Source organism: Chaetodon trifascialis, chromosome 6, assembly GCF_039877785.1.
Source record: "Chaetodon trifascialis isolate fChaTrf1 chromosome 6, fChaTrf1.hap1, whole genome shotgun sequence".
Taxonomy (NCBI): Eukaryota; Metazoa; Chordata; class Actinopteri; order Chaetodontiformes; family Chaetodontidae; genus Chaetodon; species Chaetodon trifascialis.
This window is the reverse complement of record NC_092061.1, coordinates 24157467-24417367: the sequence shown is the minus strand read 5'-3', so window position 1 is coordinate 24417367 and position 259901 is coordinate 24157467. Positions and strand designations below refer to the sequence as shown.

General features: G+C 42.3%; 11 protein-coding genes across 15 annotated transcripts; 1 reads left to right on the top strand and 10 right to left on the bottom strand.

Moving 5' to 3' along the window:
- Nucleotides 1-3551: 3551 nt before the first annotated feature.
- On the bottom strand, nucleotides 3552-5967 carry bmp10 (bone morphogenetic protein 10). Its single transcript, XM_070964831.1, has 2 exons — nucleotides 5170-5967; nucleotides 3552-4668 (listed from the first exon to the last, which is right to left on the bottom strand). The coding sequence occupies exons 1-2, from the start codon at nucleotides 5576-5578 to the stop codon at nucleotides 3587-3589; spliced, it is 1491 nt and encodes a 496-aa protein (XP_070820932.1). The 5' UTR covers nucleotides 5579-5967; the 3' UTR covers nucleotides 3552-3586.
- A 2349-nt stretch (nucleotides 5968-8316) lies between these two features.
- Nucleotides 8317-20375, bottom strand: arhgap25 (Rho GTPase activating protein 25). Its single transcript, XM_070964618.1, has 11 exons — nucleotides 19871-20375; nucleotides 16639-16841; nucleotides 15081-15168; nucleotides 14110-14223; nucleotides 13226-13430; nucleotides 11987-12119; nucleotides 11776-11849; nucleotides 11411-11532; nucleotides 10324-10478; nucleotides 9380-9903; nucleotides 8317-8948 (listed from the first exon to the last, which is right to left on the bottom strand). The coding sequence occupies exons 1-11, from the start codon at nucleotides 19932-19934 to the stop codon at nucleotides 8747-8749; spliced, it is 1884 nt and encodes a 627-aa protein (XP_070820719.1). The 5' UTR covers nucleotides 19935-20375; the 3' UTR covers nucleotides 8317-8746.
- Nucleotides 20376-20563: 188 nt separating this feature from the next.
- Nucleotides 20564-35173, bottom strand: cds2 (CDP-diacylglycerol synthase (phosphatidate cytidylyltransferase) 2). Its single transcript, XM_070964674.1, has 13 exons — nucleotides 34959-35173; nucleotides 30450-30592; nucleotides 29842-29938; nucleotides 29181-29278; nucleotides 28573-28712; nucleotides 27725-27783; nucleotides 26984-27066; nucleotides 26668-26755; nucleotides 26408-26476; nucleotides 26010-26162; nucleotides 25549-25668; nucleotides 25208-25311; nucleotides 20564-24274 (listed from the first exon to the last, which is right to left on the bottom strand). Exons 1-13 carry the CDS (start codon nucleotides 35028-35030, stop codon nucleotides 24139-24141), a joined length of 1362 nt encoding a protein of 453 aa, XP_070820775.1. The 5' UTR covers nucleotides 35031-35173; the 3' UTR covers nucleotides 20564-24138.
- Nucleotides 35174-41702: 6529 nt separating this feature from the next.
- Nucleotides 41703-49814, bottom strand: neff1 (neuronal intermediate filament family member 1). The gene is made up of 4 exons (XM_070964907.1): nucleotides 47634-49814; nucleotides 45131-45448; nucleotides 44600-44724; nucleotides 41703-43880 (listed from the first exon to the last, which is right to left on the bottom strand). Exons 1-4 carry the CDS (start codon nucleotides 48375-48377, stop codon nucleotides 43496-43498), a joined length of 1572 nt encoding a protein of 523 aa, XP_070821008.1. The 5' UTR covers nucleotides 48378-49814; the 3' UTR covers nucleotides 41703-43495.
- An 8278-nt stretch (nucleotides 49815-58092) lies between these two features.
- mxd1 (MAX dimerization protein 1) lies at nucleotides 58093-74431 on the bottom strand. The gene is made up of 6 exons (XM_070964660.1): nucleotides 73511-74431; nucleotides 72754-72853; nucleotides 66651-66680; nucleotides 62567-62681; nucleotides 62052-62211; nucleotides 58093-61732 (listed from the first exon to the last, which is right to left on the bottom strand). Exons 1-6 carry the CDS (start codon nucleotides 73575-73577, stop codon nucleotides 61536-61538), a joined length of 669 nt encoding a protein of 222 aa, XP_070820761.1. The 5' UTR covers nucleotides 73578-74431; the 3' UTR covers nucleotides 58093-61535.
- A 1085-nt stretch (nucleotides 74432-75516) lies between these two features.
- snrnp27 (small nuclear ribonucleoprotein 27 (U4/U6.U5)) lies at nucleotides 75517-78934 on the bottom strand. The gene is made up of 6 exons (XM_070963722.1): nucleotides 78746-78934; nucleotides 77453-77585; nucleotides 77064-77176; nucleotides 76842-76921; nucleotides 76056-76120; nucleotides 75517-75703 (listed from the first exon to the last, which is right to left on the bottom strand). Exons 1-6 carry the CDS (start codon nucleotides 78780-78782, stop codon nucleotides 75649-75651), a joined length of 483 nt encoding a protein of 160 aa, XP_070819823.1. The 5' UTR covers nucleotides 78783-78934; the 3' UTR covers nucleotides 75517-75648.
- Nucleotides 78935-79522: 588 nt separating this feature from the next.
- add2 (adducin 2 (beta)) lies at nucleotides 79523-97274 on the bottom strand. Of its 3 annotated transcripts, none has more exons than XM_070963719.1 (15): nucleotides 96867-97274; nucleotides 92082-92279; nucleotides 91387-91528; nucleotides 90623-90774; nucleotides 90425-90505; nucleotides 88640-88789; nucleotides 88146-88289; nucleotides 87785-87883; nucleotides 87060-87236; nucleotides 85005-85250; nucleotides 83617-83733; nucleotides 83430-83516; nucleotides 83193-83319; nucleotides 81914-81997; nucleotides 79523-80958 (listed from the first exon to the last, which is right to left on the bottom strand). In XM_070963719.1, exons 2-15 carry the CDS (start codon nucleotides 92226-92228, stop codon nucleotides 80702-80704), a joined length of 2010 nt encoding a protein of 669 aa, XP_070819820.1. In that variant the 5' UTR covers nucleotides 92229-92279; nucleotides 96867-97274; the 3' UTR covers nucleotides 79523-80701. The 3 variants fall into 3 exon arrangements, with proteins under 3 accessions (XP_070819820.1, XP_070819821.1, XP_070819822.1); XM_070963720.1 differs by lacking the exon at nucleotides 96867-97274 and adding an exon at nucleotides 93236-93372; XM_070963721.1 differs by lacking the exon at nucleotides 81914-81997.
- Nucleotides 96106-108624, bottom strand: figla (folliculogenesis specific bHLH transcription factor). Its single transcript, XM_070963976.1, has 5 exons — nucleotides 108436-108624; nucleotides 107050-107196; nucleotides 106840-106929; nucleotides 104503-104655; nucleotides 96106-96279 (listed from the first exon to the last, which is right to left on the bottom strand). The coding sequence occupies exons 1-5, from the start codon at nucleotides 108619-108621 to the stop codon at nucleotides 96106-96108; spliced, it is 750 nt and encodes a 249-aa protein (XP_070820077.1). The 5' UTR covers nucleotides 108622-108624.
- Nucleotides 108625-113417: 4793 nt separating this feature from the next.
- On the top strand, nucleotides 113418-144166 carry hk2 (hexokinase 2). The gene is made up of 18 exons (XM_070964446.1): nucleotides 113418-113708; nucleotides 115675-115837; nucleotides 117303-117451; nucleotides 118343-118462; nucleotides 123122-123217; nucleotides 124838-124937; nucleotides 128449-128632; nucleotides 132372-132533; nucleotides 133160-133393; nucleotides 134811-135115; nucleotides 135233-135381; nucleotides 136326-136445; nucleotides 137470-137565; nucleotides 137985-138084; nucleotides 138306-138489; nucleotides 140430-140585; nucleotides 142386-142622; nucleotides 142873-144166. The coding sequence occupies exons 1-18, from the start codon at nucleotides 113646-113648 to the stop codon at nucleotides 143015-143017; spliced, it is 2763 nt and encodes a 920-aa protein (XP_070820547.1). The 5' UTR covers nucleotides 113418-113645; the 3' UTR covers nucleotides 143018-144166.
- A 10475-nt stretch (nucleotides 144167-154641) lies between these two features.
- On the bottom strand, nucleotides 154642-169122 carry npffr1l2 (neuropeptide FF receptor 1 like 2). Its single transcript, XM_070965451.1, has 3 exons — nucleotides 168789-169122; nucleotides 156900-156999; nucleotides 154642-155569 (listed from the first exon to the last, which is right to left on the bottom strand). Exons 1-3 carry the CDS (start codon nucleotides 169120-169122, stop codon nucleotides 154642-154644), a joined length of 1362 nt encoding a protein of 453 aa, XP_070821552.1.
- Nucleotides 169123-219322: 50200 nt separating this feature from the next.
- On the bottom strand, nucleotides 219323-249195 carry tet3 (tet methylcytosine dioxygenase 3). 3 transcript variants are annotated; one of them, XM_070965304.1, is made up of 11 exons: nucleotides 248762-249195; nucleotides 247992-248051; nucleotides 232113-235026; nucleotides 229138-229228; nucleotides 226051-226144; nucleotides 225100-225308; nucleotides 224155-224305; nucleotides 223899-223988; nucleotides 222884-223021; nucleotides 222362-222716; nucleotides 219323-222111 (listed from the first exon to the last, which is right to left on the bottom strand). In XM_070965304.1, exons 3-11 carry the CDS (start codon nucleotides 234976-234978, stop codon nucleotides 220301-220303), a joined length of 5805 nt encoding a protein of 1934 aa, XP_070821405.1. In that variant the 5' UTR covers nucleotides 234979-235026; nucleotides 247992-248051; nucleotides 248762-249195; the 3' UTR covers nucleotides 219323-220300. The 3 variants fall into 3 exon arrangements, with proteins under 3 accessions (XP_070821405.1, XP_070821403.1, XP_070821404.1); XM_070965302.1 differs by lacking the exons at nucleotides 247992-248051; nucleotides 248762-249195 and adding an exon at nucleotides 242146-242241; XM_070965303.1 differs by lacking the exons at nucleotides 247992-248051; nucleotides 248762-249195 and adding an exon at nucleotides 240192-240761.
- Nucleotides 249196-259901: the final 10706 nt, after the last annotated feature.

The window sequence follows — 259901 nt, the reverse complement described above, 5'->3', positions numbered from 1 at the left end:
GAAACAATCAGGCTCCATTACAGACTCCACGTCAGAGTCGGGGCGAGTCATGCAGCTTTGGATGACACACCAAAACACACGTTCACATTCGACTTCCTGCAGCCGACGTCATGATGTCAGGCACTGAAGCATTGCAGGATTCTGAAGCACTCTGTACTGTGTGTACAGTGGGAACTGTTCCATTTGTTTACTTGTTGTTAGGTGTGCTCCTAAGTTAATCACGTAGGCCAAACCCTTCACAAACTTCAGCAAAACAACAAGAAGTCACATGAATTCTATTGAGAAACTGAGCCATGTCAAAACAAGAGGGAGAAAAAGCACAGAGCACTCTGCACCAGACCTTATCATCAGAGCACATGCTAAAAACCTCCCAGTTCATCATATTTCCAGAAAGTTTGCCTTTCAGTGACAAAGGCCAGATTCATATTTCTTCCACCATTCTGTAAATATTTAATTAGTGAGCTGAACATAGCTGAGGCTGCCTGATGTCACAGTAACTGGTTGGGGGTTCTTACCCTCTGGTCTGGAACCATTTTTAGATGACCTCTGCTCCCATCTTAAATGAGAGTACGCGACTTGTTTGCTTTCTGAAACATCTCAGTGCACTTGTCAATAGTGGGCTGTTGCCAAAGACTTGCTTTGAATAGCCAACATGATAATAACAACTTTCTAGTTCAGGTTACGAAACAGTGTTTGATGAATTTTTTTGTATGGTGATTCACAAAAATAAACATTTTATTAAAACAGGACACTAGGATTTAGCATATAGCATTGCAGAATCATGATTTTGTACAATGAGATCATGTTATGATTGCATAAGTTATATTAACCCCAGACATACCTCTCACCTGCACTTTTAGAAACTGCCACTAAATGAATCTCTATAATAAGTGCATTCAATTGCTCATGGGTTACAAAAGCCTGTTAAAGGAAATATGCTCATTTGCTCTCAATAAAAGGCAGATGAGGAGATTGGCACCACATTCATATCTACCCATTAAGTATGAAGCTACAGCCTTAGCATACAGGTTAGAAACATGGGAAACAGCCTGTTTCGGTCCAGAGGTAAAACAGTCCACCTGCCTGCACCTCGAAAGTTCAATAATGCTCTACCAGCTATCTGACAACCTCACAGACATGACTAGACTCCAGGAGGTCTCTGCACCTGGCAAAGAACTAGCCCAGCATCTAACCTCCTGTAAAACTACAAATTGTTGTTTTTTTCTCTTCAGTTTTGTACCTTTGGACAAAACTAGTCTGGTTGTTTCCTCTTGCTTCTTGTGTTTATGCTAAGCTAACTGTCTCCAGGCTGTAGCCTCTGCAAATTCGCATATTTTCCTAATTTGTTGAACTTTAAGTTTGTAAAGTAGTATGCCATGAGTGAATATAAGCTCACTTTAGACAATCACTCAGTTTTGAATCACAGATCATGATTTCTCTTAAATCTGTACTTGAGCACTTTAGCACTAGTAGTCATCTGCCTACAAAAAAAACAATCTTTACATTACTGTCCATATCTTGCTGTATGTTTTGCTATGTCTGTCTGTATCTTAGTTCTTAATCATCATCTTTGACATCAGTTCTGCGGCTGTAGCAGTGGTATTTACCCAAAGGTGAGACAGCTGTCTCACCTTTCAGAGAACATTAGTATGACCCACATTTTTAACAACAAAGAAGTAATAGAAGCTTCTACACGTATCAGAGGATGAATTTGATCTGTATCCTTTATTTGTCTGCAGTGTGCATTGATACACGAGCAGCACAGTGTTCTTGTAGTTAATGTTATAGCAAGAGATACCAGGGTCCAGATGTTTGTTGGTTTTAATTCGGATTTTCCCCTCGTGGACAGGTTTTTCATCACAGCTGTTTGCATCTGCTAGCTGTCAGTGTGGGCAGCAGGCCATCCATTTTCTTCATTAGCGGGCCTTCCACTCAGTTTCCCATGGTTCTTTGTTTGTGTGTCATGGATGAACTATGACCTGCAAGCTGATAGTGTTGGACTGAATTATCTGAATGTCAGAAATTGGTGGAGGAGCTTTGTCCTAATATAATGCAAAGTTGACAGAGCAATATGCTTCGATTTATTATTCATCGATGTAATGCGGAAAATAGATCATGTACAATTAAGTGTGGAAAACAATATTAATATTATATTAATAGCATTTTACCTCCAAACAATGTGTTCATCTTCATCTGAGTTCCTCTTAATGACATTTTGAATAACATGGTGTATAAACGTTTTTGAAATACTAAGGATCAGGACTTAAGGACACTGTTCATTCAGGATTTGTTAAGTAATTGTTCTTTATTGTTTTAGAAATTGTTACCAATTCTCTTCCCAACAAAATTAATTTTGCGCTGCAAATGCATTGTCACGTATACAAAACCTGCTCTACACTAAGTAACTTACAAATGTACATATATAGTTATCTACTCTGTTGTAAAAATTAATAAATTAGAGCAATAAATAGTCTTTTCTTTGACAGAAGCAGCAGAGGTATCAAGAGGCTTTTAGCACAAGAAACTGCATTTCCTTTGGATATATCCATAAAGAGAATACAACAAGGTGTCTCTTTTTCCACTCTTGATTTTAGCCTTCATATAACAACTGTCCAAAAAGGCAGTTTTTCCATAAAAGTAATGTATGACTCAACTGAGTAGTTGGAGATATGTTTGGGGCACATGGTGCTAGGTCAGTGAGTTGCGCCAGTTTACTCTATTTGTTGCCTTGGAATGTGGACAATGTGGCCTCTTGTCTGGTCCCACTCCCCCATCCCACCACCTCAGATGTTGCCCAGAATGGTGTCCAGTTCCTCAAGCTTGAGTGGTGGCATACATGTTTCTCAACTGCCCACACCTTGCTATCACTGTAGCTCGGGGGAGTGGAAAAGAGGCATGTGAAGTGGGAAACAGGGTTGGGATAGATAACTCTGCCGCTAAGACCCTTGCACAGCACCTACGTATCAGGAGGCAGGAGGCGGGCCTGGAGAGTTCATGTCTTGTCAGGTTGCCTAAGGGAGGTCATTTCACTGCACCAGGACACATGAAGTGCTGATTAGTGTTTGCATCGACTAGGGAAGTCAGAAAGATAAGTGTAGAGGAAGACAGATGTCAGGGGGAAGGAGAGGGTGGGGGACAACTGGCCCACTAGTTCCCACCAGGCTGCACACTCTGTAAGATGTGCTCAGTTCAGTACTTTGGGAAATCTGCCTTACTAATCCTGTGAGTATGAGGACACTCCTTGGCATCACTATTGGCTACATGTTGACTGTAGATCTGCAGCACACTGTCTCTCCAGTGTGTGTCTGATGGCAACTGATATTCATGCCTTTGGCCATGTAAGATGAAGCACTTGTTTCTGTTTTGCAGTTTAAAACATATATTTGTCCACACTCATTCATTTGGAACGTGCATAGTGTCACAAATAGTGAATGCTCACTTCCTGCATAACCCTTGCAGAGATTCCAGCAAGTTTCCTCTTTTTGAAGACATTATTGCCTTATCTCCTTTTTCAGCTTATTGTTGTGTGTACTGTGTCTTTCTGTTTACTGTAAGACTTTACAAAGAGTAAAAGTCAAAGCATGGACTATCTGCAGCCACACTCAGCTACCACCATGCCTTCAAACTTGTACTTGTAGGTGACCACACCTGTGTCATCCAGATACAGCATCGAGATGGGATCCAGCTTGGTGGGCACACAACAAGCTCGTGCCGCCTTCTGAGGACTGTTGATGTTAACCAACGTTTGGACAATGGCATGCTTGGTTGGTGTGACGTGCTTTGTCAGTGGGAAGGAACAAATGCCAGTGCACTCAAAGGCATCATAACCAGTGGGTGCAAGGATCCAACTGTCCCATCCGATATCTTTGAACTCTACGTACAGAGATTGCTTCTTGCAGTGGTTTCCCTTGGCATTGCGACGAATGCGGGATGCTGTGTCATAGATCATGTTGGAGCGCATTTGGATGAGGTCCTCTTCATCTGGCTCAACTTCTTCATCGCCCTCATCCCTGTCCCTCTCCAGTTCCCCCCACAGCCCATTCAGGCCTGTCCCCAAGTCGTTCTGGAGAACCATGTTAGAAGTTTCGTGGTCAATCATCTCGTTCAGCTCGCGTTTGTCATCACGGTGATCACTGCTTTGGTCATCAGAGAAAACAATCAGCAGAGGTTTGTGTTTTTCCTCAGGGCTGGTGTCAATCTTCATGTCCCCTTCAGGAGGATCCCTGTCTTTACTGTCCTCTGTCATACCTTGAACAATGTCTTCATTAACCATGCTGGCAATGTGCACTTCCAATCGGTGTGTAGTGCCAGTATCAGATTTGCGCCAGCGTTGTACAGCAGCAGTGAGGTCAAAGGCCTCCCAGCCGTTATCTGTGCCGTAGACCTGGCGTGAAGCCAACTCCACCAGCTCTATCCGCTCTCCTTCCCCTCTGAATCCATCACCTCTCATTGTGTTCTCGTCAGTCATGTTGTCATCTCCGTCATGCGATTCCAGTTCATAGATAGTGACCTTGCGGTCGACACCAGCATAGAGGTGGCGGTCTGTCTGGACAAGGGTGTAGAGGCGAAGCTCAGCTGCTGTGATGCATTCATGATGGGGGACTGACACATTGAAGAGGAGTGGGTGACGCCTCACTCCTCCAACACCCACGACACTGGCAGATGAATCTGGGGAAGAGAAATAAATAGTCAAAGTTAAACTTCTGTCCAGTTTGTCTTTTTAATCAGGCTGTCATTGGAATTCTGCAACAAATTCTCACCCTATCCAAACCTTACCCTAATGAAGATTTTGTCCCTAATTGGGAAATATTTAACTATTATCTTAATCTAGACTTTTTTAATACTAAAAATGGTAGTTTGGTATGAACAGTGCATTGCAAAGAGAGGAAGAAAGGTACAGGATGATTACTCAGGCTTAGATTTAATTGTTTGTACATACTTGACGCTGCTTAAAACTGTACATATATACAAGACAATCCTTGTTCTCAGATTCATTTACTGTGATGGGTGATATGAATGATGAGGAAAATATGAATAACATTTGAATGAAAAATGTCAAGAATGTTCAATAAACATGGCAGCAACTAAGACAGAAAAGTAGTTGTAGATCATTTTTAATTGATTTATATGATCAACAGTGCATCATCATATGGAGCAGAGGATTTTTACCTTCATTTTTGAAGCTGCGGATGATGTTGGCAGTGGGCATGGCAGTGTGGTCATTAGCAAATCGGTTGTAGAGCTCCATCATGTACTCAGGTGGCTCTTCTCGAGAGCTTCCAGGAGGCAGGGGAGGGCGTCCCAAGCCAGACAGGTTGAAGGTCCGCAGGAACTGTTCCTTCAGGCTCTCCAGCAGGCTCTGCATGCTCATGTTGTTGTCCTGCTCCAGCAGAGATGGATCCACCACCCCTCCATGCCCGTCTCCCAGCCCTGGAGCAGGGCGATGCCTCTGATGGGTGTTGGAGATTGGGCTGCTCTGTCCACAGAGAGGCTGCTCGAGTAGCAGGATGGAAAGCAGCAAAAGCAAAGACTTTGAGCTGCAGACGGTTCCCAGTTGAGGGACCCAAATGCACGCCATGGGAAAAACAATCTGTAACTTTCTACCTTTTACCTTCTGGGATTGTCGATGGATGGACTGATGCAACAGTAAGATAAAATGTTTGTGATCTCTGAATGCCTTATTCCAAAGGTCAATTTAGATCGTGGTCAGTTCTCCTACAGGCTAAGAAAATCCTGGTTCCCTGGAAGAAGACAGTCGTGTTGTTGACCCTTGCACTGACCAGTGTGAGCCTCTCTACAGGAGTGTGTATTCCTCCTGCTCCCTTCCAGCATTTATTCTCATGCACACCTTTTGATGTCCTTTGCAACAGGGCTGCAGTTCCGGTGACAGGGTGGCCGAGGCTTGGCTTTGTCTCTCCAAGTCATCTCTGTTGTGTCCTCTCCTCTGTCAGTCTCTTTCTGTGCTCTGCTCTCTTCTCCCCAGCTCTTTCTTTCTGTCTCTTATCTATGATATGGTAGGCTCTGCATTGCTCAGTGCTTATGGTCTCTTTGGTGGTGTTTGTGTGTGCGTGCCTGCATGCAAGCCTTCAACTTTGTGTGATGCACATGCGTGTGTTATCTCACAACTTCCTTAATGAGCATTTTGTAAACACTGTCCTGTAGCCTCTTCCTTGTGGAAGTGCTATTTTGTTTGGGTGGGTGCTCCAGGGTTGATATTCTTCATTTGTTTATTTGCTTTGTAAATGGTTTAGTTCTGCGAGCTGCTGTCTAGGCTCCATTGACCATTTCTTTTTAACAAAATACTCCAAGGGTCTGTTGATATCATTGAATGTAAAAGGATGCATCTATTAGACAATCCCAATGTCCAAATGAAATTGAAATGCAATGAGGTGTGAGGCCTTAATGGTCGAGGATGAAAGATACTGAGCTGACTCTTTCCCAGCTGCTCATGAGGACAATGAAGTAATTCTTCATGTTCACTTAACAAAGTCACCTCGTGGTGTGCTTGCTGAAAAGAGGTTCCTTAAAGCATGCAAGAGCAATGATACACAACAGATGAAGCACATTCTCCAAGTTTTTTAGAGACGTTCCTCTCAACTAGAGAGACAGCAACAAGTCAAATGAGATGGGTATGGAAACTTGGAGACTTCCACCATCAGACAAGTCATTACTGAATGTATGAATATGTTGTTTATGATGAAGCAGACTGGCATTGTCTGATGAGATTAGTAACGACTCACACTGGCTGCTCAGCGAATTGAACAACTGCTCTGCTCATCACCTGAACCCTCATTCCACTGCACAGCTGTCATTCCTGAGCTTCTTTGTGTGACCTGCAGATACACTCCTGATTGCGGTGCGTCACAGAGATGGGAAAGAATGAGCTTTTCCTGCCTCATCTGCCAGGCTGACAGTTGACAGACATACTGTTATCTGTCACACTTAAACTGCTGCCGCAACAGACTATCACATCTTCCTGATGGCCCTAAGAAGGCTTGATAATGGCAATGTCCTTTTGCACACACACATGCACACACACGCGGGCGCGCGCGCGCGCGCACACACACACACACACACACACACACACACACACGCACACACACGCACACACACACACAGTCAGTCCCATCCATATGGTCTGTATTATGGACCTCAGTGTGTAACAAATGAAGATTTATGGAGGCCAGATTTAGTATTTTCAGATTGATCCTTTCAGCAGACAATGTTTTGGGTTATATTCAATATTCAAATGTTATGATCTTAATATGTGTCACCCACAGTGTTTCATTTATATAAAATCATTTCAGAGGTTGTTTTTGTTTCTAGGAAACCAGCAACTGGGTATGTTGGCATTAGGCATTATATGATTGCAGTGGAAGACTGACTGATATTAGCACTCTAGAAAATCATTATGACAAATGTGTTAGCAAACAATTCCTTATTACACATATAGCGGACACGGAGCAATGTTAGCATTCACTTGGACTCGGTGCCTCTGGCCACCCAACAAATTTTTATCCAATATACACTGTCTGACTTGGTCACCAAAAAAAGGGAAATGTCTGGCAGCAACTAAACGCTCCACTATGTTCACCTGCTAGTCGTTATTTTTGTCAGTGTGCTGTTTGTTGGGCAGGTAGTGCAGATGTTTTTTGTTTTTTTGTTTTTTTTGCGGAAATTAGCTGCCTGCTGTGTCGGGAAACAAGGTTATTAAGAGTGAACCAAAACAATAAAGTTGCAGGATGTAACACTAAAATGAAAAACTGAAATGCTCCGTTGATCAGAGATGAGGGGAACTGCTGGGTACTTCCAGGTTTGTCAGCATGAGCAACCACTAATGTTACACATAGTCATTTAAGCCTTATTAATATAAAGAATATTGATTTGTGCAGCTTGAATTTAACAAATTGCCTTCTTGGATGTGAAGAATTTAATAATGGTGATATCTGAGCTAGCAGCATGACTTGCTGGATGGCAATGTTGCCCAGTTGATAAGTTGGGCCAGGCTAATATATATAATAGCATGCTGACATTACGATGCATATGACAACAGTTTAACCCTGCCAGCAATTTCTATCAAGCACAATGTCCACTGCTTTCAGGCCTGTATCATTTTATTTGTGTCCCTGACAGGATAATGCCTCATTAAACTTTTCCTCTGGAAAAATCAGTTCATTTGCATCTGAAAGACAGTCATCGCAGCTTTTCAGCAATGATGTATAAATACTAAAGGCATACATACAGGAACGCATTGGTATGATAAATACAGCATGTGGTATAATACTTAAATTTGCCCTGTTTTATTAATTTACTATTGAAATGAAACTTTTTACTCCATATGTGACACACACTATTCATACTGGCCACCGTTAACATCATCAGTCCAGCTGACCTCTTGATTAAAGGGTCTTTTCCTGCATATCCAGTACAACAGCTCAGCAGATCACGACAGCTCATATACAGAGACATGACTCCTGTAGCTGCGATAAACAAACTTTCATTGTGTTTGAAGTCTTTAATCTGAATAGTGATACTAAAGCCTATCTAGACCTCTTCTTAACAAACTTTCCTCACAGGCATAAATGAGCCAATAATTTATCTTTAGGACCAAACCAGGCTCAAATGGAAACAATCCAGTCTCCCCACGGAGAGTGCCAGTATTTCCCATAACCAGTTCATGTGATGTTAGCTCTGTTGAGGTTAACAAAGTCATACGTCCATATACTAGTGAGTCTGAAAATGACTATTAGGTGGGAGATTGTGGCTGTGTGGTGAGGAACTGCTGAATTTCTCTTTGTAGCTCCTTGTTGCGTCTCTGGGCCTCGTCTCGGCTGCGCTCAGCGTTTCTCAGGCAGATCTCTAGAGCAGCCACATGGCGGCGATCTGCCTCCAAAGCAGACTGGAGCTCGGCCACTGTGGCCCTCAGCTCCTTGTTCTCCTGCCGCAGACTGCAAGCATGTGAGAGACACAGAGAGTTCAGACACACAGTAAAAAAAGCCAAAAAGCAGTTTAATCAATTCTGCACAGCATTGCAAAACAAAATAATCCATCACTGGCATTTTTTTTTCATGTGGCTGAATATGAAACAAAATTAGATGTAAGTTTATGCGAGATCAAATGTGTCACAAGCCCTCAGGAATAAACAAATCCTGAATATGATTTTCCTTGTCACTTTTCAAGTGTTTCCCGCCAATCCTGGTGAATTCCCTGTGTGACTGCATTCTCCTTCTTGGGTATCAAGTGTCCAATAACACATTTCAAAATACACTGATACATGACATTGATACAGCTTTAATTTTCTGGTGATGAAGTACTTTATGGATGATATAACAGTAAAATGTAGGTGAGGGTCTGTGATGTAGCCACTGTGATTCCTCACCTGTTGACAAGCTGCTGGCTGTCTTTCTTCGGCTCAGACCTGCTGTTGACCTGCTGAACTGAACCACTCACTGTCAGGGTCCCTGCACTCTTCTGATGAGACAGCGCCAGGACAGGCCGGAGGTCACTGTTGGGTGTTTGGGAGCCAGCAGCAGAAGAACCTGTGTTGTCGCTTCCTCTCCGGACCATTAATCTGTCCTCTCCCTCCTTGTTACTGATCTGAGACCCCCCGAAAAATGACCCTGAACTCCGGAGGTCCAGTATCTTAAAAATATCCTCAGACAATGTCCCGCTCTTCTCCTCCACGCTCTCCTGGATGCAGCTCCACCGGTTGAGGGCATCCGTCTTGGCTGCCATCCCGGTGAGGGGGCAGTTGAAGGTGGGCAGGGTCTGAGTGCGTTTGCGGGGAGAGGGTGAGAGAGACTCTTGAAGCGTGTTTTGGGGGCTGCAGTTTCCTCTGTCTGGACCTGGACTGTCATTGTCCTCCTCCTCTTCTGGAGACTCAGACAAAGATGCATCACCCATCTGAGACAAACACATGGCTGAAGATTAATTACAGAAGACCAATACATACATACACACATACATGTGTGTGTGTGTGTGTGTGTGTGTGTGTGTGTGTGTGTGTGTGTGTGTGTGTGTGTGTGTGTGTGTGTGTGTGTGTGTGTGTGCATGTATGCATGTAGTAAACTATAATACAATTTGTATTAGCACTGAGTTAGTTGAGTTAGCACTGTTTGCCATATAGATAACTTCTACATTGGATACAAGGCTTCCCACTAACACAAACTGTTTTGGATATTCTGGTGTTCTTTTCTCCACTGGCTGTTATCTCGTCCTGTTTTTAGGATATGTTCTGATGTGCTTGTGTAATACCAGCTCATGCCCTAAGAGCAAGATATAAAAATATGACAGAGGCTGTCATGTGTGGTTAGCGGCTCATACCTCTGCAGACTCCCAGCCTACAAAGCTTCGGGGAGTGTTCTTCTGGCTTTCAGCCTTTTTGGAGGGAGGGGAGGGAAGCACGTCTTTGGAGAGAGGGAACAGAGTCTCATGCTGTCTGATCATCACTGTCATCAGCTTCTGGATCTGAGGAGTTGCTGCGAAGACAAACAAACACAAATGTGAAAAGATTAGGATCAAAACATCTTAATCTTCACGTTCTTGTGCAACATCTTGATTCACTTTCTCCAGTCTTTTGAACATTCAGCTGAGCTCCATGACTGTTTTTGTTGTTGTTCTTTTTATGTTATTTCACACAGTTCAGATTCATTAGCATAGACATACCGTATGTCAGCAGTTGTTTAAAAAAGAGTAGTGACAGCATTGCTGAGGTAAAGTTTATGGAATTGATGAAGTAGCACATGGTTTTTGCTACTTTTGCACTTTTTTGTAAAAAGTTGTTTTATTTCATTAGATATGGTGTCTGAAAAAGAGAAGGATGTAGTCATGTCGCAGTATTGCCACATGCCATTGCTTAATAAGACTGGTGCATACAATACAGCTCCTACCGAAGCCCTGAGAGGCAAGTGAGAAAAACAAATTCTGACCATCCATTTTCTGATCTGTTTATGACTTAAAGGTTTTGTCAGGATAATCTTTCGAAGTTGCTAAATTTTTTTATGTGTAAATAAATAGGTGAAAAAAATGTTGGAATTTCTGTCAGAAAACCCTGAAGAGAGACCAGCTGCAGCTCTGTTGCAGCCATATTGAGTACACAGCAATCACTTTTTCCCCCTTTTTTACCTGCCAAAATGGTAATTTAGACAAAAAGATCCTGGTAAAACCTTTTTTTTTCACCTGTTCTTAAATCATAAACACAGGAGGGAAAACCATTTAGAACAGACTTAGAAAGAGGATCACCAGAATTGTTTGATGATTCTCAGAGCTTCCATAGTTTTCACAGCCAACACAGACAAATGAATCATCTGATTCACCTGTTTTGGACCAGACTATCAGACACATCAGTGTAACTTCAAGGTCACAAGAGAACACAGATGCTGCTTCAGCAGCCACCAGTGAGCATCCTTACCCTTCATCACAGTGATGGGGTCTTCTATCTGAGGTTTGAGCAGGTTGATCCCCATCACTGTAGCCAAGTTCTCCACATTCATCTTATTCACCTTGGAGTGCTGCTGCACCTCAAACAAAAACCTGCAAAACAAAACAGCACAGTTCACAGATACAAGTCAAACTGTTCTCAGAACAGCATTTAGCTGATGTTTTTGGTCAGAAGGCCTTTGTCACATCTGCTTGATGTACAGTAAAGTGTCTTGCTCAAGGACATGTTAGTGAACAAACATCTTTACAAGCATGGGACATCCTCTTGAACCACCAAGGCAGCATGGTTTTTCTCTGGAATGTCCCATAATGCTTTGTGCTCCTACTTCTACTCACCGGCAGACATAACTCAGAAGGTTGTAGTTGATTCTGGGGAGAAGAGCAATTTGTTTTTCCAGCTTTTCCCAACCCTGAGACGACACATGAGAAATTGAAGGACAAACACACACAACATGTCACAGGAGCCCCTCTTCATGCACACACATACACCATGTGCATACACACTGATTTACAGATTGCAGCCTTTTTTAAATGAAATAAAGCGTACCTCCCTGCTGCTTGAGTCCATCAGGTTGGTACAGTCCAGGAAGTCTTGGTACTGGGTCCAGGGTACCACGGGCTCAGGCAGCTCACGCAGGTACAGTTTGAGCAGCGATGCCACTGTGTGGACATCTGTGTCACTGCGGGCAATGACACAAGATCCAATGATCATCGACTTATGGTATAGCTAACATTTAGCTTTGCTGGTCTACATGCTGTATGTGGTAGTAATTGACCTTTGCGTACATCTAATACAATATGTTTACTGCATTCTACACATACATGCACAAATAAATTGCTGCTATATTTTTAATATCTTGTAATTTTTTTTTATTATTAATAGTGGCCTTTAAATATTTACTCTGTTCATGAGATTCAAGCTTTATCAGTTTTTTCCACCTTGACAAGTGCAAATATTTTACTGGATTCATAAAAAGCCTTTTCCTCAGGGGATGTTGTATAAACAAGGCTTTTTTTCTCGGATTCTAATGATTTTGAACCTTTGAGCCTTTTTCATATTTAACTGGTTCAGCAGACTTGGATTCAGTTTTGTTGTTTGGCCTCTGCCAAGAACACAGTTCAAGAGGAAACTCTAGCTCTTGTGTTCTCTGTTTTATTTTTGGCCTGAAATGTGACATCAAGCATATCTCGGCAGCTCGTACTAACTGCCCCTTGACCCTGCTCACACAGACAAATGAGTAAATGGATGTTTTAATCAACAGCGCTCTGTCAGAGGAGCTTGTGGTGTTGAGTAACACAGGCTTCCACCTGAGTGCCTGCCAGAACAGGATGTGGTATCGCCTACAGTCTGAGCAGACAGAAATCTATCAGCCGCTCTGCATCACTCTCATCTCTCTTTGCCTTCTTAGAAAAAATGATGATGCTGTTGATTGATTGAGGTTAGGACATTTTTCTCCTTATATAGCAGTGACTATCACAAGTTCATACATTTACCAAGCAGGTTCAAAACATGTGTAATGAATAAACCACTTTATAACCACTTTATATTCTGAATTTCCTGTTTGTTTCGATAACCAGAACAACCTTATTTCATATATAGTACATACCAATACTACTACCACTGGCATATACTTATACTTGGCATATACCACTGGCACTACTTATACTTATGGTTAGGGCTTCTAATGCATAAACAGTGAAATACTGAGGTGCAATATTAAAGTCATGACTTATTAAATGGCTCACATATCTGTAGTCTGTACAGAGGGAACCATGAGTCCATTACCTGGGGAAGGAGGGCCTCTCTCCTGCATCAAAGGCATCTCTGAACTGTTTGACAGCGTTGTCCTGACCTGGGAGGCGGAAGATGCCCTCCTCATTCAGGCCGTGTTCTTTGATGAACTCCACGCACTTCTGCACCAGGATTGGCACCATGTGAGGCCCAAACCGTTGCTCATACGTTACTGTGTCCATGAGATCCTTTCCAAACACTGCAGAGAAGCAGGCGGGTAACGTTAATGTCTATAGGATAATGATAATGTCAGAAATCATTTCTATACTTTTAAATGAACACCATTGTTGTCCCTTTTCACATGGTCTTTATAGTAATGTGCTATAGTATGTATATGTGTGTGTGTGTGTGTGTGTGTGTGTGTGTGTGTGTGTGTGTGTGTGTGTGTGTGTGTGTATTAAAAAAAATCCCCTTCTCGCCCTGCCTGGGGCGGTATTGTGCCTCCTTCAAGCTCGGGTCCTCTACCGGAGTCCTGGGAGCTTGAGGGTTCTGTTCTGTGCAGGATCTTGGCTGTTCCCAGGGGTGCGCTCTTCAGATGTTCTTCCTGGTGTGTGTGTGTGTGTGTGTGTGTGTGTGTGTGTGTGTGTGTGTGTGTGTGTGTGTGTGTGTGTGTGTATTAGATGAGAACATTGATACCATGCCTGTGCACTAAACCTGAGGCTCCAGCCAGTAGCCGGTAAACTGACAGTAACATCCAAAATCCACCAGGTTAGCTGTTTGCTCCTGTGTTCAGTCTTTATGCTCAACAAGAAAGAGAATTTATGTATTTCCCAAAATGTCAAAGTATTTCATTTCTAGAAAAGTCAAAGAGTCAAATAGTATGGTTGCAGAGTCACACATGAGGCCAGTTTGTCTAACAATATAAGGGACCACTGCACCTCCGCTTGTTGGTACTCCAATGACCCTGCGCAGAGTGCGGACCCACTCCTCCATGTCACTCTGGGAGTTTGCCATGAACACATAGGGACATCGCTCTCTGTCTCCAGTTGTACCTGTCAAATGATGAATATTGTTGCATCACAGTGAAACGAAACCAAGGACAGATGGACATGTCAGAAAATCTGAAATCTACATAAATATTTATATATATATATAGATCAAGATTGCTATCAGGTAGTTTCTGACTTCCTACAGCACAGCTAAGGGCTGTCTTATACAGACAGATAAAGAAGAAGAAGAATTTCCTTTATTCGTCACATTTTATACACAACATGCAGTTGAGGAGCAAACTGTACACGCCATGCATATGTGAAATTCCATCCCGCTATTTGACCCATCCATGGTCAGTCCTTCCTCCACGGCAGACCAGGAGCGGTGGGCTGCCAGTCGACCAGCGCCCGGGGACCAGTTCCTTTTAGTCACCATTGGTCAGGTGGTGATCTTCTTGCATGTTTTTAGTGGGGGTATTTTTATGGAGGATACCCCAGGTGAAAACGGGGAGAACATGCAAACTCCACACAGAAAGGCCCTTTATTTTTCCTCAAGCAGCAGGCACAAAAGGCATGGTGGAGGACACGCCCAGCGCCCACAGTGAGATTCGAATCGGGGACCTTCTAGCTGTGAGGCGACAGTGTTACCACTGAGCCACCGTGCCACTCATACCAGAAAGGAACATGTACCCAAATAAAATAAAAAGAGTGGCATACAGAAATGTGTTGCTTTTGTTTTTGTAACTTATGAAAGAGAACAAAAAAGACAAAGATAACATAAGGCGATGAAGGAACTTCATCAAAGACAGCACGAATGTATCACTGCTGCACAGAAATCCATCTCTAGGTGCTGGAATAGTCATGCCACACAGCACCTAAAGGCAGCTGTGCTCTCTTTATAGGGTTGATTCCGTACTTACGTGGTATGACCTCAAAGAGGTACTTCCCAGGGTCATCTGAGTTTGGAGGCAATTCATTAACTTTACTGAAACGCAGCTGGATGACTCCCTGGATACCAGAAATATGAGCACAAGCACACAGAAAAAAAAAACATATTAATATACTTCAAAGTCTGATGTCTAGAACCACTGATAGTTACATTAATGTTTACGTTTGTGTTCTGTTAGTATAATGAAGGCCTCAGCAGGCATTTTCACTGGTTCTTTTCCTGTGGCAAAAAAAAAAAAAAAAAAACCTCACTGCTGATCTAACATCATCTGGTTTTATTGTATACTTGTGCTCTATGAGTGTTTCCCAGTTCACCATGCATGCAGCCCACTCCCTCTATCTCCCATTGTCCACCCACAGTCCCACTCATTTCTTCCACTTTTATGAACAATAGCAGATAGTAATTCCTTATAGCCAAGTGGCTTTTGAAGCCTATCCATCAACTAGATAATGTGAGTGGGGTTGGGGGTGGGGGGATGCTCTTGCCTTTCCAGCATTCCTGAATTGGAAATATATTTTTTCACACTTTTATGAGTGCTTGTTTCTCTTCCTGTGTCACTACCAGTAAATTCTAAACAGGAAGTAACTCGGAAGGAAGGAAGAGAAAAACAAACACATGAAAGAGGAGAGGTGAACAGAACATGGTATCAAGTGATCTTATCACATTTAATAACTAAAGAAATAAAGCCCACAGTTTGTTTGTTTGTTTGTTTGTTTGTTTGTTTGTTTGTTTGCTTGCTTGCTTGCTTGCTTGTTTTTGGTCTACAGCTTTGACCGTGCTCCCTGCATAGATGGTTATAGCACTTCACATATGTAACCACCCCTGAAATTCCAGCTAACAATGACACTGTCGCAGTGTAATTATCTCTTTTGCTAGTTTGAACACACTTTGTACTACATGTATGAATGGCTTCTGTTTGTCCCACAGAGACAGATCTATAGCATGCTATCAAAGACTATAGCATGGGTGGCTGTTCAATGCTAAATGCATAAGCATAAAGCAGTGGATTATAAGAGAGACATAAAGTGTAACAAAAAGGCTTGTGGGGCTTCAAGCATCACTTATTTTGTTCACAGGAAGTGTGCAAAGTTAGCCACACACAGAGTGTTTGTGGTGTTGATTTGAAAATGATATTGGACACATTTCTTATTAACCCATGAATTAACCTATGAAACACACAAGACATTTAATCCAAAAAACACTAACTCTACATAACTAAATGTTGTTGTTATGCATTGCTTTTATTACTTATCATCACTGAATGTGAAAGAAGTAGAACATCAACATGTAGTAGAGATGTAGACACGATGACAGTCCTGTCCTTGCTTTTAAGTAACTGCATGTGCCAAATTTAAAAAGCTATTGCAGCCTTTATATTTTGGAATATGTATGAATTGTTTTGGAAATAACTTGCACATGTGGTTTATGGCAATAAATGACAAAAAGTGGGCAAAAAATGTATAAGTGAAATAATAGCATTAGTAAAGGCTACAACTACAACTAAACAAACTCAATTCCCAGTGTCTCACCTGGACAGTGGTCTCCTTATCATCCTTGTGGTAAGTGAGAGTGCTTCCTCTCAGCACAAAGTAACGCTGCTGCCAGTTCTTGACTAAAGACCTCTGCTGTTTCTTGAGCCAGCCAGCCTTCAGAGGCCTCTCCATGGACCTGGAGGAGCGCGGCGAGCCCAGGCTGGGGCCTCCTTCTCCAGGTATCACACTCTTGGATCGAGCTGCCAAACACCACGAGAGAGCACTTGTTAAAAGAACAATCACCAAGCTGCTGTGTCACAGCCAGAGCTGTAAAACATTACTAAAACATCAGCGCTACACTCAACTGCTGCAGAACACTTCCTCTTTTTTTTTATCAGTATGCCTCAGCCTATCAAGGTTGAGCGGCCAGCTCAGTGTAGTCTATTTTTGTTTGTCACTTACACAGTTTCAGACTGAAAGGAAACTGCTGGTCTGAACTGACCAGTTTCCTGTGGAGGGTGAATGAATGCGGCTGTGATTGTTCTATACAAATAACACTGATGCAGAAGACTGACCGTCAAACAATGAGATCGAAAGGTCAGAAATTAAGAACTTGAACTGAAATTGACACATCCTAATTTGACTTTTTTGAAGAATGTCACCCTTGACTGACGCTTGTCACGTTCGACTTCTGTGCATGTGAGAGGCCATGATGTGATGAAAGAGCAGAGGCAGAGGTCTACGTAGCCCAGAGAAGACAGAGTTAGATGGAGACAGTCTGAGTAACACACAGAGTGGTGGGGCTGCAGAGATATCTGGATTGAGATTGAGCCCACTTGCTCAGTTGTTCTTAAATTCACTGTGTCCTGTTGAGCAACATGATAGAGGAGAAGAGAAGAAGACGGGCCACACTGGAGTAAACAGGAAGCTGTCACATCATTGCCAGAGGGCCAGAGACACTTTGAAGGTCTCCACCTAGAGGTTTGACAGTTGTTTGGTCTAATTTTAATAGCATCACCCTCCCTTGATTTGTGGAGAGTTAAAATGCTGTTGAGGAACTGTGAGCCCACACACAGAGGCCGATGTCACACCACACCCTCAGCTGACAAACACACAGCTCCTTGAAACTGGTCTCAACTCACGATGAGTCTACAGTCCCACGGCACCTCAAAGATGTGTTCAGCGCCCACGATCAAAAGCAATTTACGTCAAGTGCAACATTTACAACTCATGTTAAGGATACAGGAGAGAACTCAGCTGAAAAAAAAAAAGCAATACGATGGGGGAAAGGTTACCCAAAATAAGCAAAATGATCTGCTAACAGAGGATTTTTAAAACAAGTAAGAAAATCTACTTTCAAAGTTATCTTAGAAATGCATTTGTCTTGATACAAATAAAATCCCAAAGACTTCAACAAAGCAGTTTTGCACTTGTCAATGATGAAATAACTTTATAATTATAGAACTTCTGGTTAATTATTCATTATGTTACAGAGAACCAGTCATCTCACATTGAAGTTACAATATCTTATTAAGATAACTAAGGAAAGCTTGAAACAAGGGAATTACTCTAACATAAAAAGTGCCTGATAAGAAGACATTGTCAGACAAAAAACAAGCATACGTTACATTGCATTTACATTACAGAATTAATTAATGTGGTCTGGTTAACACTGTAAAATTCAATGGTATTGTCCAATGTTATAGCTCGCTACAAAAAAAAGGGAAGGGCATTGCAGGTCAAACTGTAACGAGATGATGGCGACTGACCCAGAATGAGCACACTACATCTGGGCCACACAGAGCCAGGTTAGCTTTCGCCCATTTCCTGTCTTTAGGGTCTATGCTAAGCTAAGCTAACTGGCTGTTAAATGTAGCCATATAACCTACAGACATATGAGTGGTATTAATCTTCCTCTCTAACTGTCGAAAATAAAGCAAATATATCTCCCCAAGAGTCAGGGTCAGGTAGTTTGTCACCCGTAAACTCAACATTCACACCCGTACACTGACAGATTTGTGGTTGTTCTTACAAATCTTTATGAAAGGGCCAATGCAGCATGACTGTGCGCACACATGCATTGCACACAAATCATACACATGCTCACATGTGTATAGGCACAGTTACATAAAGACAGCTACAAAGTCAGAGCTCTTGCATCAGTTTCCTGCTGAAAGGCTGCATCACTCCAGTTCCAGAGTATGTCTGTCATTCGTCATGGTCCACAAAACATCTCAAGGTAAAACAATGGTGAGGGAGTCATACATTTTCATGACGTTGTGCTTTCATACTAAAGCTAAAAAAAGGTACTAATAATAGCAGCTAATGTTCAGTCGCCATGAAGCAGGTAAAATAAATGCACTACAGGTAGAAACTTCCCTCCACAGTGCTGAAGAATGAACACTGCTGATTGTAAAAGTGATTAGAGCTGGAGCAAAAATGAAGCACACTGCAAACAATAGCAGGACTGTACTGTAGGGAATTTATCCAGTCACTGCTTGCGTGCAAACCTCTTTCATCTGAATGTTGCAACTGTTGTGCCATCTGAGCCCGAGAGGAAACCAGGCATGTTATTGCACTGATTCCACCCTATGCAAAGCATGGTGGTAAGTACTGTATTAATAAGTCTAGACTGCTGTACAGTATCTTTAGAATACATGACTGCACATGGTTTTTCATGCATACTAACTGCATATATTCATGCACACACACACATGCATTACCATGCAAGATGTAGGTTGGTCAATGTCTTACTGCACTCAAGTCACTTTTAAGTGACTTAAGAAACACTTTAAAGTTTTAAATGTCAAGCGAAATAAGTTTTAATATAGCAACAATTCATCCTATATGAGTGCTGGCAGTGATTTGAGAACAGAAAGGTCTAAAACAGCTCTGGTTACCATCACCACCAAACGAACAGCCACCGACGTGGCCAAAAACCCACACTTTGACACTACACAATCAGTCACTAGTTATTTTTAGACTTAAAAATTTACAAGAAAATACCCATTTCAATTCTCCAATATGATGGTGCCTCAATTAAACTGTATACACCATTAGTATGTACTTCAAAAATAATATTCTTGAAATTCAAATCTCAAAAAGTGCACTGTCAGCTATACATTTTTTATTTCGTACCATCCCCGGTTTCACTGAAAATGAGGAATTGTATCTGATTTTACTGTTAGTCGGTTTAAATGCTAAACGTCCAAATTGTGGCTAAAATGGGAAGAATGAAAGCACTGCACACTCACTGCTGACAGTGAATGCAGCACGGCCACTGCCTTACCTATTCGAGCTGTCTCAGCCTTGAAGGTGCTGAAGTCCCAGTTGCGAGGTAGTTTCAGAGACATTGTCCTTAACTCATAGCACAGGTCAGTGTTTCATTTCACACATGCACCCCACCAGATGACACACACACACGCACACATACACACACACACAGACACCCACTCAAACACACACAAAGTGGAGATAACGCAGATCACACTTCCTACTTCCTGTGTGTTAATCTGTCTTCTTCTTTCAGCCCATCAAAACGCGTCCCCTCATGTTGCCTTTACTTCCATGTTCATACTTGTTCTGATACAATGCTGTATGAACGGCTTCCAGGTTGATTCACTGAATGGTGTCAGGCTGCAGGGTTTCATGTAGTGGGGAGTTTTTAAGTGACTAACGTTGGCTGGTGTCACAAAAAACCACGGGTGTCTTCAGAGAGGAAATGGTTTTCACCTCCTGGTTTGAGTTATTCAGTGAGCATGCCACTTCACAGCTTAGGCTGCCATGAGAAAAAGAACTGTGCAGCACAGAGTCAGTGTTTATAAATGCTCTATTAGCCAATGAATATCGCAATTTCCCCTTCTCCTTAAAGAAATAAACCACTCCGACAAAATCAGTCTGTAGATGTAAGGTCAATTTCAAAATGGGGAAGAAGACCAAGAGGGAAGAAAGCAGGTCACACACACACCACACCACATGATGTTATATATATATATATATATACCTTTAATTGTCTTTGAACCAAGGTGAAGTACATTTCAGCATCAAGGAGTACAGCTTTTTTTCTAGACATATGTATAACTCAACACAAACCATTGCACAGTTTAAGAATAATATACTGAAATCATACAGCTTTATAAGAGAATCTAATACCACAAAATAAAATGTCCACAAAGGGGGAGCCTAAAGTATGTGAGGACAGTCACAACTCCCATACATTCCTTCTGCAGGGTCCAGGCTGGGCAGGATTCACAACAGCCAAGCGGCACCGTGTTGATTAAAAATGGCACAGAGGTGTTTCCTGGGTGCCAGAAACAAAAAAGGAAACAACCAGGTTTCTTTTGTAATAGTAGTATCTCATATATTGTGCCTCCCTGTGAGCAAATTTTAACTTTAGGGATACTGGAATGTACCAAACAGCAGTTTTCTGCTCAGATGCAGCATCAGTGTCGCGCTCGATCAGCCGACCACAGGAGCTCCAGCTCTCTCTAGTGGCCGTCTCTAACACCACACAGAAATGGCAGTACAGAGCTGCAGGGCTAGAACCTCAAACATCAAACCACCAGAGACGCACCGGCCTCAAGCTACTTTCTGGAAACTTCCTGTCTACTCAAAGGGAGACGATGCAACGCAGCGCTACAAGTATCTGCGTTGCTTCAACTTGCACTGCGACACAGAAGTTGACACACAACAGCGAGCAGGGAAGAGCCTAGAAGACAACCGACCGCACTAAAGCCACAGCAAGAAAAGACAGAAAATACTTCTCTGCTATCTCAGCACTCTCTCTCCTATATGGCAATAATAATTCTTCAAATATTCCTCTCTAAGCAAAAATACTTATGAACACTCAACATGTTTCTAAACATCTTACGTGTACAATATAGTAACTTTGAAAAGATTTCATTTGCTTACAGTAAATAAAATAATTACTTTAAGAAAGATCAAGTTGAGTGTACAACCAGCTGGCTGTCACACAAGACGAACCGAGGACGAAGGAAATGACATCAATAAAGAAACAAATGGGGGAAACATGTAAATTCATGCTTGGTTTGTACAGTGGTTCATTCCATCTGAAAAAAGTCGAAGTCAGCTCTCACAAATTGATTGCCACATGAAGCAAAAGCAAAGTTTGGATTACGAAATAATCCTGTTTGTCCTTTGGTTGAAAATCTATGTCAGTTTTTTTTGAAGACAGAATGTTGAGAGGAAACTGAAGGCAGGAAACCATTTCCAAAATAACCCAGCAACAGCACTTTTACAAGCTGTTTCATATGATTATCACCATATAGAGACACCCAGATACTGACCTTCACATCCCTGCTACACTGACTACTGTATCACTGTTCATATTGCTGTTTCCTCCTGTAACACTAATAGTTGTGCCTGTGCACACCTACACACAGAGCTATAGATGAACACCAGAGTTCATTTGGCTTCAATCAACAAGGAGAAATCAATTCTTTTCTGATAGAAACAAAATGATGAGTGTGCACAAACACGATGGCCAGCCTGGATGATTGGTTCATCAATGAGTATGGTCAGCTGAATATTGATCTGATCACAGTTGGACTCATATACACTGAATATCTAATGTCTGCTGTGATGACTGAACACCTCTAAAGAACAACAAGCCAGACACTTGTGACTAATGACCATTAGCAGATTTAACTGGCCACAGCACTTTGAAGCATCTAAACATTTGAAATCTTTAGGAAATTTTAAGAGTAAGTCCAATTTAAATGACCTTTCAGAAACAATACCATCAAAACATCTTACAAATCTTTCTTTAAATTCAAGTGCATTTGCTGCCAACCAGTTGTATAAATTATAAATAACTAATAAATAAGTCAGTCATGAGATTAAATCAAATCAAAAAAATTAAAATATTTAATTAAAAAAATATATATAAAAAAAAAAAAATCCAACCCAATAAAAATGAACAGAGCAGATTGTGTTTGCGGCTTTGCAGGACTCCTCCAGCAATTCAGCATTGCACTTTGATAGAGTTGGACTAGAGATGGATTAAAAGTCTTAAAAATTGATGCATCACATGCTGATATCCTGACTTCTAGGCTGCGGTGGAATAGTAAAAAGAAATTACGTCCCATGTCTTTTCCTAAACAACAAGCTGAGCAGCACTGACCAACAAACTCATCTTCCTGCATAAGATCGAGGGCCCTTTAACAGATGGTCACATAATGACAGAAATGAAGTTGACGCCGGAGAACCTTCAGAATTTATATTTTGCCACCAAATGAAACAAACATGAGCCAGTGGCATCAGCATCAGAATCCTACAGTAAGACCTCTTGGACACTGACTGCTGTGTATATAGTAGCTGACTGCATCGACGAACTCCAGCATCAGATGCACGAGACCACAGCTGGCACGGCAGCGGTCACACATACGGGTCAAAATGACCAGTGATAGTCACATATTCAGGGTTTCTGCTCTGAAGCTGTGAACACGGCCAGATTACAACACACAACAGCAGATATTGTCGGTGTAGATCCATCACCGTGCCTTACATGCACTGTCCCATCCCAACAATGTCACAAATATAAGCCAGACTGCAACAATCCCACCACCGTCCTGAACATGTGCACAACCTCTAACAGCTGTTAGAGATAAAAAGTAGAAACACAGAATGGGTCCTTTAACGATACATAAAATGTGACTGTGCTCCATCTGTGAGAGCCTTTCTGCTGCAACCAGGTGCAAAGAGGTGCTGGTGTATGACCCAACCAACTCCCAGACTGGATTCTGTGTTCATAAGATGCACTGCTCCTGTCAAATACTCCAGGGTAACATAATCATTCATCTTAGGAAATTACTGCTTGACAGTACCTGATATCACAATGTCAGTGATTTGGCTGAGCAAGAGAGGTTTTGAAATCATGAATGGTAGTGAAAACACAGGAAAAACACACACGCAGAAATGCACATGGCTGATGGCAAAGGTGGATTCAGTCTGAGTAAAACAGACATTAAGATATATTAGAACATACCAAATATAAAAACCATCTATGTATAAATAGAGACAATCACAATAAAGAAAATTAAAACCTAAATTCGGCGAGGGGGGTGTAGCTGGGGTAACAATACAGTGAGTAACTGGGTTGAGAGCAGTGCATTAAAACAAAAACAGAAAGTACAATAAAATATTCACACACATTAATAGGTATATAGAGGTTATCTTGTACACAAGTAGAAATGTACAGCTGACCAACGCTTTGTTCAACAGTGTGAATAGATAGAAGTTGGCTGTAATGGAAATGTGTAACAGTACAGTAATTCACTAACTCAACCTGAAAACAATGGTGTCAGAAACATGATTCACACACTGTCTGAACACAAAGATGCTCCACTCTCACACCCAAATGAAATGGAATGACCCAAGGCTGAAGGTTTTGTTTGTTTTGATTTTTTTCTTGGATGTGTTCTCGCTCACACGAGGCACTGCGAGTCTCCCAGAGCTCTGGGGGTGCGCAGGGCCCTCCGGTGCTGCCCTCCTCTCTGGTCTCCCTCTCGGGGTGAGCCAGTGCGGGTGGGGGTGGTTCTAGGCGGCGGCCTCCTCCAGTGCTGGCAGCAGACCCTTCTCCATCAGGTGAGCCTTCAGGGAGTTGAAGATGTGGAGCTGCTGATCGGCACGGAGAGCCAGGAGCTGCTGGATCACTTTGCTGGGGTTGGGGCCCCTGAGGGGAGGAAGAGGATAATCAAACATACATCCTCCATCCAAAATGAAACCAGAATGAACTTTTACTACATTGGTGACTGTCCAATCACAGCTTACCAACTGTAACTTGGCTTAAAAGGAATGGATTAAACTTCAAGGTGAGCTGCAACATTAGCACGGCCTGCTTACACACACTTCTACAGGCTAAGATTCAGCATATTATTACATGGCATTAACATTAATATGTTAGCAAAAGCGCTGTTCAGGACGAGCACATGCCTGTGCAGCAGACAGGCCTGGATGCTACGACAACCGTGTTCAGGCTAATGTTTGCAGCCATGCTCTGCTTCTGTTCATTCCTGAAACTGTCATTCTCAAAGACATTTGTCTGGTCTGCATAACACAGACCATGCAGTTGCTTATCCAAGTATGATATTCTATAACAAGCATTCAAAAAGTGTTACATAACAGGCTCATTGTACATTTTCCTACAATGAAGTGCTGTAACACTAAGGCTGGCTAGCTACTCTGCAGTACCTGGGACCTGTGAGCTTCAGCTTCATCATTACAAGGTACTGGTGTATCATATCATGCATGTAGCCATCAAAGGCATGTTTAACAATCACCTGCAGGGATCTCATTTGCATACCAGTCAGCTGGAGACACTAAAAGAGTTCTCAGCCAACTCATTGACTTAATGATAATTAGCAAGCTAGCTAGCTAGCTATCATTGATAATATGTGCCACCTACAGTCGAGGTTTCAGCTGGCAAGACAGAAGGGAGAGAAATGAGAAGCCGCTTTTGTCTGTATGAAATCAAGGACCCATTGTTTGCCTCTGTTATCACTGGAAACGGCATATGTGCAGTGCCTGAGACAAAATCTGACGACAGGCCAAATACCTGATAATTAACAATGTCAAGAGTCATTGTTTCATGAAAACGTGTGTTCACCTGATGAAGCTAGCAATGTAGACATTAACAAATGTGGCCATGAGGTACTGGCAGTCGAATCTGTCCATAATGCCACCGTGACCCGGGATAGTGTTGGCAAAATCCTGAAAGGACAAAGGACAGTGCTGAGCATGGACTGCTCTTTCAAACAGAATATAAATCGAACAAAATCGACATTAACAGATACAACATATTAAACTTTGCAGATATAGAATAAATATATATGTAATTAAGCACAAAACACAGTATATTCTGTATAATCTTAAACTGTCTACAGTTGAATTCACAGACATGAAAAGAAACACTCTGCCAGTGAAAGAACAGGCATCCTTCATTTCTACCTTGATCTTGAAGGCTCTCTTGAAGCCGCTGGCAAAGAAGCCACCAAAGGGTCCCACGATGGAGGCGAAGCTGGAGAGAGCAATGCTGTGGATTTGGAACGGATAGAGACGCACTGTTGTCTGTGGAGACAGGAAGGAAGCGTTAGGACAGAACAGAGACCAGCGCTTGATCGAGGGAGTGCATAATGAAGAGTTCTCCTACATTTTTTACCCATTTCCCTTTTTTTTAGTTCTGTATTCCTTAACTGGATACACATTGCACCATCCAAAATGTTGGAGAGGATTCTGCACAGTCTTGGATCCCTCATATATTTTGCCATATTGGCACAACATACTGGCTTTTGCACATATTTTATTCATACCTATTCCCATTAGTCTGAATGTGACTTATGGAGCCATGACGCAAAGAGACACAGTGGAGCCAAAATGATGAGAGCAGGACGAGAGCGGGGGAGTCTTACCCATCCAGTGACAGACTCCAGGATGCTGGGCAGGGCGTAGTCCTGGAGCTGGAAAAGCTCCGATGGCTCACAGTCCACCTGGAAACTATTGGAGTCATTGTTGAACTCCACCGGACACACAAAGTAGCGGCAGCCAGCCATCACATAGGAGAGCTGGGAGGAGAGGATAGAGCAGTGTTTACAGCTCAGCCTGCTGCTTCATATGTGTGCACACTAACTCACAACTTACAACAAGTAAAACACTTTTAAAAGATCGCTGGCTGCAGCTGCTGCGTGCAGAACCCAAATCTTTCAAATTCTTAAAACTTGTGGGAAAATGTCAACACCATGGTGCAGATCAAATCAGAGCAAATGCAGAATTCTCTATGAAGGCACGAGGGGAAAAAATCCCATCTTACCATGATGCCAAACACGATGGTGGAGAAGAATCCACCAATGAATCCCTCCCATGTCTTCTTAGGTGACAGCTGCAGAGGGCAGAGTCGAGGTGTAGATACAAGGTTAATATATCAACGCTGATTATGTTTGCCACGCAGTGCTGACATTTCAATCTTCAAACATTGCGCAGTAGTAACACATGAGTTGGATTGATGAAAATGGACATCTGGTGCTTGTAATAATGATTCATAAAGCTAAGAATTACAGTGAGACAACCAACCTTGATGAGAGGGGTACGGCCGAAGAAGAAGCCAAACATGTAGGCCATGATGTCATTACAGATCACACAGGAAATTGGCACAATGAACCTATTCATATAAAGAAGAGATGACATAAGAGACACATGTGAAATATGCTTTCGGAAACAAGACGTGAGCAGTAAGGCTGTTTGAAAGTCAAGATTTTACTAGCTACTACTACAAAAATGCCAACATATGAATTAGATTTCAGCATAATTAGATTTTAATTGTGGAGCAGACACCAAAGAGAAGAAGACCTTTTACTGCCGATTTAATCCAACTGGCCTGTTTACTCACCAAATCATCCCCTCGAACAGGTTGTGAATGATAAGGTGAGACTGAGTCACCACAATCAGCAGAGTCACATGGGTCCAACCAAACTGTGGAAACAACACCACAAGATGAAACACGCATGTTTACAGTCGGATAAGTTCAAATTAGCCTGCGATTCAAACCTCATCACTCATGACTGTGATGGGGAGTCTTTACTTGAAATAGTTCTTGCCAGGCTGGACATATCGTAACAACATGTCCTGAAATGGTTTCTTGCTGATGCACCACCCTGAGGCGGCTGTGCACAGTGACTGTACAGAGACGGGGATTTCCCAGGACGGGATCTTGTGACCAGATAATCACTTGATGAACTGACACTTATTGGAAGACACAGGTGGAGGAAGAGACTGTTCCTCCACATTAAAAACTAGCTGTGCTGCTCACATACGCACATCTTAAAGCTCCCCTCCTGAGATTAACGTCTTCACATAGGCAGCACAGTATGTGGATTACGACACGTTTATTCTGTCTGGGTGTCCTTACACACCTGGGTTGTTCCTTGGTGCTCTCAGTGGACCTTACCCACAGAATGGATGTTGTGTTACATGATTAGATACTCTTTACACCATTTTTACTGCACCATTGGTTTTCTAATTAATGACATAACCGTGTGCCAGACATTTCTATCAGTGCAACCCTCTGACCCACTTCTCCATACACTTGCCTGAGGCTGGAGGCCAGGAGCAGGCAGGGGGCCCGACTTACCATGTAGAACTGAAGGCGGTAGTGTTTCTTCACCAAGCTCAGCACAAACATGCAGAAACCTGCAACAATAAGACAAATACTGCGTGAAATACATGGAAGGGACATAATCCTGACTGCAGTGTCTCACAGAGGAGACGGATTAATTATGTCCTGGTCATCTTTGGCCAAACACAACTAAATTTAGCTTGACCTACTTCAGACAAAGGCCAGAGTTAATGTGTAGTGAATAGCTCAAGACTGCTGAAGCCTTTTGTTTCATACTGTGCACAAGACTGAGGTGAGGAGAGGATGCTGCCAAACAGTCAGACAGAAAGAGTTTTTAGTGGGGTGAACAGAAAATCAAGACCGACATAATGTGGATCTTAAAAGTTTTAGAGTTTTTTTGAGCACTCTGGCACTTCAAGGTACGAGTCCAGCATCTTCAAAGGCCCTCTGCTCGATGGCAACATGAGAAAGGACCATTCAGTTTCACCTTGAACTAAGAAGGCACACGGCAGAAACAGTCAGGGCGCTTCCTTCCCCTCCACATCCTGTTTGGCACCAGCCAGCTGCTTTAGTAGCACTGAATTACTAACTGACAACCTGCAGTACAGGAAGTGGGACTTCTCCAGTGAGCATGGTGCCTGAAATAACCAACTCTGAACGATCTTACCTAATAATAACACTGATCTTTGTGTTAGGCCACAATAAAACGTACAGACACTTTCAAGTACAAAGATGGAGTTTACATATTGAAAAGATAAATGTGGAAACTCAGTATATGTTACAGGAAGTGATTATGGTTCAGTGAAAACCCCCCCACGAGGACTTTCAGGCTTTATTTTCAGTTGGCGGCTCGGTGTTTGTACCTGTGAGGTAGAGGGCAAAGGAGATGAAGCGGTGGTATTTGCTGAGGATACGGAGCGGCTCCTCCCTTTGCACCAGTGTGAAGAAGTAATCTGTCACCGTCTCACCATAGAAGAAGTAGTTTACGCACAGCAGGAAGTACCTGTGGGGCGGAGGGGTGCAACAAATGTACACGTCTCATGGCTTAATGACAGCGGCAGCTCATCAGACTGATTCAGCATGCCCGCAGAAAAGCCAGTGAGGCATTCAGTCTGCCAGTTCAAAACGACTAACTGTACATGGGATAGCTTTGATTTTTCAGACTCGTGGCACACTGAACATCAGGGCGCTGCTGTCTACCACACTATACTACACAGCACTACTGCTAAAATCAAACAGCACGGATGATTCACAGGACTCTTTGCTATTTTTGCTGATTGGTTTCACAATCTACAATCTAGACAAGATTTAATCAGGCCGCAAAACAAACCTCAGGAAGTCTGCAACAAATATAAAACACAAGAAAACACAATAAGAAAGAAGCAAGGAAGGACATTTGCTGTGTTCATGACACCTCGAGAAAATGTGTGTTATTGTGTGCATGTGTTACTGTGTTTGTGTGTGTCCTCACCAGCTCAACGTCCTGAACCAGGGCAGGTGGTACGAGTGGTACACACTGTAACCGATGGTGATGATTTCTTGGAAGCATTTGATCTGAACACAGAGGACCTGCACAGAGACACACTGCGTCACCAGAGACAAAACTACAGGAGCATCACAACTCTGTGTGTGTGTGTGTGTGTGTGTGTGCGTGTGTGCGTGTGTGCGTGTGTGCGTGTGTGCGTGTGTGTGTGTGTGTGTGTGTGTGTGTGTGAATACGTCCTATGTCCTGGTGTCCTAGTGACATAAAATGGCTGACAGGCCTATTTTCAGGGAATTCCCAGATGACAAGAGCAGCAATCTTGCACGTTCTTAGAGAGCCTGGATCCCATGAATCCATGAGAGTACATTTTTCATTTGTGTCATAAAGTTCAGCTGAACGTGTGCAGAGAGCGATTATGAACCTCAATACACTGAAACCAATATAAATATACTGATATATAGACGTGGCTCAACATTACATGTTAAACCATTACTGTTGTGAACTGTTACATCTCTTCATCAGCCCGCGCTGGAAATCATTTTCCTGCCGCTGTTTCACTCCACTGAAGTGAAACACAACAAAATGACTTCACATTTTCTGTAGGGCAACAAAGCTTTTGCACAGCACCATCAGCATCGGCTGCACTCACAATCATCATAAGCACCATGGGGCCCAGGTAGATGATGAGGAAGAAGAAGGAGATCATGGCTAAGGTGAGGATGCCTCGTACCCACCAGTTCTTCCATCTGAAGGTAACACACAGACACACACATCAGTTCAAAGTCCTTTCAAAACTGAACGAAACACAGAGGTTAATGAACAAAACGAAGCATTTGTCATGCTCGTCCTTCAAGACACCCTGATGTATATTATCATTAATATGTGTGGCGATAATGAATAATTATCCATACATCGTGTTAAAACTGTTACTGTGTCTCATACAGAGACATCCTGGGTTTAATGTGTCTGCTGGAACACAGGTTAAACAGTTCAACACATATCTGCTGTTCAAAGGAAACGGCGCCTCCATATGTGGAGCAGTGCCTAAAGAGGAGGAAGGGCCTGTTGTTTAGGTTGCTAGCTCTATACAGAACAATGTAGTGACTCGCAGAATGACGCAGAGTACAGAACGGTTCCTTGATAAAGAAAAGGTGTCAAACTTAAAACAGATCATCTATCAGGGGAAGTTCACTGAGCATGCTCAACACCACTACTGGAGACAAAACAACATGGTTTTCTCATCAACAGTGACAGTACCTTGAAGAGAGTCCAGACAGGGCCTTGTTCAGAACCACAGGGGTGTCATCAGGAGGGACCGGAACCTCTGGGACCCCTGAGTCCAACTTGGACTCGCTGTCAGACACTCCATCTTTTTCCGACTTCAGCTCCCCGTCTGAACCCTGACAACCAAACAGACAGAGGAGAAGAGAGACACTGACATTTAGCAAAGATCTGATAGGGCAACATATCCCATATTAGCAGCAGCACGGGGCCTGAGCAGCTGAAAGAATGTCACAGTGTAAACATCAAGCAAAATAACATATGATATAATATCCAGCTTCGTCTCTTGGTATTTTGGTTCCCCACAGAAAACATGTCAGTTGTCCTGGCATAAAAATTTCTCACAATACATTTCTCAGTGTTTCACATAACCTTATTAGGAAACAAACTGTCATGTGCCCAAGCTGGATACAGAAATTCATCGACATGTCTATGTTGTTTCCAAAATAGTGTCCGACTTGTTGGCTAAAACTAATTTCATCAGCCACAGTGAGCGAGCTAACAAACACTGTGAGTCTCACTGACTCTTTACTGTTTCCAGCTGGCTCCTTTAAAATGATAACCCTGCAAAAGGTTCTCAAATATGCAAGTGATGCCTGTAGACATAAATAATGTACCAAAAGAAGCTAAAGCTGCATGTCTGAGACAAAGTCACTCAACCAGTTGCATTAGTGTTGTACTGCAGGGTAAAGCTTCTGAACTCTAGCATTATGCTAAAGCATTACAAATTAAAAGATTATTACAACATTCTTCTACAAATCAACCATAGAGCAGGACAGAGCCGCAACCATTAGCCTAAACTCTCAGATACTAGCATCTTAGCTCCCTCACAGTGGATGTGTCAGTCCTGAATTTTTCTAACGTAACCTATAATATAATAATAATAATGCAGTTAGCTTTGAAATGACACTAGGTTACGGCTGCAGGAAGTACGCTAGTTAGCCTGGCATTCTAACGTTTGTAGCTGACGTTAGAGCAGACAAACACACAGCTTTGTCCATTCCTAACACTGCTTTTGTGCAGCTGGTTTTCGGATTAGTGACTCAAAAAATACACCACCCCATGCACACTGCTAATTAGGTCTAATTAGCCAAAATACACCAGTGTGGGTGGATTATAGAGGTGTAATACCTTTAAAGCCCAGAACCTGTCAGCCCAGTCCCATCATAAACACCTCATTCTTAATAAGCATATACTCTCTCTGAACTGGTATGTTGTCAAACAAATCTCTGAACAAACAGCAGCAGATTCATCAGTATTAAGCAAATATCAGCAGGACTGCCAGTGCAGGGTTGTGTGTGGGCAGCTAAACACTGCACCAAATCATCTCCATCCATATTGTTGATTCCTCAGAACCATCTGTTTACCGACAGCCTATTCAACACACTGATCTCCGCCTCTCCATGGTAACAACAATCAAAGGATGGATGTCATCAGACAGCGGCAGTTACGCCCCCCCACAGCTCGCCTGATGAAAACGGAGAGGTTTCTCCAAGTCACATTGTCCTTTCGCTTTCCACCTCCAGCTGACATCTCTGCTGCTGGTGACCAACAGAGCTCTCACCTCACACTCCCACAGCAGATGGTCGGCTCGCTGTTGTGTGACGCCCACTCAGTCTCACGCTCAGGCTTCGACGACACTACTACATTACTGCAGCTGGATATATTCTGTTATTCTGTGCCCCCCTCCACACGTTTACCTTTATAATGATGACAGCAAACACACCGCAAAGGACAGGTGGGAACATTTCTGCCACTGTTTCACAGAAAGTCCACAGTATAAAAGTGCTGTGAAATGGATTTTGCACACTGTACACTTAAACTGACTGAAAATATGCTCTTAACAGAGTTTTACAGACTGTGGATGATTTTGATAGCTGTCCCTTCAGCCATATTTACACACAGTCATTCACACAGTGAACAGCAGCCTGTTGATGACACTGCAGTGTGGAGCTGCTTTGTACTCTTTTCTGCTTTCAACTTAGCGCAAACAAAGCAAAACTTTTCTTTTGGAAAACATTTTCCATGACCTGGAAAATTTCATTGACCATCCTTCAAATTATACACAGCACTCTATGCTACATACTGTGAAACACAAACTGGTATGCACTGTCAATAGCCATCAAAACCCACCAAATGAAAGCAGGAGCATGCACAGGAAAACACAGACAGGCCCATTCTCCGCCTGCTGGTTTCTATGGAGACAGCAGCCGTCATTCAGGATGCTTGAGTTAAAAATAGGCGCTCGTTTCACACACACTCCTCCCCTTTCATGCTTTCTGGTAGACCAACGGCAACGGAAACAGCTAAATCTGCAATGCAATGTGTGTCTATACTGAGGTTTCACTGCTTTAAGATGAAGATGTCTAAACCAAGAGGTGTGAGGGTCCCTAAGAAGTACAGCAAAAAGAAACAGAGGAGGTTTGTAATTCAGGTTTTCAGCTGTGTCGTGCTGCGCCTTCATCAGCCACAGCTGAAGACCCCGTGTGGGTTCAGAAGGTCATTTAGAAAGTGATTTCCCATCACAGCCTGAACAACCACACTGTCTTTGATAAGAACACACAACCAGATGAGGCATCGTGCAGACATCCAGGAGTGGTGTTGCAGCTGGAGTTTTATGCATCTTTAATGTTTCTGAACTTTGATCAAAGTATGACTCATTCATGAATTTGTGAATTGAATTTCAGTAAACTCCTGGTCAAAATACTTTGACTAATGTCCTTGTCCTCATTTCATAAACCAATGTCAAATACTTGAAAGCTCTTCTCATAAAGCTGATCCAGATAAAAAAAAAGGTCACACCAGGGCCAGAACAGATTTAATAATCACCTTTTTACAAACTTTTTCCCCACCGTTTACTTGGTGAGATCGCTGCAGAAATCATCCAGAGCAGCTTCATGTGATTTAGAAACTTTGTCTTGTGGTCTTCCCTCACATTTACTACATGTCAATTTACTTTTGCCTGAATTTTCACATCCACACAGGACACTTATTGTGGCAGACTGATTTCACAGCTTGCCCCACTCGAAATAAATCCCTGTTCTTCTCCAGCTTTTGTTCTAGGTGGAGGACTGCTATTAATTCAAAATGTAAAAAGGGCTTTCACTTCACAAAATGTATTCAGCATAGACATGTGAGGTTCACATCTGCATTTAAAAGTTTACTTCACAAACTGCTGACAAATTAAGGGTTAACTTAAAAACTCTGGCTAGATATTCTGCATTGGTAGAAACTTCAAAGTTACTAATACAGATGATAATGAAGAGGAAAAAAAGATGTTGGCAGAGAGACATGAGATACGATCAGTTTGACATTCAACACCTACTTAAAATAGTTGGAATAGCACCTAAATAGCACCATACCTAATTAAATGAATGAACTGATTACATAACCTGACAGGCAACTTCATTAAAAACTCTGTGCCAAGCTGCTCTGAAACGACACAAACTCATCAAATAGAAGACAGTGAGAAAAAGTGAGAGCACTGAAAGGCTTCTCTGGTAAAAGACCATTCTCCTGTGGGGTTTGTTGAGGGGACACTAATGTCTCAACTCTTTCCATCTCCGCTTTTCGGTGATCGCGTCCTAAATAGACCCCTGCATCCATCACCACGCCCCTTTCCTGGCTCCGACTATTTACTGGGAAACAACTCTGACATCCATGTTGACAGCACACACAGTGCGTTTATTTCACGACAGTAATAAGGAGATCTTGTGAGACACGAGTGTGCTTGAAGCAGTTGTTGTTGCTGTTGTTGTTGTTGTTGTTGTTGTTGTTGTTGTTGTTGTTGTTGTTGTTGTCAGAGCAGCCAAACTAATGTCGTTACACTGACAGGGACGATGTCAGAGACTCTCGCCGTTTAGCAGTAACTATAAACACGCTGGAGTACGCAGCTGACTTTTGCCAACGCTGCTGGAGAAATAAAACACATAAAAGCAATAAGGCGATGTGTCTTCAGCAGGAGGCGACATGGAGCGATCCCCTTCAGGCTTTGTGAAGCCGTGATGCAGACCGAGCATGAGGCTGCTGCAAAACGTCTCACCAACATCCACCACATATTTTACAGCTTCTTACAACACACCGCTTCAAATATAACTTCATGTTTTTACTGAACAAAGAGCATAATGCCTAATAAAAACAGCAAAGTTAATTTCAATTAAAAAAAAAACGAGTCTATCCATTTGGTTTGCCTGTTTTCACGGCGAAAGCACACCCAGGAAGACGGTGAGCAGCATCAGCCAATCAAGACTAAAATATGAGCTGTATGGCGGATGATTTGTATGGTGTATTTCAGCGGCTTCAGTTGTTATTTCGATAAAAACACGCGATTAAACCAAAAGTAAAAGCAACGTTAAGCGCCGAATTGTAGTCATTTTGACAGGATTTTTTTCTGTAGCTACACGAGCCACAGGATATCGCTATTAGACTCTCAAACAGCCTGCTGGCTAACTAGCGTTAGCCTCGCTTTCTAATGGCTAACGTTACCTTGTCCTCTGACGCCTGCTGCTGTAACGTCTGGTCGGTGTCTCTGGCTCCACGGTGCCTCAGCTCTGTCATCTTAGCAGATCGGAGCCTTACGACAACAGCGAAGGTCCTGTGGCTCCGACACGGTCGTTATTTGGACTGACAGATCTCCTGCTAGGCTTCTACCTCGATTTTACACTGTAACACTTTTTACTCGAAGAACCCAAACGATGTCAAGTGAGCTCGAATCAAAGATAAAGATAACTTCCGGTTTTCAAAATAATGCCCACATTCATTGCATGCATGTAGTAATACTGTTGCCATGACACAAAGTAAATAAAACAATGAAAATGGCTCTGCACTGAGCATTACTTGACAGTGGGTGCAGTGAATTAGCGACACATAATGCAGAGGAAAACTGGGGAATCTGTAATTTATCGTGGAAAAATATAAGAAATGTTCCTGTTTTGAAGGTATTGTCACTGATGTTTAGTTACATTCTCATTAACTTGACACTACGATCGGAGTCCTCTGATGTCATTGGAGGTGTGGGCTATATTCAAGACAAATAGTGTCGCATGTTTTGAGTGCTACAGCTGTAGATAAAACAAAGACCAAACAGCATTAGTTGCACCTATGTGTGGCCTATCCTTTCATTACAATATATAGCAGTGGCTCCCTTTTGAGCCAGTCTTGGTTAAATGAGGCCATTAGAAGTTTTACTATTGCTCTCGAAACACACATTTTGTATGTTTTACACTCACTCACTCACTCACTCACTCACTCACTCACTCACTCACTCACTCACTCACTCACTCACTCACTCACTCACTCACAATGTAAATATGATGACAGGGTGTATAATAGCAACAACTTCACTTTTGCATTAATCTCCCCAGCTAGCCACAGTACAAGTTACACTTATAAAAAATCTTCAAACAAAAATGCTCCTTCCTCTTCAAGACTTTAATATATGGTCACTGTACTTTTTCATTTAAAATAAATAAATATTCTAGAGGATAACTGATTAGTAAGTGTATTGCCTGCCAGTCAAGATTCAGTGCAGACCTGTTAGTATAAACGAGGCACTCCTGCTTGTAAAACTATGTGTAATATGCACCTTTAACACCAAGTGGCAGCAAAAGCTTACAATTTTTTTTTTGTTTGTTTTGTGTGTGTGTGTGTGTGTGTGTGTGTGTGTGTGTGTGTGTGTGTGTGTGTGTGTGTGTGTGTGTGTGTGTGTGTGTGTCAGCTCTGTGGCCTGACAGCAGCAAGCAGTTATAAATACTTAATGGCCCACCGCTGTTGCAGCTGAAGTGAAAGGGGAGTGAACATTGCAACCAAAATACAACCGTTCAGTCGGATCTGACATCACACTATAGGCTGTCCACGTTCTCTGCAGCCAGAGATGAAACACATTAACAGGGCTGGATAAGTGCAGCAAGCACCAATGAAAGATGAGGGCGATGTTTTTTTCTGCATCACAAGAGTCAACTGTGCGAAAATGTTTTCAGAAATGCACTGCTGTCACTCCTCTATACTGGTTCAACTGTTTTTCTGTGATTTCTGCACACATTTTTTCAACATGCATTGCTTGTATAGTTTGTAGTGAACACAGCTTGTGCACACAGACCCATGACTCACCAGGCCTTCACTGCATCCCGGAGAAGAGATAAAATTAAACTGTGCAGGTGAAGCTGAATCCACTGAAAATCATAGATTACTGACTAAACAGAGTAAATAAACTGTCAGTAGATTCTTCTTCTGTTCACTTATTTAATTTATGCCAGTTTCTTCCTTTTTTTTTTTTTTTGCTTCTTTTGTAGTTTAATCTTTTACAATTATATTAAATGCCTTTTTTCTGTTGCTATCTTGTCTTAAAGCTTTTTATGTTTTATGTGAAGCACTTTGAACTGCCTTTTTGTAAGGTGTTATATAAATAACCTTGCCTTGCCTTGAAAACCAAGTGGATATAAAGAACATTTGTTATTCCTTCCAATAGACAGGCTGCAATTACAGTTTTTTTTCATTCAATCTTCTAGCTTTAGTGGCAAATTGACAAAAAAATATTGTCAGTACCAGCGATGTCTCACTTGACACACTCCTTTAAGCACGATTTTTCCTCCATTCTTCCCGTCATTTGATTGCTGTTTTTGTGATTAATTACTTGAGAAACAATACTTGTCAGTGCTGCTGTCATGTCTGTAAGAATAAACTGATGTTGTTGCCTATAATTCATTACTGCTGCACGCCCATGTTCACATCTGAAAAGCTCCAGTCATTTGTCTGCCTACTCTGTCAGCATGCTATGGCTTAATAACTGGCTTTGCTGTATTTGCACCAATAGTGATCCCACGTGTTATCTGTAAATAATTTAATGTGTTGCTGCATTTTTCTGTGGTTTAGTGGATATGTCCATTTCACCAACTTTATTATTCAGTTATCTATAACTGGATTTACATCTGAACAATTAATTACAATAATTTTGTATGACTATCACAAATATACCTGTTTGAATGAACATACAGTGTGATTAACGCTGTTTTAAAGGTGTGTCCTTGAGGTTTTGTAGCATCTAAAGCATCTTAAAAAATGAGCCATGACACAGCAGCTCTTCTAAAGCAAGAAGGAAAGAACATAGCATGACAACAAGAGTACCCCACCACACACTCACACATCCACCCACCTAAAGATTATGACTGCAGTGATTTTGACTCTATTCTGTGTGGGGACACTTCATCCTTGCTGCAGTGTGATTGCTTGGACGTTGCTCAGCTGTGCTGCACAGCAGACTGCACATGCACACTGCTTCTGTGTAGTCCTGTCATGCTTTAACTGTCCTTTCTCCTGCCTCAAAGTTAGCCTGTTGTTTCTGCCGGCCTGGGCTCTGTGTGTTTCAGGCAACCAAAATTTTGGCTGGGTCTCCTCAGCAGCTCCTCCAGAACTGCAGGGCTCTGGGACATCTGCAATGCAGAAGTCTATATATAGCCATGGAGTTACAGGGAGGGGGGGGGGACACACAGACAGACAAAGAGACAGAAGGATGAAGAGAGACAGAGAGGGGAAGGATATGACAGAGAGAAACAAAGAATGAAAAGAGTGAGTCTTGACCTGAAAACGAGCTGGGGAATATACAGAGCAGCTTTGTAAACTGTTCTCCTGTGCCACATGCTAACTTTCACAGCTTATGAAAACTAAATCCTTAGTTTGGACATACCGCAACACGACCACCAAAACAAGTGTCCACTCAGGATGTCAGCAACTCCCTTTTACATGGCAAGGTCATGGTGGAGTGTGTTTGCCAGTATCTCTCTGTTTAACTCACTTAAAAGAGGAAATGTAATTACATGCTTGTGGACTCCCAGCAACAGGAACAGGGAAGGGTGGTTGTTAAATGCTGAGGTTGAGTATTTATTGCTCTATCTCAAAGGGTCTCGGGAGGGCAGTGGAAGAGGAAGAAAGCAGTTCAATTATGTATGCACCTCCACAACACCAGAATCTGCTGACAGCAGAGCTCAGCACGCACACAGCAGCAGCAGCATGGCCAAATCAAGGACAACTCCACTGTTCGGCCAGCAGCAGGCCAAGGCCCCGCAGAGCTGTGGGATTGATCGGACCCTTGAATTTTCAATAAATATGCCCTCTGACACGCTCCCTGTCTGAGTCTCCATCACAGAGGGGTCCATGCCGACTCATAACTCTTCTTGTGCCACTGTCGAAAGCTAGAGCATCAATCATGTGTCCAGCGTGCAGGGAGAGGAAGGCTCGAGGAAGGCTTCCAGCCGCTGGCTGCAACTTCACCATTAAAGAACAGATATGTGGGTGGAACAGAGTTACTCATCAAACTCTCAGCAAGGAAACAAGTAAACATTCCAAAATGTCTAATTATTTCTTTAAAGTCACACTTAAAGCTATATGTGCTGATAAAACAAAAACATCTTTAATTGTAATGATACATCTTTGAAATAGCGATAGGTTAGTGGACCCCTGAGTTGTGCACAGGTACTCAGTTGAGCAATTTATGACATGTGGAATGTAATGCTGTAGATACAGATTGACTGAGGGGTCCAACTACTGATTGATTATCCCAAGCACATAGAGAGAAGCGTTTGCAGCTCTTGTCCTTTAATTTTTTGCATCATGTTGCATTTCTGTGTGATCCTTTTCATCTAATACCTCAGTCAAAACCATCTGTCCGTGCTATCTTCCCCCTGCTTTTCAGACAGTTTTATTGATTGTCTGTTAGTGCTGATAATGTTTTAGCCACTGTGCTGATTCTCTTTCCTACACACACACACACACACGCACACACACACACACACACACACACACACACACACACACACACACACACACACACACAAAGAGGAATGCATGGCGGTGAGCAGAGAAACCAATAGTCTCAGGCTGTGATGGAGTTCTTGCTGGTGACAGCTGTGCTGGTGGGCCAACGTTGGCGACTGCCATCCATCACAGCCTGCGCCATCTTTCACCTCTGGGTGTAGGCAGCAGCTGAGATGAGCTGATAGTAACACCCAGCAGACATTTTGTAGCTCCGCCCATTATTGAAAAGCATCTCCTGCATCCTGAAGGCTGAGGAGACAGGCAAGCAGGCTGGAAGGAGCCCATTTCTATGACTTCTGTGTGGGTGAAAGTAAATAAGTGGACAGTGCTTTTGAGTGAGGACCATAACCTTTAACTCTCACAGATCTTTGTTAGTGGAAATCAGTACACTCCTCAGAAGCCATTTCAATACCTCATAGCAGGAAAAGCAAAGTAGCAAATAATCAAATTAAGTTCAGCTTCACGTATTCTGGTCTGACAGCAGGCTCCAATCACAGAGATGCCTCAGCCTCCTGACTGGCCAATATAAGGTAATGACGCCTAGTACAGAGGCCCCACCCAGCGGCAGTGTGACGACCACCCCAGCAGTATTTCCAGCTCCACCCTCATGTGGCACCAGCCAGCACCACATCTTGCAGTTCCTCAGTCCCACCCCAGTGGTGTTCCAGTGCTGCACGTTTGGGTGGCATTAGCACTGGTATTCATAGCCTGCATTCAGTAGTCCCTCTCCCCCATCACTATGGAGACAAATGGCCCCATCCCCTCTAGAGTGATAGTCTCAGGCCTGCCCATTGTGGCAACAGCAGTTCCTTCTCCACCCTCTATGGCAGCAGGCTCCAGAGCAAGCTGTGCCTTGACCCTGGGCAGTGTGGCAGTGTAAGGTCCCCAACAGCATTTAAAACTCTACGTCTTGTCTCGGGAGCAGGCATCGCCCTGAGTGGCTGTACCACCCTGCCCATTGGGATGCATTACGCTCCACCCCATCAGTTTTTTAAGCCCCACCTTCTGCAGTTGCAAGATCCATCACCACCCATGTCTTGGCTCCAGCGTTGTCCCAACCCTGCCACTTGAGTGCAATTAGGCCCCTTCTCAAGCAGCATTTACATCTCCACTCCCTGCAGTGGTCGCAGGTTCTAGTCCCCATTTGATGTGTCAACTGACGACCACGCAAACTGGATGTGTAGTACAGACAGAAGAAGAAATCAGGCTACAATAATTTGGGAATATAATGTATCATTGATGCAACATGAGACAGATGGGGCAATGGTGTATCTTAATGCACTTATGTGCATCAAAAAACACTGGCTTCCTGAGGTTAATTTTGAAACACAGAAACTGCTCTCCAATTGTGTTGTGTGCAACAAGCTACACTGAAAGGCTGGAGAGAAAAAGAACTTCCTAACCAGCCACCCTTCAGTAACGTAGGTCTGGACTACTTTGGGCCATGTGCAATAAAGAGAGGACACAGTGGTGTGAAAAGACATGGTGGGCCCTTCATCAGTCAGAGCTGGGCACATAGAAGTGGGGCATTCACTGGACACAGACGCATGCATAGGGAAATTACGCAGACTCATTCAGATAATGGCACTAACATGCTGAGGGAGGGTTGCATGGGTCAATCGAAGACACACAAATTGCCATTACCTTCATGCATCTACTCACAGCAACACACGTCCAAATGTAGCCAGTGTGTTGTCTTCTGACTTAACTAGAAATGTCAAAAGAAGCGCAGCAGCGAGCAGAGATGTCGTGTCAGTCCAAGTGCTGACAACAGCTGAACTGGAAGCTTTAAATTCCTAGAATCCACATTTGTGTTTCTCCACGGTAACATGGGCCTTGTAGTGGACTGATTTGAACCCAAAGGCATGCTGGGATAGTTTCCAGTACATGAATAGGTGGCTTCAGAAAATGGACGGATGTTCAGGTCTAACAGCAACAGGCAGTTGAAGGTATGAAGGAAGACATCACGTCATGAATGAAGACAGGCTTTCATCTTATTTCATCACTTTTAGCAAACCCTTTCATCTGCACAGTTTGTTATTGTCAGAGAAATCTGTCCAACACTGTGCATACAAATAGTTTCCACTGCTACATACCTTACTCTTCCTGTTCATTTATATAGGAACTCTGCAGTTGACACAAGCGCGACACTGTCCAATACTGCTGAATGAAGGTGCTGTAAATCCATGTTCGGTCATTTGGGACATCTGTTGCAAGCGCTGAACAGCTATGGAGTAAAACATCATGTCATTTATCATTACATATTAACATTTATCTCATTGAAAACCTAAATATTTAGAAAATTAATGTTAATTGTCTGTTTTTATTATTTCGATTATTGCAGAGGAAGAGTATTATTTTACGTATTTTCATTCACAAATGTCAGGCCTAGTTCACGACACTAAAGACACAGCAATGTAGTGAAGGTTTGGTTAATAAATGTCTTTATTTGGCTTTGAGAGGAATATCACTGCATGAGATAGCAGCACATACAGTCACAGTTGTATAGCAGAGGTCTGGAAAATGTCAGCTCTCCTCAGCCTCTCCAGAAACAAGTGGGATGCAGGTGAAAATATGCTTTATTTTAACTTTCAGTCATGGTTAAGGCAAGTTTTTTAATTGAACACACAACAAGCAAAAGTCTATCCCATCCAGCAGATATTCAAGCTCCAAGAGTCAGGCCATGCATTCATGCCCGTTGGTTGATTCATTTGTCAAAAAGAAAAGCCCAGGGGATGAGATGATGGCCAACAGTGAAATTAAACCGTTCAGGGCAAAGTGATAGAAGGGGTTATGGTGAAAATAGCCCTTATATGCGTCTCTGTACGATATAGCCATGACCCCTGTGGCATCTGCCCCACCTGCCACTTACAGTCTGAGCTGAGGGCCGTCAGTGTCATCACCAGCTGCCTGACACCGACAGCCACGCTCACTTTCACCTTGTTTCCTTTATCTAGCAAAACGAAACAAAAGCACTACTACATTAGTATGAGGAGAAAGAAAAACTGTAGGCTCACTCTAACGATGAAGGGAAAGAAATGAGTGAAGCAGATCTGCAGATAAATAATAAACTCCGACAGGTGAGATGGTTGATAAACCCCTTGACAAATGAATCAATTAAAGAGGGCATAATTAATATTCCCATAAAATTATATATAGCTGCAATTTAAACTCTACATTTTTCATTCCCAAAGATGCACTCCTCCTTTCCAGCAAGTGGAAATAGCACCCACCCTCCCAACACATTGATATATACAGTTTTTCTGAGCTCCAAGTTGCCATTATTGCCGTGCTGTGACACTGCAGTGATTTAAAGAGAATGGAAAAGGGCTTGTATGGTTAGTGGTACATTTCATTTTGTCGTGGTGGGATGATGATGCAGAACTTAGCGGAGAGCAGCGGAATGGAGTGGCAGAAAGAGGGGAGTGGAACGCATTCACCTGCTGTGGGAAATGTGGGGTTGGACTCACAGTTCAAATAGAAGCAGCTTTTCCTCTAAACGTTCCCGTGCAACAAGCCCACATTAAGGAATGCGCTGGTCGACCTTCGGTCTATGATAAAATCTTTTACTTACAGTACTCCCCAACTTTTATATGTAAAATCAAATAGCACCGTAAAAGTTGGACTGGCTGTTACTCATGCTCCAAGATCTGTGCGTTAATCTTAAAGTCTGTGTGCTGACAGTATTGTTACTTTCAAGGTTTTGATTGCTCTTACTGTGAATATTGATCATTGTTGATGGCACCTTTAGTGTTGCTTATATGAACTTCAGAAACTTTGTGACATCATGCTAGCTTTCTGCACATCGCTCTGCACTTTATGTGATGTAAAATCGTGACAACCACTGCAGAGTATGGAAATGACTGAAACTCTTCTTCTGCCATTGTAATCCATCCATTCCCATCTAAAGCTCCTTCTCCGTCTAGTTGAGTTTGTACTAATCTGTCCTGAACTCCAGAGCAAACAGAGACAGAGAAACACAGAAGATGTGAGGCATCTGGAGTGTGCAGACTGTGTGTGTGTGTGTGTGTGTGTGTGTGTGTGTGTGTGTGTGTGTGTGTGTGTGTGTGTGTGTGTGTGTGTGTGTGTGTGTAGACTGTGTGTGTGTGTGTGTGTGTGTCAGGGATGATGTGAACAGGAACCAGATCCATAGATGTGACTGGTGTGATGAGGAATGTGTTATTGATAATGATGAAGACGATGATACAAGCAGTTTAGCTCTTGCTATTCTTGCCGGTGGGGCTCTCCTTCTTCTTCTCCTTCTCCTCCTTCTCCTTCTCTTTTGGCTTCTCTTCCTCTTCCTCCTCCTCTTCCTCCTCCTCTCCCTCACCCTCACCCTCTTCCTGGTCATCTCCTTCTTCTCCCTCCTCTCCCTCTTCTCCCTCCTCGCCCTCCTCGCCCTCCTCCTCATTCTCCTCTCCCTCCTCCTCCTCTTCTTCCTCCGCCTCCTCTTCCTCCTCCTCAGGCTTGGCTCCAGACTTCCTGTAGGCCCCAAGAGTGTAGCTGCGGGCAGACATGTAGGAGAAGCCCGGGTAGCCGGACTGGACCATGGCTCCGCCGACGGAGCTGAGGCGGCACTCCTCACCTTCCAGCAGCTTCCTGCAGAGACAGAGAGACGCAGACGGGGACAAGAGATGACGTCTCCTCTAGTCTGGTTTCATTTCTATTATTATCTCAGTGTATCTCTCCTGAGGGATCCAGTGTCACTGGAGTATCAGTGGCAACACCTCTGCTGTCTGTTTTGGGATATTTGCCCAGAACATAATTCCTGTTGCTGAGCTCGATTGTAAGGTTTCACACTCACCTCCATTCATCTATCTTACTACAGTGGGAGAAGAGAGAGGGGCATTACAAGGAACAGTGGTCCCTCAAACTGGGGTCATTGTGGTAACATACTATGCATCTTAGTAACTAGGCCACTGGAAGCTCCACAGGAGTTTAATTCTGAAAATGCTGAAAATAAATGAGGGAGTGGAAGTATTGACTGAATTTTTAACACTTGTAGAGATCATCTCAGCTGCTTGTCCCTGGGAGCGCCTTGGTAGCTGAATGGTTACAGTGCATGCGTGGTTGCAACAGTTGCTGGTTCAATTCCAACCAGCAACCTTTGTTGTTACCCTGTTTCCTGTCTGCCTCGTCACCTGTCGCTATCAAATAAAGGCAAGAAAAGACCAGCACTTGGATCGCTATCGTTTTCTTCGTATGAATATCTAAAATAAGCAAAGGATGAGGCCTCGTATTGCACAATGTAAAAGCCAACAATCCATCTCCCAGTCTGATGACTGTATCACTGCTGTGCTGTTTGTAATGTGGCCCACCTGTAGGCAGCGATCTCAATGTCCAGCGCCATCTTGACGTTCAGCAGGTCCTGGTATTCACGCAGGTGACGGGACATTTCCCCTTTGGTGCTGCGCAGGGCGCCCTCCAGCTGCTGAATGGTATCCTACACAAGCACACACAAGATCATGTGATGAAACACTGATCAGCTTGTCATCTTGGATTGAAAATGTGCTGATAAACATCTAAGTAGAGATTTTTACTTTTGTCTTGTCACACTGAACGAGGAGTGGTCTCATTTTTAGTATTAAAGTGATTCATAAAAGACACTCCTGTGATGAGACGTCACAGGTGGCGTCCTTCATCAGTGTCCACCGTGCAGTGTCTTTTAGATCTAAACTGATGCATCTGATATCTCTGGCTGCATTCAAGACTATTGTGAATTCTTTGGTAAATGACAATTGCCAGGCCTGCTTTGCACACAGGTTTCCAATCTCAGTGAGACTTAGTTCAGTAACCATTGATGAAAATGTAAGACCAAACAAAATACTACCAAAGTCTCATTTACTTACCTGCATCTCTCCGATTTCATTGTTATGGCGATCCTCCATCTCAGCAAGCTGCCTCTCCAGAGCCTCGTTGTGGCCCCTGAGGGCCTCGATCTCCAGGGTGCGGGCCTGCACCTGCCTGCGGTACTCGCTCAGCTCCTCCTTTGAATGCTTGATGGCATCCTGGTTGCGGGCAGCCGCCTCGGTCACGCTGGCAAACTTGGAGCGATACCACTCCTCAGCCTGGACCTGATTCCTGGACGACAGGTTCTCATACTGGGCCCGGATATCCTTCAGGGCGGCAGTCAGGTCAGGTTTGCTCATGTCCATCTCCACAGACACCTGAACATGGGGGGGGGGAGATGGTTTTTAATATGTGTTTGTTATTCTGTTTAAATGCTTTATTTATTGCGCTTTTTTGCTTACTGCTTCTAAATTATTTCAGTCATTTAAGTTGATTCCACCCTGATAAACTATGCTCATTTTAATAATGAAACAATATCATTTGTCAACAAGAGCAGCTTAAGTTTAGAGTGGCCTAAGAAATGGCCAAGGAGAGTCAGAAAAGCAGACTGGTGACCAGGAAGTCACTAGATTGAATCCCTGGTTCATTTTGGAAAGCTCTGCTCCCTGAAGACGGAACCTGGACCGCTTAGTGGTCCTCTGTTCTCATGGCCAGTTAACTTTGAGTGTGTTGTATGAACAACAGTGACTGTAATTTGAAGACACTGTAACACACTGCTCTGCTGAACTTATTAAATTTGACCATAAATGTCAAAAAAAAAAAAAAAAAGCAATTCAGCCCAGCCTGATAAAAACAGTGATGTCACTGCAAACAAACCGCCTAACTGTATACAATGTTATAATGTATGAACTGCCTGCGGGTGAATGCACTTCTCTCTGTTGCTCACAGCTGTGTTCACTCTTGTTCTTCAGCTCCTGTGAGCCTGGATTTGTTCTGGTGACATACACAGATATGTATATGGTAAGCAGGGTGTAGATGAGCTGAGTTGCAGTCCTCCGAGATGGACTGCTGCAGGACTGATGAATCGACTGCTGACTCAGTGTTCTCTGCTGGAGACGGCTGTGCTGTCAATAGCTTACATGGCAATAATATTCCCTGCAGGGAAGAAGAGAAACCCTGGAGAAATCTACCCAGCAGCCATCACTCCACTGCGTGACTTAGCTGCTCAATACTACTGCACGTTCAATGAATGGATTTCTGCTGAAAGTTGAACGTTGTTGCAGTGTCTTTGCTCTTCTTGTCTTTCGTTTGCTCCATCTGCAACGCGATGAGCTCCAGTGCTGTTCCGTACATCACGGCTCCATTCAGAGCGCAGACTTCCTTCAGGAGTTTCTACGATTGTACACGAATCGATATTGAAGTTGCAGCACAGCGCTGCCTCTTGATGGTGCGTCTGTGCGCTCAGGACAAGGCAAACCAAAAACTTTTTTTTTTTGTTTTTTTTTGTCAAACTGTGACATCATTTTCAGTGTAGATGCTGCTGTTAAACACTTCAGCTTGAAATGTGTATGCATACCTCACAGGGTCGGTCCTGCCTGCTGCCCCTGGGGGCGACCACACCCTTGGATTATGCGCTAGGTTTTTTCTCCGCATTTTCCTCCCTCCCCCCTCCGCCCCAGTCCCCACCTCCTGGAATGAAAACCTCGCCATTATCCCCCAAATATTAACGAGTTAATGTTGGGGCTTACAGTAGACTACCATAAGTTTGTAATGACCTTGTTGCATTCAGCATATTCGTATTTGAAGAGGCCCCTGTAACAAAGTAGGCCCACATAATATTTCCATAGTTTACCGACATACAATGCACAACGTGGCATCTACCACTCATACTCATCTGGAAGAAGGAACAGAAGCACTAATTTCACTTAAACGTCTTAAAGTTTGGATGGGGTGTGATGAAGCGCGCGACGCTGCAGGGACGCTCGAGAGGAGGAGGGAGGGACAGCGCGCGGTGCTGAAACGGAACTGCAGTGCCATCAATTATCCAGTGCGCAGAGCAGCGCTGTAGATGGAGGCAGCATTGCGTTCATAGAGGAAAAACGGTCCAAGTGCGCCATTATACTTTAAAACTGTAGCTCTACTGTTGTAGCAGGCTTGTAAATTCCTGGACTGCTGCGGAGAAAGTGCTCATATATAAACAGTAGCCTATAAAACAGTTGTAGTGGACCTTCGAACTGACTTATATTATTAGTATAGTATTTACAATAGAGAATGTATAATAAATCAATAATCTTATCTTGTCAATCCACAATATGGCATTGTACAGTGAAGCCATGAGGGAATACAGCATCACATCAAGTTTGTAAAGTCAGTCCATAATATCATCGTGACATGTTGGCTTTTGGATGTGACATTGGATAAGATGAGTACTGAGGAATATCAGAGTGTTATTGGGAGTGTGACAGTGAAAGCTAGTGGTTCTAATAAATCTGACAAGTGGACCAAAGTGCCACCTGTTAGTGGATGGACCTCCGGGTCATCAGGACATGGAGGGGTGTGTACCTGTGTGGCCTGCAGAGACGCCTGCAGCTCCTGCAGCTCTTCCTCATGAACTTTCCTGAGGAAGGCGATCTCGTCCAGCAGCGACTCCACTTTCTTCTCCAACTCCAGGCGCGCCAGGGTGGCGTCGTCCACGTCCTTCCGGTAGCCCTTCAGGGTGTTCTCCGCCTCCTCGCGCAGCCTGGTCTCCTCCTCCAGCTTCTCCCTCACGCGCTCCAGCGTGTCGTTCATCTGCACGCAGTCCAGGTGCATCTGGCTCTTCTCGTGCGTCAGCTCCTCCACGCGCGCCCGCAGCTCGCGGATCTCCTGCTCGTACAGCTCGTGCAGGCGAGAGGGCTCGTTGTTGCGCTGCCGCAGCATCATGACCTCTGCCTCCAGGACTTTGTTCTGCTGCTCCAGGTTGTGCACTTTCTCGATGAAAGACACGAAGCGGTCGTTGAGGCCCTGCAGCTGCTCCTTCTCGTTGGTGCGGATGATCTTGAGCTCATTGGTGACCGCGGTGGACTGGGCCAGGTCCATCACTGAGTCCGGCATGGAGGAGAGGAGGCGGCCGGGCGCCGCTGTCCTGCGGTAGGTGGTGGAGGACATCACGGATGGGGAACCATAAGTGCGATGACTGCTGCGGTATCCCGCAGAGTGCAGGCGGGACGGGCTGCTGCTGCCCAGACCCACACGGCCGGACCGGGGGGCATCTCCAAAGATCTTCCGATAGGAGCTGCTGCTGTAAATGTCGCTGGAGTAACTCATGTTTCCTTTACCTTGCTGGTGTCCGGTCCCACTACTCTGAACGGGAGAGAGAGAGAGTGTGTGGAGATCAGGAGTGTGTGAGGGTGAGGTGTGTGTGTGTGAGAGAGAGAGAGAAAGTGAGATGCGAGTGATGTCTGGCCAGGACAGGTGCTTTTATAGCGAAGGCGCCGGCGCATCATTTGACGCAGGGACAACAGAGGATGAGGGGAAACCTGCAAGCTTTTGCAGAACGCCTCCACCCTCTGGGGAGACACGGATTCACTCATGCGGCTCCTTTTTTCTGCCGTGTAGCTCGGGCATCAACACACAGCAGCTCTAAATGAAGATCACGTTTAATTAAAGGGCTTTATAATAGTCTGTTTGACCTGAGATCTTATACGTTTAATGATCTTCACTTTTTATGAAGTTCTAAAGTCATGTTTTCCTTTCACGGTCTGATTCAATGGGACGGAAATAATGTCATATCATAATAAAATCACACTTTCCCAGTAGGCATTATCCCACCGGACTGTCTCATGTTACGTTAGTCCATACTGTCCACTGTCATTGCAGCTTTTCTTTGCTGTCCCAGCAGAATGGTAAACGGGATCGATGTGTGGAGCTGTGCGCCAGAATGTGTTTTGGTGCTGCAGTCTGTATCCAGCCGCCCTCATCCCCCTCCGACCTCCGCAATATCCGAGCAGGGGATGTGACTCATTATAGTGGCCTGATTCTTGCATTCCCACATCATCGAGTCTCATCTACAGCCCTTGAACTTGGAAACATCAGTGATGGATTGGTCACTTAGTAACAGCTAATGGTCATCATCATCATCATCATCATCATCATCATCATCATCATCATCATCATCATCATCATCATATTGCATCACAAACAAAATAAAACAAAACAAAAGACGCAATTATGTAAATTCTTTATGTTTTGTTTCCTCGCATAAACTCTGCAGTCCTCCTTCTATGTGTTGTCTTATACGCCCTGCTCCCATATAAACTCTATATATGTGGGATTAAGTAGATTAATCGGTGGGTTTGCACTGTATACTAATGTGTAAGATGCACAGCGTTGTCCTGAGTCAGAGTGAGCCGTCACCATACTGTAGCTCTCAGTCAGCGTTGGTAAAAAGTCACGTCTGGCCTGTGTTTAGGCGCTGCGCAGAGCTGTCGCTGGCCTCGGTCCTGATCCAGGCTGGAACCAGGAGAAGGACCACGCCCCTGCAAAGGAGAGAGCACCCACCCACAGGACTGCAGCCTCACCGCCTCCAAACACCACACGAGACGCCGCCTGTGGCCCCGTTCACACTGTCAGTCTGGCAAACAGCCCAAACAGTGAAAGCGTGCAGCCACTGCCAAGTCATCCTAATGCCCTTAGATCATTTGTGATGATGTTACTTTTACAATGGGAATAAACGGATGGTTAAAGATAATATAACTTAATACAATGCTTTTTAAGTGGAAGTGTGGACAATTGTTTTACAAATAGAGTGGCTATATTGATTCCAGTAGTCATTTTATTTGGCCTTTAGCCAGTGGTATTAGAAGAAAGTATTCGCTCAGCAACAACCTACCCAATCACTACACCAGTCCACAAAACCTGTCTTTAAACACATGTTTTTAAAACATTCCTTAATCATGTGTGAGATAGTGTGTTTGCAGTTCATTTCAGTGCAGATCAGTTAGTTTATCTTTGTTAAAGAGTCATTTTCAGGTGGTCCAGCATCTGGATTTTTTGAATCATGTGTGCCCATATGCTGACTTTTTATGTCTGCTATATGTTGTGACCAAACATAGATAGATAGATAGATAGATAGATAGATAGATAGATAGATAGATAGATAGATAGATAGATAGATAGATAGATAGATAGATAGATAGATAGATAGATAGATAGATAGATAGATAGATAGATAGATAGATAGATAGATAGATGACATTGGAAAGTCTTTTGATCTTTACTTACACGGGTTAACCACTGGGGGGTGCTAAAGCATAAGTGGCAGTTCACATGTCCTGCAGACCTGAGCTGATGCTGCGCACGTGTACACAAGCAGCACACCCTCCCTCTTGTTACAGTACCACTTTGATGTTCTAACTTCTTCATACTGACATCACTGCACTCCCCTGCACATAGACTCAGTTGACAGTTTATTAGGTATACATTGCTAAAACGAATGAAGTCTAACACATCAGCCCTGCAGTAAGTCCTACATACACAAGGCTTTAATGTTGAGTCTTTTTGGTTTTGGAGAGGTGTTGCTTCAGCTGTATGGTCATTTCGGAGGATGCAGTCTGTGGTGCTATTTTGTGAAATCTGCTTATTGAGGATAAATCAATGAGAGAAGGCTAAATGACAGGAAAATATAATATAATACAGCTCACAAATAATCATACAGTTGAATCAACAGTTGTAACAAAATCTATTGTATTAGACTCGTAATAGGTCACTCATTCCAGTCAGTTTGATGTAAAGCTGCAGGGCAACGCTGATGATATACTACAAACACAACACACAATGACAGCAAAGTGCTTATACTTCATTCTCACCTTCACACTGAGCTGGAAAAACTCAAACAACACTGAGAAACCATCAGTGGATCTCATACAGATAGACTGTATGTTTTGTGTGTGTGTGTGTGTGTGTGTGTGTGTGTGTGTGTGTGTGTGTGTGTGTGTGTGTGTGTGTGTGTGTGTGTGTGTGTGTGAGAGAGAGAGAGAGAGAGAGAGAGAGAGAGAGAGAGAGAGAGAGAGAGAGAGAGAGAGAGAGAGAGAGCCTGTAGGTTTTACCTTGGCTGCCCTGTGTTTGGTAAGAAAAGGGCCTATTTAGGAGGGAGGACGCCAGTGACTCAGCAGGAAATAACAGGTAGCCAGACATGATATCTATCATTATGTGTCTTGCTCAGCCTCTCTGTGCCCCTGTATAGTTACTAAATGCCACCTTTAATTTATTCTACTGAAAGTATCACATCAGTCAGTAGCTAAAGTCATATATGTGAATGTATCAAGTCTTCATTCACTCAGTCAACTGACGCATCCTGTCAGTTGTAATACAAAACTGCAGGGTTTGCTGCAGTATCATAAAGTGACTTAAAGTTCAGTGCACAGGTGCAATGTGCAGTGTTTTTCGCATCAATAAACAACTACCACATTAATACTGAGACAACAGTGTAATGGCTGTAAACAAACAAGCTCACAGTTGGCAGCCTGGAGCAGTCGCTGCATCACAGTTTGCATGCAGATAATGCCACTGGTCTCATTGCACAGGAAATGTGTGTCCTTCAACAACAGGCAGAGGGCGCTGTTCTTCCAGCAGAAGCAGAAAGAAGCTTTCAGGCTTTGTAGCTGTGACACAGAGACAGAGCAACGCAAGGCCATACAGCTTTTTTTTAACAGCAGACATTTTGATATGTCATTGTAGGAAAGGCATAGGCTAATCCTGTTGGCTGCACTCCATTTATCAGTCAGGTTCGGGGCCAATATTGTGCATAATGGTTCATCAGCCTAGCTTACTGGGCCACTGAAATGGAACAGAGCCATCTTAAAGTTATTTGTTATGCCTGTGAAAAAGCCCTGAAGGGCAGAGAGCAATATCATTTTTGTTATAAGCAATGAGAGGAAAACTTTCATAAGCAACAGCGCAGTATTTACCCTGGCCTGGTGTAGGATTGTGATATCCACGTTTTTCAGTTCTGGTCTCATTTGTTCACAGATATTACGTAACTAATTTCACAACTATTTCTCAGATGTTATAAAGGGTAATTCAGCACTCTGGGAAATAATATTTTTGCTGTCTTGCCAAGAGTTAAGAAAATTTCTTCCGCTCTCAAGTCTGTCTGTTAAATTTGAGGCTACAACCAGCAGCCAATTAGCTTGGTTTAGCATAAAGACTGGGAGGAACAGCTAGCCTGGCTCTTTCTAAAAGTAACAAAATCCACCTACTAGCATCTCTAAAGGTCATTAATTGACATTATGTTCTGCTTTTAATCGGAACAGACACATACGTAAATGTAAAAGCGACAACGTGAGCCAGAGCCAAACTATTTCTTTGTGCAGTAACTTTCTGCAGTCTTGTCAACATGAGGTCGTCAGACAAACAGTGCAGACTCATGTAAGTCATTGCTTCCAGCCAAGAAATAGTCCAGTGCATAACCCAAATAATGCAGTAATGCATGTATAATGTAAAATACGACTTTAAATTGCTATGACTAGTTTCTATTGGCAGGGAGTGAGACAGACAAAGTCCCTCATTCTGCACATTACATGTGCCGTGGGTGGGGAAAGAAAACTGTTTATTTACCCTGTCAAACATAGTGACCCTCCCTCCACCAGCCTGCTACTCTAACATTTCTCCTTCTGCTGTCCCAACCACTGCTGCTGCCAACACAGCCGCACTGTCCTCCCAGTGGTTTCATCTAATAGACGTGTAAACATTGTAAACACTGGAAGGCCAGTGCTCATCAGCTGTTCAGCTGCAGCAAAATGAGCAGAATTAATCTGAAGTAGATTCAAAACAAAATATACCATAGGTGAATTTTAGATATGGCTCAGTTTGTGCCGTCCACCTCCGTTCATGATTGATTACACATTTACTGCAGTCAGTACTGCAAGGGAAACATTATACCCAAACATCCACCTGAGTGTTTGGTGATGCTGTGATGATGGATTTAAGATGTTGCTTGACCATATGTTCTGTGTATTTTAATCAATGGGTGGTATTATTTTCTCTGCATGTGTTTAATGGCATCCAATAACTCAGATATTCCCAGATCCCCATGGAGGCCCCAGCACAAAACACCCTCCAGCAGCCCTGCTCCTTTGAAACTCTTCTCCCTTTGCTGCTTTGATATGCCAGGTGTTATTCACGAGCGCTAAGCAAGGCTTTCTGTGAAGAGCGTTACTAGGTGTCACGTCCAGGCCACTCAGCTCCCTCGCTTTTGTTCTGTCTTGGATGCACTGATCTCGTCTGATGTGCACTCCTCATTCCGGTCCCCCGGGACCCCTCTTTCCCACAGGCAGACGATCTCCTCCATCTGCTTGCATACACGCACACACATGTGCAAAGCACCCGTATGCACACACTCAAATCGCTATCTGTTGATCTGAGCTGTCGGCTGTGATGGAGGATGATCATGTAAGGCTGTTGTCACTCAGCCACTTCCTGCACTGACATTGTGATCACACATTGAGCCACACTGTGTCTGCCGACTGCAGGATTTCTGTTCAGGTGGTGAAATCCAGTGAGGCTAAGATAGATTCATTCAGTCTGGATGGAAATTGTCTGACTGAATGGTGAATGAGAATAGGTAACATGACAATTGCCATCTACTCTTCACTGATCTTTTTTCATTCAGAGACACTGTGAGCCACCTTCAAAATGATGGATGATACAGTTTGACTGATTACACATGAATTCTATAATAAATACAAAAAATAATGAGTTTTTGTGTTCCATGGTTGAAAAGAAGAAGATCACCCATTTGTTCAACTGTAATTCAGACTAGTCAGACTTTATAATATATACACTGAGATGATGATCCAGAGCTACATGAGCCATTCACTTGGTCAGAGGAGACTGTTTCCACAGCAGACATTTGACTTGTAAAACACATAATTAATAGCAGTCTTAAGTGCTGCATTACAATGCAATAATCTCTGGAGCTGACACATTGTTAATGCCAGCATTAGTGCTCTAATGGTGGCAAGCTTTAAGTTAGCAAGCTCATAGTATTGGATAGATTACGATGTACAAGACTGACTGAGAAACTTTTATACCTGCATATTCTGCATATTTTCTGAAATTGCTGTTGTTTTTATTCACATGCTTGTTCAACATATTCTAATTAATTTCTGTTCCACATCCTCAGACCAGCAATGGTAATGCAGCATTCCACTATACATCATACCTAGCTAATAAAACTATGATCCTAAGTCAGCAAATATGTCAGTCAGATACAAAAAATAAAGAAGTGTGTTGCGTATCTTGTTCTCAGCTTCACTGTAAGTATAGCAGTTGAGCCTTGGGTCCTGTGCAAATTGCATCAGGTCCAGCAGATCCTGATAAGGTTCAAGCCAGTGCAATTTGCATGGGGTTGATGATACTGCCACTACTTTACTTAATTATCTGCATCACAAGGGTACAAAAACTCATTCAAGGCTTTTATTTATGGATTAATTAATGCAATCCAACAACACATTTTAGTTAGTAAACCACTGTCCACTTTTAATCTTGATGTTGAAATCGGCACTGTACTTTTTAACATGTATGCTAAAGGCAATGGGCCAATTGTGGCAAACTTTGTCGAGTGGTGTGCCAACCACTTCCTGAAGTTTAAATGTTCACAAAACAAGACATAGCCATCAATTTCAGGAAATCCTCCTATTCAACTTCCCCGACTGTAACTAAGCACTGACGTGTTCAGACAGTGGCATGTTCCAGCGACCTGGAAACAGCGGTCGACAAGAACTTAAACCGTGAGCTGAGCTCCTCTGCAGACTGCAGACAGTGCCTGCAGAGACTGCACAGACCCAACACCTTTAATGTGAGCAACACACTGATGGCTTTATTTTACAAATCCTTTATAGAGTCCATTTTAACTTTTTGTTTGATTTCTTGATATGTAAACCTCACAGTGCAAAACAAAAATGGTTTGTCCAACATTGTTAAAGCAGTTGGCATTTTAATTGGTACTTGGACGTTTTCTTTGGCAGAAATGACAGACAAGTTTTGTGGTCTGATCTTCCAGCCAGCTCTGACTATCCGCTCTTAGAGGAATTTGTTCTTCTCCCTTCTGGACAGAGATGCAGTTGTAAGGAATGCGGATGATAATGATGGCTCAGTTCCATTAAACGTTGTAGTAAGCCATACCAGTGAGACAGCATGCACAATACCATGACCTAAATGCAATGCAGTCATTATTCCTGCTGTTGGCTCCACCTGTGCTTATCTTGCTACAACATGTCAAAATGCATGTAACCATGAGATGAACAGTGATCAAATTAAAGAGTAAAACAGCCTCCTATCGTACAATTATCATGAGTGTGGGGAGAATCAGGGAGTGAGGGGAGTCATTATGTGCTCTCCATTGGTGACAAAATGCCTAGAAGTGATTGAATCACTATGCACTAACTCGATTGCTCCCAAGGGCTTGGTTTTGTCGTGTGTTTCCATGACACAAGTCGTTTGCTGTTTGATTGTAGTGCTTTGGCGTGTCGGTCAGGCGGGTGTGTTCCCTGCGTTGGGGTGTCTGTGTGTCTAAATGTTTGTTTGTTTGAAGGTGTGTATGTGCATGATTGGTCAGGCCATGCTGGGAGGCGAAGGTCAAAGTAAGCTGGGTGTGCAGGTCATGGATAAGCTGCTGGATCTGACTAATCTGACAAGCGCGGACGTGGTGAGGTGGGTCAGCAGGCCTGTGACTCTGACACACACCTGCAAACAAACACACTTACACAACTCTGTCAATAACATTTCTATCCACACACCAGCAGGTAGGCTATGTCAATACACTCAGCTGGAGCATGCTGTACTTGGCTCAGGCTAAGCTGCATTGCAGTGTCTGTCTCGTGTTTCATGTGCAGATTAAACAAAAGGTGTGTCTTTGGATGCTTTTTAAGTGTATTACAGTAGGCTGTGACTGAAGGATGGATGGATGGATGGATGGATGGATGGATGGATGGATGGATGGATGGATGGATGGATGGATAGATAGATAGATAGATAGATAGATAGATAGATAGATAGATAGATAGATAGATAGATAGATAGATAGATAGATAGATAGATAGATAGATAGATAGATAGATAGATAGATAGATAGATAGATAGATTGTGAAACTCTATCAACATCTTCATAAGATGAGTCTTGAGTCTGCAGGAAAGGACATCAGGTCATCTAAACAATTCACCCCAGAGTGTCAAGAGTGTGTACACACTTTAGTCAGGCACACAGAGTCCGTCCTCTCCACTTCATTGTGCTGAGCCTCTCTCAAGCCTTTCCTTGACAGCCGTGACCCCGCTGCACCTCCCCAACCGCATAGTGGACTCGTTCTCATGACCTCGTCACTGTACTGTCTCCGGGAATACAGCTCAGCCACACAGCTCTGCTCTCAGCTGTGGTTCCTACATGGCCTATTATGTTATATGTACAATATAGTTCTGTATACTGCGCACACATATTTGTTGATACCTTTCAACCGCTGAGAGTTTTGAATTGGAGCATCTTAACTGGAAATTAAGTGTTTTCTTTTTTGTGACAGGCATTGCAATCCATGGTCAGCAGTTCTTTACATCTATGTGCTATGAGCAGGTCAGTTAAAAGGTAATTATTGAAGTATTTTTCCTTCAGCCTGTGGTACCAGCTGTTTGTAAGTTCACACTTAACCTCGTTATTAGCAATTTAAACCAGGCTGAACCACACTAGTTGTTCCACAGAGATTAGTTGTTACTAAATATTTACTCCCAGCCACTGAACTGACTGATTAATGTAATGATGACCCATTAATAGTAAAGACTAAACGTTATGGATGACATGACACTTGATCGTAATGCTGTTTAATAATGATCTAAAGCAATTACATTTCACAAATATCTGAAAAGATACAGTGTTTTGCCTGTAATGTCAGACGATGACCTGATCATGTGAGCTAAATGAACATGTCTGGATGCTTCCCACTCATTTTAAACTGCATGAATGATAACTCTGGACTCACATACATTATCTCTCCATGCATGCATGTATCAATAAAGCTAAAGAATACAATGACGGTGAAAGGCTATCATTTCCCCCACTAAAACTTTAAACTGTCAGATGTGCCAGCTATTGATCCTAGTGGAACTTCCTGTTTAGATAGTTGATTGCTTTTTATTGGATGGTGTTAGAGATGTTTCCTCGCAATAAGATACACACATTACGAACTCCTTTATTAATTGAGACGCTGGTAAGGTTTTAGAGAGCTTAGGACCCAAACATAGAGACGGATTTAACTATAAATAGCTGCTGCAATCCAGGAGAGGTCATATTATCCAGTTTTTTTTTTCCTCACAACCCCTTACATTTATTTCTTTAACCCCATTGTGGGCCCTGACCCCCAGGTTGGGAGTCGCTGCTATAAACATCCAGAGCTGGATAAAAACTTCTGTCAGATCACTGTGGGGAACTCTGCCTGGCTGAGACGTCATCTGTCAGTTGAACAGATTTATTTGCCTCCTTTACACTGAAACAAGTCATAAGATTACTGGTCCAAGACGTACAATACAGTGGAATAGTATCAGAGCAAATAAGGCGTTACAGGGCTGCTCATGGTGGAAACGCTCTTTTCCGATGGCTCCCCTCCCCCTCTGCAGCCAGACAGCTCCAGAAGGGATGTGGGATGCTTTTCAAGATGCTCACCCCCCTCTTTCTTCTCCTTCTCTGGCTTTGTGTGTGTGTTGGTTATTGAGCAGCAGTCAGATGGCTGTGATCATACAAACCTGGGATTTGGCCAGCAGATTACTCCGAAACACACTGGATGGCTGGCGAGGATCAAGCCCCCATGGAGGCTCTTTCTTCTGCTGTGCAAAAACCTTCTCATTACTGTCTATTCAACCTCTACAAGAAGATTAGTCATTGTATGAGAAACTGGTGGGTTGGCTTCTTCCGTTAAAGCCCTTATTTGTTCTTAGAATATAGTTATTGTGCAGGCTTTGTGGCTTGTACCACAAATGAAGACAATGACAAAGTGATAGGTAGGTAAACAAGGGTTTCAAATGTTTTATTCCTTTAATATCAATGGCAAATATAAATTGCTGCTCGACAATTCATTTTCAAAGTCCCACCCCCAACATTTGAAGTGATTTCTTTAGAAGACAGTGTCCAATTTCTCCAATTCTGAAAAAGTAAGTGCACAAAACGCCCTCCTTTAAGTTCTTGTTCAATAAACAGACGTCTGACCTTTCTGAGGAGAAAGGCGGCAGGCGACAACAATGTTCATGGAGTAATGACGCGGTGTGTCTGTGTGTTTACTGTGTAATGCATGAAAGCACCACGCCTGAGACCGTCACAATGGAAAGGAATGGCCTTTGTGATACACGTCGACATGTCGTACACACTCAACCACGTCACATACTTCTGTTGGGTCGTACGTGTCTTTTCTGTTTTAAGGCATTATTAGCCACTTCTTTGTATGCAGGGACAAAATGTGCAAAAATCAAAGATACACATAAACATGAGTTTCCCCTGATGCTGAAACCTGTAGCTTAAACAACTGGTCTGACTGTAGTCTTGTTCTTTGAGAGATTCCACACCTGCTTCTTAAGGCAGATGCTGAGAGCACCAGGGTCTTTTTAGAGGGGAGGAAGGGGTGGGGGCGCTGGGTGAGGAGCAATAGTTGCATATGATCAGTAGCACACACACTGCTCCGCCACACACCCCTGCCCCGCCTGCACCACAGATGCCAACGCAGCATGTGGAGGAGGGAGTCACGCTCACATATGCATGCATGTACAAGGACATGCAGGCATACAGGAAACACGCACGCACACACACTCATTGATTGGCGGAAGACAGACAACAAGCCATGGATGGAAAAAAGGAGGAAACAGGCGACTCCCATAGACAGACATTGATGCTTAGGTTAATACATGACGTCTTTGTCAAGTGGGCTTTTTTTGCATTGTACCAGTAAACAAATGAACAGAAAACCAGAACAGAAACGTAGCCTTACAAATTTTTTTTTTTCTGAAACCACCCACCCTCCACCACCCCAAAATTCTCTCTCTGAAGACAGTGACGGAATAAACACACACACACACACACTCACATACTGTACACACATGCCCACACCGACAGATGGCATTTCAGTGAACACACCTGCCCACTCACACCTACTTTTCAATACGTTTCCCCTTTAGTCCCCCTCATAGCGTGGCTACACAGTTCCTCTCCGTTTGAAAAGGTTTCGATTTGACAAAAAAAGCAGCATTCCACACTCAAAGACGAGAAAAGCCTATATCTATTTTCAGATTCATCTTCATGCTTTAACTGAGATTTGCAGGGTGGCTGCTGGAGCGGGGGGCTCCCTCTGGCACTGCCGGGCAGAGGATATCTACATTCAAGAAAACTGCAATCCTCTCCCTGCCCGTGATGATTTTGAACCAAAAACAAAAGGGCTAAAACATCAACATGGGAAGCGGCCATTTTGTTTGAGGGACAGAGACGGGCAAACAGCTTCGCAAGAGGAACCGCCACCACCCTCAACCCGGCCACCAGCTCCTCTCACTTTTATACTTTTTAAGTTCACATTTTTAGAAATTATTCAGATTTTTTTGTCCTTTTATTTCCCCGTTAAAGGGCAAGCTGGCTTTGAAAACAGCTAAAAATTATGATCAACCACAAAGAGAACATTTCATTTTCTAGGAGCACCGTGCCGAATTCTGAACAGACACAAAAGCCTCGAGGCACAAGAGACGTTTCTAAACATTCTAAATATTCTATGGATTGACTATGCTGTGCAAACAAACTACACATAGGAAACTCTCAATAAACCTCACGAGAAGAACATAGGCTATGACTAATTAAATAGATTTATATATATATTCATCTATATATTTCGCATATCTAATAAATACATTTGCTGATAGACATAGAGATCTTTCTGTAAACTATTTACAATAAAAGGTGTACATTTCTGCAGAAACAATAAATAGCTATAAAGGCAAGGCAAAGGAGAGAAAAGCTGTGGTTTGAACATTTTAGTGCTTTTCAGACGTGAACACAGAGGAAGAGTCAGGCCTCTCTCAGTGTGTCCTCACTGAAAAGTTAAAGCCAGTCGTTCTGTTTCAGGGTGACTCGGCTCGTCTCCATCTGAACACTCCCTTCATAAATAATTGGCAAGAACATCCACTTGCAAAAAATAATGCTCTCAGTCTCACCTGCCTGTCCTCTCTGTGTAATGGAATGTGCTCCAGATCGGCTCTTCCTTCCTGTAGTACCTGGTGAACGGGGCAGTGAAGAAGTAGTGTACAAAAACGGACCAGCACCCGCCAAAATATGCCAGCATTCGGCCTGGTGGCTGGTGTTCAGAGTTTCCAAACCTGCTCGTGACCCCTCGTTGTCGCCAGGCTCAGACATGACATACACACATTACGATAAAAGGATGCTGTAAAAACGCCACCGTCGTCAGAGAGATGCAGAAAACATCAAACCCAACCCAAACCCCTCCCATACCCCCCAGCCCCTTCACAATCTCATGCTGCACAATTTTTTTTTGTTGTGGTTTTTGTGTTACTTTTCCCTCTAAATGGCAGGTGTGGACAGAAAATGACAGGGTATTTAAGAGCCTGCCCGACAAAGCCTGGGTACTAAGGGACGTATTGCTGTCGGCCCCGACGGTCCAACACCACGCAGTCTACTCTAGAGTCCACAAACTCTGCTACGCCGCACAGCACAGCCAGACAACTGGCGCGGCTTTCAAACACTCACTGCTCCCGGTAGCATTACGGCAACAGCTGTAGTTTTTTAAAAGACAGCATTTTTGTTTACAAAAGCAATTATAAGTGCAAAATACCATGCACAGATGGTCGACTGGTGGGCGGAGCAGAAAAAAGCCCCACATCATGTCAGCGTCACACCTTTGGGAGGACTCTGTCTCACCGGACATCTAGGAGTGGTGGAGGGCATGTGTGTATGCGTGTTTAAGTGTGTGTGAAGGAAGGGTGAAATCTCATAAGTGCTTCCCATGGCTCTTGAGGCATAGAAAAAGAGGCAGTGGGACATTGTGTGGTAACATTCTCTGGCTGAAAGTTGTGTTTCTGACAGGACGGAGGGACAGATGGACGGATGGAGGGGTGGAGTGTCTTTCAATTCCTCGTTTGATTGGTGCAGAGCAGGGCGGGCGGCACCTTAAAGACTGACCGCTGATGATGTGCTGGGTGTGGGCGGCTGTCTCGGAGGCGTTTGAGTCTGAATGGAAGTCACCGTGGGGACAGGAAGTACGCAGAGGCCCGGCTGGAGGAAAGGCCGTAGACTTGGTCAGTCCTGGTGGGGAGGGAGGGAGGGAGGGAGGGAGGGAGGGAGGGGAGGGGAGGGGAGGGGAAGGGGTTGAGGTCAGTGGTACCAGGGAGTGCTGAGACAATCTTGGACAGGATTGGCTGAGGGGAGGAGGCGGGCGCTGGGTCACTGAGCAGTGCTGTCTATAGGCTGCAGCCCAGCTGCTTGGCCCTCTCCTGAGTGTCCTGCAGGCGCAGCAGGCTGGCGCTGGAGTAGCCCTCATCGCTACAGCTGCTGCGCAGGCTGCCTCGCTCGTCCCCTGAGTCACTCACACTGCTGGTGCTCCACTCCAGGTCACCCAGCAGGTAGTCCGTCCCCTCCACGTCCACGTCCAGGTCCTCTGTTGGAACACACAGAGAACAGTGTTATATTATCACTGATCTGTTGTGATCTTGCAATCAGCAGAAAAACACTGTATGCTGCATACTTATCAGTTACACTGCAAATGACGCTGACTTCTTATTTCTAAGGGTTATGTTACTTACTAGTTTGACTACTATGTAAATAGTTACATTTAAAGAAGAAGTTGACATATTTTAATGAAAACAGACAAAGACTTATTTCACACATTCAGCGACCTTTTCTCTAAAAAGAATCGAGCTGGCTCCAGAGCACGATGACGAGTCCTTCCTGTGAAAACGGCCTGTGTGAAGCCTCACCTTGGTCAGAGTCGGACTTGTCGGAAGACAGAGTGGAGCCGGTGCTGTCCATGCGGGTCCTCTCCACCCCCAGCTGCTCCAGACGCCTCCTCAGGTGTCTCTGCTCCCGTTGTAGCTGCTCCACGGTGTGCTGAGCTCTCCTATCGCTCTCCTCCAACCTCTGCGAGGCGGGAAGAGAAAAAACACAACACTTAAAGCTGCTGGAGAAACCAGCGGCAGAAAGCTAGATTTTGAAAGCATACAGCTGGAAAATCCCACCCAAATACCTGCCGTAAAATGTTGTGTTGCTGTGTGTGTGTGTGTGTGTGTGTGTGTGTGTGTGTGTGTGTGTGTGTGTGTGTGTGTGTGTGTGTGTGTGTGTGTGCGTGTGTGTGTGTGTGTGTGTGTGTTCCATCAGAGGCTTATCTATGACATTTTAGTCACTCAGACACAAAATAACACACTTACCCCTCCACAATGCCCTCTTCACACTGATTAGGTGAACACCAAACATGTACACACATGTGGACACGCACCTTGATATGATCTTTGGCCTTCATCAGCAGGCTGAGGGTGGTGTGCCTGTTAGCATCTGGTCCTAAGGGAACGAGGGATTTCAAGCGCTCTAGACACAGCCGTAGATGCGCCCGTCTGAACACAGGAGAAGAAGCAAACCGAGAGAAACTGCTTTTAGCTTTTATCACGTCAGAATCACAGTTTGCTCTTGGCCTCAGAAATAGTAGTTTGTTGGTCTGTCGGTCCACCGCTCTGGTCCATACAAAAATATCTCAATAACTATTGGATGGATTGCTATGAAAGTCATGGTCCCCTGATGATGAATTCTTCTCCCCATCCCCTGACTTTTTCAGGCTTTAAAGTCTAATTTTAGTTTTTCATTTTTGATTTTAATTGTGCTGAATTAAAAAAAAAAAAAACTACAAGTAAGAAAATTACCATTTATAAGTTTTCCACCTATTATAAGATACCATTAATACAACCTTGGGATCAAGAGATATGAAAATAAATTTGAGCCAAAAGGGAAATAGGGAGGATCATTCTCCAAATTAAAGGGAAAAAAATAACAAAAACTCAACACGTAAATGTTAATGAGGCATTTGTATTTACTCCTGTGTAGCTCCACTCGTGTTTTGGTCTTTCTGATTTCTGATACAAATGCTTGCGTTACTCGTTCATATTTAGAGGTGATGAGGTCATTGTAACATTATTACAAGCCGGTGCGACAAAGGATATTTCAACAGTGTACAGATCCTCCCTCGATAAGAAGAAGACAGAAATGGTGAAATCCAAAGATCATCTGCGACATATGTTCAGATCTGAGCTCAATATTAATGTCACCTGTCCTATAACACCCCCACCCTCCACGCCCGCCCCCCACCCTGCTCTCAGCCACTCTAAGCTGGCAGCCTTGGCAGTTGCTAAGGTCTGGTGGGTGTTTGCGACCACTTGACCTCGCTGTTACACAACACACACCTCCAGCTTCAGCCTCAGCAGTGTGTACGTGTCTGTGAGCCAGTGTGTGCCTGAGCGAGTGGGCGTGTGTACGTCACATTCTTCCTAAGAGTGAGTGTAAAAATGTTTTTCACTGCTGAGGGCTGGCTGGATGAGCTGTTATTGTCTGCTGCAGGTAATCCTGATGTGAGCGTCACAGCCGGAAGAGAGCGTATTCAAAGCGGACACATGGAGAGAGGATAACGCTGATTTTACTGTGGTCAGAGGACGCAAACAAATAAATTCTCACCCCTCGCCCTTTTAATAACACACAAACCGTGCAAGTGAATCTCACGCACGCACATTCAAAGCAGTATTCAGAAGCTGAAACCAAGTGCTTGGTTCTCAGATGACTCAGTCCAAAGGGCATGCAGACTGACATTACATAACGTACCCTTGCCTGTGTTGTTCTGACATAATAAGGGATCAGCAGGGCTAGTTAATGTTTGCTGAACAACACTGACGAGCAGCAGACTGATGACACAGCACAGGTCATATGGTATTTGAGTGAGAAAAAAATAAATACGTGGCCTTAACACACAGCCCTATTTCAGCAACAGGTTACTCTGGATCAGTGCAGTGTGTCAATAGGTGAGTATGTATGCGGAGCCACAGGCTTGTGTGCCGTCAGCCTAAGGCTGAAATCTACATTGCTATGCCATAATTTCATACTTGTGTCCTTTGTTTAAATGCGTGCGACTGCTCAAGTCAAGTTTGCCGCATAAAAACAGATGCAAACAAGTCTTCCCTTGCAGCCCAAAATGGCTTCTCTTGAAGCAGCCTCTCCAAAACTAGACCTACATCAAACTAACAACCACAACCAGGGCAGCACGATGCACTCAGCGTGACCAGCAGTATATCATCGCACTGTCTTCACTCTCACCTTCTGACCCCCAACAGTAGCTGCCCGTGAGCAGCTGGGAGGAACTTAGGTGTAAAAACGGTGTGGTGGTGGCTAGAGTCATGTTACGTGGACATAACATGCACACACATATGCATACTCTTGGTTTTGTGCACAATGACAGAGGTGTGTGCGTGTGTGGCTCCTGTACAAAACAGGACTTTGAATGTGTGTACAGAGATTTCACTGAGCCAATATGACTGGAGGCGGGGAATGGATCTCGTTGCACTCCCCTGGCTTTGCTAGCAGAGGGTCACCATGAGTAATTTACTATCTGCCTATGACGGCTTGCTATCATCAAGCTACTGGGGAGAGAAACTGGCTAAAGGCTCTGAATGTCCTCAAGTGTAATGCAACAGGCTGTGGTCATAATTTTGACTTACTACCAAGCATGAGGCGTCCATGCACACACGTGCAGAGGGCTAAATCCCAGGCACAGGCCTCGGTGCCATATATTATTCAGGCTGTACACTGAGCTGCTGGTTTGGATCAACTAGCACAGGCAGGACGAAAGCACTGAGAGTGACCTGGACTCAGGCAGCTGACATGATCTTTAATAGCTAAGTAAGAGTCTACAGCCATGCTGGCAGGTCTGAGAGGCTGTACTTTTGGACAGCGGCTCTTTGAGCTAAATGCGAACATCACCTTGCTAGCACACTGATGTTAAGGAGGTTTAATGTTTACCACACTCACCTATTTAGTTTAGGATGTTATCTTGCTAAAATTTCAGCAATAACAAAAAGCAAAGCTGGAGCTGATGAACGTTAGTAGAGGAAAAGTCAGAGGAAAACCAAAATGATTGAAATGAATCCTCTGGAGACTATGAATGCGTGAACCAAATTTCATGGAAATCCATCCGAGACTTCATCAGACTGTACCAAAGAGGTGGATCGACCAACTGTCACTGCCACCCCTGGAGACATGGCTAAAATCTGCTGTAACAAATCAGTTCCCTCAGTGTTGAGCTTTAAAAACACCTTTTCCTAAACTCTACTAAAGTCTACTAATATATATGTCTCATACTCATATCTGTCTTCAAACTCACATCGAGCACCTTACTGTACGATCTACCTATGCTCGCTTTCATCCCTGATACTGTTTCATCTGCTGATACCAACTCCTTCGCCAGCTGCTGAAGTAAACAGGAAAAGTAATAATGGACTGATGGACTCTACAGAGCAGTGAATGAACCACCTCGATAAAGTTTTGTTGAAACAGCCCAGCTGTAAATTATTGAAACGTGGTCAGCTGCTCTCAGGTGCCAAAGGGCACAGTAAGTCACCTGATACGATCATCATTCCTCATTTGTCTCATCAGTTTCAGAGGGGGTTGAAAAAACAGTTATTTTATTAGCTAAACCTCCTGAAGCGCTGAACCATAGGCATTGTTATTAGGGTGTGACTAACGGTTATTTCCATTACAGATGAATTTCTATTTTCTCACTCAATCATTCCTCTATAATACGTGCTGTAAGAAAAAGCCGTCACAGTTTTCTAGAACATAAGGTGACATCATGCAATGTGCTGCTTTATCAGACGAGAGCAACAGTCCAAACCCCAAACACTCAGGTTACTGGAATGAAATACCAAGAAAAACAGCAAGTTCTCCTATTTGAGAACCTGGAGGTTCTGATCAAAAAATGACTTTATTGATTAGTTATCAAAGTAGTTGCTGATTCATTGTCTTTTGACCAACTAATCAATATTCAACTAATCATTGCAATTTTTATCAGTGTCATTCCTTTGCGGTTTCAAGACTGAGCAAGAACACACCTTAATGAACTTTTTACCGTGTCCTCTCCTAAAATTTAGTCTTTTGTTGAGATATAAGTTCACAAGTGTGTCGTGAAACAAAGAACAATTCACTCATCCAAATTTTTCTTTTCAAGAAGAATTTATACATTTAAACTATTCTAGTTTCCATTTTCCTGAATACTAAAATAATGCTGATTTATTAACCATTTTCACGTTTCATTTTCACTTTTAAATCTGGGTCACATGTTCTTCCACACATACCAACGATTCTTGACAATCTGATGTGAGAAAATATTTTCAAATCGACAACCTCTGATTTACACTGACGCTCTCCATGGTGACCGTGAGGCGGTGTGAGCTGGTATTCTTATGGATTGAGGACCAGCAATAATTAGTACGCACAAACACACAGAGACACACACACAGAGACACACACAAAAAGACATTTTGACATACCTGTTTTTCTCCATTTCATTGTGAGTAGACCTGCGGAGATAAAACACATATGAGAGACCACACACAATAAGAGAGCCACTGATTGAACAGGGTAAGGATTCCTCTCTGTGTGCCACCAATGCAGTCCAAGGCCTTACTGCAGGGGAATGAGAGCGAGCGAGAAAAGGCTGTGTGGGAGTTTATGAGCAGTCACAACGGCTGACAAAATGAGATTCTAGGAAATAAGAACAGGCTGGATATGCTGATGCCTGAGGCTTGTTCCACGGAGGACACACTGCTTTTTTAAGGACCACACTCAGATATGTGATGAGGAGGCCAGGGGTAAACATAGTAACAGTAACTAGAAACAGAAGCCAAGAGCAGGAGTAGATGGGACTATGCCCCCTCATACTGCCTGATTATTCACTGAGCATGTAGCACTAAGGGAGGTGGGGGTGGGGGAAGACACTGTGCTGAAGGTAAACTGAGAGATGGAGGTGTGCAAATGGCCAGCATGGCTCCTGCACTGCAGTGTTAAAGTGGCGCACGGACACATGCACAGACAGACGGACAGAGAGGATGCAGGAACAGGGTTGCAGGGAATGTGCTAGTCTGACCCCTGTGTGGAAATGGGGCTGGGGGGCAAAGAAGATCCCCTCAGCATTCCTGAACTCTCATCTACCTCCACTTGTCCTCCGCCAGGTCCCAAAAATAGCCTGTGCACCTTCAGCTCTGCTAGGCCCAACACTGTCACCATGTCATGGCCAAGGTCCTGAGGGAACTCTCTCTCCCATCGCTGAAAAACACTGCCTTCTATATATATATAATACTATCCACATTTGCAACCTTTGAACAACAATGTGTGTCATGCCTCTGTGTGTGTGTGTGTGTGTGTGTGGTGCGGGGTATCATCTTGTTCCAGCACTGGGTGCTCTCTGTCTCACTTGGCCCCCTCTAGCCAGTGTGCATTCCTGTGCAGGGCAGACAGCCGCTGGTGACATAACAGGGCTCGCAGGGAAATGATCCCACTTATTCAGGTTAGATTTCAGGCTCTGGGACACCTCCAACCTCCTGCTCTAGCCCCATAACCTGCTACCCCACCACCTACGGCACCCCTGACGCGACAAGGAACAGCTGATAATAAATAGCACTGAGCAATGATGGGATTTCGTATTGTGAGCAGAGTGGAACAGTGTACGGTTTTCCCCAATTCCATGTGGCACATGTTCGATGCCGCCACTCAGGAGACCCACATCAGGGTTAGGGTTACTATTTATTCATCCAATTACTTCTTTTTTGTTTGTGAGGAGCATAGAGGGACTACAACTAGCGTTTTGTTGTACAGCCCTGTGTTGTATAATGCTTAATAAATGAACCTTGTACCTTGTATATCAACCCATTACATTCAATCCCCAGTCCACCAAATATGGACATGGAGCACATCACACTTGGTCACTACGCTGGATTACATAATAATACACTGAGTCACCATGCTACTACAATATTACATAATCGATATACTCTGAGGCTCTGATTCTTTGTAGAAAAGGAAATGCTTTCATCCAAGAGTCCAAATCTGATAGTGAGATTCCCAAAGATTCCCAATATAGCTCAAATGATACCGAGTTCTTCAAGAGAACAGTCACATTTTCAGATATTGGCTGATCATAATTGTTTTTATGGTGTAAAAATAAACTTGTCAGAGCTCTCTGGTGGACAAAGTATATCATGGAGACACTGTTTCTAAAAGATCTCAAGCCTACTTTGGCATTTCTGTATTAAATTTCTTGTAACTTATCATCAGACCAATACTGACAGGTCCAATAAGATCTAACTGCTTTAATTCCTACTGCTTGAATGTTGGTCAAGTAAAGTAAGATGTGCCAAGGGGGATTTATTGGGCATCATTTTAATAACTTTGGCCATCATTTCTATCAGGTGTGATAAGATTTTGCTCAGCAAAGGAAGTATTCATGTCTTGGAACATGGCGACATCTTGACAACAGAGTCTGATGCAGGAAGCACCTGAGCAGTGAGATGATCAGACAGGTTGGAAAGACGACAACAGTGTAGCCAATCCCTCGGTAGGTTGGTAGTAAAGTAGGTCAAAGGTGAAGTGGGTCTTTCAACTGTCATGAATGTTTACAATGGACGTTTTGGTTAATAATTTTACAGGAAAAATGTCTGACTGCTCGCATTTCTTGCCCTGTCCATCTTCTTTATAGCAATGTGACCACACTCCCAGATTTGAATAGTGAACTCAGTGAATCCAGACTTAAGATCAGTGACAGAATTAATGCCCAAGGCCCAGATTAGATGAAAGCCAAATTTCCTTCTTGTAAGTCAAACTTCAGGGTGTAAAACTCTTAAATCAGCATTTTTCTCCAATCATTATGAAACGTTAACTGCTCCTGGCAGCTAGAATTCGCAGCTCAACTGAAGGAGATGAGATGGATGCGTCACTTGCTACTGACCGGTCAGGGCGATGTCAAGAAAATGAATGACTATTCTAAAAATAAGCTTCAGTCTTAGGAATCCACATGCAGTGTAGACCTTCAATGCTCCCATAATGATCCCTGGACAAAGTCTTACTGCATGGGGTTCATGGGCTTTGGGGGTCCTTGATGGAGAGAGTTAGCCGGATTAAACTGGATCACTGAATTGTAGAAAGATGATTCACCAGTGCACCTTTCCTTTGGCTCAGTCTACAACAAGATTCTTCTCCATTAATCTACCATTAACCTGTACTTTCACTTCTGAAGCCTCGCTGTAGCCGAGTCAACCGCATCAGCATGGAAAACAAAACAGGGTGGAGAGCGTGGAAGGACTCCATTTGCCTGCTCAACAAGGATGACAAGATCACTGTATGATTTCCATAGTGCACTGTAGATGCATAGTGTGTGTGTGTGTGTGTGTGTGTGTGTGTGTGTGTGTGTGTGTGCGTGTGTGTGTGTGTGTGTGTGTGTGTGTGTATGTGTGAGTGTGCAGGGTGGGGGAGGACTCTCCATCTATGTAATGGAGGATCTGGTGCTCTCCACCGCCTGCCAAGAGTGAGGAACAGAGCAGGAAAGACACAGAGGGGTGGAGGAGGTGAGGAGAGAGAGAAAACACAAGAGGGAGAAGGAGAGAGATGAGGGGGAGGGGGGAGTCGCTACTACTGACACACATGCACACATACAAGCCAGAAAGCCTGTGGCTCCCCTCCCCCACTACTCACACATCCATGCCATGGGGAAACAACAGTAACTGGACGGCTATGTACATACTGGCTTAAATGGCTTCAAATGCATACACGGCTGCCTGCACGACACTTCACCATGTGTCAAAAACAATAAAAAAAAAAAACAAGCGCATTATGCTTGATCAATTAATGATCTGCACTTCTCTGTCAGAAATCAACCCCCACCCCTCCCAAGAGACAATCAGCTGGTCTGACTATTAATGATCAAGAGCCAACATCCTATTAGACCCTATCAAACCATGGAGGCTGAGCAGAAGCCCTCACTGATACCAAGCGCGGCTCCGCTGCCCATAAACAGTAATGAGTAATAGCTGATGAGGGAGTCGCTGCAGCTTAACATAACCTTGGCGTTAAAAAGCAAAGTAAACGCTGGTAAGCTAAAAGGTTTTATGACTGGAAACAAGGACAAAGCAGCTTGCAGTCAATTTGCCACACAAAGCTAGTTCCACCTTTTCTTCAATACGCATGTCTAAAAATGAAGTGCCTGCTAAGCATGTTGTGACATGCTCGGAGCTGTATGTTCTAACAGCGCTCCACACCCTGCGTCTTTAACCACACAGAGGCGGTGGAAGAACACTATAAATTTGTCACTGTCACTGACAAGGTTGTCAAGACCGACAGACATAATCCTGGCTAACAGGCTAAACCAAATAACTGACTAACATCAAACCAAGTTCCTTTAAAGATCAGCCTGCTCTGCTCACATACAGTGTGTGTACACAATGAATGACAGTGTCTTCCTGTCCGGTACACTGAAGTAAAAGCAGGTAATTATTCTGACTTCTTAAACGTCATTGAGGTGAAATAATTGGCCCATTGAACTATTAGATGTTTGATAATCTAATTATCTTTAGGTTCGTTTACCATGAAAAAGTGCCAAGCATACTCTGGTTGCAGCTCCACCACTGTGCGGATTTGCTACTTTTATATATGATTGCTTGTATCATTGGGTTTTGGATTATTAGTCAGACAAAACAAAACACCTGAAGGCATCACCTTGGACTCTGGGATCACCTTGGACTCTGGGAACTCGACCGATTAACTAATGGAGTAAATAACGGTTAATTGCAGTCCACATGCGGACATGAAGATGGTGCAAATCAGGCTGTGATAAGAGCGCTGCTCATTCAACGTATAACATACTCAGATGTCTGCGTATAGCGGTCTTATAACATTAGTTTGGCAGCTATTAATGCTGCCTAAACATGGGGTGCACACAAGTTAAGAGACCTATATATAAATTTGTTTACATACCTCACCTCAAGTGATCTGCACACTCATTTCTACTCATCAGATTGGCAGAGGACGGCGTTCATTCCAGAAAGTTTGACAGCGTGGACTAGTGTGGCCTCATGGCTGTAATACCTGATGCGGGTTCAACCGAGTCTACAGTTTTTCTGAATGGCTTAAAGTGTATTATATGTCCTGGCTGCTACTCCACTCTTCTGTAACTCTGCTACATTGCACCATTTTACGATGCTTCCCATCTAATATGGCTTTTATGGTATATACATAATCAGTTGCTTCCCTCTCCACACTGCAGCAGGGTTTTTGTCAGTTGCCCTTTTTTCCCCCTCTACTTTTTGCCTGTTTGATGAAAAGGAGGCACGTAACAGTGGGTGGCAGCAGTATGCCACTGTTGTGTCTACTGAGGAAGCAGTGTCACCGCTTATCTGAAAAATCTATTTTGTCGGCATGCCAACTCTTCCACCTCAGCCAAGCACTAATTAGGTGGGGTTTTTTTTCTGGTGTTTCTATTAAAGACAATTCATGTGCATAAGTACAGGTGGATATAAACATACTCCAGGAAATCTTTTTGATCATATAGAATATGGTTCCACCAGTGCTGCCACCTTTGATCATGGAGTGATTTCATCCTCTCCACCGAAACCATCAACGCACTCAGGATCTTGCTTCATCAGTGCACAGCTTGTACAGGCTCTAACTCACAACGCAAATATGGAATATACTGTCCCGCACAAGATTATACAATGCAAAGTTCAACATAAGCACAGACCGCACATTGATCTGAGGGGTGAGGATGCAACACCAATCTGTCCTGACTATGACGGTTTGTGGAATTCTGGTCACAGACTCTGAATGTACACTATGTGTGTGCAGTAGTTTCCGTTGGGGTGACTGGAGCTGTCAGGACATGCCCCCCCCCCACTGAAATGTCTTCTGCAGTCACCTTGACTGACCCAGTTAGCCTTACCGAGTGGCCATTCGCTTTAAGCCAGACTGATGTTTGCTCCTGTCAGTCACACGCTTTAAAGAAGACAAGGGGAAGTTAGAACATGGCCTGAATCCAACAGAGAGACACACGTGTTCACATTCAGCCGCAGTGTGGAACAGCAGAGGAGCCTGTCTGTGGTGTCAAGCTTAAACTGGACATTAAGTACGGAGCTAACTAATGGAGCTCTATTTTCTCCAAAACAAATGTCGAGTGTTGTATCAGCAGAAAGAAGTTCTGCATCTCTGTCAGTTCACTCAGAATCCACCAAAAACTGGCGTTAGCAACAGTATTTTTTAAGCATCATGACTATATACAATAAATATCTCAATAATGATGTGCGATCTTTAAACCCTTTCAAACCCATCCCCCATCACCACCACCACCCTTTTCAGTGGGTTTCAGTGGGTGGTGAGTTGAATTTCATATTACTCTGGTTTGAAATATGCATTTCTCTGTTCTGCACCAAAAAATAATTAAAAAAGGTGCTTCTGTGATTTGTAAAAACTCAAAAATAAAACAACAGGGACCAATCGTGCTGCGCTCCGTGGGGACACTCTTGAAGTGGGGATATGATGAGCACCCTGTTGCAGAGATGGAAAACAATACAGTACACAATTTCTGGCCACAGGGAGCCGAATGGCTTTTACCTGCTACTTGTGTTTTTCTTGCTTTTGCTTTTCCTTTTCAGACTTTCCCTCTCTCGGCTGCTGATGAACGGCGGCATGGAGGCATAGCCGTGTTCAGCTTCTGCAAGCAAATAAACAACATAGTGGTCACATGTCCAGATATCTGGCAATGTAAAACATAGCTGCAGTGAAAAGAAGCCAAACCAGGAAAAGAGCGACTGCAAAATGTGCTACGTTTGATCTGGAGCCTTGAGGAATTCAGTAGCAATGTGGTGTACTGAAGAACAAGCATGCAATGAATGGACTCCGTGCAGAATCTTTATACAGTGTTTTCTCCCCTCAGCCAGGACAATGATGTCATCTTGAACTGGAATAAACCCCACCAGCAAAACACAACAGCGGGAAAGGAGGGGCCTCCACGAAAACAATGTCTCCCTGCACATCTGACTGCATCTGCCACATATGCATTCATTCTTTCATTAGGAAAGAAATGCACGTGTGTTTTTGCACATTTGCTGTTTTGAAAAATGGCAGATTATTGATTAACACCCACTTTGAGTAGGCGATGCATTCTGCTGAAGTGTTGTGCAAAATCCGACAGCGTTTCTGTGTATAATGCACGGACAGACTATTTCGAGTGAAAAGTAAATGACAGCAACAGGATTTAAGACAGCTTTGAAATGACAGGCGCATAAATTAGCGTGCCTTGGGGGAGGGGTGTCATTGTCATTTTTCAGCAATACAACAGACCGTAGAAAACAGTGCATTTGGACTTTACCTCGTTCCCTGCGATCAAGGTACTCGGCTGCTTCGATCAACATCTGCACCAGTCCGATCGCCGCCATTTTCAACAATAACACCGATAATATAACAATCCGAAGAGGGATTCCGTAGCTGTACACAACCTGCTTCAGGTCCTAACACTGCTCTCCTTCTCACACTCAGGTGGTTTGCTGTTCTGTCAGTTATTAATTGAAAACAGGAGAGGTGGCGTTTAGGAGTTGCTCCTGCAGCGTATCAAACGGGATATTTAAAAGTTAAAGGACGTGAACGCAGCACCGGTCAGGTTTAAACGCCACACAAGTCTCTTCCTGTTCAGTGGTTCAGGTGAGGGCTTGGTGGGAGCTGGCTGGTCGAGGCTGACGCTAACACTTATTCAGCAGCTAAGGTTGCTTTGCCCTCTTTCTTAAGCAAATTGTTTACTAAATATCGTTGGTTTTCTATGCAGTTCTTCGAGAAAAAGCGGATTGTTGACAAAAACAAAACGGACAGCCGCTTGACATCTGAAAATAAGTCGAGTATTGTTCTGTTTGGTAAAAAATAGAGTTGGCTAACGTTAGCGCTGGTCACAAGTTGTCAAATTACCGATGAAAGTTGTTGCTAACTCGGCTGAATATTTGTAAAGATTCAGCCAATCAAAAAACAACAGCGTTGGCTTCTTCAGTTGTCACAGACTTGCCTGATGTGAATGGCTAAAAAAACGAGCTAGCTGTCTTAAAGTTAAAAACCGACGATGTCATCCAACCTGATCTTTTCGGGACTAAGTGGCTGGCTAGTTTTGTGCTGGTTTGTCGCTGATCACGCGTGATGCGTCTCGCTGGGAACACAGATATCGACTGACATCAACTGAGGCACACTGAGTGTTTATCAAACTGCTTCCAAAATAGTGGCTTGTTGATCTGGACGACAGCTCACTACTGTACTTCACCACAAAGCTCCTGTGGCCTGCGATGTGATTGGGCAGTAGACATAACAACTCAAGCTCCTATTGGGCGTTTAAGCCGTCAATCGTCAAGGGGGTCGGTATTCACTGCAACTGAGGGACTGATTCTGCCATTTTGGTTCTAATTCGTATTGCATATTGTTCACCGTTTTGAGCCGCAATGGAGTGTTTCTGCGTTATGCACCTGCACGCTGTGATTGGTTGCTTAGTGATAAACTTTTTACTGATTGGCCGCAATGCCCACGAGCTAAAGCGACAACGCCCGCTTCGAACAGAAGACACGCCTCTTTGCCATGCTGTTTCGCGGTGTATGGCAATGATTGGCTCTCGTGGTGTTGTCTTATTTCATGTTCAGGGATTGGCCAGATTCACATGCTCTCTTGCTATTGGTCTCTTGTTTCCCCTATCGCAGATATATCCGCGCATGCGCACACCCACAGCTTTCCGAAACATGATAGCAGTAAAAGCCTGCTTCAAAATGAGACGGATGCCCATTTTAAAGCAGTAGAAAAACACAGGACCTACGCAAAAGACAACATGCAATGGGTGTGAACGCTGAAAAACGTCCTACGTGTAGAGCTAAATTTAATCCTTGAATGACAAACCAGCCTGTAGCACTGCACTTGGAGAGAACACCAGATTGCATTTTGTGGCAGAAGAAACATTTACAAGCATGCTAGACAAGAATACCGAAGTAATATGAGTGTAGGATGAGTTATATTTAGAAAGCCAGTAGCTCTAGACTCTGTACTATGATCATATTGATCGGCTTACACATTTTAAATGTCATAGTGTTAATACAACAATTATGTGTCAGGAGATGTTCCTGCACATCATGGCAAATGCAAGAGGCAAATTTGGCTTTAAAATACAGATGTTTTTCACAATCAGGGGTGCAAGTGCATATTTTTTAAAATGCTTTTATTTCAGATGAATCCCCACATACCCCAACAACACAAAGCTCCATGCATTTTGTCCACAGTGGATCTCCCAGCAATACTCAACTGTGGCGTACTACAAGCACTAGTATTTACATTTATGTGTTCATTTGTTAAAAAAAAAAAAAAAAAAACCTATACAGAATCCTTGCATAACACAAAAGAGATTCGAAAGAACAGGAAATAGCACACCATCCACTACTGTAAGGGGAGAATGGAGGTAAGCTTCTCGGGTATCACGAGTTGTTGACCCTTTCAAGCAATGAAGTCCAGTGGTCTGTTGAATCCACCTTTTCTGTTCATGTACTGCCTAAAAAAATAAATATATAAAAAAACACATTACATCACTGTTACCCTCGCAACACTTGCAGATTACATCATCGAGCACCAATGGGAGAGCCGGGATCTCTGCATAGAAACACCTGCTAGGTGATTGGCTATATTAACAGTGGTTGATACTGGGAGCACTCAATGTGAGGGAAGTGAAAAGTTGATGTTTTAACTCAGTAATCTGACCAACAGCTGGAGTTCCAACAATAAATTCAAAATGATCAATATAAAATAAGATCAGGGCTTATGAAGCATCTCAAAAAATGGTCTGTGGCTACGTGCAGCATCACACAAACTGCAGAAACATTTGTTTTTTTTTGTTGCTGACGTACCTGTATTTTCTCTTCATGGTCACGTTGACAGCATGTGCATTGGCTGATCCGTCAGATTTCCTCCCCTGTTTGAAAACAATGTTAATGCCTCGCACATGCAAAACATCACAAATTAAAGTTTAATAGCGATGTATTGCTAATTGACGAAATGTAGAGGTTTTTGCTTGACTTCCATTGCTCCCTTTATTCACAAAGCTAATTTGTGAGGACAATTTGGAAGGTCAGATTGTGCAAAATCTGGAAAAGCTCTTCTAAGCTGCAGCAAACACACAACTGAGAAGTAGGACTGAATTACCGTAGGCTGAGAAGATACTACACAGTGTGTTGTACTGATGGTACACAAAACCATGATGGAGGTTTTCCCATTTTGACAGATGAAACTAACTACAACTCAACATTTCCTCCAACATTACATGCCTGTAGCTGCTTCACAGTCAGAAGTTATTCTAAATTTAAACTTGTACAATTTTCACTTTTCTGTTTTTGTCAACAGGCAATCATCTTTGGCATAGAGGCATGAACATCATAGCTTCAAAAAAAGCATGGTAAATGGAAATAACACACCCTACTCTGTGAACCTTGGCTTCTCTGATACTGCAGGCATTCACCAGGTGTTTGTGGAAATTCAGAGCACAATGGTGATTAAAACTGGTGCACAGAGCAGGTCCACTGATATGAATGCAAACAAACAGCATGCCCATCTTCAGCTTAGCTGCAGAATGGCAAGAACTTTATTTGTGATAAACTGCACCACCTTGTGGCTGCACAACAACCATGTGCTCTCACCTTGGTGGTGTCAAAGGAACCAAATCCCATCACTTTCATCATCTCAATTTCTTCCTCTGTTTTGCCTTGCATGTCTTCCGCTGTCAAAAAAATGATGGTATTGAATTTTGGCTTAAACATAAATACTGCGCTTGAAAATGACAGAAGAAGAATCAAACAAAATTTCCTCATTAATTTATGAGAATAGAGCAAACAGACAAATATTATTCATATGATGCATACCTGAGATCTGAATGGGCTTTGCAGTCTTATCCTTAGCTTCTTTGCGTTCATCTTCACGTCTGTCTTTTTGTCGACTAGGAGAGACAGAGGAAGAGCGATGGCGTCTGGGTGACCTGCAGAAGGAACACAAAGATGGCTGCAGGATGGGTTGCCACGACCACTGAACGCAGGCAATTCTGCCACTTAGAGTGATTATATTATTCATGGTTTGTTTAAGTCCCTTTAGGTTGCAAATGAATGAACTTGTTCTCAAAGGGCAAAGAGTATCAGTTCCAATATATATCATGTTTATCATACTTATAAACATAAAAAAACAACCACTTTCTAGTAAATCAGGCACGATGGCAGAGTGCTATAGTACCCACTGTCCCAAAAAACTGCTTCCTCACCTTGAACGCCTCCTGTGAGGAGATCGTGAGCGACTTCGCCGTCGGTCTCGGTCGCGATCTCGAGAACGAGAGCGATCTCTATCCCTTCGCCTTCGCTCACGCTCCCGTGAAGTCGAGCGAGAACGCCTTCTCTCTACAGGAAAGAAGGAAATGAGATCATGACAACAGCAGTAAACTGGGGGATTTGAAACAGACCATATCGGCATCCACACACTGTAACAGCTTTATACATGATACACCTGATGTTTAAACAACATGTAAAAAGGTAACTGTTACAACTTGAGTCCTACTTAAATGTTGAGCATACAGTTTTCCCTTACAAGTATATATTGTATTGAAACATATGACACAAGACAACTAAGTTATAGCTTGGTTACCAAAAACCTGAATCTGGAGAATGAAGCAAGATGCTCTTAAACTGCCGATGCATTAGCTATACATTTACCATTGATACTTTAACCTTTGATCACTTCAGGTAAAACTTGGCCCACAAGGTCGCAAAAACACATTTACATGAAAGATAAGGCTCTGATCTCAACCAGTGTCTTTTCCCATATAAGACACACATCAGACAGAATTCTGTTAAACGAGTTTGTGGTTGAGACATCACGGTTCATGGGAAACACTCAATAACAAACTCTTTGATATGAAAACTGACACGTGTACAGACTTTATGTCAGCATAATTGGCAGATTTAATCCTCGACTATCACCACCAGCCTTTGACGTCAGAATGTCTCAAATGGCAAACAGGGATGCATGCATAAGTTGTATTACAACGTAAAAACATCATATATGTGATAGTAATCTGGTACAAATGCAGGGACCAAAGAGGTTAAGCTGCTCAGACTTTATTCTGCTGCTAATCAACATGTGTATTTAGCAAGATAATGTTAGATTTAAAAAACAAACAAACAAACAAACAAAAAAATACCTAGAACACTTTGTTGGCCTCCTCATATTCAAGACTAGTCCAAAACACAATTAGGTATTCAACATTACATCGCTTTTGCGACAATGTTATTCAACCACAATCATGTTGAATAAGTAAGCTGACACAAATGTATTAATGAACACGTGAAATGAACTTACACAATAAGTCACATTTTAAGATGTGGAGTCAGTGCTGAGAAAATAAGATAAATGAACATTTTCTGTGTGTGTGTGTGTGTATGTATGTATATTTGCTTTTTCCCGGTGTAAAAGAACTGGAAACAGTGTTGTAGGAGTAAAACACCCAGCTAAACATACGTGCTGTTAACGTTAGCTTAGTTGGCTACTTCTTGTTGCTTACCTCGTCTAGGAGGAGTTCGACTCCTGCTCCTGCCCATTTTCCAAATATATCAAATGTTACCCTTGCAGGTGAAGTACGAAGTAACAAACAACAAGAGGTGAGAATTACGAACAAACGGTGGGTTATTATATTTCGTTCACGTTAATGGCTGCCACTTCAAGGCAGTATTGTGTTTTCCGGTTAATATGTGAGCTTCCGGTGACCTTTCTGCAGAAGAGCGCCCACTATCGCCCCGGAGAAGAGCCGTTTTTTTCTTTTTCTTTTTTTCAAACCGTTGAATGCAGAAAACATTCAGGTGACATCAAACATCTTTATCCGTGTTGTTTGACAGTGGTTTGTAGTATCACAATATGCATTACCACACCCACAGGCCTGTACTGTGATTTGTGATGCCATTCATGCATAAAATTCAGGCTGTTATTAGTGCTTTCTTTGTAAATGCAAAAAACTACTATTTTATAGCATTGAAACAAACACTGTGTAGTAGTTGTTAAATTGAAAGCAGTAATAGTCTATTACCTTAGACTTCATAAAGTTTATGTAGGTGTAAGTGACCGTCTTGAGTGCACGGTCAGCTCCCAGTTGCTGTCACATTTTCTGTCAATTCATTGCATTATTCAAAAATGTGTTATACTGTCAAACATCCACAGTGTACATCTGTTTGCAATCACATTTTTGTGGCAGCCTGATCAAATGTTAAAGTTGGCATGCAGAGTGACACGACTCCAAAGTGGCACAAGGTAAACACAGGAGAAAAAACAACACATAAGCTTGATGTCCAGTTGGATTTAAATCAAACTTGATCTTTAATGATTGATACATGGTAACCTTGCAACACTCACTTATACATCCTAATATAAAATAAATAAAAACCATGAGCAAACATCACACATCAGCATTTTGATAACAGCTACTGGTTAAAACAGAAATTAATTACAACTGTCAAGAGGTATTCTGCACACATACATTTCAAAGAAAATGAGAAAAGTGGAATGTTTAGTACCTTCAGTATCCTCTATTTCTGGGTTTCAAACTGCATTGACAAGCAACAAGTTCTTTATGCATTATCCTTTTTTGGGTAATAGTGGCATTCATAGCGGTTTGTGTATTGTTGCGAGCCAGTATATTTTCCCCGCTGTCTTTTTCCTTGTTCATCCCTGCTGTATTAATGTCAATAGGCTGATCTTTTTATACACAAAACCAGCATTCAGAAGAGCACAATCAGTGGCTATCAGTGTATTTCTACATGTACTGCACCTGTGCTCACATCGATACCTGCAACATCTATCTGATAATTAGAACCAAATCATGACTAGAAGATGCCTATGATGATGAACAAATGCAACATAGTAGAATGCCAATGTACATATGATAAGTGCCTATACATGGATAAGGGGTGCATAATTCAAGGGAACTTAAATTTCCACCGTGTCTTGAAAAGTTGTGGGTACAAAATATGGTATGAAACAGTTGTAAGTGCACAGGTTCACACTAGTAATCCCAGTTTTAGAAAGGAATATGTTTGACTGCCTACAGAGTGAAGTGAAGTAATGGTTTGATAGCACAGCAGGTGGAAATAAGACATGAGCAGTACAGGGACTCTGTGTGTGTGTGTGTGTGTGTGTGTGTGTGTGTGTGTGTGTGTGTGTGTGTGTGTGTGAGAGACAAGAAGTAGTGTGTCAAAATGTTGGATCCGACCTGGGTCAAATAGTATGTGAAAATAATTATCAGTGTTTTTTAACCTGCTTAAGATGAATCACCACATAGATCAAACCAGTGAGGACGAACGTTACAGTAAAGTATTTGAGGGTCAATTTAGCACACCATGTCTGTGACAGACATCTTTACTGACCGCGTTTGAATAGATCTGATGTGGTTAACTCATCTGCTACTCCGTCATACACTAAGAAATGTTTCACAGTAGTATTTCACCGAGGTCTGGTGTGTTCGAGTGCCTCAGGTCTCTGCTTTCTCCTTCTGCTTCTTGCTCTTCTTCAGGAACGATGGCGGCTTGAACTTCTTTTTCTTCTTGGAAGGGGACTTGGAGGGCGAACCCTCGGGGGTGCCACCTTGCGGTTTGGCAGGCGGAGCAGCAGGTGTGGAGGAGGTGTCGTTGGTTGATAGAGCCTTCATCCCTTTCTCCAGTTCCTCTGTTGTCTGCTTCTCCTCCTCGCCTCCATTCTGTATGGCTGAGGAGTCGGTCTTGGCCTCCTCTGCTCCGAGTTAAGAAGGACGACAGGAACAAAGGACATTTAGCAACCAGACAGAGCAGCTTGAGTGGGGTAGAGCTGCAAAGCTACATGAAAGACATGTCACCGCAAATGAACATGCTTGCTAAATGAGATGTGGGTTGTCATACTGTTTCTCTATACTTACTATTGAGACAAGACCAAAGCACCAGAAGTGTGCCCTACAAGTCAGTGTGGAGTGACACAGAAAAGGACAGACAGACAGACAGACAGAGACAGATACAGAGGGAGAGAGTACAACAGATACAGTGGGTACAGTGACAGGTGGATTTCCCTACAGAGCGATGAAATGTGGCAAATGTAAATCACGCACGCATCAACAGCTCAGGCGACAGAATGGTTCCAGACATTTTGACTTATGCAGGTGGTCCATTTCCAGAGCAACGCTGGCTCACTGCCAGAGCTACGTGTGGTGTTAACGCTACAAGCCAAAACTGTGTTTTCCTGCTATATCAAGTCAAAATGTCTTTCACGACAAAGATCAATTGCACATGCCAACAAACCCTGACCGCCATGTTACTCCTTTAGATATCTACAAATATCACTGGGAGTCAGAGCAGACAGAACAGCCTGTCTCAGTTTTATCTGTCTGATTGATATTTAGACTGGAATGAAACTGGACCGTAATTTATGGCTGGCCTGAATAATTCAAAGCCCAGACGTTCACCACCATAGGAATGAAGTATACTTCTAATCTATAAAGCAGAAAACTGGCATTAGATGGTCCAGTTGTTTCTGAATGTGTGTTTTAATTGAACACAGACAGCATCAACTGCTTATGAGGAGGTGTAACACGGTTGTCAGTGAGCATTTGAAGCATGAGAGGGCAGAAGCATGAGTGTATGTAAGGCTTGGAGCAGGCTGCTGGTCAGTGAACGCAGCAAGCAGGGCAGACAGTCAGCGCTCTGCCAAGCCTCACCTGAGAGAGGAGGCTGGCTGGGCGGAGGGCCCTTTGTGGGAGAGGTAGCGGGGGGAGACTCCTTGTCACTTGCCACCTCCTCCCCTACTTCCACAAACAAACACAGTGACACACACACACACAGTGACACACAGTGAGTGACAGTGAGGGTTCAGCTGTGCAGGAAGTTCCATTTGTGAGGCAAAGAGAAGTGAACACAGTTTACATGACAGTCACAAGTTTGCATTGGGGGGCTGTGTGTAGCATTTTAAATTCAAAAGTGAGTATCTGTACATTTTCAAACAGTAGTTTCAGTAAATGTAGAATATGCATGATTTGAAATTGAAGGTATGTACTGATACTTAAAATGCTACACACAGCATCTTTAAGGAGGTAAGAAGAAAGTGTGCGATGAATGAATAGTGAAAGTGAGGGGTAGCATATTAAGATGCCTTTACTACTCTACTGTATAGCCAAATAGACACCCCGATCGCACCAGTAAGAGACAGTGAAAGGCTATCAGATGAATCTAAATGAATACATCAATAATAAATGCAGTTCATTTCATGATTAAAATAGATATATTAAGCTTCATGGCATTCCCTTAACCTCCAGCCAGGTGGTAAAAAATGAGAAAAGCTTCTTATTTTTCATTTACCTTCAATCAACTGCTAAAATAAATTAATAATCTATTTTATTCTTCTGTTTATCTTTCACTTGGCTCTTTTTGGTTTTTCTTTGATTTTAAAAGCATACGTTTTATTATTTATCTATTCCCTATTTTCTCCAAGCAGCATCTCCCGTTTCCCTTACCACATGCTGACATGATAACATGATGAGCATGTCCACATACATCAGACCAGGGATCCATACAGGTTGCCTTTTAGGACATATTTCCTTTATATTTATTTAAACATGTATCTATATCATATTTTATTTTGGTTAATATTTGCTGTGTGTCACGCACATTGAGCCTGCACTGTATGAGATGTACTATAGAAATGAATTTGACATGATTTGACTGACGCTCTTTAGGTTAAATGGGAGCAAATCCCTGCAGCCAGCTTCCAGTAGCTGCTGGCAGGTCTTCCCAGAATGGTAGAGGCTGATGTAGCCACAGATTGATGGCCATGGTTTTGGAATGACATGTTCAACTATCACACGTGTGCAATGTCAACCAATGAACCTTTAGCCATACACAGCGAGTGAAAATAATTTGAATCACTATATTCTAATACTGCTTTAAGGATAAATCATAAGAATGAATTATAGTACTCTAACTGAGCTGAATGAATCATACCATTGGTCCCTCCATCCTGTTTCCTCTGCACCTCCTTGCGGTATTCCTCCAGCTCCTGGTCTGTCAGCTCGTTGAAGGGATTGGGAGGTTCTGGCTCTGGTGGGACTTCAGGTGGGTTGACTGGAGACTAAAGACAAGCAGAGACACAAAATCACAGCTTTTAACTCTGCAGCTCAAGAGGAGGACTCAGAAAGGAAAAGAGACAGATGTTTGGCGAGCAGTGAGACTGCAGTCTACCGGAGGACTGTCCACTGTTATAACGCTGGCGAGGACTTGAGACTGTGGTCCTGCTGTCTTCATGTCCTGACGATTCTGCTGTCGGATCTGAGGGGCAAAAAAACATCTGTGTAACATTTCTGATTCAGGTGAGGACAAAGATGGGACTTGTGGGGGACAGAAAAGGCCAAAGGAAAGACGTCGTTACCTTGTTTCGTGTCTCAATCACCTCTTGAGGGTTGGTGAAAAGAGGCACAAACTGGTTTGGGTTCTCTATCTTGATGGCTGTGCTGCCAGCTTGTGTCACCTCTTCTGTCTTCAACCACTGAGGGAAAGAAAACCAACAATCAAGTCAAAACAATATGTCACATGTGCTATTTAGTCAGACACAGGCTGACAAGAAAACAGCCACTTGCTTCCTTAAAAAAGTTGTATTTTCTTTTTAGAAAAGCATCTTTTTATCAAGCAGCTTTAATCATATGGGTGTTTGTCCACCAGAGGGCAGACTCTGCACTGCAGTAGTCATCACAGAGCAGTGGGCTTTCACCTGCAATGCAGAGAAGAGGAGAGAGAGGAGGGTGGGAGGGACTGAGGAGGAGAGAAAACAGAGAGGGAGAGCTGAGCTCCTCCCACTGATGTAAGACAACCAGTCTGGTATTGTTTTCATCTCTGAAGGACTCATCACTGCCGCTCTGCTTCTTCTTTTCTCTGAAGTACGTAGAAACAATAACAAACGCTCCTCAGTGTTTTTCAACCTCCATGTGAATGAGAGGGAAAAGTGTTGATTTTGGATATAGAAATAGCTTTGGCTGAGAGCACATCAAATACATCATTTCTTTTCAAATTAATCCATCTCCTGCTCACATCACTGATATTAAAATATAGCAAGCAGCACGTCTTCTCTTTTTCATGCCTACTGTACATCTCAATACAGACAGTCCATCTATCCCTCCCCATCTGAGTGGGAAACATTACACAACTTTAAGGTCACAATGATCAGTCTGTGATTTGTTCACTTTTAACAGAAATGATGGCCCAATGGGGGCACCCCCTTCCCCCAAGGGGGGCTCAGCCCTAACCCTAAGCCTACAACATAGTATAGAAGTGAATATCTATAGCACATAGTCTGAAGAATATCATAGATGTAAGATGAAACTGAAGGGCAGGATTCAGAGAAAAAGGCACAATTACATATCTGTCTGCTGCTTCAGCACCATGGACAGCACAATGAACAGATCAATACACAGCACAGTGAGGCCACTCATGTTTCAAAGCCATGGTTGTGGCTCACTCAGATAATGTATCAATGAGTGGGGCAGATTCAAACATATTCATCTAAACAGGCCCTCTGCCCCTGCATGCTCTCTGCTACTAGGAGATGGAGGGGGTCACTTTGCTAATAAGGGGGATGGTATCCCCCCAAATCACATACAGATGATGGCCACAATGTAGCGTGGTCTGCACAACATTGTGCAGCTGTGTTGAACAATTAGCAGAGAAATGTTCATGGACTCCAGTTTGGAGCATCGCATTTCAAACATGTCTGGTTTGCAGTGTGAGCTGTTCACCAAATGAAAAAGAATGATTGAGCCTCACAGTGGTGCGGTGTCCCGGGCTGGCTTGCTCCTGGCTGACTTTTTGGTAGGTGTTGGGGGTGTTGAGCCATCGAGTCCTCTCCTGCTGCTGGCGCTGGGCAAAGGGGTGCTGCCTCAGAGCCGGGTGGACTCCGTCGTCATCAAACTGGTGGAAAGCTGTGGCAGTTGCGGGCACCTCCACCTCCCTCCGCGTGCGCGATCGTTCCAGCAGCACAGGGAAACGGTAGGCGTAGCCTGTACGGTAACCCTGTAATACAACAGTAGAAAGAAGCCTGAGGGTGTACAGTATGCATGCTTCAGACATAACGCCCATTTCGGTCCAGAAAGCAGGCACTATTCCACTGGTCTACTACAGCAACAATTTAGCTGTACCGTGTTATGTCCAGCTGTAATCGGATCCACTGTGGTCCCACAGCAGGGGATAACAGCACTGATCCTGACTGCCAGCAGAGCCTAACCTTTATGCTCTCTTTCCTCAACCAAGCCATGTTATTGCACTTGAAGGAACAGTTCAAATTAAACAATCTGCCTTCCAGCATCTCCAACATGTATTAACACATCGTACCATGTTTGTTTAATCTGTAAAAATAAAGTCTAAAAACAAGTTTTACGTGGGGTTATATCTGGGGACTATATCTCGGCTGAGGGCTGTGACTTTCTGGAGTCTTCGCATCACTGTCGCCAGACAACCAGCAAAGACCCGTGTGAAACTGCAACGTGACATTTATATTGTTCTGTTTACTCCTTAAACAAATATAAGATATAATTAGTGAGCTTCAGACATGGTGTTATGGATTTTGTTAATGTTGGACAGAGCCACTTCCTGTCTTTATGCTAAGCTAAGCTAACTGGTTGATGGATATAGCCTTAAATTCAATGAACAGAAACGAAAGCGATCAATCTTATCAACTGAAGTGTGTGATCTTGTAGAGCTGGAGCAACTTTTTCAAAGTCTCACCAAGTCTCCTGTGTAGTGCAGAAGTTTGTGCAGTTTGTAGTTGTGACTGTATCTGCTGTTTAGTTACTGTTGCTGCTTTACATTAAAAGCTTTCTATTGGTAAACCACAGGAAGGCTTTCATGCTGTTAGTGTGAAGCGCCTACATGAAATGGTGTTTTTGTCACAGTGCTTGGGCTGCATTCATATGATGTAGGATAGAGGGTAGAGATGGGAGATGTTCCCAATGTTATGACTAGCAAGAGTTCACACCATCAGACGACACAAGACAGTTGCAGGATTGCAAGGTTGGTTGTGTGAGGGTTAAAAATACTGTGCACAGGACATAGCACGGTACCCATTACATGTGCATTGAATTACCTTGAAGGACTTCAGCTGAGGCATTAATATTTGTTTGTCCTTCCATCACTTTAATCTTGTCAAGCACCAGTGTCCCATAGTTGAATGACTTGGATGTTGACATGAATGGTAGTTATAATTCTGCCAATTTTCATTGTGGTAACTTGAATATAAAATGAGCCTGGCGTTACTATCTGGCAGTTAATGTTCCATTAAACTTGGTCTACACAGCATGATATGAATACTTTCTGTGCTGTTTGTTAGTGGATCAGTTTTAATATTGCATGGGAGGAGTGGTAAGAGAAGCAGCCGCCACAGTGAGCGGGTTTAGATGAAGGACTGCAGCTGACAGAGATCCTGCAGTTCGTGTGAATCAGCAAACCTCCCACACACATCGAGGCAAGTAACACCTTTGAGCATGCCACCCTTTTAATTCCGGCAAATCTTAAATGGGATAATCTAGCAAATCAGCACAATGTTGGGACAATTGCAAGAGACCCATAAAAAAAAGGCAGAACGTTTAAAATCTATGAAGCAGAGAATGAGACATTCTGACTTTATATTCCTTAGTATGGCATCCTACACAAGCATCTCTCATTAGACATGCTTGGTAAATGCCTTTCAAACACCATGCTCCATGTCCTTGATGTCCCTGATCAGTGCTGTTTTCAAAGTCTTTAGAAAGCGGCTTCATGAGCCACAGAAGACATTACACAACTGCATTCATACACTGTGCAGTACTCTCTGTAAATGCTGCGTACCAAGTTATCCAGAGTTCTCATGAGGGCTTCAAACTCATGCTCCCCGATGCGGCTCTTGTGCAGGGGTCCAAAGGTGGAGCCAGCCCAGCCCACAGTGCCGGTTGGGTTGGGTTTATGGGTGGTCCGGTCCAGCAAAATAAGGTTCTGTTCACCGCCAGCACAGCACAAAGCTGACACCTTGCACACACACACACACACACAAAAGATTTAGAACAAGCTGCAGCTTCTCTTCATTCTCTATAAAAAGTTACTGAGCTCAATTCTTGCTTTTCCAAATTCTACTTCATAGACACAAATGCTCAAAAGCATCATAACTATATTTACTGTGAGGGGAAAATATAAAGCATCAATGACCTTACAGTGACATATCTGCTTGCCCACAGGCCACTGTTGGTCCTGTAGGATTACTGCAGTGCCTCTTTGGCACGCAAGACTCTTTAGTGTATTATACTGCAGTGCAGAGCTGGTGGCTGAATTACAGTAAAAGGGTACCAAGACAAGGACAACTGCCCAGGTGTAAAAGTGGTATTATATTATGTACACATGCCAGCTCGCTCTCCCATGCTCACACACCCACACACATGCAGTGGCAGCACTCTGTCTCCAGTACGTCAGCTGTTAGTCAGTATAGTGTGTGTGTGTGTGTGTGTGTGTGTGCGTGTGTGTGTGTGTGTGTGTGTGTGTGTGTGTGTGTGTGTGTGTGTGTGTGTGTGTGTGTGTGGCACCTGGATCTGGCAGGCAGCCTGGATGTGGTAGATGGTGTAAAAGGCCTCCTCCACAGACTCCCCCAGAGCCACAATGCCGTGATTCCTCAGCACCAGAACCTACACATCATGAAGTCAACATTTACACAGGATTAAAATCATTTTTTCTAGTTCATGATTGCTGCAGGTTATTGAGAAATGACACTGTAGAATGAGAAGGCACACAGAGACTAGCTCCCCAGTTTCAGTCCTCGTGCATCAGCACCAGCTTCAGTCATTAATCTGGTGTAAGACCACATCACCTTAAGTCTTTTCTTCATGGAAAGCACGACCCACGAATCAGGTGTCAGATTAAAGGTACTTACTCTTCTGGTGTGCTCACCTTGCAGGTTGGACCCAGGCTCTTCTGCAGCTCCACCCTGTCCTCCTCCTCCTCCATGACCCCATTGTAGTCGTAATAAGCCACATCACCAACCAGCAGAGCCTCATGGGAGAGTGGCAGGAGGCCGCACTTCATAGCTGAAACCTGGAGACAGTCAGCTGTTATTCGTGGCAGCAAAGGTCATGAAACAGGCTCATGTTCCCCATGCTGAATGTGCTGTACAAGCAGATCCCTGCTGGACACTGATGTCATTAGGCTCAGAGACTGCAATTGATAAACTGCGCAATGATACTGAAGTTAGTTAATTACCAGTGATCTCACATGTGTATGTAATGGCATCCTGTGTTAATAGTATGAATGTGTTGTTGCTAAATCCCTCATTCTTGCATGTGTGTCTGGATGTGACCAGTGTAATGGTGTCTCCTTTAAACAATACAGGACGGAGCTGTGAGCCAGCCCCGACCTCTCCTTGGCCTGAGGCCAGGCTGACTCACCGCAGCCGTGGCCGGTGTGTGGAGGTGAAGCAGACAGCGAACATCTGGCCGGGCCGAGTAGATGGCCGAGTGCAGGCTGAACTTCTCTGTGTCCACGCCCAGGTTGGTGCTGCCCTTCTCCACCACCTCACCCAGGATGTTTACCTTCACCTGGAAACGTTTGGGAAGAAAAGTCATCATCAAATCTGTAACAGCTCGCTTACACCAGTGATATTCTGACGGAACAAAATGTAACATGAGTAGCATTTGTCATAAAATCAGTTTTAAAGGTCCAGTGTGCAGGACATAGGAGATCTATTGGCAGAGGTTGAATACAGCCCAGATCAGACAAACCAGCTGAGTTTCAGGTCCACTGTGGGCGGGGTGAGGCAAGGGGTATTCAATCTGCAGCCTCGCAGCCAGGTGCCACTAAATCCTACACACTGGTCCTTTTAACACTTGTGCATAAAAGCAGATTTTCCCTGACTGAATGCTGTGCATCTTTTCTTGGACTTCATGCAACTTGTTTCAAATTACATTTTTTTTTCCCCTGACATGGGTTTTTGGAAGACTGATAGATCAGTTATGGATGAAACTGACAGCAGCTAGTGGTTGTAGCTATATCGTAATATAATATTATCATAGAATATAACATCATATTAATTACAATTATTATAAAAACTACATTTTGATGTTGTGAAATGATATGATGGTTGCCTAGATTCACTCGTTTCTCTCTACTGTCTGTATTCCAGAGGAAAGCATGTAAAGCATCAAACACTGAAGACATTACAACCCAAGACAATATGCACGTCAATAATTACAGCAGAAAAGACTGAATGAAAAACTGCCAGTTGGCAGACATTTAATCAGTAACAATTTGATAGTTGATTAATCGTTTAAGTCAAGTATTTTTCACTATTTTCTGACTAAAGTCTAAATGATTAATCATTTAAAAGAAAAAAAATCCATATTTTAGATCTATCAGTCGGTACATTACCAATAATAAAGCAAGACTCCATTATACTCTAATGCAGATGATCAATTAGACAATCCCACCGACACAGACCATTGTACCGGTGTATTATTGATCAATTTTACTATAACACAATCAAAAATAGCATCATATCAATTACATTAGAGGACTAAATACACCTTTGCGTAAACAGTCCACATACACTCAGTGGCCACTTTATTATGAACCACTGTGCAATCTAATGCAATCCAATACAACTGTTCTGACATGAAGTCCACTTGTATGATACCTACTGTATAACATTCAGTTTCTGTTGACAGCGTCATAGAGCCGTGAATTCGATTATATGTTTAGAAGATTTTAAGTCAATGTTATATTTGAGTGCTGAGGTCAGAGTTAGTGATGGTGTCAAACCTGACTGCAATATACTGAGAGGTGCTTCTAATATTCTAATAATCTGCCAATAACCTTTATCCTGACCAGGATTATGTTGCCCTCAAATGGGTTGGTGTTTACCGTGGTCATGAGAATTCACAAGTTGTGATGTGTTTGCTAATGTTTGCATGAATGGCCATGGAAGTTCATTCAATTTGAGTTTTTCTTAGTAATTTTACAATATGACTGAGGAAAATGCTGATATTCCCAACAGCCATACGCTTTTCCTTTGTCTACGAGTGGCCAATTAGGGGGAAATGCATGCACAGACGCACTGCAAATGTGCACATACACACTGACTACTTTCATTCACTGAAATGCATGCACACACACAGTGAAAAAGTGCACATACACACTGAAAATGTGCACATCCCATGTCCATTAGTCTAACTCACCAGACTGGATCCAGTCACCTCACTGTAGGCCAGGCCATCTGGAAGCACCAAGAAGTGTTCCTGTTCTTTACTAACACGCAGCTGTCAGAGAGGAAGACACACACATTAGTAAAGACACACAGATGAAGAAGTAAATACAATAAAAGGACAAACAAAGATGAAGTCAGGAATGTAATGTGAATAGGTAGCTGAACTAACAGTGAGACAGGTGCGGCTGATCTGGGCCCAGCCAAAGAGGTCAAACAGACGATGGACACTGGCCAGCTTGCAGCGCATCAACCTTTCCCCTTTCACCATGCTGCCAGGCTCCCAGCCATGCAGGTCATTGATGGGTGTCACCATCATCATGTCTGTGGAAGGAAGAGAGAAAACCAGACAGAGGCAGAGACAGAGTGAGAGCAGTGAAGACAATGGCGAAAAGGTAACATACAGACAAAACTGACAGGTGACTTCCTCCTTGTGTTCATAGAATGAGTCCATCTGTGGTAAGCAATGTGTGTGGCTAATAAGGCTACAATGGAGGCAGAATAATCAAGCTAACAATGAAGCAGATAAATACACTACACTGGATTAACCAGGGCAAAACAGCCAAGCAAACCATGGAGCATGCATGTGAACAATGAAGTCATCTCTAAAAACAGATATTTGCATATTTTGTAGTCTGAGTAGTGCTGACCATCACGTTTGAGCACATTTTAGAGGTAGTACAATTTTTGCTCCAGGCAACTTTATGTTGGGGCCAACATGCAGGTGCAAATTCACTTTGCACTCAGGCTGAATCTAACAGTGTAACACTTGGACTAGCTAGTACCCAGGCTAACAATAGAAAACTGTCTCTAAAAATAAATTGCTCAGGCAGTAATGAAACACTGAGACACATAATAGAACACCAGGCCTAAAGCTGTCATTGTTAAAGTTTATGCTGAATGTTCGAGGTTTATTTGAATGTGTTGTCAACATACTAGAAGGAGAGACAGGCAGGGCGGCCGGAGAGCCATGTGAGGCCATGAAATCAGCCAGCTGTCTCAGTGCCCATAGGTTGGATGAGCTGCCACCCTTCTTCATCTGTTCCTGGATCAGCACATCCAGCTCCTCCCTGAATGACTATACACAAACACAGTCATTAACATATTATCACATGAATACATAAACCAGATGTTCTAAATAATTTCTGTTTCATAGTAGTACCCAGTTAAAGGCCCTATGTGTAGGATTTGAAGACTTCTGTCTTTGCCAACCTCTGAACTGTCTAATTTTTCACACAGAAACACTAATCAATTGAAAGATGCAACACTCACATAACAAAAATCACGCAGGCTTCGAACACACTCACTGATAAACAAACACTTGTTCATTATGGTGGCGAGGGTGAGTAAACATATCTAATGAGTCAGCCTCTCTCCATCAGCCCTTTGACTTCACGGTCACCCTCTCCACCAGCTTCACCAGCATCACATAGCCTCACTGTTGCCCTCCCATATGCAGAAACACACAGTCATGCACTCAGAAAGGGCTCCAGCGCTGACTGAAGCCCAAGCTGTCAAGTGGCATTTGAGAACAGACTTACTCTAATATGAGGAGATAGCCACATGTAGAGGAGAGGAAACAAAGAAAAAGAAAGAGCGAATGAAGCGTTTAAATCAAACATGTATCTCACCGGACTCTGAAGGAGGCTGGAGATGCGTTTCTTCTGTTGGGGTCCGGAGCCAGGTGTGGAATGCTGAGGAGACTGGAGGCCCTCTGGTACCCCATCACTGGGGCTGCGCTGCACCGGGGTGCCTTTGGGGGTAGGGGACTTGCTCATCTTCTATGATTTTGCAGTGGGTGTCTTACAACCAAGGGTGGGTGGGGAGAACTGTAAAACAAAGCGTGTCAACTATCAGAAATACTGCTTAAACAGCCATAACAATCAAATAAGAGGTCATTTACACATTATAGATTGCAAATGGTATTCTAGAAAATATGCTTTTTTTGCTTTTCTTTCTTTCTTAGCACAAAGACTGGAGGCAGCAGTGGAAACAGCGGTGAGTTTTATGGGAGGTTTTGTACCAGCCTATTTCTCGACCAGGAGCAGTAACGTCCTGGATCCACGCGACCATCATGAACTGGACACAACTTTTTCTCTTTCTTTCTTTTTTTTTTTTGTTTTAGCTTTTTATAAGAACACAGACGTATTTTGAAAATATGTGTCAATTTAACACTTCCTGTTCATGTGCAATATAAAATTACCCGTGCAGGCAAATGAGGTGCACAGCAGGAATGGAGGAGACACGATTTAAAGAAAAAAGAAGGAAAAGAATAACAAGTTAAAATAATCACAAAAAGCAAGTCTATGAAATTAAGCTTTAGTAAAACAGCAATTCTAATCATCCTCGCCATATGCTCCCAAAGCAGCAGCCATAATCCTGTGAGGATGAAAAAGTCATTGCTATCATGGATTATCCTAGGAATAAAGTAAGTAAATGTGCGAGCGGAAGAAGTGCAGTGAGCACAATATTTTTTAACCAACCTGAGCATGTGCTGTAGAGAGTCCACATACAGCCTGCAGCCTAAGGAAGGAGCACATCAGCCCAGAGGGACTTATATACAATGAAGAGATCCAGCTGAGATGATCCAATACTAAATAACAACTGTCAGTTCAATCAATACACTCACTTATACACAATTCAAACCCAAGCAAATCCTTTTGTACCTTAAAATGAAAACAAAAGTTTCCTGTTGGCAAGCACAACAGCAAACAGTATACTGGACTGCACACTAAGCCTCCATTTCTTTCGTTTTCAAATGGCAGCATTATGATGAAAAACCTACCCTCGCATGAAGGATGCTGTATTCCTCAGGGCACTCTGGCCGGTGGAAGTGCAGAGCTATAGAAAACGCAGCATTAGCAGTAATTGCTCACATGCAGACAGCAGCGTCAGAACCACTGGCAGGAAGTTAGCTTAGCCGGTGATATGGCTCGGTAATTGGAGAAAGAGTTACCGTAAAGATCTTCAGAAAGCAGCTGGCCACTCCCCAAATGAAACGTACTCAACTCTCTCTCTGTCTCTCTCTCTCTCTCACACACACACACACACACACACACACACACACACACACACACACACACACACACACACACACACACACACACACACACACACACACACACACACACAGTGCTGCAGGGAGCAGATAAGGTCCCAAACACACCACACCCTCTCTCCTGTGCTACATCTCACCAACTGACTCAATTACTTACTTAATTAGGTGCATCACTGTAACATAACTATTTGTGCATCCCTGATCACATGATCATTATTGCCGTCCCTCTTCCTCTTAATGTCCAGGGCGAGTTTTTAAGATGCTCACTACCATAGCACAAAAGAAAGTCCCATCGGATCCATGTGCTTTACTAAATCTCATTGCACTGCACATGATAAACTCTGACAGATGACTAAACCTTTAATGGCATTTCTGGATGAACCGTGCACTTTACCCTGACAACATCAGGCTTCCTGAGCTCTAAAGCACTGAAACATTGCATGAGCTATCCAAAAACATCAGCCATTTCCTAAAGCATTAACTAATCTCCACAAACATACACTGGCATACGAGCATTACGTTGACTCCCCAGATCATAACAACTGTCTTTTGATAATTAAGGAAAACTACTGCTATTGATTTTAAGATATTTACTTTTGAAATAGATGGTCAGCTTTAGGTTTAAGCAATCACAAACTTAGATATTTATATCTGAGTTTTCAAATGTATTCAGGTGGATCTTTTCAACCAGTTGCTTATGTCACACCTCTAAGCAGCAGTCAGTGTGTAAAAGTTGTAATTTGAGGCAGCGGCTCTCTCTTTCTCTCTCACAACAGAGGCTGGCTCACACTGTATATGTCTCTCTCTCTCTCTCTCTGGGGGTAGAGGGGCCCCAGCTGCTGACAGGCAGCAGACAGAAAGCCTCTCTCTCTAGGGAGAGTCCTAATGACTAAGGGGAGACATAGAGATCTGGCGGCTGGCCCACCATCACTGCCTCCTCCTCTGTGATGGCTGACCATGATGCATCATGACCTCTCTTTTGTTTCAGAAAATCTCAGGAAGTAGGGGAGCAGCTTTCCTGCATTTCTCTCCTCCTCTAGAGGTGGGCTCTTACTAAACTCCCTGCAGAGTCTCAGTTAATATAAATGTTATTCACTGTGGTGTCCCGCACTGCTGTGAGGCACTCTGACATTTGGGCCTGATCACTGCTTTAAGAAAGTGGTGAAGTAGACCATCAGTTTTCTAATGTGGTGCATGTTATCTGCACACATACACATCTGTATTGACTGCTGTAAATCTACCCACTTGCAGTGGTTTTAGGAGGTCTGAGTCTGAGTGCTGACATTCAGCAGCAGAGAAGCAGATAGGGATATAATTACCTAAGTAACTCTGGATTGATTTTCTCTGGCTACGCTTTCATTAGGTTTATGTCATAATGGCTGGTCGGTGGATCCAAACCAGTTACTTACCTAGTTTCTAACAAGCATACCCGTATTAGCAGGTTTTTTCAAAATAAGATAAAGCTGAATATTTTGATCATATTTGAGAAGGTTTCACAACAAAACAACTCTTCATAATAGATTGTAAAACTTTGCAGATCACACATTAACTTTTCTGATTAGCTGTTTGACCCTCATCACCTCTGGGCTGCAGGCACCCACCAAACATTTCTATTGAACATAATCAATCTTCACACAGGACTTTCAACATAAAATCCAACTTAATCCAACAGAAAACAAGACAAAGGTAATCCTACACTACACTTAATTATTATGGCATGTTTATATAATGTACAAAGGCAAATTTGCTGTATTCAACTTCTGAATAAATGGACTCATTAATTCTTAACATCAAGCAGAGTGCTTTGTAGAAATGCTGGATACACAAGATGAAAAAGCATTAATGTATGAATGATGTATCTTGCTGACTGTGTAGGTGGACAGTCCAGTCTTACAGCCCCTAATGGGAAAACTTGGAACACCACATCAAATGTAAATAAACAATATCAAAATACACAGAAGACAGGCAAGTGATGAAGTCCATGAGAGTCAAGGGAGATTTTACAGTTGTTGCTTTTCCATTAACTACATATTATGGGATTATTACTGCTCATGTGAGTGAAAACGCAGAACAATGATGCCAGAACTCCAGCTGACTGCAACTCATATAAACAGACCATGAGTGCTACATGTACACCAATCATCACATTTTATTTAATTTTCAGAAACTACAAACTTGTTATCGAGGTTGTTTTTGACTGAAGAAAAACATCTAAATCCTGTGATTTGTCTTGACAAGCCACGTTTCAAAATCTAATCTTGATTTCAAGAACTAAATCCTTTTATAGGATTAATAAAATGCTCCATTTATGTAAGACACTCTTCAGTAATTCAACACTTGACATATTTTACGCAAGAGATCAGCTATTATCAGAGGGTTAATAATAGAAACTAATTTCCAATAACAGTGACATGAACTTCCACACATGAGATGAACGCACCCTGGGCTCATTATCGGCCATTGTGCTGTGGAGATGTCTGCATACCCCGCTGCCAAAGGACGAGGAGGACAGGCCGATTGGACAGTCATGTGAGCGCAGGGCCCCGTATTGTGCATCCAATGCACCATATTTCGACGTGAATGCACAGTATCTTATTTTATGGGTTTTCGGCATCCTCCGATCCTCCACCCGCGAGCGGCCCGTGCTCTGCATGGCTGCCTAGCAACAATCGCACACGCTGCAGCCTCAGCACCAGCAGAGCGGAGGATGCGCTAATGGCCACCCGCAAAACACAGAGGCCAGCAGCGCCACAACGCCGCACGACGCTGCTCTGCGAAGAGCCGAACAAACGCGCAGTGAAAAACATCACATTTCAAATGGCCAAAATAGCTCATTTCCCGCATGTTATTCCGGACACCGTCCACGACACAAATCGGTGGAACGACTGGAAAACAACAACAAGCCACCACTGGCACGCTAATGAGCGAGATTAGACCTTGCGTGGCTAAAGCGCTGAGGAACCACTGCCAACACACACATCACACACAGCCTCAGTCTGTGAATACACGACACAGGCTGCACATATGGGACCGTGCATTGATCACGAGCCTGCACCTGCAGAGCACAATGAAGAAATGAAAGCATGGGCAGGAGGGAGAGGGTGCTGTGCGCAGACAAACACGGCCAATGTCATCATTTTCTACAAGCATCTACTACAGCGTATCCGGGATGACCGAGAACAACAGGGTAAACATCAGGCAGCAAGGACAGAACCGGGTTTGGACTGAGACATCATCTGTGAAATGCGCACACACCGCACATGCACGCGTCAGGGAGGACCGTGTACTACGCCCAGCCATTTCCCCGCGATCGCCTTGTTCCACTCAACTAAACACATATATTAGCAGGTACACTCACCTCAGTGCATCCTCAGCACCGTGTCTTCTGAGTGGGTGCGGCACACCCACAGCCCAGAGCCGTCCTCACACTGAGCAGATGTGGCTAATCACAGTAAATCTCTCAGCATCGGCTTGCGACACCAGGGTCCCTTTGTCAGACTATTTCAGGGCCTCAGCTGATACCAAATCAATGGACCCTGATGTTTTTCATCGCTCAGTGCGCCTGGACCAGCCCACTGCCACGCCTGTCCACAGTCTGACACCCAAAGGCTCCCACTCGGGCACCTACTGTGGGAATCAATCTTAGCGATGCATTTGGTTACTGTGTTTCTAAAGCTTACGCTCAGCCCTGGTGGATTTCTAATGCTGTCTCCTAAAGCGTTGTTTAGTTGGCAGGGCCCAGTTCAAGTCGGACAAAACGTGTGACATCAAACAGACGCCACCTGCTGTTCTAATGGAGAAGAGCCTGTACACTGTAAAATCTGAGATGGCTGTGGCTGTTTTCACAAGTGCTGTATTTAAGTAGAAGTTAGATGTCAGGGTTTGACAGCTGTGGTCACTAGTTACTTTGCAAATAAAGGTCTGACCAACAAAACACACAGTATGATCATCTGAGATACTGTTGCTATTGATCACCTCTAACAGTTAGCTATTAAAATGTTGCTTCAATGTTAAAGCATCCGTAATTATAATCCAGTTATATAACATATCTAACATTCTGAAAGGGCCTACTAAGCGTACTGAGCAGTTTGTAATTTTTAATCTTAAATGTGGCTGAGCATGTTAAATGCTTGTTATGGGCTATCCTCACACTGTGTTATTGCTACTTGTATGTAACAGAACATTCTTTTTCCACCACACCACTACTACCACATACTAATCTAAGCATCTGTCCTGAATGACAGAATGGATTAAATAAAAACTACAATTTTAAATGCAATTTAATATTTCCAAATTTAACCTGAAATTAAAGCTTTAAAGTCCTGTTTATATTCAGTCTGTCTTATGCTCCAGTGTGTGATACTTCACTCTCACGCTGTCCAGCCTGCTGTCCTGCCCACGCACTACTTTCCACTGCTCCTTGTTCCTTACCTCTAAATCTGTTTCTCAGGTCTATTCATGCAGTAATATCTTTAAAATGTATATATACAGTATATACATACATACAAGGGGCTGCACGGTGGCGCAGCAGGTAGTGCGTGTGCCTCACAGCAAGAAGGTTGCAGATTCGATTCCCGGGTCAGGCCTTTCTGTGTGAAGAATACATGTTCTTCCCGTGCATGCGTGGGTTCTCTCCAGGCACTCTGGCTTCCTCCCACAGACCAAAAACATGCTCAATAGGTTAATTTGGTGACTCTAAATTGCCCCTAGGTGTGAGTGTGAGTGTGAATGGTGTGTGTATGTGCCCTGTGATCGGCTGGCGACCGGTCCAGGGTGTACCCCGCCTCTCGCCCGCCAACAGCCGAGATAGGCTCCGGCCCCCCCGCGACCCCGAAAGGGATAGTCGGGTATAGAAAATGGATGGATGGACATACTCACAATTTAAAAAAAAACATATACAAGAACAAATACACCTGGGATACGTTTAAAGTATTAAGAATGTATAATTACTTTGATGCCTGTGACCGCTCCACCCACAAGTGTAGGCGTCTCTGTCCCTCTGACAAGTCAATCTGGAGCCACTCTTCTCCACCTGCCATCAACTAAACAGACCATCTCTCTATAAATTGTTCTCCCTGCAGTCCAAAAAAATGATTTTTTTTTTTTTTTTTCTTCCATTGAGAAAATTGCTTTGATTGTTGAATGCCATCTGTCTTGGGATGGAGGTTCATTCCAGAGCCAGCTTTGTGTTATTGCTTCTTTGGCAGCTGCCAGCACACGGCAGTAAGTATTTCTTTTTCTCCAGGCAATACCCCAAGCATGACAAGCAAGGGGATTCAAGGAATGTTAATATTCTACTCCAAAATTGGGTCCAGAATCTGTGTGTATGGTCTGCAATCCTCACAGTCTTCACCTGTTTACTCTGGGCTCAATCTGGATACCAAGTCGAGGGAGGTCCTGATTGATCTAATTTCTACTTTCCTTTCAAACCCTCCATATAAATGACTTTGTAACTTTATGGCTTCCTGAGAGGATTTTTCTCCACATCTCTTCCCTAATGTCAATCTCTAGCTCCTTTTCCATTTTCGTTGAATATAGAGACTTTGTGTCATATTACAAAACACTCTATATAATTGGGTGATTGGCTTTTTTGTGTCCTGATCCTTTTGAATTCCTTGTTTGAACATTTACATTGAGACTGGAGTCCAGCATGCACAAGTGAAAAAGCTGATTCCAAATTACAAAACTAATACAGACGCTATTCTCTTTTTGAGAATTGGAGAAAATAACACAGTGGGAGGATGGGAAACGCAGCAGTAGAATCACACCTTGCGGTTGTATCCCTCCTGTTAAGTTGCAGTTTACATTCATGTCTGTCCAGACTCATTTAATATATGTCATGAAGACTTTGAAGGAATTTATTAAAAGGTATTAAGTGTATTTTTTGGTGTAATGGATGGAATCGTCTTCAAATATTGAATGAGAGGTTGCCAGAATGTATCAAGTTAGTTCACTTGATCTCGTCTAATACATCCAGTCCTGTCCACCTCAAGAGTATTGACGAGATCATAAAGCCACATTTTAACATAATATCTTTACCTTTCCAAAACACCAACAACAGTTTGGGTTAAACTTTTGAATCATAACAAAATATTGTTCAGCGAATCTCATTTTACGAGACTGTCCTAATTTGGGTATTTAAGATCCTTATTTGGAGATACGTGAAGCAATCTGATCAGCACTTCATCCTTTAGTTTGTGCACTTTCATAAACAGGTGGATGAACTGAAGATTATAGTTTTGCCATCTTTTCTAGTCTTAATTTAAGGGGGTACAGTAAACAGGAAATAGTCAACAGACTTTATTTGTCTCCATACCTTAACAGCTGTTTTGGATCATGTACTTAAAGCCTCGTTTCTGAGATTTATCATCAGTGAATACGACCTGACAAGGGAATGATTGCAAAGGCTGACTTCAGTCTCCAACCACATTATCTCTCTTTTATCTGTAAACGCAGATTATCTCTGTCTTCAACTAACAGGCCCACCAGTGATGCCTGAGGTCAGGGGGCATGTTTTGGAAGGTGCAAGACCTCGTATCTCACCCATGGACGTCTTGCCTAATAAACCTGGAGATCAGGTGATCTTAAATCAGCAGCATGTTTTTTGGTGGTCAGATGAGGAGAGTTTGGAAGACCAACAGCAGCCTGGATAGCATGTTCATTCTCATACAATCTGTTCTACCTCAAAAAGTGAGAGGCAGCAACATCCACCTATTAAAGTTTTAAAAACATGAGGGGTAAACACACCATTCAATTATATAAACAAATTAACAAATCATAAGAGCCAAAAGAAGCAGAAATTTATTCCTTCATTGTATAATTCATGGGAGCTGATAATATTCATTGAATATTTCGCAAACATAAGTCTTTGTACCACGCAGTGTTGAGGTTGAATGAGAAAGTATCGATTTCAACTTAGAAAACAAAAAAGCCTTTCAAACGGAAATGTTAAAAACAGAAGCTGTCATGTCAATTTTGTTTTAGGGCTGCCAAGGATACAGTTTGTAAAATGAAAATAAAAACACATTCATCTTTACTGAAACAAAATGTAAGTTTCAAAAGTTTCATTAAATAAGACAAATAAAAGTGCATTTTCTTCAAGAAAAATCAGCAATCCATTCTTCAAAGCAACAGGCCCCTAAAAATAAAACAAGAATTACTTTATCGAATATCCCACAATTACCTTAACATAATTACTACATTCAGTGATGTGTTACTGGGTGACCAGAAGATGGCACTGTCACCGTGCATCTCAAATCTGTGGGAACACGTCCTCTGAAAAGGTCTTTCGTGCTGCACTCCAGTGTTAGGAAAAAATAAAGCTTGAAAAAGTCAAAGAGGGGTCATCACTTCTATATGCAAGCTTGTGGTGAGTCCAGCAAATATACCAGTCACACCTAATTTTAACTTGAGCAGAGGTCTGATCAGCCAGAATGAGTGTTTCAGTGTGCTGGGCCTGTAAGCACAGTGTCAGTGTAACGATGGAGGTCAGTTAACAAAGTAAAATTTATTCTGGTTGGAAAACTGAATTAAGCAGCCCACTGAATTGACGTCATGTCACAGCAGACATTTTCGCTTGCCACAGTAGGAAAGGCACAGATGCTGATAACAATAAAGATGGCTTTGTTCTATTCAAGGTTCTCAATAAACACCATGACCATGTGACATTGAGGCAGCATGCACAATGCCAGGAAACTGAAGCAGACAAATGGAATTGAGCCATCACTCATTTTCTGTTGTACTTTTCTTAATGTAACATGGCAAAATGTCTAATGGGCTCATTTTGTAGCAACTGTCAATTGGAAATTTCATCTTTCAGACCACATGGGGGCAACATTTGTACACTTGGATCACTATTCATACTTGAGTTTACTGCAATTCATGACAATGATAATAATCATCAGCAACAACAGCAATTCTAATATTCATGTAATTATAACCTCTGATAGAACCTGCCTGATATTTACAGTATGTGTTTGATAGAATCATTTACACCCTTCAGGTTTAGACTTTTAAAAGTCTTTGCACCTTCTTGTATGGTTTCTGGATTTTACCTGAAAATGTATTTATTCATTTTTTATAACTGATTTCTTTTTAAAACCAACCTGGCAGTTTTCCAATCCTGGTCCAAGCCATCTGCTCTAAGAACCAGTCAGAAGGGTTGAGACATCTGCTGAATGAAGAAGAAGGTGATGATATTTGAGTTCTTCCAGTGCTACATTATACTGCCAAAAGTATTCAGTCACCCATCCAAATAATTGAAATCAGGTGTTCCAATCACTTCCATGGCCACATGTGCATAAAATGAAGCACCAAGGCATGCAGACTGTTTTTACAAACATTTGTGAAAGAATGGGTCGCTCTCAGGAGCTCAGTGAATTCCAGCGTGGTACTGTGATAGGATGCCACCTGTGCAACAAATCCAGTCGTGAAATTTCCTCGCTCCTAAATATTCCACAGTCAACTATCAGTGGTAGACGAAATTGGGAACGACAGCAACTCAGGCACAGAGTTGCAGGCCACGTAAAATGACGGAGCGGGGTCAGCGGATGCTAAGGTGCATAGTGCACAGAGGTCGGCAACTTTCTGCAGAGTCAGTCACTACAGACCTCCAAACTTCATGTGGCCTTCAGATTAGCTCAAGAACAGTGTGTAGAGAGCTTCATGGAATGGGCTTCCATGGCCGAGCAGCTGCATCCATCACGCTTCACCATCTGGTGATCTGATGGACGAGTCTGGGTTTGGCAGTTGCCAGGAGAACGGTACTTGTCTGACTGCATTGTGCCACGTGTAAAGTTTGGTGGAGGGGGGATTATGGTGTGAGGTTGTTTTTCAGGAGCTGGGCTTGGTCCCTCAGTTCCAGTGAAAAGAATTTTGAATGCTTCAGGATACCAAGAGATTTTGGACAATTCCATGTTCCCAACTTTGTGGGAACAGTTTGGGGATGGCCCCTTCCTGTTCCAACATGACTGTGCACCAGCACACAAAGCAAGGCCCATAAAGACATGGATGAGAGAGTTTGGTGTGGATGAACTTGACTGGCCTGCACAGAGTCCTGACCTCAACCCAACAGAAAAACTTTGAATGAATTAGAGTGGAAACTGAGAGCCAACATCAGTGTGTGACCTCACAAATGCGCTTCTGGAAGAATGTTCAAAAATTCCCATAAACACACTCCTAAACCTTGTGGAAAGCCTCCCCAGAAGAGTTGAAGCTGTTATAGTTGCAAAGGGTGGACCGACATCATATTAAACCGTATGGATTAAGAATGGGGTGTCATTTAAGTTCATACGCGAGTCAAGGCAGGTGAGCCAATACTTTTGGCAATATACTGTATTTTTTGTGGCTGACATTTAATAAAAAGCACAGAGAAGCACTTATTTTGTTATTAATAAATCATTGCTCAGTTACTCCAGGACAGCTAGGACTTGCTAAAGCTTCAATGCCTTGATCTAAACCTCTTCACCATTGAATTATCCAATCAGATAAGGAGGTACTTGCAAGGACAGTCTGAATGTCACAGATGTTAGGTTACACTGAAGACAAATGGACTGTTGATTGCCAGATGTAATTGTAATGTATTCCTACCAGGAAATAAACGTGTGGCTGATTGCCTATTGTTCGAAGGGTCTGTCTTTAGACTTGAATATGAAGGCTGCCTGTCTCGTGCTTGAAAGGCTACAACATTTATCTACACAATATATTGCATTCACGTCTAAACATATGAAACAATAGATTTCCATCATGACACATCACATTTACTTAAACAGCCAATTTGTTATGCTCAAACCTGTACATGTGGTATGAAAGTGAAAAAGTTGGAGAATTCATCTTCTGTAAAAGAAGGGACTGCATGCCACTCAGGGTGGTGAAATACACATGATAGGGGTGGAATCAAAGCATCTGACCACTGCAGCACATGACTGGTCAGTGTCATTTCAGTGTATTGTGCATTACTCTCATTTTGATGCCCTTACTGTACTTAAAGATGGTGGACACAAACTTCATACAACATACAATACAGTCAGGTAAACTATTACATTACAACAGACTAGCTGAATCACCACCTTCTTGGTGCAGTCTCATCAAACACTGAACATTGTAAGTTCAAGCCTGTAGTAAGCCCTGATTCCAAAAAAGTTGGGATGCTATGGAAAACATAAATAAAAACAGAATGCATTCATTAGCAAACAAACTGTGTTTACTGACATGCTTGCTTGTGAATGACTAAGCCTTTGGAGGATGATGGCATGCCATAACAAATGTTTGCTCATGGGACTGTTATTCACAGTAAGAATACAAATTTTCATTTTGGAAATCAATATCAGAGTGATATGAGCTCATTCAATTCATGCAGCTTTGTTCTTGAGTTCATCATTATATAACATGTTTCTAATACTCTGCCTCCGCTGTCATGTATAAACAGGGAATAAACTAAATTTTAGAAAACAGCTATTAAACACCATGTTTTTAGTTTAATTTTTTAGGTGACAAGAAATTAGGTTGAAATGTACTTTAATTTTCATTTCAGTGAAATGTTGAGCTCTTGTCCTTCATGTGTAAATTGATGTTATGTCAACCTAATCACCATCTCACAAATATATCTAGACAGCTCTCATGCTACATCAAATCAATCACAACACCTTATCAAATGGATCCACACCACCCTATTTGTTAGTATGTTGATATTTTCTATATGTATACGTGAAAAAAAAATTAATCAAATGCACAAATTCAGTGTAAAAACTCGAGGGGGAAACATAACCATGACACGTGTTTATTAAGCTCTTCTTTCTGGGCCATGGCTGCAGCTTTTCCCTGTGACTGACGGACTAAATGGGAGAGTGTTTGCATAACATTGATTCCTAACCAACATCAACATTTCATCTTCATAACTGCTGCATGAAAACGGCTCCAGAAACACGGCTAAAGTGTAAGCTAACAAACACCAAGCATCGAATTAGGCATAATATTAAGAATGTGAAGTGACCTACCAAAGCCTGATCAGGTTCTACCTGGATGATGAACTGGTACGCAGGCAACCCACAATGCTGCAGCATCAATCTCGTCATATCTCCGTCCTCTATTACTGTTTCTGGGGGCACTGGGAATCCATCTTCCATGTGCTCTTCTGACATGTTAAGCAACTGCAAGGAAAAAGCATGCAAGATAAAATATATTCTTATATATATGTTCTGCTATCAAATATCTGATTTTGGCTTAAAAAGTGAATCCTCGACAGTTGTAATGAATTAAAAATATATAATACATAAACAGTATAATGCTAATACAATGCTATTTTTTTTTTTTTACAGCAGACAAAAAAAGCACAAAAACCTCCTGATACATCTATCTGCTCAGAGTGTTCCAAACACTGATGGTTTCATCAAAACAAGGCCAAACTAATTTGCCTTCACTATACACAGTTTGTTCCAATTAATATTACTTGGAACATAGAAATCAGATGAAAAGCTGATAACCTGACTGACATTCATTGCAAAGAAATAAAAGAATTTAGTTTGTAGATAACAATTTATCTACAAACCTAATCCAAGAGTTTGAAATCAATACATAAACTGAACATTTCTATCAAAGGATAACAGATTAAATGTAATATCAATAAATCATTTTTGCCTAATTAAAAATGTTGTATTCCCAGTTCTTTTTAGAAAGCACCAAAATCAGGAAAGGCACGTGAAGAGGCAGCAGCAGGATCCTCTTCACGGTGGGCAGGACATCCGTGACTAAAGACAGCTTTATGATGTAACCCATAGCTTGCTGGCAGACAGAAAATGACTAATGGACAATGGACAATGCACAAATTACATTAACTTGATTTCAACAGTTTAAACATTTTACGCATGCAAAACTAAATTCAAAATCCACTTGTGGTAACGCTTTCATTGTGCTGCCTCTGTATTCAAGTTGCATTTGAGATGAAAGAGCGTGAGTGTTATTTCCATTGCAGACTCCCACCTTTAATTTGAGGGTGTTTTACAGTTGTGCTCATAAATTTACATACCCCTGGAAAATTTGGGAAATATCCCCCATTCCTTAGAGAATATATCTGATGACGCAGAAAACTTATATTTAGGAATATTGGTCAGACGAATCTGTTTATTATCACTCACGTGTATGCCCTTTTTAAATCATAATGATGACCCAAATCACACAAATGGCCCTGATCAAAGGATTACATACCTTTGAATGCTGGCTATTCAGGATAAGTTTCCACACCTGTGGCTTGTTTGATTGAAATTAGTCTGTGTATAAACAGGCATGAGTTCATTAGCTCTTCAGAGACCCCTGCACACTTTCCCCATGGCTCAGCCTGGATGAGCCATGGGGAAAGGAAAAGATCTGTCAAAGGACCTGCAAGAAAAAAATAATTCAACTTTATAAATCAGGAAAAAGATATAAAAAGATATCCAGAGAAATGCCAATCAATTGTGTTGAAATTCAGATAAAGAAGTGGAAAATTAGGGGATCTGTTGATACCAAGACACAGTCAGGTAGACCAGTAAAGGTGGTGCAGCTGTTTCAAGGCGCACAATAAGGAGCTACTTTGGACAAAAATGGGCTGCACAGTTGGAGTAAAGCTGTTCCTTCTCTAAGGGCTCCAAACAGCCTGTTTACAATATGCCAAATAGCACCTAGACAAGCCTCAAAACATCTGGAACAAAGTCAGAGAGCAAACACAATAATTTAAAGGACCTGGAGGCTTTTTGCCAAGAAGAATGAAAACATAAAAGATGCATTTTGGCTGATCACTCATGGTTTTTAGAAGAATGGTGCATTCATGTTTTTTATAAGGATGGTACATATCTTACAAATTCTGCCATGGGAATATACATTTATGAGCACAATGCTGTTCAGATTAGCAATGCAGGAAACACTGTGCTGCTGCGTTGTATGCTAAAGAGGGTTATGATTGTTACGCTGTTCAGTAATATAGATGTAAACAAACACTCTGAAGCTCTTAAACCTCTTAGCTACTGTTTTATTTCATATCTAACCCTAATGTGCAAGAGTGCAATCAAAGAAACGCATAAAAACAATGCTGTATATCAGAATCATGTTATTGTCATTATGGCAGCAGATGATTTTTCCCAGAGCTGCTGCTTTGTGTTGGATATCACAGGTAACATAGGCAGGCATATTGTTAGGGGTCTAACCCCAAACCCACTTCATCTGCCTATACTGCACACTTTGGATATGGATTAGTTCCAAAGAGAAATTTAATGGTTTCTCTTCAACCACAACTCTATCTTACATAAACTAAACTGATCACCTCTCATGACTGCACAGAGGAAAAAACAAACAACACTCACATCATCCACTCTCCACAGGTCATTGCCCAAGCCTTCAGTCTGACCATAAGTGATTGCATTCTTTATGAAATCAGTCCCACTGCCATCATCCTGAAAAACAGAAAATAACACTAATCAACATTTCAAAATAAGTGACAGTGCTGTCCTTGGAAAATAGCAGAGGACATTTGTCACTTGACAGAGTCCTGATGAATGCAGTAGGCTACTTACACTATCTGTGTCCTGCAAAACTGCGACAAGCAAACGAATGTATTCCGTTGCAGCTTTGAGTGTGTCCACTTTACTGGGCTTCCGGTCCGGTCGCATCAAGGGTACCATGCGTTTCAAGCGGGAGAACATGGTGTTCAAGTTCCTGATCTGCACAGAAGTTTCACATTAACTGTGTGCCAGACTAGATAATAAAATGATACCTAATGTGATGTAATCACAATTTCAATTCAATTCAATTGAATTCAATTGAATTGAATTCAATTGAATTCAATTCAATTGAATTCAATTCAATATACCTTCATTTGTCCCACAAGGGGACATTCCAATTTACAGCAGCATCAGTAAAAGATAGAATTAGGTAAACTCAGTGCAGTGAGTGTGTGTTGGAGTGGGTGGGAGTCATTGTCATTCCAACAAAGTAACTAGAAGATGAAGGATAGAAGCACATATCTAAAGACTTTAAAGAGTTGGAAGCAGGGACAATTGTCTTAACTTCATTCTTCTTCTTGCTGTTAATATGAGCAACACACAGTGTTGTAAAACCAGGCACATCATGCCAAAGGAATAAAGGCCATGTTGAAGTCCTTTTCCTTTCAGGCCTAATTTGAAGAAAGTGAAACTCAAGCATGCACAGGTCTTTGGATGTTATTCAAGACTCAGTCATCGTTTGAGAGTTGCTTTTCAAATCAATGTATGTAACTGAGTGTCACAACTTTTTCAAAATATCAATACAAGCCTTATCTGTCACAATACTATTGTAAATATGTCTAATATCCTCCAAACGCCACATTACCACGTTTGACAAATGAGAATGGAGGAAAGCTGTTTTTACATCATGAAACATTGATCCATTCATTTTTTCCCCAAGTGTAACTGTTTTTATGAAAGCCTAGTCCACGATCTCCCACTTCATTCAAAACTCCATTTACAAATCATGAAATTTAAAAGGGTCAGGCTTTAGTGCCAAAAACAGATGTCTTAAAACAACAGTTTGGCCTGTAATTTCACCTAATATTGGCCATGAGTAGAACATGTTGGTACCGTGTTGATTAAAGGCATGGAAATAAACCAGAACTAGCAGACTGTGGTTGGCCTGTTAAGGCCAGTAGAGAGAAACTGTGGACAGTTTGAGCAAATGCATTACTGCTGTGCTGCTGCTAGCTGGTATTAATGGTTTTGTGGTGTATTATCAGTTTCGTCCAAGGTTTTAATAACCCTTACAGCGTTTACAGGTAGCTGTTTCAGGATAAACAGTGGAAGGGAACAGCTGCCAGCAGGTGTTAGCCGAAGTAACCCAGTTCGATTCCTCTGAGGGACTATCCTCCTCCAACATATCACCAAACCTCTATTCGTGCTTCATACGGTGTATTTCCGGTGAATACTCACTCTCAGTCGCTCCTTGGCGTTGACCAGTTCTCTTTTTTTCACCGTTTCATTGAAGTCCTCGGCCACAAAGTACGAGCCGTCCCTCCCTCGTCTGAACTTCTCTATGTTGCTGTAAACAGGGAGCGCAGACTCGCCCGTCAGCCGCTTCAAAATGTCGCTCATTAATTCCTCCTCTGGCACTTTCATTTCAGCGAGCTGCGTGTTTTAACAGCCTGTTGTTTCTTATACGTGTTTTCTACGCTGTGTCATATGTTCATGTAAATAAGAAAGAAGGGCTCTGTACATCACACCTGTGCCACGGCTGTAATTAGGCCTCTGCGGCCACCTGAAGCCGTCAGTCACAGAGTGAGCTGCTTTTAATGGTTCTTCATGGTGAGCTGGGCGTCCGCAGGGGCTGCAGCGCTTCTCATCTAATTTAAAGAAGCCTTTAAGGATATGGACCCTTTAATTGCCTTATGAATACGATTTGGATATTTTGTAACCACCTGCTTTGGCAAAGTAAAAGTTCAAGTTGCTTTCAAATGTGTTTAAGAAAAGGAGGAACTGAGTAAAGGATAGAAGGAAGAAAGGAAGTATGAAGGAGACAGTGCAGGAAGAAGAGGAATAAAGATGGAGAGGGGTTAGGAAGGAAGAAAAGAAAAAGAAAATGAGGATTTGGTTTATATGAATGTGAGATTAAGTTGAATAATTCTAATATTTTAGGGTTACATAAATGTAGAATCCATAGTGAAGGCTTGAATTTCCAGACAAATCATTATCAAAATATTGGATACATTTAAAAATTAATAAGTAATAAGTAAAAAAAAAATTAGATGCAAGGTGCTTCTACCTGACCTTTGTCTGTAGAAATGTTAAGCTCTGAATATGCTTTAATATGGAGTCAGTTATTGTGTTCACGTCACGGGCCTTTTTGTAGCCGTCGTTGATCTGACCCTTTAATTAATCTTTATTAGATGGTGTAGTATTCAATTTTGTATCAGTGTTTGGAAAACTTCACCTGCAATTGTTTATACTCAGTAGTAGTAGTAGTAGCAGCAATATTGTTGTTGTTGTTGTTGTTGTTGTTATTGTGAAGAATAGTAATACAATTTGCCTTCACGTGTATGAAAGTAAGCAAAACTTTGCACATAGGTCCAGTCCTGTGCTTATCTTCTTCACCTGGCATTGCGGGATAATAAGTAACATAAAAGTTTTACCTACTTAAAATGCATATGAATTCAAATGAAGATATTCTTCATCATCTTTCACACTCCTTGGAAATGGAAAATGAACTGATAGGTCCCAGACTCATTTGCATTTACTAATTAGTCTGCCAGTGCCAGTCAGCCAGAGTGCTGACAAATCTGCTGCTGAAAATCCAGAAATCACCCGATGCATCTTGTCATATTGTCCCCCCCAAAAAATGGCTGGGCCTGATCATTCACAAATGTTTTATTAAATCTGCACTTACAATAAAAAGAGGAGTCTTCAGCCACACTAACAGTTCTACTAGACTGTGCCCAGGCACAGTGTTGCTTTGAGAGAAATGCTAACATGAACTCAATGATAAGGCTAATATGCTGATGCTAAGCAGGTAGAATGAATTTCAATCCATCCTCTAGTTATTGAGATATTCAACTAAAAGCCGAAAAAATGTCAACTTCATTGTGACACTGCAGGAAAAGTCAGAGGAACACTTTAGCAAGATTCTTCATAGTCGCTGAGACATTCCAATCTGGACCAGAGTTGGACTGACAGACAGTCTCTGCAACAGCATGTTGTTCAATAATACAGTGATATCAAGTAGGAAAGTCATAGCCAGTGTCTGTCTGCATTCCTTTGTTTGCAGTGGGGCGTCCTCTACATATCTGCAAGTGCTGAGGTTTGTCCAAACAACCAATGGTCATTTCATACCCATAGAGATGGGATGTAGAGGCATTGTGGGATGCTCCTGCTGCAGGGATAGTGATAATGAGTAACAGAGGCAGCTGAAAGAGCCTTCAAATGGCTATGAAGTTCACCATAGTGTAGCTTAGAATCAAAGAATCATTTGCAATGGCTGTCCTGTTTCCTGACACCTTTTCCTCCAGCACAAACTGTATTTTAAATTCTATTCAACATTAAACTTAATCAACCCACTTGTTCTATGTCGTTATTTTTCACCTAAATTGGTGAATAATTTAAACAGGCGGGAACTTCTCAATATCCTGTAAACTGTGTGGTTTCATTTTAATGTCCACTTAAATTCGTGGGCATTTTGTTATCAGATAGGGCAAAGTTTCTATAGAATAGAGACACCATTGTTAACCAAAGGGAACATTCAAGATATTACATTGGTCTTTACGGTACATGATTGCTCTGTCATCTGTTTTCCACCTGCCACACTTTCCAACAAGTCCATCCATCCATTCATCCATCCATTTTCTATGCCGCTTATCCCTTTCGGGGTGGGGGGGGTGGGGGGGGGGGGGGAGCCTATCTCGGCTGTCAACGGGTGGGAGGCGGGGTACACCCTGGACCGGTTGCCAGCCGATCGCAGGGCACATACACACAATCATTCACACTCACACTCACACCTAGGGACAATTTACAGTCACCAATCAACCTTAGGAGCATGTTTTTTGTCTGTGGGAGGAAGCTGGAGTACCCGGAGAGAACCCACGCATGCACGGGAAGAACATGCAAACTTCACACAGAAAGGCCTGACCCATGAGGCACGCGCACTACCTGCTGCGCCACCGTGCAGCCCTTTCCAACAAGTCCTCATATCAAAATGACTGATGAAGAAAACTTTCTGGTCAATCTTCACCTTGATGAATAGAAGGATACACCGACCAGGACAAGTTGAGGTTACTTACATATAGGGTTTATTCAAACAGGTCTGATCAGAGAAGTTGTTGGCACAGCATGTATGGACACAGTTGTAAGGAATCCTTACTTTTTTCTGCTCACATCCTTCAACTGCATTGCGTGTCATATGGGATATCTGAAGAGGTTACACTCACTGGCTCCATGTACCGGATAGAACCAGTGTGTACACATGTGATGCAGGGAACAGAGCACAGGTTCAAGGTTTTTCTGATCATAACTTGCAGATGACTGGCATCCTCCCACACACAGCTGGCCACGCAGGCCCTTGAGGGTGCTTGTGTTGCCTAACAATGACAAATGTAACTAAATGACCTCATACCTACCACAATGACAAAATAGGTCATTTGCCCTCTACACAATTTTAGTGCTTTTTCACTTTATCACACAGAGGGATAGGAGAACTAGATACTGTTATTTTCAATGGTTGTTTCATTTGTTTTGTTAGACTTTAATGATAATAAGTTGCTTTAAGCAGCACCAGTGCTGTACAAAATCTTAACATAACTTGTCCTGTGCATGAATGGAAGACAATCATTCTCATGATTCATGCATTTTGTTGTTATTTAAGAAGCAGACAGCTCAGTTTCTTTAAATTTCTGGTCATCCATCCATCCATTATCTATACCGCCTATCCCTTTCGGGGTTGCGGGGGGCTGGAGCCTATCCCAGCTACAATGGGCGAGAGGCGGGGTACACCCTGAACCAAATTTCTGGTCATGTACCAGCTATTTCTTCTTTTAGACTATGACTCCCTGTGACTAAACATAAATTTAAACCTTGTACTATAAATACTTATTCATCTGATGCTTGGAACACAAATTATTTCATCACAGAGGGTGTCGCTTGTCATGCATTCAAGTGTTTGCACATAACTGTAACCAACACAGATACAGAGAAACTGTGTTAACGAGGAGTTTCTTGACATGTTCTGTTGGTCAGGAATGATAGAAGCTTCGGTCACAAGCTCTCCCAGGTGCCATGATCATGTTTGGGGAATATAATCTCCTATAACAAGGGGAATGTGTGCTCTGTAGTCACCGAGACTGACATAAAGTATACAAGATAAGATAAGACAAAACTTTATTGATCCCATGCTGGAAAAATTTACCTGCAGACAGCAAGAATAAAAAGCCATCTGTGCATATATATATACATTATATACAAGTGTACAAAAAGTATAATTACCTTATGAAGATTGACTCAATTTCACAGTGGAAATGTTTGAACAATAAATAAATAAATAAATAAATAAATAAATAAATAAATAAATACTATTGCAAAAAATTACTATTGCATGGTAGAAGGTATATAACACAGTGCAAATATGTAATATTGCACAAGATAGTTGCACAGATGTATTGGATATTAACTGTTTACATAAATAATGGAGTAAAAACACAGATGGAGAGAAATTTGTACATATATTTCTTGTTTTGATTCAATGTCAGGTTTAATTTTAGATATCCTGTTTAATGCAGTAGTAGCAGTACCTAATTACACTCATCGCAGACTGGAGGTTTTCTATAATAATTTAACCATTACAATCAATGCAAAAACATTATTAAACACACAGGCCTTCACCTTCTCGTACATGTACATGTACAATATTTCAAAGGCTTTCAGGTATAAGCTGTAATGTATATTTCTCCCTCTTCCTCTGTGTGTGTGTATTCATATATAAAACACATGGAAGCAGCATAAGGCATGTATAATGGTGCACTGGTGCATTGGCAGATGGTGGATACTGTTTATGTACCATTAGGTAGTTTAACCTACAGCAAAAAAAAAAAAACCCCATCATATTTTCTAAGATGATTATGTCTGTCGTATGAAAAGTCACAATATGCAAAGTATTTTGACAGCTGTCAAATAAATGTAGTGGAGTGAAAAAGCACTTTATTGAATTGAATATGAACGTCGTGAGGTGTAAAGTAACATAGAACTGAAAAACTCAAGTGCCTCAAAATTGTGCTCGAGTACAGTATTTGATGAATAAGAGTTAACTCAACACTTTCGTGACATGAAGGAAGCCCTCTTCCCCCCCCCCACCTCATCGTACGTCCTAGACAATTTTTCAGTTGCAAAAAGAGAGCCTCGCGCCGTCCCTGCAGCCAATCAGCGCCATGGAATCTGAATGACGTCAGCCAACTACCAACTCCAGGAAGCTGGAAGTTTCTTAGCACGACGTTACTTTTAAATTCACCACTTTCAGGGAGGAAACCGGACGGCGGGTGAAAATATTGTTGTTTTTGTACTTGTTATTTAAAGAAGCTGTCTTTGTCGATAAGCTTTGACCAACTCTAAAGCACTACGACGAGCAGGACATAACTGCTAAAGTCGCCACATATCACTAACTTAAGATGTTAGCCTCGGGTCTGCCCGCAAACTGCTGCACTGAACTCCAGGATGACCAGGCGCTCAAAGTGAGTACTGGCAAAAAACGCTCGACTGGCTTTGTTTTAGGGACGTTTGGTCGTGACAGGACACTTTACCCTGTTGTGAGAAAATGAAAACAGGGGTCATGCAGGTCGCCCGACTCCTAGCATGTATGACCTCGGTGGCGACTCCACGTCACTACTCGTTCAGACTAAATAACCGACCTGAATTAACATCACCTGTGTGCTCGTATGCTTGAGTATGTGCAGTACTTCATTGCATATGTAAGTAAATACATTTGTGTTTATATGTGTATGTACCACATTCATAACATTCAAGCTACCTTTTTATGAAACCACAGTAGGAAAAACTGACGTGTAAACAAAGTGAAGGTGGCTGACATCAGTTAAAATGACGTGGTTTCAGGGTTACGGTATTGTGAATGCTTTCTTGCTGTCATGACTCACTGGAACACTAATGAAAAAAGCCATTACATTTCCTGCTATGACAAGTACAAAAAGTATAAGTACAAGATGGAAAAGGGCCTTTTAATTTTAATACTAGTTCAATGGAAATCATTTACTGATTTGTGCTGTTGTTTGATGCTGTACTGTGTTTGCTTGCAATGTCGTAACATCACATGAGAGAATGTAGTTTTCATGGTGTCATTCAGGAGAGGCCTTCTCATTTTATCAAGCTATTTTTCCTCACTATCTCAAGTTTCAAATTAAAATAGTACAGACAGATTATGCCTGTCACCCAGAACCTTTTGTTCTTTAGTATACACGGTATATGTTCAGTGTGTTTCCTATTCTCCCATATCATTTTTACACCCAAATCAGCATGGATAAGCAGGTGTTTTTTTTAACGCAGGTAACCCCCCCCCAAAATAGGTGATTGACTCCTTTCCCAGTGCCAGTGGATGAGTTTGCCTTTCTGCTCTGTTGTTCCGTCTCTTCTGTTTTGCAGCTATTTTATAATAAGTGTGACCGTGTTAGCAGAGGGATCCAGCTCTTAACACTGCAAATTTGAGTCAATCAGAAAAGTCTGGCTCTGACTTATGAAAGTAAGAGCAGGAATAAAAGAAGGGAAGAAGTAATTATTCTCACTAATCTCTATTCATAGTTCAGCCACTCTGCTGAAACAGATTATTCTCTAACTGTGTCCTCTGTACTTTGTGGACACACCATCAAATCGCTCGGCTCTCTGTCTGGACATTCCCTGGAGCGACAGCAGCAAACTGGCTGGACTACAGGCGATAACCATGGAGTTTTTGGAGAATTACTGAGCTTGTCTGTTGGACACATGAGGCGTCACTTGGGTTTATTTCTGTTGGCCTACTGTTGTATTGAGTCTGAAACTGAATGGTTATGTTTGCTACCTGGGATCCTTAAGAAGTGTTTTTGGATGAGATAAGGGCTCATTCATCAGTATGAGTATGCCTGCCTCTTTGCTGGAGGTCTGAGAACATTCTAGTTAAGTCTGTAGTTATCAAGATGGATTTTCTATGTTTTTTAGGAGTCTGCTTGACTAATTTAATTAACATTAATATGTAAGAAAGTGGGAGTATTAAACTACTTAGGCCTAAATAGTTTTTATTTTTCAATAGAAATTCTGACCCCCATAGTGTCTGCTTGGCCAAATTTCTTGTCCTTGGACAAATGTAGAGGACAGCACTAAATGTAAGTGCCAGCAGTTTACATGAACATTATCCACTCTGGACAGTGCATGTCAGCCAGCAATACAGGCAGAAGTGCTTCTGAGCAAACAAAAAAGTTGTTTTGCATCTATTTCAGGTGTACCATGCCTTTAACATACTGCCTTTTTAAAGAAAACTGCAGTGTAGGTTGTGTTTTCTAAATGCAGAGCTGTGTATTTTTTATGTAATTTGTTAAAATGAATGACCGTACATTTACTATATTTTTTAATGCTATTTATTTAATGTAACTGTTTTACTCCTATATGTGACTCCTTAGCTTGAATGTAATGGTTTCTCTTCTCAAAATGTTTTAGGTGGACAAATACCTGCACCATCTTCAACTGTCAGATGCGACTTTGATGGATGTGTCACTAAGGTTTCGACGAGAGATGGACAAAGGCCTGTGCAGAGACACCAACCCCACAGCTTCTGTCAAGATGCTGCCCACATTTGTGCGCTCCACTCCAGATAGAACAGGTAATACCCTTTTTCATATAGGAAATCCAAATATAAAATAGGTCCACTGAACACAGAGACTCAGGTCTGTGACTCTAGTTCCATAGGCACCACTGCAAAACTTTAAAATTATGTCAAATAAAGTAAAAGTTAAGAGGTCAACTTCCAGTTTAGTGCTTGGCAGTATGACCAAACATTTATATCACAGTGTTTTTTAATATTCTGTTGTTTTCATGGTAGATCATGATATATCTTTTTTATTTCTTTTACATGACTAGGCCTTTATATAGGTGTATAGTGGCTTATTCTATTGTCAGGAATACATGAAATATAGAATATGAAATTAATTGTATTATGCAGATGCTGAAGGTTTACTTGGCCCAATAAAATGATACAGATTTTGAAGGAAAAACTTTAACATTGCATCCTTTTCAAAGCAAAATATTTTAAGATAGTTCTATAAATGCTATAAACTGACCTAAAACACTTTAAGTATTTGAGTATTCAAAGAGATATTTCTCACGTTCTATTGCACAAGTAAGAAAATAAAATGATTAATAAATTCACATTATGTTGTCCTTCAAGCCAAGGTTATCAAGTATTAAAATAGTTAGATGTGGGTTCTTGTTGTGTCATAAAGTTATAACCATTAGTAAAAAGGGTCCTCTGTCTGTACACTCTACACAGCTTGTGCTGAATGTAGTGGTCTTCGCAGTAAATCTTATATATTTTGCTGCTTCATTACACTGCAGTTTATAACATATGATAATCTGATCATGGGTCAAGTCTGTGTCCAGCCACCATTTCACTCCCTCTTCTTACTTCCTCTTCCCTTTCACCAAACATGTCTTCCTGTTGATTGTTTTCCCTGTCCAAAGTGGTGGATGGCCTGACAATTTTATCCGCCTCTGCCATCAATTCACCTGCCGGGTGTTGAATTTAGCTCCTGCTTGTGGTCTACTGTCAGGCACAGAGTAAGAGTATACATGATATGCATGAGCATGCTACAGATTAATCATCAACTATTTTTGATCAATTCATTGTTTGTTTTTGTTTTCAAGGCTAAATGTCAAATATGTGCTTATTCCAGATTTTTGGGCTTTTGGAAATTGTGACATTTTGCTGACAAAACGATTCATAAATTTGTTGAGAAAATTATCAGCAGGTAAATCAATCATGAAAACAGTTGTTAGCTGCAGCAGGCCTACTTGTGATGTACTATACATTCCTGCTGAAGGATTCCACCTGACTTGACTTGTTGGAGATGGCCAAAAAAGACATTACAATGCGCCAGCAAAAAGTAGAAAAGCAGAAGACGTCATGCATATTAAATAAATCCTCATAAATGTTTTACTGTATGAGGAAGGAACAATGGTTAGCATTTGAATTCCATGTGTGTATGTGTGACACACATATGATATGATAAAAACACTTGATATTCTGTGCGATATATAGATATACATGTATGGGTGTGTGTCTTTTTTAGAACAAGGTGAATTCCTGGCCCTTGACCTCGGTGGATCTGTCTTCAGAGTGCTCTTGGTCAAAGTAATGGCTAATGGAGAGCAAAAGGTGGAGATGGAAAATCAGATATATGCCATTCCTGAACACCTCATGAGAGGCAGTGGCTCTGAGGTAAGAGGCGTTTAACATTACACAGCTAACAGCGTTGCTGTAGCCTGTCGCCAGTGGGGTCAGTGCACTGCTACAGCTCAACTGTGGCCCTTGTTACAGAGACAAAGCTGCGCTGTGCTACGTATGTATGAATGCAGTAGATGCACTCAAAGCAAAACAAATTTATTTGATACCCAAGGGCACCCCAAAGTGCTTTAAAGAGTACACAGGCAAAAGCACCAGAAAACAAAAAAGCAAGAAAGCAAAAGCACACAGAATAAAACAATCATCCCATCCATTCCCTGTAGATACAGGGTTGCAAAAGGTAAGATGCAGATTGCAGAAGGAGAGGAGAATGCCATCTGAAGTAGGTGATATTCTCCTCTCCTTTCACTTATTTCAGCAGCCTACATCCGGTGTGTCAGACTAGTTATCACTTATGCAGCAAACTATAAACTTGAATCAGACAGACGTGATCAGCGACACCAACCCTTGCAGAGCCAACTTGTAGCTTCGTACTGACAACACCTAAAGTGTGTTCCTCTTGATCATCTCCATCACAAACTTTCCAACACAAATTTGTGTGCCAAGAGTTTGAAAGCAATGGAGATATCAATATGATATCAATATTTAGTTTTAGAATTAATTGGAGCGCAAACCACAGTCAGCCTAAATCCTGTAGGTCAACTTTGTTCACTATATAATAAATTAGCAAATAGTAATTAGAACAACACAGTTTTCTAACACATTTTTCTTTGTCCCAAAATGTTGCCTATAGTTTGATGCCAAAACTGTATTTTTCTGGGGAGATGCATGTAAACCCATGTATTGCCTGTGATTGCGGGTAATGTGTTTGAGCTGGAACTTTTGAGCCTTTTTGAAAAGACAGCTGACCTTTTCTCTCTCCCGCAGTTATTTGACCACATAGCTGATTGTCTGGCTAATTTCCTGGAGAAGCTGGGCATAAAGGATAAAAAGTTTCCTTTGGGTTTCACATTCTCCTTTCCCTGTCAGCAGACTAAGTTGGATGAGGTGAGTAATTTAGTCGTTCGTTTGTCTACTTCAATTAATATTTTTACCAAAAGTGAAACTTGGTTGGCATTATCTGTGGTGGAAATTCTTGTGAGCTGAAGGACGGAGTTCACCAGGAGACTTGAGATGTCTTATGCAGAAGTATTTATTGCAGGCTTGATGCATCAAGGAGAAGTTGATGAGCAACACAATGTCCACAAGTGAACCAAGGTAGTGCCACACCAAATTCTGAAGATGTCCCTTCTAATGGGGTGTATTAATACCCCCAATGTCACATGGTTTATTTTCTACTCCTTGAACTATTCCCTATTATGGATATTCTATACCCACCTTCTAGAATTGTGGTACTCTATTGCAGTAGTTCCCAACCTTTTTTGTCTTGTGTACCTCTTGAGCCTTTTTGTCATACCATGAGTGCCCCCTCACTCATTCGTGTTCATGATTCTCCAAAAGTAGAACATAATACAACTTAATATTCAACGCAAGTCATTTTATTTCATCTTCTTAAATTGAACAATTAATATTCAGGCATTATCTTCTTATTTAACTCAAGTTAAACATAAAAATAAATATCGGCTGCTTTCTTGTCAATCATGATTTCAGCCATAACCACTGCTGCAAGGAGAATGAGCTCTTCAACAATTGAGTGAGGCTTTTTTGATTTCGCCACAAGCAGAGATACAGCGTAAGATGCCTCCAGTGCTTTGCTTCACACACTCGTGGCTTTTCTCATTACAATCTGTCTTGACTTAAATTCCGACAGCTTATGTTTGTAAAATTCCTCAGTTATACCGACACTTTCCGAGTGTTTGGTGCTCTGGTGTCGCTGTAAGTGAATCCATATAAAATATAGTTTTCACTATACTGCCTTGGTTTAGGTTTGGCATCTTTCTTGCGTTTGTCGGCGGGCTCCTTTCCCCCTCCTGGATCCACAGCAACTGGACGTTTCAGCCATTTATCCATATTTACCTGCAGGTAAACAGGTTCCCACTGTTTTGATTTTGGTATGGCTGTGCCACAGGTTATTGTCTCCCCAGGGAAACAAGTCATAGCGCACACGTACAATTTTATTGACGGACTTATGAAATGACTGAGAATATTTTTTATTATCTTGGAAATAAATTCTTAATTTTTCCACGTACCCCCTGCAGTGTGCTCACGTACCCCTAGGGGTACGCGTACCCCTGGTTGGGAAACACTGCTCTATTGGATAGTCAAAACCAAACAATAGCTCCTACCATACCTATGTATGCCCTGACATCCAACCCCCTGACTGAGGACACTTTTGACCTAATTCCTTTAAAATGTGACCTCGAGCATTCCTCTTTGAATTGGTCTGGTATCTGTCTGTACAGTTTATCTATAAGACCTTGGCTACCTCTGTAGAAAGAACAGGGGGAGAGAATTCCTATCTGCTGTCCGTTAGAATGGCCTAAATATTACGTTAATGTGTCTCTGTCTGAGGTCTCTGTATTGTCCAACCTTGACACCATTGGGCACCTAACTGTACAGAAGGCATGTGCTAGAAAATTCCCTCACATTATCTTGTAAACCTCATGTCTGTGACAACACAGGTGAAGTTTGTCAGTATAGTATACAGTGAGCTTCAGTGCAGCTTTGTTTTAGCCTTGTCCAACTTGTCCAAAACAATAGAAATGGATGCCAGTTTGTCCGTAAGAAGGGGGGAATATCACCAACCGCATTGGCTGTTGAACCCATCTAATAGACCAGAAGCTCATTGGCGTTTTTATAAGGTACAGGCTCATGCATGCTTCTTAATGGACATCAGGTGTCAAACATGAGAACATGAATCATCCTCCTTACTTCACTGCAAAATAGTGAAACAATGAACAATGCACCGGTAGACCATATGGGCATGCCCAGGGTTCAAAATGAATACTACCCAAAAGGTTTTTAATAGTAATAATAATAACAATAATAATAATAATGTCTCTGTCCCTATAATGCAATATAATTTTAAAGAAAACCCAAAGCACATTATCCAAGTGCAGTAGTCAGTGTACCGTTGGGCATGTCTATCATGTACATTTACATACAGCAGCAACTGATGCATACTAACATGGCGTGCAACAGAGGGGGAACCAACAAAACCACTGTGGAGATAAGGTCAGGTTTGACTGTGTGAGACTACACAAAAAGCAATGTGAAAAAATAGTAACCTATATCCATGCTACTACTCTGGTTATTTAATTGGCTTGAAATGAGGCTTAATGTTCACTGTTGCCTTGACTGTCTCAGTATTAAATACACCAACATTGCTCCAGCATGTGGGTCTACAATGCCAAATTAGCTGTGGAATTTGCTAATGCCATATTCAACAGACTAACCAGCAAAATAAACAAGAAAGCAACATAAAAATTAGAAAACCTGCAGGTTCTAAGATTGAAGTTGTATTGATCCATCCTTGAGCTCCAGTTTTGAAGCTAATCCTGCTTTCTGCCCTAAGTAAAGTGAGTGGTGTGTACATATAACGGCAGCCTAAGAGTTTTGCAGTTGTTGTTGTTGTTGTGGGGACATTTCCATTGATCAAGTTAATCCACTGTGTCTCCAATTCCTTGGATGGTGGAAGGAAATGAAGACTTCTGTGTTAGTTCTTGCAGCCAACAAAAGACCAGCCATCTGGACAGCTGCTGCAACAATTGGTTTGCATAACCAAAGAATTTCTGCACAAACTGTCATACACCGTCTCAGGGAAGCTCATCTGCATGCTCATCGTCCTCACTGGGGTCTTGACCTGACTGCAGTTCGTTGTCGTAACCGACTTGAGTGGGCAAATGCTCACATTTGATGGCATCTGGCACGTTAGAGAGGTGTTCTCTTCACGGATGAATCCCGGTTTTCAGTGTTCAGGGCAGATGGCAGACAGCGTGTGTGGTGTTGTGCGGGTGAAGGGTTTGCGGGGCCCATGGTGGCGGTGGGGTTATGGTATGGGCAGGCGTATGTTATGGACAATTCAATATTTATTAGTCCCGCGAGGGGAAATTCCAAAATGAACAACGAACACGGCTGTATTTTATTGATGGCATTTTGAATGCACAGAGATACCGTGACGAGATCCTGAGGCCCATTGTTGTGCCATTCATCCACGACCATCAACTCATATTGCAGCATGATAATGCACGGCCCTATGTTGCAAGGATCTGTACACAATTCCTGGAAGCTGAAAACATCCCAGTTCTTCCATGGCCAGCATACTCACCAGACATGTCACCCGTTGAGCATGTTTGGGATGCTCTGGATTGGCGTATACGGTAGCGTGTTCCAGTTCCTGCCAATATCCAGCAACTTCGCACAGCCATTGAAGAGGAGTGGACCAACATTCAACAATCAACTCTATGCAAAGGACATGTGTTGCATTGCGTGAGGGAAATGATGGTCACATCAGATACTGACTGGTTTTCTGACCCCCCCAGACCCCCCCAGTAAAGCAAAACTGCACATTTCAGAGTGGTCTTTTACTGTGGCCAGCCTAAGGCACACCTGTTCAATAATCATGCTCTCTAATCAGCATCTTGATATGCCACACCTGTGAGATGGGATGGATTATCTCAGCAAAGGAGAAGTGCTCACCTGCGATTTGTTGCAGCTGGGAACTCCCTGTATTGTTTTCTTGCTGTGGAAGTGTAACGTTATCCTTGTTATCCTTGCTTCAATCGAACTGGATGCTTTTTCATAAAACTTGTTGATTGATGGTATTTTTGTTCATGTTAATGCCCATGCAGGTTTGGCCATATTCTGATCATTTCCCCTTTGGTGACAGCTGCATGACTTCAGTAAAATATGTCAAAAATGTTAATGTTATGACAGAATAATTAAAAATGTATTTTGGTTGTGGGTCTGGCTTTCCTCTGACATTGTTGCTTAAGTCTGCTGTGTTGGCTGCAGTGGTCTGTGTGACTGTGGGGTCTGTGAGTATGGCTGGCCAGCTGGTTAGCTAGCTGCCCCTGCAAGTGCTTTTGAAGCTTCTCAACTCAGAAAACTTAGGATCACTTTGCTTTCTCACCTCATAAATTGTCAAAAAGTGAATTACTGTAAGTTATGAAACGGCATAGGAAAATTATTAAAGAAAACCACTGTTGGCCCAGCTGGTTGTTGTGACAACTCCAGCTCTTTTCACTGGGACACAGTAGGTGATAGAGTGGTCAGATGCATGCTGGATTTTTGACATACTGCAGATTTTGCTTTTGTTTGCATAGTGCACATTATGTGCACACATTTTGGCCAAATAAGTAAATACAGGTAAGTATTTGGTTTTCAAGTTTGGGATTTTTTTTTTTTAATTTGTTGGAGCTAATATTCTATTTCACAGCACTTAGTGAGACATTGTCTCAGCTTTGGAGCCCATTATTATTGTTCATGGAGGTGTACAATTTATGTGTGATACAAAAAAATTGTCACAAGCTCTTACTATTATAATACTGAGAAAGTTTTGTAAGTTTTATTTTTTTTCTATTTGAACGAAGTGTGTTGTACAATGATAAAATTACTGCTTCTGTAAATGCAGTCTGGTGGCTTTGGCAAGAGCAATGCTGCGGCTGTTTTTCTTCTTACTGTTAAACAGGAATGGGTCCTTTCTATTAATGTTGTCAGACAATTGATCTTGACTTTGTTCTATGTATTTTTAATTTCTATTTATAGAGTGTTCTGGTGTCTTGGACCAAAGGCTTCAAGGCAAGTGGAGTAGAGGGAAAGGATGTGGTCAGCCTTCTGAGGAAATCAATCAAAAAACGTGGGGTAAGTGTACAAACGATTGTTTCATGGTAGTTATATATACCATTTTCATACATTTCCAAACATGACTGCAAACTTACAAAGATCTGTAAATCTTTTTGTTTCCTCTATAAAGTTAATCCAAAGAAATTTGACAACACAAGCAAAAAAAAAATGATGATAGCAACCCAAAACTATGAGCACTGCAAACTGAAATATGACAAAGAGCACAAATGCAAATGACAAAGAAATTGTATTTGGGCCCCAAATCTGAAGTGCGAGACCTGAAAGAACAGATGTTCTTTGGAACAATGGACAGCCTCAGTCTGCTCTAATCCTCTGAAATTATAAATTGAGGGAAATTGGTACAATGAGTTCTAGAGAGACACAGGGCACACCATGAGTCATGTCTAACCCTGATAATCTTGATTGTTACTCTAGAAGAAGATCTGAATGAGACAGTCCAGTGCCTGATATTCACAGTGAGGGACTGAAACTACATGTGAGAGACATGAGGGAGAGCGCTAAGTTAAAGCGCCCACACCCAAATAACAGTCTGCCAAAACACTCAATACAGAGTGAGTCATAGAAAAATGAGATCTCAGATAGAAACAAATGAAAGAGCAGGGGGAATTAATTGAAATTACAGAATTAAGATAACAAGTTTTCTTTCAAATCAAACATTTTAATATATTTGTTCTTGCAACCGCATTTCTATAAAAAAATTTGACTCAAACATAGCTTAATGTGATCTGCTACTTCAGTGCACTTTAAGAACAAATCTTACTCGGACCACTACAGAAAAATGCAGATGAACATTTAATATCCAGGTGACAATTAAGCACATTCACCATGGACTGTCCAGTCATATACAAGGTTCTGACTGAGTCTTGTTTAGCTGTAGTTCTGGGTATTCATACCCAGAACAAAAAATGCTCCTATTACAGGCCATCAGCCTGACTTGCTCTGGATATGAGCACCTGAGGGGCTTATTCACACTGTTTGCTTTAAGACTGGGTTGTCATCAGGAAGCCCAGGTCTGCATTCAGCTGCATACAGCTTTGTTGTACAGTAAAATGCTGCCATTTTGAGTGTTGGACATGTGTGATATAAATTTTCGAGGTTGTGTGATTATAAACAAAGTCAGCTTGGCCTGAAGGTTGGCGCTACCATGTGAGTTGAAAATATTTCAAGGTGACCAAAAAAGAGCTGAACAGAAGCACATAGTAAAGGCTGTTGCCTGTCATTTTAGTGCCTGATATCTGGAAGGACTAGGAATAGAGAGCTGTAGTGGAACTTTAAAAACAACAGCTTTATGCTGTTAAGACACTTTAGAGAGAAACCCAGTGAGAATACTAGCACAGACATGTGACCTTTGGAGCACAGTGAGGTCGACAGAGTATAAGATCTAAAAAGTGAAAATAAGATATTCAAATGGTTCGATCCTATGTAAGAATCATCACTGATGTTAAGAACAATTTCATAGTAAGATGCAAACACTCAACATTCAAAACAAAGCTTATATGGTACAAACTAGTAAACATTGTTCGTTAAATTAATATTTTTCCACAGTATCTGTGAATCAGGAGTTCTGCCACGTGCAACACTTATCAAACATTTTGTGTAATTTCAATCTCATTGCAGGACTTTGACGTTGACATTTTGGCTGTGATCAATGACACAGTGGGAACTATGATGACCTGTGGATATGACGATCATCACTGTGAAATTGGCCTCATTGTGGGTGAGTTCAGTCTATCGATCAGTGAAAGTCACTAAATCAGAATTTCCATCTACGCTTTCGGTACAGTACCCTTGAAACCTGACCCTAACCCATGCCTACATGTGCACTAACCCCAGTTCCTTTTTCATCAAAGACAGAATTCGTAAATGTTGGCAGGTTTGTTGTTGTGGTTTTGGACCTTCACAGACAAAGCTTTTGTTGGTCTTGAGGAGCTGTAGCATTTATTAGCGGATACACTGTGATCTATGTGGTATATTTACTGCCAGACTGACGACTTACTGCTAACCTTTTCCTCTGCTCTGCTCACTCTCTTTCTCTCGCTTAACTACACACCTGCCACGCACACACATTAAATACAGAACTACAGTGCTCTTATCACAAGGACACAGTGGAGGATGTGCAGTTTTCTTTCTACTCAGCATGTGATTGTTTATTACAGCAAGGAGACAGGCTTTTTTTTTGAGAAAAGGCTGAAGTCAGCAAGACAAAAAGAATGCAGAAAATTACAGCATAGTTTGGAAGTTACATCAGAGAACAGAGGGGGAGATAACTGGTTGCTCAGATTCTCTCTAACCAATCAGTGGTCTGCAGTGATTTAACTCCACTTTTTAATATTGGCTCAACTTGCTTGGAACCTTAGCAGAAGGGTAACAAAAAGAGCAGCTCTGTTGGAATCACACACAAGTTTTGCCACCAGAAACATGAAAATAACCATACTAATGTGTAACAAACTGAGCTCGACTAGACTGGACTGCTTGGTGGAAACACGACTGTTGTGTTTCTCTCATGCCCGTTAGGACAGCATTTGGATACTGATGCTGGTATCAAGCGTAACAATACCCATTGAGCCGCATTTCAGGGATAAAAGTATTGTCCCTGAGTGGTGGGACAAACACAGTACTCATGAACAGTACAAAAACCTCCCATTGGCATTTAGTTGGCTTGAGATCTGGTGACTGGAGGCTATAGCACATGATTCACATAATTTTCTGACTCATTAAACCATTCACTGAGCCCTCATGCCCTGCATGTTAGCATCTGCAGTTCTAATGTGCCCCCACTGACTTAAATTTGTCACCTGTCTGTATACGTCCTGCAAACCACAACTGATTGATTGTGTGTTAGCTGCTTTTTAATTTAGTCGTAGTCCTTTGTCAAATGTCCTTGTTAGTTTTTATCATATTTAATCAACCATACTGCTGCTTTAGATAAATTTGAAAAATACAGTTTTCCCTGCTACGTTTCATGTCAGCACCCCACCAGGCCTGTATAATTCTAGAGGAAACACTGCTCATCCCGTATTCAAGTTCATTTTTTAATTTACAGATTTCATTTAAGAATTGACCATTAAATATAGGAGGATTGTTACATGAATAAAATTAGTGGAATCTGTTTCCCACTTCTTTAATATTTCGTCAGTCTTGGTCAGACCAAGTTTATTTATTTCTCTCCAAAATTGCTATGGATTACTGATTTGTAATTATCCTCTTGAAAAACCTAAGGACTTGTATCAAAATTAAATTGAAAGCATTTAAACACATTCAAATTAATTCAAGTTAAACCATAACTTCTGTAATTTATTATTCCAATATGGTCACTTTGTTCTGTAATACACCTTCACAGCATCCTTTTTTTCTGCACCATGTTTACCTATGTCCTTATGCAGAAGGTCACAAAGACAATCATAACAATGGTCAACATTATCCTGTGTTTTCCAACTGATCTCTGACCTCAACGCAGCCTTGTGGCACAATTTCTATTTCGTCTTTTTACTTCGTACTCGGAGTCTACACTGTTACAGCTATTAAAAAATTCCCCTGTTTGGAATTGTAGACACAACACTGAGTGGTCTACTATAATCATCAATCAAATTAGTACCTTCATATCTAACTCTTTCAGATAGATCATAGGGTGTGTAAACATTAGATTCATTCATTCAAGACATGTTTTTAGGTCAACATGTGTCACAGCAGCTTTACCCCTCTTAGAGACGGGTATCATTTTCTAGGTTTAACCTCCCGTTAATCAAACAGCATTTAGAATCTTGTAGAAACTCAGTAAAGGTCTCCCCATGTTTATTTACAGCTGTGTCCAATACAACACAAAATTTAAATGTCGGTGCATTTGCAACTTCAGTCATTCAACCACTTATTCATTAATTGTTTATCTCTGTCTTCTTTGTATTTATTCATGGTCGTATTCAGCCTTTTCACTGTCACTTGTTTTTGTTCATTTATTTGTGTATTTAGTAGTTATTAGTTGTGTGTGTAGTTAGAAGTTGTGGTGTGTTTAGTCAGTAGTAATAAAGCTTTCATTTATAAAGAACGTGGTAATGTGAGTTTATGTGTATATAGTATTACAGTCACTGTACACAAGTGAAGAACTCTGTGCCAACCTTCAGACTGAGACTAAATTAAGTGGCTATAATTTTTTTCGTTTCGGAGGGTGGTGTCCTGACATGAATTTAACAAAGTTAAATTCTATGAGTTGACATAAGTACTGAATATTTCTAAAAGCCAGAAGTGAGTGTAAATCAGCTGCTGTCAGTCCAGGAGAGACAAGAATGGAGCAACATTTTGTCGTCCCGCAACTTCCCAACCAGCAGTGGTCAGGGTCTACAAACATTAAATATCCGTCCTTCAAATGCCACTATGATGGACATGCCAGTATCTCTATCAATTTCATGATCAACGGCAATGTTGCATTTAATTTTAAATAGTTTACTTGCTTGATACACATTTAATGATCAGAGTGAATGGTGGGTAATATTACTTGCAATAAAAACAATTTAGGAAACTATCTGTGGACTTTGATTCTTTGAAACAAAATTTTGCATCATCCTCTGGACACACACAAGCGGTAAGAGGTGCACTTGCCCTCTGAAATGATACTTTGTATCACGTAACATAACGTTAAGCAATCATCTCACTTCCCTCTGATTAGGCCTAATTTAACAGCTGCGGCCGGCCAAGCTGCAGGTTCTGTGGCCAGAGCTGGTTACCTTACCTGGTTACCTTGGTCACAACGAGACAGATTAGATAGTCCACTTCTTGTGAAAAACTTACCATTTTAACAGTAAAAAACAACATTAACATATTAATAATTAATGTAATATTTATTTCATTCGTAAGTGACCATGGTATAAGCGGGATAATGCCCTTCAAGGTGTCCATTATCAGAAATGAACGCTTCTGCGTCGTCCATTCATTTCTGATAATTGACACCTCATCGGGCATTATCCCTTATGTAGACCATACTACAAAACAGTATTCACAGGATACTTTTTTGATAATGAAACAAACCAGAACTGTAACACTTCAAAACAAGAGCAGATATAAACAAAGATTCTGGTTAGTGAGTGAAGAGTGATTGTTAGTTTTGAGACAGTGTGCTTGATTCATTTGTTTCAAACATGACTAATAAACAGAACAGCAACATTTTATGTCATTCTGGGTCTTTTTTTGGATGACAACTGCTCAGTAATTGTTATGCTGACACCCCTTCATTCAAGGAACGGGGACCAATGCCTGCTACATGGAGCAGATGAGGAACCTTGAGCTGCTGGACGGTGATGAGGGGCAGATGTGTGTCAACACAGAGTGGGGTGCTTTTGGTGACGATGGTGCCCTGGAGGACCTCCGCACTGACATTGACCGGGAAATAGACGCGGGTTCTCTTAACCCTGGCAAGCAGTTGTGAGTATCTATGACCTTTTCTGACTTGGTACCAGATAAATCATTTCTTAGTAGTGGCTTCACTTGACTGCAGACAGGCTTGTGTTGGAGACACCTTTTTTGGTAATGTTCTCATTGTTTCCATGCTTCCATTTTTTCATATCAGTACCCTCCCTGATGGCCTGCTCCTGTTTTCATTTTCTGTCGCTTCTAATACAAAATGTGTACCTTTTGTCATTCTTAATTCAGCCTAAAATACAATTCCACGGCATTATTTTCATCAAGACAAAAACATTGTCATGCCATACTCGACTCGGTGGGTAGAGTGCTCTTCTCTTTATCAGAAGGTTGGTGGTTCATCCCTGGCCTCGGCTACATGTCAAAGTATCCTTGGGAAAGGTACTGAACCCCATATTGCTTCTGATGCTGTGTCATTGTTGTGTGAGTGTGTGTGACTGGTTAATGGGCAGGTGGACTAGCCACCATCGTATGAATGAATGTGTGAATGCAGACTTTGTACCATCATCATCATTGTAAAAATGCTTTGAGTGGTCGTAAAACCAGAAGAGCGCTATATAAATGCAGTCCATTTACCATATTCACCACTTCGTAACTCTAATTTCTCCGAGTAACAGACAGATGCTGTTCTCACTTGCAGATTCCATTATTAAGTCACTGTCAGTGAAATTCAACACTTTGCACTGATATTTCTCATTATGCCTTCCAGCAGCTCAGCGGTCATAATTTCTGTTATGGCTAACATGTGCGCTAACACTTGATAAACCAAATTGTTTCAGTATTGCAAAGAAATAGATATACCCAATCTGTCTTACCAAAAGCCTTTTTTGTGTCCATTGATGCTGTGATGATGGTATGTTTGGTTCTTCTTAATTTGAATACTCTGTGGACAAGTGAGTCCTTGGAGTGAATCAGCTTTGGTTGGGATATATTAGATATATAATAATAGTCTCTCGTCTCAGTGATACTGACTTGCTTAAATGAACTGAATTGATTTTTATATTGGAACTAATGGCTAGCATTAGCCTGTAATTTACACGTTAAAGCAGTGTTCATGCTTGATTTCATGCTGCTGTTTGTAGAAGAATTTGGGGGCTGGAGAGGCAAGAAGTGTTTGTAGTAATAAGTTAAGTTAGAGGAAGATGATCCTTTATTGATTCCTAGAGGAGAAAATTGGCTGTTACAGCAGCACAATGACAGAATAAGTACAGATAAATAGAGAAACTTAAAGGGTGACTTTGTTTTCAAGTGACTAATGAAGACAACAGTTTTTGAAATTAGTCTGGTATTGAGCGAGACCACTGCAGTTGTAGCTGCAAAATGGGCTGGAATGTAACCCCTTTGAGGGGTATCATACCTTAGGCACTCAACAATCTGTAATGTAGTGCCCTCAGGAGTCCCCTGTTTCAAGCTGCACAGCAAACATTTCAGGTATCTTGGGATTGATGTTGTAAGACCCACTGGCTTTGTTTATTTTCATGAAATTTTTTTTTTTATTATTTATCTTCATGGCTGGTGGTAAGGGTCGGGGGTATGGGGTGCAGTACGCTGTGAATTTCCTGTAGTGATTACTGCAACATGGAGGGGTAGCCATGTTCTCAATGGGGAGGAGAGGTGTGAATGGGGCCAGAGGTGCTTTGTGGGGACCTTGACACTGTCTGAGCAGACAAGGGTGGAGGTTGAGCTGAAGCTATTGAAACAAAAATTCTCCCTGTGCTTGTTCTTGGCCTCTCAGTTTCCTCTTAAGCTTCTTTTGATCAATCAGTTCATTGTGATGAACTCAGGACCAAGTTTCTTAAAGGGGCGTGTGAATGAAGAATCAGAGGGATAATCCCCTTTATTAGTCACACAACAAGTACACGCTGCACACGCCATGCAATTGGTGAAATTTGTCCTCCGCATTTGACCCATCCTGGTCGTCCTTCCTCTGCGGCAGACCAGGAGCGGTGGGCTGCTATCCGACCAGCGTCCGGGGACCCAGGAGGATACCCCATGTGAAAAGGTGAACCCGGAGACATGCAAACTCCACACAGAAAGACTCCTTTCCTCGAGCAGCAGGCACCGAAAGCATGGTGGAGGACACACCCCCGGCGCCCACAGCGGGAATCGAACCTGCAACATTCTAGCTGTGTTTCCACCGTTCCACTGTTCCACCTGGTGGTGAATGGTGACACCCATGTGACACAGATACAAGAAATAACCCTTAAGTGCACCGTCTTGTTTCTGAACCATTTCTGACATACAGTAGCTGCAGCAAGTGTCAGTGTGAAACCTCTAAATGCAGTCTGCCTTTACTGTAGACTTAGGTGAACAAAGGCAGTATGTGTTTGTATGGTATGTGCATACATGCACAAACATGAGTTAATTTTCAGAATAACACTTTTATCAGTGGGTTTTATGCTGGAGCCCAATCCATATCTTTGCTCTAGAATAAAGTGGCAAAACACAGCTGGGGCCAAGAAATGTATCGGCCACCTCACTAATGGTTTTCTTATCATTGGGAAAGCAAATTCATTATTTACCTGTAGATGTGCCATGTGGGCGGGAGGCTCTGTGCCTTATAACCACCTGCACAGCCACACAGGATAGACTGAATGAATAAATAAATGAATACAGGTTGATTGCGTTCATGCTTGTATTAATTGTGTGCCTTTTTCAATTAGATAATTGAATGTGTTAATGTTTTATGTTTGTTTGCTGCCTTGCTGCAAAAATCCCTCTTATGGGCCAATTAAGATTATAGTTTTCTCTAACAATTTCCAGTCATGCTCTACTTGATCTGCCTGACATCAGGTGGTAACAGCAAGTGATTGTGTAGAATAAGTTTATATATAATATTTAGATTTATTCTTCGTATTATCATTCAATTACTTGTGTGAATGAGTGAAAAGTCAGTGAATCCTCACATTGAACTGTGTCAATCTAATCTAATCATCTCTAATCTGTTTCGTTATCCTGCACAAAACTGGATTTTACAGCAACCCTGTATTTCAAGCACCTTTCTAAATCTCCTGCAACCAACATCACTTTTAATGGCTTCTGTGCCGTCCAGCTCTCTTCAGCTCAGTTTGTCTCTAATCTCTTTTAGATATAAAAACAGTCTATAGGAAACTAAAAAGCAAGATCAATAAAATGTTCATTATATTATTACAAACTGCATCATCTGCATCTCTGTAGTTCCTCAGTGTCAAGCGATGCTGACAAAATGATCAGACAAGCCTGTGATTGTCAGCAAAGATGTGGCTGTTCTCATCAGCATAATGAATATCATCACTGAGCTGTCTAATTACTGCCTGTCAAATTCATTGTCTTCTGACATTTCCTTATAGTTGGAGGCCTATCACAGTGTAAAATATCGCTCATGACTTCTGATGCATCATTTGATACTGAAGAAAGAAAGAAAAGTGAAGTCTGACAGTGAGTCGCACAGGTGGCATGTTTGTACCCGACTTGAGAGTATTCTCAGATCTCTGTCTTTGCTAAGTGAGTACAAGGGCTTATTTCAAAGTTTCATCTAGACAGAAGGAGTTTCCAGAGTTTATATGTCAAATGTTTTGTGCCAGCAAGGCTTTCATTTAACCTCCTTTGTGTTTGAATGTGCATGTGCAGAAACAGTACTGTGGAAGTTTGGTTTAAGGTACAAATTAAAAAATTTGAAAATTAAAATTGAAGACTCTTATATAAAAATGGATGTGGCAATATTTTGTTAAATACCTTATTTTTTCTTCTCATTGGTGTGTAGGTTTGAGAAGATGATCAGCGGCATGTACATGGGGGAACTAGTGCGGCTCATCCTGGTGAGGATGACCAAAGAGCAGCTGCTGTTCCAGGGCAAGACGACAGCAGAGCTACTCACCACTGGGAGCTTCAATACAAGCTACATCTATGCCATTGATAATGACAAGTTAGTGTGTGTGTGTTTGAGAAACTTAGATGCAGTGATGGTACAGTGGTATTGTAAACAGTAGACAAATAGTGCGCACTAACCTGCACAAAGAACAGGCTCATCTGTTTTCTATCCCTTGTGTGTTATATGCAAGAACAGACAATTGCTGAAAATATGAGTTTGCATGACCTTTGAAATTATATTATCTGACTTGTTGGCCAGTGAGGTATGGCTGGCTGGCTGGCTGGCTGGCTGGCTGGCTGGCTGGCTGGCTGGCTGGCTGGCTGGCTGGCTGGCAGGCTGGCTGGCAGGCAGGCAGGCAGGCAGGCAGGCAGGCAGGCAGGCAGGCAGGCAGGCAGGCCATACTGTCATGCATATCATCACTTTTCAAGAATAATGAGAAATGTGTGAGTGAAGGGGATTAGATCAATACCAATTTGTATAGCAGAACTACATGACACTCAGATCTACTTCACAAATTAATTGTAACCCTCCTGTGTCCTTGATAATGTTGCAGCACCAGATGTCAAATAGTAAATGGCTACATTTATATAACTTTTTTTCCAAAGAGCTTTATAATTTTCCTCTCTTTCACCCATTCATTCACTGAAGTTATAGTGATTTGTATTCTGCTTTGCCTGCAGAGATGAGGAAGGTCTGGCAAGTGCTGAAAAGGTGCTCCGGGGATTGAGTCTGGATCCTTCAGTTGAGGACTGCATAGCCACTCAGCGGGTGTGTCAGATAGTATCTACACGGGCTGCACATCTGTGTGCTGCCACTCTAGTGGCAGTGCTGCGGCAGATCCGGGATAACAAGGCAGTTGAGAAGCTGCGGACAACTATTGGAGTAGATGGCTCTGTTTACAAGAATCATCAAGAGTAAGTGTTTCTGAGGACGACTACATTTGTTTCATTGTATCTCACAAATGCAAGCATGAGGGATGTGATTCTTCCAGATGAATCCAGAATTCCAGATTCTTCATGTTTATGCTGTTTATGCGGTGTTGAAAAAGTGTATCCCCCACAAACTAACTTTGGGGGGTGGCCATAACAGAGAGAGAGAGAGAGAGAGAGAGAGAGAGAGAGAGAGAGAGAGAGAGAGAGCGAGAGAGAGCGAGAGAGAGAGAGAGAGAGAGAGAGAGAGAGAGAGAGAGAGAGAGAGAGAGAGAGAGAGAGAGAGAGAGAGAGAGAGAGAGAGAGACTTGAGTAGTTGGAAGATCTGAAAATCACTTTATAGATACATTTATCATTTACCATTTTACCAGACACATAAGTGGACCCTTATTCAACAAAATAAACATGGTTATTTTAAGGGGGAACTTGTTTTTAATTCCATGTCTTATCAGGCCTATGTCTTGGTTTTAAATTCAATTGTTTCTAAAGAAAATCTATGGCAAAATCACTTTAAAGTAACAAAACATGAATGTTTATCACTGTCATCATCAAGTGTCTTTGAGATGTCCATGTCACAACAGGCCAAAGTATCAAACTTATAGAAACTATTTAGCTCTGTGTTGACATTACATGGTTTGGTTTTGACAGTGGCTGTAATGAGACCACTCTAACTCTGTCATGAATAATTTCCTTCACCTCAACTAGAGTGGTACAGTTTGGACTTGTCATTAAGATGCCATTAAATGTTGTAAAGCCAGTTTGACAACAGGCAGTGCGTTAACTTAACAGGGACTGAGGGATTTCCCTGATGGATAGATAGTAGCATCTGACTAAAGTAAGCTAACGTTAACTACTGCTGACCATATCAGGCTTATTAGCCCATTTTTTTGATGACAAAAATAAGAGCATAATCACAGTGACTGTGTGAATTCACATCAAGTTCTGGTTGTTTACCATTCCTGCTTTCCCAGGATCAGCTGTCTGATATAAAGGTGATATTTGGCTAAAACAACAGCTTTAGAATTTAGTTTCTGTCCCAGTATGAATGAAGTATGAAGTGAATGTTGGAGAGAGAGACAGAGAGAGACAGCCAGACAAAGAAGGTTTTACTGTGGTTAAGGCAAAGAGTGAGAAATGAAGACAAAGGTCATAAAACCTACCCAGTAGATTGTTACCTTTATAGTTTAACACAATGATTCATTCATTTATTCATTCATTCACCTTTTCACATCCCACAGTGTGGACTAATAACAGCCACTTACACACACTGTAGGTAATTTACAACATGAATTAGTATTTTTGCACCTTTAAGCTTTAATGAACTTGCGGTACAAGAGAAAAGGGGGAACAGAAGTGATAACAAAACTACAGTGATTTAACGACACGTTTCTGCTTTTTCTAGGTTTTCCAGGAGGCTCCACAAGATGGTACGCCGACTTGTGCCGGACTGTGATGTGCGTTTTTTGCAGTCGCAGTGTGGCAGTGGGAAGGGTGCAGCCATGGTAACAGCAGTAGCCTACCGTCTTGCTGCTCAGCATGCTGAGCGTCAGCGCATCCTGGACTCCCTGCGTTTGAGCCGTGAACAGCTGCTGGAGGTGAAGAACCGAATGAGTGAGGAGATGGTACGAGGCCTGTCAAAGCAAACCCACGAGCAGGCAAGCGTGAAGATGCTTCCCACCTATGTCAGATCCACCCCAGACGGAACAGGTAGCTTTGAGAGGAAAAAGGGACCTTCCACTTGAATCGTTTTTGAGTTAAGTGCTGTCTTTTCTAGAATCCTTGTATGTATGTGTTCAGGATTCTTGTCTTTATTGTCCTCATCAGAGCATGGTGACTTCTTGGCTTTGGACCTTGGGGGCTCCACCTTTCGGGTGCTGCTGGTGCAAGTGCAAAGTGGAAAGAAACGCAATGTGAACATGCACCACAAGATCTACAGTATCCCACAGGAGACCATGCAGGGCACAGGGGAAGAGGTAAAACATCACTGGGGGTTGAACTACTTTAGTGTTTCGCATAAGTGATAACAGCAACTGAAAAGATGACCCTGAGGGACTTCTGCCCTGTTTGCAAGGTTGAATAATCTCTGTTTTAAGCTGACCTTTTGACTAAAAGGTTTCTGACATAAGTTTATGTCTCAATTAATGATTACAAGCAAATTTTAATTAAACTAACACCTTATGTATTCAAGTTTTCATTTTATATGCGACAAGTTTTGTTTGATGGGTTGCAGAGATGGCTAACTGCTTCTTTATACAGAAAGTTAAATGATTTTTGGAGAAGGGTGGTGATGTTAGTGCTGTGTGTGTATGTTTTTAGATCTTAGGAAATCCCTTTAGACTGTAAAACATGCTGTTGGCTAAGTTAGCTACTTTTCAGTTTCTCTCCAGATGCCCTCATCTGCATAGAGTCCTTTTCGGACTGATCTCAAATCAGAGTTAATGACCATGTACATGAATGCTATTGTCATATCGCACCTAACCTACTCTAACTAGCTGGTCTCGGGCAAGTTGTTCAACCTTGGGGCCATTATAGTTATTATATAAACCAATGAAAACCTTTGAAGAAATCTAAGAGTTTTCACCACTGTCACATACTGGAAAAATATAATCTTCTGAGCTGGGGAAAACTGATCAAAAAAAAAAAAAATATATATATATATGTGTGTGTGTGTGTGTGTGTGTGTGTGTGTGTGTGTGTGTGTGTGTGTGTGTGTGTGTGTGTGTGTGTATGTGTATATATATGTGTATATATAGAGAGAATATATATTTTCTCTCCATTTGCACTATGTAAAGCCCTCCAAATACTTTGTATTTTGGCAAAAACGAGGGTAACATACCTGAGGGAGATGATCCATTGTTTGTAACTTAGTATTGTTGTGCTTTTTTTTTTTTTTCATTTTCTGTCTCTCATGTATCAGCTTTTCAACCACATTGTGTACTGCATTGCCGACTTTCTGGAATACATGGGCATGAAAGGAGCATCCTTACCTCTGGGATTTACGTTCTCATTCCCCTGCCATCAAAGCAAACTGGATCAGGTAATGTTTGACTCAATATTCATTCTAAGTGTAAAGCTAATCATACATGTTAATAACATATTGAATCTGGAGTACCTGCATTTTTACACATTTGCCTGGACTTCAGGTTTAAATGCCATTAAGTTGGCAGAAATGATAGTGTTTGTTCCCAGGGCTGCAACACCTGCATTTATTCTCTCTCCTGTTCTTTGGTGGATTTCCCCAACCATGGAATAGATTCTATTTTATTTTATTTACAATCAAGTAAACCCTACGGCTTTAATCAACATGAGTTAGGAAGAAGTGTGTATTTATTATCCAAAACCAGCATAAGACTGCGACAGCAAATGTCTTCACCATTTTGACAACATGTGCAGCATTTAGAAAAAATGCTGGCAAGTGAGAAAACACAACCAAATACAGAAACACGTTGCAAAAAGCACAGATGACAGTGGAAGCTGTTTCCAGAGGATACTAAGAAGTGATGCACATGCCAGGAATACAATCTAACTTTTTTTAAGTGATTGTGTTTTTTGGTGGGACAACAAGCGTGTCCTAGCTGTGTCCGTTCAGCATGTTCATAATTTTTTAGTGTCATCTGTGCTGCCTGCATCGTTTCTGTGTTTGGTTGTGTTTTCTCACTTTGTAGCATTGTTTTGTCGATGCACACACACGTGTCATATTGGTGAAGATATCTTCTTCAGGTGCAGTGCATTGAGTTCCCAGGGTCATTGTAATAAAGCTTTGCTTTTTACACAGTGATGGTTGTACTGTCATTTATGTTTGGATTTAATGTACAGAAGCAAAGTATAACTGATTGGGATTTAATTTTCTTTGATTGCACATTTAGTGCAATCATGTATGGACAGGTGTCCTTCAAAACTTCAGATTTCAGATTTACTATAGATTTATATGATAATACAAGAATGTGCTGACAAAATGTATTTTGCAGTTCACCTTTATCAATCCCCCTGCTGCTATTGCAGTGACCTCCATGTATCTTTAGGTTACAGTTACACACAAGTTACTGCTGTCATTTCTCCAGGGCATTCTTCTCAAGTGGACAAAAGGTTTTAAAGCCAGTGGCTGTGAAGGACAAGACGTCATTACATTACTTAAAGATGCTGTTCGCCGCACACAGGTCAGTGCACACATCAGAACTTTTTTAAAGAAATGTGGCCTGTGAATGTTGAAACCTGAATAACATAATAAAGAGTATGCACACAGCTGCCACATCGGCTTACAAACAACGCTGACTTACAAACATCTTCTATCTTGTCATACAGACTCCTTGCGTAAGAACTTAGAGTAGCAATGATCTGCTTTTGATTTCATATAATGTAGAAACTCTGTAGTAATTTAATAATTTTATCAAAATACACAGTGCCACAGATGTTTTCAGGGAGCATGCAATGGGATTTTTTTCTGGTGTCATTTGTTCAGTGTAAAACAGTGTTTTTGTTGTTTTGTTAAGATATCACTGAACTTACCACTTCTCACAATTTGAATGTGTTTAGTTGAATGGACAGTTGGAAATAAATTTTTTGTCACTGCGTTCAGGAATTTGACTTGAACTTCATAGCGGTGGTTAATGACACAGTGGGAACCATGATGACCTGCGGCTACGAGGACTCCAAATGTGAAGTGGGGCTCATCGTAGGTAAGACTGTCCACCCCCCACCTTCCTCTCTAGAATCTAGCCTCTTTGTCTCCTTGTCCCTTTTTTTGAACATTAGAATTGATTTACTGTCAGAAAATATTGAGTGATTTTTTTTTGGGGGGGGGGGGGGGGGGGGGGCTTGTTTCCCTTTGAAATAAAAAAAATTGTGTTTTCCTTCCATGAATCTATTCGTAATACCCTTCCACTTGTCTTTAACTCAGGCACAGGCACCAATGCCTGCTACATGGAGGAAATGCAGAACATTGAACTGGTGGAGGGTGATGACGGTCGTATGTGTGTCAACATGGAGTGGGGAGCATTTGGGGACAGTGGTGAACTTGATGACTTCTGCACCCAGTTTGATCGCATTGTTGATGAATGCTCGAACAACCCTGGGAAACAGAGGTACTGGTCCACATGCAATTTTATGTGTGTTGGTGTTTCACTGTTTGTCAGACCTTTGAGGACTCGATATCAGTAATACTTTATCATTAGTACTGTACATGAAAGTCACTCCATGATGGTAGGACCACTTCTTTGTCTGCATAAAACATACATGTTCTAAAACATGTATGTTCTGGCAATTTTGTACTTAAAAAAACACAAAGTCGTTCACTGTCTTTCTGAGAGTTTATTCTGACGCCTGTACACGGACTGGACACATAGTGTCCAGAGCAGGAGAAGTTGTTATAATATACAATACATTGCCTTGCAAACAGGATGACCTTGTTCTACCATCAGAACAATGTCAGCACAATAGGCACATCATAATGTGTTGAGCAATCAGGACAAAATGTTCATTTAATCAGTTGATAATAACATACATGGGTTAGGGTTAGTTATGGTCATGATAAGCAGATTATGACACATGCACACACCTAATCATATGCTATGGTTATTCATTTGGCTTTAAGACAGTGAATGCTTATGATTGAGTAAAAGAGAAGATGAATGATAAGAATTCCCATTACACATATCTAGTGCTCTGCTGCACTGACGCAAGTGGATTCACTTGTTATTGAATCTTTTATTCTTGTTGTGTCAAAAACCATATTCTGAACTTAGTTTTAGCCTCGGGTCTCTCCCTCACTCATTTTAATCATAAATCAGTCTCATTCGATGTACAGGTTTCTCCCTCTGCTCTTGCACAAACTGCTCCTGTATGCTCTCATTTATTAAACTCAAGTACTGCTTGTCTATTTTCCACACCAATCACCTGCCAAATTGAATCCTCTTGCTGTCATCAGTCACTGAGCAATTACTCTCTTCAGTCAATCCCACAGCCTTATCCTAGACTCAGTTGCCCCTCTCACAAAAAGAACTTGCAAAACAAAAATCTTTGTGTGGCTCAGTGACCAAATAAGATTTATTAGAAGGGACAGCAAAGCAGAGCTCAAGTGGTATAAAGATCAAATCAGATCTCCTGTAATTTTTCTTCACCCCTATTATCTCTGTTATAAACCCCCCTCTTAGACTTAGTCGCAGTCACCTGTGAGGACTGTCAAAGATTCTTTTTCGAAGTTGAAAACATCAGACTGAATGACTCTTCCTCTGATAAGGCTGTTGTCGCTCTGCACAGGAGTCTACCAGCTTGATTTTTTTTCAGCCCATTTCTCTGCCCCAACTTGATAAAATTCTTACCAGCATGAAGCCGTCTATCAGCTGCCTTGATGTTGATAGATAAGTTGCTGAAGGAGGATATTGAAGGGGAAACTGGCTTGAAAATACTCAGTGTTATTAAAAGCTCTCTTCTTACTGGGAATATCCCACTTTGGTTCAAACACTCTGTGACCCAGCCTCTACTTATATAAAAAAAAAAAACTTGTCTTGATCCACTAACACCAAGTGACTTCAGACCTATTTCAACGGTGCTGGAATACTGGAGAAAGTGGTCCTTGAGCAGTTGCTACCGTTCCTTACACAAGTAACACGTTCAAGACACGACACACAATCTGACCTGTTGAGGGAAACCAATGATCTCCTTGTAACAGCTGATGGTGGTCACTCCTCCTTCTCTCAGCACTTCCTTTGAAACGTGGACTGCTTTTTGCTTACTGACCGCCTGCATCGTTTGGTTGGAGTCTCTGGCACGGCTCTCGACTGGTTTTGTTCTTCTACCACAGACAGGACCTTCTCTGTCATGGTTAATAGTTCATCCTGTACCCCCTGTTTCCTTTCTGTGCTTTCATTCCTGAAAATGATGAATTGGAGCTATTCTGTTTTTTTATGTTTATTTTTTGTATTTATATTTTTAGCATCAGTTTGATTAAAGGTGTGACAGGACCGTAAAATACATGTTTATTCTGTGTCTCTAAGCTTTCAGATTGTGTGTCTTTTTCTCTGAGGTATGAGAAGATGATCAGTGGCATGTATCTCGGGGAGATAGTGAGGAATGTGCTGATGGATTTTACTGCTAAGGGCCTGCTGTTCAGAGGCAAACTGTCTGAGCGACTGAAGACCCGGGGCATCTTTGAGACCAAGTTCCTGTCACAGATTGAAACGTGAGTGTTACAGACTGTTCAAGTGTTACTGACTCCCTTTATGTGCACAAAATATTCCAATTTCTGCCCTTATTCTTCAAAAGACAATATTCCCACTCAGTGCACTTTTCTCAAAGACGTCTGCATGTGGAGGTCAGTGTAATGTGTCCTGGAGGATGGCTCATTTAGGTTGTAGCTCATTGTTTGCCTTACAGTGGTTGGAAAGAGCCATCATTTGTGCTTTAACAATGTTTTGCTTAAGTGTGAATCTGTGAATATCTGGGCCTTCCTTTTGTGCATTCATCTCCACCCCAGCCCTACAAACTGTTGGCTGAGCAACACACAGAACTGACTCTAAACAAGCAAGAAGCCAAAATGTGGTAAAAATCCCACCTGAGACATATATTCTGAATGCTCTGAAAATGCTACATTTGGAATAAAGCCTGATTAAATTATCCAAACACAATGTACTATTTACATGAGCTGTATAGAATTGGGAATGTTGTCCTATTCAGAAAATCAGTGGCATATTAGTGTGCATGTAAACATTGTCAGTGTCTCTCCACAGCTTACCCCTGTTCTCCTTGGTAACCATGCATTAAGAATTGAAAAAAAAAAAAAAACATATTAGATATTTATTACACAATGGGTGGGGAGCAGAGAGAAAGGAGAGTTGGAGGATGAGTGTGCAAGACCAAGGCCACATGACTATACTTCTGTTGTATCTTCTGATGCTTGAACCTACTTGAATGTTTATTTTTTCTTGCTCAATATGCTCCATTGTACACTCAGACTTAAGTAGGCCTTTCAGAAATGTACGTCTTTGCTGACGTCACCATGCTATTTGTCGAAAGCTGATTTATCCGCGCTTACTTTTTTAGAGAGCCTTCACTGTCTAATTCCAGGACAGGACAGAGCTTGCTTGAAATGGGTGGTATTTCACGGTGAACAGGCCACTGATCGTTACAGTCCTGTTGTTGCGAGCACTGATCACTTTCCAGCTTCTCTCCAGTGTCGCATCTGAGTGCTGATACTTAGCAGCTGAAATATGAAAATGAAAAGATGAACATAATGGAAAGGAAATTGTTAATATTTTTTTTTTATTATACAGCCGCTGACACACGGATCTCTGTGTCCTTAAAACTCGGACTTCCAACATTAAGATTAAACTTGTCTCTGGTGTGTAACCCATAACCCACTGTGCGGTCTATAGTGTCTCTGCAGCTAGATATTGTCTTGAAACAGAGAAAAACGGCTGTTGTGTCGTACTGTCTCAGTACAATAATATGTTACCTTTACATAGAATTCTAACAAGTGCAGGCGTCTTCAGTTGAGTAAGCCTTGGTCGTCAATATGAGTTGTACTGTTTTTCTAATGACTGTGTTACTCTCAGACACATTTGTAAACATGCTCGCTATGTAAATCTTTCGATGCTACATATTTCAGTCAACAGTCAGAACCTTTCAAACAGAAATGTTTCAGTATTCATTATCTGATATATTGTCAGTCGTGAATGCAGAAATGAATTAATTGACAAGTTCATTCTCAAATAGTGTGACCTTTCATTGTAGCTTGCAGGTACCTTAAACACATTTAGATAAAGGTGATAGCTCTAAGTGTTTCAGAAAACTTGAGAGAAAAGCTTTACTGTAAAGCATTATGAGCTGTAGCTTGAAGATCCAATCAGTGCCTTTGTCGTCAGATAAGTTTTTCTGTTACAAAATAACCTCATGCTCCTCCAGGCTGCAGCGTATGTGAGCTAGTGCTGAAAGCAGCATATGTCATTGTGTATAACCCTCGCAATTCTCTCTGATCCTAAAGTGACCGTCTGGCCATGCGGCAGGTCCGCTCAATCCTGCAGCACCTGGGCCTCACCAGCTCCACGTGTGATGACAGCGTGCTGGTGAAGGAGGTCTGTAGTGTGGTCGCCCGCCGTGCCGCTCAGCTCTGCGGTGCTGGTTTAGCTGCTGTGGTCGACAAGATGAGACAGAACCGCAACCTCAATCAGTTTTCCATCACCGTGGGAGTGGATGGCACCCTTTATAAAACGCATCCTCAGTAAGCAGCAATTACATCCTAACACGGACATATTTTTCTCTGATGGCAAACAGTTACAGTAGGTGTCATCATAATGGATAGACCATATGCAAGACCTCCATATCAAAAACATTATATTTTCAATATTTATTGTATTTTGGACACTTCATATTTATCCATACATTATAGCTAACTGCTGATCAAACATTGGAGCGAGAGGTTTTCAAACACTGAACCTTTTTTATTCTCTTCCTCTCCTCTTTATCAAAAGCTTCTCCAGCATCATGCAAGAGACATTGCAGGATTTGGCACCGCAATGTCAGGTGACTTTCCAGAAGTCTGAGGATGGAAGCGGGAAGGGAGCAGCACTGATCACAGCTGTGGCCTGTAGGATCAGGAGCGAAGGGCAGCAGTAAACTGTCAAACCAGCGGAGGACAGGTAGAGCCAGGGTTACTATGACTGATTTTCTGTACCAGGTCACCAAAATAAAGTCACACACACCTCGACCTAAGGTTAGAGCTTACTGTAGCACAGTAATGTTTCATCTCATTTTGTGTGTGTATGTGTGTTCACATGCCTATATTTGAATGTGAGTTTTAGGTTTGTGTTGTGAATAGACATACATCTTTATGGTGTGAACTGACATTGGATGGAGGACGAGGAGGAGGAGGAGGGTAAATTCAGAAATTACAGCTACAGATTTTGCACCTTCTATGAAATAATGACTGTTACAAATTGAGAGGCTGATTTCACCTTTTACACTCCCTTTTTTTCTTTTCTTTTGCACTTTTGAACCCAAGCCTGTGATCTGTGTTGACTTTGGCAACAACAAAACACATCTGCATGATTTTTGCATATTGAATTCTTCGTTTTGTCGTGCTTTTCTTAAAATGGATTTTATGACAGCAAATTTCTGGTTTCACAAAGAACGACCAAACACAACGTTTGAATCGAAACACTTTGTATACAGTTGTGAACTTTTACTTTTTCCTTGACTTAAAATATCAAATTTGTCCTCATATTAATCTAAGATATTTCAAAATGTCATTAAAAATAAATGTTATACTCCTTGTCTCTTCATTGCGAGTAGAGCATAAGCAAGAAAATGACAACCCGCAGTCCTGCGAATGTCTGAACAATGTCTGCAGCTTCAGAGAGATTTCAGAGTGAAGTACAGCTGTTTTTCCTGAAATGTTATATATATACAGTGACAATCAATTGTAGTTTATTGAACAAAGTGTTATTGAGTTGTGCACAAATACCATAAATATCCAGTTACTCTATCCAGTACCCCACTGATTACGCCTTAATGTTTGATTAGCATATGAACCTTCCTGTGCTCTGAAACTAAGCTGTGCTTTTTGCTCCTTAAAAAACATATCCTACATTTATTACAAGAAAGAGTTCTTCAGCCAGCAGCAGATTGTCTGCTTTTTGCCTCAGATAGAAGCTACCAACAGCTGTTTCATTGTGTCTAAGTCTGATCATTATTACCTAACAGTGATGCTGTCATCAAAAATGTCATCAAACAAGGGTTGTCACAATAAAATAGACTTAAAATGCCATTGTTGTCAGTTTATAATTGTGCTCTCTCCATTCAGTGCCCCCTTTTTTTTCTTGCTCTAACAAGCTACCACCCTCACCTCCACTGTAGACAGCTAAGCAAGCTCTTATTAAACAATTAGAAGTGCTGCAGTTTCCTTTGCAGCAGTAGACACTGTCAGCAGTACACCAACTGAAGCCAAAAGACTGATTTGCAGTGAACTAAACTTTGCACCCTCAAACTAAACGTGTTTGTTTGAGGGTGTAAAAAGTTTTTCCTGCCAAGCTGAATGAGCGAAATGTGAAACTTTAAGATATCATCAAAATCTGCTACATACAGATTAGAATCTCTGGTTATTTTGTACCAACTTGTTTTTAAAGAGAATTACATTTATTTGGTGTTGGATTTCAAGAGTTTGAGAAAACACAGGGACCCCTTAATTGTTTACCTGGAGGGGGGAGTTAATGAAGCCACAGTATTAAAAAATGTAAAGAGCAAGGTTTGGTTTCACCCCCAGCTCTATTATTTATGTATGCTTTTCCTGTTTGTGTTGAGCATAATTTGTACTTGTTAGTCTGTTTGATAGAGCAGACAAAAAACATTCGCAAGCAACAATGCCTGCTATGCATTCAGATATATTCCTTTGATTTTAAAGTGCATAATATGCAGCTTAATTAATGTGACTGTACTTTACCTGACACCATAACCACTATGAAGACCTCTATAATTAGCGTTCAGTTCTATGAATGGCACATGCCACACAAAGGAAATGTAAATCAGACATCATAAAAAGAGAATTACTTGCCTCTCCAATTGTAGATGAAAGAATTTAACACATGAGGTTGAATGTTCCCCAAAGCCACACTTTGTGTAGCTGTGTATTTCCAATGATGAAACTGCATGTAGCCATACACATGGAGGGGTCACAGTACAGAGGACTGACGTGGCAGCAAGACACCCAGACTGAAAGTCATTTTATGTCTCTTTGTGGCTTCTCTTGTTGTTGCTATAACAGCTATAGTTTTTTGTGTCTGTCATTGTTTTGCCTACCCTTGCCTCCAGACACAATTTTGTGTCTGTTTTTTTGTATCATAGTTGTTCTGTGTCTGCAGTTGTTTTGTTGGTGGAAGTTGTTGGTAGTTGTTTGGATGGTGTTTTGTTTCTCTGTAGTCATTTTGTTTCATTTTGCATGTCTTTGTGGTTATTTTGTGGTCGTTGTACATCTTTTCTTCTCTGTTTGCAGCTCTGATGGCGTATTGAGTATCTTTGATGTCTGAAGTTTTTCAGATCTCTGGCCATTTTGTGTCTCTGTGGTGGTTTAGTGTCTCTTTGTAGTCATTTCGCATCTCTTTTCTTTTTTCTTGTTCTTGTTGTTTTGCATCTTATTACAGTCATTTTGCATCTCTTTTTTTAACCATTCTGTGTTTCTTTTATTGTGTAGGTGAAACAGAAATTTCAGGTGCTGTTGTTGGTTGAAAAACTGCAACTGAACTTTAGTATTTAATTCATATTGAAGATGAAGAGATGCACTATTATGCTAATTCAGTCATCCATCCATGATTGCAGCAGTGCACCTTGATGACTATTTAACAAAGATTAACATATATACCGTATGCCCATATACATCTCTAATACATGCGTAATGTTGAGCAGGGAGTTCCTGTGTGTCTTTCCTCTAGTCATATTATCCTTCTTAAGTATAGATTTTAAGCCTAGATAGTGAAAAATGTACCAGTTGAATGGACTCTCTGATGCATTGTTGTGTATTGTTAAGTACGGTAATGAAGTGAAATAAAGTAGTGACATTAACCATCCTGTGCAGTACCTCCAGCTGCACACACACAAAACAAAATAAGAAATCTTATTTTAGAAATCCCATCTCACCACAATAATCATGGAAAAGTCTTGAAATATCAAAAACATTTAATGAAGCTATTTTTTTTTTTTACATAGATCTCACGCATAAAAACAGATTCTTAAGTATTGACTTTATTTTTAACTAATTATTTAATGTTATAAGTAACTTAAAAAAAGTGGCAGAATGAAAGGGTTAATATGATATTTCAACACTCTTCTGTACATCACTACTTTGTGTTAAACATAAAGTTAAGTGCTTGTTACATCATAAGTCCTGCCTAAGTAATGGCTTGATAAACAGCAATGATTGATTCTTATAGAGCCAGTGGCATATTACAAGCTGGGAGGATATATTGACTACTGTCAGGCACCCACACGTAAATGATAAATCATAAATGTAAGCATGTCAGCCTGGTATGGCGCACAGTCCAAGTCAACCCAGCTCACAATGAATACAAAGTAAATATTTGTACCACCAGAATCCTTACCCTGTTTCCAACTGTGTATTAACTACATTTCATACTGAGCTCTGATGATGCTCTGTAAGGACCTGCAAATGTTAGTCTGAGTTCAGTTTACTGAGAAGGTAACAGGCTGTAGAACAAAGACGTCCTTTAGGCGAATCATTTATTTGGTAACCATCATACGAGAAATTGAAAAAACAAAACAAAACAAAACAAAAAAAAAAAACAAGTGTACAAAACAACACAAATAGTGACCACACATAAACGTGAACACAGCTGTAGGTTGCTGCAAGCAATTACACACACGGACAATTTACACTATATATGCATGAAGAAAATCCCCCAAAACACAGAAGTGAAATAGCACAGTTTATATCTTCCAATACAGCAGCTTACGGTTAAAAGCCATTTGTGTCACACATAACATAGCTCCAGCTCCTCAGCTACACCCACAACCAAATGCAGCAGTGTGCCTGTCTTTTACAGCTGAAGTGCAAGCATGCATACTGTGAGGTCGTGAGTGGCGGTGTCGGTTAGGTGATTAATTTATTCCAGACTGATATACCTCAACAACTAATGGATGCATTTCCACATACAGATATTCATTGTGTCTGGAAGATGAATCTACTGACTTCGGTGATCCCATTGTTTATCCTATAGCGACAGCATAGCGACAGCATGAGGTTGACATTTGTGGTTTTGATAATTACATAGGTTTATCTTTACTTTGGTTTAAGGTCGAAACTAATGGCATCTTCATCAACCTCAGCTAGCTGTACTTTGTCCTAAAATAGGATGAACATGGTGCCTCCTAAACATCCGATTAACATAATGTTAGCATTGTCATTGTCAGCACGTTAGAATGCTGATGGTAGCATTTAGCCTATGCACCGCTGTGAGAGCAGAGTCTCTACAATTTAGTTGAGTCGAACCAGTGTGCACTACAAGGGCTCACATGGTGGCTCAGAAGAATTGAAAGTAATGGCCTTACTTATCCAAGGAGGGCTTAATTGTAGGTCGGGGCCAATGGAGGGCCAACTCCCAAGCTCAAGACCTACCTACGAAAGAAAAGGAACACTCATTCAAGGACAACAATGTACATATTTTGACAGGGAGGACAGATGAATTGAAACAGGAGTGAAAGAGGCTATGAATGTAAAAATAGAGAGACCATCCCTCAACACTGGAGCAGGTCTATGACACCGCTTATCCCCAACCTACATTGTTGTCCTTTCATTCCTTCCCATCCAGTTAGTCTCCCAACAACCATAACAACTGTCATTCACTCAGCCAGCCACGTTCAAATGGTTCAACGACTGTGATAATAAGATGATGTTTTTTGTCAAAAGACTAGCCAGCTCATCATCGTCCATCACTTCAAACCATAGACAGGAAAACTGAATGCTGCTGCTTTGTTTGAGGTTGCACCTGAACAGAGAAGAGTTTTCTTTCTTTCAATGCATTTCTCATACATTTTTTTCACAAGCGTACAGAATCAAAGATGAATATTCGAACAAAAAATTGAGGGCTTCAGTACTATAAAAAAAACATTAATAGAATTGGCATTCAATAAACCCATGTCAGTCAAACTGTGGTACATATATATATTGAAACAGAACTACAGAATTACAGCCAGTTACACAGTATGATAAAAGCATAATTAACATTCTTAGCAACCTGAATTGGGATGCTACATGCTGCCAAGGCAAATTAAAACACTTGAAATGAGCACAGAAAAGCAGTTCAACAATAAGCTTACTTGCATAACAGGGCATAAATATAACAAGTAACTGATAGTGAGTGCCATTGGTCTGGTCAAGGCTCGGCCAAAGTACAATAACAATGCTGCACACGTTGACAAGGCATCAACCAAGGAACATGTTCAAGTTACACTTAGACAACACCAAATACTTAATGCAGAGAGATAAACTCTTTTTTTATTATATCCATTTTTTTCATTGAGGCTCTTGTAGATAAATCTGTAGAAAGCACATATATTGCGTATATATCATTTTGTGTCTGTATCTTATGTAGAACTGATGGTTTCTTTCAACAGCTCCTGAATCCAAACACCCTTTATTTTTTTTTTATTTCACAATCATGAACACACCTCTAATCTACAACCAACACAGTAGCTTTAGACAACCAAAGAGTTCGAGCATAAACATATTACCAGTTGAGGCTGTGCTGTTAGTAAGCTATGACTCTTTAGTATATTTCCTGTCAGCCATGCGAACAACAGCAAACCTGTGTTCATCCACAATGCTTTGAAAATGAAATATGTATTGAGATATCACTGACGAAAGCTTAAACTCACCATCTGTTAGCCAACTGGCAAAGTACTGCAGAGATAAGACCTGAGGATGTACATTGTAGATACTGAGAATTTTATTGCAGTGGAAATTCTTACCAAAATCTACTCCCTCCTTGTAATTTTTTAAATTGTAAACTATGCAGGCAAAAGCTTTAATCAGACAAATCAAAGATTTATATGGTTGTCATTGTTTTTTTTCCACCTCAAAGATTGTTGTTCAATTCAAAATATCACATAATGTCATGCATGAAATCAGAAACAAAACAAAACAAAAAAATTAGAACACACACAGAATTTAAACAGTGATTTGAAAATCAAAGTGTGTGTCAAGCTCCAAAAACCCTGGCTCCTATGCTTGCCATAATGCAACTCAAAAGCATGTTTCATTAGACCTCTCCTGTCTGTCAACTGTCAGCTTCTTTCAAACCCTACACCTTCAGTATTTTGTAACAGGCTTTCTGTTAAAAGTTTGAAGTCAAGCCAAGATTCGCCTGCTGACACTATCTTAAAACATTTTGTTAAGCTCCTTGCAGAGTAACATAAAACTGTTGTCACAAGCTGAACGGTACTCCTATTGACAGTTAACGCCATGCGTAAAATGTCCCTTTACAATGAAATTTCCTTAATGGTGAGTTTTTTTTTTCCAGGAAAATGGAAAGTAGTCACTTTGAAATCATGGGAAAACCTTCATCCCTATCATATCAATGCTAAGTATATATACCCTGGAGTTAACAGGAAAAATTACAGTTAGCATGCCTCACATTCACAGTTTTGCCTACTTTACCCTTTTATGAACCGACAAACAACTGCAGAGAGAGAGCAAAATGAGAATCCTGCTCTATGTTTGCAATAGAGCAACTGACTGCAGTGTTGTAACGACCTGGTGTTTGCTATGCTACGGTAACAAAGATGGCTAGCAATATCATAGTGTTTGCCTGATCAGCAAATATGATTGCAACTCTTATCATTATTGATGAGTTTTGAGGCTGGCCTTGCTTTTCAAATGTTGCACCAACATTTTGTTTGGTTTTGTGGACAGATGATAAATAGATGTTTCCAAGAGAAATGGACAAACACAAGTAAAAGGGAAGCCATTGTGTCTAAGTTAGTTTGTGGGGACCTGCTCGCATTGATGAACGAAGATAATCTTGAGCATCATTAAAGCTACAAACATGCTAAACTGGATGAGCTGCAAGACCTAGTGCTTTAGCCATTCACTGATACAGGCTTCATTTTGAAATCTCAACTGAGGTTAGGAAGGGAGTTACTGGCATTGGTCAGCAACATTCACAAACCCCAGACAGGAATATGATAGTAAATGCAAAGTGAAGGAAGGATTTGCTGGGACCGCAATACATTAATTTGGGATTGTTGAAAGAAATATGTGCTTCTTGGCTCCAAAAGCACGAGGCGAAATACTATTGCCTACCAGATCTCAAATTGCTGACCACCACTATAGAAAAGGAATAAGATGTGGGAGGACACCTTTTGTGCTTCATTATTTCTGATCTTATTCTAATTATTACTCTCAAGTCGGTTTTATTCTCTAACCTATTTTACATAATTTTCCTATGCCTGTCTTTATGTTGCAAAGCACTTTGAGCTGCAATTCCTGTAAGAAAGCTGCTATTCAAACACATTTATTAGTAGTAGTAGGAGGAGGAGGAGGAGGAGGAGGAGGAGGAGTACATTTAATTCTGTACCACTTGAACATTTTAAAGGTATTATGGTAGAACATTATTTTGATAAGACAAACACTTATCCAGTTGAAGGTTATTTCTTGTGTATGCTGATGTAAATCGAGGTAGTTACCAACACATTTTGTTTTATATTGTTGTTATTATTTTATATTATGTAATAAAATGTATAATATGGTATGTTTGTACGTTTGCAATGTTCTGGAGGTAGATTTTTTATTAGTGTTTGAAGGCACAGCTTTTAACGACTGAATGTCTAATATTACAATATCCATCATAGGAATTTGCTATAGAGGCATCAACTGGTAGAACTGTTTTTGCTTTACAATTTCCTTTGAGGTTTCCAACCTCACTGTACAAACTAATCTGGTGTACACAGTTGAAATCAGAAATCAGATGTCCTGTGAAATGGTATCATTGCCTTGTGATGTCTTCCCTGTATAAACACCTCAGTGAGCAGTCAATCTTGACCTGCATAACAATGGAGTTTTTGTTATGGAGTGAGAGGCAGAATAATTTGATAGCATGGTTAGCAAACAAATGTAATGTGTGTCTTGGTTGCTCTTTTAGTTCCACTCTAATGCAACCTCACCTCTGATGCACGTTTCTTCAAGTGCATCATCAGAGGAGTTCAAGCGCTCCTTACGTGGGAAGTACGAAGCTCACAAGAAAGTGAGGTGATTTATGTGATAAATGACAGATATGAGTGGCTCCACTGTATGCTCTATTTTCTAATGTGTATATATGTTTTCTTTAGTGCTGTCGAAAATATCGTGTTTTTAACGCGTTAACGCAAATCAATTTTAACGGCGTATTTTTTAACGCGCGGTTAGCGCTCTTTGTGAGCTAGTGAGCTTGTAGTTTTTTATAAGCTGTGGCCACTGTGAGTAACGTTATAAAAACTACAGGATCCGGTTGTAAACCGGAAACAAAACAATAGGCACGCCTCGCGCACGTGTTTGGTCTTGTCTGCTCGCTAGCTGTAAACAGTAGGCTACCGGTTTATGTGGATGTCAAGCATGAAACAGCGAAATGGATGCGAACAAGATTGTGAATGGAAAGTTTAGTTTCAAAAAGTTGCCAGATGGGTCGACTGACAAGACCAAAGTTATCTGTGTGTTGTTGGTGTGAACTGAATTATCACCGCAGCACATCCAGTCTGAAATACCACTTGATGGACAAACACACGGCTAATGCGAATTCTCCGCCGCCTCCTTGTCAAAACCAGGCGACAATGGATGGCTTTCAACAGAGACATATGGATGCACTGTGTTCAAAGGAAACTTAAGAAAGGAAAGTTTAAACCATGGTTTAACTGCACTATAGCCTGAGTCCTAGTTTACAATGATGTGCACTTTGTAACTTTAGAGAGGGCTGTTGAAGGGGCGTATTTATTTTTTTGTCATCTGTTTGTTGACAGTGTTAAATTGTGAGATTTGATTCATTCAGATGTGAATGACTGCTCAAAGTGAGAATGTTAGTGTGAAATAAAACACTACACGTTGTTTTCAATAAAAAACATTTGCATAAAGCAAGCCTATCCACTTTTCCATGTTGATAAGAGCATTAAAATGATAATTCAAGGGACATTTAGAACAGATAAAAATGTGCAATTAATCGCAAGTTAACTATGACATTTATGAGATTAATCGCAATTAAATATTTTAATCGTCTGACAGCACTAGTTTTCTTTTAAAATTTTCATAGATTGACAGGAACATACATTCACTTAACAATTTATGGCAAGCACAAAAAATAGCATCATAAAATATTATAATATAATAAAAATATCCAGCCAGATATATCACCTTACAGTTTTGCTCAGTCGCTTTGGTACATTTAATGAATCACCCCAAACATTTCCAAAACAGTAAGTGCATTTCTCAAAACAATTCATGCATTACACAATGGATTACCTGCAAAAGCCCCTAGGTGGCTCATAATCCTTAGTTTATCTCTTAAAGGTAGATATTTTTATCAGTGATCCGTGCCATTGAATGACCAGTCCTGTTGTCATTGTTCACGAACAAGATAGTCAAAATGTTTCGCCATGCTGTCAATACATCATATGTGTTTTCCTGTGTGAGCTATGGCTTTGATGACAGTGATTGAAAATGCACTGCTTTGTATAGCAAATACTAATCTACACTGCAAATAGCACACATAACTGTCCTGCATGTGGGAGAGTGACAGCATGAGATTACACAGGATTCACAAATTCACCCTTACTGTTTGTAATGTCAGACCATGGCAAAGAAAAAGATAACCCTGTTTTACAGCACTGCATCACATTTGTGTTGGGCCACAGATTCTCATTCACATCACACCAGGTTATCTTCCCCTGCAGTGTGGGATCTTTTGGAATGTCTCTACAGGCGTCTGATGTGACGTCCTCACATTCTACACTGTTTTAGCAAACTGGTTGATTTAATGCCTTACACATTCCCTCTGATGAAGTCAAGATGCACCTGAGAGCTATTCATCAGTTCAGGACACATTCACAAAAAAAGCCACAAATAAAAACACATACAACTTGCTTTAAAGACTATTACAACTGGTTCAACCACTTTGTATGTACTGACATATGCAATGAAGTTATCCTAGATGTTTGTTGTTTTTACAAGTGACAGTGTAGGAAACAGCAGACAGTGGTGCATAATCATTTGCATGAATGTGCCAAAGCATTTGCAGTTTGTTCAAAAAAAGGAGAAATTGCTTTTATGGCTGCACACCATTGACTAGATGACGTGGTTGAACAAGTAGTTTTGAGAATTTCAATTTTGCTTTGAGAAATGTACCAAAACGACGGAAAACAGGTCTCAAAATGTATCTTTGTATCTTCACTTAATAACTGACCTAAACAAACTGATTTTCTTTCATTTTCATTTTCTGTCAGTCTACCAATAGGTTTATACATTAATAATTTTAACATGAATAAATTTAACACTGAGGTCAACAATCAACAAAACATCAAATTTGATACATATTGCAAAAGCACATGATAATATAGCCTGACTTTGTGGTATGGCTTCTATGCTTGTTGCCACCTGTTGACGTAATTCAGTGCAACATGAGCACACATAAACATGGTGAGCAAAGGCATGCTGAGAAAAATTCCATGTAATCTCCAAAAGCTTCCAGATTTCATTAAAACAGGACTAAACCCAAGTATGTGGGTCCTGTGGTGGAGGAGATTTCTACAGCAGCAGCAAAACGCATGTCAGTGACCCTTCATTAAACCACCACTGAAGTCCAGTGAAATATGATGGATGTCACTCTTTTCAGACGTTGAACGCAAAATACAAATCAATGAGATGAATGACATGCAGGGACTTGAACTGTGTCTAAAACTACAGTATGTCCATTTTCAGTATTATCTGCTTTTATAACCTTATCAATACTGACAGGACATTGTATGTGGAGGCTTATGTTATTGTACTTTCTCTGTGCCTCCACATTCCCAGCACATGCATGCACATGCTCAGCCAGTCACTTTGCTGACAGGGAGAGGAGAGTGGTAACGACAAGTGTTGCTAACCTTAATCATCTATGTTGGAGGTTTGAGGTTCGCCCATTGTGAAATTGGCACTTGTAGTTTTTATCTTAACCATGTTATTGTGTGAAATAAATATGTTGATTTACTAACTAAATTAATCTAAACTAAATTAAACTAAACTAAACTAACTAAATGGGCAAAAAAGATCCAAACGTAGATTTGGACTAACTTTTGTCATTGGTTAAAAGCCAGCAATGAGTTCAGGTCAACATATATTGGGGAAGTTCAACAGCTGTTAAATGTTGGGCTGATTTGGGATTTGCTTTGCTGTCCAAGGATTGTGTTTCCTTGCCCTCTTTGGACTCCAAGGTGAAGCCCAATGGGGCACTCATGTCTGCTGTGTCTATAGTGGTAGGGATGTGTACAATACTATGCTAATCTGCAGCAAAGGAATTTTGTCAGAAAATACAGAAACCCCCAAGGTGCATCTGCCACCACTGATCGTGTCATTTGTGCTTTTCCTAGTTGGCTGAGAATGATCATTAGCAATTTTAAGTCTTAACATTAAAGATGAGGCACTGCTAAGATTCCAATTTTCTCTTCCTGTGGACTACAATGCAATATACTGTGGCTTTGTGTGGTTAATTTCTCGGTTTCACTGTGAACACTCAGTTATCCCATGCCTGATTCACCGAAGCTGCCAATGAGTTAACCCTCAGTGACTCTTCACCGTTACCTCTCTCTCTGTGGACCACCACACACCCAACCATTGCACTCCTATTCACCTCTGCTATGTCAGTGAGTTTGTTGTCATTATGGACTCGATTTCTCAGACCTAAGACAAGATGGTTGTGATTCATAGTGGCATCTCTTACAGCAGTACCTCCACAAGGTGCTTGCAAAGACCTTTCTTTCTTGCCCCAACTGGCCATCCTCCTCCATGACTTGCACACAGCCTGGAAGCTCCTCTTAAAGTTCTCATTGTAGTAGCCGTATATGATGGGGTTGACACTGGAGTTGGAGAAAGCCAGCCAATGGGCAAAGGGGAAGATGTAGCTGGTCAGCAGGTCCAGCTGGTCCCTGTCCAAGCCTGCGTAGTCTGTCATCATCATTAGGGTCCAGAGTGGTAACCAGGACAGCATGAAAAGCAAAGCCACCAGGATGAGCATCTTTATCACCCTGATCTTTTTCTGGGATATCATTGGTTGACCACCCCTTCTACCCCCAACCTGGACTGCTGCGTTGGCCTGCTGTGGCTCTCTGTTCGCAACCACAGTGGAACACAATTTGGCGCCGATGCTTCCATACATCAGTGTGATGATGGTGAGGGGCGCGAGGTAGATGTGCACAAACAGAACCGCTGTGTAGACCTTTCTCATCTGAGGGTTGGCAAAGTTTTCGTAGCAGGTGTACAGAGGGAATGTGTGATTGAAGTCGTTATTGTACACCATGTAGTGGAAGGGAACTTTGTCCACAGTCAGTGCTACAGCAGCAGGACACATGATCACCACTGCTAACACCCATATTAAAACGATGGCTGCCTTGGCAACAAGTACAGTTGGCTTGGGTTGTAGAGGATACACTATGCAGCGAAACCTGCAGTAGATGAGTAAAAAAGAGCACTGCCACTAATTAGCTGTGGCTAGACACACACAAATATACATACATACATACATACGTACATACATACATACATGCATACATGCATAATTACTGATCTTCCAATTATTTTTTCCATGAATCTTTTAAAGTTTTTAAAATAAGGAACAATTCTCATCTCAAATTAACAGAGCCTCAAGGCATATTTTAAAGTTTCAAGTTTTGTTTGATCAGTAGTCAAAAAAATGCAGTGGGTGAAAGTAAAGCAAGCAAACACTTGTGTGATTATGTATTATGTGAGAAACTGCAATCACCGAAGTTGAAGGTGAATTTTGAGCCATGCTAGTGGTGTGGCTCTGGGCAGGGCAGTGTTGGAAATATCTTGCATTGCAATGCATTGAGCTGAAATTTTGTAAAAGAAATTCACTGTCCCTGCAGGATGAATCATACTGACTTTGGTGATCCTGACTTTCAGCAGCACCACCACTATGAGCTGCATTTTTTTTGTTTTGAGTGAAATGTCTTAACAACTGTTGGATGGATTGCTGTGAAATTTGGTACAGACATCCATGTTGCCCTCCAGATAAATTGTATTAAACTTGGTGATTCCTCAATTTTTATCCAGTGCCTGCAAATACTTGCAAAACTAATTGTGTTTAGAGCTAATTAGCAAATGTTAGCATGCTAAATTAAACACATGAATGTATTTAGAGAACTGGACACAGCACAGCCACGCAGCCTTGCTGCCAATTTGTCCCAGTGACCACTCGTGGTACAACATTGGGCAGCGCAAAAGATACCAAATACGATGATTATAAGAGACTTCTGTACAACTGTTGTACTGAACTGTTACAACTGACAGCACACCTCCACCTATAAACAAGGTCAGTTATTACTCTTTCCATATAATTGCAAAAATTTCAGAGTGCAAAAAAGCTATTTTTATTTGTGTGACATCATCTTAGTGTTACTTCTATGGGCTGAGTGGGGACACTCAGGCGGGGCCTGCAGGAGAGACACTAATGTCTGCCGAAGCAAACCCAGACATTAGAGGCTTTATGCAAGTGAGTGTGCGGTATCTTTGAGTCAGTTCTTACAATACAACCATGGGTAAGCACTATGCCAGCTAAACATCAGCATGTTGAACATGCTAGCATGCTATCAGCATTTGGCTCAAAGCACCGCTGTACAGTACCTAGATGCAGCTTCGCAGCATCTTAGTATTGTTGCCTCAGAAATTACCTAAATGACAATGACTAAAATCAACCAACCTGAGTTCATTGTGTCCCAGAGGTTAGTCTTAGCATATTAAACCACATACACTAACCTCTCAGCAGCAATGGCCACCAGGGTGAAGACTGATGCAGAAACAGACACTCCCTGCACAAAGCCGCTCATCTTGCACACAGTGTTGGAAAAGGGCCAACCTGTTGAAAAAATGGCAAACACTCAACAGAGTAGTATGCAAGCAAGTGGCACTAATACAGGGACGTTTGTCATTCTTTGAAGAGTTTCAGACATCTTTAACATGCATAATATGTTACAGAGTGATGACATTGTGGCAGGGACAAGCTTAGGACCTGTGACTTCACACCTTACTCCCCTTTTTTCTAATTAGTGATTGTTCCATCATCCCCGGCACACCAGAAAGGGGGTCTTGAATATACCCTTGGAAAATTACTTGAATAGAGCATGATAGACTGCTGCAGAAGGCATTGTGAAAAAATTGAACATGAATGTTGACCTCAAGGTGGTGGACAATTGCAGCAGAATAGCAAAGCTTATGAAATAATATAGTAGCTTCCTAATTCCCCTACACACTGTCATGCAGAAGAAGCCTGGAGCATGATTGCTGATTGCAGCAACAATCTGTAAACAGTGCAAAACAATAATGTAGTATTTAAATTCTGCAAGCACAATGACAATAGCAGCACCCATTCCTAAGCCACAGTAAAACTGCAGGATTTCCTGCAAAAACATTCAGTCAAAATTTTAACTAAAGAAGTAATAAGCAGCAAAAATATATAGTAATGAAAAAGAGTAAAGAATAGAAAAGAATATAGTAGAAGTGAAGAAGCAGCAGTCAGTATTGTGAAAGGCCAACAAAGGCAATGAAATGATTGGCATTAAAGTTTCAGAATACTCACAAATACTGTCATTAACAGTTGAGATGGTAGAAAATATAATAATAATATCAAACAAATGCTAAATATGATAGTAGTGTTTAATATTATAGTAAGATATGCTTAACTCTGTCTGTTGCGGCAGCCGTTCTGTGCTTCTGATGCTGATTCCCTCACCTCATTTAATGGTTGCTCACTCAGACTGCATGCACTGCAGAAATAATACAATGAAACCATTATCTTAAAATAGCTGCTCACCACATGACCCTGATAAATACAGATACACCAATTTTCTTCGTTGCATTGCTAAGTTCTGCCTTGTGCTGCTACAATAAATACCTGGATGACATTATATGGAGACAGTCAGAGGATGGTAATACTGACTGTTACTGTGTAGTCTCTCAAAAATACCTTTAAAGACCATAAGAATAATATTTTATCTTTTAACATATTTTACTACATATTTATATTTACATAATATTACAGCTTTTGCTCTTTGGTGCAGAGCAAGTAGAGCAGTCACTACTAACCCCCATAATGACACTGAGAGAGGTGACCGTGAACCAAAACAACAAAACAACAAACAACAAAAAGCTGTAAAACCAAAACAATGAGCTAAAAGATGATGTAATATTCTGTAGAGCTGAGGGGAGCTGCAGAGTCAGGGGATAATTCTCTGTACGGTCATCAGTAGCAGCATCCCATTGCTAATATAACATTAACTGCTTTAAAGCAACTATGAGGAACTTGTGAACAAAAGTGATATCAGCATTACATTGGGACTTTTTCATAACCTAGCTGCTTTCAGTAACTTCAGTGAGTTACTGTGTACTAGTGTGACTTTATTTCCTCTAGTGTCCAATATTGAATAGGAGTTTTAAGTCAGCAGGTGTTGACTGGCACCCAACTTAGTTTCCTCATGATAGTTATTTGTTTAGTTGATTAATTAATTAGCAAAACAGTAAAACATGGCACTCAAAATCTTAATCTTATTACAAACTCACTTGCTGACAAATTGCTGTGCCAATCCCTTCAAAGTAAATGCCTTGAGAACTTTGCATCATGCATGCCTTGATAAACAGAATGCAAGTCGTCGGAGTCTGAGATTATAAATTCCACTGCATACCTGTGCTGTAGGTGGCTCCATCCCACTGTGTCATTATGTTACATCCACCTCCGGGGTAACCAACGAATGTGAGACTCAATCTGCTCTATTTGTCAGTGTCTAATAATGTGTCATCAGAAAAATCAGCAGGAGGCATCAGGTCTGCACAAAATGCCCAAATTCTCTGAAACACTCCAGGAGGGGCTCACATGCTCACAGTGTTCACAGAAAACACATAGAAAGACTTCAATAGACTTCAAGGACAATACATTCTTTCTAGACCTCCATCTATATGTCTGCCTTTAACGTGTCACAGAATAGTGACACGTTAAAGGCAGACATGTAGATGTATTGCACAATTGTATGCACAAAGCCACATATTACATATTGAAAATATTCCAATTACATTTTTTGGGGGCACCTGTCAATCCTATACAGTTAAATCAACATTGTTATTGATACTTTTATTGAAGTACAGTCCACTTTTTTCAACTGGGATGAGCAGGTTTATGCTCATGATTACGGTGTTACTATAGCAACTCAGCCCTATAGAGCATCAGCAGATGACAGAAAGCACAGCAGGGGAAACTGAAGAGTTCCCTTTCCACATGAAGCTCATCATGACCACATAAAAAATGAGCATCATCCTCATGTATGTAAGTGTTGTTTAGGATGTGGCTGTATATTAAATGATACTTTTCACTCTACAGTCATCGTCCATTCTGTTCATTGGTTACAGTCTGAACAAAAGTTTTAGATGTTTGTACTTTTTTTTTTTACAGAGCTGTATGCACATTTTCTGGTCGGTTGGTTCGTGGTTGACAGCTTTTTTCTTTTTCTTTTTTTTTTTTTTAACATCTGGATTACCCAGCACATCAATCTGAATGGCTAATGTAAAATTCACTGCAGCTAAATTCTTGAATGCTCTCATATTTTCAGTATGTTTGTGAAAAATAAAGTAACATATACCATTTATACAACCAACTGAATAAATATGTATATTGTCAACAAAAAGCAACAGAAAACAAATAACATATTGATGCATGACACTGAACTTAGCAGAAACAAACATCCATCAGTTATTCCAATGGAGGGTGTCATTAAGAGTTTAGTTCTCATCATTCATAAGAAAGAAGAAAAGAGAAAATAGATATTTCCATGTTTTTTTTTGACACAGGTGATATTGTGAAGTCCTGTGTGGAAGGAAGTTTTTGACTATCTGTTGTTGCACTCTTCTGAAGTAGCAGAACTATAGCAGTGAATATAGCTCTATTTATAGGTATAATGTGGTGGTCAAAAGCATGCATGACACCACCATACTGTCAAAGCGTAGTCTGTTTTTACTGAATGTTACAATTAGTTTAAATGCATTCAATGACTCGGTTGTTATGCAGGCCTTTGTACACCAACTTATGATTTGTTAGGAAAGTTGACCTTTCTCCAAGAATAGTTCACATACATCACAGCCACCACTATTATGTTATGCAGTGCTTCTGTACACTTCACTTCTCTGTAGCAGTGCTTAATAGTTTTGAGGATCCTCATAATAGTTTTTCTAGGTATATTTGGTGTTCCTGTTTTCAAATATGCCCAAATGAATTATAATAATTCATTGTACTGAATTGAATGAATTAAATTGAATTCTAATAATTCATTTAGTTTGCCATACAGAGTTGCAAATGCAGCCATCTACAGCTGTGCTTTCTTTTATCAGAAATTTGGATGTGTTGATAGATTACAGACAGGCTAGTCACACCAATCCTTTTTGTAAGTGTGTTAAGCGCAGAGGTGTGCTGCTTTTGGAAACAACACTGATAAGAGTCGTGAGATTGAATCAAAATGATAGAACAACATGCTCCATAGAGCTGAGAGCAGAGATAATTGGTGCTTTGTCGCTGTGTAGAGGCTGATAGAGATGCTGGCTATTGAGTTGGAGACAGATTCAGTTGACACAGTTCCATAACTCCTCTCATCAAAGGTTCATCAAATACAACTGCAAACATACTGTTGATTAACTTTGTTGTTTGCAAAGATCAAGACTTACATTTTAGTTACAACCAAAAGTAGTGGAATTCTAGTGACATTAGACCTTATAACATGTTCCTCCCAACACTGAATATAATAGAATTAAAAATGGCAACAATCAGCATATGAAAGTATAACATAGAACAACTTTATGGAAAAATCCCAAAAAGCTGGTTTCAGTCATGCTTTAACTTCTGAAAAAACATTTTTGACTTTTACTAAACTTTTAAGACTTCCTGGTTCTTTTCACACATCTCGCTTTCATTTTCACAAAACTATCACACAGAAAACATGATTTTGGAGTGTTAGTACCACTCAGATTTCACCTGAGAGTCTTCTGCTCACAATATTCTCCTTTTTTTGTCGCTAAAGGAATTTCATCTGACAAGGTCACAGAAATTGCTTCTTGGAATTATGGAGTAGCGGCAGTTGGTACCTTTTTCATGCTGCTTCCTCTTCTCATCTGTCTTCTTTATGTACATGTAATGTGTTGTCTTGTATTCACACCAGAAAAAAATATTGATTTGCATGTATCACATATCTTCTTCCAATGATCTTTTCCCACTTTACTCATGGTCTTGATGCAGTCTATTTTTAAGCTAGTTCAAATCCGTTCAGATCAGCTATGGGAGATAGTGATTAGTGATGAACAGCATTGTGTGTCTGATATGGATTCTTATGGTTCAATTTTTGTGTCTCTCTCCCTTTGTGGAGGTACTGCATCATTATTATCAACATCTCAGGCAATGCTGTGAAACTATAAGAGCCATTCCATACACCAATGACAGACTGAGAATTGTTTCTATGTGTGAAAACAGAGAAAAAAATATGTGCTGCATGCTGGTGTGAACTCCACACATTAGTACAGCAAAGGATGCAAGATCCATCCAATCTATAGCTCTTTGATGTGAGAGCAGATGGAGTGAAGGGGTATAATTATCATTTTGTTTATGAAATCACACAGTTCAGAACAGAATCCCTGACTCAGAGTACCATTAGAAATAACCTACCCCGTTCTGTCCTAAATGCCGTATGCTGGTGTGCAGCAGGGAGGAAAAATCAATACATAAGATCAATATTGTCAGGAAGGGACAAGTTTGATGTCCCAACTGATCCTTTGCTAAACCCCACCTACAAACTGCATTTCCCTGAATGTTGCTGTGGTGTCCATGAGGCTCTGAGAGGAGCAATGCTCTGTTTCTCAACTACGTGTAGCTTGTTAATTCGCCTATATTTTATTATTCTTGTATTTTATTTTTAATACCATTATGTGGAGAGAACATAAAATACACAAACAACACTGCAACCATACATACACGCTGATCTTATACCAGGGACATGTAGCTTTAGCCTCAGCCTTTCAGCATTATATCATATCAAGCACATATGTAAGACCCTTTTATAGGCCTCTCTTTATACAATGTGTCACATGGACATGTCAGCTGGAGATGAACCTCTCAGCTAATTAATTGAGTTTAAGCATTAGCTTGCATTAGCCACAGTTAGCCAACAAAATCCACAGCTGTCAGCCAGATGAGCAGCCTGCTTTTGTTTACTTCTGCAATGAATCGAAGACTTAGTGTTTCAAAAACTACTACCGCCATCATTACTGCAAGCTCGCAGAGGATTAATTGCTAATTGTCATACAGAAAGTATGTGTGATAGGCCCTTTCGTGTCAGCACAGGCGTCCATCATAACCTGGGTAGCCCTGTTGTAGGTGTTATTTTAAGGGGTCGACAGGGAAACACGTCACCTCCCATATTTTCATATAAACTACTGACTTCAATGAGTTAAAAATGTCTTGTCTTGTTTTCTGATTCCTTTTTTGGAGGATGTTACGAACTTCACTTATAAGTAGTGCTGTCAAAAATATTGCGTTATTAGTGCGTTAAAGCAAATCAATTTTAACGGCGTCATTTTTTTTATCGCGCGGTTAGCGCTCTTTGTGACCTAGTGAACTTATAGTTTTTTATAAGCTGTGGTCACTGCTAGTAACGTTACAAAAAAGGCCAAACACACGGCTAATGCAAATTCCTCCTTCCTCCTTGTCAGGTGACAATGGATGGCTTTCAACAGAGACATATGGACATATGGATACCGCAACTAAGAACAAGCTTACTGCAGCCATAGCCAAGTAATGTTCATTCTTTCTGAAGAGAAATAAGAGGCTGGGTTGATGAGCCTCTGGTGAATAAACAGAACAGCATCATAGTCTGACTGCTTGTATGTTCAGAGGAAACTTAAGAAATGAAAGTTTAAGCCATGGTTTAACTGCACTATAGGCTGAGTCCTAGTTTACAATGATGAGCACTTTGTAAATTTATTTTGGATCACCCTGTTTTGATCCCTTAGAAAGCGTTGTTGAAGGGGCTTTTTTGTAACCAAGTATTTATTTATTTTGTCATCTGTTTGTTGACAGTGTTAAATTGTGTGAGATTTTGCTTCAAATGTGAATGACTGCTCAAAGTGAGAATGTTAGTGTAAAATATAACATTACACGTTGCTGTTTTCAATAAAAAACATTTGCACAAAGCAAGCCTATCCACTTTTCCATGTTGATAACAGTATTAAAATGATAATTAATGGGACATTTAGAATAGATAAAAATGTGCAATTAATTTGCGATTAATCGCGAGTTAACTATGACATTCATGAGATTAATCACGATTAAATATTTTAATCAATTGACAGCACTACTTATAAGTCTTCCAGAGGGCAGTACACTGCTTCTGGCTCACAACTTCATGGTTAGGTTGCTGAAACATTATAGGGTACTCAAATGATAAGACAGCAAATCATCTATATTTTCTTACTGTGAAAAAAAATCCAATGAAAAGACCAAACAGTGACAAACAAATTGTGTCTCTCATCACTCAGTCCTGTCCCAGTTGCTCAGTCTGCCTGTTGCTCTCAGCCATAGGGCCATTGGTCCAAACTGAAGATACACATATTTAAAAATAGGTTAAAAAAAAAAAAAAAAAAGGTCCAGCAAACAGCTGGGGTGCTGTAGTTTTAGCAAACTGGAGAGGATAAAGCATTTTTTTTACTATATATATGTCAAACTCAAGGCCTGCAGGCCTCTCACAGCGTGCCGTTGCTGCTGAGGTTGGACACAGTAAGACAGTCATTTTAAACTTCTTAAATGAGCCTGAGGGTTATGGAACAAAAAAGTCAAGTGGTAGACCCAAAAAAATTTCACCGGCCCTGAGCTGGAGGATCCAATTGGCTGTCCGTCAAGACAGTCCTCAGCCCAAATTAAGCTTTTCACTGGTGCCAACTGCAGTCCCATAACCATCAGACGACGTCTGCCAGAGAAGGGTTTTCAAAGGCCTCGTCTCCTTCAATGGCACAAAATTGCCTGCTTGGAGTTTGCACGAGAGCACCAAACATGGGACATTGAAAGGTGGAAGAAAGTTTTATTCTCTGATGAGAAAAAAATTAACCTTGCCGGACCTGATGGCTCCAACGTTACTGGCATGACAAGGAGATCCCACCTGAGATGTTTTCTACACGGCACAGTGGAGGGAGCGCCATCATGATCTGGGGGGCTTTTTCCTTCAATGGAACAGTGGAGCTTCAGGTTGTGCAGAAGCGTCAAACGGCAGCTGGCTATGTGGAGATGTTGCAGGGGGCATCCCTCATGACTGAAGGCCATCGTCTGTGTGGTAATGACTGGGTTTTTCAACAGGACAACGCTGCAGTTCACAATGCCCGCCTGACAAAGGACTTCTTCCAGAGAAATAACATCACTCTTTTGGACCATCCTGCGTGTTCCCCTGATCTAAATCCAATTGAGAACATTTGGGGTTGGATGGCAAGGGAAGTTTACAAAAATGGACACCAGTTCCAGACAGTGGATGCCCTCTGTGAGGCCATCTTCTACACTTGGAGTAACATTCCCACTAGCCTCCTGGAAACACTAGCATCAAGCAAGCCAAAATGAATTTTTGAGGTCATTGAGAACAATGGCGCAGCTACTCATTACTGAGTCCTTTCTTGAAAATGTTATTTCTATTTTAGGGTTTTTTTTGGTTTTTTTTGAGCTATGGTCTTAAACTTTTGATCAGCTGATGAACAGCCTATTTCAGTTTAATACTTGTTTGCAATAAATTGCTTACTCAAAATTTTTTTTGTCTCACTCCCATTTCTCCTTTCTGTATTTTGAAGCTCTACTTAGAACCTTCTTAAGAAAATGTAAATTCTTGCAATTTTTCAACTGCTCTTAAAATTTTGATCAGGAGTGTAAATCTGGATATAAAAGATGGCAAAACTATAATCTTCAGCAACTTTGTTTGTATAGCACGTTTCATACAAGAAACGTAGATCAATGTGCTATACAGCAAGGGAATCACATGCAAGAAATGCTTCACAAGATGAAGAATGAACAAAAACAAGAATAGAAAATGGATGTAAAATAAGATGGAACAGAACAGAACCCACCTGATAATAATATGGAAAAAGAAAATAAAGAAAATGTAGAACATGAGACGGAAAATAAAACCACTCAATAATAGTAATAGTAAGTTAAAAATAGATTACCTATACTGCATAAAATCAAGTAAAATATAACATTTTAAAAAGAAGTGCAGCAGTGCATCAAAGTGAGGAAAGGACAAACGTTTCAGGCCTGTATCAGGAAAGTCATATTTAGTTGAAGGCTAAAGTCAAGAGACACGCTTTCATATAAAAATATGCAGCTAGCTCACTTCCCTGAGGGGGGTTGTTACGCATGCCTCAAGGAGAGGACTTACTGTGATTGTGCATTTGGATACTAATCAGTTAATATTAATATAATTTCGGTTTGATTTATGTACAGTGCACCAGTGCACACTTCACTGGTAACATGCAAGCCGGTATCTTTATAAGAGTGAATCAACCTCATGCATGACTCACACATCAATAATTGCCTACTTAAACACATGATCGATGACAACGGCGATACAGAAGGATGGGAATGCATAGCAAAAATAGCATATTGGCAATATTTTAGAGACCCCTCAAAATTTCGTAAATCCTGTTTTCAGGGGAGCTCATGTCTCTTTAAGGGGAGCCAAGCTCCCCTTGGCTCCCACGTAGTTCGCACCCTGTCAATAGGCAATATGTTCCATAGATTTGGGGTGTAATTGACAATTGCTGCATGGCTGATTTTCTTTCAGCTGTTGCTGTGAACCTCCAATAGGCCAGCAGCAGATGATTGCAGTGTTCTTATAGGTAGATAATGAACAGGGGATTTATCAATGTATTTTGGTCCTAGTCCATTAATGGCTTTCTATACAATCAATTCTAAATGTCCCAAGTAGCCTTTGCAGAGCAGCTAACACTGGACGAATGTGCTCTCTTCTCTTACTCTACTCCATGATGTTTAAAAGTAAATTGTCTACTAGGTATTAACAGGTTATAAAGCCTGACTGATCCAACTGAATTAGAGTTGCGATAATTTACTCCTTTCGTTTAGCTAGTACTGACAACAAGATCTTGCTTACAAATCTGCTTACAAATCTGTCAGGTCTTTGGGTCTCACACAATTTATTGCTTTCCCTCCAGGTGTGTAGGATTGATCTCATTCAATCCGTAAAGGTCATAAAGAATTTGTCTGTGCAGCCATCTGTGCCCGGGCTGGCTTTTTAATGCATCTTCAATTTCTTTTATAGTTACTAGTCTATCTATATCTTCCAAAGATCTTGAATGCAATTTAGTTAACTTCATGGCCTCAAGAACCTCAAGAAAAACACTGAAGTATGTGCATGACTTATAGGACCAGTTATTAGTGAGCCTGCTTTGCCAACAGCTCTGTGGTATCAAATCTTGTTCCAGAAAACAATGTCAAGGGTGATGTGAGACCAAAAAAAAGGGTATCTACAGCGTGTGTGTCTGGCTGATGATTACACATACAGTCATGGAAAAAATTATTAGACCACTTGTTTTCTTCAATTTCTTGTTCATTTTAATGCCTGATACCACTAAAGGTATATTACCCGAAGAATACAGTGAACACAACAAAAAAATGCAGCTGATACCATAAGACTTTATCTCCTATTTGACATGCTTAAGCTTAATTGTATTCCCAGGGTATATAAGAGGCCATTTCATGTCATAAGCAGCACTGCACATGCAAAGGCCTAGAGTGGTTTCCTGCTTACATTCAAGCCGCAGCACAACTCAAAAGTTGTCAGCTCTAACATAATGCCTAAAACAAAAGAATTATGTGAAGCCACAAAGGCAGCCATCTTGGCACTGCTGGAAATTGGCATGAGTGAGAGACAGGTAGCCAAAAAACTGAAGATCTCCAAGACAGCCGTTCATTACACCAAGAAAAAACAAGCCACACATGGTACTACCAAATTGCTAGCTGGTCGCGGCAGGAAACATCTTTCTACCCCACGAGAGGAACGTGCACTCATCCGTTCCTGTGTCAGGAATCGTCGTCAGACCTCCAGCGACTTGTGACTTGTTCAGCAAGGACAGTTCGAAACCGACTTGAAGCTGGTCTGAAGTCACACAGGGCACGGAAGAAGCCCTTCATCCACAAAAGGCAGAGGAAGGCCCAGTTACTCTTTGCTAGGGATCACAAGGATTGAACTGTTGATGATTGTGCTAAGGTTCTCTTCAGTGATGAATCCAATTTTGAGTTGATGCCCACTCCAGCCAACTTACTGGTTAGGAAGAAGCCTGGAGAAGCCTTCAAACCAGACTGTCTTGCCCCTACAGTAAAACATGGGGCTGGATCGGTGATGATCTGGGGTTGTTTCAGTATGGGTGGAACAGGGTAAATGCATTTGTGTGAAGGGTGAATGAACCAGGTCACGTACAAGGCTACTCTTGAAAACAGTCTTCTCCCATCAGCTGAAAAACTCTTTCCTGCCTCGAATGACTGGATTTTCCAACAAGACAATGCCCCTCGCCACACGGCAAGGTCAGTTAAAGCCTGGATGGAGAACCAGAACATTTGAACCATGCCTTGGCGTGCTCAATCACCACATCTAAATCCAAGTGAAAACCTGTGGAACATCATCAAACTCAAAATGGAGAACCACAAGCCCAAAAACAAAGCAAATTTGTTTAAATTTTTGCAACAGGAATGGGCTGCTGTGACAGCAGAACAATGTCAGAAGCTGGTGGAGAGCATGCAAAGACGCATGGCTGCAGTCATCAAAAACAATGGTTATGCAATCAAGTACTAACTCCTGTGTGTATCATGTGACTAACAGACACAAAAGAAAACATGGAATGCCTAAAAGCACTGTTTGCAATGATAACAAACAACTTATGCTGAATAGCACCAAAAGCCCCTCGTTCACCTCCCACTCTGTGTGTTTCAATGACTTGCACACATAATAAATTTCGACAAGCATCAAACATTAAGATCAGGGATTAGAATAGAAATGAAATTGTGAGAAATAAAACAGGAAAACAGTACAAATGAATTAAATGAATGATAAAACATAATTTTTAACTTTGTCTGTAATGAACTCTTGCTTTTTTTATTATCAATTGTTCAGAATATTAAATTCTAAAATTACCACACAAAATAATTCATATTCAATTATGTATCACCCCTATTAAAGTTAGTTCATAAGGACAGAGAGGTGGGGGCTGGACATGTTTTGTTACAGTGGTTTTTGAAATGTGGTGAGCAGCTATTAGCTAATTGTGATAGTGTATGATCTTGCTACTGTAACTTTGCTTTTTTTCTATATCAGAAGGGTAAATTAAACCAAAGCTAAAGGAGGCCTGACTAACATGCACGTTGGCGCATCATAGTTAGATGTGACCTGTTTGCTCCACTGCAGCAGTAATCATGAGTATCAAATGAAAGCTGGTCAAACATTGACATGTAGCCAAAATGTCTCTCACAACTCTGTAAAAGTCTCTTCAACATGCCTTTGAGAACTGACTCTCCTGCAGCGTGTTTGTGGCAGTAAGGAGTTGTGGCAGAGGGGAGGATGCATGACAGGGCAGTACCTGTGATGAGGTTGTCCACCAGTGTCGTAGGGATGCAGAAGATGCCCACCAGTAGGTCACTGATAGCCAGGTTAAGGATGAAGAGGTTGGTGACTGTGCGCATACGACGGTTTTCCAGCACAATGAGACACACCAATATGTTTCCCACCATACACAGCAGGAAGATGAAAAAGTAGGCCAGGATGTAGCTGGCAGCCACATACAGAGAATGCTGATAATAGGGGAAAAAGGTTATGTTGGTGACGTTTGTCGCGTAATCTATGCTGCTGTTTGTGACAGCTGCTGATCCCTCCAGCTTCATCTCCTCCTTGCCCATGTTGTCCAGTATCTCCATCCTTTAGATGACCCAACACTGCAGGGAAAATCAAACAGTGATGAGATCATTTATAATACATTTGGAACAATTAGTGACAAAAATATCACCAGATTGCTTGAAATTTGAAACAAAACATTCAACATATATAACAGATTTTATTCTGCAAATAACACTTAACTCAGCGAGGATGTCTCATTCTGAAAAGCTTGTGTTAATTGACTCTTACTTTGACTCCCCTTATGTATAGCAACTGTATAATAACCTAGCAACCGTAACTATGATGTCAAGCGTGCCAAGCTTTGGACTGCTTCATATGCCAAAGTGGTGTGTACCTTGAGTTGCGTCAGCTCGTCACATCTATTTCAGTGGGGATTTAATTTAAGAGCTTTCAGCAGCAGAGAAACTTGTTCTGCCATGCAATTTTGTGTGTGAAAAACAAGAAAGTTGTCACATATTCAATACATATGGACGAGAGCATAAATAGGTCACACCACAAATGTGTGAGATGCACCTGAACATGTGAGCGGCAGGGACAGTATATGGGAATTTATATTCAGATGCAGACACAACCAACAACAGAAGGTTTTAATGAAAAGCTTTCATGATGGTGCTGCTGTCACTTTATCTATGAAAATCTCAATATGTAGCAGCCTGCTCAAGTGTCGCCATGTTTAGTTAGCTTCACATGCAAATTCCGAAGTTCTCAAGAAAGGTATTTCAGTGTTGGGCAGGGATGATTCGACCCTAATTTGACCCTATAGTTGACATCAGCCATTACTGCATGTGGAAAACACCTCAACCAATTTGTCACTAATATAGCCCTTACATCCCACTTTTATAGTTTTAGGACATTTTTTCTTTTGCTGGATGCTAGACCTGCACTATATCTACTACAACATATCAATGTGACAGTAAGAGAGGAGAAGGAGACTGTTGGTTAATGCAGGATTGAAAACAGGAGGTAGGAAATGCATTCATCGTGTGTGTAAGGCTGAGGGATAAAATATGCATAGAGTGTATTTTATTTCCTGAAAGTAAGACAAAACACTACAGTCAAAAATGTATTTACATTCACCTTTTCAATGATTCAGTGCAATTTTGGTACATTAGATAAATGCAAGTGATTGCAATATAATTGTGATACATCTGTTATTTTACATACAGACTCAGATGCACTGATCTCAGTGAACTTGAGATGAACACAATCTGAAAACCTGACTCAACTAGTACTGATACCAAATATCTGAAGATAATGATCATTTAAAGGTCTTGCAGAAACTGCTCGACAATAAAAGGCTCATTGCTAGATAAACAATAGAAATACATACATTTATTGTGCAAACATTCTGCTATATTCTGATTATTTACACACTTGTTGCAGTAGTGATGATGACTGATCTTCTGCCTCTGTACATACAGACATCAGTAGCATGGATTACTGGATAGCAGGGCTGCGGCATTAAGAGGATCTGATACACTGATGACAATCCCAATGGTGAACGTGTGGCAAATGCCAACCCATGTGGAGAGCAAATGCTGCCAGCAAAACTCAGAAGCATGTATTACCATTGTCTGTGCTCTGGGCAAAGCACACTTCACAGAGTAACACAGCTCCTGTGTAAAATACAGCGCACAGACACCCTGGCGAAGCAAACACACAAAGGTGGCACACTACCTGCAGGCAATTTGTTATCTGCCAGCAAGGCTTCCTTAGGGTGGGCTAAAAATGGACATATCTAGTTGCTCTGATTGGTGAATTTCTAAGAGTGTTTCTGATCCATGTGACCAGTAAGCTGGCTTCACCTCTGATCATTTGTAAATAACTGCATAATTCATGTCCCCTGTGTCAAAGGCTTTAAAACCTCAGCTTCTCTACTGTTACAATAACAGCACAATGTGAGAAGATCCAGCAATGTTCATCGGCATCAGTCCCTTTACTGAAGAATTTAGTCCACATCTTTTTATTAAATTTAGTTGTATTTTGTAAAGGATTTGTCTTAGCTGCAATGCTGTTATATTATTACAGCTGAAAAATATTCAACTGAAACAGAAGATATTAGCTCACGCAACTTAATTATATTGTTTGGTTTTTCATTTTTGTAAATGTTGTCCCCAAAGTTTAAAGCTCATCAGTAATTATGGCAGGAAAGTATTAGACTAGACTTTTGGATGAGACATTCAGGTAACTGCGTGAGCATGAGCATGAGCAATCCGTATGTATTCATACGTTTCAAGGACTGCTCCAGTCTTCACGTTTGTTTCCTCCTGTAGCATCTAGGCTTTCAAAGAGATTACATTGCTCATGTTCTGGTGGGAGAAATAATTTGCTGTCTGCTGGACAGAGAGATTAAAGTGAATCTAATGTGTTTCCAGAACATTTGAGCAGATGGAAGTCTATATATACTGAATCCATAATAGATGCTGAAATGCCATGATTACACAACAACTGTTATGTATGAGTGGCTCCATTAGCCGAAACCTAGAAGTCATGCTCTTCCTTTCATCACTCTCAACCCCCAACAATCAAATGCCTCTCTTTCACGGCCCTCTGAAGAAATCAGTATTAAAGCTACATTTTTCATGAGGAACTTTAGGACTTACCACAAATGATTTGCAGATGTTGTCAGATGCTCACTGATACACAGTACTGCAAATCAACTCGATTGTGCCTGAAATACGAATGCTGCATGATTATGGTGGAACAGATCACATTTAATAAATTACTTGCGAAGTTAGTTGTGATGAGATGTAGAGAGAAATTACTGTGCTGGGTTTGATCTACAGTGCTGTTAGTGTGTGTTCAGCTAGGCCTTTCTCATTCGTTGTGCAAGATATGACTGTGAACATAATTTGGGACATTGTGATGCCTTTTCTTGCTTTCTGCTACAGTAGGAAAGACACATTTTCATTATAGTCAAAAGCACTGCCACTCCAAGCATGTTTATGATGCTGGTCATCCAGTTCATGGATATATACCTAACTGGTAGCTAATTATACCAGCACATATTTTTAAGAAAATCAGCATGAATAGCTTATGCAGTTCAGCTCCTCAGTCACAAGAAGACATCAAGAATAAAGCTATGATTCAGGCTCAGACTGAGGGATGTTAATAGAGGGAAAGAGTGCTTTGTATTGAGCCACTTGATTTTTCTCTTTGTGAGACAGCCGGGTCTTGATGTATGGCTTCCTGCGGAACATGAAAGGCGAACGAAATGACAGACGCTGCTTAATTTGGTGACTTTCAATGTTTTGCCTTTGTGCTAATAATATGTGAAAACAAACACTTCTACCAACTCTCTATTTGCACACAATCTGTGTCAGATGATCACACAGAAATAAATATCTGACCCATATCAATCAATGCCTTTGAGTGGTGTAGTGCAGGGTATACGCAGGTATATGACCTCCATCATTTACATATACCCATTTCCCAGCCGCATCATGCAGTGGTGTGTAGTCACCAAATTTTTGTCGACAATGGTGGTACTCTTCCTCTGATTGGCTAGTCCTGGTTGCTTTTGTTGGTTGCGTTAGTTAGGCATGAGGAATGATGATTGGTTAGGGTTAGGGTAGGGTAAGCCAATCAGAGGCAGAATAGGGGGCTCATGCCTTCCTGTGGCCTGCTTACCCTATTGGTTTGTTTAAAATAATAACTCTATATATAACAAAATACGGCCTTTAGAATATATAATATACATTCATGTCTTCCTCAGGATTCATTGTAATTTTAGGGATCGCTTGACTTTTCACGGCGCCATCATCATGTCCAAATTTCTAATTGAATTTTTGCTTTAGTATCTGACTAAATACCAACAAAACTAATCATATGCCCTAACCATCTCAGCTGTATCGTAGCGCTTATTAGCAAATATTAATATGCTAACCCCAAGATGGTGAACATGGTTAACATAAGATGTTTCAAAAATCAGCCTGTCAGTAGTGCCATTGTGTGCTAGCATGCTGATGTTAGCATTTAGTTCAAACCACTGGTGTGCCTTATTACAGCCCAACAGAGTTGCTAAATTGACTGTATACACTTTTTAGCCCTAAAAACATGAAATTGAAAATGTAAACAGTTAAACCCAGCAGCACGGTGGCACAGCAGGTAGTGCGCGTGGCTCACAACAAGACGGTCGCTGGTTCGATCCCCGGGTCGGACGGGCCTTTCTGTGTAAAGTTTGCGTGTTCTTCCCGTGCATGCGTGGGTTCTCTCCGGGCACTCTGGCTTCCTCTCACAGACCAAAAACATGCTAGGTTAAACATGTTAGGTTAACATGTTAGGTTAAATTGCCCTGTCTGTCTTGTATGTTGCCCTGTGATCGACTGGCGACCAGTCCAGGGTGTACCCCGCCTCTCGCCCGTTGACAGCTAGGATAGGCTCCAGCCCCCCCGCAACCCCGAAAGGGATGGTCAGTATAGAAGATGAATGAATGAACAGTCAAATGGTAATTGTGCATTGATCCAACAGTAAAGGTCTTTGATAAATGACTGTTTGAAATGGAAATTCAGTGTTCCACAGATTTCCCACATACACTCCACATCAGTGTTTAACACTGTTACCATGACAGCAGCACAAAGATACTATTAAATTTTGTGCAGATGACAAAACTGAGCCTATGAGTTGCTGAGATTCCATCCATTACAGTAGTGCTCCTCCTAGCCCTGACCAGTGCATGCTTTGTCTCAGTGTGTTTCGTGCACAGCAAACATCAGGCTGACACAGCAGGTGTTTGTTCATTACAGAAGGCACTCACAAGGCGTGGCTCTGTCAATACAGAGCACACAAGCCTACAGTGCAGCGGGAGTGGAGCCACCACAGGGCATCCTGATGCACTCCACAAGAACATTGTCCTCATCCACAGCCCTCTGAGTGGGATGACAGTGATTAAGTCTTAAACATTTTGAAGGCCAGATGATGTGTTGTCAGATCTGGCTCTTTTTCTGCACTTACCAAATGATGCACCCCTAATCCCATCATCTCGGATTAGTGGGCTGCATGGGGGACCAGTGGGTATGTAATCAATGTTGTCCCCTTTTGCACACAGGACTGACATGGTGTTAAACATGGCAGAGCTGGTGCTTCCATGTCTTGCTTTCTGTTTATGAGGTTGTGAACTGTTATATGTTATCTGCTTGTGGACCTTGGTGTCACAGTGGTCACTGATTACCTTCACCCTTAATCCAATAGCAACACCCCTTAGAGGGTCAAGGCCACAAAATGGATGTGACTCCATACACTATGAGCGTAGGTGTAGCCCTCAAGGAGTTAGGCCTCCTGCTCCACCAGCATCACCTGAAGAAAATACAGGCCTTTGGGAGCTCAAGTCAGGTCCTTGTGATGTTATGTACTGTAAATGAGGACCGGAGAGAAGCAACTGTACAGTGTAGGATGGTAGAAAAGAAAATCCTCATGACTTTGAGATAAACCCAGTATCAATTCTTAAAGAGCCATGTCTATACTTATAGTTATGATACACAAACAATGTACTGTAAAACAGGAACTATGTCATTTGACTTCGGCTTTGAATTTGACACCCCACATTCATTTTTCCCCAATTAAAAACCTCATTTTAGAATGACTGAAAATCCTATGCTTAAAAACACGTCAGCAAAGAACACAGAGACAGAGAGAGAGAGACTCAGTCTGGACCACTCATATGTACCACCTGGCAGTTATCGGTGTACATTCCAGGTACTCCTTGATGAATTATTTCACCCCTTACCAGAGACTTACTGTAAGCAATCACATCAATTGAAACATCTGCACATTCTACATTTGTTAGTTTCTTTTGACCATGAGGCCTGTTGAAATGAGGTATTCTAGACATAACAAGCATAATAAGTATGAATATCATCCTACAACTGCATAACCTACTTTCAGTTCAATATTTTGAGTGTAACTTCCCTGCCCACTAGTAATATCCATGCAGGGCAGGTGTATTCAGATCATTCAAAAGGATTAATCCACACAGGGCACCTGGACCTGATGGCATCTCTGGCTCAGCCCTCAAGATGTATGCAGATCAATTAGTGTCTTAACAGACATTTTAAATATGTCACTGCTCCAGTCTGTTGTCCCCACACAGTTCAAACTTCCGCCATTGTCCTTATCCCCAAAAAGACCAAAGTCCTCTTGCTGCACAATTGCTGCCCAGCAACACTCACATTCGCCATCATGAAGTGCTTTGAGCAATTAGTCAAAAGTTTCATCATCTACTCTTCCAGACTGACTGGATCCACTAGAGTTTGCATGCAGACCAAACAGAACAATGGACAATGCCTTCACCTTAACCCACCACACTGTCCTCTCCCACCTGGACCAGAGGAAGACTGTGAAGGAGAATGTGAGAATGCTGCTCACTGTCTGCAGTTCAGATCTCAATAACAATGTGTCCTCCAATCTCATCATCAAGCTTGGCGAACTGGGATTCAACATGTGATTGGATCCTGGCCTTTCAGATTGGCAGACCCCAGGCTGTGTGGACTGACACCACCTCAGTCCTCATTCTCAACACCAGTGCCCCTCAGGGCTGCATTCTCAGCTCTCTCCTGTTCTCAGAGTTCATGTGAGATTGTGAGGCTGCCCACACCTCCAACATCACTATAAACTCTGTGACAAAACCACCGTCATTGACCTGACTGCTAGCGATGATGAGACGGCCTACAGAGGGACAGGACAACAACCTCCATCTTAACGTCAGCAAAACAATGGAGCTGACTGTGGATGACAGGAAGTGACAGGGATGTACTAAGAGAGTGCTCAATGAACATGCTCCTGTTTTTGATGAATGATGAAGAGAACGTATTTGTTTACAACTAACGAATGTGAATGTGAGCAGCGCTGAGCCCCACAAGTGTTTACAGCATACACTCTTGGTATTGCAACACGTTTCTGCTGAGATGATGGAGAACATTGCTTGTGTTACCACTGGCAACAACAGTGGCTCAACAACCTTTTCAGCATTAAGTATTTTGTCTACCAAACAGTAGACACAGCTAATTTCTTGGGCACCAGTTCTTCTGGTGCATCTCCTGTCTCTATTTCTACTGCAGTCATGTACTGTGTTTTATGCTGGATGGTGAAGGCATGACCTGCCCTACTCTTATGCAAATTGTGCAAACCAGGTCTCAAAAAACAAGTCAGAACATCTGCCAAATCAGCAACAAACTTGAAGCAACTCACTGAGTTGAAGCATCTGAATAGTCTGGGGAAATACTTTAGATCTGCAAATGAATGACGATCACAAGAAAGTGTGTCCTACCCACAAACAGCTGCAAAGTTCCTCCATCCAAGCCACATCTCACCACATTTTGTAAAGGACCAATTATCTCTCTAGCCTACTTGTCTGTCTGCTTGTTGGGAAATGACTTTGCAGCCCATTAAAAAAAAAAAAGAAACAAAAGGGATCAAATGAATGTGAAAACTTTGAGCTAGCTCGTGTGAACTGTGAACTTGCCTAACACTGCAGTGAAACTGGCAGCTTGAGGTTCCCTCAAGTACTTTCTTTACTCCATGATTTCAACATTAATTTTGGTTATGGTTTGGTTCTTGTTTGTGCTTTAAATCCATGTGTTTAGTTTGTTTGACTCTCCTCTCCCTGTCCCCAGGAATCAGGCATCTCTCAAAGCTTGCGCAATCATTTATCTTTTGTGGTCATCTGGGAAATTCAACATTTGCTAACAGTGGCAGCACAACAAGAAGTCATAACTAATCCAATGCACCATTGTGCTGAAGTGTGGTTCCACTGTGCAACTTGGGAGACTATACATAGTTCCAGCTTTCATCAGTGTGTTGGGATATTGGTTTGGCTCTGAACCCGTCTTTCTCAGCTGTCTGTAGCAGGACGGACATGATCCCCTATGGTCAGAGGTTGTGACCTGTCCTTCATATACGTTTATAATGACCTTCTACTGCTTGCTTTTCCTGTCAGATCCAGTGCCTTGAGCAAAGGCTTTTTCAAGTGATGTCCGATCCTTTGGCTTCACTGTTTCGTTGGCACACCTGGTCAAATCTGACGACCATAACGGCATACACTCTTGGTATTGCAACACGTTTCTGCTGAGATGATGGAGAACATTGCTTGTGTTACCACTGGCAACAACAGTGGCTCAACAACCTTTTCAGCATTAAGTATTTTGTCTACCAAACAGTAGACACAGCTAATTTCTTGGGCACCAGTTCTTCTGGTGCATCTCCTGTCTCCATTTCTTCATCCTCCATCTCTCTTTTCTGTTTCTCCCAGCTGTTAACAGATGTTGTGCTACCTGGTTAGCTAGTGAGCTGTACTCAACATGCCCTTTGGCGGTGTGATTGTGTGAATGTAAAATTATTAGTCTTAAAAGTTAATAAAAAGGGCCCCTCTGAATACACTCTACACAGCTTGCCCCAACCATAGTGCTCTCTGTGGTGAACAATATTTATTTTTTGCTGCCTACTGAAGAGTTACAGCAATTGTTTCCACTGCACACTGGTATGGCAATTCATGAAAAATCCTATTATACATGAAATGAATGATAAACTGGTATGTCGACCAGCACTACCACAGACCAAGCTCATCACGATGACACTTTGATAGGCATATGCATATTATAGTTCATTTTATTTCATATGTATTAGATTTCAATTCAATAATTGCACTATTTTATGCATCCATGTATTACAGTTGCATTTTTGCTGGCACAACTTTCATTTTATACATGCTGTTTTATGTGAGAATTGATGGAGGGAGCCTGCGAACTAACATTTTCATCCCAATGGCTTCTTCAGTGTAATTATTGGGAATGTAACAGTAAAGAACTTGAGCCTCAACAGCAAAGGAGAATCCTGTTTGCCATGTACTGCACAGCCTCCAAGGCATACTGTAATATCTTTCTCAAGCACAGCCACGTCGCCATCCATAGATGAGGTGCTGCTACCTGCACATTTGACCAAAGCTGCTGTTTTAATTGGAGACATTGAGTCGCGGATATCGGACAAATAGTCTGTTGTCTACTATTTATGTAGTGCCTTTTATTCAAAAATGTCGTCAAACATTAAGTATTAAAATGTGTGTGTGTGTGTGTGTGTGTGTGTGTGTGTGTGTGTGTGTGTGTGTGTGTGTGTGTGTGTGTGTGTGTGTGTATGTGTATGTACACATGGGGAGGGGGGGCTGCTGATATGTGAAGTATCTGCGACTCTGAAGCATTGCTCAGGACAACTGAATGCACACAGAACTTATTATGACTGTGCTATATCAAAAGGGCTACACTCCACTAATCCTACAAAATTGTAGTTTCACTCAATCAATCAACTTTACTTCATTCATATGGCAACATTCATAGAGGTTAGTTGACAAGCTGATAATAATACACAACAAGTGTAGACTAACAGAGTAAAACACAAGCTAGATTAAAAACTGGATCAAATGGATACTGTGATAAAAATGCATCAGTGTGTCCTGTCTACACCATCATTATTTTCCTCAATTATTTATGAAGGAACTGATGTTTAATGAAACAGTTTCAACTGATGTAAAGGAAATTAGAAAATGTCATTCCCAAACTGACACAACCTAAAAAATTAAAAGCAACACGTTTTATTTCAGGTATGAAGAACAGTATAGCTCACCATATAGCTCTGTGTATGTATACACACACACTCTCTTGTATCCTCCAAACCGACAACAATTCCATCACAGACTATAATGGGGGCTTTATTTTCGCTTTTTCTGTAGTTTTCTTGAAAGAAAATGGAGCTGAAGGTTCAGCAAAGGGCTGCTGCAGAGCTAATGCTGAGAAAGTTGCTCATCCTATCGTTTCCTTTTTGGACCAACACGTACTCTACCTGTGTGGCAGCAGTACAAGACAAAGCCCACTGAAGTCCCGGAAGAGCGCGGAGAAAAGAGCGCACAAAGTCTGTGTGCGGGCTGCGTCTTTCCTACGACGCAGGTGAATTCATGTGGGACATGAGAACACTTACCTTTACTGTTCAGATAATCTTTAACTTGCAGATGTCCAGAGTCGAGGGGAAAAAAAAACAGAAAAAAAGAGCGAGCAACAGGCGTTCTATGCCGTCCGTGTCTTTCTGGATAGAGCCACAGCGTTTCAACAACTAATACTCATAACAAATACTGTGTATGTATAGTTTAAGGTCATAATTCAATAAAATAAGTTGATGCAGAATTCGCAGTGAAGACCGACGGTCCGCCCCTCCGACTGACTCCGTGCAGGGAGACCTGGCACAGCTGTCACACGGTGCGTCAAACACCTTTATAGTCCACAGACATGCTGGAGCGATGACTCTGACTCTGCACACACCCGGACAGGTTGCTTCAGACAGCTCTTTGAGTTCCCAGCCTCACAATGAACGTACACATCCCAAAACCAGATAAAAATGGCTTGACTTGTGTTATATATTTTGGTGATTTATATACTTACATTAGCCAAAATATTTCCAGTGTTCAAACTGAGAAAAATCAGGTTATTCAAGACACAGGTGCGTTTCATTTTGGCATCTGTCAGTGGCTTCCTATCCCCTTTAACTCCTCCAGTAGCTATAACTTCCAGCGAAATACAGGAAACAGCAGATGATGAAGTGTGTGAAGGAGCGGTGTCGCAGGTCATTCCTTCCTGCAGCTGTCAGACTATACAACAAGAACTGCTGAAAGTAATCTTTTAAAAATTTTGAAAATTAATTCAATAATCCGGGCAATAACTGGTGCAATGATCTGTGCATTTATCTGTAATTTATCTGTAAATTATCTGAACAATAATCTGGGCAATAACTGGTGCAATAATCTATGCAATTCATCCCGTACATAACAGTCCACAAATACAATTTATAACTGGATAACACTTATTTTTTTTATAATGCTATTTTTATTACATTCTTTGTATATACTTGCTGGGTTTTTTTTACCTAATTCTATCTTTTACTGGTGCTACTGTAAATTGGAGTTTCCCCTTGCGGAACAAATAAAGGTATATTGAATTGAATTGAATTGAATTGAATTGAATTGAATTGAATTGAATTGAATTGAATTGAATTGAATTGAATTGAATTGAATTGAATGTAACATGAATTAAACTCTGATACATTTCTCTTAGAAATTTGCCATCATACTCCCCTGCACATTACTATTCTCTCCAACACACAAAACTATACACTCACCATCATACTCTCATACAAACAACACAGACAGCTATGTTCTTTTAGTATATAAAGAGACGATAGTTATACATTTAAAAATTAATAGTAGAGAGATTAACAGTACGTGTGAATGAAGAGGATAAGTGAGAGTTTGATTGAAAAGGAAGCAGCACTCCATTCTTGGTTCCTCATTGGCTTATCATGAAGAAGAGGGATTTCGCAGACACGACCCGCCTTCCTAATCATGACTGAGATGAGAAGATGGTGAACAGACAGCAACTCAATTAAGCCATACTTTAAATTCTCATGACATCATTGTCAGAAATGTTGGATCAAGATGACAGTTGTCCATGGGGGTTACTTCTAACGCTGCTGTGGATGAGGAAATGAGGTGCATTAGGGAGCAGTAGTGGCATTTCTTCAGGAGGTTTTATTTTTAATGAGGACAGGGATTTCATCCCCTGCTGTGTGTCCTCGAGCTGAAAGCATGCTAGGGGCTGTCAGGTCTCCTCTGCTTACTTCTCTCACCTTTAGGAGAGACTGGCTGTGTTGTGAGAGTCTGCTGGGCTACTGGGTATCCAGCAAGCGCCTCGCTTTTTAGAGAAACGAGGCTAGTAAACAACAAAGAAGAGTTATTCTTTGAATTCCACTTTCACTCATACGTAATTATGTTGTTTAATTCAGATAGTTTTTAATGTTTGACTTCAGATTCTGTCAGAAGTCTGGTATGATGTTACTTCTGCTACCAACACTATTACAATCCTGAGGATGTTAACTACTGTCAGAAGTGTCTGAATATTCATATTCAGATTGTGTGAAAGATAAACAAAGACAGAAAGCAATCATTACAAACACTCGCTCCAGCCTTGCTTGTCAACAACTGAGCCTTTGCTAAGCAGTGCGTTGTTTATTATTTTGTTATGTTTTTCTGTTTAATGTATTGTGCGTGAGTTTCCTCCCCATTTAAGCGGCATGGCGGAGATGTCCGGCTGCCAGATTGTTCAAGCTTCAGCCCTGGCGGACCTTAACCCCACTCAAGATATCCACATCTCCAACCCCGAACCTTTTTCTGGTGAATTAGACAAATGTCAGGGATTTTTGTTACAATGCCAACTCATTTTTTCCCAACGTCCCCAATCTTTTGCCACTGATCAGACAAAGTCACTTATGACCCTAGCCATTAGGTTAGATAACTGGCTACGTGACCGCCACTGTGAGGGAGAGAGTCGAGCCTTAGCTCCAGAGAGTTCCAGACGCCCTGCCAAGGAACACAGACCTTATGACTGCTCCGTAGACCTCCTGCCGGGAGCTCCGTTGCCTTCCAGTCATATGTACAATTTGTCAAGACCTGAACGAGAAGCTATGGAGAAGTACATAGGTGAGTCTTTGGCTGAAGGCATCATTCGGCCCTCTTCCTCTCCACTCGATGCTGGGTTTTTCTTTGTTGAAAAGAAAGATAAAACGCTCCGTCCTTGTTTTGATATCCGTGGGTTTAACACCATAACCATCAAAAACGAATACCCCTTGCCACTTCTTTCATCCTGAGCCAGGGGGTAACAGTCTTCTCTAAACTTGATTTGAGAAATGCTTACCATCTAGTGCATATTCGTAAAGGAAATGAATGGAACACAGCTTTTAATACGTTGGGGCATTTCAAGTACCGTGTCATGCCTTTTGGACTGACTAACGCCCCCACCATCTTCCAGGTTTTAGTGAACAATGTTTTGAGAGATTTTCTTGACCGTTTTGTGTTTGTGTATTTAGATGACATTTTAAATTATTCTCGCAACCAGGAAGAACACATCTATCATGTTCACCTCGTACTCCAGAGGTTATTGGAGAACAGACTATTTATAAAGGTGGAGAAGTGTGCCTTCCACCAGTCATCTGTATTGTTTTTGGAGTACATCACTGAAAGCGGGCAGATTAAAGCAGATTTGCTGAAGGTGCAGGCAGTGGCCAAGTGTCCCATTCGTAACAAACACAAACAGTTTCAGAGATTTTTGGGGTTTGGTAATTTTTATTGAAGCTTTATTCTGAACTTTAGTCTCTTGGTGGCGCCGCTCACCCACCTCAACTCCTCGAAACTTAAGTTTACCTGGTCTGAGGAGGTGGAGTAAAGACATTGTTTACTGCTGCATCTCTTCTCTTCCAACCATATCCCACCAAACAATTCTTTGGGGAGGTGAATGCCCCGGACACCGGAGTGGGAGCAGTGCTGTCCCAGCATTCAGGCCCAGACCAGCATCTACATCCCTGCACCTTCTTCTCCCGAAGACTGTTCCCCCATGGGGAGGAACTACGATGTGGGGAACCGGGAGCCGCTGGCGGTCAAGATGGCGCTCGAGGAGTGGCATCACTGGCTGGAGGGGGCTGAACAACCTTTTGTGGTTTGGACAGATCACAAGAATCTTGCATACATTTAGATGAATAAAAGACTGAATTCTCGCCTGGCCAGATATTATCTGGCAATATTTTTCAGTCTCTTCAATTTCACCATGACTTACAGACCCTGTTCACGTAACACCAAACCTGATGCCTTGTCCCGGCAGTTTTCGCAGTCAGAGGTAGAGGCAGAGGAGGAGCCTGAGACCATCCTTCCCTCGACCTGTGTGCTGCCAGCGTTTTCCTTGGATGTGGAGGCATTAGTCTGCGATGCCCTGCGCACAGGGCCAGACCCCAGTGGCGGCCCTCCTCACTCTCTCTTCGTCCCCAGTGGAGTACGCTCCTAGGTGTTACAGTGGGGGCATTCATCGAAGTTGGACTGCCATCCGGGCACAGCCTGGACACTGTCTTTCCTTAGAAGGAAATTTTGGTGGCTCTCCATGGAGATGGACATTTTGTCGCTGCGTGTGCAGTTTGTGCCTGGGGCCAGGCATCGCATCGGGCTCCCTTTCGGTCTCCTTCAGCCCATCCTGGTTCCCCACCGACCATGGTCTCATATCGCTGTGGACTTTGTCACCTGCTTGCCTTGGTCTAAAAGTAATGACATGATTCTCATTATCATGGACTCTATCATTTACCATTTACCATTATCATGGTTCTCTAAATCGGTCCATTTTGTGGCTTTGTCTGGGTTACCGTCAGCTAGAGAAACTGCTGGCCTTTTTGTCCAACAGGTTTTCCGCATTCACGGAATTCCAGTTGATATCATTTCTGACAGAGGCCAATTTATTTCTCAGGTTTGGAGAAGTTTTTGCTCTGCTCTTGGTGCCTCTATAAGCCTTTACTCAGGCTACCATCCACAGTCCAACAGACAGACCGAATGTGTCAACCAGGAGTATTAGTATTAATATTAGTATTAGTATTAGTATTAGTATTAGTATTAGTATTAGTATTAGAGTATGCACACTATGCTCTGACCACCTCGGCAACCAACCTCTCTCCTTTTGAGGCATCGTTGGGGTTTCAGCCTCCGCTGTTTCCTGATCAGGAGGGGAGGATTGAGGTGCCTTTGGTCCAGGATCACATTCGCCGGTGCACAAGGTTTGGACCGATACTCAAACAGCTCTTCTATGCACCACAAGCTCAACAAAAGGGTGGCGGATGGACGCCACACTCTGGCGCCCGAGTACCACACTGGGCAACAGTTTTGGCTTTCTTCTAAAAACATGCCTCTCCGGGTTAAGCCCCCCAAATTGGCTCCCCGTTACATTGGTCCATTTGGGAGTTTGAAACTCCCAAGCAATATGAAATAATGTATATATGAAATATCAAATTCAGAATAAGCAGACATTTACAAAAACTAATGACGCTGATGAGGCACAACATTAAATATGTTGTGATCATATGTTACATGTTACATTCTTGTTTTTACACAGCATCCCACCTTTTTTGGAATCAGGGTTGCTGATAGACAACACAAGCCAGAAGCTCAGAGGCTCTTTCCATGTTTATGTAGAGGCTGTAACCAGAGTTGTATATACTGAATTAGAGATGCAGCATCTGCTGTGTCACAGAATTAATGCAGCAGTCAGTTGTTTCTAGGCTTACAGCTTCTGGTGTTGTGCTGTTTTTGCTTCTGCTAAATCCACACTGTACCCTTGCATATGAAAACACTGGAAGGAGAAAAAACCGAAGGAATGGTTCAGAAAGTAGTTGGCAAAAAAAGAGGATTTTTATTACAATTCTTTTGTTAGCTGCTGTTAGTCTCATAGTCAGAAAAATACAGTAAGCTCATATCCCCCATCGTAATAAATGTTTGTTTCTCTTTTTCTTTCAGCCCAAACACTAAATCAGCACAGGAGGTGCTCCTGAAGTTTGCATCCCAAATCTACAGCAACCAAAAATGTAGGTTCAAAGTTGATAGGTCTTTATTAGTGAACAGTGCATTGTAAGTGGCTGACAAGCGGTGTCTTAGACCACCTCCTCTGCTCAGTGATGGTCTTTCCATGAAGCACTCAGAATGTGTGGGTAAACAAATGATGCCTTCATCAAAACCACAAAAAGACACAGAACAGACAAAAAGGTGTAGTGAGTACTACCTTAATTTGATGTTGCATTCGTTGATAAAATGTCGGGGCACCACCTTCCTCAGCTAAGAAGGACTGCAGAAATTAACTGCTATAACGCTGATAAATACTAACGAATGAACTAACAGTAAACCAGTCTGATAATCTGAAGCGTAAACTCTGGATACAGGGATCGTATATATTCAGCTCAAAAGGACACCGTCTAACCAGGACTCAAATCAAAATATCATTTATTAAGCAGAATTGTGGATAATGGGTAATGTACCATGAACAATAAGACAGAAGATGGGAGATGATATGACAGAACACATAAGAAACTTATGGCAACACAAGGGTAAATAAATTGGCGATAGTGAGAGGCAGTCTAAAAGGAGTAATGGGGACGCGAACGCAGAGTTAAGGGAAAGAACGATTAATGGAGAGAATTTGGACGAATTGACCTAATCTTAACCTCACGGACCAACTCTTATTCAAACCCGCTTAGCGTGCCTACTTGGTTGCTGGCGTCCCGTTGTGCTCTGCTCCGAACTGGCTCGAAGACGTTCCAGATGTTCGTCCGCGGCTCGATCTGCTTGGTGGTCTAGTGGAAGGCCCAGACCTCCAAGATGACAAACTGGTGCGGAACGGGGCGTCTCTGGAACTGGTTCGGCGGTCGGTTACAGATGATGGACTGCTCCGGATGGTTGTGAACCGGACCAAGGATCAACAGCTGGCCGCAGGGTTTGGTTCGGTTGAGTCCGTGACGGATTATTTTAGACTGATAGTACAAATTAAGAGTCTCTTCGATGGCCGGTCGAAGAAGGCTACAAAATTAGTATTACTTGCCTAAATTTACTAATGAAAACAAAACAAAACGTTGGGCTAAAGAGGAAGTTAACTTTGAAGTTTACGGCAAATTATAAGAATACGTCTTCTGAAGATTATTTACGCTACCCGGAATGGCTTGGAGTAGCTCGAAGACGAAAACTTAAGGAGCAAAACGACTGTGCAAAACTTAAGACAAAGGTAAAGAAAAGAACTCAGCTGAGGGTAACTAGACGTGAAAAAACAAAACTAACTAACTAACTAACAAAAACTTAGACGGAACAAAAAAAACTAAAACTAAAACTCTACTAAAAGGCTACTAATCTACTACCTGTATCGCGCACTACACGCAGTTTTTAAAGGTCGCTCCGGGGCGTGTCGAAAGGCAGGCCATCGAATCACGTGAGACTCTTTGTGACGCGCGGTGTAATCTCGCCTCATGGAGCTGAACTAATCAAAGAATCATACGAGGGGCTCATCTGCTTCTCACTATGGTCAATCACATATAATTTCAATGACCAATTTTCAATGGCATTTCAACACTGTTCACAGCATGCATTAGACACTTTCTATGGTTGGGTGAAAACTTTAAATGATAATCATGGTACAGTTTTAACCCAACAGGTATAATAACTCAATGAATAACTAATACAAAAATAAAGGTAGGAGTAAAGAGAGGCAGATTATATTTGTCAAAATAATTAACACGATTATGGTTACTTATCGATAAATGTGCCAAGTCAAGCATATTCAATCTGACGGTTAGGAAACTGGATGGCAGTATGGTTTTGTGGTGACAATTCATACAAACTTTTATAAAACCATTAAAATCAAAACTTGGTCATACTTCAGGTCAGAGATACGGGAAAAACATCAATATTATGCGTACCCCGAGTCCTGCAAGTTGAAAACATGAAAAGTTAAGTTTAACATAAAAGTCTGGTTATCTTGGAGTGTTTGAGGAAAATCACACAAGCATACACAAGTTGCCTCAATGGATGTCCGGTTTACGACCCATCAGCATTTGCTGATGTTTGTGGATGTTCCTCTGGAGCCTGGCGTTTGTCTCTCCAGATGGTTTTATTGTCTTGATCACTCTTGGGGCTATCAGGAGAGAATTAGCATTGCCATGAGAAACATAGTGAGGAGAAGGTGAGGAGAAGGCCACCTTTGATGTTGAGGTGTCTGTGTCCCTGGCTTCCCTGAAAAGAAAACATGGAGGAGATGTCTCTTGTCCAGACATCTTTTCTCTCTTCGAAATCAGTTTGCATTATAGGTAAACCAGATGGTCTACAATTCAATCAGTTGGCAGGTTTACACCTCCATTTCCCTTGAGTATCACCAGAAAAGGAGGGAAAGAAGGGGTCAGTTAAAGGCCGGTTCTGCTACAAAGGGAAGGACTGTAAATGGAACAACATTGTCATTCTTTACATTGCAGGAGTATCTGAAAAATCCCTGTTCACTTCAAGCCCAGCAACACCTTGGGGGAGAAGCTTGTCCACCCTAAGGACAAAACACCGACATCTCAACGACAAGGGGAAATTCTTTTAAGGACAATAATGTAGATATTTTGGTCAGGGAAGACTGATGGTTTGAAAGAGGAGTGAAAGAAGCCATCCATGTCAAACTGGAAAGACCATCACTGGACAGAGGAGGTGGTCTCAGAAACCACTTACAATGCAATGTCCTGAGATATCTCCCCAGGCAGCACAACAACCATTCACAGCAGAACTGACATGTCCCCATTGAACCTCATGATGGGCGGGCGGGTCAATGGCCCACCCATTCTCACCCATCATCACCCTTTGTGCCATCAACTCCATGACTTGTGTGACCCTAACGACTTTCGGATGAGAGACAAAACATCTTCTTGAACCATAAGCAAGTCCAGGTATCACGTCCTGGATGAATGAAAATCTTCACAGACAATATAACATGAAAATCTCAAGTGTATTTTGGTGTCCTGCATAAACTACACTAAACTACTAGTTATAACTAACCAGTCTGATGTTTCCAGACATGTGTGCCATTTTTTGTAGCAGCACAGCAAAGCACTCGTCAGAATTTCTTGCAAATGTATTGTTTCCATCTTTGAATGACCTGTAACACACAACTGAGCCAACTGCAATGTAGAGTGCCTCACGGAATTCAAATGCACAGCAGACAGAGACCTGCTTGTTCAAGGCATGTTCATACTTCACATGGTCCACAGAGTCTGTGGGATCTTTGAAAGGTTTGTGTGACACTATTGTTCAGATAACTTCTGGGCCCCTACTGACCACACGTGTCACCCTCTGTGCAATGTGTGTGTCAGTTTGTTTCCTGTACATCCCTATTAGGGCTGGTGTCTCCAGTATTCAGAATCAGAATCAGAATCAGAAAAAGCTTTATTGCCAATTACGATTTTACACATACGAGGAATTTGCTTTGGTGAGGTAAGTAGAAAATATAGCAATAAGTAAAAAATATAACAATGTAAATATATATACACAAGTCACAAGTTGTTGTTTTTTTTGTTGTTGTTGTTTTTTTACAGAAGCACAGTCTGTTTTTTCAAAAGGAAGTCCAAGCAGAGCGTTAATGTAACGCATAGGGTTATGGCAATGTGACAAGTAGAGGCAGAGGTGGAGTGTGAAGAGTGTCGGGGGGGTTCCAGGCCTTGTTAATAAGGCTGACAGCAGACGGGGAAAAAAATATACTATTTTCCTATAATTCTCCTGATATATATCCTCCTATAATATACTCCTATACTTGAATATATTTTTTTTTGTTAGTTTGTGGTTATTTAATTTAAGACAACATTTAACACTTGCATAATGTGCATCATGTAAGCACAATATTAACTAAAATAAGAGAGCTCTTAAAATTAGATATTAACAAAGGATCCCTCTTCGAGACATCCCCAGACAATCTGCTAATTTGCTAACAAATTAGCATTTAATTATCTACACCAGCATGCATGCACATGCAGTGATCCTGAGACTTTTTTTTCCCAGAGGTGTCCAGGTATTTGCTCACTTTGTCCTGTTAGTTATCAGACTTAGTGAGTGATGCTGCAGTGGTCAGACAGCGTAATATCTTAAGATAGAATAATGATTTGCACACACAGTGCATCGACTCTGACTGAGTCAAAGTTGGACGAAGTTACATCAAAACAGGAAACTCCTGCTTAAATTTCCAAGTGGAGACTTCTGCTGAAGTGATTGGAAGAAGGAGTGAATACTGTATTTGCAGAGCAGAAGCTTAATGTGCCAGTCCAAGCCAATGCAAGAAGAAACCACATTACAGTTACTTAAGGATGAACTTCAAATTAACTTGTGCTGATTCTGAGGACAGTGGCACTATGAAACATGCCTTTATGATCAGGTGTCTGTTTCGTTTGTGTTGTGCACACGCATCGCGTGCACCAATGACGGGATGCACAGTCCTGCTGCAGGTTTCACACCATTGCATTGATCAACATTCAGTCACTCGCAAAGAAATTTTGTAATGTGCCAAAGCAAAAGGCAGATACCAAAAAGATTAACATGGATGTAAACAAAGTAAGATTTAAAATATCAAATAAAAAAGGCTTTGCAAATGTTATACGTGAAAGATAATCATTTCACACATTTGATACACCTGAAAGACAGATGCCCTGCGCTCTGTTGGGAAACAAGGACTCCCAACACTTCGACGTGTCTGAACAGCAGGTAACATCCTTGTTTTTACTGACCTCCAGTGGTTCACCTTGTCACCTAGCAGAAGTGATGTAGAATGATACTCAAGGGTCTGACAGGACACCAAGACATGACTGTTGGATGTGCGTTGCATTTTATAAATACAGAAATTACATTTGGGAGACTATACCTATACGCAAAATAATGATGATTAATAAGTGTCTGAAATTTCATTTAACTGCTCACTGTAGAGTGAACTATTGAGTGTATATTGTAGTGAATGAGTGACACAGGAGTGACTTCGAACACAGCCCCGGACTTGAAAACACAGCGAGGTGAAATATTTCTTTTCAGTCTGGTGTTCAGTTCCTCTGTAAAATTCACACACATGGCTGTCCATGACTTCCATGATCCAACTGACATGAGAAGAGCAAACAGGATCACCACGCACACACAAAGTGCAGATGCCACCACTGAGATTTAATTTCTTTGACTGTCTCTGAGAAGACTTTTAATGTGCTTAACATTAAACATTCACCTGTTGGAGGAGGAATTTGGAATGGAGTTGATTTCCATATTGCACAGCTGGAGAGCAGATCAGAGATAACAAAAGACGGAGAACCTATGAACCACTCCCACAGGCTTGACCCAGCAGCCCAAGGAAATATGGATATGAATATGCACAGCTTTTAATGAGTTATTTGGAGAGGAAAAGTCAATTGCTGGCCCTTTTGCATAAGACAGCATCAAACGTGGTACTGGGTTGTTGTAAGAGAAACATTGCTTGTCAATTATGTAGCTTTCCAATAAATAAATAAAATTCAGAGTCAATCTATAATATATATCTCTCCATACATCAAAACAAATCTGTTAACTGACAGCCCAGAATGAGTGAACACCGGATATTACCTTGAAGCATTAGAAACGCTGTTTCACATGGATAGAGTGGAGCAGGATTGACACCTGGCCACATGTCTCTGCTCACGTGTAAAACAGATGCAGAGCCAAGGTCACCACCACCTGCCAATGAGCCTGGCCAGGGAAGAGTTATGTTGGTATTCCCACAGGCTGGAGAGCGAAGGAAAGAAGTCTGTAGGAACGAGAAGTAGCCAGACCTGTAGATGTAATATATTTGTTTTCCAGCTGCTCTTATATACTTGCCCAATAAAGTTGTTTTGTTTTTTTAAGCACTTTCTGTTTCCTGTACCCTGTTAATGCCAAAATAATGAGTTAGGGCAGACTTAAGCACACGTGACACCATAAGAAAGTAGAAAGTTGACTAAAAAGTTAGTCCATGTTAAGGGAATTATTGTTTTAAATGGTATCTGCAACCGCATCGTCATAAATTCTTGTTTAACTCCTGTTTGTCACAGTCTACCTGCTGACATACATCATGTCTTTTCGACCACACAGTAAAATGCAACGAGGATGTTTTATTTCCTTATTAAGTGCCTCTGGCAGCCAAACTGTTGACACAAGGGGGAGATTAAAATGTTGCCTTTGACTCTCTGAAACTGCAGGTGTTACTGAGATTTACTGCTCCAAATGTCTGGTGGGCAATTTAATACACATTTGCATTTAATTATATGAAATGCAAGACTAACTAATTCCTTTGCTGCAGGAAGAACAAGCTGTCTGACACACAGACAGTGTTATTGTTAATCAAGCCACATTTTCATTGTTCCATTTGTTTTAAATTAACTGCTGATTTCAGTCCTTCTAATTAGGTTCCTCTCTCGACTGCAGGCCTTAACATGATATCCATCAAGTGCTCTTGTCTTTTTGGCCACACTATATTGTCAGTCTTTCAGTTGTGCCACCTTTTCAGTTCAGATTAAATTTTTAATTAGAAATGTCAACAACTATTGGATGTCAACAACATTCAGAATGATATGGTGTTACATCTTCAACAAAGACAAATGTTTTTTTTTCTTTGCTGCTCAGTAAAACTGCACCTTCTGCTACAATGAAATATTGCCTGAGTAGCCCCCCTGCTCTTGCTTTGCCTTACCTCTCCCGAGGATAATGTTGCCCATGTCGACTCTTGGGTGTTGAGTGCTGTCTCAGGAGCACTTGGCTAGAGAGCAGTTTTTCAAAACTCATACATTAAGAAGCAAAACCCTCTTTTACAGCTTCTCAACACAACTGATGCTTGTGTAACTTTAGCGAGACGGTAGATAAGACAGCCTTGAAGAGAGGAAAATGCATTTTGATCCTTTTGGTGACTAAGACTTGTTGCTGCTGTTATTACCTTGTCACCATGCCCTGTCTTTCTCGGTGCAATCTCCTCAGCAAGTGGTGGAGCAGCGTTGATTGATGGTTTTTAAATCTGCGCTTGTGTGGCTTCTCATTATTAGGTTTATTCAACTGTGCTGATCCCACTCCCAGCCGACGGAAGGTGTTTTTGTTGTTGTTATTTGATGGAACCAGCTTGCAGGTAAGACAACTCAGATTTATTCCTTCTCGGGAAATGAGGTACAAATCAATACATCAAGTTAATACTTGCAGTCAGTGAATATTTGACAGACTGTAAGTCAAAGTATGATTCAGGCAGCGTGATAAATTCGAAACAACAAATAACAGCCGCTAAGTGCCAAACAGGGATTTTAGACATTAATTTGTTGCAAGTAATTTAATTATTTGTTATTACAAGCATGTAACATGTAGCGTGTGCCCAGATAAGAATGTTGATCTTGGACATTTCTCCAAAAGACATTGGATTGCAATGTTTTTCTCTTTAAATAATATAGTTAGGGCTGCACGGTGGCGCAGCAGGTAGTGCGCGTGCCTCACAGCAAGAAGGTTGTCGGTTCTATCCCCGGGGACCCCCGGGTCCCCCCGGGCAGGGCCTTTCTGTGTGAAGTTTGCATGTTCTTCCCGTGCATGCGTGGGTTCTCTCCGGGTACTCCGGCTTCCTCCCACAGACCAAAAACATGCTCATTAGGTTGATTGGTGACTCTAAATTGTCCGTAGGTGTGAGTGTGAGTGTGAATGTTTGTTTGTCCTTGCATGTGGCCCTGCAATCGGCTGGCGACCGGTTCAGGGTGTACCCCGCCTCTCGCCCATTGTAGCTGGGATAGGCTTCAGCCCCCCACAACCCCGAAAGGGATAGGCGGTATAGATAATGGATGGATGGAATAATATAGTTATTGAAGTTTCCTGTTTTTCTGCAACATCAGTAATATTGATTAAAAAAAAAAAAAACACTCAATAGCCCTCCCAGCGCCTCCTCCTCCTCCTCCTTCTGCAAGAGATCTTTCTCTTAATCTTTTTTCTATTGTCATAATGATTATTGTCAAGGAGAGAGGATGAAAAATGTTTTACTGGAGATGGTGCAACACATATAGACAAGGACTGTAGGTTATGCTGCCCAGAAGGAAAGTCCAGCTCAGTTCCTTTTTCAGCCATGCAAGCTGCATATGTTTTCTGTTTTATCTATTTGTCCAAGACTGCACAGGGTACACTCAGCCTCTTTCTCACACATTTACACAGTATTTGTGAGGTTATGCAGTGTAAGGACCTTTGACAATCAGCTACCTTTTATCAAGACAGGTCGCTTTGTTGACTCTGAATGGTCTCTTTGCTCACTGGTTCCTTGTTTTCAAGACAAGAACAGACTGACATGAAAAAGAGTGGAGGCCAGAAAAATACTGGAGGATGAGGATGAGTATTTCTGAAGGATTTTCACACTTTATGATGTTAACATTAAACATTAAACAATCATTGTAAGCTGCATGAATTGAATAACCTTCATCTTCTTGATGAATTAAGAGAATGAAACACTGCCGAGCCAGCGATAAACATGCAACATAAACTCAGCTGTGGATACAGACCACAAATACACATTAAAACAAAAAGAGAGGTTGAAGGTTTTTACACACTGCCTACTAAAAAAAAATAAAATAAAAACACATGGACATGTAGTCATGTTTCCATCATTTTCATTGTGGGGACATTACACTTTTTTTCAATTCCTGGAGACTTACCAGGACTTGCCTAACCCAATCCCTATCCCTATCCCTATCCCTAAACCTAAACCTAAACCTAAACCTAAGCAAAACCTAACGTCACCCTAACCTTAACCCAAGTCTACACCGTGGAAATGTTATTATTATTATTATTATTATTATTATTATTATTATTATTATTATTATTATTGGGACTTGCGTTTTGTGACTTATGTCCCCGCAACATGATTAATAAACGTCCACACAGACACACACACAAATACACACACTTACACACATGTTACATTATGGGGTACAGCATTTTGTTCTCCACAAAATTGCCAGACACTGTGATTGGGCTTCCAGTTTGGACCACACATATGTAGGAATATAAGTGCACACAGACACATTAGAGTCTGACATTTTTTCAGGATTCCTGTGGGGTTCCCATAAGATGGGAGTGAGTTTCACTGCTCATCACACGACTGAGACGGGACAATAAAGAAAGTCAACAGGAGCAAGTGGGGCGAGAATCATAATAACAACAGGTTAGATAAGTGTTTGCCTCCTTCGTGGAGGTCTTTTCTAGTTCAGTATCTAGTCAGTATGGATTTTGTATGTATTTAGGAGTCTGTTCAGACTCAAAATGCAGTTAAAAAAAAAAAGCCCAGAACATAGCGACAGTGAAAAACCCACTTAATTTGTTGGAATTGTTTTTATTTATTTTTTGTTTTTAATGTGACCTTGACAGAGACAGACAAAATCATATATAACTAATGTATTTATTAAAAAAAAAAGAAGAAGAAGAAGAAGCAGAATTGCAGGCGCAGAATTGCAACCCTGTGCGGTTGCACAGTTCACACAATCCATGCGACGGCTCTGTGTTTTAATGTGCTTACCTTCCTATCATTGACATCGTTGTCATGGTGACGTTACCTGCTGCAGAGGGTGTTGTTGCTGCTGAGTTCACACATTAACGTCACACCTGAGAATTTGCTGTTAGCTTCTAAATCATACACGCAGAGTGTGTTTCCTTTTCTTAAGGATACAATCACTAGTATAAGTGTATTAGAATATGTCTGAATCACAAAGCAATATGGACGAACTGTCTGAGCCATGTGATGTTAATCAACTGATTGAATATTATTTTGTTATCACCAAACACTAATCAGTCTGAGAACCCTTTGTCTATACAAATGGAATTCTTTGTTGGTTTGGACATCAGGGCTTAACTACCTAAAGGTGATCAATCAGTTTCTTGGGGGAAACCCAGGCACATGCTTCCATCCATCCATCCATCCATCCATGCTTCCATCCATCCATCCATCCATCCATCCATCCATGCTTCCATCCATCCATCCATCCATCCATCCATCCATCCATCCATCCATCCATCCATCCATCCATCCATCTTTTAAGTCTACACTTATTGGTAAATGTCTAGGGTGGCCTGTGTTTACTGTGGGAATGTGTCAAGCTTCAGTCCAGACGCATCATAGGCTATGTTTACATGGACACTAACAATGCGATTATGGTCAAAAATGCGATTAAGGCATTACTCCGATTAAGGTGTTTACATGATTTTGCAGTTCTTTGACATCCTGTTTACATGCTACTTGTTGTTACTTGGCTTTAGTGTGGAATTGTGGGTACCATTTCTACATCCATATGTGCCAAGTTATACTTCCGTTATCAACAAAAAGGGTGAAGAAGAAGATGAAAATGACAAGGGCATGCAAGGGCCAATTGTGCTTTGACACGCCAACTGTGTGTGTCACTTCCCGTACATGCGCAATGTGATCAGAAATGTGATTAAGGCGTATACACACCTTCATAATGCATAAAATCACAGTACTCATAGTATCTTAATTCGATTAATCTTAAACTGATTATGAGCTTAATCACAGTGTGGTATTTACATTAGCTCCACCATAGTCGCATTAAGGCCTTAATCGTATTATAATTGCATTATTAGTGTCCATGTAAACGAGCCGGTGTGACCGAAGAATAACATATGATGGGGTAATTAAATGCTTTGAGCTGTTAAAAACAAATTCCATTCATTTCCATTTTATTGGGGTGGGGGTAGAAACAGATATCCCACAAACTGAGCAATTACGATTAATAATTGTATTTGTATGGAATGGAACAGCTTCTGAAATCTTGAGCTAAATGAAGCATATGTTTTGTTGTTGGACTAATGAAGCTCTAGCCAAAGTTCTTTGGCATGCTTCAGCCTGTAGTTTATCTTTCATACATCCTGCATTCATTCCTCTCACGCATGCGCTTTCACGATTTCTTCGCTCTCATTGTCTGGAGCTGTCAATTCAGATATCAGCTGTCACATCCATCCAATAGCAGAGCGACACACCTTCACTGAGAGCCTATCATCTTGCTGCTATATTTTGAAATATGATCAGTTTTTCTGCCTTTTAGTTATTTCATGCTGCCCTTATGCAAGCCCCTCCACTTCCCCACCTCTTCAGCTTCATCATTTCATCATCCTCATCAGCCTCTCAGTCATCAGCCACCACTACCACCGGAGTCTGGACTCCATGGGGGAATTTAACTTGCTGCTGCTTAGGGCAATGCACCTTAATTAGAATATTTCCCTGTGGAGTCTAAGCAACAAAGACTTTCTGATGAGACTTAATGATCACACATCATCTGCCGTATTAGCTTTCATTCATTCATTCATTCATTCATTCATTCATTCATTCATTCATTCATTCATTCATGCATTCATTCCTGATCGAAATACATTATGATGGTAGAAGGACAAATGGGAATCGTGTAGAGTGTAAATACAACTAATTAGCTCTTAAATGCAATGTTGTGCTTTTCTCACAGGAGAATGCTAATGGTCTAATGTCATTTTTCTGCATCCTCTATGTGCATTGACAAAAATGAGGTTCTTATATCAGAGTAAAGCAGTCTTTTCTCTTGAGGACAAAGAACCATTGGCCATCATGTTCGTGTGACTATAAAGATATCCTGTAGTCTCATGTTGCTTATTCATTTGTAGCTATAGCAACAGGAAGGCTACACTAGACATTTTAAAGATGTATGTGAATGTCTGTGATGCTGTTTGTGTTTGCTTGTGTGCGACTGGCTGTGTTCTGCTGTGTGTGTTTTTTCTCCTGCTTTTTTTTTTTTTTTTTTTTTGCATATATTGAGAATATTTTCAGGAAGATTTGACTCTTTGGACCCTTTGGCTGTCCATCAAGAAGTATCGATAGCCTCATTACACAGGCTCCGGGTTACACAGTAGGCGTTCCCTGATCCCTTGGAGCTGCTGAGCCTGTGCCCTTTCAATAATTCATCCACATATACACACAGCTGGTAGGACTCCATTGTGGTTTGAGTCCTTGCTCCCTTGCCCTGGCAGTGCCTGTTACATGCATAAACTGTAAAAATGTTTTATATATATATATATATATATATATATATATATATATATATATATATATATATATATATATATATATATATATATATATATATATATATATATATATATATATATATATTAATACTAAGGATATATGTAAATAAGAAATATACAACACAACAAACTAAAATGTACAGCAATAAAACAAATATATGCATATACTGAGCATTTGGATGTGCAAAATTTAAATGGGAAATATATATTAGAATTACTATATATACTGAATATTGAATATGCAAAATTGAATTAGATGTGCAGAAACTGAAATTCGAAAATAGACATCAGAACAGACAGTGACAGTGAAAGTCCAAGGGCCATTCAGAGGGAGGAGTTGTGTAGGTTGATGGCCACAGGCAGGAATGATTTCCTGTAGCATTCAGTCCTTAGTTTTGGTGGTATGAGTCTTTCACTGAACGTACTCCTGTGCCTGGCCAGCACATCATGAAGTTTGCATCCACTCCTGGATTTTTTTCACACTTATGAAAGAAAAAATAAATAATTGATGAATGTACATATTTCAGAAATGCTTCACTGCCTTTTGCTTATGTAAAGGACTGTTGTCATGAAGTTCTTGCCTATATTTGATTCTAGAATTGCATACGACATGAAGATAGAACTTCCATCTGTTTTCAAAGAAGCTGGAAGGTGCGTTAAAAGTGTAAATAGAAATAGAATGTGATGATTTGTTTTGAAACTCCATATTCACTTGAAAATAGAACAAAAACAGCATATCAAATGTTCAAACGTTCATGGACTTTTGGATAGTGTATCCTCATTTAGAATTTGATCTCAGAAACACATTTCAAAGAAGTTTGAATAGTGTGGTCACTGTGGCCTCACACAAGTCAAAATTGGACATTTTTGATGGAAATCATGGACATTGAGTCCTCCAGGCTTAAGAGGAGAGGGACAGCTTGTTACCAGCACACAGGGGTGCATACACATCCAAACTGCATTCTGCACGTACACCAACAGCATGGCTCTGTAGTGAAAAAGTCCAGGTGCTAAACTGTCAGCAGTCCCGACTTGTCACCCCTTGAAAATGTTGGGCGTATCATCAAATCAAACCTCAGGACATTCACACCATTACAACCATCGCTTCACACAGACATTTAAAACCCAGGAATGTTTTTAGACCCAGCACTGAAAGGAGGCGGAACTGCATCTATTAAAAGAATTACAATGTCTGCGAATGCAGTTCCTTTTAACAGTTTTACATCATTTGAGCACCATGCCTTTGTTCTTTGCAGCCCTCCTACGTATTCTTTGCATAACGGTCTACAGACCACCCCAATATTCATCCTCTTTTATCAGCGAATTCTCTGAATTCTTATCAATCATTCACACCACCTACAACAGGATTTTAATAACTGGTGATTTTAATCTACACATCGACAACATCTTGGACCCAGTATCCAGAGAATTTTTAATCCTCTTAAACTGTCTGGATTTTAAACAGCACGTTACGCAGCCGACCCACAACAGGGGGCACACCCTGGACGTGATCATAACTTATGGCCTGTCTGAGGGGGGTGTCCTCTGTTGTGGATCTGGCTGTGTCCTATCACCACTGTGTGTTTTTTAACATCACCAGTTTTAATCAATGGGAGGCGTGAGGAAGAGTGAGGAAACGCTACCTATGTCATGGTCTCGGGGTTTTTCGTTATCTCTGATTATTTACATCTGTTCTTTTTCCGTTTCACCACAGCATATGAAAGCCACGGCTTTCATATGCTCCAAGCACGCTCGTTTCTGTGCCAGACTATTCTCATGTCCAGCCGTGATTCCCTCGTGTCTCTTGCTCTCATGCCAGCAGCTAGTTACCTACGTGCTTTGTCTACAGTGTGTTTTCCTCCGCCAGTTTTTTAGAGCGTGAGTTTTTTGTTACAAGCATTAATAAGACTTGTTTCTCCCTTTTGGAGTTTTTCGGTTTGTTTGTCCACTTTTAGTTCTTAACTGTTTGAGAGGGTTTTTTCTGCCAGTTTTTGTGTTGGGGCGAGTTTTCAGTTCTAGCAATAGTAAGTCTATTCAATTCAATTCAATTTTATTTGTATAGCGCCAAATCACAACAGAAGTTGTCTCAGGACACTTTCCATATAGAGCTGGTACAGACCAAGCTCTCTCCCTTTTGGAGCTCTTTTGGTTTTGTGTTGTACTTTGATTTTTTCCCGTTCCCAGTGATTTTCAGTTGCACTTTGTTTATTAATAAAGACTCTGTTTTGTGACTCTGCCATTTGGGGTTCTGGCCTTGTTTTCTCGCACACAACAGAATAGTCTGGCCAACATGAACCCCGCAGAGTCAGAATCACTAAAACAAGCTCTCTCGAGCCAGGCAGCCATGGTCCACCAGCACGAGTCGTCTCTGCACCAGATGATGGAGCACCTGCAACAGCTCTCGTCGAGTGTGTCTCAGATGGGAGCTCAGCTGGCGGCCATGTGGGACCAGCTCAACCCTTCGGAAGGCGCTTCAGCCCCTCAGCAGTCGTCCAACCAGCCCCTCGACCAGACCGCCAGCTCCAACCCGCAGCCCAGAGAGCCATTCATCCCCATTCCGGCCAGGTATTCTGGAGACTTAGGGACATGCGCACAATTCCTGCACCAGTGTGCATTAGTTTTTTCTCAGCAGCCACATACCTATGCCACTTCTCAGGCTAAAATTTCGTTTGTAATGAGTTTACTTACGGGGCAGGCTGTTGCATGGTCTCTGGCCATTTCGGCTCAGCAATCCAAACTGATCACAAACTATCAGGCTTTCACCGAAGAAATGAAACGTGTGTTTGATCACCCCGTTAGAGGGAGACAAGCCGTGGGTCAGTTATTAGACTTACAACAAGGAGATTTGTCAGTTTCCCAGTACGCATTAAATTTTCGTATTTTAGCAGCAGAAAGCGGGTGGGGGGATGCTGAGCTTCAGGCCATTTTTCACAGAGGACTTAAGGGGGAAATTAATTTCAATTTCAATTTTCAATTTCAATTGAAATTAAAGACGAGTTAGCGGTTCGAGAGGAGTGTAACTCTCTAAATCATCTAATTGACCTGGCCACCAAGCTAGACAATCGGTTGAGGGAGAGAGCTAGGGAAAGACACGAGGCTCAGCGAAGACGACAGCCCCCTGCAGCCCAGCCGCACGCCAGAGACTACACTCCCATCGAGTCCGGCTCCGATCATCCCTCCCCTGGGACACCGCTGCTATCAGCTGAAGAACCCATGCAACTAGGTCGAACCCGACTGTCACACGCAGAACACCAGCGCCGCATGAGGGAGAAGCGCTGTCTTTACTGCGGCCAGGAGGGTCACTTCATCAACCGCTGCTCAGAGCTCCCAAAAGACCGGGCTCGCCAGTGAAAAGGGGGTCGCTGGTGAGCCGGATTTCGTCATCCTCCGCTTCCCGGATACACATTCAAGGTACCATACACACGCAGTGCCACACTCTCCCGGTTGAGGTTCTCGTGGACTCGGGAGCTGATGATAATTTTGTTGATAGAGACTTTGTAAAAGATAATAATCTACCTGTGTATGAACTCAACCAGCCCAAGGAGGTTGTCGCAGTAGACGGCAAACTCCTGGAAATAGTTACGCACCGAACTGAACCGATAAAATTGATCTTGTCGAGCAATCGTCACGAGTACCAGGAGCTGTTTGTCATTAACTCACCCATGAACTCTGTAATTTTTGGCATCCCCTGGCTTAAGCAGCACAACCCTCACGTGGACTGGACATCGGGGACCATCCGCAAGTGGAGTTTGCATTGCCACGCTCATTGTCTTCAGTCCGCCCTGCCGAACCGGAACTCCAGTAGTTTGCCACAGCCAGAGGTAATTGACTTATCAAACGTTCCAGCTGAATACCATGATTTAAAAGATGTTTTCAGCAAAACCTCTGCCAGCACGCTACCTCCCCCACAGACCATATGACTGCGCCATAGACCTGCTTCCCGGATCGCCTCTCCCCACGCAACGGTTATATAACATCTCTAAGCCGGAAAAAGAGGCTATGGAGAAATACATAACCGAGTCGGTAGCGGCGGGGCTGATTCGGCCCTCATCTTCACCGGTAGGAGCCGGTTTCTTCTTCGTGGAAAAGAAAGATAGAGTCCCTGTATAGACTACTCCAGACTGAATGAAATTACTGTAAAGAACAAGTACCCCCTCCCTTTAATAGGTCCGCTGCTTTTGGTCCGTTGCACTCCGCTTGTTTTTTTACCAAATTGGACCTCCGGAACACATACCACCTCGTAAGGATTAGGGAGGGGGACGAGTGGAAAACGGCTTTTAACACACACCTCGGACATTACGAGTATCTTGTCATGCCTTTTGGCCTTACCAACGCCCCTGCTGTCTTTCAATGTCTGGTTAATGATGTACTCAGAGACTTACTAAATCGTGTGGTTTTTGTCTACCTTGATGATATATTGATTTTCTCGAGTTCTCTCGATGACCACATTACCCATGTTCGTAATGTTTTGCAACGTTTGCTTGAGAACAAGTTGTTTGTGAAGGCTGAGAAATGTCATTTTCATGCTCCGTCTGTCAGTTTTTTAGGCTACGTGATAGAGAAGGGGCAACTCCGGGCAGATCCTGCTAAAGTGGAGGCGGTGAAGGGCTAGCCGATTCCGTCCACCCGAAAACAACTTCAGCACTTTCTGGGATTTGCTAATTTTTACAGACGCTTTATTAGAGGATACAGCCAGATGGCCGCCCCTCTCACACAACTCACCTCTCATAAACTTGTTTTCACCTGGTCACCTGCTGCTGATCGTGCATTCGAAAAACTAAAAGATCTGTTCAGTAATGCACCTATTCTTGTCTATCCAGATCCTGAGAGGCTGTTTGTGGTCGAAGTTGATGCCTCGGACTCCAGGGTCGGGGCCGTACTCTCCCAGTTCCTGCGGACAACAAGCTTCATCCCTGTGCCTTTTTCTCACGCCGCCTTTCTCCGGCTGAAAGAAATTATGACGAGGGGAACCGGGAGTTACTGGCGGTGGTGCTGGCACTGCAGGAGTGGCGTCACTGGTTGGAGGGGGCGGCTCAGCCGTTCGTCGTTTGGACGGACCATAAAAACCTGGCTTACCTGCGCTCAGCACGACGTCTCAACTCCGGTCAAGCCTGGTGGACGTTATTCCTCGGACGGTTCAACTTCTCTCTGACGTACCGCCTGGGTTCAAAAAACATCAAGCCAGACGCCCTATCGAGACAGTTCTCCGTGGAAGAAGAGGAGTTCCCCAATGAGACCGTCCTTCCTGCTACCTGCGTAGTGGGGGCGGTCAGGTGGCGGGTGGAGAAGGAAGTGCAGGACGCCCTGCAGGGACATCCCGTCCCTGGCGGATGTCCTCCCGGTCGTCTATTCGTTCCTCCTACGGTGAGATCGGCTGTGCTGACCTGGGGACACACTTCCAAAATTGCTTGTCACCCCGGGGTCCACCGCACCCTGGCGGTAATTCAGCAGCATTTTTGGTGGCCTTCGATGGGAGCGGACGTCCGAGCTTACGTTGCCGCCTGCTCTGTCTGTGCCCGCGGTAAAGCCTCCCATCGTCCTCCAGCAGGTCTTCTCCAGCCCTTGCCGATTCCTCCCCGTCCGTGGTCCCACATAGCAGTTGATTTCGTGACGGGGCTTCCTCCCTCTGAAGGAAACGATACCATATTGACTGTAGTGGATCAATTTTCCAAGGCGGTTCACTTTATCCCTCTCCCCAAACTACCTTTCGCCTTGGAGACCGCGAACTTGTTGGTGACTCATGTGTTTAAATTGCATGGCATCCCTCAGGACATCATCTCTGACAGAGGGCCACAGTTCATATCGCAAGTGTGGAAAGCCTTCTGCAAAGCTCTGGGAGCCACCGCCAGCCTCTCGTCCGGGTACCACCCACAGACCAACGGCCAGACAGAGCGAGCCAATCAGGATTTGGAGTCCGCTCTGCGCTGCGTGGCTTCCCGTCTTCCGTCGTCCTGGGCCAGTCATCTCCCCTGGGTTGAATATGCTCATAACACCCTGATCAGCACTGCAACAGGTATGTCACCATTTATGATTAACCACGGTTATCAGCCTCCTCTCTTCCCCAGTCAAGAGTCAGACACGGCAGTTCCATCGGTTCATGCTCAGTTCCGCCGGGTGCAGAGAGTGTGGCGAGAGACGTGAGCCGCGCTGGGACGGACCGCCGAGCGGAATAAGCGCCTTGCTGATCGTTATCAGGTTGGACAACAAGTTTGGCTGTCGGCAAGAGATCTCCCCCTCCAGACTGAGTCGCGCAAATTGGCTCCCCGTTTCATCGGTCCTTTCCCGGTGGTGAAGGTGATAAATCCCAGTGCCGTCCGCCTCCGCCTCCCTCCCTCCCTCCGCGTCCACCCGGTGTTCCACGTCTCCCTCCTGAAACCGGTGACGGGAAGCCCTCACCAGCCTCCGGCTCCGCCGCCTCCTCCCCCGCGTCTCATCGATGGTCATCCGGCGTATACGGTTACTCGGATCCTGGACGTCCGCAGGCGTGGACGAGGATTCCAATATCTCGTGGACTGGGAAGGGTATGGCCCCGAGGAGCGCTCCTGGATTTCGCGCTCCCTCATCCTCGATTCGCAGCTGCTGCGTGAGTTTTATAGGGATAATCCAGGTAAACCAGGTAAAACGCCAGGATGCGTTTTTTTTTTGGGGGGGGGGGGGGGGGGGGGGGGGTACTGTCATGGTTTTTCGTTATGTCTGATTATTTACATCTGTTCTTTTTCCGTTTGACCACAGCTGATCTCGGTGCGGAGAGGCGGAGCCGCTGGCACGAGGGCGAGGCACACGAGTCGCACTTGCAGCGCATCGGCAATCAGCCGGCTTTCATATGCTCCAAGCACGCTCGTTTCTGTGCCAGACTATTCTCATGTCTAGCTGTGATTCCCTCGTGTCTCTTGCTCTCGTGCCAGCAGCTAGTTACCTACGTGCTTTGTCTACAGTGTGTTTTCCTCCGCCAGTTTTTTAGAGCGTGAGTTTTTTGTTACAAGCATTAATAAGACTTGTTTCTCCCTTTTGGAGTTTTTCAGTTTGTTTGTCCACTTTTAGTTCTTAACTGTTTGAGAGGGTTTTTTCCGCCAGTTTTTGTGTTGGGGCGAGTTTTCAGTTCTAGCAATAGTAAGTCTAGTCTCTCCCTTTTGGAGCTCTTTTGGTTTTGTGTTGTACTTTGATTTTTTCCGTTCCCAGTGATTTTCAGTTGTACTTTGTTTATTAATAAAGACTCTGTTTTGTGACTCTGCCATTTGGGGTTCTGGCCTTGTTTTCTCGCACACAACAACCTACAGTAACTCCTGAAGTGGCTGCAAATTTGATCAGATTTTACAGAGCACTCCTGTAGAGATTTTACCAGCACCCTGTGATTTTATTGTTGACAATTTTAACAGTAATCTGAAGTCAACACTGGACTCAGTGGCTCCTCTTTTAACAAAAACAATTGGGAAAAAACCTACACCTCCGTGGAGAAATGAGGAAATTAAGCAACTGAAAAGAAACTGCAGGAGTGCTGAGAGGAAATGGAGAAAATCAAAGCTGACAGTCCACTATGAAGTTTTACGTCATCACCTCAAAACTTACAACCCCATTAAACAGGCAAGAATTTCTCACTTCAAAAAACTAATCTCTGACCACAAAAATAATCCAAAATTTCTCTTCTCCACAATTGATCTTTTAAGAAACAGTAATTCTAACAGATCTCATAAGACAATAACAAATACCCTGTGTGAAGACTTTGCAGACCACTTCAGGCGCAAAATTGATAACATCAGATCCAGTCTTTTATCTCAACGAGTTTTAACTACTAATACGTCTGGATCACAGGTTTTACCTGAGGAAACACTGGAGAGTTTTGCCCTGGTTGATGCAAGGACACTTGGTCGGGTTTTCTCCCAGGTAAACCCCACAACCTGCCTTTTAGATCCAATTCCCACACCGTTTTTTAAAACACTCTATGGATTCTTTGAGGAACAGCTGTTATACATGGTGAATTGCTCTCTTCAGATTCGTGTCTTCCCCGTCTCCTTTAAAATGCCGGTGGTGAAGCCCCTTCTGAAGAAGAGCAATTTAGACCCCAATATTCTTAATAATTACCGACCTGTATACAACTTACCTTTTTTAAGTAAAATTTTAGAAAAACTGGTTTTTAACCAAGTAAACGATTTTTTTAAACAAAAAGAACATTTTAGAAAGGTATCAGTCTGGTTTCAGGATGAACCACAGTACCGAGACAGCCCTATTAAAGATATTAAATGATTTCAGGTCCGACTTAGATAAACACAAGCTCACAGTCTTGTTACTACTGGATCTAACTGCCGCCTTCGATACAGTAGACCATCACATTTTATTAAACAGAATGAGGCACCTGGTCGGCCTCTCAGGTACTGCTTTTAACTGGTTCGTCTCACACCTCACTGACCGACACTTCTTTGTAAATTGGGATGCATGTTCCTCAGGAACCCATGAGATCAAGTGTGGGGTTCCCCAGGGGTCAATTTTAGGTCCAACTCTTTTTAATCTTTACATGCTACCCTTCAGGGATGTCATCAGGAGGCACGGCATCAGCTTCCATAGTTATGCTGATGATACGCAACTGTACATTGCCGTGTCTCCTGATGACACAGGGCCAATTGATGCCCTTTTTAACTGCATTTTAGACATCAAGTCATGGATGGCAGAAAATTTCCTTCAGCTCAATCAGGACAAAACAGAGGTCTTAGTCGTTGGTCCTGAAGGCCAGAGAGAGAAACTTCTACCAAAACTTCAAGACAACACATTCTGTAAAAAAATCTGGGCGTGATTTTTGACTCTGAGCTTACTTTTATTCCACACATCAAAAACATAACAAAGATAGGTTTTTACCATCTCAAGAATATAGCCAGAGTCCGTCTGTTTCTCTCTCAGGCCAGCACGGAGGTGCTGATGCATGCTTTTATCTCTTGTCGCTTAGATTATTGTAATGCCCTGCTCTCTGGTCTTCCCAAAAAGAGTATCTCCAATTTTCAATTACTACAGAATTCAGCCGCATGAGTGCTGATGAGGACCAGAGGGTGGGAGCACATTACACCAGTTTTAAAATCGCTGCATTGGCTCCCCGTGCGTTTCAGGATAGATTTTAAGGTTCATTTATTAGTTTTTAAATGTCTTAACGGTCTCGGGCCTTCTTATTTATCTGACCTACTTTTACCCTATCAACCCTCGCGGACCCTGAGGTCCTCTGACACTGGCCTCTTAACCATACCAAAAGTAAGAACTAAAATACACGGGGAGGTGGCTTTTAATTATTATGGTCCCCAGTTGTGGAAGAGCCTGCCGGCAAACCTCAGGGCCGCAGAGATCGTTGATGTTTTTAAAAAGAGGCTCAAGACCCACCTTTTTAATCAGGCTTTCAATTGATTTGTTTGATTTATCTCATTTCTTTAATCAGGCCTCTTATCATATTTAATCTTTATTTGTATCTTATTTTAGTTGCATGTTTTAACGACATGTTTATTTACTATTTATTTCATTTACTCATTTTATTTCATTCAATGTTTATGTCTTAGTCCCTTGGTTTTTAGCTGCAGCGTTTCCTCATGGGCGACCCCCACACTGGGAGTTGCTCTTGGTCTACTGATGGGGGTGCTGCCAAGGGGACAGCTCTAGCCTGGATAGCTGGAGGCCTATGCACCTCGGTGTGGAGCAGCCTGTCTGCCTGGGTCGGGGTGGTCTCGGGTGGTGCTGCCTAGTCATGGGCTGGGGGCCCTCTCAGTGTGGATGGCCCCCTAAGGTGGCTTATTCCTGGCCTTGTCCATATGGGTGCACGGGTGTGTGTGTGTGTGTGTGTGTGTGTGTGTGTGCGTACGTGCGTGTCTGTGAGTCTCTATATGTCTCTATGTGAGGCACTTTGTGTTGCTTTTAAGTATGAAAAGTGCCATATAAATAAAGTTTGATTTGATTTGATTTGATGATCAAATGTAAGATGCGACAAAGGCAAGTCCGAACTGTTGAGCAGCTCATTGTACATCAAGAAAGAAGAGGAAAACATTCCAAGCTTTGTATCAACAACATCCATCTGTAAACCAAACCAAAGAAGCAATCATTGAAATCTACTGTTCTCTTTGATGTAGTAAATGTGTTTCAGCTCAGATATCATCCAACTGCCAACCAGATCATGAAGAAGGAGAGACATAGAATATTAAACAATATTAGGATCAGTCATTAAAAGCACCCACCAAGTTTCCTTTACTCTATGAAGGTGCTATGCTGAGATATTGATGTTTATGTTTGTGTTGGCATCAGCTGTCAGTTTGACACTTTTCATGCATGTCACGGGAGGTGTGGATAAGGAGCAGTGATTGAGTGATTGAATGATTGGGCATATATTCACCTGTTCACTGCGGCAGCTGCATGGAGAGAGGGTGAGTAGGGAGAGCGTATTTTTTGTTGACCGCTTAATCTAACTGCAAACTAAGTATTGAAGCACCTGGCCTTGCTTTGCCTTGTTTTGCCTTGCTTTGCCTGTTTGTTCTGCGTTGGAAATAAATATAGACACACTCGGAAAATACGGAAATGGCTCTGTCGGTTGTGTAGCAAGTCAGCAGTGCAATGCTCCCTCACTTTGCCTCTCAGTGACTCCGCCTTTTGTTTGGAGTCACTATACTCTAAAAACATCCAACTGGAGTTAAAGGTCAGAGAGATAATCTGTTTTTCTACAATACCTTATAATGTGTCATAAAACAAATCAGGTACTTATGTGTCTGTGCAAAGTGACGTGTTTTCAGTGAGCATGAGCTACACAGCAAGATTAAATATTATATATAATATTAATAATTCTTATAATTCCATCCATAATAATAATATTCTTTTATTACTTGCAAAAGGCCACAGCATTTGGTGCCCTGAAGATACTTGGTGTACTCCATGTGAATGTGAAATGCGAAGGCATCATGATGGGTGATTTATGGGGGATCACCTGAGACAGCCCTTTACAGTGAAACTGATCGATTTTTGGCTCGTCTATTTTCAGGTTTCAAGCCAAGCAGGAGAAGGCTCTGCAGACACCTCCATCTCGGCAAGAAACTCAACATTAGACGAAGAAGAAGAAGAAGAAGAAGAATCAGAGGGACAATCCCCTTTATTTGTTACGCATTACATGCACATGCACACACACACACAACATGCATAGGTGAAATTTTTCCTCTGCTCTTCACCCATCCTGGTAAGTCTTTCCTCCGCGGCAGACCAGGAGCAGTGGGCTGCCATCCGACCGGTGCCCGAGGACCCAGCTCTCTCTGTCGTCACGATTGGTCAAGTGGTGATCTTCCTGCATGTTTTTAGAGGGGGATTTATGGAGGATCCCCCAGGTGAACACGGGTAGAACATGCAAACTCCACACAGAAAGGCCCACATACATTATCACAACATCAGTATCAAAACTGAGACATCTTCAGTTCAGGGCTGCATACTTATTTTATAGTGATGTATTTAATTAGTTTGTAACTGCCTGTTGATTGTTAAAATGCGACAATGTTCTTTATTTAATTTTTTTCCTGAATAGTCAAAGCACCAGAAGTTATTCCAGAACTCCCATTTTCAAAAGCCATCGATGATATCTGGCTTTAGGCTCACACCGGGTGAGAAGAAACCAGCTGAAAAAGTATAACATATGATTTCAAAGGGATTCAGCTAACACAGAGACCATCAGACAATAAAAGAATAAAAATAAAATGAATAGAATAGAATAATGAATGAATAAAATGAAGGTAACGTTTGCTCAAACTAACAGACTGGATTTCATCATTATGGAGTTCTTGGCAGTCTTATGCAGAGCCGATTTGCTGTGAATTAAAGGGGAAATCTGCTGATTTTACACATCATAGTTGTTTTACAGGTCTGAGGAGGTACTGTACTACTGCACATGTGAAAAAAGGTTTTATAAAGCCTTTTGTGGCCCAAGAGGGAGCTGCTCGAAGTCTGATAAATAGCTGCACATGATGCAGATGCAAATGTTTTGAACGGGAATTGCATTTTACATTTTTGATTGAGACCATATTGCACCCATGCAACCTGCATGAAATGAAATAATTACACTTACAATTACAATTTGTCATTTGGCAGACGCTTTTATCCAAAGCGCAGCGATTTTCATACATCACAAGCAATGTTCTAGACAGGAGAGAACAACAAGAGTAAGTGCCCTAACTTTCTGGTCTAATTGTACATAGGTGATACGAGGCAGTGCTACAAAGTTTTTTTTCTAAGAAAGGTGTTCAGTAAAGAGCTTGGACTATAGTCAGTGAATAAGCACAGTATGTTATCACAACAAAGACCCAGCAGCACTTATGCTCCATTCTCTTCAAATAATATGATACTGGTTCAGTTGCATCAAATTTGGACCTTGTCCTGTCTTGACATTGTCCATTGTGACTCCAACAATGGAGTGGCATGGTAAATCAGTATTAGAGTGCTGCAGTACCTTTGAGCCTCTTCAAGGTAAAGCACACAGCCAGCCAAGCTGTAGCTTTATGGTAGAACATTTCATTGGAAACTGTCACTTTCTATTGTTCCTGTTCCATTTACTTGTATATAAAAATGAGGACCTCAAATAATTTCTAAATATAACAGGAAGCCAGTGCAGAGCAGCGAGTACTGGACTAACGGGCTCGCTCTTCTTGGTTCTGGTTAACAGCCGAGCTGCAGAGTTTTGAATGGGCTGAAGTATCTGTGGGTTTTTTTTTTTGTTTTTTTTTTTTTTGGGGGGGGGGGGGGGGGCAATAAATAGTCCATTACGGTAATCTAGTCGGCTTGAAATAAAGTCATGAATCAGTTTTTCAGCATCTCTTTGATTTATGCGTAGTTGTACATAAAGTGGAAAAATGAAGTTTTTTCCCTTGTTTTTCACCTAGATCTTAATCTAGGATAACAACAACACTTGTAACCTCAAATTTAATCCAGAGAGTTCATTTTTCCAGATTAGTGAGAACAGTAATGGGCCAAGGCAGCTCCCTTGGCGTCTTTTTATACATTACAGTGAACTGTGAGCCTAGTTCTCCTCCATTTTCTTTCAGCTGCTCAACAGATCGTCTTAATCACATTAACGTTGCTGTTGTTTAATCATGGGGAGATTCTGTTAGTGGACCTCTTTTTAACCTTTAGTGGAGCAACAGCATTTAAAGCAGACAACATGGTAGTGTTGAAATGTTCAGCCCTGTCATTTAAAGAGCAGTCATCGCTGTGTGACTCAAATGATCCCATAATAGAAAACCTTTCTTCAGTCTTGCCATACAGGAATCTCTTTTGAACCAAAAATCCCCCTCTAGTCTTTACTAAGATGTTTGGCATCAAAAAACACACAATGATGTGCAGAAATAGGTCATTCTGATACTGGAACATTGTCAATGTTTAACCCTGTTGTCCCCAATGCTGATGAGTGACCTCATTTACATATTGTGTGAGTTTAAAGCTGTCCAGTAAATTCACAGGCTCCATAGCTTTGGGGTCATTCTTTTTGTTGATATGGATATTCAGGTCTGTCATATTTAATTATTCATATATAATAAGTGTGATCAGCTCTGAGAGTTTCTGCACAAACAACTAAAAACATAAAATGCAAATTGTTTTCACTGTTCTTTTCATTAACCAAAAAGGATTTATTAGCCAGTGATCTGACATTAAGAAGAGCTCATTTTAGCAGGAGACTGGCTCTGGCTGAACAATGACAAATTTAAGATTACTGAGACGGGTAATTGGGTCTGTGATTGCTAGGATGAGTATGACCATGTCACCGGCTGTCTAAGATCACTGCTGTGTTTGAGGAAGCAGCATGGGGTCTGTCTGATTTCTAATAGATACCTGAGTGATGATGTCTGTGGTTATTGTTGTTCAATAGTTCAAGGGAAGGGGGGATGCAGTGAAGTGGGGGACTGGTGTGTTGGATCCCTGACTGGAACAGAAACATCCTCTGGATGCCGTGTGTGATGTGAAACAGAGGGTTGTGTGAGGCTTCCTGCCTGTGCAGCCTGACCTTGGCGCATCTGTGCATCATGTCTTAGCATGCATGGTGAGAGAATGACGCAGGTTGGTGCTGAGCAGTCTGCAACCAGTGGCACGGTGGAACAAGTGGTAATACTGTCGCCTCACAGCTAGAAGGTCCCGGTTCGAATGGCGTGTGATTGCATGAATGTAATTGTGTGACAAATAAAGGGGATTGTCCCTCCGATTCTTCTTCTAACCAGTGATGTTTGTATGAACCCCATCACACCCTAAGTGGTCCTTTTAGCTCCTTGACATTGTGAGACATTGAGTGAGGCATTCTGATGTCAGCCATGTGTTCAGGGGATGGAGTCTGCTGAAAGATTTGATGCCTTTCCCCAAGGTTGGAATGGGGCCCGATATGAAGACATGTTCTGACTGACAGTCGATCAGTTTCTCCAGTAGCAGATAAAAGTCTTTTCCAGGACCTCAGGGCAAGTTTCCCCTTGCAGAATGTAAAAAGATCCAACAACTTATAATATTGAGAGGATGGCTGGTAACAGCTCTGTTAGCTCCCTAACAGATGTGTCAGCCATGTTGAGATTTTCAGTCTTTGCCAGTCTTACATATCAGAGCGGTGTCCGGCTTATGAGGTGTGGGTTTAGCAGTATTTCTTCTGGCCCTCAGCCTAGTAGTGGGTTTGGGGCTATTTCTTGGGGTTTAGTTAGGCTTAATGCTAGTGGTGTCATTAGTTTCCCTTGACTCAGCATTGTTAGTATTATCACACATTTCGTCATTCACAGTCAGTGGTTCATGCCTGTTTTGGGAGGTGAGCATTGGTGCCCTCTGTTTTCATTTCTTGCTGGATTTACCTTTACGAAGCAACGTCAGACCAAATCCTGGCTGGAGTGGATGCACTCATTCTGGTGCTGTGCCAGTAAGAAGTGTCATTAAGGAAGGCTCAACAGCTGATTCAGTGGCGTTCGGACATGCTCTACAGCTGATGTGGTCCCGCGTTTAAAAGGTTGTCTGTTTTCAGCACCTTGTACAGTACCTGACTCCAGAGTGAATGAATTGCTCATTCTCAGATATTTGATGCAGCATTTCATTATTCTATTCAAGCTCTGCCATTCCCACAGTCAGTGGCTGACAGTCTGTGCAGCTCACAGATTTTGCAATCTTTTCTCCTCCCTAATCCATGTTTCAAGTCACAGACACAGCAAAAAGGCTTGTGCTGTTTGGCGGTCACGCTCGCACTGTACTGAAGAAGTAATAACAGTGATAAAGAACATGGTGGTAACCTTCCATATCTTTCATAAATTTAAGTTCTAGTGATTTATGAGTAAATCACCCAGGATGCATTTTCCAAAGCTTTTGAGAGAGAGAAAGCAAAGGTATCCGCAAAAGAATGTAAGGAAAGCTGAGAGAATCAGAAACATGTCTGCTGTGCAAGAGAGCAGGAAGTAATAATGTTTGAAAATACAATAAATCATAATGGCCACACTTCATACAAAGATACACCTATTCACCATTGACTAGGTGCTCATTAACATGCATATTAGTAGCACATTGGCTCTTTAGTAGTCATGTCATTGAAGGCTTCACTGTAGACATCAATAATGAGTTGACGCAAGCCTTCTTCAGAATTTTACCCAGAGCTGTTGTCATGGAAACATGTAGAAAAACAATGTAAAGGTGCAAAGGCACAGGCTGAGCTTGATTTGCACAGGGTTAACATAATCGGGGGAAGTGGAGAATAAAATAACCCATCATTCCAGACAGCATTTTAACTGCTCTGACACGTAATGTCCCATTTTTTGGAGCAGTGACCCACAAGGAAAGTTTTCACTTGACCCCCTCCCAGACATTTCAGGCACAGTTTGATCATTTGATTGTTTGCCACAGCTGCATCATTACAGCTTTTGTAAATTGTTTGTTTTAAGCATCATTTTATACACATGTACAAAAAGCCAGACATATTAAACATGTGCAGAAAAACCATATTGAGTATTGAAAGTCCACAGTACAAATATTGAGATTTGAGACATTGGGCTGTATTTTCCTGCATTCATGCAGTTTTCCTCGGGTGTAAGTCCTGTTCACGGTGTACCCTTCCTTCACCCAATGTCAGCCAGAATAACCCCTCTGTGGCCCCCCAAAGAATAAGTGGGTATACACAGTGGCATTGCTAGGGTCTCTTGCCGCTCCAAGCAAGATATCTCTGGGGCCCCCACCCCACCCATGCACGCTGCAAAAATTGGGTTTTTGCATACATGAATGCACAATTTCTGGGACATTTGAGATGAATACTAAAAAATAGATTAGTGGTTCTCAAAGTGAGGTCCAGGGACCAACAGAGGTCCATAAAAGCCCAGGCTTATCAATAATCTTTGTTGTAAATAAGTGGCCAGGGCCCCCCTAGTGGCCAGGGGCTCCAAGCAACTGCCTGGCGTGCCTGTCCGCAAGCCCCGTCCCTGGGTGTACAGTAGCTAATGGATGGACAGACTCACATGTACACTGTGCCAGTGTCTGAAGGGCAGTGTGTAATGAATGCTGATAACTGCAAAATAATTCCTTCACGTCAGTATGTTTCTTCTGAATGGATGGTAGAAAAGGCATGTGACAAACCAAAGTGCACAGAGAAGAGCTGGACATGCAATGGCAATCTTTGACTAAATTGTACAAGCTCACACATTCTCAACACAGACACACACACACACACACACACAGTCGAACAAGTATATGCAACACCCAAGAAGACCAAGAGCATCCAGTGCAGTAAAATACTGACAATTCTAGAGGAAGGGAGAAATAAATGGTACTGTACTGTAAGTATTTTTGTACAGCGCCTATACAGGCTACACTATCATGAAACAGGGCGGTTTAAGGTATTTCACATGTGATGTGGGACAAAGACATAATGGATGCCCCTTGCTCATGGCAGTTGTGACTCAAGGTTGACAAAACAACTTAATGATGTCGCTTCGGCGGGCAGGCCACATCGACACTGCAGGAATTTACTCTGCCTATATATGCTTGCTTTCTTTTCCAAAGATGACAAACTGCTGTAGCAATTTACTGCATCTATGTTCCTCACTGTAACCTTTATGCACGACTCAGCATGAGATTGGATCCAGATTGACTCACAGAGAGGAAGATTAGAAAACCTTGGGATGTCTCAATTTCTTGAGATTTTCTTGTTTTGGCAAGTGGTTCTGCATTGATTCTGGTGTTTAGAGTTAAAGGCCTGGTTTTCTTGCGTATAACTAGACGGTCCAACTGCTCTCTGCACACTGAACCGGTGTTCGTATGTTTTCTCTGAAGGTTACAATTGAAATATTTATTACATATTGGATTTGTGTTTATCATTTGAATCCAACATTGAAAGAATAATGAGACACCTTTGCTGAAAGTAAATAAGGGTACTTTTCATAATGTCCGTTGTCAAGATACCTTTTCAAAACCTCTTAAACATAGCCAGAACAGACATTGATAATCCAGACTCAACTACTGTAATTTTCTCTTGTCTGGCCTCTCTCTTTCATCCATATTGTTCAAAACACACCTGCTGCGATCCAACCCAGAAAATATGAACGCATCACACTTAAAAATCTACCTGCATTGGTTGCTCACACATGAGAGAGAAGATTTCAGAGCATCCATTACTGGCTTTCAAAGCACTGAATGGACGGGCATCTGGCTTCCTTTGAGACCACATTACACCATTAACCGTGTTTTCAAGAAAATGACCCGGTTCAGGCCATTTTGTTTTTGTATTTTATACCTGTGGAACACTCTTTCCTCTTACATTACGCTACAAATTGTTTCTTTGAGACCTTTTGGAGACAGTAGAAAGCTGATGCATTGTTCTGTATGTTCTAACTTGGCCTCCACTTCCTCTCTTCACTCCAGTGCTCTCCTTGTCAGTCTTGCATTTTTTGGTCAGCACCCTCTCTGCAGCCTTCCACTCCTGCCTCTGTTCACATCCTTGTGATGAGACCACCCAGAGGTTACTGATCAAAATGGAGACAGCTTGACCAGGAAATAAAGTCACTTCACCAAAACATGTTTTCACTTCAATGTTTTTTATTTATCGCGCAACATAAAACAATATTGTGGGATTTTTACCACATACACTATGTATTCACATAATACACCATACAGCTACAAAGAGAGAGAGACTGAACAAAAACACTTTTTTTACATACTGCATCCTTGACATGAAAATAATGAACCAAGAACAACCCTAAAACTCAAAAAGGAATGTAGCTGCCAGTTGTGTAGGTTCGTTTTTATTTTTGTATGGGCCAGGGTCCAAGTCTCTATCCCAAACTTGGAGAGTGTTACTTAAATGAGGTGTTCAACAGACTTCTAAAAGAGGGCCATACACGGTGAGATGCATATGTATATCTATGTTTGAGTGTGTGTGTGACAGAAAGACAAAATATACAAGGTGTTCAGAGAAAAAGAGGGGTTGAGTAAAGGAAGTGCATGACGAGGGAGAGGAAGAGGGAGGCAGTACACGATTGCTCTTCCTGTATGTTAGCCTTCAGTTACCATCAACATGTACAACATACTGAAAAGATCATTTCAATAGCCTTTGGTACTTGCGCTGTACCAAATATGAAACCCAGATAACAGTCTTCATATAATATGATTCTATAGCTCACCCTAGTTTTAATGAGTTCAAGTACAATATGGAATGAATATTAATAGAGAATGTAATCAACTGTTTGCGTGCCCCCCTGCCCTCTAAAAGAGATGTAAATTTGTAGAGTTGTAACAAAAGACTTTTCATAAAGTCAGCACCAGGGCAGCTTCCCATCCTGTGAAACTGCTTGAATCAAAAGTATAGATCTCTTGACATTCGGAGAGCTCAGAAAAATATCTGTGGTAATCATTTATCCCTCGCAATTATTACACAGTGAATTTTAAGGTGTAGCATCGTAGCACCAGCAGACCAAACCCCCCCATCTTGGTACGTGCTTGGGAGGTGGCACCTCTCATTAGAACCATCCACCAAACTCGTGACACATTTAGAAATTTACAAAGTTATTAAGATATCATGTACACTGTATCGTCAGCACCCGTTATTAGGCAAGTAAGTGTGTGTGTGTGTGTGTGTGTGTGTGTGTGTGTGTGTGTGTGTGTGTGTGTGTGTTATGTGGGCCATGCATTATGGTTAAAAAGTAAAATCGGCCCTGTTGCTGTACCAGCCCCAGCCCGTGCACCTGTTGCCCATGATGAATGTACCATCTGATTAATCAGGGGCGTTATGAATGCTAAGTGCATACTCACTATTATGAGAACTAGAGTGGGTAATAATGATATAGGTCTAAACAAGCAGGGAGCAGTCTCTTACCTGATAGTCTAACACCAACTGACAAAGATTGCTCGCTAAACTGATTCACCTCAGACTGGCTCTGACTCTACCAGTATGTTCCTAACCAGCACCACCCGCTGTGGATGGGGTCCTGCACACGGTTGTTGTTAAATTTATCAAGGGCAACTCTACTGATATTAAAGGAATAGTTGAACAGCTTGGGAAAATCTGTTTTCGTGATGAGCCTAAGATGAGAAGATTAATACCGCACCATTTCTGTACACTGAACATGGAGCTGCAGCCAGCAGCCGGTTAGCTTAGCTGAGCATGAAGACCGGAAACATGGAGACACCGTGAAGCTTGACTCTGACCACGGGCACAGGAGTTTCTGTGCTGAATCATTTCTTGACTTGACTTCTTGAAAGGGTTCGTTACTACAGTAAAACCACACAGCTTGATGTTTTTAGATGTTGGTTCTTGAACACATTAAACAAACAAAATATATTGTGTTAGTGAGCTTTAGAGGTGCTGGTACCTGCGGAAAGAACCAGACCAGCTGTTTTCCCCCGTCTCCAGTCGTTATGCTAAGCCAAGCTAACCGGCTGCTTGTTCCAGCTCCATATTTAGAGTACAGACATGAGAGTGGTGTCAATTTTCTAGTATAACTCTCAGCAAGAAAGCAAATAAGTTTATTTCTCCAAATGTCAAACTATTCCTTTAAACCACAAACAGCACAGATCGGGTTTATGGCTTCCTTTTTAGATTAGTCCTTAGCTTACTGATCATAGATCAGATTGTACAAGGTCAAAATATTCAAGCTTTTCTAAACTTTAAAGTTTGTAGATCTGAGGTTTTGGTCAGAGAACTGCAACATGGGGGATCCTCCAGTTACTTTGACTGCCAGTGAGAAAGTCAAGTTTAGTTTCTTGGTACATCATTGGACAAATGAATTTGTTTTTAGAAAGTGACAGGTCTCTGTCAGTGACAAGGGGTACAGTACTTACGAAAGCAAAACAGCAGTGTTACTAAGCACACATTTACACACAACACATTGGGGACCAAGTGTTGTTCACTGTTGTTGAGGGCTGTCAGAGACTCCACAATACCCCCTTGTCATTCATGGTTTAGTTACTATCCTCACCAGTTAAATAATCTTACCTAAATATTTAAATATTTACATTTTTTATCTCTCTCTTGAGAAAATAAAAAAACCCAAAAAAACTTAAGCTTCAAGTTGTCAATAATCGGCTCTTTCTTTTTGTCATTAAAATCAAGATTAAAAGTGCTTTTATAAATCTTTTCTTCTCTATGTACAATTTGTATTAGCTATATAAAAAAAGATGAAAAGAGCAATAACATCAAAGACAATCATTATCATCATCACCATGTAGTAATAAATAAGAGTAAAAAAAAAAAAAAAGCAAGGTAAAATGAGTGTGGAGACCTAGAGCACACAAATGGACATATGCATGATTCTCTTCCCTCAGTAGCAAGTTGTGATTGTGACCAGTGTCTCTACAGCGTGAGGTAGAGAGCTGGAGACCTCCGGGAGAGGTAACAGGGTCTTTCACAGATGACCGGGGCCTCGACCCAAACAACCACCCAGCAGCCAGGAGTCAGCCTGTATTGAGTTCTATCGTTCATTTTCAATACGTGTTGTAAGTAAACCATGCGACTATTTGAACTGAAGCGGTCAAACAGTCACACGGTCGATGGAGACAAAATAAAAATGACTCATGGGACTCTATCCAGGCTATCAAATAGTCTCTCTCTTTGGCTCTTCTCTTTCGCACACCCATGCATTTGTGTCATTTTCAGACACTTACACATACACACACACACGCGCGCGCGCACACGCACGCACACACACACACACACACACACATACACACACACACACACACACACACACACACACACACACACACACACACACACACACACACACACACACACACACACACACACACACAAAGTGAGAGATTCATTGATTCAATGCACTTGCATTTAACGCCAACTCCCAGAAGCTACAGTAATTTTCCAAGGTCTCCCTTTAACTCTCAGTACAATTGTTTTCTCTGTGAAAGGGTTACCAAAATGCATTGAATGACTGTGCTTTCTCTGCCCTGGACAGTGTACTTTGTTTGAGACAAAACCACTTTGCCACAAGAAACTGCAAAAACTCCTCGAAGGGAACCAGTTCTTGAGGCCAATGGCAGAGCTGCAACCATAGGGCAGCCACTTTGATTGGCTGGCTCTGTGGTGGCAAGGTGCTTGCAGAAAGAAGGACACACCTCGCTCTGCTCGAAGATGACAGCACCATGCAGAGGAAGGAGTGGGCCCTTCACAGTAAATCAAGTGTAATAGGAGAGCACCAAGTGTGTGTAGGAGCACCAAAAGCACTGCAGTCCCAACACTGTTTCCTTCTGCTCTAACCCAGCATGGGCTTCCCAAAAGCATCTCCAGACTTCATTCACATTTGTGCCACAATGGGACAAAGATCAGCTTTGCCTTGAGCCGCTTTGTTGAGGTCCATCCATGGTCAGCAACAGGATGTGTGATCCCCCTCTACTGGCCATGGATGGTTAAAGCAGCACGGCAACGCTCTACTGGCTTCTGAATGGATCACAAGTGCTTGTAGGTTTTTTGTACACCCCACTTTGAAATGGCAGTCACTGCTGCCCTCTAGAGTTTACACTGGGAAGTGCTCACCCCTACTTAAATGTTATAGGAAGATAAAGTGTGTCACCTGTTCCATCTTAATGTGGTAATTGCAGATCTGGGTCAAATTACATTTGCAAATAGTATCACTCATTTTAGCCTCTGTGGAGTACAAGAGATGTACAATTTTCCACATGGGAAACATGACAAAGGCAAAGGAAAGCATTTGAAAGATTAATCATTATACTTTTCTTTGCATGACAATTTTCTGGTACTCCACCTCAGTTAAAACAAAACATATCCACTTGCAAATGCTAGTTGAGCCAGAGATAGAGCACCTAAGTACAGCATCAAGTGCCATGAAGAGTAGTGGAATGAGAATCAATTAGAGCTGGAATTTGAGCACCAGTTGAAAGTTGAAGGGGTGCAGAAGAGGAGGAGGAGCACATCATCTAATAACAACAGAAGCAGAAATATTTTTTTCCTAATGTGGTTTAAAGGGCAATTATTTCTAACCTGGGATTATTTTTCACCTTCTGCATCATGATGATTGGTTTTGTTTATAACTTTAGGGTTCCATCTCTGCGTTCTGCTCTGCCATACACAGTCACAATACATCCACACAGCAGCTGAAACCAAGCACTGCCAGCTGTATTCATGTAATGCCAAGCCTCTATCTGGACTTTTATGTGTCCTTTTATGTCTATAGTAAAGGTATAGTATAATTAGTGCAAATATAACTGCTAATTCTGACACACACTGCTTGACAACTAACTCTGGTAGATTCCTTCGTTCTTTTTTCACCAGTTGTGTGGACAGTAACAGAATGGTTTTTTTTTTTACATTGTGCTGGGAGGCTGAATTGCACAGATGTTCCCAGGTAATAGGAAAAATCTCAAATGATGCAAACACCAAGATACATTAGATATAAGTTCCAGGCAACAAAAATATTAAAATGAATATTGGCATTGCAGTGTGACTGTGCTGTGCAGTGATGCTGTTAAACTGTCAGCCTAAGCAATGAACATCTGAACACAATACTTGGCCAAAACTAGGAAATAGAGGCCCAGGTTAATAATAATTGTAATTATCCTTTGAGCCTTAACTGGCTTTCTGTATCTTGAAGATACATATCTGTGTATTGTCAATAGAGACATTGATATCTCATGCAAGCCTACTGGAAAGACTTTTTTATATATACGTACATATAATTACTGTAATATTGATCTGCTGTCTTGCCAGGCAGACAATGGCTCCTCCTCTAAGTAGAGCTGGAAGATTGACAAGAACAAAGGAAATCAAACAGAAAATAGGGTACACACTTTCCAAACATGGAAAAAGCAATTGTCTGAGTGTGACAGACTCAGACTGATTGATTTAAAAAAAATATATAACCAAAAACAATCACATCATTAATAATAACATTAATGAAAACAGCAATAATAAAAAAACAAACAAGTCTTCATTATAATAATACCTGTAATAACAACATTGACAGTAACAATAGCAATCATAATAATATTGATAATAATAGCAATAATTAAAATCATTAAAATTCTATAAACAAGGAAAAGCAATGGAGATCCTCTCCAAGGAAGAGAGAGGAAGAGCACCACAGGCAGTGTGTCTGAAGCCCAAACCACTGCCTGACATGAGGTAAAAAACAATAAAAATGTCCCCTCCTCCAAGTGGACTGCAGAGGGGGCAGGATGGAGAGATGCCAGACTGTAGGACGGCTGAGAGACATTCATTCTGTTCATCGTTCTCTCCAGCCCTCCACTGCATCACTCTGTAGCTATCCTTTTGTGTCTGTCTGACTTCAGACAAAGTGGCTGTAGGGCCCAGTGAGGCGGGTGAAGGCATAGGGAGACACAGTAACCATAGAGGTGGTGTGGAAAGTAGGGGCTAACCGCGTCACTGGCCCCTCCCTCTTGTCTTTAGATTGTCCAGGTCCTGGACTAGCACCTGCCACTGTAGCCCCCCACTTGCGTTTCTTTCCAAGAGCCTTGATGTCATCCTGGGAGAGGCCAAGGAGAGCTGCTTCCTGCTGCCTCTGCAGGGCTCGTTCTGCCAGCAGCTTCATTTTGGCCTCCCACAGAGCCAGGCCGTGCATGGGCTGGTTGAGGTTCTTGTGCTGGTAGAAGACCAGGGAGATGCGGGTGGGGTGGGAGCGATCAGGCTTTTTGAGTGGAGTAGTAGCATGTAGTTCTCGACGAGCACATTCAATCAAGATAGAGCCATGGGCTGGTGCTACCGCTACACCACCAATGTTGTGATCCAGGAAGTTGTGCTCACTGTCAGACCACACCTCATCATCATCCTCTTCGCGGCCCCTGGTGCTCTCAACATCACTCTCAGCTCGGCTGGGGTTCCAGCAGGCCTGATCTGACTGCTGCAGGGCATCAGGGAAGAGGCGACCCTCAGGGGCAGAGGATGGGGTACTTCCTGCCACTGAACCTCCACAAGACTTCCAGGCCTTCTCTTGGAGCCCAAGGGGAGTGGAACACCGACTTTCCCCAGTCTTGGACCAGATCTTGTCAGGGTAGGCTCCTGCAGGATTGCTGTGCTTCAAACCAGGGCTATACGCTGCAGAGCCCATTACCCAAGGATTCGGTTGAGGACTTGGTGCAGGGCTGGCCCAGTGTCTGGGGGTGCCTGGGCCTGGGGTGCCTGGTTGCGGTGTAACTGTGCCTGAGTGAGAGCTACCAGGCTGTGGTGTACCTGGGTGAGGGGTGCTTGGGCGTGCGGTGGCAGGGTGTGTGGAGCCTTGATGTATGTTTCCTGGGAGCACTGTGCCTAGGTGAGGGGACGGAGAATGAGAGGGAGGTACTTGGAGTGATGGCGATGGGGCGGGGGAGGCCATCAGGGCATTTGAGCCAAGGTAGGATGTCCACTGCTGAGGGTAAGGAGAGGGTTGATGCGGCTGGGGTTGCTGGTGAAACTGCTGCTTGTCCGGGATCAACAATGAGGCTTCAGGACTTTGTTTAGGGTTCAGATGGCCGTCCCAATTGGTGGGAATGATACTTCCATTAAGCTTTTGGCCTGGCCAGGCCGCAGACTGGGGGGTGATGCCTGGTGTGTTGACACCAGTCTGGCTTGGCATTGTGCCTTCATAGACTGGCACATCCATGGGCTCCTGTTTGATGACTGGAGTGCCTCGATTAGAGGACTCAGAGGAGACAGAAGAAGGACGGGACTGGCTGTAGTCTGCAGACTGGATGTAGCTGCTGTGGTTTGATTGGTTGGCTTGCTCTGGGTAGCTGGGGTAGGACTGGGCCAGTCTGGCCTGAAGGCTCTGAATATCAGGCTTCTTATCTACCTGGTCAGCCTTGCTGCCTGCTTTGGGCAAAGCACCATTTCGACCCTCATACGTCCTCAGCTTAGGGGGGAAAAGTGCATTGGGGGGGTAGTTGTAGTAGCCATTGTGCATTGTGGGCAGATTGTGGCGGTAACCATTAACTGGGTCTGGTGCAGAGGGCTGGCCAGTTGGGGGAAGGCCTCCCCTTGCATAGTAGGCAGGATGTGGATAGATGTTGTTGAATGGGTCTGCTGCCTGCACAGGGTATCCATCTATTGATCCATTGAAGTGCTCCTTCTTGATGTTGGGCTTCACCTCTTGTTTTATAATTGCTGAATGTTTGAAAAAAGGGAAAGGTAAATTACAAACTAAACTTCAAATGCTTTGCATTTTAATTGTTTATGTCCTCTGTGGATCTTCGTATTGGAGTTCTGTTACACACTGGTTGCAAGTTAGGATAAATACATTTTAGGCTACCAGATAATGCTAAAGTCAAACAATTTAAAATAATTGCCATACAGTCTGGACAGTTGTTAAACACATTGTGAGTAACATGAAAACAAACAAAACACAGTAACAAACCTTTATTGCCTTGGAGTTGAGGGGAACCAGTGATGCAGACCTCAGCCTTGCCCATAGTTTTCTCTGGTGTCTCCCCTGCCTGCTGCATGAGTTTATTTTTCTTCTTCTCTGAGGAGGCCTTCTTGGCCTCCAGCCTACGCTGTCGGCAGGACTTGGCAGGTTCAGGCAACTTGCGTACCTCACGGCGGAAAGCCTGAAGCACCTGGATGGCCCCTGTCTGCATCTTGAGACGCTGGGCCTCCTCACTGCCAAACTCATCAGCCAGCGAGATCTTGTAAAGAGGCAACACATGGAGCTGCTCATCCTCAGGGATCTTCTTCACCTCACGGTTGTCCTCCTTTGTTAAAGTACAAACCTAACAGAGAGACAGAGACGAAGAGCACGATGAAATGTAAACTGTGCTAAGCTACAAAACAACACTTTCACTTAACATGCTTGGCTTATTCACACCAAAGCACAATACATCCTTTATTCACCACAAAATACATAACATAAATTCAGGAGTATGACAAGTGATCCTACCACTGTGCAACCATTGTAGAGGTTGTGCTGGTCCTTATGAGCATGGGCACAGAAGTCCATGCAAGCAGTGACTCCAGAGAATGGGCGGCCTTCCTTCAAGCCCAGCCTGCAGTCTGGAGCTCTCGACTCCGACTGGCACTGAACAGGAGGACAGAGATACATTTGTTTCCTTACATTCATCCAAAATAGAGACACACACAGCAGTTAAGTTTTTTTGCCTTTCTCAAACACCCTCTTTACACCTTATATTGAAATGCGTCTCATATCCAGATTGCATCTAGATATGATTTAATCTGATTACATTTCCATCTGGTAATAATATGCATCTCCAGCGTCCTGAGATCGGACTGAGAAGCAATCGCTCTACTACTCTACTTCTCTACTATCTACTTCTTCTTCTTCCTTCTTATGACCTTCTCTCATTTGCTCGGATCCATAAAACAACAAAAAACAAAAAGATGAAGCTGTGCAAAGCTGTGTTAATGTATGAAGAATGCTGTTTTATGCAGCTGCTTTTATTTCAGCTGTGGTTTGTGCCATCACTGTGCAGCGGATGATCTGGGTACAGGGACACCATCAAGACAGGTGGAAGAGGAGAGTGATGGGAACCTGTACGGATGAATCCTGGGAGCCATGCGTACATACTGTCAAACTTTTGATTGTCTTTGCTGAAGACAGCAACTGGTGTGATCCTGTCATTGGTGTTTTTGCCCACATAGCTCTTGTGTGTGGATTGAAAACGCATTTACACTGTGGTCACAATGTGTCCCTGACCACCTCTGGAGGTGGTTTTGGCTGATCACATCACAATCTGTCCTCAGTGCATCTTGGGTGCATTTACACCTGTACTTTCATGTAGTCAAACACTATCTGATTGCATTCAGATCACCCAAAATGCATCTCAGTGCATAGTGTAAAGGGTTCAAAGGCAAGACAGATGTAATGTGTCATACTGTAAAATTACAAAGATGTTATAATCAGTGTACACTGATGGGGATTTGCCTGTACAACAAACCTGGTTACTGTAGGCCTGTGGAGCCAACTGCTTGTACAAAGGAGCCACCTCAGTTGCCAGATTTTGGAATCTATTCCTGAGTTTGTCCTCCTGACAAGTAAAAACATGGATCATAGGTCAGAACAAAGCGCACACCTATCAAACTGTATCTTTTTGAATTATTCAAGATTATGAAAGTGACTAAGCCCATTCATCATTAGCACTGACATATTCCTGTATAATGCTTTACACTTAGTGGCTTTTATGCGATGAGTACCTCTTCAGGGTGATCTCCTTGTAGCCTGAACTTGCGTGGCATTTTGCTTCGGGCGTATTTACAGCCATTAAAGTACATACTCCAGGAGCAGCCAAAGGAGAAGGAAGCACCACAAGTTTCAGGGTCCTTGCCTTGACACGCACAGGTACGACTGCAGGGGGAGACAGTGAGTGCTCTATTAAGTTGTATACAGTATAAATGCTGGGTAACCTGAGCATGTGTTACATTATGTGCACACTATACTTTAACTGGGCTGTGGAAAACAACAATGTGGAGAAATGTCACTGAGTAATTTTGGGCAGTATTTCATTTGGAGCAATAATGTTACAGCACATTACAAATATTCTCTAACATTTCCATTTGCATGACACAAACATAAAATCTGATGGGCCATCGGTCAATAGACTAATACAATTTATAGTTGCAACACAGAGGCTGCTAAACCCCAGATGGTGAATGGTGGTTATGTGTGAAACAGGTTAAACAAGGGTGTGTCAGCACCCATTTATGGGTAGTTATGGACAATGTGTACATATCAAGGTTTACAAATCTGGTGACAAAGATAAATCATTTTGCTTCTGCAGACATTACTTGCTTGAATTTAGCTTCATAACTCTGGAGAATGTTTCTATGTCAAATTAACCAGGTGAGCACGGGTTAGGCCATGGACCCCTGCCTGATAAGAGTGTGTCCATTAAAACCAACTACATTTTTAGCATATTATCATTGGTGTCGTCTGATATAGATGGCTTGAGATGAAATAGTTTAACATGTGCTTCCAAAAGAATTCCTCCTACATAAACAAAGTGCAGAACATGCAAGTGCAGTGAAGGCCCAGCAGTACAATATAATGGTGACATACAGACAAGCTGCATGCTCTCACATGCACATACATGAACCTTTATGTTAGAGACCTGTGTCAAAGTGTACCTATCATCTACTCACTCATCATTGAGGCCACAGCGTCGGCTGGTGGGGTTGCCATATTTGGTGAGGCTGTCCGTGAGCTCACTGTACAGCTTGTCAGCCATGGCCCTCGGGACACCTTCCCAGGCCATAATGAGGATGATGATGACAGCGTTGGCACAGTGGTGGCCAGCACGCTGACGCACCAGACATAGGAGCTTCTCTGTCTCGCTGCCACGACGGATCACCTGACAGGAAACGGAGCTTATCAATATTTTAGGTTTTACTCATGCAGGTTTAGGTAAACACCCTGTCTCTTTACCTGCAACGCTGTCATTTATGTTGACTGAGTTCTGCTTCTCTGATTTTATAGAATCACATAGTAATTACATAAAGTTCAACCATAAACCAAACCAAAACCAAAACCTACTATTGTGTAATTCAATATTTGTGACTGCTAAGCAGTCACCTTTAGATATGTTTGACATGCGCAGGCCTGCTCTCTTTTATTATTTCTACACTCACTGTCTCTCCCTCTCACTGTCTCCACCACATTCCCACATTCACCATCCCTCATTAGCAGGATGTGTGAGGGGTGACACGAGAGGGGAGGTTGGGAAGTTGTTTAAGGGTAAGACCTCCTACTGAGTTTCTCTCTCTCTCACACACACACACACACACACACACACACACACACACACACACACACACACACACACACACACACACACTGCGTAAATCTTTTGTTGATTGGCTGTCATTACTGTCAGGTGGGACACAAGTCTTAAAATACCTCTTCTTCTCTCTCTCACTTGTTGACAGACTGACAGAAATGTGATTTTTGGAAGTCATGGGCCATTCTTTTTATACTTGACAATAACAAGTCCCCCAAGGCTATCGCTTCCTATCCCACTGCAGTCACCTACTTAAAAGTTGAGTGTTGTTCTCATTATCCACACGGCAGATGTGATGTGACATAATGCTACTTACCCACTTAGCAATAGGACATCCTCGTGAGCTCTTTCCCTCTTTGCCTGTGTATATCACCTTCTCAATCCGGATGGCATCCCCTTTCTCTCCATACCTACACAGAGGGAAGAACAATTTACATCCCCAATTCTAAAAAAGGACATAAGCATAAATAAAACAGAATGTGATCATTTGCTAATTCTTTTTGACATTTACTCAATTGAAAACCGTACAAAGACAATATATTTAATGTTGTGCCTCATCAACTTCATTGATTTTTGTAAATATCTGCTTATTCTGAATTTGATGCAACAACAAGTTTCAAACAAATTTGGACAGGAGCAGCTAAAGACTGGGAAAGATGTGGAATGCTCCAAAAACACCTGTTTGGAACATTCAGCAGGTAAACAGGTCCATTGGTAACAGGTGATGGTATCATGATCGGGTTTAAAGGAGCATCCTGGAAAGGCTCAGTCATTCACAAGTGAGGATGGAGAGAGGTTCACCACTGTGTGAACACATGATTGTATAAAGCACATTACAGCATGAGCTTAGGAACACTTCGTTAAGCCCTGTGTTATCAAATTACTGCATTCTGTTTCTATTTAACTTTTACACAGTGTCCCATTTTTTGGAATCTGGGTTGTACCTATTTTAATGTTTGTGGACTACAGCAGTTGGTGTTTGGTGCCAGTATGATTTCTAATCAGATGAGTGAGGCCTGATGCCTCTGATGCGCCAAGCTGACACTCAAGTGGCCTAAACTGCTGCTGTCTCCCCTGTGTGTCAGGGGCCTAAAGATCACCAAGCTGACCTCAATCAAAACTTGACTGGTCAGATGTTTTGCAGTTTTTTGTGGCCTCACATGTTCTGTGAAAAGTTGCACTGGAACACACCACAAAGACTATACCTGACAGCCAGTTGACATCTAATATAGATGTGTCTCTATTCACAATCCAAAAAACATTAAAAAGAGTAAAACTGACTTACATTTTCAAGCCGTAAACAGCCTTATGCTCAAAATAAAAGGCGTTTAATTACTGATCTGAATAATCTGTCATCTTGCATTAGACATGCTCAGTTGGTCAAATGGTGACTGAAAAAGGTTACCTAGTGCCAATGGTGCCACACAAAAATTATGGGAACACATGGCCACTCAATAACAGTGCAACAACACCTCAGCAGCTGCTGACTGCTGGCTTGGTGTATCAGAACAGTAACAGGAGACACATCCCTGCTGGTCAGCAGTTAATGATTCCTTATTTTTTTTCCTGTGTTGCTGTGAATCTGTGTCATTTTCTCTGTGCCTGCAGGAGTCTGTAGGAGTAGCAGTATATGCCAACTATGACAAAGACAGGCCAACCTCAGCAGCACTGACTGGTGAAAAGTGTTCGCAATGCTATGCTGAGATTCACACAAACATGCAGAGTAAACCAGAACCCACTAGCCTCGACACAATGCCAGCCAAAGGGACGGCTTTTGGAAGTATTTCTGTGCTAGTGTTTGTATCCTAATGTGCACGCATGAGCTTATTTTGTATACACACATTTCTATTTGTTTTGTGTGTTTGTGTGTAGGTGTCTGTGCACACCTGCCTGAGCAAATAATGGTGTTGGGAACTGACTTAATAGTAGTCCAAATGGTGCATGTGTGTATATCTGCAGGTCTGCTGGGGAGAGTGAGGAGGTGTATTGGAGGAGGGAGGGGCCAGGGGTCGTGCTGGGGTGGCAATAGGTCATCAGACCTTGTCAGATGTCTGCTCACGGCTCATATCAGGTCTCCTGCCTGCTCGATACCTGCCATTGTGAAAACTTCAGCCCTGAGCAGATTTGGTATGACAGCGAACATAAGGGGATCCTGCTGAATGGGAATCACCCTGAGGAGGCTGTGAGAGTTGAAGGAGAGTGGGCTCTATCACCACAGGGGTGGCCTGCTGAGGTTAAGGGTGGGTCAAAGGTCAGCTAGGGCCATTGAGGTTTTAACTCTTACGTCATCTCTCAAACAACAAAAAGTGGTCTCTGGCTGAACATCCCCCCTTACTCATCCTGTGCTCTCCAGGGACTAATGACTCATTGGTCCTATTGAAATCCAGTCTCTTGGTGAACAGCAGCCAAATGTGAGCCTCAGTATAATGTTCACAATGTTAATATGATGCACAACACAATGAGGCAACTGGCTCTAGAAGACTACAGCACAGAGTGCAAGGTGTTTTTGCATTCTGGGGTTACAAATAACAGACACCACAAGACATTATCAAAATGTGTTAACTAAGCTATGAACTCTTCATTCATCCTTAACAACAGTCGATCGCCTTTCATCAGGGTTTTAGTAAGACAGCCCAGCAACATGTCCGTTATAGAGACTGTAGCTGCTGTAATTAAAATGACCAGATGGGGGGCTTTCTGGTGTCCCTTCCTAAATTGAATAAATACTAATCCTAGGAAGATCAAACTGCAAATCTCAAGATGTCTTCTTTTTTTTAATTCTGCTGACTGTTTGCAGACAAAGCAACATCTCATGCAACTGGTTTGTTGAGGCTGTCCGCTGAGTGCTATGTATGTGATGCCCGATGGCTAATGCTAAATACCATGAGTTGTACCTCATCCTACCCTCCATTTGATTATGAGATTATTTGTTTCATTTGAGCAAATCCAACTATCTATGCAGATTATCTGCATGTAAAAATGTATCTTACATCAAATTTCAGCCTAAATTTATACCAGAGGATTGGTATATACTGTAAATAAGAAAACGTTTCTATGATACTTTCGACTAAAATTTTGCTTCCCCTCTTCTCCTTCCCTCTGTCTTTCTCTCTCTTCATCTCTCTGTCTCTCTCTCTGACTTCATTTATATCCTCCCTCATTCCTCTCATTCTCAGCTATCATCAGCTGCTACTCCTGTGCTTGTTGCTCTGCCTCTGATATGCTGATGATGCTGATACTTCCTGTTCCTCCTACTGGATTCTGGGTCACAGATTCCCTGAGGACAAAATGTGAGGAGGAGGGAAGGTGGAGAGAGAGGAGGAGGAGGAGGGAGAGGCAGAGAGAGCAAGAGTATGTAGGAGGAAGGGAAAGAGACGAGAGAAGAGAAGAGGGGAATGCTCACCTCGTCTCCATCAGGTTTCTTATGGAGGCTACAGTAGGTCCAGATCCCAGGTGATTGTAATAGGGCCCTTCATCTTTCTCCACAATTTGTTCTGGAAAAAAAAGACAGTAGAGGGTGAGGAAGAAGCAAATAACTGCATAGGAAAATTCCACACTTAAATGTATACAATTATTCACAATATACAACAGATCATAATTGGTGATGATAATGTATTTATTCTCTTACTGAAGTTCTATCACATATTATAAGCCCTCTGTAATGGACACTTGAGTGCATCTAAATATAAAGTAGCTTTAATTTAGTCCAGTTCTTCCATTATTATGAACTAATATAAGTATTAAAACTGCATTTTCCATCCATCCATCCATTTTCTATGCCGCTTATCCCTTTCGGGGTCGCGGGGGGAAAACTGCATTTTATGAGTCATTTTCAACTTCCTTATCTTACACTCAGAGAGGAAGTGTGGCAAAATTTGACCCACTTTGTGTTTTGTTGCTTGATTTAACAAAACATCCAAACAGGCACAAAAGACAGCAGCAGGGGTTGTGATCACAGCCATTATCATGCATTGTCTTTGTTGAATATTTCTCCTGCAATCTCAGATCAATTTGTAGAACGACAACAAGAAAGAAATTTCTTGAAACTACGCTTAAGCATTAAATATTTGATTCTGCTATACTTAAATAAACTATTTTGGGGGGGGGTCAATATTCAGCAGCAACATCAAATTCTAAATAAATGTTTTTTCAAATCACATTTTTCTACCTCAAATCCAAATTTAGCAGTGCCAGGATAGAGTACTACTCAAAGCTAAAGGGTATTCACCTCACTGAACTGACTAGATGTCTCCCTCTCTCTCTTAAGTTGCTTAAATTCAACAGTAAGTCCCTGAAAGAATGAAGCTTTGTCTTTGCATACAATCGCGTCTCAGTTTTTGTTGCGGTTAACGGCATGTGTTTTGATGTATTTTCGGACAAACTCTCAGGCATCCTCTTTGTGGCTGAAGCCAAGTCATCTATGAAGAGCATGATAATGTGCAACTGATTGCAGCATCCAGTTCACACAAACAGAGACACACATACCCTCCTGACACACAGACAGTGGGCTGTGACTGTAGGGTGTGGTGCCTGTGTGGAGACTCTGTAAAGCAGAAGCTTTTTGAGGTAGTGATGAATGACTCAGTTTGTATGAGTGTTAAGGGGGAGTAAGGGTGTGTCTGTGTGTGCATCTGTGCTTATGTTGTGCATGAGTGTGTGCATTTGTGTGTAAGTGCATTTGACCATTGTCCACAGGTCTGTGGTTGTAAACTATGTCCTATGACTTCAGCACAAATCTGTCTATGTGACACTGTGCAGCTGAATGTAGCAGCTTGAAATGTTTCACTCTAATGGGCTGCATTGCCTGGCTCTGTAACAGCTTGCTATGTGTTTTAAAACAACATTGTATGGCATCTAATACTTTATCATAGTGTAGCACACGCTCTGGATAATAACATTAGTTAAATGCTCTCAATGTAAATGTTGCACACTGTCAGGCTACTCGGTGCTGTGTGTGCGTCTCTGGCTCTGAGGTAATATGAGGTCACATTCCCCTGTTGGTGCAGGAGGGAGGCACTGGGGCGTGGTTCAGGGCAGGAAGTGGAGGAGTCATACTAAATGTTTGTCTGGAAATTGGTTGTGAGTACATGTGTATGCATATCATGGCTGTTTAATGTATCCGTCTATGTGAGAGGCCATTCATTCTAGCACCATGTAATGCTACAGGGAGTTGACAGCAGTGTTTAGCCAGGCTTTACTATGAAGACTTATTGGTCTGCCGGTCTTTACTATAAGTAACAGCACACAGCTAGCAAGTGTTTCTCTGCAGCTGCTCTTCCCCTGTTGTGCGCCCTCTTCAATGTTTAGTGACAGCAAGGGTCTATTTACCCGGCTTTAACCCTTCATAGCCCTACAGTTAGCACTCAGTAACTGTAAGAAAATGGTGGTATTTTCTTGATAACTTTTCTGAGAACAAAATATTTCATTATTCATTTAATGCACCAAGTTAATGAACTGTACCCACAGCAGCTACAGTGGTAAATTTTTCATTTACTGAGTCATTAATTAATGACTTTATGGACAAACAGGATGGCTCTTTTTGAATAATCAAGACACAAGTTTTTACATTATAATAATGTGGGTGTATCAAAGGGTGAATCTACCTAAATTAACATTATCTACTTGTTTGTTAAGTTAATTTATTTTCTTATTTCTTTTAAATATGTAGCATATAATATGATCCATACATTGCCATACATTTCTACTGTAAGAGCACCTACTCTATTGTAAAATAACCTGAGCAGGGTATTACCCAAACTATGGGACTGAACCCCTTTCTGTCTAACAAAGGCTCTGTTCTCCCTGCCTGCCAGACCTAAACCCACACAAAAGGCTCCTTCTGCCACCACTGCTATTGTTCCTGCCCGCTGCTTTTAGTGCCTCACACTGTCGCAGTCTGGATGGTCACAGCCACACACCCTGACAACACACATTCTTAGACACAGTCAACAAGCATCCATACAGAGAAGCTGAAGTGGAGGGGGAATGAAAAACTTAATAGTGGGCATAATTCAATAAGTAGAGTAAAGCACTAACATTATGGGTTCATTAATGTTTAGCTCAATGTGTAGAGGAACACATGAACCAAATTTCAAAAAGTTTTCCTCTAAGAGTTTTCCTTGCAAAATATGGATGTTCCATTACTGCTGTAAGGCACTTCAGGAGTCTTAAGTGTCTGTTTAACTTCAGACTTACTGTACTTTCAGACTTACTTAAATTTATCCCCACTACGAGATGGATGTGTAATGGTTGGAGTGATGTGATATTTGTTAGAATATTATTGAATACTTGTCTGAGAAGTGTTAATGCATTATGTTGATGCAAGCTCATCCCCCTGTAAACACACAAGCATAAACAGACATCAACACACTCACTTACCCACACAGGTGCAAGTGGGGAACTCAGCCTGCAGATCTTTGGAAGGAGTATCCAGCAAGGTCTTGGTGGGACTGTCCAGGTAGCGCAGAGGAGACTCTAGGAAGCCTCTGAGAGATGGCGAAGAAGGTAGACTGTCCTTAGTAGGAGTGTCCTCCTCGGAACAGTATGTGGTGGAAAGTACTGCTATATCTCCAGAGGCTTCAATCTTCATGCGCTTAGGCAGCGGAGAACCTGGAATGCTGAATGTATCCTCTAATACACTGGGCTGCTGCTGCTTGTCCAGAATGTTGACCTCCTTATGCAGAGAGACATGGAGGGACCCCTCATGCTGACCCTCCATTGGGCTTTCTGTGGATATCTGATTCAAGGTTGCTTCACTTTGGGTCCCTGATTCATGCTTGACTTCCACCTCCTGATCGTTTGGATGAGGTCTGGAGCTGGCTTGGGTGGTGAGAGCCAACTGAGATTTGTATGATGATGTGGGACTGAGGTCGTGAGGAGTGATCTGGGCCTGAATCCCCGGCTGAGAGGCTGTAGCAGTTTCTTCCATGGGCTGACTAGCAGCTGCGTCTGAGTCCCCAAATTCAGCCTCAAACTGGCGGATTAGTTCTTCGTACTTTGGGTCTATGTTGATGAGACTCGGTAACTGTGAGGTGCTCGATGGAGATGTGGAGGTCAGAGGTGTGGTGGTGCTGGTGTTACTGGAGGCCAGGCTGCCCGCTCCCTCTGACTTAGCATGAGCTACAGGGGCCACAGGTGGGGGCAGAGGACCTGTGAGGGCTGGAGTGTTTTCTGACAAAGCAGAAACAATGGAAGAGGGAGTCATTGAGGAGTTGGAAATGGATACCTGAGATTGGGCTGGGGCAGGGAGGCCTGCAGCAGCAGCCTGAGTGGAGTTATTGTGGAGGGGCAGAGGGGGGAGACAACCTGGTTGCAGGCTGGTCAGGGCCGGGGCTCTGTCCATCATGAGGACTGGTGGTTTTTGTATGGAGATCTGAGTCTGAGGCAGGAAGGTTGGCATGGATGCTTTCTGCTTGGTCTTCTTGATGATTATCTGTTTGGGTTTGGGCAGGGGAGGGACTGCAAGCATCCCACTCATAGCTTTTATGACAGGAGATCCGTGGCTGCTTTTTTTCTTTTTGGGTTCCTGTTTGATGGCCAGATGTGGCAAACCTTCTGCCTCCATCTGTGGCCACCATTTTTTCAAGTTTTGGCAAGCCAGAGGTGCACGAAGGCCTTGTGCTCCAAAGCCAGGGGAGTGGTTAGAGAAGAGGTTCCTCTTGTAGTGAAGGTGCTGTTGCAAAGCCGCCTGAGTGGAGTGACTAATGGCTGCTTGGCCAGGAGACAAGGGAGTGCCAGGGTAGTGCTGACACTGCTGCTGACAATTAGCCATGCCATGATGTCCTATGGAGGCAGTGTGATGACAGGGCTCACCAGAGTCTGGCTCTTGCTTAATCCTGGCCAATGCAGGGTTTTCCTGGGCCTGGGTACCCCCATTCTGGCTCAATCTGAGCTGCTGTGTGACTGGAAGCTTAAAAGGAGCATTGCTGAACTTGCCACTGGTATCACCAAGCAGCTGTTTAAGCTCTGACATGGGGTCTGAACTACTGTGAGGTGCAGCCGCGTAATGAGACTGGGGCTCAGACTTCATACACATCCATAGGTTCTTCTGTTCAGAGCCTCTGCCTGAGCCCTGCTGCCACTGCTGGGGATTAGGGCTGAATCCTGGATGTTTTTCCTGACCCGGAAAGGGAGAGGTAGAGGATGGGAGAGGGGTAGCATGGGATGGCTGGCCCTGGGATTGGGGCCTGTGGTGCTCGCAGGACACTGGAGCCTGCTGCCTGTTGTGAAGTCCTGGAGGGACGGATTGAGAGCGTGAGGAAGATGAATGGGTGGTGGGAGCAGACAGGATTAAGCTAGTGCCATTAGGGGGCTGAGGGAGGTTCTGGGTATGTTGGTGGTGATGGAGGTTACTGTTGTAGGGGGCTTGACCTGGAGAGCCGGCAGCTAGTGGACCAGTGCCAGATAACTGGGTCAGGGCTTCTATGGCGATGGCTGTCTGAAGACTGATGTTCTTCTCCTTGGCTATGGAGAGCACCTGGGGAGAGCAGGGAATTGGGGGTTTGGAGCAGGGCACTTGGTCTGGATGAGTTCCCTGTTGCTGCTTAAGGTTTGAAGTAGACAGACGGTGGCTACCATTCACCTGGGGGTAGGGCGGAGCATGATGCTGCAAATGGGGTTGCTGTAGGTGAGGCTGTAAGTGTCGGGGTGCATCAGCCATCTTGCAGGCACCTTGCTCCTCACTGGCTGCCAACTTAATCTTTTTCTCCAGCCACTCAAGATAGTCTGGACAGTCAGGCCCATCACAGTTGCAGTTAGGGGGCTTGTGTCCATGTTTGGCTTGGCTCAGTGCTGTCTGTAAGGTGTTCAGGTCTTCTGGAGGTTGGAAGTTACCCTCAGGAGCTCCTGCAGAGAGTCTGGCCTCAGCCCCCTCAGAACCCATTTCCTGGGTGAACTTCTCATAGAGCTGGGCTGTGTTAGGCTGCATGAGGCATGAAGAGGAGGAAGATGGAGGCAATGAGCCAGCAATAGCAGAAAAAGCCACCAGATTGTGGGCATCCTCCATGTCAGCATGGTGGACAGGTTCACAAGGGTTTGTACCACTGCTGCTATTCCAACATGGTTGCTGTTGTTGGGTGTCACTGACCTTGCCACGTCCTGACACCCACTGCCTTGGAGGCAAACTTCCTGCCCTCTGCTGCTCCGTTTCCATAGATGTCTCATCATTAGGGTAGCGATTCACCCCATTGGCCAGTTCCAGGCTCAGCACGCCTTCCTGGAGGCGGTCATGTGACCCAATTTCCATCTGGCCTCCACTTCTGGGGCCATCCACTGAAGTGACTTTGCGAACAGTCTGAAAGACAAACATGGAGCAAAGTTCATGAGGTCAGAAGAATCAAATAAATCCAGGGGTGACATGCAAAACAACATTATACACTGTAGATTAGGAATGATTTTGAATAATCACCCTGTGTTGCACATGTGTGTTTACTAATCACTGTAATTCAATAAAATTTCTTGGTATTTTTTAATCTGTATTGCAATGAAATTTCTCCAGAATGATAAATAACAATCATTAAAATGATAAAGGCTCTATTCCTTCCTTCCAAGCTCTTATCCAGGGCTTCCCTCCCACCTCTCACACATGCAGAACATTCAGTGCTGCAGTGACAGGCAGTCACACAGGTAGTATGGCTAAGAAAAACTGAATTAACTATTGCTTCAGTGGAGTGATTTCTCACCAGGCAAGTGTTTTGTCACAGTCATGTGACATAGTTTCAATGCTGTTTATAAATGAACACTTTGCTCCAGATCAGTTCTGGTATGCAAAGTGGGCAGTTGGAGTTAAAATATGTCACCCATGGTGATGGGAGACTTTGTGGGGCCAAAAGTGGGTACACTGAGGGCTGAAGAAAACAAAATATGATACACACAGTTTTCATCATTTATTAAAAACTGCAACACAAGTTCTTAAGTAGAAAAGACATATCAACAGAGTGAAACTACATATTTGACTCAACACCATTGAGTCAAATGTATGTTTTCACAATTAGCAAGTAAAACAAATCAAGATATTTTAGAAATGTTCCATAGAAACATAACTATACATATCTGATTACAATATGTATATGCTTGTAACACATTGTGAATTGCTTTTATCAGCCAAACTAGATACTGAAAAAGTTATTATGGTCTTTGTGGAAATATAGTGGTAATTGCGACTGTTTAATGGAAAGAGAACTTCTATTGAAATATGCTTTGCAGTTGGACATAATGTGCTTACTGGTGCTATTTCAAGCTAAAGTGTTTCTTGGGTGCTGAAAAATGATTTCAGCAGCAAAATAGCAACTTAGAAAATGTAATAAACAGGATCTAAGATAAAAAGCTAACTGAGCACAGACCATACTGCCCTGGATATATAAGCAACAACTAATTCCTGATATTTGGCAAACCTTATACCACCTGCTCTATAACTGAAACTCCCTTTGGCTGGAGAACAAAGTAACTGCATGTGTATTTTAGATTAGCTGTTGTCACAGATGCTCATTTTTTAAACTGCAGTATTCTTTGCGGTCACTGTACCTCTGTGTACAGCACATGAAGAAAAACAAAAATGTAGAAGTATTTGACTAAGTCATGGGAGTCATGACTAACAAACAAAATGTCTTATGTAATTTCAGTAGATTTAACGATCTTGTCAGACATTTGGTAACACTAATCAGGAGCTGATCAGTGCAGCCACATATCTCAGTTCCTTTCTAAGTTACCACATTAGCAGTTACACTGAAAATTGCACACATCACCTGGACTAGTGGGAAATTACATTTTCAAAGCAATCTGTTTATTTTAGTCAGGTTGAAGCACCAGAGGGGTGAGCTTGACCATAATATTGTAAAACAAACAAACAAACATGTAAATCAAAAAGTAATTTTGCTACATTTGTCTACTTGTCTACTACTATTACTATTATGTTAATCTTAAAGACAACTATGGGCCTCAAATTCACTGGAGTTGTAAAATTACTTGCACACAGTTTTCAGGCCAGGTTTGCTTGTCATAGATAATCATCAAATGAGTCTAGAGAGGAACAGCAAACAAAGATAATCCAAGGGCAGGCTAAGAGATCATTGACAGAGTTCATGTTGTGGCTGAACAGTGTATAACAACATATCTAATAGTCCCTATGAGAAGAAAAAAATGGCCGACTTGCTGTTTAAGTAAATTTTTTTGTATCAACCCCCCCAACACACCATATCAATGGCCTTTATAGTGTCACAGTCTTCAGCCTATGTGTACTGTAAACAGACAAGTACCATAAACAAGCAACTACTGGCTGTTCCACATTACAGTGGCTGTACAGTATGTGTAAAGGACACTTCCATGCATCAAAATACTGGTTGCAAGCACAATCCATCCCTGACAAGACACAACAGAAACTGAACTAAGACAGAGAAATGGAGATAGAAATAATTCAGTACACATACACGCAAACTAAACACAAGCCTGCTGATTTTCTCAAACCCGAACATAAATGCAAACTAGTTCCTGATTCAGAGGATTCATGAAAGAAAACGGCTTGTGTTTGTAGATCCATCAGTGTACGATAGTAGAAGTGAGCCTGGCGTCCAGCTTCCCCATCATTTGAATATGATTGAAATGAGTCTTTGAAGTGGCTAATTAGTGGACGGGCAGTATGCTCGGGTCTTTTGAATTCCACCTTCTGCGCTGGGTGTCTGTTGGGGGTCCCAGGGGGTGGCGATGGTTTTGGTGTGAGGTGGTGTGGGGTTGGGGGTGGCAGTGAACAGCCGGCATGCAATACGTGAGAGGCCCCATGTCTGCACTATCAGTCGCATCAGACGGGAAAGAGGAAGGGGGGGGTTGGTAGCTGTACGCGGCAGTTATGAGAACTGCAGTGTGTTGAAACAGTGACTGCAACACTGCACAACATCCCACAATCACGCACAGTCAGTCACATTGACAATCTCCTTTCCTCTTTTTCTTACAGTTACATATAATAAGCACTGCCACAAAAAATGTCACAAGGGTTTAGAGCACCTCCAGTTGTACACTTACAACTTAACTCAGCTTTGCCGGTGCAGATGACAAACGGCACACCGCACACAACATAACAGTTCTTTGGGACCACATGTGATCTGAGCTTTGGCTCACCTTGATTGACTTTTTGTGAGGCTACGTGCCAATTCAGGTTGGAAATGCAGCACTCACACCTGCGGCGCCCTGCACCTATCCGGGTGCCTTGGACTGTACACACCACGTGCTTTGACAAATATTTACCCCGTGACAGAGCCTGCTCTCTTGCCAGAAGTCTATCTCTGTCTTCTCTCTAACTGTGTCATTCTATTCCACACACATATATATTTGCACAAGCTTGACACACACCAAAAAAGTGGATCAAAAAGTGTCAACACACCTAACTGGATCAGATGTTGCAGAACCTGGTAGACCAGACACTTGAGTCTAGGAGCCCTTTAAACAAGAGAGCAAAGCAAGGGCTATTTAACAATGACACTGCAAAAAAAAGAAAAACTAGAGGGAGGAGACAAAGCATGTAAAGACACTTCTGGTGGTGGTGAGGGGGTTAAGTTCAGCTTGTGAGTAGACAGCTGAACCTAAATCCCAGATACACAACACCCTCCCCATCCTCCCTCTTGTCCTCCTCCTTCTTCCCCCACCCCTTCCTTTGCTGCCGTGCCGAGCAGGAACATGAAGCAGAGACCCTGACAATATGAAGCCGGCTGAGAGCCCGAGGACCAGCCACGCGTACTTACGTGGTCCTCGGCGTCCAAACGGAGCTGCCAGTCGGAGAGCAGAAAGCAGAAGAGGCGACAGAGAGGAGCATGAGACTTGCTGGCTGGCACAGCAGCTCACGGGCAATCCGGCCTTGTTGGGTTGTATTCCTTCTTATTTCTTCCAGTCCGTGCAATGCACAGACATAGCGAGCGCCGAAATACACATGCATGCATTCACACACGTACACACAGCCAGCCACACACACACAACACACCTCCCCCCAGCACACACGTTTCTCATTCTCTTGCCTCTTCTTATGGCCGACGCTTTCTGTTCTCTCCTTTTTCCTTTCTCATTATCTCTGTCTGCTCCTCCCTTCCCTTTTTCAATATCCTCTTTCTTTCTCTCGGCTACACATGCAGTCGGCTTCTCTTCGCAGCCCCCACCTTCCCCCTTCTCTCCCTCCCTCCCTCCCTCCATTCCCCTCCCTCTCGCGCAGCCTCTCCCTCCATCTCCTCTCCTCTCTCTCTTCAGTGTGTGCAGAGCGAGAGGCCATTATCTGAGCCACAGCGGGCACGTACGATGGAATGGAGGAGTGTGCAGTGAGCAGAAAGAGAGAGAGCTGTGGGGGATAGTCGCTAGTAGTGGCAGCCTAGGAAACAGCACAGTGCAGCAGAGATCTTACCAATGAGAAAACCTCTCCCTGTCTCCATCCACGCCCTTCAACACGACGTGCTCTACTGCATTAGATGATGTTACATATAAGGCTATGTTGTGTGTTTTGTTTATCCACAAATGCCCAGTTTTGGCAATTTCAAGCTATGACAGAGCTTCTCTGCTTTCGAGCGAAGAGGCGAACCAGCGACTGCCAAGCAAACACACAATCTCAGCTCGGCATCAACAACAACAACAGGAAAAAGGAGCAAAGAAAAGCAACGTTACATTGCGTGTTTATGTCCTCTGCAAATGGCATCTGGTTTTCCTCATGGAGATTTTGTTCCATGTTTGAGCATCTAGATTCAGCTCAGCCCTGGGCCAAAGGAGAAGCCACCAATAAAGGTTCTTCGATCTCAGTTTTCTTCCTCATCTACAGTCACATCGGTGGGCCATTCCTCGCTTGGCACAAAAAGCTTCATTCTTAAACCTGTGGCTGATAACAGATCTTATAGCAAGGCTGCATGCAGGCTGCAAAAAGGTTGGTTGATGAAGAAGGAGCTGGCAGTCCTGCTGGCCCTTCCTCCAATAACCAAAGGATACAGATGAGGTGGAAGGTTGCTCACTTCAGGAAACTGTGGGTCACCTGATACACAGTACGATCATTCATCAACACTATATACCGTCACCTCACTCACCTACAAGGGGGAAGAAAATGGAAAAACAAAGGCAATATGATTTTAACAGAGGTGCGAGAGCGCGATAACTACCCTGAGCAATGGAGAGGGAGCAGCAGATGGCACTTTGACATCAGCAAGTAAGAGTAGCAGGATGAAGGGACAAGACAAGAGACAACGAGAGGGAAGTCTAAGAAGAGAACAGTTAAAAGAAAGACGGAGTCGCTCAGTTATTCGTGTGACTGATTCTGTAACGGGAGGGAAGATGATGAAGAAGAAGAAGGGGGCACAAACAGACAGAGGATCGGCAGGTTGTTGCCAAATGAAGACAGCAACTGCAAGTAATCAACCCATTACTGTTCGCTTAGGACGCAAGACTTCTGTCCTCTCCTGTCCACCAGCGTACGATAATGTCCTCTTGTTATTCTCTCCTCACCATTGTTCTGCTTTGGCGTCATTGCCATTATCATCATCGTCCTCATGATCGCTGGATGTTTCCTCTCGCCCACTTGCTGGCTGACCGGCCTTGTGGCGACTCCTCTCTTCTCTCCAACATTGCTGGAGTTTTGGAGCAGATTTAACCAGGAGGAGGAGGAGGAGGGGGAAAAAAACATGGCCGTCTCTCCCATGCAGATCTTTGTCAGCTCCTGCGTAGTATTTTTCTCTTATATTACTGAGCGTGTGCCGGCTACACTGCGCTTTGGCTGGATCAACTTCGGCAGCCTTTCCCTGCTTCTCTTAGTTTCCCTGGTTCTCTTGGTCTCTCCTGATCTCTCATTTTCTCTGGCTTTCTCAAACTGCCTCTGCCTCCCTCTGTCGATTGGTCTCTCTGTTTTGTTTCCTGAGCCTTTTCTCCTTCTAGCATAGCTCATTGTATTACCGTTCCAACACTTTGTGACGCACCCGCTCTCTGGCCCTCTAAATTGTCTGTCTCTCTGTTGCCACACATATTCGTATACACACACACAGATGAGCGTCAATCCCAAAGAGAAACACAGCGCAGCCTAAGCTGTCTAAGGGAAGGAGAGGAGAAGTAGAGCATTAGGTCACATGACCAGGGAGTGCCAATGAGCGAGAGGGAGAGCAGTGAGGAAGAGAGGTAGGAAACACATGTGGCGATGACGTAGCTGCATCGTCATCAACATCAACATCATCATCACCATCATCAGTGTCCTCCACCAGGATGCTAGCCTCCACCACTGGGTGGGCACATGTGTCATCTAACACATGCCCATTCCCCACTATCACCGACACCACACATCAACGGACACTCAAAACATGCGCTTCCTTTCACCCCACTCACTTGTGCTCGCTCACTCCCCCAGCTGCAATGACACAGCACTTCCAGCTCGACTTAACCTCTGAATCACATGCTCTCTACGCACAGTTCCTCCTTTTAAAGAACTATTCAACACAACAGAACAGTTCTATCCTTTAAGGCTGTGTTGTCAGAAACAAACGTATGCCTTTCATACTTTCAGTCTTACATTTAAAACTGACCACACAACACTTGCCAAAACAATGAATCATTTTAAAAGAAAGCAGTTCGGAGTGACATCAGGTGGCTTAGACACTTCCAGCATTTTTGAAACCAATCAAAGAAACAAACAGAGGAACATAAGCGGAACATGTGACCTAGAGGATAGTACCATAGTTCAACAGCATACATCAGCTCACTCACTCGCATTGTAAAAACATGAGCTCTGAGTGAGACCGTCACTGCACACAGCTGAGTAAAACAAAGAGGCGCGATTTGACCAAAACATCAATGTAGAAGAAGGAACCCCCAAATTCAGCTGTTTCACATGACGTAGATGCTCAGCAACAACACTGTAAATGCAGTATATATGACACAACTTAGTGTGTGCAGGCAGATAAAACCCAATTACAGTAACTACTCTTGATTCAAACACGTGCTCATTGATGACTCAAAACCAGCAGCACAAAGTGTCATTTCAAGTAAGTCACTGCTCAACATTTCTGGTATTTACCTCAGTCATGTTTGGCCATCTTTGAGAAATGGACATTCACTCTAGAATTTAAGATAATCAACAATGACAGAAACAGCCATTCAGTATGTTTCTGTGTATTTACAGCCATGCACAGAGCAACACCACAATGCTGATATTCAGGTTTGCCCAAGAGAGCTGTCCTCATATCGCCTCCTGAGCACAATGGGTTACTTTTCAACTAGATAACACAACAAGACAGATTACATTATAACTGGGAGGCATACAGTCTCTAGCCGTGTCCTAGTTTACTTCTAATTGAGCTGTGTTCAATTCACATGACACTAAGACCTCAAGGCACTGGAAAAACAGCAACTGAAGTATCTTAACTTTTTCATGGAAATGAAACGGAAAACATGAACCAGTATGTCACACACTTACGGTAAACCTGCTGTAACCCGGCATTGAGAGAGAGGAAGGCACAACAGAGACTCCAATTCTCACATCGATCTCTTCATCTCACAATCTAGTCAAATTACTGTCCAAATGAGTTGTTTCACGCCCTCGTCTCTCTCTCTCTCTCTCTCTCTCTCTCTCTCTCTCTCACTTCTCCATCTCTTGCTCACTGTTTCTCAGCAGCACAGAGGAAAGGTCTTGGTTGTAGGAGGGATGACTGACAACAAAAGTTGGGTTGGCTTGCATGACTAAGCCTGAGTCATTTTTGTCTTTTCTTCTCAACAAAGTCCTGACATAAAACCCTCACACACTGAAACAAGCTTTTCAAAATTTTACCAGCGCATCAGTTGTGGGAGGTCTGTGTGTTTCACACACACACACACACACACACACACACACACACACACACACACACACACACACACACATACACACACACACACACACACACACAAGCCAATAAAGAACAACTTGTTCTGCTTCAAAGGAAATTTCAAAGAAATTATGTGATTTCACCATTTCTGCACCATCATCACCTCTCATCAGCAGGAGGATTTATGCCACTTAGGGTAAAAAAGCCATTAAACAAGTCACAAGAGCATCACAGTCCCGACATGAGGGTGTTTCCCCTCCTCCCATCTCTTCCTGTCAGCTGACTCCACCTCCTTCCACCATCGTTGCTCCCATCAACCTCCATATACTCCCACCCCCAACCCATATTGCCCTGCAGTCTAATGGCATCAAGGTCATCTGATCTGACACACTCAGTGACTCTCTCTCTCTCCTTCCCCCTCTCCCTCTCTTTTTTGCTCTGTCTCTTTATCTTTCACTTTCTTTCACTCTTCCTGCCCCCCACCCCTCAAACACACACGCCTGTTTCTCATCACATGCACACAGAGGCAAACACACTAAAGGCTCCTGCAAAGGCACACACTGGCAACAAACGCAGAGGCACACTTTAATGATTTTTCCCCCCGCACACATACATGCTAGTATGCATACAGTATTGGATTGTTCTCTGAGGGTCACTGGGTTTATTGGTGGGCAGGACAAGAGGCTGCAGAGCTGCACTGAGCACATATTCAACAGAGGGGAAGACACACAAAGTGTTTCAGCCTGGTTAAACAAATAACCCTAAGCTCTTATTATGATTAGGATATGATCAAAAAGGCTTGTACATCCTTAAGCACATGTATTTATGTATGAACAGTATCTTTCCATCTGTATGTCTGTCTATAATGAGTAACAGCCTGTTAACATATCATTCATATTTAAAGCATCACCTTGCTGTTTAGCAGGTTTTCTCTCTTTGTCTTTGCTTTCATTGCCATACGCCCCCACCTCAACATGCTCCCAGGCAAGATGGTGTTGGGTTCAGGGTGTGTTTGGGTGTAGATCATAGTACTGAGTGTAGGGTATCCAGTCTGAGTCATACCTCCTGACTTTCGGCACGTGCAAGTCGGCACGAATCGCCCAGCTGGGGAAGGCCTACCCCTCCCCACCACCAGCACCACCACCATCACCACCACCACCACCACCACCACCACCACCACCACTACTCCTCACAAAGAGAAAGGGAGGAGTGGTTTGGGAGAGAAAAAAAATGGAAAGGTGGTGATGGGTGGGGGGCTGCTAGGCTGGGTGGAGCCGTTAAAAAATAATGAGAAGGAGGAGGAAGAGGAGTGGGGCGCTGTTTATAAGAGGCAGTGCTTTGTGTTTGAGGTTTAGGACTTGAAAAGAAGGAGACTGTAATCTATATACAGAATCTCTGCTGGGTCTGAGACAAGGCAAGTGGACAACAAACAGAAGGGAAATGGATGCTAGTGAGTTGAAATGGTTCAAAAACAATAAAAGAACACTATGTACTGCTACCTGCCAGGCTAATGTGTGCCAAGTCATGAAAAAATGCTGAGCAGTCACATCTCATTGGACAATGATGTAATCATTAACAGAGCATTTTTTCTTTACCAGGTGAAACACATCACAGCCTGAATGATGGTGTGATGAGCATCTGGAGACAATATTAAGGGGTTAAATCAGAAACTGCTTAGACCTGAGAGTGAAAAACAGAAAGCAAGAGAAGCCCTCCTCAGCTCTGCACAGTGGCTGGTTGCCAGCCTTTTCTCTCTCAGGACTTGGGCTAAGATTAGCTTCCCATATGTTCAAGTCAGGCGTAGCCGGGCTTAAAGGGCCAGTACTCCACTGTGCACTGTGAAGCCATGAAGGCATGAAATCATCTAGATTTACGTTTGAGGTCAAAATGTATATTTGATCATTCAAAAGAGGGCAGGTTCCAGAGGATGACGGCTGGATGATGTTCTGGCCTTTTCGTGGGAGGTTTTTGAGAATGCTCTGTATTTCTGAGCTTCTGCCGGTTTAATGCCTTCTTTTGCATTCTAATCAGTCCAATCCTCCACCTTTTTAGGAGACATCAGCCTCCACTGAATTCCCATGAATATACTTGTGTTGTTACAGAAATCAATATTTTCATGCGCGTTTTAATAGTGTGTGACTCCGACAGCTGTAGCACTGTGTTGCATAAAACCTGGCAGCGCTGGGCAGCAGTGGGATTCAGGATTGTATAAACTGTGTTGCCCAGTGGGAGCAGCAGAGCAGCCACCAGAGAGGTGAGAGTTAAAGAGCTCAAGCAACAGCTGAGTGCTCCTCCCCTCCTCTCTCTCCATTCATTTTTTATTAACTGCGGCACCAGGCGGCTGACAACCTCCCTCCGACATCAAACACAGATACCACCAACGATGCCAACGAGCCACCAAACACAGTTCCTCGTGCCATGCAGGGTATTGATCCAGGCCAGGACCCAGTGTGGGCTAAGTCCAACCATGTTCAGTGGAGCATGCAGGACTATGAGCAGCGTAGTAGGACAGACAGTGCAGAGACGAACATCTGCTAACTGTCCAATTCCAGATGAAACATGACAACAGCGCAGAGCTTATCAAGTCCCTATATATTAATGATAGCATGTATGAGGCAATTGTTGGTATAAATAAAAATGGCACATGAAATCCCATCAGGATTTACAGGGTGTGATGTGTTCAAGTCCCTGAGGTGCCTTTGATAGAAGTGTTCCATTACATCTATTGAAGGAAGCAATTCACTGTAGATATCTGAGTTGAGCTGAGCCGACTGTTCCTGGGTGAGCATGCAGGGGTGAAGCTGGGTGAAATGAGTAAATGTAGTAAGTCACCTTTTTAACTGCAGACAACGGCTGATCAACCTTGGGCTTAATTCATATATTCAGTGCCATCAGGCTGGAAGGAAACTCTGTAAATGGCAATGTCACCAAGGACCAGCTGTCACCAGTTAAGGACATGGAATAAATCATTGTTTTTCTGGACACGTTATTATTATTATTTTTTTTTTTGATAGTGTTAAGACAGTAGTTAAGATTGTTCACACAATACAATAACAACACCGAGACATTTACCATTCAAAATAATTCATTTTTGAAAACACCTGCAAGTAAATTTGTCTTGTGATAGATTAGATTAAGTTGTGAGGGCATAGTTTTATTGTCTGTTAGAGATCTCAAAACACATTTCATTCATCATCAAAAGACATCATGACTTCAAGATCAAAAGAAAGATTGCAGCGAAGCAAGAGCCTCATCTTGAGAAGCAAAACCACGACCACCGGTGTCTCCGTCACTTGCATGTCACAGTTTACTCACATTTTCATCATCCATTAGATCACCACTTGCATGTCATGGCACATGGTTAACAGGGCTGCATTTCTTAATTGGCTGACTGGAAATCTTACAGAGCAGTAAATACATCGAAAGCCACCACTGAATGGAAAAGGTGATGTCAAACAATCCACTTCCTGAGTCTGTACCATATACCAAACCACTTACTACATTAATACACACACATGCACACATTTGGTGCTGGCTAGCTGGTCACGTGACCAACCTTGGATGCTGGACTTGAGCTAAAATTAAAGCACTGATGTCATCAGACATTCAGTGTTGCCACGGAAACTAGGTCAGTGTTAACCCTTTGTGGACGTGGCTGGGGATTCCACTCCAGGCTAAACATATGATTAACAAACGTTCCATCTGCTGTCACGCACTGGTTTTGAGTGTGTCTACTCTACTCTGCTTTTGACTGTTTCCCACCACTGTACCGTGTGAACTTCATCATATGTATACAGAGGAAATCCTGTGTATGGGCGTGGAAAAAAAATCACACGAGTGTAATCTGTCTGTCTTGTAACCTGCTGCGCTAAACTCTCAATTCAGTTCTGCTTCCTGAACAGCAAAGAAAACCACCGAACAAACACTGAAATAAACCATTGAAAGTGCTGCCAGACTCGCTTTTAACCATGTTGATTGTCACACAATGTTTTCATGTTCCAAAATCTTGGAGCTGTTGTGTTGGTCCTAAAAATACTATGCTATTGTATAAGCACTTGTTTAAATTGTCAAAAATAGTGGCCTCAGCATGTTGGGTGTTGACCATGTTTGTCTTTGTGTAACCAGGGACATGTCCGTCTACAAACAGGAGCTCAGGAAAGCCACAAAGCCAGATGACACAAACTTGTTCAACACAGTCTACAGCTCCTCTCACGACTGGACAGTTCAATGGTTTTTTCCCCTGCAAACCAGATGGGTGCATGTACCTCGCACAGAAAGACCATCTACACATAGTCAGGGATTAGAGCAAGCTTAAAGGTAAGCTTGAGTATGTCAGTAGTAGCTGAGTTAAGCCCATTCATGACATCTGAAATGGACTGCCTAGCCTATATTTCACATCATCATGGCGATGCAGCTGAACGTATCTGCCGGCATAAATGTTCTCAAGTCCTGTCTTGTCACGTCCACATGTCTAGATTTACAACGCTGAAATGTTTCACTACGCATCTGATGGCAAGCCAAATCAAAGCTTCCTTTCTTCGACTTGGAGAGGACATCACAAGACTCTCATAACCGCGGCAGCAGCTTGTTTGGTGCTCAACAAATCCTTTCTCTATGAAGCCTCGCCGCTCAAACTTCCTTTCCACATAAACACACAAGCGTGCCCCAGCTCGGCAAGCTGTAGAACAGCAGCTCTTGGCGGCCACAGGTTATTACGCCCAACAATCAAACGCGTACGCATGCGTGACCCACTAACTTTTACTCCCTTTACCTCATTTGACTCCAGAACCAAGGAGAAGAAGGACGGCCCCCCTGGATCCTGAGCCAGTGCGTAGGGTTCCTCCTCCTCCCTCCTCCTCTCGCTGGTCTCTTGTATCTACACATGCCTGGCTCTGGCACCAATCAGCGGGCAGCGTGGGACGCTTTAAACTGAGGACGCCGCCACCTCATCACTGAGGCGCTCAGCTCACTGCGGCTTGGAGATAAAGCTGAAGGAGCTGATTTAATATAGTCAGCTTCCGAGCGGGGCGAGACAGACGCCTAAAGGTGTCTGATGTACCTTTATTCCACACCGCGATGATATCAGGGCTAATACAATGAGCTCATGTGTTCGCCGGAGAGAACAGCATATAGTCAAATGACATCCCAGCAACACAGCGGTGACAGTCACAGCTTTTTCTGTGGTATAGGTGTCGATGGTTAAATCCAGTCACGCAAATGCATAAACATATACGTACATAATAAAGTAAAGTCACATTTCTAGAAATGCACGTGTGAACAGACACAGAAAGAGCAGAGGAACTGGTCACTGTGTTGACTAACCAGCACATTTACACCTCACAAGAGCCTCTCAGCACTGATGAACCGACAGCTGAGAATCAAAGCAACATGGACAGAGATTACACACAGATGACACGCATACACACAAACAGTACACAAACCCAATGCCCTCTCTTACCTCAACTGCCAGTTCAGGGTCTCCCAAGCAGCTTCGACTGTTGTTTTCAAAATATTCCACCTTTACAGTCAATCAAGAGAGAAGGAGAGGGGGGAGCGAGAAGGAGACAGAGGGAGAGATGGGAGGGGGAGAGAATAACAATCAATAGAATAATGCGACAAGGGCCTGCTCAAAAAGACGTGTCATTAAGAAGAGAAGGACCACCAGATATAACATGCATGCCTTTTCACACTCTATCTCCTCATCATTCCTGTCATCCTCAGCCATCATCAAAAAGCAGCCGTGAGCACATATCTCTTTGATTTGGTCTCAAACAGTGAGCCGGCACTTCCCTCTGCTGCTGGGACAGAGAATGAGAGACAGCAAAGCCAGGTTCAATTTGAATTATAGAATTATGTAATGTCTGTATGCGCAGCCTTCCTAATATATGCATTAGACAAGTCTGCATAACCCAGATTTTTTTTTTTTAAGGATAAGTTGGCCAAACGCTCACAAGTGTCAGTGGAGAAGACAGCTGAGAGTGAGATGGAATAGATGGAAGTGGTTCATCAATGCAGGGCTGATTATTTAAAACAATAGCATCTTCTTATTTGGCACAGCATGTCCCCCTTGTCTAGATGGCCCTGGCTGTCTCAATGTTAAATGATGTGTTTTGTCTCGAGCTGTTCCCCAGTCCCGCCAACCCCCCCACAAACCCCCTTCATCCCCCCCCACCCCCCCTACCCACCCACCTATCAATCCTAAAATAGTCTGGAGTGATGAATATTTACCCTCCAAGCCTCTGAGCTGCCTTGGTTTGTACTCCTCCGTCCGCTGGCCGAATCCCCATCAGAAGGATCGGGCTCCCTCGCGTCCTCACCTCTATCCCTTTCTTCTCTCTCGCTCTTTCTCTCTCTCTCTCTACCTCTCCACTCTTCTTTCTCAGTCTCTCTCTCTCGTCTGTGTTCCAGCAGCCCATTCAGGAAGCCATCTTGTGTTTTTAATCTGGTTTTACATGAGCCCTCGTACACACGTTCTCTCTCTCTCTCTCTCTGTCGCTTGCTCTCTTGCTCTACCCCCTCCCTCTCTCTCTCTCCTGCTAGTATGCCAATAGGTCTACTGCACACACGCTCATACACACACACACACACACACACACACACACACACACACTGTGATCGCTATCACTCCTCCCTCACCCCCGTTCATTTTTTTTCTCTTCTCCTTCTGCGTACATGATGTGAATGCCCCCTCCCCCCTTCCCCCTCCTCTCTCTCTCTCTCTCTCGTCAAACATATACACTCATGAACAAATGTACACACACACAAACACACACAGAGCTCGCCGGAGAGACGTCACGCTAGAGATAGCACACAAAGGCAGTCCGTCGGCCAATCAGAGGCAGGGCTGAGCTCTGCTGCTAGGGTGAAACTGAAGGAGAGCATGTGAGGGTGGCGAGAGACAGAGAGAGGGAGAGAGAGAGAGGGAGAGAGAGGGGGGGGGAGAGAGAGGGATCGCTACTCACAGCTACTCAAAAGAGGAGGTTAAAATAAAAAGGGAAAGGGTCTGTGTGTGTCTGTTTGCGTGTGTGTGAGTGTGTAGCGCCATAAAAAATAGGCTGACATAAAGAGACCGAGTGAAGGTGGACGGGAGGTGTATGTGTGTATTTGTATTGGGGGGATGGGTCCTCTCTATGCCTGTCAATTATCTCCTCGAACTCGCCTTCCCTAAACAATGCCTCTGGTATGTGGTATCGCTGAGCACCATCTGTGTCAGGGCTGCCTGCAATAACTGGAGTGGACTGCACACTGCACACACACACACACACACACACACACACACACACATACACACACATTCATTCACACACAGACCCTCTCAAGCAGCCACACAACCCCTCATCCCTCCCCTCCACCAGACAAGACGCACAATTACACAGCAAAGCTCAACATGCTGACTCAAAGTGAAGCCGGAAAATGAGCACAGTGCGATTTCAGAAGAGGACACATCAAAGCTGCATAAGCGCCATCAGCAAAGTTATCGAGATCCCAAATCATCAGCCGCGATCATGCTGGTGTATACAAATAAGTGATCCGCACAGCATAGTCCAGCACACACTAGTTAAGCTACTGGGAGCTTGCGACTCCTTTCTCCACAGTCTGTGTGAGAATGGCATACCAAGCATATTTTGGAAGGCTGCCTTCATCATGTTTACATTCTGAGTGTGAAAGATCATCTTCAGCTTGTACCTTTTAACACCAGACTTCAGCGCACATTGCTGCCTGAGAGCTGAACATAACCACAAAAGTCAAGGGGAAATGGTTTCGTCCAAATCAGCAACCGGGTACCGCCGCCTAGACGCATTTCTCTTTTGCAACAAAGCCCTCTTGAAAAAAAAAAAAAGCTTCTGATCAGCTTTTGTGAAGCAGGAAGTTTAACAAAAACAAACAGTGATAAACTGTCTGTTCAGATATGAAAAACAGCAAACACGTGCAAGAGTGAAAAAGGCTGCTGAATTAGTAACCGCAGGAAGACAAGACAAAGTCAGCGAAAGTTCAGACGGGCTGGCGAAGACGCAGCAGATAGAGACGAAAGGGACAGACAGCGCGAGGCAGACAGAGACACAGAAACAGAGGGAGAATCGAAAGGAGAGAGGGAGCTGAAGTGTGGCGTGGTGAGGCGAGGCAGCCACACAGTGACACAGCGTTTGTAGTGTCTGTCTGATGCTCTCGTACGGCATGGGAAATCCCCTCCGCTGACGTCAGATGGGCCACGTGTGTGTCTCAATGTGTGTGTCGGTGTGTGTGTTTATGTGTGAGCACAGGCGTGTTTATGATAAGCTGGACAGCGAGAGAGCGGCTGCTTGACTTTAATGTGCTTCGTTACTGGTGGCAAGGATCGCAGTACTTGCAGCTGTAGCTGCGTTCGCCGAACAAACGTTATAGTAAAGGCAGCAGTGATAGCAGCTTAGCGCGAGTCCAATCCGCACGACTATCCTGAAGTCATTCATTCACATTTCTCTCCTTCTCTCTGCCTGCCCAATCAGCTGACTACGGCTGGTCAATCTTTCAGTTACCAACCCACCAGATTTTGTCACGATCTCCATCAGCCAATCAAATTGCTGCTGTCAAACTTGAAATGTGTTCTCCTCTCTGCTGCTGTCATTTCAGCGCGTCCCTCCTCCACCCTGTTCACCTCCAGTTCATCGTATCCAGTGCCCAGGCTGAGCTCACCACAGGCCTGCTCCACTTCTTCATGCCAGCACCACCACTATCTAGATGACAGTGTGTCACTGCTTCACTGCTCCTTTAAATACGACAACAATGGTGTCTAATCATCAAAGACTTTCTCATCTTATTGTACATATGTGAATAAATGATTTGGTCTCTCCAACAGTTGAAACAATGAATCTAGCACTGATTGTTAGTATAGAGGTAGTAGTACAACAAGTAAAAGCTGTACAAGCATCAAAAGGAATAACAGAGCCTCTGCCACATCTTTATCTTACTCTGATATCTATGTGTTTGCGAAAGAAATAGTCTGGCCACATCTTTCATCTATCAAACCTTTCAGGCTTCAGTGGACACCTGGCAACAGGGCACAATCACACCTAAGCGCAAATCCTATCTAATACTGGACAGCGTCACAATCCTGACACACACAGGCCTTCATTCAACCTCAGTTCATTCACATCCTGTCTGTTGCTGTCTACTCACATTTATTAAGAGATCAGTCGTCCCAGACCTGCAAACTCCTCCTGCCTACCTTCATTTTCAAACACACTACACACTACACACAAACACGGGGGAGGGAGGCTCATTACAGCTGTTCTGATAGCATGCTGTAAAAAGGTGCAGTTGGTTGTCGGACAATGGACAAAGGAAGCTCCGGTAGTTTGGTTTCCAGGCAGTAAGGGACTGAGCTGATACAACCATATAGAGGTCAGTGGGCAGAGATGGAGGGATTGGGGGGGGGGGGGGATATTGATTGATGGATGGACAGACACTTAGTTAAAAGCTGTTTATGGAGAAGAGCTACACCTACTGCATGTCTCCTGATGCTCCAGCTCATGACACTCACCATTGTCAGTAGAAATAGTGGAGCAATGAAGATCTTTGATGGCCAATTGTGTGTTCTGTAATAGGGCTGAACAACGAATCAGAATATTATCGAAATGTACATTGCTCAATGTGGACGTGAGCAATATCTAAATCATATTTTCATAGAGGTAAATATGGTTCCCATCCATAGCTACTAATCTAATGCAACATTGAGGGAAAATCCTTTGTTTAGCTCAATTACTATGAAGTCTAACTAGTATAGACAGAAAATTTGGGCTAACCAAAAGATGAGCACACTGAGTTTGAGTAGGTTTCCCCTAAACCTGAAGCCATGGCTAGCTTGGAACAGCAGTAACAAATATTCCCGTGCTCACAATAGACAGTTCAAATAGATGAAGAATGAACTGGGTAGAAAAGGTTTGAATAGGGTTAGAGGTCCCTCTGAGGTCAGGGGTTTTGAAATATGAAGGCTATAAACATCTGTTAACCCCCCCACCCCACAACAAGAGAGCTTGTGACCACGACAATGGTTCCAATTAGCAAACCTTTTTAAACAAGGCTGCTTCCCTCTCAGCTGCTGAAGTCAAGTGACAGAGGCATGATCCTAAACTGTCACACTGTGATGTCCACTATATGTAAAGGTATGCATGAATATGTTTGAAGGTATCCTAAACAGGATGTTCCTAAAAAAGTTTGCAACAGCAATCCCTCTCATTCATCACTGATGACCCGCTAGAACTGCGCCTGTGTATTTATGTACAGGGACCCTGCCCTCTGCAGGTATTCTCTTATTTTCTTCTTTTTTTCTGTGTCCCGGGCATTTATGGGCTGCAACCTTTGGGCAGGTGTGTAGCTCCAAGCCAAAAACAGCATACAAGTGAGGTCGGGTCTTTACAAAAAGGTAGTGACCAGGTGCCACTCCATAAGCATCATGCATCAAGAGAAAGCTACGACAACAACATCACGAGGTGAAACGCCAAGTGGACAAAGCTCGTTCCAAAACAAATGTCAATTTGGGATTGGCTTCTCTTCTCTTCACTGAAGGAGAGGATGAGGATGAGGAGCGATGTGGCATTGACCTGCTTACTCTTGGAAAGGTTAGCTTAGATAGCTTTCTAAAGTATACCTTAAGTGACTCTGATTATCATAATATGTATTATCTGATCATTTTGAGTGTGAGTGTGAGTAGTCTAAGACGTGTGTTTAAGTCCTTTGAGTCTCTCTTTCTACGTCTTGTACCAGTAAATAATGATATTTGCCTACATTTTTGTCTCATAAACCAAAAACATAATTCATTTTGGTTGATTTAATATTGAAATGCATTCCTCCACGTAAGCCTCTTAGCAGACAGAGAAGACAGTCCCGAACAATGCTGATGGAAGCCCCATTTCCTTTTTATGGCTAAACAAACCTTCTGAGTTCTGATTTTCCAAACTGAACACAGTGGAGAGTCAGGCAGCAGTGCTGTGCTGCAAACACTGATGGACAAGATGCAGTTTAATAACTATAACCTGATCCTTGCACTTACTTGATCAATGTTATCTAGACATGAGAAGCCCTCCATCTGAATTGCTGCTCACAAAAAATGAATGAACTACATACAAGTATGCAGAATATCTGATTATCATAATAATTATTATAAACTAGAATTTTAGTGTCTTGTGATGCCATTTCCAGCTTTAAAATGCTTTGCAAGACTGTGAATAATTCAAAAGGTCTGAATATTTTAGCAAGGAAATTGCTGTGCTTTGGAAATGGTTACAAATGATGTGACATATAAGTGCCATTCCAAAAATACTGGTGCCACACAATTTATGAGAAAGTGAGACAGTTGGTTAGTATGAAAACGTTGAGAAACAGCGGCGCTGTGCTTGTTTTGTTGTGGACTCACTCTTAGAGGAGCCGTAAGTGTCCGCTCCTTGGTCACGTTTAGAAGCCTAGTCTTGTTTTTCCTGCTTCTCCTCTGACAGCACTGCTGACTGTTAGCTGCATCTTCCTGTCCTCCTCCTTGACTTTTCAGCCCATCCCCCCGTTTAAGATGCTGATGCACGTACAAACACACAGAGCCACACACACACATACACACCCGCACGTGCACTTCCCTTAACACGCAAGTGCACACTTTAAAAACATTCTCTCTTCCTCTTTCTTCACACACCCACACACACACAAACGCAAAATGCCTAAGGTTAACCCCCACCCTCATTCGAGGCCTCAGAGGTCAAAGGGCAAAGCCCAGGCAACTGCTGGAATTCTCTACTGCTGCGGTTCAGTAGTCCTCATAGCCTCTCAGACATGCAAACACACACTGTCCACTCACAGTCTGTTCAAAAAGACTAAAACTTATTCACTGGTTTACCGTAAGGAAAACATCTACAACCACAACAATTAGATTACCCACTTGTATCCTCAGCACACGCGTGTGATTTCTGATTAATGGGCAAATCATTCCAGAAACACTTGGCAGTTCCACTTTTTCACAAGGCTTAAAATTATTAACTGTCCAAAAAAGAAAGAAAGAAAATCACTGAAAGCATGTTGTCTTCCAATGATCATTTAAAGCTTGGGTAGGTAATTCATTTTAGAAGCATTTTTGGCTCTAATTGTTGAAATTTACTTTGCATCCCAACAGCAACACCAACCTTTAAGCATGTTTGTGAAGCACACATGTGTAGCATTTGGTTAAGTTCTAAAACACATTTACACTTTGCACATATGGAACGAGTAACTGACCCTGAAGCTGGCCTGAGGACAAGCAGGTCTGGGCTTGACAGAAAAGGAATGCCAATGGTAGCACCAGTAGCTACAAAGCTTAAAGCTATTTGTCTAAATGGACACCTCTAACAAGATGCTGTCTGTAATGAAAGTTCTGCAGCATGTGGGTAGACAGATGCACTCCCTGCTCTCTTGTCCTCTTCTGCTCAAGTATCTTGAGCATGGCACCACAATGCCACAACCACTCCGGCTAAAAGCTGCACATGCTTCTTCTGAGACAACCTCAGAGAGAGTGTGTAACGGAATAATGTGTGTGTTTTAGGTGGGAAGTAAATGTTGAAAGAATATCTAATTTTGGCTGAAAACCTCTAAAGACATTTCAAAAACCTCAGTGACTTCAATAAACTTCCAACATCAGCTGTCCCTTCACCAGCATTTGGGATTTTTCTCTATATTTATCAGCCATGATCGTCCGACAGACATAACACATTAACTTCACATTTATCACTTGTGCAGGTGTTTCCTTACTCTCTCCCAAATGCTCCCATGAGACTCTAGTAAGCAGGCATTGAGAGTGGATGCATGGATCTAAATCTGAATGTAAAGTGCAGGCTCATCCTGACCCTCACCTGAGTGTCCACCCATGGCTGCTTGAAGGTGAGCTGCCAACATTAAGTTGAAGCTAACAGCTGAGTACTGCTCTGTTGTTGGCTGCACAGACCAACAAAAATCTCGACATCAGCCAAGCCTTTATTTTTGATAGAAGTGTCCTCCAGCAACTGGAAAACTCTTATGTGTGCACAAACCATTTTAGTTCAGACTGCTTAGTTCAGGGCCAGCGGAAAAGATTAATGAGGTTCATGGATGGACCAATACTAACTTCAAACTTGGAAGTTTTGCCATTCCTATGTTGCTTTTAAAGCTGCAACAAACGACTGTTTTGATCAACGATCCATCTGTTGATTATTACTTTGATTAATCCATTATCAATTGGATACTACTGGACTGCTAACAGTGCCATAGCATCGCCATGACCAATAAATGTAAAGTTGTCAGACAGTAAACATATCCGTACCTCACACAGCTCCCACTCGTTCCGTCTCTTCCTCAGCTGCTCGCATTTGCGCAGCTTGCAGATCTGCTTGCCCGTCTTGCGGTTCAGACAGTTTGCGCAGGTATTGCAGTTCTGTTTGCGAAGGCAGGGAGTGCAGGCACCACATTTCTTCCTCCTCTTTTTCTGAAGGTCAAGAGCGGTGTCCAGGGAGGCATCAGGGGGAGACGGAGGGAAGAGCCCCGCTTGCTGGTGTTCAGTCTCAATATATTTGCTCAAAGGAGATGTCTCCTCTAAGGATTTCCTATGCAAGAGGAGAGATTGAGTCTCCACCGTGTCCCTGGAGAACTCATAAATGTCTTCACATGGTGGACCAGGCCCTGCCCTTGGCTTGGGCATGGTGACTGTCCGGCCTTATGCCTATTCTGTCTCTTATTTAAGAGGATTGAAAAACATAGATAAACACAGTAGTGTTTAAAAGAGTTTAAAATTAACAGCAGATACCATCCAAATGTACTGTGAATAGCTGCTGTAAGTTTGGCAGGTAGATAACTTGTCTTGGATCAGTCTTTGCTGTTGACTTTGTCTACTTACATACTAAACCACACTGGAAAAAAACTCAATCCCCTCAACTCTGTAGTCAGCTGCCAAGAAACGTTGGCTTAATGTTCATCTTGTGTTGCATTCCAGGGACAACTTAATTATTATATTGTGTTCTTGGTCACCCGGGTGGCCTTGGAGAATTTGGGTGGCAATTTTCAGTCTGGAGTCCATCCTTCTCAACTATCCTGAGGGATGGTTGGCAGGCCACCACAATCTGGGCAGCGTTGCTGAAGGCTGGGGAGTCATGGCAATGTCTCTGCAGCCTGGGTACAGTCTGGAAGTGTGCAGAAATGGCAGAGAAAGAGAAGAATAAGACAAAACATTTTTCATTAATGCTAAATGAGTATTCAGATCCTTGTTTTCTAGGTGTGCAGTGGTTACTTTGCCTGTAATATCACTCTATAACAATTCTTGTGCACAGCTGCATGGTTAAATTCAAATTTTCAGTGCGAATTTTATGGGAACATGCCTTTTGATATTTCCCTCATAAAAGATTGTGTCTTTTTCCCTCACAAAAGATTGTGTCTTTCAAATGTATTGTTGATCATTTTTAATTAGAAATAGGAAACAAAGGGTCTTTGGGGAAATATCAGAAATGCTCCTTTTCATCTCAGACTGCTGGAGGGGCATGTCAGTGGCAGACTGCAAGAGGGTCTGTGTTACACTTCACCCTAGGGAACAAGAAACAAAGTCAACTAAGTTGCACTGTAGCCTACACACACAGGAAGATAGCCTGCTGTTTGTTGTATTGAAGAGTAAGGACCACACCAGTGCCTAGGTGACATTTGTGAGTACATTTACATGATTTTTAATGTGCTACAGCTGAGCAACTAATGAGCTATCTTGCCTGCAAACTGATGTGAGCAGCGTACTTTTCCCCAGTGAATTGTTGTTTGTTTGGTTATTATCGTATAATTATACATCTCTCCCTTATGGTTTGAGATTTTTGTCTCAACAGAGAACACAGCACATTACACAGTTATTTACGAAGCAGATATGTATGCAGTAGCAAACAAACAAACAACACTGACATTGAATTTTGCACAATTGACCCACTGCAAAGCTTATTCGTACTGCTGACCTTTGAGGGAACAAAGAGAACCTGAGAGCATGTCACATTAGCTGCGTCACACCACGCAATTTTAGACAAATGAGAAGTAATTTCTTCCTACCTTCATTTCCATTTTGCCACAAACAAAACCAACCCAAAACAATAACCACTTCACATATTCGCAAAGCCATCAAGCTTCGAGCACCACTTATTTTTTGAGGACATGCAATTTTTCTGTGCCACTTCCTGCTGTGACTGGGTACCAAGGTCTTTATAGGTGTCTGTGAAAAAGTGGATATCTGTGTCTTTACTGGTGCATCTATTTACCCATTATATATGACTGGTTGGGGTTGGTTTGTTAGATTGATCTATGGCCTTTTTTTCTAAACCTGTGTAAAGACAGATAACATAGGAAGCAACTATAGGCAAAACCCCCAGTATCCAAGGTGTTATGTATACAATATATAATAAAGTCAACAGTTTATTGTATTTATCACTTGAAAGATTACCAATTACATAGTGAAGTTACATAGTTGCCATATCTGGCTGTTCAGCATTTGATAATACTAGATGCTTTTGCCTTTATTAGAGTTCAGTCTGACACCCTTGATTGCTGTCTGCATACTGTCTGGTTTCCAAACACAGCTGTCAGCACCTTACTTCCAGTTGGCTCACAGCCATGCAGGCCTATGTGAGCAGTTTGACAAAATACTGCATTTTAATGGCAAACCCCACATGGACGGGGGGCTTATGTCTCCCTGAATGAAAGACGGGGGTGGATAAGTTGATGCCAGGGACAGTCCTCTTTGTCTTTTGGTCACACACTCCAGTCAACCGTCAATAAAGTGAATTGTGCTGAGAAAAGCCAGTGTTTCTTCGCTGCTGACTGGCTTTCACAGCCTGCACTGAAAATGATTTATAGATGTTAAAATCAATGCAGCGGAGGGTAAAAGCCTCCTACATTCATTTTACCATGAAATATGTAAGTTACAATAATATATGCTAACATTACCCAGTGGGCCTCTGGATTAATATAGATTTACAAATTAAACTGGATTTGAAAATTGAAAACTTACAGCTATGATAGGGCCTTTCAAGGCGGGAAAACGATTTTTGTTGCATAAGTTATTTGTTGCTAATGTTTGTGGCTGGTTTGCTTTCTACTGCAACTTTGTCAAAATAATAGTTTTAATACACAAAATAAATGGGTAAATCAATAACAACTATTTCCCCCACAACACGGGGATGTAACTAAGTAATTACACCATTTAAATGTTCACCCAAAATGTTAAGACTTACTTTAAAGTATAATAAAAAAAACATTTTAACTTTTAGCTAGTTTTCAGCTTTGCCAGCTAGCTAACATGGAGACAAACACTTCTACCACACAAGGAGCCATGGCGAAGCTTATATTTGGTGTGACATTGAAGAGCAGTTTCTAGAGCTGTCCACTGTATTGGTAGATGAAAGACCAATGTCCTCCATGGAAATGGAAGCGTCAACATGGTTGGGTATCACCTTATAATGACACTAAGGTGTAGCACTCATTAAGTTTCTCAGTTTCCCTCCACAACTGGGCTAACTGCAGACTACAAAGCTGCTTAGCCTGTATGCAGCAATGAGGCATCAGATCACAGGTAGCTGGTGACAATGTTGGAGGCGAATTAAATTAAAGTAGTGCAGAATCAGCTACATTTAAATACACATATGTTGATTAATTCAGGCTACGCTCATTGCGGTAGCAGCGCGCGCTCTGCCATCTTCGCACGTGGTTGATTCAGCACTTTTGTGGCGCGCGGTCAGTGGTGCCAGTGAGGCCCCCCACTGCTGTTATTGTTACTGTATATCCACGTGGCTACAGAGAGGGAGCTTTAAATCATGCCTAAGGGGAGCCTGGTCAGCCCACACCGATCAGAGCAATCAGATAAAAACTAACAGCCATCTTTAGATTTACATGAAGATAGTGTTCATTATCTACAGCAGAATACACACACGACTCATTAGGGCTGTGAGGGCCCACACAGGGCTGATTGCTTTAGGTGACAAAACTTTCACCCGGTGTGAACACACTTCTTGATTTACATCCACGTGACAGTCCTAAAATCCGTTGCAGAGAGAAATACCTGCTATTAGTATTATCTAAGTAAAAGATTTGTACAGCTAGCTAAATGTGCAGCTCAGAAACTTCTTCAAACAAACACATAAAAGTGGGGTCAATTAAATTGGCCCCCACTCCATCCAAATCTGCTCACACACACACACACACACACACAAAAAAAAAAACATTGACAGAGAAAAGACAACCTACCACTCGCGATCAATTGGTCTCACAAGGGCTCGATATTCCTTCTCACTCCGGCCTTTAAAGGCGTTTGCAAAATGAAAAGTAGTGAGGTGAAATCTCACAAACGTAAAAAGTGCGCCAACAATACCTTTTTCACTGAAAAATA

Bases quoted from the DNA above. Each gene is read 5' to 3' on its own strand.
- bmp10 (XM_070964831.1), bottom strand. From the start codon at position 5,578: ATGGCGTGCATTTGGGTCCCTCAACTGGGAACCGTCTGCAGCTCAAAG. The intron at 4,669-5,169 runs GTAAAAATCCTC...TCTCTTCCCCAG, and splicing joins CCGCAGCTTCAAAAATGAAG to ATTCATCTGCCAGTGTCGTG.
- cds2 (XM_070964674.1), bottom strand. From the start codon at position 35,030: ATGACAGAGCTGAGGCACCGTGGAGCCAGAGACACCGACCAGACGTTA. The intron at 30,593-34,958 runs GTAACGTTAGCC...TTTGGTTGTCAG, and splicing joins AGCAGGCGTCAGAGGACAAG to GGTTCAGACGGGGAGCTGAA. The intron at 29,279-29,841 runs GTGAGTGCAGCC...GTCTCTGTGCAG, and splicing joins CCATGGTGCTTATGATGATT to GTCCTCTGTGTTCAGATCAA.
- figla (XM_070963976.1), bottom strand. From the start codon at position 108,621: ATGAAAGTGCCAGAGGAGGAATTAATGAGCGACATTTTGAAGCGGCTG. The intron at 106,930-107,049 runs GTAAGTAGCCTA...TCTGTTTTTCAG, and splicing joins TTTTGCAGGACACAGATAGT to GATGATGGCAGTGGGACTGA. The intron at 104,656-106,839 runs GTGAGTGTTGTT...TTTTCCTTGCAG, and splicing joins ACCTGTGGAGAGTGGATGAT to TTGCTTAACATGTCAGAAGA.
- arhgap25 (XM_070964618.1), bottom strand. From the start codon at position 19,934: ATGTCTCTGAAACTACCTCGCAACTGGGACTTCAGCACCTTCAAGGCT. The intron at 15,169-16,638 runs GTGAGACACTGG...TCTGGTATCCAG, and splicing joins ATAAGGAGACCACTGTCCAG to GGAGTCATCCAGCTGCGTTT. The intron at 10,479-11,410 runs GTAAGGATGCTC...TTGTCTTCGCAG, and splicing joins CCCCATCACTGTGATGAAGG to CAACTCCTCAGATCCAGAAG.
- tet3 (XM_070965302.1), bottom strand. From the start codon at position 242,169: ATGCCGGGTTACAGCAGGTTTACC. The intron at 223,989-224,154 runs GTACTCATCGCA...TTTACTTGTCAG, and splicing joins AAGGAGATCACCCTGAAGAG to GAGGACAAACTCAGGAATAG. The intron at 222,717-222,883 runs GTAGGATCACTT...TCTCTCTGTTAG, and splicing joins TCTACAATGGTTGCACAGTG to GTTTGTACTTTAACAAAGGA.
- hk2 (XM_070964446.1), top strand. From the start codon at position 113,646: ATGTTAGCCTCGGGTCTGCCCGCAAACTGCTGCACTGAACTCCAGGAT. The intron at 113,709-115,674 runs GTGAGTACTGGC...AAAATGTTTTAG, and splicing joins AGGATGACCAGGCGCTCAAA to GTGGACAAATACCTGCACCA. The intron at 115,838-117,302 runs GTAATACCCTTT...TGTCTTTTTTAG, and splicing joins CTCCACTCCAGATAGAACAG to AACAAGGTGAATTCCTGGCC.
- snrnp27 (XM_070963722.1), bottom strand. From the start codon at position 78,782: ATGGGCAGGAGCAGGAGTCGAACTCCTCCTAGACGAG. The intron at 77,177-77,452 runs GTGAGGAAGCAG...TTCCTTCTGCAG, and splicing joins CCTCACAGGAGGCGTTCAAG to GTCACCCAGACGCCATCGCT. The intron at 75,704-76,055 runs GTACGTCAGCAA...TTATTTTTTTAG, and splicing joins ACCATGAAGAGAAAATACAG to GCAGTACATGAACAGAAAAG.
- neff1 (XM_070964907.1), bottom strand. From the start codon at position 48,377: ATGAGTTACTCCAGCGACATTTACAGCAGCAGCTCCTATCGGAAGATC. The intron at 45,449-47,633 runs GTACACACCCCT...CCCCATGTTCAG, and splicing joins CGTCTCTGCAGGCCACACAG to GTGTCTGTGGAGATGGACAT. The intron at 43,881-44,599 runs GTGGGCCACATT...CTGTCTCTGCAG, and splicing joins ATTGAGATCGCTGCCTACAG to GAAGCTGCTGGAAGGTGAGG.
- add2 (XM_070963719.1), bottom strand. From the start codon at position 92,228: ATGAGCAAGTCCCCTACCCCCAAAGGCACCCCGGTGCAGCGCAGCCCC. The intron at 90,506-90,622 runs GTTAGTTCAGCT...CCTCTCTGACAG, and splicing joins TCAGCCGCACCTGTCTCACT to CTGCGTGTTAGTAAAGAACA. The intron at 81,998-83,192 runs GTATGATTCATT...TTGTGGAAGTAG, and splicing joins ACAGGATGGAGGGACCAATG to GGGAGGAGGTGGCAAGTGAC.
- npffr1l2 (XM_070965451.1), bottom strand. From the start codon at position 169,122: ATGGAGATACTGGACAACATGGGCAAGGAGGAGATGAAGCTGGAGGGA. The intron at 157,000-168,788 runs GTACTGCCCTGT...TTTTTTCAACAG, and splicing joins GGTGGACAACCTCATCACAG to GTTGGCCCTTTTCCAACACT. The intron at 155,570-156,899 runs GTTAGTGTATGT...CATCTACTGCAG, and splicing joins GTGGCCATTGCTGCTGAGAG to GTTTCGCTGCATAGTGTATC.
- mxd1 (XM_070964660.1), bottom strand. From the start codon at position 73,577: ATGGCGGCGATCGGACTGGTGCAGATGTTGATCGAAGCAGCCGAGTAC. The intron at 72,854-73,510 runs GTAAAGTCCAAA...ATTTGCTTGCAG, and splicing joins CCTTGATCGCAGGGAACGAG to AAGCTGAACACGGCTATGCC. The intron at 62,682-66,650 runs GTATGTCAAAAT...TCCTGTGTTCAG, and splicing joins AATGAAATGGAGAAAAACAG to ACGGGCGCATCTACGGCTGT.